Genomic DNA, 288,358 nt, shown 5'->3' with positions numbered 1-288,358 from the left:
TGTTTAAGGCAATATAAGCGATATGGTTTCAGGGCGCACGTGCGAACGTGAAGGCGTCATGTAAAATACAAATATGTGCAATGTGAACTGAAAACTGCTTGAAGTTTTTACTGGTTGCCAAGCGCGATTCAAGCGGTAGCATTTCAAGCGACTTAATTTCTCCTGCGCAGAAAAACGCCTGACTGGAATTCAGGGACGGGAAGCAGGAGACATCATCTATGATGGACGTCCTGGAATATGTCCTGTTCGGAGTTCTGGTCCTGGCAAACTTTTCTCTGGGTCTTTGGTTCTCCTTACGCAAACATGGGCGATACGCGGGTTCGACTTCCGCAGTAGTGGAAGTGTTTCTTGGAAGCCGGACACTTATGATGCTTCCTCTGGCAGCTTCAACTGTGGCATCAATCATCTCGTCAACGGGGCTTATCGCCTTGCCTGCCCACTATTACGTGTATGGCTGGCACCTCATTTGGTGGTCGACATTGCCGCTGCTTCTTTTCCCGTTGGCTACGCACGTGTTTGTACCAGTGCTCTATGGCCTCGTGGTGACGTCGATGTTTGAGGTGAGTGAAACGTTGTGTTTTGCAAAACAGGCCTCATGCACCACTTGCTTTGGCTTGGTTCACATTTCAAAAAATGAAAAACCTGAAATGCGGTGAAACGCCCGAGATGTCACATATATCACACATACTGCACACTGCGCTCTTTAAGGCCTACAATTTTCTGCTATTGTAGGGCCTCGCAATAGAACTGTGTATGAACGCTTGTCGCGTTTTATGCCTATGCTCGTTGATATGGCCCGTTTTCTGTACAGCTCTGAAAAAAATTCCATCAAACCTGAACGAGTCGGCCCTTAAACCTGCGCGAGGAGTCGTCAATCGCGTAGGTACCGGCTGGCGCGGCGCTGGGGTTATGGACAATCAGGACACTCCCTCCTCATAAAACGAACTAATGAAACGTTTTTACTTGGGACGGAGACGATATCAACCGCCACACAGGAAAGTAGGGAGACTACCGTCTTTAACACTCAGGTTACTCCTAGTCGGGGCATACACAAACCCGCACTGTTACACAGAGTCTTTCCACAGATGCAATCTACCGAAATGATCGAGCTATGTTCAGACGTAGCTAACATATTACACGTGCTCTGGTGGTACCCCGCGTTACGCGACGGCGACGGTGGCATGTCGTCCAAATGTGAGGCTGCCCTAAGCAGCGCCGATCTTGAAGCACAGATACGGGCTGTCCATCGGCCGCGCGACGCAGCAGATAAGCTCGGCCTTTCTGTGCAGACGTGGGCGTGGCCCGCTACGAGCTGACGCGCGTTCCGAAGGACCAGAATAATGTGTTACTAAACCATACCATCTCACAGGATAACGGGTTGCATCTCTTGTGTAGCATCACAGCAAATAACGATTGAAGGGTCGCATTCAGGATCACTTGAGAGAAATGAGACAACAGGTAGCGTACAGAATAAGGGATCCTGGGGCTGTGATGTAAAAAGCCACCGAAGCGCCACTGTGTTTCTTGAGATACATCAGCTTATATGACCACCTGGCACGGAATTGACGAGGAAAGTTTGAGCGTGTGTATGTGTGTGTAGTCTCAAGTATTTTCTGCCGCTCTTTGTAGTAACCATTTAGTCTATTTTCTCCACTGCACAGTCAAGGGTTGCCCTATGGGCTCAGCCTGGTTAGCTACACCTCTATTTTCTTATGCCAATAAACACATTGTCATACGGGGCCTTTTCAATGTCAGTTCCGTCCTTATTTTCACATTACACAGACATGGGCCACATTCGAAAACCTTTACTTCGCTTTTCGCTGATATAGTGAGCCCGTCTTGAGCGCGTCTTACTGATTAGATGGTCACGGTATATGAAGGATGCAAAAAGTGCTAGACCTACAGTTGCTGCTTAGCGAATTTCACGTGCCGCGATTCAGCCCAACCTTGAGGTTGGAGTACTAGCCATAGCAGCCGCATGCTGACCGAGGTTTAGTGCACTGCCGCTTGTGTTCCGTGCTTTGCATAGAGGTTACGAAACGCTACGCTGGTAAAATTAATACAAGGCCCTCCACAACGCCGCACCTCATAAACTACTCTGCAGTGTGGACACGTTAAGCCTAATAAGCATACTTTTATTGAGTCCTAGAAATCCTTCTGAAAGTAGCAGTCTTATTGAGCGTGATCACTCTTGCACGCAGGGATAAAGTGAAACTAAAGCCTGGGCATGAAAATCCATCGAAGGAACTGTTGGCTAACCAATGGCTGAATGCGTTTTCAAACAAAAATGCTTGTTAAAAGTTTGGTGACTACTCACGCAGGTACTCAGAGTATATAGCCAGTTAAATGTGTCAGTGCAGTTGCACATACATCTATAAAACACGCGTTTGTACTTGAAAGTAGAGCAGAAGATGCACTGAACTTGTTTATAGAGAAAGAAATGCTTCAGTGCTGTGTCAGTGTAGTGAAAGAGAGTCCTGTTTTTGTGGAAACATTAAACACGGGTTTCGCTTAATATGACTAACTCGAATGTTATCGCCGGTTCTATCTGTTGTTTATGTTGTCACAGTGCCTTGACTAATAAGATTGTGTGCGAGATGAGAATAGCGGTGTGCATTATATACGTTACGCAAGCGCCAGCAACACGGGAAGTTGCAATGAGACACGGAGAAATATGCGACGCGTCTCATCCGCAGTATAAATTTCGACGACTAACGAGTGCTCGCCGCCATTTTTCTCCTGAGCGTTATTTGTTTTGCTGGGCACAAGTTCACCCAATGAACGGTTATTTTTAAGGCTTGTGTTGTGCTGTGAATTTTCACCGTCCCTGGAACGTGACAATACCATGGCAGTGACGCCATCAACACCACTTCCTTCTCCTCATGTGATTAGCGTCACGCTGTCGTCGATATACCATTGTTTTGAGATCTACATATCATTGTCGTCATGCCCTCGTCGCCATAGCGGCTCACCGTTCTATCAAAGTCATTACTTCTTAGACATTTCCTCTTCATCGTTGCATCTTCGTCATACAGTCATCGTAATGCCGTCATGGTCTCGGCCGATCCTGTGAGCGAATGTTATAGCAATGTGGCCTTATCTCAGAGACAGTAATGTCGCATATAGCTGAAACCGTGAAGACCTCAGAAGGGTAACTACTGACCGTAAATAAAGGTTTGTTCACTATTGCTGCGCATCGCTACATTTCTTCAATGCTAATTGCATTAACATCGGCCGTCATAAGAAGATGGGTTATGCCCACAATTTTAAAGCGAAGTTTTCTTTCCCTAAGATCCGATGGTTTCACCTAGGTTTGTCCATATATGGGCCGCTTGGTCAGTTTCTCGCCGAGAGGATACCCCCTCACTCAAGGAATGAAGAGAAAACGCATGAAGCGCGTTTGGTGACAGGATAACAACCTTGACCACCCCCCCTCCCCGAGCAGCAGCCCGATGCTCTCACCATTGGGCTACAATCAAGTTCTTTCTTTTTTTCTTTATTGCGAGTTTCCTGATAACTTAAAAATATCACTGACATACACATGCCACCTTACAATACAAACATAAAACTGGGGAAAGTTAGTCAGGTGCCCCATGGGCAAGCATTGTCCCTTTAATATTCCTTCAGGTCTACCAGCGGCTTCACCCTGGGCATCCCAGTGAGAAAAAGCTCTTGCCTTTTGAGCACTTTAATTTAGCGGGAAATTCTCTCCTGAAACGGCAGACGTTTCGGACGCCTGTGGAGGTCGCAGTAAAATCCCGCGATTTGAGTCTGCCATCAAAAGTGACCCACACATTGTTTTACACATTTTCAGCATACTGCAATCCAAAGTTTGGCCCACACAGGAGTGGATTATTGCTCATGATGGTGTGATATCTAATATGTGCTTTCCAAAGCAAAGAAGTAACAGAAAGAAATAAATGCAGTCTAAAGTGCAGCTAAGAAGCACTGTGTACAATGCGTGGGACTTTGAACATTGCATTATAACCATGGAGAACTTTTTTCGCGGAAAGAAGAAAATATGAACAATATAAGGAACCTATGAGCCTTACCAGTTTTATTACAGCGAGAGCATGGGCACAATCCATTGATTTATACATAGGCCGACGCGCAAAAGGAATACTTGCTACAGGCACCATTATTACAATGCAAGTGGTACATCATCAAACGCGAACACATCAACATGTATGGTGTTCTATTGAGTAATTGTTCCGGCAAAAAATCGAACTTTGTGATTCGTGTGCGCGATATTCAGAGTTACCTTGTCGGAATAATCATGACTAGTCGGTCTGATAGTGGTTTCAGCTAGGGTGCAGCACCAAACTGTGAGTTGTCTTTTGATAGGAAGAAAATAAATTTTCAGTGGTTCCTCTCTTCGAGTTTCATGGGTGGCAGTATAGTGTTTATTCATTAGTGAGATGGGGAATCATGATTTCCATAACAATGAAATACGAAACAGATGGGTATTCTGTTGAGGCGCTCCAGTTGGTAATGCCCTTTTTCATGAACGGATCCCTGACGACACCGACATATTCCAATCTCGACTTTGCCAACGCGTTATAAACTAATAGGTTCCCAGATAAAAGCGAGCGTTTAGGCCTGTGCATTAGCAGGCCTAGTTTATGCTGAGCAGATGCAAACATTGTTTACGTGTTGTGAGCAGTTCAACGGGTCGTTCATTGTGACACCTAGATATTTAAAAGTGGTTATCTCGGCAGTTTCGCACCATTAGTAGTGTATTGATAGGCTAGAGGGTGTTTCTTGTTGGTGCGCATAAACACAGTTTATGCTTAACCAAGTTTCATTTCCCAACCATCGTAGCACTCAGAAATTACGCTCAGATTTTATTGAGAGGTACTTGGTCGTAAGCAGTCTTAATCACTTTGTAGAGTAAGCATTCATCCGCAAACAACATAGTATAACACTGCATCGATGAACGATGTTAAGTGATCAATATGCACAAGAAAAGGAAAGTTACGAACATTGTCCTTTGCGGTATTCGTGCAATATGCTAAATACGCTGATACTCAATTTACGAGACTCGGTGGAAAGTGATACTTGTTAAGTTTCCTTATCAAAGTAAAGCGAAAGTTCCGGTCGTAGGATTTATTAAAGCTGAGGAATGTAACATCAATCAGGCCGGCGTTATCAAAAACTGAGGCGGACGCGTAAAAGGTGGAGAGAAGTTCAGTGGTTGCAGAAAGTCCCTTTCGAAAGCAGGGTTGAAATGAAGAATGGATGTTGAATGTTTAAAGAAGTTTTGCTAGATTGTGCGAAATATGCGAAGACCAACTGGCTCTTTCGGATGGCCGCATTGTGATTGCAATGATGCTCTTGAGAGCTTGGTTTAACGGAGGCAAGTGACACACGTTTTGACAGGTTGAGAAGGGAGAGTCGACGGGCTTGTTTCAAGATTAAAAGCAGGTTTGCCGTGTGGCGATGTTGGTGCCCCTGTCGGACAGCCACTTCGGCTCGAGCAGGGGTTAGTGACCACGCTCGGCGGGGAAAACAAGGTGACAGACGGTCGCTACAATACTTTCTATACAATGACGCGTTCCTAAAATGAATTATTGTCCGAGGAACGTGTCCAGGGGTCGATTATGGTTATGGTAATTTTCATACAGCGGCGCATACCAATAATGGGAGGTTTGACAAGAATCGTGAGGTGCATATCGTGCCAACGCCGACTAGTCCTTTTTTATGACCGCCGATTCTGATGATGGTTATGTATTGCATGCCATGGCACACACCTACAATGGGGTATCGGCTAAGCGCCCGGTACATCCAGAAAACGTAGAAAGTGAATAAATACAAGACAATATATGGCAACAGTGCGAGGTAATAGCTGTCGGAAGCCCGCAAGGTGGACAGGTAATTAATTAAGGGTAAATGACATCCACCCCATCCTAGCAACTGCTACAAAGGAAACACATGCGGGTTCCTCGATAGAAAAGCCTCGCAGTTGCAGAAAAATTCGTGCTGGTCCGGGACTCGAACCCGGGACCACCGCCTTTCCGGGGCAGCCGCTCTACCACCTGAGCTAAGCAGGCAGCTAGGAGATAGCAGGGCGAAGTCGAACTTGTCAACAGCTCGAAGCAAAGGCAAGAGTTCGAAAGCATATTTCTGCGAAAACCAATTCAACAGGACCTTCATTAAACTTTTGCATCCATCCATCTATCACTATACGGCATATGCTTCAAATATAAACATACACCATACTCGTTATGTCAAAGATAATAAAGAGGTATTCGTTAAACACGCGTTTCAAGCGTCCAATTGTCCGAGAAAGTTGTGGCCACAAAAAGCACATAAACCGCCTGTGCATGCACAATCTTGCTAATAGTAATCTTAGCATTTTTACTAAAATTAGCGTTACTGTAACTTTGAAGAGTCTGGAAATGAGCAATTCATGACTAACTTATGGCTTCCTGCATAGTGAGCTGCGTTTAACTAGTACGATCAAGTTGCACATAACGCAGCTCTCGTAGCGAATAAAATTCCTTACGGAAAATATCAGCTTCAGTAGTTATTTCGCACCAAAGATCGTTTGAGATACGGGAAATCTGGTGTCATAGCTTTGAATGGCCTACATTTGAAATAACACATGATTTTACCAATCGTGTGTTATTTCAAACGTCTTGACACCCGTACTTTTAGTAGACCTGCGCATTACCAGAAGATATACCGAAGCCACCTTCTGCTCCGTCTTTTCATTTCATTGTGCGGTTGTCTACTTAAAGTACGCATCTGTGAACACCTCAGTATAGTGGTAACACATAGCATAGAATGTTAATTGGTGATGTTTTGTTCGGTATAACTGCTCTCTCAAAAGTCTGCTTTTTTGATTTCACGGTAACAAGTTGATTATCAGAAGGAAAATAAAATCAAAATTGATTTTTTTTAAATGCCGTCAAAATATGTAACGTCAGAAGATCTGGAGCGCGAACTGCATGCAGCGTCACAGCCCGTATTTCATTCTTGCGTCTTTCCTGGCTGACCAGGTCTGTTTGCTAAAGCACTTCAATACTATTAACTTAAATACTGATACACTTCAATACAATTTCCTAATACACTTCATGTCATTTGTTTTGTTTAGTGTCCATTTAAAATTTATTGAGCGTAGCGTCAAAAAAAAAAATCTGCAGCGTCTTATGCCTGGCGCAAGTGTGTAGTGTGTGTAGAGTACTTGAATTTGTGGTTTTCATCTGCGTATGGGGCTGTGTCACTTATGAAGGAACACCAGTAGTTGATATATTGTCTAGAATTTGTAGTGCTCTTTCTGTCGCTGTCTCTATGCATCCTCAATCGTAACACGAGTGAACGCATTCTCTCAAAATGACTAGACCACAGTGTGACCGTTGCATTGTTCGTAATAAGGTAATTGTTTACAATAGTATATGATTCTTTCCCCGCAGTACATACGTCTGCGCTTCAACAGCACCATATCTATCACTGCCTGTGTGATTTACATTTTTTTAACGGTAAGTACGACGAAGATACTTCTGCACATAATGTGAGCTTTTATGTCTCTTTCTAAGCTTGGCAAAGAAAATCTACCAGCGTGGAGATAAAAGTCAATTGAACAAGAACCAAATAAAAATCCTTCTATTAAGGGGGTGCCATGCGATTTGTGGTTGCCGGATACGAAAATTTTTCCCCAGTTCATTTTTATTTGCTCGCTGTCTTCAAGTGCTGATTAAGCTACCGTGCAAGCTGTACCTTTATTGTAGTGCCCTTTATCGCCGCTCAAAACTTAGCACGAGATGCAGAATAAGGCAAAACCTTATTTCGTGTTGTGCAGGGGAATGATGAAATCCTGGTCTCATTGGTTAATGTCGGGGCTATCCATCTGGTGCAGCCTCAAAGAAACATCAAAAATCATTCAAGCGATGATAATCACAGAGGCCTCGTAGAGAAAACACCAACCCAGATCATTCGAACCTGAAACGGACACCCTGCTTTCTGGCCTGTCATCACATTGTGACCGCTGCTGTGCGGCAAGATATGCTGCTTCTTGTTAAATATCGGTCTTATGGGAGAGGCAAAAGACCCAATGAAGGCACTGAGTTTGCCCGGTGAATGTAAGCAGACGTTTCAAAGAGGTCAGAATAAGAAAGCATAGTGGGTACGATTACAGTGTCCGCTCGAGAGACCGTTGTAAACACGCAGCTTGCAAGTATTAAGTTAAAAACGAGCTGTAGCTTTGAGCACCGAATGAAGCCGCAGGAAATGTCAGAACGTTGTGTCATCATAACATCGAAGCTTCCTGGTGAGTGCTTTTCGTAGGTTGTAGACTTACATATATTAAGGTGTCGGGGTAGTGAAAAATTACCAGCAATAGCAGTCTCGTGACCTGCTTTATTTTGTGCTCCTTTAGTACCTTCTCTTTGCTTGGTATTCTGAAAGTATTGCTATCGTCATTCTGAGCATAAAATCTGAAATACTTTTAAAAGTTTGGGATTAACAATTAGGTTTCCTAACTGAAGGTCGTAGTGGACTTTATTTAAGAAACTGCTTCTGGAAAATAGCGTAAAACACTACGAACGAAGAATTCTACTTGAACACCTTTACATTAGGCATCTCGCTATGTGCCGGTCCAAATATTGTGCAGGACTTATGCTCACAGCCGTAGCTTTGCTTGTTGTTGTGGAGTTTGGTTATTTACGTGGTATGCATGTTTGATGCCAATTACTGCTTACCTACTGTCGTTGAGAACTATTCCTTATCATTGCTGTGAAGCGTCCATGTATTTTCCCGCTTTGTTTCGTGCCAATTTATGGCAGGGTGGAAGTGGGTTTTCATGTTTCTTTACCTCTGGATCCTTATTTGGTAATATAGGTCTCAAGTATGCGTACTTTGTACAAGTGCAATGATGCTGAGGCAAAGGTGCCCTCCTTTTTATTTCGTGCAAAAATTTGGAAGGCTTTGAATGTGGAGTTCAAGAAGTACTTTCTCGCTTTATTTACATTGCAATTTTGCACGTAGCTGTTTAGAATCAAGCCACGGATTCACAGCCAAAACGCTTGTGGTTCTATTCTGCACTTCAGATTAAGCTGAATCTAGGTCATGCATAAAAATGACGGGCACTTGTTTTCAGCTTTTCCAGTTGTGCTTGATTTAGGAGGGGGGGGGGGTAGAGGGGGGAGGCACTAGAAGGAGGGGACGCATGCGTGTTATGTTTTGACAGGTTCTTAACAAAGTGCCGACTCCCCTCCCCCAAACTTGCAACAACCATAGGAGGGTTACCCACAACACCGCCTTCCTTCAAAGGGCAGGTGTTGCAAAATAAGTCACATTTTGGCCGGGAGTGCTTGGCTTCGATTAAATATCTACACGAGGAAGAGTTAGAAAAGTTGAAATATGTTGACGTGATGGCGTTGCCTAATATTAGTAGATTAGCACTCTCACTCAAGGTAGATGTTGCCGATTTACACGACCCTGTGTTCTATTATTTCTTTGATGGTGAATCGTCTGACGTGTCACGCAGTTAAAATGATAACAGTATTTGATGTCTGTAACCAAATCCCTACAACCGTATTTCTGTCAAAAGAAAACATTAAAAATAGCAAGGCGTAGTGCCACGCACCAGGGGTGTCAAAGATTTGAGAACGCCACTTGTATGTAAATTCTGCCGTTGAGTGCGGAACATTAAATATGTCAACTGTCTGTATTGTGCTTTTTCTTCCAGCAAAGTATCGGTGCTATCTCTATTTTCGCAGCATCATTGGCCATTGAAAGAGGTACAGTATGATTCTGTAATTTACTTCGATAGTTGGATCCGTCAAGCGTCGAACCAAATACTCTGAAGAACTTGAAGCTTTTTAACTCGGTGATAGTCACCCAATTAGACGTTTTAAAAGTTAGTGTGGGGAGAAACATTTCCTTGCTACTTTCTTTTCTGAAAAATTAGTTATGCGAAATTTCGCAAGGTTGAGGAATATTCAAGAAAGGAAGAATTTACATCCTGCCGTATGTAGCACAAAGCTACAAAGACGCAAAAAGCTAATAAGAAACAATATCTCTTAGTTGAATAAAAAAGTAATTGTGGTCCCCAATAAAAATTTGTCCTGTCCCCGGACAAGGATGATTTTTTTCCTCAACTCGGAGGCTTTGTTTCTCAGTGACTCGTGCGGGTTTCCTCTGTAGGTTCATGCTACATGCGGGTGGGTGTCAATTGATGATAGTGGAATACTCGCGGATGCGTCACGAAAGGTTTGCGAAAGAAGATGTTTCTACTGCCGAAGCGAAAAAAAAAACGTTGACAGCCATTACCACTTGCCGGGAGTGACGCTTGACTCGGAACGCACGGCTCCTCAGCATGATCATCGAGATTAAGGGCCGTCTGCGGCTGCCCACGTTGGGCTGAAAAATTTCGTAGCTGACGTACTGGGATACTTCAGTCCTATCCGCCGACCATCAGCTGCAAGCGTGGTCTTGGGAGCTACCTAGAGGCCCCTAATTGAAAAACGGGACTATTGCCAGGCCTGAAGTTTTCCCAAAATTGCTTCGTTAACATTTCGTACTCATTTATGACGAATTTAGGCAAAGGGAAATTTAGTACCATTTGCCTTTGCGCCAGAACGGACAAGTTGTTTTCTCATACGCCCCAAAGTCTAGAATATAAAATTATGTAGCCTTTGAATCACGTTCAGTTTGATGTGTATGCGTTGAAGATTGTTTTGTACAGGAAGGTCTTTTCCGTGTACCTGCGTATCTGGAGCGGTGCTTAAACTTGAATCCACGCAAGGAACGGTCGCCGATGGAACCGTGGGTACTTGTTTCAATAGGTTCTCATCTTTCGAGAAGACAAAGGATGAGAACGAAAGGCAAGATATCCACAAGACGTGGTACCCTTGTAGCCGCTAGGCAAGAGAGAGATAAAACTAAAGACAGAAGGGGTAACAGAGCATACGTTGGGTTGGCTAGCTTGTACAGGAGACAAAGTCAGAAGGGTACAAAGTGTTAGTGAGAAGAATAAAGCCAAAGAAACGAGGTACTAGCCAATATTTTTTGTGCGAGCGCTTTCATGTAGTAGCCGGACAGAGGCATAAAGCGTTACGCTGGGCACAGTACCACGCAGTGACCATCTGTCGCATGTTCCAGTCTCCTTTGTTTACCGCAGCAGCATTTCTAAAATGACAGCGTTGTCCACAGTTCAGAAATCTTGACTTCAGAGACTAGAAAGTTGTCCAGCTTGTCTTCGTGAAGCAGAGGACCACTCTTTCTTTCTTAGAACAATGACACTCAGAATGAAGTTGTGAGATGGCGTCGACGTACCCGCGAAAATCACACAATGGGCTGATGGTCATTCCGGTGCGAAATAGTGAAGCATTTGAATATGCTACTCAAGCCACACGTAGGCTAGAGGGATGCATGCTTCACCATGCTTCGCCAAGGCGGAAGAAAAAGATATAAATTATGATCCACGGAATTCTGGCATGCATTCAAACATTTGGTGGAATACCAGGTCGAACATCGATCCAATTTGAGGTCACATGTCACCGTGTGGTATTTTGTCAGTAGCTACCCTGTTGAAAGCAAGACGACAACAAATCTCGTGCCCTCATGGGTAGCGTTCGAAAATGTTATTTCCATGTACTTCACATATAGTATGACGACAAGCATGCTAGAACAACCATTGCGAACTTGTGCTTGGCGAATGCGGCAAATCATTTATGTTCGTTTTTGCTTGACCTAGCGCACATTGTAGTTCCGACGCCTATCTGAATGAGGTTACAATGGAATGTTTTCCGGAGAAGCTGATCAACTCTAAAACGTACTTGGTGTTTCTTTAAAGGCTCAGTGGGCATGATTTACTATTACCGCAATTTCAATGTGCGGCTAACTTTAATATTAGTATCATATCCGCTGTTTTAAACAGTTCACCAATGCTTTGAAGAATATTCGGGCGTTCTGCTCGTCGATGGAAGATCTAGAAAAATAAAGGCAGCTGACAACGCAGCGCCCAGCTTCCACCATTTAGGTACAATGAGGCTTCCGTTATTGTTAAAGAAGCACTGACACAAAAATTTTAGATCTTTTCTTTTTTCTTGTAATCAATAGCTAATGACCTGGTTATCGCGGTATGAAACCTCTTTGCTTTAGCGAGCTACGGTTAATTATTTAGAGCCTTCGTAATAGAGACTAGTACAAATGTCGATTTCAGACAGCAGTGACAGAATGAAAGGAGACGATACGTTTGTAATTACAGCTGGTCACTTGATCGCACAGAAGTGTGACGCGAATGCCGACGCGATGTATTCGTTGTTGCTAGTTGTTTTTCTCCGTCTGCGTACAGAGGCATCCCGCGATGTTCTTTGCCGTCCTCGTTGTCGTCCTTATTTCTTCGTCCTGCTCCGACAGTTGTCTGCAAAGTGGAGTTGGTGCTATACTATTATATTTCGCAGATAATATGTGCGCGTCGAGCGATATTGACCTCACAAGTTATCTAGACTTCGAAATTTAGTATAGATACTCCTTGAGTGCTCGAATCGGGAACCATTCCAACGAAGTCAATACGCCAAATGTCTATTTTCTTCAAGTGCACTAAAGAGTATAGACATATGAGAGTCTCTGACGAACATGTTGCTCTGTTGAATGGAAGAAATGACGAGACACACAAATACAATAAATCTTTATATATGGTAAATAGGGGTAACCATAGCACGTATGAATCCCTGGTTGGTAATCGAACATTTTGCATTTGAGTCTGGCGAGAACGTGAACAATAGTTTGGGCACACGGCTATTGCTAAGATAACCTGCGTGTTCATCCTTTATGATATCGCGGATGAATGAAAGCACCTTGCACGTTCGCTCAGCCTAAGCTATTTCTAATGTAAAAAAGCAAGAATAGATGTATGTCGAATATAATTTTGAGTGTACAGCGCGAAGTCTCAACGTGAACGTACGCAAGACAAGTACGAATGCTTGTGTCTGTTCTGTCTACGCCTACCTTCAACCTTCGCGCTGTACACTCACGATAATGGATCACAGAGTAGCGCAATGAGCCACCCCTGATAAGTAAAGGATAAAACTGATAGAAAGTAGCTCAATATACGTTCCTGTGCAGTGTTGCCCGCACATGAACATGTTAAAAATTGCTTCATGTGTTTATTCGTGTGCTTTTTGTCCGTTCTGCTGAATTGTTAGAATGTCACGTTAGAATATATCAGTATCGCGTTAAAGTTATGCTTAGATGTCAGCATTCAAGGGAATATATGCTGCAAGGTTGACGTATGACCAATCATCTCAACTGTAAGTCAAGAAAACTCTTTTATGTTACGATGGGGAAACCGTAAGTGCGTAAGTGCTGTTTTGTATATCGATCTCACTACGTAAAAGTAGTTTCCCCTGCTGACTTGCATTCGAACTGTTTGTTTTTCAGTCTTCCGTGCACCTCTGCTCTGGTGCAACATTGCCATTGGAATGTCAGGAACTATTTACACAGCAATGGTAAGAGCTACTTGGGCTTTAGCCACCGGAATTTAGCTTTAGAGCGCAGCGAACGAGTATAGCAAAGGATGAAAGAGCGAACCCGGCGTGCAGTGGGGGCCTAAAGACGCAAGGAGAAATCTGGAGGAGGAGTGTATGGCGAAAGCATGAGCAGAAAAACGCACTGGGCGGATGATGGGTACGAGATGGCACCAGAGTAGTGCGTGTCGGCTGGGAGGCGCCTTCGGTGGCTGCTGTGAATCGTGCCCACACGTCACTCATGCGCTGCCTCTCGAAAATACCAGATTTGCGAGGCAGTCGCGCCACACTGTGCTCCATTTGCAACGCGCTCATGCGGTTGGGAACCAGCGCAGAGATATATCAACTTTGACGAAGAAATGTTCATCGCCATGTTTTTGATGGGGATCATTCGTTAGTTCAGTCCTTCAATGTAGGGGCCTTTCTTTGCCGGTCTGCGCATTTCGCCTCATTCGCATACCGTGCGTGTCACAAAATCTTCGAAGCCACGTTTATCATGTTGTTGTCAATTTTTCCGCTGCATTATATTGCTAAGTAGTCAAAATTTCCCGCCTATATGTACAATTACTTGCATAATTGCGTAAGCTTGAATGTCAAATTGCGCATCGCATTCGAAAACATAATTTTCAGCAGTTTTCAACTCGCTACAGTTCACCCTGTAGTTTTTCTACGACATGAAGTTGTGGCGTAAAGCGCAAAAATAAAAAAACGAACTTAATGTGGGCTCTTGCGTTTGCACGTGCGACACCACCACTTTCAAGTGGGTGTTTCAAAGAACCAACATAACTCAATAGCTGACTTGGTGACGGCAAAAAGTGACAAGGCGATAGCGTAGCTCTTGACTACTGCGGCTGCCAAGCAATCACGGCTTGGTTTTTTGATAGCCTTGCTCGTGTAACCCCGTTTCTCCGGCGAGCTTCGTCGGCGGCGGCGTCATAATTGAGGGAACGAGCACAACGAAAGATGAAAGAGCGAACGGGGAGCGGAAGATGGAAGACGCGAGCCGCGAACTGCAGAGACCAATGAGAGCTGCCCCTTCAGTGACGTGTGCGCGGGACCCTGGTGTTATGCGGACCCTCCCGACCGCGCGATGCGTATTCGTATCAGGTCTTGGCAGTACCGCTCATTTCGTGCTATCCTCTAGTGGCGTCAACTCTCGCTACCGCTTGTTTGTTTTTCTCAGTTTGGCCTAGTTCGTGCTTGTTTCGATTGCCACGGTTTACGATTGTTTTGTAAGCTGATTGTACGAGCAACGTGAATTGTGTAGTACTTTCTAGAGGCCAGGTGGCACCAGCGATTACACTCGAACCTTCGACGAGTCATGCATAAAAACCGACGCGCTTGACCCGCGGAGTGGATTTTCGACGATCGCGGACTTCACTACATGCATCTCTCGAATTAGTTGCCTCGATATATAGCGAAGTGGAAACACGTCTAGAGCTGCTGTCTAATTTCGCATTAGGGATTATCGTAATTGTTGGTGAATTTTTTTATTTCGCGATATAGTGAGGTACAAAATTTGAGAGAGTTATGTACGTACATAAAATTACAGACAAGACCTTTCTTTTTTCCTTCGATTCAGTCGCATTTTTTCTCGCCTCCGAAAGCCGAAAACAGTGTGACGCGGCTGCTTGCTCGTAGCGGCAGCCAATAGCTACGTACTCGCCTTGTCACGTTTTCACGATCACCAAATCAGTCGCTGTGTAGCAGCGCCACTGTCGCGCGCGCTACATGCACGGGCTCGCTGCACTTCGCGTTTTTCGAGGCAACTTCTAAACACGGTAAAAAAATAGAGGAGGATGTAGCGAATTGGAAGCGATTTAACCTGATGTTTTGGAATGTGATACACCGTTTGACATTCGAGGTTAAGCAATCATTCAAATCATTTCAAGTTTAAGAAATGAGCAGAAATATTTAGCAACGTGCGAAAAGTGTCTGCTATCAAAACACCATAGGTCCCACTCTCGTAACTCGTAGGCCTTCATTTAAAAAGTTTCGCGCATGTTAGCTGCGACACGCCTATGGTATGTACGTCGAGCATAGTTTGCTGGCAATTTTATAGCCCCTTCGCTATCTCGGTGTCTAGGCTAGCATAATAGTTGTGAAATAAATAGCTAAACACATTGTAGCTGGTCTTCGAATGATGAGTTCAAGAACCAGAGAAAACATACAGAGGTTTCAGGATCCGTGCTGAGTTGCATGTATGTTGTCGAGAGCACTATGCAATGATACTGTCACGTGGTAGTGACCGTTGAGGACACAGCAAGAAAACTGTGAATGGCGAAACTAACTTTATTAGGCAAACCTGTGCCCAGAAAAAACTGGCTGCACGCACTGCTCAACGAAAACGGCGAACATAGTCGGCGATCGTCGAAAATGTCATCAGCGAGTCAAGCGCGTCGGCTTTTATAGATCAGTGGTCGAATGTTCCTGAGTAATTGCTGGGACCCGCGTGCCTTCCACAAAGTTCTACCTCATTTGCGTCTGCCATGCATGCAATCAGATTACACAAGGTTCGGCGACAACAGCCAGCGGATAGAAGCATCGATAACATTCTAGAAACTTCCGATACATGTAGACGCCTCCTGCGCTGAGTGATAACATTTATTAGACTGTAAAGGCGCTGACCCGTAAAAGATAAACGAGTTTACGTGTCAGTATACTGAAGCTTGGAATCAAGCATCTAGATTTGCTTCAGTGGAAAGGAATATTCGATTCCTTGTTTACCCTTAGTAAACATATCTTTATCATCACCCGAGAATTTGCGGTCTAATACAGGGCTTTTTATACGGTTATAATGGAGGAGAAAAAATTGAGAATCCCCGTCTTGTAGCAAGAGGCTTCAGAGGAAACCTGCACGGGTTTTTCAAAAAGAAAGATTTGCGCTGGAAGAAAAATTCACTTCGCGTTATAAGACGTGTTGATGGAGGTTTTTCCCTTTCATCGGTCTTCCTCCACCTTGAACGAATCCGCAGAACCTACTCGCTTAAACATTTCATCAGCGACACTACCGCGAACCGAACGGTTTCTTAACGAATCGTAGCAGTATTTGATCAAGCTATGACCCTGCTTTTATTAAGAGTACGTAAAATACTGCTCTAGCGCTAACTCCTCCGCATTTATTATTAGCTTTCGTTGAAGCAGAAGTAGGCGTACTTATTACCTTTTGCCGACTTATGGGCATCGATATTTTTGGTCGCTTCGTCAAATATTGCCATGGTACGCAATCATCGCAGTGTTACTGGGTGAATTGAGCGAGCGAGAGAGCGAGCGAGTGAAGCAACTTTATCAGGAATGCTTGCAGAACGATTAGCTTTCCTCTGTAAGGAAGGCGTCACCGTGACGCGGCCATGGCGTCTTTCCGGCGTTTGGCGCCTCTACTGCGGCCGTGGCCGCACTACTCCCTTTGGTCGACCTCACCTGCCCCTATTTTGGGGTGGCAGCCTCCCCCCGGTTTCGCTCGGTTGTTCCCTTACGAGGGCCGCCGAGATCTGCTGGACGACCTGGGCTTGCACCTCGTTATCATAGCACCTCGTTGCGGCCTCTAGCTTCGGCGGGATTGCTGTCATCATTGCAGCTTCGTGCGGAATCATGGCCCAGTCCCAAAGGAAGTGAGCTGCAGTGGCTCTCTCCTTTCGGCACACACAACACAGGTTACTAATATAAACACTCGGACACACCTGTCTCATCAGCACCGGGGTGAATAACGACCCCGTCTGAAGTTGTCGGCATAACACCGGTTCCTTACGGGTCGAGCCTAATGAGGTGGCGGCATAGTCCTTCCATGTAGTCTGTACCACTTCACAATTTCGTTGTAGGAGCTCATTCTCTCGTTGGTTTCCAACCACCACGACGGGTCTACCGCAGTAGCAGCGGCACGGTTGATTAGACATCGTGCCGACGCGTTCGCCGTCTCGTTGGGGTTAGCGTTGCCGCGATCCGACATATTACTGCCCACGTGCGCAGGAAAACACTTTATCACGACACACCGATTTTCACTCGTGAGATCGACTGAACACAGAATACTCGCCGCTTCACCACTCACCCTTACTCTTGCGTAACTTCTCACTTGCGTCCTAAAACCACAGAACACAGTCGCGCACTCGGGGTCGGCGATGGCGAAGGCAATGGCCAGCTCCTCGGCTCCTGCGCCCCTCGCCGCAGTTCTCGTTGCACCGGTCGATGCCCCAACGACTGCTGCGGCTAATGCCTTTCTGTCATCTGGATACTCTGCCGCGTCCACAAACACCCCACCCCTGTCTTTGGCATGGAAATCGATGAGCGCCTTGGCCCTCGCCGCCCGCCGTTCTTTGTGGAACTCAGGGTTCACTTTTTTGGCACCAGGACATACCCGCAACCGTTTACTAATTGTGTCTGGTACAGGCACTTCTGTATTTTCGGGTCTCCCTTCCTTTGGCCCCAGGCCTAGGTCACGCAGCACTTGTCTGCCCATTCTTGTTTCCGATAGCTGCGCGAGCTGGGTGGTTCTCTGCGCCTCGGCGATTTCTTTCAGGGTGTTATACCCTCCCAGGGCCAGGAACTTGTCGGTGCTTGTGCAGTCGAGAAGTCCTAGTGCTGTTTTGTACGCTTTGCATATGATTGAACTGATCTTATTTTGCTCGCACTGCCTCCAGTTGTGGAAAGCAGCAACGTATGCAATGTGGCTTATAGCGAAGGATTCCACTAGCCGTGTGAGGTTTCTCCCTTCATGCCTGCTGTTCTGCGTGACACCCTCTTTGTGAGGCGAATGGCCGTGGTGGCTTTGGCTGCGAGACGTAGATGAGAGCAGGACCTCGCAGTCCTCCCAGCTTGAGATGGCGGGCTGTCCCTTCGGAGAAGGATCGGCAGGGCAGCCAGAAAGGATGTGGGAGAGTATGGCGTAAGGGTCTCCGCATGTAGGCGAGATTCCACAGTAGTGGGATAGCAACTGAGGGGATGGGAGAGAGCGGGTCTGGAGGCGTCTCCAGAGGATCTCTTAGGAGTGGGTCAAGGAGCGGTGGGGAGGAGGGTAAGTCCGACTGTCCATACGGGGTATTTGCGTCAGCTCCGCAAAGCTGTGCGCGCGCTCCCTCTAGAAGCCCGGATCGAGGCTGTCCTGAGCCCGGCAAATTAAACCTCGGGCCAATTTATCGGTAGCCTCGTTTCCAGGGTTCCCAGAGTGAGCCGGCACCCACCGTAGCTCTACCCTGCGTGGTGAATTCTGGGTGGGGATGTTCAACAATTTGCAGGCAGGGTTGTGAATCCTGCCTTTGGCCAAGTAGGACAAGACAGTCTTTGAATCGCTAAAGATGTATTCTGCATCCGAAAGGGCAAAGGTTAAAGCGATGGCGGTCTCCTCTGCTTCCTCAGGTGTAGAGCCCGAGGGAAGATGGCGAGTTAGGGGTCGGGGTAAGGTTGGGTTGTAGGCAACTGCTACAGTTTCATTTTTTTACCAAGATGTCTTTCTCGACTTGTCCGTAATACTTGTGGAGGGCATTTACGCGAGCTACGTGGCGAGAGATGTGGTACTGGGGATGGACGTTTCGAGGAAAGGGTTTCACTACAAGGGGTGTGTGAATCTGTCTAGGAATGGTGATAAGGATTGATTGATTAGCGGGTATGTTGATGCGAAGGGAGGCGAGGATATGGCGGCCAGTGGCGCTCGTGACATGTCTTAAATACTGCGTCTGATGGTGTCCTCAACTAGGTCAGGAAGCGTGTTATGCATGCCTAGTGCAAGGAGTTTGGCTGTGCTAGTACTGCGAGGTAGGTTGAGGGCTGCCTTAGTTGCAAGGCGGATCATCGCGTTCACGCGCTCGGTTACCGTGCAGTTCAGCTTGAGATATGGACCGGCGTACAGAATGCGCCTAAGCGTAAAAGCATGTACAACTTTCATGTTTTCTGCTTCGTCTAAACCCTTGTGCAAGGAAGATACGCGGCGTAGAAGCTGCAACACTGATTGCGTGCAGGCCTTGAGTGTTTTAAGGGTATGGTCATTGCGTCCGGAATCCTGCAGGTAGAGGTCAAGGATGCGCAGGGTGGGAGTGAGGGGGATAGGGGATCCTTGTAAAGTGATTTGGATGGGTGAGTTAGCGGCAGATTTTGGTCTAATTAGGAGGAGCGCTGACATACAGGGGGAACACTCGAGTCCGATAGATGATACGTGAGCGGAGGTCGTGTCGACTGCTAATTGTAGAGTTTCCTCGATTTCCCTGACTGAGCCATGAGTGGTCCATGTGGTAATATCATCAGCGCACAGAGTATGTTTTAGGTGTGGGATGCGATTGAGCTTCTGGGCTAAGGGGATGAGAGCAATGTTAAATAGAAGAGGCGAGAGGACCGCGTCTTGCGGGGTTCAAAATTCGCCGAGTGTATAAGAGGGTGTGCTGAGCTGATCAATGTGCAAGGAGGCAGTGCGGCCACAGAGAATAAGGCGCGAACGTAGTTATAGGTCTTAGTGCCTAACTGTAGTTCCTGCAGTTCCCGTAAAATGGCAGCGTGTCAAATTCTGTCGAATGCCTTAATGAGGTCAACCGCCAGAATGGCTTTAGTAAGATGGGGGATGGTGTCATCAAGCACATCGTGCGTAATTTGAAGTAGGGCATCCTGCGCAGATAGATGGTGCACGAAAGCCCATCGTACTGTGGGCGAAAGGGTGATTTTCTTCTATGTACGTTGTCAGGCGGGTAAGGATTATGCACTGAAAGGTCTTGCCGAGACAAGATGTAAGAGAAATGGGCGGATGTTCTCGAGGGTGTTGCGCTTGTGGTGTTTTGGGATAAGTATAATTTTTCCATGCTTCCAGGAGGCAGGGAGGGTACCTGCCTCTCAGCACTCGTTAATGTAGGTAACTAGGTGAGATATGGAGACCTCATCAAGATTTCGGGTGGCAGCATTCGTAATTCGATCTTCCTCTGGTGTGATATTGCGCAATTTCAATAGGGCTACGCGAAATTCAGATTCTGTAATAGGAGCGTCAAGCTGTGGTTGGGGTGAGCCCGTGTACTCGGGGTGTTTGCAAGGAGGACGGGGGTGGTATAGGTGCATTTCACCTGTGCGAGGAAGGCGTCGGTGTCCTGCCGATGGTTATGAGTGAGGCGGCGAATGCTAAGACGTGTCTGAGATTTATATTGCGTGAGATCGAGCATGTGGCATAACAGGTGCCAAGCGCGGGATGTGGAGAGATTGCCTCGGAGGCCGTCACAAACCTCAGCCCAGTTTGCTTTACAAAGAGTGGCACTATGGTGTTCTATTTGGGATTGAAGCTATGTGAGTTCGAGTTTCAGTTTCCCGTTGGGCTGTTGAGTTCTCCACATTCGCGTTATGTTCTCTTGAGCTTGAAGAAGGTGTGCGAGCTTACTGTCGATAACGGGGATGTCTGGGGTAGTATCAAGCGTAACTTAGTAACCAGGTAACGTCTACCCTTTCTGTAACTGAGTAGTCCAGGTATCTAGCTCGAAGGGGGCCTGTGCAGGCTGTGCTTGCCTAAATTTATGGAGCTGATCCCAATTAGTGTGCCTAGCGGTAAACGTGTGCTGTGGTCGGTGATAGTTCACCGCAATGCGAATTAGGTGGTGGTCGCTGCCTTGTGTGGCTTGCGTTCTTTCCCACTGTAGGTGAGCCAAGTTTCTACCTAGCGTGAGGCCTGGGCTAGTATCGGCAGTAACACTGTTACCAACTCGCGTAGGTAGGCTACAATCATTAAAGATGGTCAGGTGAAGTAATAGCGTATTAATGTACAAAACTGTGCCTCTGTGGTCGGTGCGTCGATAATTCCTGTCCACGTGAGCATAGTTAAAGTCGCCGGCAACCAGTAGGGGGTTTGATCCGGCCGTTTGGTCTACAGATTTGAGGAGTGGAGCGAGTAGGGGAATCGGTTGTCGTGGGAGAAGATAGCAGGTAAGAATGAACAGGGGAGATTGTGCAGGGGTGCGGGCTAAAATTTCGATGAAGGTGTAAGCAATAGGGGAGGTAACGTGGCGCTGCGCGTAATGCAAGGTGTTACAGACGTATGTAACCACCCAAGGAAGATCAGTGGAGTCAGTGGGGATAACAGCGTATCATGGAAGTTGCCTGCAAACATTGGCATCCTGGATAGCGATAATGTCTGGTGGGGACAAAGAATTGGCGATAATCTGCTGCAGAGGGTCGCGCTTTCGCCGAAAGCCCCTGCATTTCCATTGAATAATTTGTTAGGAAGTATGGTGCCTCGGAAGAGCCAAGGGTGGTGGGGCGAAGGAGTGCAGAAGGTGGGACTGCAGGAGGAGAGGCCACTGAGAGTCCAGGCATAAGGTTAGCTAAACACTCCTCAACCTTGGCCATGATGCTAGATAAAACCCTATCCATTATACCTGTAATGGTAGCTTCAATCATAGTATGGCTCTGTGCAGTGAGCTGCGCAGTAATGCGCTCTGTGAACTTGGCTCCTAGGTTTTGGGGCGAGGTCCTGAAATTTCGCTTCCAGGTCTATAGGTTGCACTGGGCTCTCATCAGGCCTGCTCTTAATCTGAGGAGGCTGGTCGGACGGGTTGGATGAAGAAAATGGGGATGGTGGAGTGGGGGGTAGATCAGGGGTGGAGGTAGACAGGGCTGCCTTGAGCTGCCTTACCTCTTCCCGCAAAGCCATCACGTCCGAGTCCTGGGAGGTAATGATGTTCATCTTGGCAGCCTTGGAAGCCAGTGTAGAGGTAGACGGGAGGTTGGTCGTAAGCGGGGGAAAGTCCTTCTTGGTAGGGCACTTCGTGTTCTGGGGCGGTGGGCTAAGTCGTTTGGTGGTGGCATTTCTTGCCTTGCACGTGACAGTACCCGTGAGGTGCTGCGCCCCACAAAGAATGCTGATCGGGATGCAGGAGGGATTTTCTTGCGGCTCTTGCTTGTCCCCGCACCGCGGGCAGAGACCACTCTTGGGGTTCGGGTACACGTCGTATCTGTGGCCCGGTCGACGACAGCTTGTGCACGCGTCTGGACTTCCCTTGTACGTCGTGCATCTATACACTGCACTCATGTAGCGTATAATGTGAGGCACTGGGCCATGCGCAAATTTGATCAATATGGAGAGGGTCTTACCCATTATGTGGGCTGCAATGATATCAGCTTCCGGGTTGCGAGTCTGGAGGTCCTGTAGCATTTCTTTCGGTGTTTCCACCCAGTAGGCTTGCGAGATGACTCCGCGCGCAGGAGCGGGTGGCGGTGCGATGTAGGCGGCGATAGGGTAACTGGTTTCTTGAAGGACCACTTCCTTAAGTTGGACGATGTGAAGGGCCGTTGACTCGTGAGATGTAGCCACCGTTAAGGTGTTATTCGTCGGGTGAATCCGGAGGTGAAACTCCCCTAGGGTCCCGCTCAGCTGCGGTGACTCGCAGAGCTTTCATGAGTGGCTCCGCTCAAAGCGAGGCCTCCTCTTGGTCGAAAGACTACCCTTATAATGCCGGGAGGGAGTGACGCAAGTCGCGCGCTTCGCAATGCGATTGCGTGCGTCAAGCGCAGCTGTCGTTGTTGAGCACGGTATGTCGGCTTGAAGGTCGCAGGGGCAGTGTCGGCCGGAGCGCCGACGGCGGGCGCGGCAGGCTTATCTCGAACAGGAGCTACATGAAGAGGCACAACCAGCGTTTCCGGGCTTGGTTTGCCTCCATTGAACGCGCGGAGTATTGTGGTCCACTCACTGAGTCTGAACGTTGACGGGTCGAGGTCTTCGCACTGCGAATGCACCTCCATGGCTCTTGGCGTTGGGTGCACAACCAGTGATAGGTCTAGCCTCTAGCGAGGCAAGACACCGCGGGACGGCTGGCCAGGAGCAGACTTTCCGACATCTATATGGTCCAAAAAGGTTCGAATGTAGGCTTAGCGGTCGGCAGCGGTGCAAACGGAGGGGATTCGTGCGTATTCCGGGGTGACTGGCTCACACAGCGCACGGCACCTCGGGAGGCCCGGGAGGGAGGCGGGGGGCAAAGCTCGCGCCTCGGGAGGCCCGGGAGGGAGGCGGGGGGCAAAGCTCACGTCGGATCCGAGTGCGCGCCGACGGCACGTATGTTCTCTTCGGGAAGATTTCGGGGTCCGGAGAGCGCCGACAGCACGTCCGTTCACTTCGAGTGGCTATAGTCGAGTCCCTTTTGGTGGAATCACCAGCTGCTCAAACTTGCTTGGGGAGCAGACGAGCCCAGACCCATCCAGCGGCTCTTCGATAGCATCAACCGCCATTTGCAATGCACTCTCGATGTGTCCGACACTTCCTCTTGGGGCGCAGAGCATTATGTCGCCGGCATAGATGGTGTGTCAGGCCCCTGTGACTCACGAGAGCCGCTCGGCCACCCCTATCATTACAAGGTTGAATAGTAATGACGAGATGACCAAGCCCTGGGGGTCCCGACACTGCCACGCTTCTTTTGGAGCCGCAGGTCACCGGCGATGATCTCGGTGGTCCGCTCCATCAAGAAATACTTATTGTACGTATATGTTCTCTCGCCCATGTTTAGCCGTGACCCCTGGGCCAGGATCGCAGAGTGTCTCACTTTATCAAAAGCGCTCTGCTGGTCCAAACCTAAGATGGCTCGCCTGTCTTTCGTGTTGGTAACGCGGTCGGGACCAGGGACGGACTGGCTGTTGATAAGGTGCAGGGCAACCGTTACTTCCCATATTTCAATGTCTCGATCTAGCCACTCGTTTGCTTCACCTAGGTAGTCCGGATGCGTTTCTGTAGTAGTGATCGGCAGGTAGTTGTCGTCGAAGCGTTCCTTCACTTCGTATTCCCCGTGCTCGGTCAGCGCCCTGAGGCCGATCTTGGTCGTTGGCACATTCAAAAGATGCCTCAGCATATTCCACGTCTTGCCGCAGTACATGTGGCCGTGCGCTGCCTCACAAACCTCATTCCATTGCTGATTGCGTAGCACTGTGCTGTGGTACTCGGTCTCGCGGTTGAGTTCAGCGACCTTCTTGCGTGGCTTTCTGTTTGTCTGCTGCGTCTTCCACCTCGACAGGATGAACTGCTTGGCCGCGATGAGGTGGGCCAGGTGGCTGTCGACCCTGTGGACACACTCGCCCGTCTCGACTCCCTTGGTGGCCTTTTCTACCTCGTTTACAATCTCGGTCGACCAATCCTCAATATCTGTAATTTTGGTATGCTCCTCAGGTGACAACCTTCGAAACACGTCCCAATCCGTAAGTCTGTATTTCCGAAAGCTTCTGCCAACTTCGTCGTTGCCACCGAGCGGGACAGCAACCTCCACCATATAATGGTCGCTGCCCAACTCATACCCCTTGTTTTGCCATTCAAAGTCCGCCCTACCGCCGCCGTTACCCCTGACTAAAGATAGACCGGGCGTTGTCTCTCGGGTGATTGAGTTGTCTATTATTGTAGGGTATGTTGGATCGGTGATTAGATTTAGTCGCAAGTCGGTAGCATCTTGCATTAAGTCCCTGCCCTTTTCCAATGTTTTGGTGTAACCCCAGGCTTGAGTCCCCGCAGATTAGCAGCCTGCTGTCGGACCCAGCGACTTGCACGCTTTGATTAACAGTGCTTTGAATTTCTGCTTTCGTGTGACGAGCTACTATACAGGTTGTCAGAAAAATGCTTTCCTTCTGCTTTTTCCCGGCAACCACCTCTACCATGGTGTGCTCGACGTACGTCATGCCTTTTCGCACCAAGGTGCAAATTCCGTGCCGTTACTGCCGGCCGCCGCCCGGAGGCTCGGCGTGCTGGCGTGGGACCGGTAACCTGAGAGCTTGACCTCCTCAATGAGGGACTCTGGCAACATGATATCTGTCTTTCTAGATGCTTGTCCTAAATGTTGCTAAAGTACAGCCTTTTTCCCAGCAACACCGTTGCAATTTCAATGCCAGACCAGGAGACCTTTCACTGCGGTTGTGCTTGCGGTGGTTGATGTCCTATCCATGTTTGCTGAAAGTTAGCCATGTCGTAGCCAATTGCTGGCACGTCTGTTCAATGGCTATGAAACGGTCTCTGATTGTCTTGGTGAACGTCGTGCGAATATACTCCCCAAAGCGGTTGAGCCTATCTTCAAGGTTGTCTATCCTATCGCTGAATCTAGGCTCTAAGATTGCCGATTGCGCTTTTCTTGGGTGAAGGACCCGCCGCGGTCGCGTTCTCTGTCCTCAGGTTCACCGCTACTTCTGGTTCATACTCGGTCATTGCCATCTGCTGTGGCGGTGGTGATAACTGCTGTGCTTGCTTCTGCCGTAGCAGGACCGCCATCATTCTCTTGATCGCTGTCATTTACTTATTGACAGTTGTCTCTAGTTCAGTGTTCTTCCGTAATGCCTCTTTTGCTTCTCTAAGTGCCTTCATCGCCTCACTTTCTTCTTTAAATTGCGCTCCACCATTTTGAAATGGCGGTGGCTGCAGCAGCAGCTACCGCCATTTCGTAATGCCGCCAGCAAGCCGCCAGCAGCAGCAGCAGCAGCAGCAGCAGCTGCTGCTGCTGCTGCTGCTGCTACTGCTGCTGCTGCTCTCTCTCTCTCTCTTGGCTACCCTCGACTTTACAGCGTCTACCCAGCCGACCCTGTCTTCGGAGTGGGATCGGCGGCGGCTCATGATTCTGTTTCGACTTTCGCTGTTGTCCCCGCGTGGGCGTGACTCATGGCGACCAGCTGTGCCGCTCGCTCCTGCTGACGTAAGCAACGGTGGAAACTCTCCGGGTGATAGTGGTTGCTGTACGCGCTGTTCCGCTATCTTGCGCTCCCACTGCTTTTTCGTTACTACGTCTGGAGGTTTGTATTTCATCTAGCATTCTCTATAGCCCGTTGAGGGTTGTCCCCCACAGAGCTTGCATTTAGGGTTACGCTCCTGGCCATCGACAGGGCTACTGGCCCCACTGGCGAAGCACACTTTCACATTGGGGCTAGGACAAACGTCTCTTCTGTAGCCTACTTTGCCGCATTGTTTGCAGACATAGAAATGCTTGCGGTGCAGACGGCACCTTGTTAACAAAGGGCCGTAACATACATAATTTGGAAGCTTTTCGCCTTCAAAAGCTACAATTACGGTAGACGTATTGCTTTTTCTTTGTGCTCCTCTTGCTGATGGATTTGTTGAGTGAGTTAACAGCGCTCTAGTAAATTTCCGTCTGAGTATCTTCGACGGGGGTGCCTCGCATGAGTCCCTTGATACGCGCCTACCTCGTGTATCATGTCCCCGACGCGGATGGCCTGAATCTTGGCATTGGACGAAGCACGCCCCTTATCGGAAGTACTCACCACCATGATATTCATGTGTAGGTTGGGGCAGAAGGTATCCGCGCACCGACTTCTCTCGAAACGCTCGCCACCGCCATGATGGCTCAGGCTAGAATCCCAGTCTGCGCTCTTACGATGTTTAGGCCTCCCCGCGGCTTCACGATCACTTAGGCGTCCTCCCTCGGCAGCACGTCTGACATCCTCGCAGCCCTTGTTGTCGATGCGATCACTTTTATGTTAAAGCGGTCTCTTGTTTTAGGCCTGGATTGGCGAGTGGCGGACCCCTCGCTCACCGGGGCTGTTATGTGCTGACCCACTTGCCACCAGCCGATCCCAGTGTGGAACTCCTCAGGAGAAATCTCTTCCCCTTGCACCTCGACGAACATCTGGCTGGGGCTGGGGCTTGATGTCGTCGGAGACGTGGCTGTCATTATCTCGGACGCCATGTCGTATGGTTCCATGCCGGGGTCAGGCCCGATCCCGACGGCCAGTCGTTATTTTTCTGCGCATCAATTTACCTTTTGGCGGACCGTTTCCTTGCTCGCATTTGCTGTGCTAAATAAAGCATACACAGTTTGCTATGAATAATAAAATACCGTGCCGCCATTACCATGAGTTTGCTTTCAAAGTGGCTGACACTTTTGCCACGAGGGAACGAAATAAGGAATGCTATATCTGCACTGCGTGATTTCTTTCTTTTAAGGGCGGACTTCGAGGTGTTGTTTGGACGGACTGTGTGCAGATACTGTTAATCTTTTGCGCACCAGCAGCCATTACTGCTAAGGTGGCGATCGATTTTATGTCACCAGACTCCGCAGTTCTTCCGCTGAAAGGCCTGGACATTAGTAAATATATCGGAAAGTAAGTGCACAAGAAATCTACGCATCCTCTATATCTCATTTAAAAATTGTACATAATTGTAAATCACACCGTCTTTATGTGGTGTTGAAATACCACACTTTGACTTATACTTGATTGCGAATGACGGTTTTGGCACTGCGGGCGGATCTAATTAAACATGTTGCATGAAACAAATTTGCAGTGCTTTCAGGTATCACAGTGTAAAACATGTGTTATCTGAAACTTGTGAAACAAAGTAATTTTATAAGCGCATTCAGTTCCTCTAGAGACAGTTCTCTCGCGGTTGAACACAGTTCTAAATGTAGGCGAAGATGCACTAATAAAACCCGCTATTTGGAAGGTTCGTCGCACAATATAGAAAATGTAGGCTGTGATAGCGCCCTTTTTAGAAAACACTGAAGTTTTATAAGCCATGTAATGTAAGCCATAATGCGTAAGCCATAATAATGTAAGCCATAAGGCGATAAGTTTTGCTGGTATGAAAGAAAATATTTAACTAAAAAATGCGCTTGTCTTTACAGCTACAGCCTGGACTTTACCATCGATGAAAATATATGGAGTTGTTTTTTCGGTGCAGTCGCTCCAGCAATGTGCCGCTTGTGCTTCGACCAAGTGGTGGCACAGAGGTTGCTAGCATCCAGAACACTCAAAGACGCCAAAAGGTAAACTTAGGTGCCCGATGTGTCTGTAATTGAATAAAATAGGCGTTTGTGCAGTATTGATCTTACATTTCAATAGGATACCCCTCTGTACCTCTGAATAACTTTTACGAGCCTTGTAGGCATGTTGCTCGCACTGCTGCTCCCTCGTAGCGAGCTCGGGTTGAACACGCGAATGGTAAGAGCACGCCTGCCTGAAGCTGAACACGCGCATACTAACCCGAAGTGGCTACCGGAAGCTGGCGAAACTGCAACGTCATGTGTGGGCGACTGAAAACGCTAATAACCAATTTGCGCTTGCGTATTGGGCGCGTATCGGGTGCCACAACGCGCCCATAAAGATTGTCTAACCGTTTCCTTATTTATTGCGTCAGTTTATGGGTGTAAATTTTTCAAATAAAACTAAACTATAAAAGCGAAATAGTACACGTGACCTCCTATCACGGATGCCACCATATCAGGGAGGCAAAGCTTGCTGCTTGGCCTCGGGTTGCTTGAAATTGTTAAAGAAGACGCCCACATAGGTCGCTCCAGCGTACATTGTTTTGAGGAAAATGGAAGTCTCATCGTTGCGCAAGACCCAAAGAAGGCGTTTCCGAAAAAGAAAACTACGTCATGTTCTCCGGGAAATGCGGTATTTGCATAGCAAGCTTGAATCATAGTTGTGACACAATAAAATTTATTGGTGCTACTGTCCCTATCAGAACAGCTAAAAAGACCTCTTGGCTATGAATTCTCTACAGCAAAGTAATGCAACATTCAAATAACTCATTGGCAGCGCTGGACAAAATGACACTTTGAACGCGTACCTCTAATACGGATAATGTGCTTCGAAAGTATAATCTTGAACGATTGCACACGAAGAAAAAAAATTTCAGGATGCCCAAACACATTTTAGGAGTTCTTAATGAGGTAGGATAATTGTCCAGTTGAACTTCTCAAATTGGCGCTTGCCCGAGAGCGCGTTTTGATTTGGCCCTACCGAGGCACAGTTAGAACGCACGTGAGAGCTTGCGCGGCCAAGGAATGCGCGGATAGCACATGCTTCCGAGAGCGAAGTTGACGTGGCGTCGTGACAATGCGCTCTTCCTCACGCAAGATGGCGGCAGCAGCTGTTCCCTTCCGCCCGCTCTGCTCCGTCGAGGCCTGAGCCAGCAATACGCGAACCAGCAATACGCCAGCAAGCGCGAGTTAGCGTCGCGAGCTTGCCTCGAGCTCTCGTGAGGCGGCGACGCCCCAAATGGGAAGTTTCGCTGCTCAGACGCTGCTTGCATTTGCACTCAATGGACCATTTGACACTGTCGCATCAAATAATTGACGTGAGCAGAGGGCTCTGAAGGATGGTGCCATTTTGACGAATTGTCATTTTGAAAGTGCATTCAATAAAGTGAACTTCGAAGTGATCATAAATAGGACAACTAAAATTGATATGGGGCATCATTTCAAGATTCAGGAGCAAGCAGTGGTAAGTTTTGTCACAGTATTCCGGGTTGTGCCAAAATATTTTGCCTATTCCCTAGCCGTAAGGAGGTTGTCAATTAAACAAAAATGTAAAAAAAAGTATCAGATTGCTTATGGCCAAAGAGAGTTATCTTGATTATTGGTCAAACAAGAGAAAATATCTTTTAAGTAGGAATTGGTCGTTCTTATTCGCCTAGTAGCAAAGCGAGGAAAGGAAACAGAAGAAAGAACACCATGTCATCAAAAAACTAATATGAAAATTTTTTAACCTTCTTCATTAGAATCGAGCGTAATGCTGATTGTTCAATTATAGTAGCCATAAGAATATCGGAATGGAGTTCTGTTCTCTTGAACAAGAAACCTGTAGCTCCAAGCTGTAAAAAACATCGCATTATACATTCCGTCTTTCAAGTTACTCCAATAGTGTACAAAACTCCAATGCACCTTTTATTCATGCTTTGCAGGACCGCGATTGTCAGTTCTGTGCTTTTCGTTTTCACTTATCTCACAATCTTCTCAATGGGCGTGGCACTGACCCTATGGTTTCGAGGTTGCGATCCATTGTCATCGGGTGCTGTCGATAGTGTTGATCAAGTGAGTATTTTCAGTATCGTCTTTTAAAGCAATTATAATCTAATGCAGGTACACGGCTAGGCTAGTTTGCAATCCCCAGTATGGTCCGTATTAAGCTTCTGTCAATGTTTATGCAAGTCTTGAGGGTGCTAGACGCCTCTAGGTTCGATATGTAAGCACAATTTTTTTTCCTCCTGCGTACACTTATGAAAATGACAGTTATGCTCTTTGTATCCTAAAAACCCTATAAAAATCTTGTGCTTATATTTTGTAAATGTCAGTGAACGTTAACTTTGTCATAGCCAGTTGCCACATGCGAGCGCAGATATCGAAATGATGTCGCTTCGTGAATTAGGTATTCTCCAGATATTCGAAGATAAATCGCGATTTGATCCGCACGTTCGCATTGGTACACGACTGAACTGTAGGAGGACGAACAGTGCACGGTGCTGAAGCGCAAGAACACGCTTTAATGATCGCGGTTGTGTCACAATGCTCCTGAAACACTATTAAGCCCCATGTTCTAGATTTAAGGAAATGCATCGTAGTCTGGTAGTCGCTGCTATAAACGAACAATCTATAAACAATCCATAAGCAAGGCGTCTTGAGATTAGGCTCATTTTTTTCCAAGAAGACAATAAAACGTCCAGACCCTTGGTCATGGCTATAGAAAACCAAATAATCAGTAATAAGACTCGATACCACCACTTTTTACGCCACAGTTGAGATTTCGGTTAGTGTTTAGCAACCAGAAGCGAGGAAGCATCGAAGCGAAGTTCTATTTTGTCACAATTAAGAGGCGCGTCAGTCAATTAGCCGACGCATATTGCTACCTGAAGTATGCCTGGCTTTGTAGAAGAGTTTCAGGATGGGCACGATTAAAAAGTGCTGCCCAGATCATGGCTCACGTTTTGCTACTAAAATAAAGAACAGAGAATCATGGGCAGAGATTTCGATCGAGGGTGAGCGACATCGGGGCAGCTGCTTTTATTATGGGAAACCCTTTTCTCCTACATAAGCCACTTTGATTTCACAACCCATCAAAATGGTCTAAACAAAGATAAAAAACAAAGTGAGGGTGTTTACATGTAGGTCGTCCTGTGATTTTGATGCTTCTTAGATGAAAAGAACAGCTCTAGAGGAGCATAGACAAGACCAACGGTAATACCTGCAGTTGATATGGGATTGAGTTCATAAGGATAGGAGTTGTTATATTTGATATGGGATGAATGTCTGGCTCTCCCAGAGAAGTCCAGGTAAATTTCGGGTGTTATTGATCAGGTAAGTTTAGCGCCCCAAAGCAACACATGGACAGATAGTTCCAGCAGTGGACTCTAGATAAAGTTTTTCAATTTGTGAGTAGAGTACGTGCACCTAAGGGTCAACGCAAGCACGTTCTTTATGTCTGTGCCCGTCCCAATCTGGCCTGTTATAATAGAAATGGGGCCTACGATAGTTGACGCTGAATATTTCGTTTAGATGTGATGGTGAACAGGAAAACTTGTTTGGAATTTAAATGCCCGCTATATGTTTCCAAACATTACTTAATAAAAAATTCTTATTAAACATGTCAGGCTGAGCTGCTGATATTCTTATTCTTCGAAGGAAGCATCTTGATTTTGGTAGCGATCAGCAAAGTCAATATTAAGCTTGCCGAAACATTGACGTTATTTGAAGAACTGGAATAAACACGGTACTCCTTGCGTTTTCGTTCTTGAAACCTGTTTGCAGATTGTGCCGTACTACATCAAAACACGTCTTGTGCAAGTTCCTGGATGCGTAGGTCTTTATCTTGCGGGTGTTGTCTGTGCTGCAACAAGGTATCTACGATCAACTATTCATGTACTCATACTGTATTAATTCATGCGCCCTAGTTATACATGATGCAGTTATATTGCATTTCCACGTTAATATACTTGCTTAGAGGATAATTGGGTAATGAAGATATGATTGCTAGCACTTCTTTTTGATTAATAATGATATTATCTCCCGTAACACAACACGTGGTATGCTGTTCACAAAACTAACATTTTTGTCACATCCAAACTCGTAAAAGGTCCCTTGAGACATAGTGTTTAGACGCATTAAGTTCAATGGCAACTAAATTGGTTGTCCTAAAAGATGTCGCTTTGAGGCTTGTTAGAGCAATCCCGTGAATTACACAGTGGGAAATGCGTGTCATATAACAGGTACATTTACGGAAATTTTCTGTTCTGATACAGAAAATATCTGTTTTACGTCCTTAACAGAAATGGGTTCACGAAAAAACCGGCAAAAATTTCTGTTTTGGGAGCCGCTACTCCGCAAACCACAGAATGGTTGATCACGTGGGCATCTCTGTTACAAAAGAAAAGTGATTTGAAAAACATTTGCCGCTGTTTATCAGCCTGTTCACACACTTTAATCGAGAGAAAAGGTTATTGCGCAGCAGGAGAAACAGTATACATTCCGGAATCCCTACTTTTTCTGCGGTCCTGCATTCATGCATTGGTGGGATGAACGGAACCAGCGGCAATACCGACGTGGTGCGAGTTTCATTTTCATCAGTCACGCTATTCCCACAGAAGGTGAGTGCTGTACATTCTTACCGGCATAGAATAATACACATTATGCTGCTTTTTCCAATTCTTGTTGCCCGCTTCTACGGCTATCGAAAGCGCCACGAATATGAATCGCTGAAGGACCTTGCAAAACCTTGAATGGACGGATTGCCTTCCGCTAGAGACCTTAAGACAAGGAGTCTTCCCAACTATTTTGGAGCATCGTAATGCGCTTGCAAACAGCCAAAGGCACGCCTGGGTTTGCGTAAGGAGCGAATGCCATTCTTTCGAACTAGCGTGCGCAGGAAAGCCGCTTCACCACCGATTCGTCACTTCTCCTTCACTGTGTCTGATAAAAAATACACATCGCGCAGAGGGGAGAGAATGCAAGTGAGAAACGCAGAAGAGCACGATAGTTTACGGAAAAATGGAAGGTGCAGAAAGTTTGCTTTGTTAGCAGGCATCCGCACCACAAAATCCGTGTTAATAAGCGCGGGAAGTTTTTTAGGCCTGGGGATTACGCGATTGGTTGGCTGCTGATCACGTCAAAAAGCGTGGGTTTTTCAAATTCAGTTCTCGTCAAGTAGAGCTCACAAGGGTATGTTATTTTTGTTATTGATCCTTTTATTCATGCACACAGGAGTAAAATTGTACATTATGGGGATTTCACACTGCGAGTTCTAGTTTTCGGTCGGGAAAGAATGCAGTAATTCCACTGAAGGGGTATAAGTATGCGTAAGTAAAGCTCCAAATTTAGTTGGCCCACCCACAAATTTACCTTGGCCCAACCCCTAATTTCAATTCGACCCTCACCCACCAAATTTCAGTTGGCCCACCCCGAAATTTCAGTTGGCCCGCCCCCAAATTTCAAGTCGGCCCACCCGCAAATTTCATGTTGGCCCTCTCTTACATTTAGGTTGGCTCACTCCTAAATTGAAGTTGGTCCACACCACATTTTAGGTTGGCCCGCCCGAAAATTTCAAGTCGGCCCACTCCCAGATTTAATTGGCCCACCCCGAAATCTAAGATGGCCCGCCTACAAATTTTTAGCTCACTCAACCCCACATTTCAGTTTGCCCACCCCTACTACAATTTTCCCCATGTGTCTTCTAGGAGCCTTTTTTATCTCTAGTCTAGTTTCTTCATACTTCTTTTGTTAAAATTGTTCCTAAGTGCTCATGCAATTACGAATCATCTACATTTACGCTATAATAACGATTACATGTCTTCACAAATTCCTCATTTTCCTGCTGATGCAAGGTATTAGCCTTTTCGCGTGACGGGATTGGGGTACTGGCCAACCAATGCTTATGCCCTAATAGCGTTGCACGAGTCACCGCGTTCTGAGGAGTTGAAGGCATCGCCTTTTTATTGCGTTCGCTTGATAAAACGAACTAATTATACCCTTGCTACGCGATAGTTTCATCTGCGGACGAACCGAATGCCATTTAACTCTACTGCCGAAGTTGCGCTCTCACCATCCATTTTTAAATGACATTCAGTCTGCATTTTAGTTTGAAGCTGCTTTGAAATGCTAGCGCAGTCCCCACCGACCAAAGCGATCGCTTCGGCCCGCCCCACTCAGCCGTGCCGCGTGTCTGCTTCGGCTCTGTGGCCGCTGACTTCGATATCCACTGCTTGGGTTCTTCTGCTATTTCTTTTGCAAACAGCTCACGTAGTTCGCTAAATGGTTCGATATAAGCGTAAACTGCTCTCCATTTACTGCCTGAGCGCAGACTTTCCTCAGAAATGCGCCGATGACGACGGCACTCTAGTGCAATGTTCTTTACACAGCTATGCACAGACCGTTACTGCTCATTTGCATGACATAAAGCGCAAGCTGCGCTCTATTTACATTAAATGATAGGTTATGTTTTGCACTGCTTGCACCTTTCTTTGTTTATGCAGCGCAATAACTCTGTAGGATGCGCCGGTGCATTCGGCCACCTGAGAAGCACTTAATAGCCTAGTTGTTGACATTGCTTTGCAGTCACGCTGGCAGACACTGCGGACTCACAGCTCACGGAAGGGGGCCGTCTTCGATTAAAATGAAATATTTTGGCAAGCCTTTATCACTGGTGACTTTTGAAGTGTGCACGTATAAAACGTACCCGCTCGTTTCGCTAGTTTCTAATGCGGATAAGGTGTCAGACAAGCACAGCTGTTCGAGGCATTGCCTCATTGCCGTGGGTTTCGCTGTGCCGCCCATCTGCTGAGGATAGGTCAGGCTTCGTTGGCCTGACAAACCTGGGACACTACGATGACATGCACATTTGGTGGTGGTAGTGTCGTTGTCGGTCTAGGTAGTACTGATGGGTGTGTTAGTGACGGCTGCCGACAGCGCACTGACCGCCAACGTGCGCGTTCGTGGACGCTGAAAACGAGCAAACAAACAAACGTTAAATTTGATGGCAGAAGCAGCACCTTTGTCATACAGCAAGTGAATGCTGAAGCTTCTGAATGTGTTTTGAAGTTCTCGTGAAGCATCGCGGGAGTCTTGCAGAGACTGACTGCCGTTCTAGTCGTATGCCGTTCGAACATATCCCTGTAGCATGGGTTTAAAACCGTCATATTGGCATTTACTGCGAATATACATAGAGTTGGGTAAGGCACATGCAAATGAAATTTTGGCAAGTACCAGAAGCCGATATATCTCTTCCAAAATTTGTCTCGGTCCATTCAGCATCACTATAGGTGATGTGAACTTCCCAACTAGTTCTTAGTAAATCAGTCTAGAGCGTTACTAAGGCATCAAAAAATCTTCCCTCCAAATACATCAGTGCAAAATTATTTTCAACTTGAACGTACAATACAGCAACTACGCTTGGAAAAGCATTCTTGGGCACCGTTTGAACAAAGCAGCCAGTGGGATACGGCGTAGCCTGTGTGCGCTGAGAAATACGCCGTGGCCGTACTGAGGAATTTGGGCCACACATGCTTTGAATCCAGTGCTTAGTGTTCGTGAGGAACGTTTTCCGCATATATAAAAAGGTGGTATTTCATAATATGTCCTTTGGGAGCCACATCTATATAAATGAAAAGTAAATCTAAAAAGATTGATCAGAGCTTCTAAAGATACAATTACTATCAACTACCTGCTTCACTTATGTCTCGAAAATTCCAGTTGATTATTATTCTTTGGAAATGTATTTGAAATGGTTTTATCAATAGAATGCTGGATTTTAAGAGGTACATGTATTAAACGCACTTGTATGACATTGCTGTAGCATTTTTGCTGCCCAGTGTTTACAAACTTGTGCGAAAATGTGAGAGGAACGTCAAATCGATGCAATTTGTACCGTAAGGACGATTACTCTAAAATACACATCGTACAGTGTGTTCTTTCCCCAATAATGTATCGTTTGAGTAACGTTGTTCATTGCTGTTTTGGTCTTTTCAGATGTGCCATTGCAGTACATGTGGCTGTGTCAGGTGAACACTTTCCGCATTTCTCAGGCATGTGGCTATGCACAAATATGTGAAGAATTTTTATGCCAAATGCCGCTTTCAAGAATTCCACGAGAAATTTGGAAAGCTGGCTCAGTCTACAGTCACTTCTCTCATGAACACAGACGGGTTAGAGGTGCTGAACAAGAAAGATGCACTTACATCAGTGTGCAGGTTTGTCTGCACTGTGGACAGCTGCATACAAGCTTGTAACTATTAAAAAGCTCTAATTGTTCACCCGAAACCTCACATTGTTCAAGGTACGTAAGTGACGTGCCCATTAATTAAGAAAGCATACGATAAGAACGCATGTCTTTCTTCCCATCATCCACGTTAACACGGGAGGCACCATTGCACAGCGCCAGATGTGGAACTTCAACAAGCCTAGCATGTTGAACTTCCACAGCTAGGCCAGGCCGACAGCTCTCATGTGAGGGTCATGCGCTGTCATCTTCAGGTATAGTTATTTCTGAGGCTGTATGTGACACACAGAGTGCAAATCTTTCAGCAATGACGTATAAACTCAAAGAAGAACTCATGGAAAAGGCATTGATAGTGATGACGTAGATAAACTAATAGAAGGAACATGTTAAAGTGATTATATTATGGCACTGCATCGAGCATCAGATGGCGTGTTCAGGACAGAACACAACCGTTCCTATTCAAGAAAGAGTTTCTTTATGTGTAACGTGTCCAGATATTCTTGGCGAGAAACAATAAGAACATGAACACTAACTTTCATTACATACCAATTCTATGTTCAATCGAACGTATGCTGGAGAATGAAGATGTGATATTACAGCGCGATAAGATGTTGCCTGAGACCCATGGTGTCTTGAAAGATTTTACTGATGAAAACATGTTCGTCTATTCCGCTTTACAAGGAGCATCCTGGAACACTTATACTCTTTCTAGATGCATTTGAGGTCATGAATCCAATTGGTTCTGCATAAAAGAAACCCAAACTTCATGCTGTTTATATAATCCTGGGTATTCTGTACTCATGGAAGACACATGCAGCTCATTCTCTCAAGCTGTGATTGCTCTTGAATGAAACGGATTTTGCATAATTTGGGCAAGCCGACGTGCCTATGCCTTTGCTCAATGATTCAAAGTTGGCTAATTTGTAACTTCAAGAGGAATACCTTTGTTTGGCTCTGTGACTGCAATCCTTTGAGGCAATCTTGGAAGCCACGGAATTGGAGGCAATGTAGAAAATATTAGCTCTGAAAGTCGCATCTGTAGGGTTTGCATGAACGAAATAGCTTTCCTTTTTTTGTCCAAATGCACGGTCAGGTGTTTCAGAAATATTAGCACTGGTCAATTACAGTAGTGATTTGTTAGTCTTGCAAGCCAATGGTTCAAGTACAGAAACAAGGAGTGAAGTTCCGTTCCTTATTGAGTCAACCGAAGTACTTCCGTGTGTGTGCTGTAGGTCTCCCTTATTGTTTGGCACACGATTTATTTCAGGGATTAGTTTTATTTGACCTTTCTTCGTAATTTAAACATTTTGTAGCGGTTCTCAAGTGAATCTCTTCACAAGACCAAAATCAGCACATAACTTGTTTTCATGTTAAATATCGCGATTTGGCGGACGGACCATATGAAGTTCATTTCAAGAAAATACTAGGAGGCCATGTGGTTCAAAACTGGCACATGTTGAGCTTTCTTCCATTGTTGCTACTTGGTTCCACTCGGTGCACTGAAAATGAACTCTCGCAACAAGTTATTTTGGTTTCTAAAATTGTCCAGCTTGTTATTGCACATACCATGACATTTCTCAATGTTATGAGGCTGCAAGGCATTATAGATGACTGCATGACAGGCAAAGCAAATCTCTTCCGCGATGTTGTCGTGAAGCCTAAGCATCACTAGCTGCTTTATTATACTTTTCTGATTACGTAGCTTGGCCCAGTGATAAAAATGTGGACAATGAGGTTTGGAAGCAAGCACAGCTATAGCACTGCGCAAAAAATTGCCAGAATTTCGGGACCTTGACGCGCACACGTTCTGTGTGCGGCTAGCTTTATCAGGCATATAAGAACACAGGAGGAGGTATTCATTGCATAGTCAATGGTCCTTCGTTCTCAAGTGAGCTTTGCACACCATTAATACAAAAGAATGTGGGCGATGTGACCATTGAAAAAGACATATTCTCGGCCAGTCAAGCTAGTATACGTGGCCTGTTTTACAAAAAAGACATGCTTGTCGTTGTGAGGCGGACGGACGGTGCTCCTGTTTTTGGTGTGATTAAGCTAATTCTTGCCACTAATGACCACCACTTTTTTCCTATTAAGAACTGTCCACACAACATGTGAGCCCGCTATGCACTTCTACAACATTATCAATAGTGATGGTTCTTTCAAATGCATGAAGCTTGAAAGCCCCCTTGAAGTAGCTGGCTTTCTATTGAATACTAAATATTAATGACATTCGGCCTTTAAAGGAGTCAAATTTTGGAGTCGTTAAGGGGTTGCAATATTGTAATTTTTTTGAAGACAATACAGATATTTTCACTCTGCCATGTGTAACGACATTCTATCCTTGCTTCAGAACCATTGCAGGTGTGAATTCTGGCCGGGTAACAAAAGTAGAACGCAGAAAGAAAAACCAGCATTGCCTCTCTGCAAAGGAGCTTCCCTCATCGCAACGTTGCAAGACTTCGAATTCTATGTGTTCTAAAACTTCAAAACTTTCTAAATCAATGTTTTATGGTTACACTGTGGTAATGCAAATAGCCTGTTTCATGCCTTATCTCTTGTTGCTTGTATCTTACTGCTTTGTGCAGTACTAGTGTTAGGCAGAGTTGATGTTGTTGGGGGAGTTGGTGGTTCGTAAGTGCTAAAACAGGTAAACAAGACTGGAGAACAAAGAGCACAAGACACGAGCACTCACTTTCACCTGTTTGTTTCTTGCTGTTGTCATTTATAAATACACGCATGAACCAAAGGCATGAAACTGAAAAGCACAATCGATCTGACTCAGCATTTTCCTCATTGCCAACGATCCAAAAAACATGGCCGCTTTGATGGTAGTTCGTGTGATGCTACGTTCTCGCACATGTTACTTGCACATGCAATATCTGTTGCCTCGATAAGCTCACTAACTCGCTTGTTTGACGGCTGGTAATCCGAGTGTTCAAACAAAGGCACGTATGGCATAGAATGATCCTATCGCCTAGATTGAGTCCTGCATTGACGGTAGTGCAGGCCGCAGTGACTACAATGGTAATGAGAGCAACCAGGGCCACTTCAATCTGCACTGGTGTGAAGGCGGGACGCAGTCGAGGATCGGAGTTATTCTAACACACGTTTGCCTGGGAACAGTAATATTATCAACTGTCTGTTAGGCAGACTATCGAGGCGATGAATATAGCATGTGGGATCGTGTAATCGCGCTCACTATCAAGAGCTGAGTTGTACCGGTGTGTCAGTCACCTTGAAGCTTTTTTTGAGTTTCATGCTGGCCGTACAAGTGTGTGTTTACATGTGGCAACAGCAAGAAATAAACAGTTGAAAGTAGGCACTAATATCATTGTGTGTTCTTTCTTGCGCCGTCTTGTTTCACGCGGTTTTAGCGATTAGTGGGAAGCAAGGCACATATTGAAAACATACACAATTTTCTTTATGCATATACTTGCCATTACAGTTTCGTGATTGGTATTCGTTGTATTACTACTGTGATTTTTAAATTGATTGTAATCGCAAGATTGCACATACTAATCAGAATGACACAATTGCTTGCTCTATGGTTACACTGTGATAATGCAAACAGCCTGTTTCATGCCCTATGACTTGTTGCTCGTATCTCAATGCTTCATGGACTACTAGTGTGAAGCAAGGAAGAATTTGTTGATTAGCACAATTATTCTAATGCATATACTTGTCATTACAGTTTGGTGACCAGTTGTATATTTACTTTATAGTACTGCAATTTTCATTTTATAGTCATTCTATTTCGTAAGGTTGATTCGCCCTATCAGTACGTCCGATGTTTTGGTTGTACTGTAATAATGCTAAAAGCCTGTGACGTTCCTTGTGTTCTGTATCTTGTAACTCACTAGCTGTTTCATTGTGTACTAGTCGCCGGCAAGCACAATTTGCACCAGACATTCTCCTTTTGTGTATACTTGGCATCACACTCTAGTGAATGGTTGTCTTCATTGCATACATTGCATTGTATTCCTGTTTTCAACTGAATCATATGTGCAGCTGTATACATGCCATTACTGCATATTGTGCGTGTTTTTGCTGTATACCGTATTTTCCAACTGTCCCATATAGGCCATGCAGGGTGGGCAATTTTATTCTCTTTCTTTTGTTCTCCATTCTACCATTTACTTTAATTACATGATGCTGACAGAAAGTAATATGCTATTCCTGATGACATTGTTTAGTATTGCAAAGGCTTTTACCACTATTTTATAATGCTAACTTGCTAACTTCTAGTACTTGCGTAAAAGCAATAAAATATTTCACTGCGTTGAAGCATGGCAGCAGTTGTAATCTTCTGTATATTATGTTAGTCATTAAAAGGAGGTGTGGAGGAAATAAAGTACATGAGATGAAAGAAAATCTACTTCGCTGGAAATGTCTGTGATTCATGAAAAGGAAAAAACAAAAGCTGTGAAATGACAGAAAATATGGTGACAGAAAATGGAGCCTTACACAATATTTCTATTAGTTGCCGACAAAAAAAAAGCCTGCGAAATAACAGAAAACCAAACACAGTAAACTGAACTTCACGCACATTTTCTATTCGTTGCAAACAGAAAAACCTGGGAATTGACCGAAAAATGTGAAAACAGTAGACATAGCGTAAGCGAAACTTTCTGTCAATTTCGCGAATATTCTGTGCTTCAAAGAGAAGAAAGCCTGTGACTTGACAGAAAGAAAAGGCAACAGAAAACATATAGTATAACATACATTTTCTGGCTGGGCAGCCGCCTGAAAACTTTTCTTTTTCAGTAAAAATTTCGCACAGCGAAGCCTAAGTGTGCTCGCATGGCTCATATAATATCCCGAAATGTTTCACTGTGCGTAACCGATTGTCCGCAATGATATACATATATATATATATATATATATATATATATATATATATATATATATATATATATATATATATATATATATATATATATATATGTATATATATTGTAACAATGTTAGTAAAACAAGGATATTTATTAAAGGCGAACTTGTGCCCACAAGTAAAAGTCACTGAAGTCGTGCAGAAAACCGCGGCAGTCGCGTTCTCAAGCTGGGCTTGAACCGGGTCCAACTGGCTGCCCGTGCCACGAAGATCGCTGCCTGTTGTTGCCGAACAGCGCCATTGTAAGCCGTGCACAGTGCCCAATGCAAAGGGCGCGCAACTTGAGTGTCACCGAGTTTGTCGTGGCATTATCCCCCTCCTTACCCCATCGGCCCGATGCGTGAGAGGAAGTAGGGGTTCCTGTGGGCGCTCACTTTTTTTGTTGTTGTTGCTGTTGTTCATGACCTCTCCTGGTAGGGTTTCATGCGGACAACATGCACAACTTCCGTCGAGTTGCGTCGTCTTGGGCTCTCGTGTCCAGCGGATTTCACTTCGTAAGTGACGTCGCTTATACGACGAAGTATTTCGTAAGGGCCGAAGTATCTGCACAGAAGCTTTTCAGACAGTCCACGGTGTCGCACTGGGGTCCATACCCACACCTTGTCACCGGGCTGGTAATGAGCTTCACGACGGCGCTGGTTGTACCGGCTGGAGTCGATGCGTTGTTGGCGGCGTATTCGGTACCTTGCTAGCTGTCGTGCCTCCTCGGCTCGTTGCAAGAAATCATCCAGGTCAGATGACTTATGGGTTTCTTCATCTAACGGCAACATAGCATCCAAAGTTGTGGATACTGCTCGGCCGAATACAAGTTCAAACGGGGTGACTCGTGTTGTTTCCTGAACGGCCGTATTATATGCGAAGGTGATGTATGGCAAAATTTCGTCCCACAGCCTATGTTAAACGTCGACGTACATCGAAAGCATGTCGGTCAGTGTTCTTTAAGGCGTTCAGTTAAACCGTTTGTCTGAGGGTGGTACGCCGTAGTTTTACTATGATCAGTATGTGTCATTCGCAACAAGCATTTCATTAGGTCCGCAGTAAAGGCCGTTCCACGATCGGTAATAACAACTGTAGGAGCGCCATGCCTGAGCACGATATTGTGGACAAAGAATTTTGCAACTTCGACAGCCGTTGCATTGTACAGGGAATCAGTTTCTGAGTAACGGGTCAGATAGTCCGTGGCCACAACTATCCACTTTTTGCCGAAAGATGATGTTGGGAAGGGTCCAAGGAGGTCCATACCGACTTGTTGGAATGGGGCTTTTGGTGGCTCTATTGGCTGGATGAGGCCGGCCGGCTTTACGGATGGAGTCTTGCGCCTTTGACACTCGCGACAAGTCTTGACGTAGTGCTGCACTGATGCTAATAATTTGGGTCAGTAGTATTTCAGACGAATCCTGGCGACTGTACGGCTCACGCCCATGTGTCCAGACTTCGGCTCATTGTGACAGGCATGCAAAATTTCTTCTCGAATAGAAGTGGGTACGACAAGTAAAAACTTTGTCTCGCTGTTCTCGAAGTTTCTCTTGTAGAGGACACTTCCTCGCAGACAGAAAGAGGATAGCCCCCTAGAGAAAATACGCGGCAGTTGAACGTCGAGTCCCTCCAGGCGCTGTAAAGTGGAAGCAATTCCGGGTCATCTCGTTGTTGTTGAGCAATTTGTGACGCGTCAACAATGCCAAGGAACGGGAAATCCTCTTCTTCTGACACAGTTGTCTCGACGGGTGCGCGTGACAAGCAGTCGGCATCGCTGTGTTTCCTCCCGGATCGGTATACGACAGTAATGTCATACTCTTGAAGCCTAAGGCTCCATCTTGCTAGTCCTCCGGATGGATCCTTGAGATTCGCCAACCAGCAAAGCGAATGGTGATCGCTGACTGCTCGGAATGGTCTACCATAGAGGTAGGGCCGAAATTCACAAATTGCCCAAATGACTGCAAGGCACTCTTTCTCGGTTGCGGAGTAGTTGGCCTCTGCTTTCGAGAGCTTACGGCTGGCATAAGCAATTACTTTCTCCTGGCCGTTGTTCCACTGCACTAGTATGGCACCGAGGCCGACGTTGCTCGCATCGGTATGAACTTCAGTGTCGGCTGTCTCATCAATATGGGCAAGGATTGGAGAAGCTTGCAGGCGTTTCCTTAACTCGTCAAAGGCGTCCTGTTGCTCGCTTTCCCACATGAAAGGTTGATCTTCTCTTGTCATTATTGTAAGGGGCTCAGCAATGTGTGAAAAGTTTTCCACAAATCTTCTGTAGTATGCGCATAAACCCAAGAAACGTCGCACTGACTTTTTGTCTGTGGCTGTCGGGAACCTCGCAACAGCTGCTGTCTTTTCGGGATCTGGCCGAACGCCTTCAGCACTGATGACGTGTCCGAGAAACCGAAGTTCATCGAAGCCGAATTGACATTTTTCCGGCTTAATTGTCAACTCTGCTGCGCGAATAGCTTCTAACACTAGTCGCAGGCGCTCGAGATGTTGGTCAAATGTGGTCAAAAGCGTGACGTCAGAGATTCCAAAGTATGTTTTCGCATTTAGGCCGCGTTGGCTTAATAAAGGCTCCCGAAACTTGCTATGTTTAATATTTCGTTCCTTTAGCACACAATGTAGTCAATCTGTACCGCTATATATAATCAGTAGGCCCTAGAAGATGCCATCAACATCCAAGACGTCACAATCCCCAGGTGCGCGAACTTAAGTAGGCGTCGCCACCCGTATTTCTTTCTCGCGCTTTTTCTGGTTTATCAAACGAAACGTATTATCGTCGTAAGAGTGGTGTTTTTGGTGCTGTAGAACGGTAATTTACCGATGCAGAAGAAATCATTTTTCACTTTAGTGCCCCTTTGAGCAAGGGCCTAGAAGATAGCAGAGCGAGGTCGTATTATTCGACCACTCGAGGCAGAGAGACAGTGAATACGACAGATCTGTTCTGCGGAAGCCCGTAAGGTGTAAGAAGGCCGACGACAGAAAAAACAATGTCATTCAATTGACTGAAGCACGCCGCTACAAATACGGTTTTTTCAGGAACATGAACAAATGTTTTTTGAGCTGTAAAGGTTTTTTCTGATAAACTCATAAAGGGATTCCTTTGTAGCTTCGTGCTACCATAAAGAAAATGTCATTTTTTTTTCATGAAACTTCGTCAACCTTGCGGGCTTTGGGAGAACTTATTTACGAACTTCTTAAAATGCATGACAAGTGCTGTGGGCACATGGCCGCGCATTTGCATAAGTGTATCCCTTCCGTCATACGCCTTTGTTAATTCCTGTTTTCCATGTAGTCATAGGTGAGGCTATCTTACTGTAACAATCAGCCCCCTATTATCGCCATTTATTGTAGTCCGAGCTTCGCTCTTTCTTTCTGGTAGTCGAGCGGCAGCTTGCGGTTCTAAAGCCCGGAAAGGCTGGAGCGTTGCCATGCTGTTTCATACTAATACAAAATTGTTGTCCCTGCTTTTTTTTTCTTTTTGTGGCATCTCACAATTTCATAGGACGATTAAACGTCGCCTAGCAGAGCGATTAGTAATGCAGGCGTTTGATCGAATACTATTGCCGATACATTAACTTAACTTATCGCCCTGCTACGATGTTAAAGACATGGTTGTGCTCTCGACTAAAATAAGTCGGGACCGTTAATTTAGCATTGCCTGCCTGGCATCAACCAGTTCACCATATGCGGTTTTCGTGGTGTATTTTTCAGCTTGAAGGTCACCCGTATCATAACGTACACGCATGGCGTATTTCTGCATATGTAGATAAAAATGCATACTTGTAACGAAAACTCGCGCGAATAAACAGCCACATATATGAAAAAAAACAAGGGCTATTTAATCAATTCATTAGAGTTTTATACCTGAAAAATAGTCGCATCAGCACAGTCTATTTAGGTGCCAAAAAAAGCAGCTTGCTAACGTGGAACTACAGCCTGTCATCTAACAAGTATATTGCAATCCCTGCAGGCCACGTATGGCGTTTTACATATTTATAAAGAGCTGTTAGGATATTACATTATGTTCTACATTAGATTCCCAATTATATGCTATGTTACTCAGTTTGACTTTGAACTTGAGCACACTTCTTAATTGATCCCGCTTTAGCAAGTTACGAATCATTATCTTCGATGCTGAAGGGACAGGTCAGGTAACTACAGGGCATTTGCTCTAGCTAAAGGTTCTTATTTGTGCCTCCTCTTCATGAAACGATTAAGGGCCTCGATGGTACTAACGGACTAAACGATTGTAGAAAGTCATTCCTACTATTCGCGTAGGGGTGCAACTAGAGTAGAGGAACTCAGCTAACCTGTGAACATTTCGATGAGGGATTTGGGGCACTCCACATAAACAGAAACTTGAAAGTCACGCCTCGAGTTATATTTGCAGCGGTATGAACCACCTGATTCTAAATTCTGCGGCTTATTGACGTTGAAGATACAGGGGTACGACACAAACAGACAGCCGTAACGCGCTACGTCTCTAGAGCAAACCGCACTTTGTATGAAAAGAAGTTCTCCCGGTGTCTTACTTTTTTGCACCTCGTTCTCTTCGTTTTTATGAAATTGCAAGATATGTGCAGTTGCGCGTATTCGCTCATTAAAATTGTTCCGTGCTCGCCACTAAATTTACGACTGTCTAGGCCTTGACTACTTCGCGCAAAGAGTGCTAAAGTTTCCTTCTTGTTTTTCAGTACGACATCGTCCACAATTAATTCGCAAGCAGCTATTCTATACGTTGATATCATTTCCCCACGGTGGAAATATGCCACGCGTCACGTTCTGTGGATCACACGTTGCACAGGTGAGATGAAACGCAGGAGCCTGGATTGAACTGATAATTACCTGGGCTTTATGCTTGCTTAAGTGACTCATGTACGTGAATTGCAAATCTGCTTGATTGCACCATCGGCTGAGCACTGTTGCTGAGAGACTGCCGTCCGAGTAGTTCCCTCCAATTTCGCCCTCCTTCTCGTCGGCGCATAATGGGCGTGTCCGGCGAAAGTGCGTGACGGCACAAAGTGCATGAGCGGTGTTCTCGCATGGTGGTTTGTCTTTTCTTTCCTTTACTCTACTGCAACAGGCAGCGATGTTTTGCCCACAAGCCACCGGGAACTTTTGCCACGGTAACATACATCGGTTGCAGAGATTTTTTTTACCCTACAGGAGGTAAATCCACGCGAGAGCACGATTCAATCTTTACTGCGATGAAAGTAGCTAAGCAAGAAACTACACAACGTTTCAGCCAGTGTGCGGGTTAGTCATGTGATAGTTGTGCTTAATAATGAATGACATCGACATTACGTTAAAATCAGACTTTATGGGGACCCCTGTGGATTATATTTTGTTGTTAGCTCAACTGAGGATGAGCTTAACTACCCAAAGAACTTCGTCAAGTGTTTCAGTGGCGCCACACATGGCAAATCTCAGTAAACTGTAAGAGAAGTGTTATCATGTCTGTTACAAATAAGACGCATATCCGTTTATTTGTCTACATACTTTATTAAAACCTACTTTCACGAGTAGCGCTTTACAAATATCTAGATGTTCATATTTGCAGTAATCTGCGTTGGAATAATCACATAACCCAAATTAATAACCAGGCAATGTGGAAGCTACATTACATGAAACGTTCCCTTCGCAATTCTTCATGTAAACCAAAGTTTACTGCATACGACACTCTTATTTTACCCGTTCTTGAGTATGGTAATATTATTTCGGACCCTTTTACTTAAGTTAATATCAACGGATTAGAAAGAATTCAAAATAAATGGGCCAGATTAATTTTTAATTGCTATGGCAGAATATCGGTTTGGGTATTGGTGGCAAAAGCTGGTCTGAAACGCTCCTCGGTGGGGATTAAATTGCATTATTAGGCCTTATGTTAAAAATCTTGAAATGGCACTTAAAAAGTAACACAACTGTGTGCATTTTTCTACTTCGGCTTGTCAGAAAAACTACTTTCCCGTTATTCTGGTCCGTACCAGATCTTACGCCAACTGTCCGACGTGACATATGAGATCGCCCCAGTCGGTCAGCCTTCAGTGCCTCCCAACGTCACAAGCGATGTTGTTCACGTCGTCAGGCTCAAGCCCTATGTCCCCCTTTTAAGGGAGGCTCTATAACTTGCACCGGGACGGCGCTACTCCGCCGGGAGGGTGATGTTACGGTGAAGGGAAGGAAGAAATTGGATTGGTCTAGAGACAGACGAAGTCTGGCAGTTGCCTGAACGCCATTAACCTCAGTTGTAAATATACATTATTTTACACTCGTGGGCCTGCCTTCTTCCTGCAAGAATATTATGGTACAAAAAGGTGCCATGGTCTTTCAGTAGTTACATTTCAGCGGAAAAATGATGTGTCTAAGCATTTTTTCTTCTCGCGAGCGATATTAGAGTGGAATGACTTAATTTTGCGCGTAGTTGAAACGGAAGACATTGACAACAGAGACTTTTAGCGTGTCCGCTATTCCGGCAAACCTGGGCGGTTTAGGCAGATTACCGGACAGTCGGAGGCGTAAATGTGAGTGGCCAGATAGGTGGCGCCAGCTGGTGGTGCAAATATCAACCACCTAAACACAGAGCCAATTACTATATTCTTCTTAGCTGGAGTGTATGTTTTCGACGGCGGCGTAATTGTGAACACAATTGCGCCGCTGCCGCAAATTTGCACCAGCAGCGAAGCAGAATAAAGTAGGTTGCTGCAATTTTATCTCTGTCTTTGTCTCATTTAACCCTACAACACGAGGCGGCTGCACCGCTCCGGCCGCTTACGTTTACGCTCCCGACCATCCGGTAATCCACCCGAACCGCCCCGGTTTGCAGGAATAGCAGACACGCTAAAGGTCTCTAATTCTAAAAAAAAATATATTACCAGCTCATCGGTCTTTGTACGGGGTCTTTCTTTTTCTTTTTTATTTATCCACATTTCTATACACGCAATCATTATATTTTTTTTAATTTCACTGCTGCTCACAGTTTGAGAGACTTGTCATGTTGTAATCATCGTTTTCTACCAACTCTGTAACGACTGCTACTGGAGTAAGCAGTAGTGGAAAATAAAATGAGTTTAGACCACGATGTAGGGAAATAAATAGCATAGCAATTGAGAATTCTGAAAAAGAAGAGCACCTAAATGACTTGCTAGAAGAATGTAGGGTGTCTGTAGTTAAATCGCATAGAATAAAATGTTGCTCGTAAATCACACGTCTGTTTTAAACCTTCGGCGGGTAAAATGTTTGCCAGCGCTTCTTAAATAACTTCATAAGGGCATTAATTACGTTGTATTCTCTGGAAAACGCCCATATGTTCCCAATCATCCTTTTTTCCCTCCTAAATTTGATATCGATTGCATTCATGGTTCGGCCAAGGAAGCGGGATAACTTTTGCGTTGTTTGCAAAACGCACCTGCAATACTTCACATCCCTTGCATACGTAATTTACGGTATTAGGTAATGGTTCTACACACTTTTCAGTTCATCTGCCCATTACTCATAATATTCGCTTCATTTTAAGCAAATATTAACAAGATGCCTTGTTCAGTCTACGGAGGACTATTGCGAGCCTCGTTGAACGCCTAAAATTATAAGAAAGTGAGTGCTCAGCAATTATTTGCGACGCTTATAACTAGGCAAGGAACGCGAAAGTTTTGCCACGGAATGCATTTAACGTTACCAGCATTTTCAAGAAATATGAACTTGGTGTAGGAACAAAGCAGGAAGTATGCCCATACACTTCAAAAGTTGCCTACAAGTCACACATTAGCTGGTCCTTACAGTCACCAAATGTAAGCGAGGTGGCCCGTTCAGTTCCCCCAGGACACCTCGAGAAGCGCATATAACGCGGGAAAAACGTGAAAGAATAAGAGCCAAATAATAATTTCCGAAGGTGTTAACTTGAAGTGGATGGCCCCGCGCGGGCCATCCACTTCAAGTCACCCGACCCCGTTCTGGCACCACTACTTTTTCTGCACCATTTTTTTGCCGCGCAGCTTCAGAATGGAATGGCCTTCCCCGCGACATTGTTTCAATCACCTGTCCATCACGTTTTATTCAAAGTGTATCCATATACCTGTCTTGTTAAATACATGTGACATTTGTAGCATCTCTGTACAACCCACCCCTTATGTAACACTCCCTTGTGGGGTCCTTAAGGAAATAAAGTGAAGTGAAGTGAAGTGAAGTGAAGATTGCAATTAACATGTTCCCCATTTCTACTGAATGTAGAATTTATGCCGCGCAGAGTTCTCAGGCAACATCGGGAAACGTAGCTAATAAAGTCTGCCCAAAACTTTCTAGCACTTGCTTAAGAAACGTTTCGCAAATGCTGTATATGATCCAGGGGCATTTTGCCTCGCACACAGACTTGCCATGGTTCTCATCTCCATTTCACTGTACTTGATTTCGGTGACATTTCTGGTTACGACAGAGCAGGGGGCTCAATTTGGTGCCACTATTAAACGTACATTGATATCGCCCTGGAGCACTTCCACATGTTTTAATTGAAGACGCCGCAACGAACCTAGAAACTTTCAACTTTCCTTCGGCGTTACCCATAAAGCCCGCCCTGAATTCAGCAAACATAAACAAGGTGCGCAGTCTAGTTCACCGAGGGCACCAGAGCAATCAACTACGAGCCTCCTATGGCACATTACAATCGGAAAAGAAAAAGGGTTGCGTAAATGTTTGCAACATTTATAGTGATTCCAGGACGGTGTAAGTTTCGCAACTCATTCAACTTATCATTTTGCCTTTGTTCATAGAAATTGAAGTGACTTTATTGCACGGTTCTTTCAGGACCCTGAGAAATATTGCTGAGGCCGGCAGTAAGACACTTTCAAACACTTCAGTGAGAATGTGTTTTTTGTTGTTGTTGTCGGAAACAGCTTTTAATCCACACGCATGTAACTGCATACGGAAATGTGCCATATGCCTGAGCGCATTCTCGATAAGTTTGATCTTGGTGCCATTTTTCACTATCCCAGTGCTTCGTGCTAAATTTCGCGCCGCACGAAAAACCCAATTATGTACGCTAAGGAGCGCCCCGACGCGTAATTTATTGCACATGTCTTAATTACCCCCAAAACTTTAGATTGCCTCGACGCATAACCCATACGTGACCGTTATTCTTGCATAATAACAGCTTTGCATATCGTAGAGCATTCTTTACGACAATGAAAAGCATCGCGCTAAATGGCCCTAAAACGATTTTGAGCACTATCAAGAGGGTTTTTACAGGGGTCCTATTCAACACTAATGCGTGTAATTTTTCACATAAATTCGCTATTTAGTTTCCCCAGCATTTGATCCGTTAGTAGGCTAAATTTCGCACCACTTGTAATACATATACTGAATGCTCCACAGGAGTTACACACATAATTTAAGTGCCGTAATTAACCCTCACAATTCACACTTTGCTTACAATTTATACAGTACCAGTGGCACCCACGACGATAATGGAAGAGAGAATAGTCTAGAGGAATTTTACATCCCACAAGTAATGCCCGAAGAAGAAAAGAAAGCCTTGGGAGCTACCTAAATGGAGAATACAGCTGGGGAGGATCAGGTAAAAGCATATTTGTTGAAGGATGGTGGGCAGATCGTTCTAGAAAAACTAGCCACTCTGTATACGCAACGCCTCATGACCTCGAGCGTACCGGAATCTTGGAAGAACGCCAACCTAATCTTAATCGACAAGAAAGGGGGAGCCAAAGAGTTGAAAAATTATAGACCGATCGGCTTACTGTCCGTTGCCTGCAAAGTATTTAATAAGGTTCAATAAGGTAAGAAGTACAATCAGGAAGACCTTAGACTTCCGTCAACCAAAGGACTAGGCTGGATTTCGCAAAGGCTACCTAACAATAGACCATATTCACACTATCAATCAGGTGATAGAGAAAACTGTGGAATATAACCAACCCCTATATATAGCTTTCATTGATTACGAGAAAGCGTTTGATTCAGTCGAAACCTCAGCAGTCATGGAAGCACTACGGAGTCGCGGTGTGGACGAGCCGAATGTAAAAATACTGAAGGATATCTATAGCGGCTCCACAGCCACCGTAGTCCTCCATAAAGAAAGCACCATAACACCAATATACAAAGGCGTCAGGCGGGGAGATACGATCTCTCCAATGCTATTCACAGCGTGTTTGTAGGAGGTATTCAGAGACCTGGATTGGGAAGAAATGGGGATAAGGGTTAATTGGGAATGCCGTAGTAACTTGCGATTCGCTGATGATATTGCCTTGCTTAGTAACTCAGGGGACCAATTGCAATGCATGCTCACTGACCTGGAGAGGCAAAGCAAAATGGTGGGTCTAAAAAAAAATTAATCTGCAGAAAACTGAAGTAATGTTTAACGGTCTCGGAAACGAATAGCAGTTTACAATATGTACCGAGGCACTGGAAGTGATGAGGGAATACATCTACTTAGACCAGCAAGTGACCGCGGATCCGGATCATGAGACTGAAATAATCAGAAGAATAAGGATGGAATCGGGTGCATTTGGCAGGCATTCTCAGACCATGAACAGCAGATTGCCATTATACCTCAAGAGAAAAGTTTATAACAGCTGTGTCTTACCAGTACTCACGTACGGGTACTCAAATTGAGGACGACACAACGAGCTATGGAAAGAAGAATGATAGGTGTAACGTTAAGGGATAAGAAAAGAGCAGATTGGGTGAGGGAACAAACGCGAGTTAATGACATCTTAGTTGAAATCAAGAAAAAAGAAATGGGCATGGGCAGGACATGTAATGAGGAGGGAAGATAACCGATGGTCATTAAGGGTTACGGACTGGATCCCAAGGGAAGGGAAGCGTAGCAGGGGGCGGCAGAAAGTTAGGTGGGCGGATGAGATTAAGAAGTTTGCAGGCACGGCATGGCCACAATTAGTACATGACCGGGGTTGTTGGAGAAGCATGGGAGAGGCTTTTGCCCTGCAGTGGGCGCAACCAGGCTGATGATGATGATGACGTACGGGGCACAAACCTGGAGGCTTAGGAAAAGCGTTCTGCCCAAATTGAGGATGACGCAATGAGCTATGGAAAGAAGAATGATGGGTGTAACGTTAAGGGATAAGAGAAGAGCAGATTGGGTGAGGGAACAAACGCGAAGTAATGACATGTAAGTTGAAATCAAGAAAAAGATATGGGCATGTGCAGGACATGTAATGAGGAGGGAAGATAACCGATGGTTATTAAGGGTGACGGACTGGATTCCATGAGAAGGGAAGCATAGCAGGGGGCGGCAGAAAGTTAGGTGGGCTGATGAGATTAAGAAGTTTGCAGGGACAACATGACCACAGTTAGCACATGACCGTGGTAGTGGAGAAGTATGGGAGGGGCTTCTGTCCTGCAGCGGGCGTAACGATGATGATGATGATGACAACTATGATGATGATGACGACAATTATTTCAGGACATATTGACAAATATCGGGTTAATGCTCTGGAACTCTGTAACGCTTCAATAGATAAATTTCTACAAAGGCTGTAGTCAACCTACACGGATCAAACATGTATCGTTCGTCACACCCGACATGATTCTTACTTCAACGACATATAACCATGGTGCTTCGCGCAGTTCACCCAGGAGACCATGAAAAGTAGACTTCATGCCTCGTGTAAGCCAAAAATTCGAAGCATGCAGGTATTAAGAAATTATTTAGAAAGCAAATGTTCAACGTACACACTTCACAATTTCGATCCGCACCACTCACAACGCGGCTTCCATTTAAGTAAATATGAAATGTCTTTCATGTTTGGTTCTGCTGCTAAAGTTCTTGAGCGTTTCATACAATGCTTCTAAACGGAGCGGGAACCAGCATTTACCAATTTTCATATAACCCTTAATTGAGAAAAACATTTCAAAATTTGCCTCCATATAAATCGTACCATTATTCACATTTAGTTTAAAGGCTTTGTTAGTAATATCCTTTATTTCTGAAAGATGTAAAAACTTGGACATAACGTTTTGTGCTCTTCTATTCGTATTAACAGCTTCGCTGCAAAATAAACGATACGGCACTTCCATAGTTGTTTCTTCTTTACTTTCAGAAGGACTGGTACGATTTTAAGTACAAGTTTTCACATGTCTTTGATCTCATATATTATAGGAACGTGGGAGACAATAATTATTTACGGAAATATATGAGCATACGTATAATGAATTAAAATAGTTTGTCATTTATTTTTACAGCGCTGGCTTTAGGTGTAACCATGACAGCGTACAGTACGCTGTGCATATATATGGGACCCTTGAATAGGGTGAGTATGCTCAGAATTTCTCGTGGCAATATCACTGTCTGCTGTGATCACACTGCACGAAATATCTTGCCATGACCATGTGAAATTTGAAACTAGGACGCGACGTTCATTTGAGGGATCGGCCAACGTTTGTGCGCAGGCGCGATTACGAGCGGGCGCGAAAGGGAAAATCTGGGAGACTTTGTTCCTTGAATATATGACTTTGTCTCGGCCCTACGATGGATGTTTCTTAGCGCCTGTTCTATGGGTATTCCTTCCGGAGCCAGGCAGCCTGCAGCTATTCAAAAGAAAAATCAGTTTTGTTCGGCATATTAATGCATCTTTCACGCGCACACGTCACTTCGGCGCGGTGAGTTTTTGTGGTTTTGTGGCGTCGCGTGAGAGGCAGGCGAAGTGAGTGTTGCCCGAAAACTTTTGACCAATATAGCCGAGGCATAATGCGAAATGGCGTCGAATCAAAATAACTATTTTTGCTTTGTTCTGGCCAATCATGCATAATCAGTGTGTGCCCGTCATATCACTTGGGGAGCTATCGCAGTTTTCGTGACATCGCGTGACAGACATGCGAAGTGGGGATGGTCGAAAACTGTTTTTGACAAATCGCGGAAGGTTTGATTACAAAATTAGAATAGAAATGTTTGGAATAGCTTTATGTTATACCGCCCCAGCACTATCGCAAATCATTCAGATAAATCAGTCGCGTTATTACTGGCTATGGTAGGCGTCATCGAGCTCGAGGATGCCTGTTCGATACCAACCACGGCAACGTTATTTAGATAGCCACGCAAGAAGGATACGCTGCTGTACTTAGATTTAGGTGCGCGAGAAGAAAATGCAAGGTGGTCACATTTATTCTGGAGTTTTACACTCTCGCATGCCTCATAATCAGATTGTTGTTTTAGGTCGTAAAGCCGCGGAATTCAAATATTTAGGTCTCTCACATCAAAGGTCATCAGGTTGAGAAAGCGCGCGTGCCTTTGCAAGAGAAATAAGTTTCAATCAGTACCATTATCTCGAGTCGCTCCTTATCCACAAAACTGCAACACCTTGAAATTGGAACGACGGAAATATCAACCCGACCTATACGCTCACACCAAGAAGCTTTACCTCATTGGCTCGAACCTTGAATTACTTACTGAACCGCATATAACCTCGCGCCCAACTTACTTAGTCCTCGTAGCTTCGCTTCCTTCAGCTGCAGTGCCTCTGAAGCACAACAAAAAAATCGGGAGCACGAGAACACGCTCTTTCGTTCTTGATCAGGCCAGTCGCCACAGCCGCCACTCTGCTCGCAGTTTGGACATGAAAGACGGCGGCACGCCACGTCGGTCGCAGTAGCGTACTCCATACCAAGGTGGATTGTGACGTCCGATGAGTTGCCCACTACCGTACATCTTTCGGGCCTTTACGCACTACTAGGACCATTACGATGCGGCAAAGGAGAATGGTTCGATGAACTCGAAGCCGTACTGGAGTTAAACGGCGTAATTGCTCACCTACTAAAACATGTCATTCTTCTTCATGCTCTCTCGGCCGAAATCCGGTCCACTTTTTGTCGTCTCATTCACCGGCCAGCGGCCCTACGACGATCTGCGCTATACGGTACTGTCATACTAGGGAGCACAGTACTTCGCGCTCACGGAGGTCGGCGACGAGGTCCCCATTTCTGCTGCGCGCTTCCCGTCCCCCGACCATCGCAAGACTCGTCCCCACCTACTCCTCCCGACGTAAGCGAGAAGGTGGGCGGACGACCGTCTTCGCCCTCCGTCGTTCGTGGCAAGACAAACTGCGACGTCTGTAGCTGTTACCGTGTAGCCCGCTACATCCGCACGTTCTTCAGCACATAGGAGGTCTTGTGATTCCAGCTCGGCTTCCTGCCTCTCGAATAAAAGCCGGTATCCGGCCTGTGACGCTTACGTCCCACTTTTCCGGTGGACTAGCATCAGAATCACCACCTGGGTGCCGTTTGCTACTTACTCTGCAGCCGGTGACCATGCCGCCACACTCTTCCACCTCCAACTTCTAACGGCGATCGCTGCAACTGCAGTGCATCTGACGAACGACGAAGAAAGCACTAGCGCTTTCAATGGACGAAGAAAGTCCATGCGCTTTCATTCTCGACCGGGCTCGATGTCACAGCGGTCACTGCGCTTGCTGTTTATCCTTGATGATAATGCTGATTTTTTGGCATCCCCTCTTAAACGGGGCGGCGACAAATCGTCACCTAACCTGATTGAGTTACTCAGGTATGTTATAGATGCTTTTCATTGTAGCATTTTTGTATACATGTCATTAATCGTTTTTGCCTTCCTCGAAACTTCTCTACCTACAGTGTATCACTACTTATGCCTGTAACGAAAGCGGTCGTATCAATCTCTTCCTAGTTTTTTTTTTTCACCAATATTCTAAACGCCGGTTGCTTATCTCGACTGCTGACTGGTTAGTGCTTCCGTCCCCTTTAAATCCATGCGTTTATGAAAGGTGCATGTCACCTACGCGTCTCACGAGGTGTATCCGTTCGCATTCCATTAGGATGGGCTCACTGGTCTCCAGATTTTAGCTGTTGTAAACACATGTCTCATCTAGTTGCCAATATTTGCTCCAGTATGTTTTTGTCCTTAGGCGACCAGCCAGAGCATCAAATTACAATGCACTTGCCTTCGTATTGTACAGATTTTCCCTTCTAATTTTTTTATTCATACTCCTCTAAATCTCCATTATCTTTTTTTTCTTTCAATTTCTTGAATGCATGCAAGCAATTGAAACAAAATAATCATGGAGATTCACTGTCCCTCTTTCTCTTATTTTCTTTCTGATGACTCTTCGTTGTCTATTTACATTTTCAATTTCCTTTGAATTAACTTTCTTGACCTTGTCCTCCATCCTGGGTACACGCTTTTCTGGTACGGATAGCTGTGCACTTTAGCCGACTATTTATTTTGATCCATGTTCTTGAGTATATCATCGAAATTAATTTTGCTCAGCGTTTCTCTGACTTAAAACGAGGACCAACACGCGTCACCTTGCACTGCCTCATTTGTGCTATTTCCATGGGCTCCCAAAACCAAACGGTCAACCAGCCCTTGGTTATCTTCCAGGCCCGAAAAGATGTGAGATTTTAAGCACAGGATGGCCATTGCGAAGGTTAGCGCTGACGCCATTACTCCTTTCCAGATTCCATGTACCACCAATTCCATGTACCCCCCGACAATTTGTTGCCACAAAATGCTTCAATATTGTGAAGGGGGCCGGCAGGCCACGCTGGTGCCCGCGTGCTTTCGCAAAAGTACTACACAATTTGTGGCGCGCATGCAATCGTATTACGCAAGGCTCGGTGAGAACATACAGAATAGATAGATTGAATGATAACATTCGAGTAAGTTCCACTTACGGAAATGCGTCTTGCGCTGAATGGCAATCTTATGTGGTGAAATTCAGTCCCCGAGAAAAACATAAAGAAGCACACGTGCCAATGCCCTCGCCTTTTAAAAAGCATTGTCAAACTAAAGTACACGTAATAAAAGAAGAAGAAAGCATGAAAGAAAAAGCCCCAAAGTTCGTCAGCGGGCGTGCAAGAGCTTAAGGCGCACAACATGGACGACTAGAGGTCGTGCACAGCACCGCTATGATTGCGAAATGCCGTCTGGCATGACCTCGTAATCGAGTGAGCTAAAATGTCAGATCATCTTGTAGGGCCCGAGATAGCGTCGCACAAGTTTCACACTATGTCCTCGTCGGCGTATCAGTGTCCAAACGCAAACACAGCTGCCGGGATGGTATTCCACGTAACGTCGCCGAAGATTGTACTGCCGACTGTCGGTCATCTGCCGGTTCTGCATGCGCGGGTGGGCGTACTGTGGGGCATCTTCGGGAAACTGCAACCGGCCGCGACATCGAGGTTATCTTCCTTAGTGACGTGTGGTACCATGGCATCGAGCGTCGTCGCCATGTTCCTTCCATAGACGAGCATGAACGACGTCATGCGCATTGTTTCTCGCAGCGCCATGTTGTAAGTAATGGTTACGTATGGCAGGACGGAATTTTACGTCTTGTGTTTGAAGTCAACGTGCATTGCCAACATGTCGGCGAGGGTCTTATTCAGCCTCTCCCAAGACCATTTGTATGCAGGTAATAAGCAGTTCTCCTCCTGTGGTTTGTCTGGCTGTGTTGAAAGATCGCTTGGGTGAGCTCTACTGTAAAAACTCCTCCTCGGTCGGTGATGAGCACGTCTGACCCGCTGTGGTTGCTCAGTGGCTATGGTGTTGGGCTGCTGGGCACGAGGTCGCGGGATCAAATGCCAGCCACAGTGGCCACATTTTGATGGGGGGAAATGCGAAAACACCCGTGTACTTAGATTTAGGTGGACGAAATTTCCGGAGTGCTCCACTACGGCATGCCTCATAATCAGAAAGTGGTTTTGTCACGTAAAACCCCATAATTTAATTTAATGAGCACGTCTGGCATACCACGTCGCAGCAAAACGCTCTCGACGAAGAATTTCGCTACTTTCGCCCCACTACCATTGGGGAGGGCTTTCGCTTCGGCATAGCGGGTAATGTAGTCGGTGGCCATGACGATCCACTTGTTCCGGATGTAGACATCGGAAAGGGCCCCAACAGGTTCATACCGATCTGCTGAAATAGTGAGTAAGAAGGGTCTATAGGTTCTAGCAATCCCACAGGCCTTGTCGGCGGTGCCTTGGGTCGCTGGCAGACTCGGTACGTCTTGACGTAATGGGTGATGCCGGTGTTCAAGCATGGCCAGTAATACTTGTCCTGAATCCTCGGGAGCGTGCGGAATAACCCAAGTTGCCCCGCCATTGAGTCATCATGAAGGGCGTGGAAAACAACTGGCCGCAGTGCTGAAGGCACAGCCAGGAGGTAGTTGGTGAGGACTGCTGAGAAACTTCTCTTACGAGGACATCATCATGCAATGAAAACGAACACAATCCACGCTTAACCCTTTCTCAGGCACGAGAAATGTACTCATCGTTTCTGAAATACCTTTTCCCAAATGAATTGTACCACATGAAAGCACGACAGAAAAAATGTATTTTCTTGTACAGGAATATTAGCTCAAAACTGAGCGGGACACACGTTGACCCTCTGCACACCTTGGGTTTCATTGTTTCAGGCTCTGAGGTCATTACGGATTCTTAGGAAGGGTTTGAAAGCACGCAATGCAAAGACAGACTTGGCAGGCTCTTCACACAAGTTGTGCCTGCCAATTCAAATAAAAACATAAAACTATAGTTCCTTTATCTCCTAAGAGATAGCGCTACCTGTTTCTGTGGTGCTACTTATGTCCCTCTGTGCATTTTAGGCAGCTTTCTCTTGTGGTTGTAAGTGGCACATATATGTCCCAGAGACCAACAAAGCGTTTTAAATACCATTATGACAATGTTGCTGTTCTCTTCCATGAACTCGAGAAAGCTTTTTAGTTCCGGGTCTGCTCTCTGCTGTTCGGCAAAGTCGTCGGCACTTATTGTCCCTCAGTGAGAGTGGTCGTCCGGGCTGTTTTGCGGCGGCAGATCAATAGGAGCGCGGGAGACGCAGTCGGTATCAGAGTGTTTTCGTTTAGGCTTGTATATAACGGCGCCGTCGAACTCTTAAGTCGGAGGTGCGCGATGCTCGCTTTCTACTTTGAACAGCCTGCCATATATGTCAGGGCGCAATTTTGTGGTAGCACAAACTATGGCAAGGCATTTCTTTTCTGTCGATGACTAACTGGATCCCGCTTTCGACAGCGACCAGCTCGCGTAAGATATGGCCTTTTCATGTCCTCGTTTGCTCTAGACTAGGACAATGCCGAGGTCTATGCTGCTTTTGTCGGTATGCATTTCGGTATCACCGTCTTCGTCGAAGTGAGCGAGTACTGGCAGTGACCGGCAGTCATCGTTTTAATTCCTCAAGTGCCTCGACTTGCCACATTTCCTACCAAAATTCGACGTCAGGACACGCGCGACGATGTGAGAGAAGTTCTTGACAAAGCGCCTATAGTAGGCTCACATACCTAGAAACCTGCGCACTGCCTTGTAGGCGTGCTGCGGAAAGTTTGCATTGGCAGCTATTTTCTGAAAATCAGGAAGAACTTCGTAAGCGAAAAGGCATTTCTCCGGCTTCAGGGTCAGCCCAGAGGACTTGATGGCCTCTAGTACTGTCGTAAGGCAATTAGTGTGATCGTGAAAGTTTGACCCAAACACAACCCTGTCATCAAGGTAGATCAAACAGGTCTGCCATTTCAAGCTAGCCTGGAAAGTCTGGGGTGCCGAGCGCAGTCCAAATGGCATGAATTTGCATTCGTACATAGAGTCCCTCTGGCGTTTTAAAGGCGGTCATGTTTCCATCCCTCTCGCCGACTTTGATTTAGCAGTAGCCAGTCATGGGGTCGATCGACGAAAAATAGTTTGTATTGCAGAGCCTATTCAACGCGTCATCTTTCTGTGGGAGCATGCATACCTCCTTCTTCGTTATTTTGTTCAGGCGACAGTAATCGACGCAGAAACAAAGTTCCATCTTTTATCTTCACGGAATGTTGTGCGATGCGCACAGCATCTCAAAGGCTGGATCATGTAATCGCACAGCATTCTGTCGGCTTGTTGCCTCATAGCTTCAAGTTCGCCCGTCGCAACGGGCTAAGTACTGTGGTGGGGTTGTCAAGCGCATTATTTGTTTATTGCATGATGCAAATGGCCTTTCTAGAATCCTTGATTATGAAGAGAAGCACTCGATAACGACGAGGAGTCATTTAAGCTCTTGTTGCTTATACCTGGGAAGACTGGTATTGATATCGAAGACGGGTTCAGTAACATGTTCTATTGTTGCAGGTTCAGCTGTATCCGAGACTGTATCGAACGTATCGCCGACTGCTGCAACTTCTATGGATGCACTCTTCGCGCCCTTTTCACTTTTACTTTTGCTTCGCGCAATCGAGTGATGAGCAATAAATATTGACTAACCTCTATTGCGCCTTCTATGTCCATGCGCTTGCATCGACGCCAACGCAAATAATGATAATGCGAGGTGAGACACTGACTTAATCTTCGAGGACACTAAAGACATGGTGACGCAGATGATTCTCCAACGGTATGGGTTGGTCCTCGGATAGCGTTATTGTCTTGTACCTAAGGTCGATGATCGCGCCGTGTTGGGTCAGGAAGTCCATGTCGAGAATGACGTCCCGCGATCACTGTAATAGGATACCGAAGGTCGCAAGGTAAGTGCGGCCAAGAACGGCAATTTTCGTTGTGCAGATTCCGGTCGGTGTTAGCAGGTGTTCTTGCAGCTGTCCGCATTTGAGGGCTTTCCCATGCTGTCTTAAGTTTCTTCAACTGGGTTGCAAAAGGTACACCTATGACGGAGTAGTCAGTTCCTGTGTCCAGTAAAGCTGAGAATGTGTGGCCGTCGAGAGAGAGAGATAAAACTTTATTATGTCCTTGATGGGGTTAAGGAGTGGCGCCCATTCCTGAGACGGCGGTCAGTCCTTGCTTTCGGGCGGCGTCTTCGTCTATCCGGACGGCCCAGAGCTGCTCCTCTGGGTCCAAGTTGAGCAGCAATGTCTCCCACTGCTCGGCAGTTCTAATGATGCGTGTGTTAGTGTGGGAGGTGTTGGTGGGTGAGGCTTTGGAGCATTGCCAGATAATATGATCGAGGTCAGCGCGGGCCTTGCACGCTTTGCAGAGTGGGGAGTATGCATCGGGGTACATGCGGTTGTAAAGCACCGGGTTCGGAAAAGTTCGTGTCTGAAGGAGTCGCCAAGTGGTGGATTGAGACTTATTCAGTGTTTTGTGTGCTGGGGGGTAGCGTAAACGCGCTCTGCGGTATTGCAGGAGAATTTCTTTGAACGTAATCGTTCGGTCCCGCGTGTGACCGCGATGCAGAACAGAGGGCTGGTCGGTATCGGAAGACGCAGTTGAAGGACGATGCGCCCGGTGTGCGAGAGCTCGGGTGGCATCGTGGGTGGCTTCGTTTCCAGCCAGACCCGAGTGACCCGAGGCCCAGATGATCTGCACGCGGCGTTGCCTTAGGGGAGGAGTGCCAGAGGGAATATTCTGCGCTTGGGGCGCTATCAGTCCTCTTGCGTAGTTACGAATGGCCGTTTTTGAATCGCTGATGATGCAGTGTGCATTGGTAGCCGCGTAGGCTAAAGCTATGGCCGTTTGTTCTCCTACTTCGGGTTGCGTGGCGAATATTGATGCGGCCGCGGAGAGGCGGTACTGCGAACCCGCGACTGCGACGACCACCATGGCGTGTTGGTTGGGGTACTCTGCTGCGCCCACGTAGGTCACGTCAGCGGCTTGGTGGTAGCGCTTTTGTAGTTGTTTAGCTCTTTCTACACGTCGCTCCGGATTGTGTTCAGGGTGCATATTGCGAGGTGTGGCTGTCGATAATCACGTCAAGGTCGGCGGTTCTTTGACATGCGTTGCAGTTAGTCGCGGTGCCGAGTCACGGCTGTCTCGCATTTTCCCGCTGTTGTTACGTCTCGTATCGAGGTCGTCTTTATTCAGCACAGCCTTAGCTGCGATGCTTCGTTTAGATAGCGGCATGTCGTTGCTTTGTCATCGAGCTAGGTCTTGAAGCGTATTAGTCGGTGGCGGACGATCTTCAGCATTTCAGCGAACAGCAACATCACCGCCATCGGTTTCCAGATAAGTGGTAAGATGGGCCACATGTTGGGCCAGTGCATGGTCGTCATTGTGGTGAAAAGTAGTGGCCAGGCGACGGAGAACGGGAGGATCGTCGCGACATCCATTTGTTGTCAGGTAGTCGACACTATCCCGTAGCTGTTCCCCTTTGCTCAGGCATGGCACGTTCATTGTGAATCTTTGTGGCCCCACCTGACGGTATGTGCATCCCCGACATACAAGGCCAGCTTGTCCGCAGTGGTAGCAAGCGGGCGATGGTCGGGGAAATGCGGCATGTCCACTGTCCGATGTGGCGCAGTGGAGAAACGTGATGGTGCGCAACTGCGACATAGGTCATTGTTTCTAAGACTGTGGCGATTCAGGAACTCTTGGTGACTGCTAAATTTCTTTGCCGAACCAAAAGCTCAGAAGTTATCAAAGCAAAAACTACTGTATTTGGACAGTGTACATTCGCAATCATACCTGTAATTATTGGTTATATTTTTGGGCTTCTTACGGTTCAGCTTACTTGTACTAGGAAATACTTACACGGAGAATATTTGCAGACTAAGAATGTGCTAGCCGAAGCCCTCCAAACATTGCCTTGGTCGCCCAATACGTCATCAATCACCACAGTGACCATTGCCAGAGATTATCTTATTGCTCTTCACACTGCTGCAGATACCCTGAGAGGACACCTGATTCTGCTTTTCTACGACCATCTTGCGTGCCTTCCAGCACAGGAGCCAGATTCAACATTTGTTAAATCTGTCGTAGGACCTCAGTCCTACTCGCAAACACAATTCACGCATGCTACACGCATATCAGCAGCATTGTAATGTATGCACCGGCAACGAGTACAACTGTCAATTTCGCGCGTCAGAATATGAAAGCTGTAGCGCCATTGCAAGCTGTGCAATTATTCTGACAACAAGCCTACACATATGGCTCGGTAACGCTCAAGAGCTCTGCTGCTGCAGTATTGAAGAAACCAGAAGAAATGAAGTTGATACATCATGTGTGACCACATTGACAGGTGCAGAGATTATTGCCCTTCCTTATGCATATTTTTCATTATACAGAGGCAATGGCAGATATGTACAGTTTTCCGTGATTCCAAGGCAGCCCTTCAGTGCTTACAACACCCAATGCACCATAGATCTAATGAACAGGTGCCTCAGAAATCCGACAGATATATCATGGAAGCCATGACAATGAACATGACAAAATATTTCAGTGGCTTCCGGGAGACTGCAACATCAGAGGGAACGACTGCGCCGACGAAGACAGCTGATTTGCACATGAACACGGTCAATATATTTTGATTCCGCTTTCAAGAGGAGGCGCTACGGTTGGTCTGTGACTGATGTTTCGTCAATGTGCGTTGCCTCCGTGGGATTCGAACATTGTCACCATGCACCGTTTACGTTCGTTGCCTCCGTATGTACAGATACATCCACCACCTGGGTTATCACGACGAGAAAAGACAGTGCTGTAGTATTTGTAGCTGGATGTTGCATTCACAAATCTTTATAGAAACTCTTGGACAAATTCATGCCAAGGGAATGGATGCGCAGCCGCGGAAGGCAGAAAATCGTGTGAGGTGATGAAATTAGGAAATTCGCAGACGCATGCTGCAACTAGCTAGCCTAAAGCAGGCATAGTTGGAGATTGTTGGGAGAGGCCTTCGTCCTGGCAGAGCGGGCATCAAAATAGGATGATCATGATGATGCCTTGCTTATTGCTTCATTCATGATAGTGCGTAAGCGCGACTGAAAGAGGACGTATAGGAAGAAAAAGAGACACAGAGACAGCGCTTCACTTTCAACTATAGATTTTATTTTCGTACGCATCGATTACACGTACCGTACGAGCGAAACAAATGTGACAGGAAAAAGAACATTCAGTGGTGCATAAAGATGAACCGTACAAGTGTGCAAGGCATGGTGAAAACATGTACTGCAATGCTTACAAAGATAAACCGAGGAACCATATCGCCTTTTCAGATAGTGACACTGAAGGCTTGTTCAAGCACCTTTTCTGTAATTTTGCAACCGTAGTCTTCCACAATCTCCCTTGTCATCCTACTTTGAGCCCTATACAGAGTGGAAGTACTTTCAAACATGGGTTTGCAGGAACAATCGCGGTAACGAATACCCAAAAGAACCGAGATTACCCTAGTGACGTTATATAGTTGCTCTTTTAATCTCTTATTGATGCATCTGCTCGTTTAGCCAACATACGTTCTTCTGCATGAAAGTGGAATGGCATAACAAAGTTATGAGTGCAGGCTGCAAATTATTTCCCATGCTGAGTAGAACATGCGTGCCTTCTATTATTATCTGTATTACCCTGTTTGCATAGCTTCTCTAGACGCTCAGGGGCAGAGAAAACCACGTCTACCCCAGATTTTGCCATTATATTCTTTTGAGATTATGTGAAATTCAATGAATGTATGGTGCCACAGCAACTTTCCTTGCTCTAGCAATGGCACTGCTTCCATTCGATGCGTTTTTACACTTCTTGCTTAAACGCTCTGGTGAAGATTTGAGCATACGCACCGGTTAACTGGAATCTGACAGGCGTTTGCCTGATCTCTGAAACTGGTTTCCACGTTGTGGTCACATGACTTCGCCAGAGAATTATTGAAGCACGATGTCACTACGGCGCGTTTAACGAGTTTTGAATGAGCAGAATTAAATGGTAGGACTGGCTTAATGCCCCTTGGCTGATAACTCCAGCAGGCCTTTTGTAGGCCTTATTGAAATTGGTAACCGACCTACGTGCGGCACATGCTGCTTTTATGAGACACACGCACATAATATATATGTTTTTCCATGGTATAGTGTCGAGAGGTGGGTGACGCGCAGAGTGCTGGACCGTTTTGATAATTGTCCTCTATCGGAACTGGGCAGTTTCTTGGGTCAATATAATTTATCGGTTTCTGACAAATGCCACAGATTGCAATAAATTTGGCCGAGGGGTTATCTCAGAAAAGCATTTCTGCATCTTACGTGTATTTGAACAGACATTATCGGAGTTGGGCTCAAGCTAAAGCTTTCTCTTAGGAACCCCGCCCGCTACCGCTCTATAGTGTACGCGGTTTGATGGTGCTCGTCTATCTTTCCCTCTCTCTCTGCCCTTCTGCGCTATCGTTCTTACCTCCCAGATTCCTTCGCCTCTTGCAGGGCAGCCAACCAGAACTACCTACGGTTATCCTCCCGGCCTTTCTATGCATAGCCTACGTCTATGGCCACTTAATGTCTACATGACGATATTTTGCATCAGTGCTTTTCAGCGAGCTGTTTAGGTCATTGTAGGCGGTGTTGCATTTGGAGCTTACAAATTAAGCAGTAGAGCTTACAAGTGGTAGTCACAATTTGGCATATACACGAGCACCTCAAGATTAATTGGATTAACTTTGTTTCCGGACTAACAAAGCAGGACAACTAAAGAGGCTTTAGTATTACGATAAAATTTTACTTTCCTACAAAAAATTACATTGCGAAGGTCTTTAAGCGATGAACGCAATCTGCAGTTTATGGGAAAATTTTATCAAGCAAGGCATCCAAGACAATGTGGCTGTGGTTCTACATTTGATTTGCGAGGTTGCGGCTGCACAGCATTAAATCAATGTTGAATGCCTGTAATAGGCAGCACTGTAACTGTCACCGAGAAATTGTAAAATCCAAGCAAGCAAGCAAGAAATTAAATTATGACGTCTTATTTTCCAAAACCGCGATCTTATGAGCCACGCCATAGTGGAGGACTCAGGATTAATTTTGACCACGTGGTGGTCTGTAAAGTCCACCCACATGCATGGTAAACTGGCTTTTATTCATTCTTTTTGCATTTCATCCTCAATGAAATGCGGCCGCCATAACCGAGCTGCCGTCATTTGACCTCGTGCTTAGCAGCGTAATGCCAGAGCCCCTAAGGGGCTACAACTCGCGGGAAGAAACAACTGAACTGAGAAATGAGGCTAGCATATGAAATCATAGGTTCTTAACGCGGACTTGATTGCTTCCAAATAGAATTTTGTTCAAAAACTATTGATAGAAACAGGGACATGGAGGCTTGAAGTGAGCAGCAGCGGTGACACAGGGAATGTCACGGGAGTGAACATTTCGACCAGGAGACTTGCCTTCGTAAGTGTAGCAGCTGCTTTCCTTAGCAGCCGTTAATTCAAGCCCCGCACTCTCCCCAACTCACTTTCCCTAAGGCATTGCTAACTCTCCTCCACTTTCAATGCTAGGGGAAACACTGCGGGTACATAAGCACCGTTAAAGGAAACTGTTCTGATGTCCACTGCTTTCTTTTGCAGTGGTTGTAGCAGTAATTCTTCGACCAATTTTCGTCACCGAGAACGATTGTACATCACAACTGCGCATTACTTTGAGTCTTTTTCGAAGTTTTTATGACCTAGTCTCCCTTTTGAGGAACATTTAAGGGTGCTTACTGTTTTTTCTGAACAGATGTTTCTGACGGTAAACACAGGCCTGACTTCGCCTTATGTAGGATTATGTCTACTGGCTATACTATTTCCGTTTGTCCACTCCAAGGTAAGTAGTTGCTATCGGCACGTAACAGGCAAAGACCGCACCAGCATACAGAAGACATTACACTTTTTGTCGGTACTAAAATTTTACACAATTGCCACTTAGAATTTGCGCACTGTCACTCGGAAACATTTGCTACACTGAATAACCTCCTAGTGAAGAATAAGAGTAAATTTCACATAATGTAGAAAACTTATATCCAGTATGCCTTCAGTTTTGTTCATCGTAACACCGAAGTTATCAAATTTTGTAGCTATTTCCTTACAAATGCCTTCAATATATTTTCAGCAATGTAGCGAATGACTCCCTTTATCGTACCAATGTGGAAATCATGCATGCAGTGTTTTGTTTGCGAAAGGGGACCAAAAGGTGGGAAGGTAGGGGGGGGGGGGTCACTGTTTTTGTCCAGGGCAGATAAAATCACGCATAACCGATCTCTAACCACATAATTTCAAGCCGCACGTTTCTGCATGTGCTGAGTGTTTTTTGGAAGTCCTCTAATAATGAAGTTCTACAGAATTCGTTGCATCATTATATAATCGTTAGAAGGGCTATAGCAGTTCCTAAAATAGCAATATTTCAATGAATGTCAAATATTAACTTTATTTTTGTGATTCCTTGTCCAAAATCATATGATTTTTATGGCATATTGAAACAAAGTTCATATAAATGCATTAGGACATTTCATGTAACACCTTGATGTTGCGGCGGGTGTCCGTGGCAGTGCCTGATAGGTTTCGAGTACTTTTTGAGCGAGTGGCACTACAAAACTTTATAACAGAATGATTTTCAGGTTACTGAATAAACCGGACCAGTGCGATCCGGATAATTATACTGACTCTTTTTTTGTAGGGTGCAGGCGTGGCGACCATAATCGTCGTTATCATTCAAATATGGCATGGGGCAAAATCAATACAGAGAAGCACACCGCCACCCAGGATGCCAATTTCCTTGGAGTGCTGCCCTGGAAACGTCACGTTGCATACTTCAACGTCAACGACATTCAACTTAAGCAGCTCGTTTGATTTTCCGAGGTATTGACGTAAATATTAGTTTGAATGCGATTAGCATTATTTGGCAGTTTCTGGACTTTGGATCTATCTATCTATCTATCTATCTATCTATCTATCTATCTATCTATCTATCTATCTATCTATCTATCTATCTATCTATCTATCTATCTATCTATCTATCTATCTATCTATCTATCTATCTATCTATCTATCTATCTATCTATCTATCTATCTATCTATCTATCTATCTATCTATCTATCTATCTATCTATCTATCTATCTATCTATTTTCTTACGCCAATTCAGATACCAAGGTTCTATGCTAGCTTGTACCATTCATCGTCATCATCAGCCTGATTACGCCCACTGCAGGGCAAAGGCCTCTCCCATACTTCTCCAACAACCCCGGTCATTTACTAATTGTGGCCATGCTGTGCCTGCAAACTTCTTAATCTCATCCGCCCACCTAACTTTCTGCCGCCCCCTGCTACGCTTCCCTCCCCTTAGGATCCAGTCCGTAACCCTTAATCACCATCGGTTATCTTCCCTCCTCATTACATGTCCTGCACATGCCCATTTCTTTTTCTTGATTTCAACTAAGATGTCATTAACTCGCGTTTGTTCCCTCACCCAACGTGCTCTTTTCTTATCCCTTAACGTTACACCTATCATTCTTCTTTCCATAGCTCGTTGCGTCATCCTCAATTTGAGTAGAACCATTTTCGCAAGCATCCAGGTTTCTGCCGCGTAGGTGAGTACTGGTAAGACACAGCTATTATATGCTTTTCTCTTGAGGGATTATGGCAGCCTGCTGTTCATGATCTGAGAATGCCTGCCAAATGCACCCCAGCCCATTTTTATTCTGATTATTTCTGTCTCATGATACGGATCCGCCGTCACTACCTGCCCTAAGTAGATGTATTCCCTTACGACTTCCAGTGCCTCGCTGCCTGTTGTAAATTGCTGTTCTCTTCCGAGACTGTTAAGCATTACTTTAGTTTTCTGCAGATTAATTTAATTAATGTGCCATTAGGCATGTCCTTGTGGGCGTGATGCCGACCTGGTCGTTGCTCCTTCATTGTCAGACACTCATCGTCAACCCAATCTCGTCATGCCATCGTCGTCATACACACCTTTAGTCGCTACATTGAAGTCGTTCCTTCTATGTCACTCCAACGTAATTATGCTGTCATTAAAGCGTGATTATACCACCATTTTCATGCCCTTGTCTCTATTTTGTCGTCATCGTACTGTCGTTATGGTCATGCATTTGTTGCCATAACGTCGCCGTGCTGCCATCTTCGTCTTTCCAGATTCATCATCCCGTTTTCATCATTCCGTCCTTGTTACGCTGTTGTCTTTATACCATTGTCATTATTTCAGAATTACCAGCTCAGTTTTATCATACTGCGTTCGTTGTTCCGAGGTCGACGTCTTTTCGCCTTCAGGATAACCTCGTCTTTATGACATCGTCGTCAAGCCGTCAAGGTCATGGCTGACACAGGGGAGCGAATTTCATAGCAGGGTGGGGCTCAATCCGGAGATAGTGTATGTCGCATATAGGCAAAGTAATGAAAGTATCAGGAATGAACACTATAAATTCTAAAACAAAGGTGTCTTCAGCAGTATGCACCAGGAAGGGAGTGTTCGGTGACTTTGGGAACACATCAACTCAGAGAGCGATTTAGTTGCTGCGTTTGTAAAACTGGTAGTGCGAGGCGTCTGCTTTCTGTTATGTACCCGTTATTGACTGGTTCTACGAATAAGCAATATCCTTAATGCTTATGCTTCCATCCCTTCTAAGATCTTCATGTTTGTTCAGGAGAATCCATGCAGGGCAGGAAGGCTATATCGAAGAAGACGATCCCACAGCGCTTGTATATAGACGAGAGAAACAAGCTTTAATGATATGCTGGAGGCGTTAGCCTGGCTCTTCGCCTGACATGCTACTCCAGGCGCTGGGTGACGATTGTGATATATACAGTGAGCAGTAAAGGAAATGGCGCCTGCTCGAAAGGACCACCGACGAAGAGCGTTCCCGCGATGCTGAACGAAAACGACAATTATGAGCCCGGGCATCTCCGAACGAGTAAAGACGCTAGACGCGCAACGCAAAAACTAAGAACCATTCCACTCTGTGAAGATGGAATGGCAGCGAAATCACTTTGCTTTTCGTTTGAGAGCTTTGACTGTCGACAGCCGTCACTGCCATTCCACCTTCACAGAATGGAATGGTTGTCGTCTTTTCGTATGTCGTCAGTTCGTCATTTTTCCAGCATTGGACAATTTATTGTTTGTGAAGAAGCTGGCGACGGAACAGCAGCGAGCATTTCTGATTTCATTCAAACAAATCACTCACTCGCTTCTTCTATCTTTTCCTGAAATAGCTTGGTGTTTGGGCTTTTTGAGTTAAATAAAGCCCCGCCACATCGCGAAGAATAAGCCCTTTTTTGCAAATTAAAAGATACACATTCCGTAGTTCTTCTCTACTTGTAGAACGAGCGATTCTTGTCAGCCCTGCTGCTTTTTTTTTCAGATCCGGCGAGTCATTTTACTTCTTCCGGATGTCATACTTCTGGACCAGTTTCTTTGGTATTTTTGCAACAGTTGCCATTGGTGTACTGGTAAGCGCCTTGACAGGTAAAGCTCGTAATCGTTTGCTCTCATTGAGTCAATAGGTCTCATTTTTTTTGCGACAAAAAACAGCTTCGTTCGGATCGGTTCACTTTTCGTTCTAATGAAAAAAGAGTTACGTTGTCGTACACGCAATCACTTCGATCACGCGTTCACGCGAACTTCAGCAATCACTTTACCCCCAAAGCAGTTATTCTGGCAAGTGACCCTTCGAGCTCGGTTTATAACAGTGTGCTGTATAAAAAAACTGTAAGCACTAAGCTGACGTACCTTTCCATCCGTAGCATCTAGAATGTAGAGAAATGACACCTATGTTGTTTATGAATGACTTAGCGGTTCTGATATTTTTACTAATTGTGTACACAATTGTGGTTTTCAACTGAAAAATATGAAAGTGAAGGTAAAGTAAGGCCAACATATTAAGTAATATACGGCATACCTAAAGAAAACTTGCCACCTGGTTGTTCAGTTCTTGCTAAAAAAAGGATTTTTGTGCCTAAAAGAAAAAAAAGCAGGCCACCTTCAGCCATTAACGGCTATTTAGCAGAATTCCTTTGATGGCTTAAATTATTGAGCTCGAGGTAAAAGACTCTCCGACCGTTGTTCGTAAGAGCCTCAGTCTTTTTTACTAAGCGTTGCTTTTCCTATTCGTTGAATGTTAGCTGTCTGTGGACGAAGGAAGACGTATCTGCAGCGGGTACCGTTTACCTGAATGCTTATGCAATAATAAGCGGTAGAAGAAGAGCGCTTTCAAAATTTAGATTTTCATCATTTTATTCCAGGCAGCATTGTTTTCCAACAAGACAAGTACAATGCGCTTGATGCCATTTTCTTGATGTGAGCCACTTAGGAATATTTCAAATTGCATCATTCCGTCAATAAAATTATAGTCAATTCTGAAGCGTTTCGGATGCAAGCGCACATCGACCGTTCCATTGAAGATGTAACACTACCATCGTGGGAATACCAGTGGATCGTGCTCAAGAAACAAATGGGATGCCTATGTTTTAGGTATCGATGACACGTGCTAAATTCCCAGAGAATATTTTTAAGGATGATTCACTACAATATGAAGTTAAATAGAATCACATTAGGCAAGCAGAGTGTTCCATTTTTTGGAAGCCCAATGCCCGCGCTGGTTTAACACCTTTGGACCAAAGTCGCGTAAGAACTTGCGTTCATAAATGTGTCAACAGATCAATTTTAGTCATGAAATTCTTTTAGCTCCTGTTGTAGGCGTCCTTCGAGCGACCTTCAGCCAATAGCCAGAGCCGTTGTCCGGGCACTCAAACGAGAGCATCCGGGAAGTTGCGAGAACAAAACGATATCATCCAGACCACCAGTAAAAACTAAAGAAAATGCGGTCTCGGGCCCCCATCCCTTTGTACAGGACCTCATTAGACACGCTAGATACTGCCTAGACATGTTGCAAAAAAAAAAAATTACTTTGGAGTTCTTAATGTTTGTTCACAATATCACTCAAGCTGTAACTTCAAGTGCGCTGAAGTTTTACTTGTCATTTCTTATAGCGACTCCAATAGCGCGTAGAACCAGTACGTAGAACCTCGGAATTCAATTTGTTCTTCTTATAGTTGGTTAATGCGCTCTGTCTCCTTGAAGTATTTACCTGCCTGTCGTGCAGCCTTCAGCCAGTTTTCTTCTTCTAGGTGGACAGCGTCCATAGGAACCTGTGCACAGTACGGCGTTGTGTGGTGTGATGTGGTGAAGCGTGCCTTTGCGAACATACACTACAGCGATTTTAAGGTTTTGGCTAGTATTATCGGCAAACAATCTGTCTTGCTTACACCTACTCTCGATCACGGGAGAGACAGAAATTTTTCTACATGGCCCACTATTATTATTATTATTATTATTATTATTATTATTATTATTATTATTATTATTATTACCTGTTTTGGAAAATGGCGTCAGTTGTCTTGGGGTGTCTTTATGGTGTACATAGCTAGTTAGCTGAGGAGAAATATTCTCATATATTTGTGGGCCTTAGTGCGAAAATCGCTGCGCTAAAATTCGTTGTGTGCATTCGACATCACCGGTGTGGTTGTTTCCATCAACACGCTGATAATAAATTAAGGCTGATAATGATATCGTCAATCAAACAAGCTTCGCAACTATCCTGATAAGTTGGCAGTTGCTGCAGCACTTTATTCAATGGATGAGAAACCACGTGCGTGAGTAGGACTTGCGGGAGTATAAATTTCACGATGTGGTTTTCGTGGCTTTCTGCTTTCGCCAACCAGTTGGATTTCTTTAAATGTTGAGAAGTGCCCCACAAATACCGAAATCATCTTCGCATAAGTAAAAGATCCAGCTCAATCATAGGTATACAGAAGTGCGCCTGTCTAGCGGCAGTATAATTGAAAGGTGGGGGCGGGTATGGCTGGGAAGCTGATACGGTAAATATTGTTCTCATCGAGAAAGAATAAAGGTTCGTACGAGATTTTAAATGCGCGATGCAAAATTTTCATACGTATGAGCACGCCGGTACGCTTTCTTGCTTTCTCTGAGGTGGTCTTGCTGGCGAAAAAGTTTTCATTTAGGTAACGCACATCTCACAAAAGTTACATATTAAATCAAAAAAGGTTGCTTACATGCTGACCAAACCCTCTTCATCAAAACAGCAGACGTTCGGAAAATAACCCCATTAATTTAAAATGACAGTTGGCACCTGCAGGTGGTATAACCAAGAGGGAGATTTTCCGTGGAAGGCTATTGCCACGTTCACGTGAACGCGACACTTCGCACATCGCATCGCATTTCTGGAGCATCGCATCCATTTATTCGACGGTAATGCGCTCGGAAGGCGAATTGCAATAACGCCTGGGGAGAGGGCAGACTGAAGCGGGTGGGTTGGCTCGCGCGGGACATATACATGTTGGCTTATCGCATAGGGAGAGGCTACAAAACGAGATGGCTGCTGGCGTGTGCTGCCCTCTACTCGCCGGCGAAACGCACTGGTCGGAAACACTCGCTTGGTTGTTTCGGAAGATGGGGACTTGGTACCGGTCGTGGTCGCTTCGGGGCTATGATGTTGGCCTGCTAAGCACGTGGTCGTGTGACCGAATCCCGGCCGCGGTGGTCGCATTTAGATGAGAGCAAAATGCGGGAACATTCATGTACTTAGATTTAGGCGCACGTTAGAAGAAACCAAAGTGGTCGAAATTTTCTGGAGTCCCCCATTACGGCGTCCCTCGTAATCAGATCGTGGTATACTTCTTGTTACCGTGATGCGCTATGAAATGCGATACGTACGCTGCTGTCGCTTTGATGCAGACGTGGTTTATGTCTAGAGAATTGTGTTTCAGAGAGCAAGACCTTCAAAAAGTAGGGAACCTTGTATTGCAAATGCCGATAGTACACATTAGCTTGCTTACCGTGCGCATCCTTTAGAAGTAGCTAGGGTGACTCTGCTGTTGCCAGCGTGTAAACCACGTAAACAAACATGTGCTGAAGGGAAACTAGTCCTTTCTATAAAAAAAGGGAACTCAACAGAAGCCGGTAACTTCAAGTGAAACACAAAGCACAAGTAACTGAGCGAGGATGTTTCGCAGTGATCAACACGTTCATTGCAAATCACGTGATTTTGGCATTGTGGTTCCTGGATGTGCGCAGTACTTATAGCAAACTTCGAACTTCTGACGATCGTGTATTGGAATGTGCATCATCAGCACATCATGTGTAGTCCATGACAATTTGGTTCGCTTCGCCGAGAGTTATGTAGTTCGTAACCGGAGGTAACGGTACCAAGCATGGCGCGTCATCTTGTTCTGATTGACTGTGTCTAATGCATATCTCTGAACAAACCATTTCTCGTACTCGCACCGTGGCAAGAAAGAATCTCGCGCACTAGTGCAGTTCGTGAACTGCGCCAGCACACATGGAGCTTCACGCTTTCCCTCTTTCAAAGCAAGCTTTTTTTTTCGCTCTTTCTTCGACTTAGTCGCTGCTGCTCCTGCTTTTGCTGCAGTGTTGCGCACAGGGTCGGAGGTGGTTGAGAGCAGGAGTGCAGAAGAGGGGCAAAGAGACATTAATAAGCATGACCCGTTTACCTTTCCAACGAGAGCACCCTGGGCGTATCACCAACGCCACCTGGGCTGCTGTAATTACGCGTACGTGCTCCTCAAGGACATTGCAGAAGTCGCAGCGTTTTTTGTAATCATGCGAGAGAGAGAGAGAGAGAGAGAGACAAAGAGGAAGGAAAAACAGGGAGGTTAGCCAGTGTAAGTTCCGGCTGGGTACCCTGTGCTGGGGAAAGTGGTAAAAGAAATAAAAGGAGAAAGAACAAGAAAAAGAACTGAGAAAAATTCACACAGTAACGTGATGCTACGCGCTACAACATTCAAAGACGGTCGCACAATTCGCATGCCGTTAAAAACTTCAGCAAAGCCATAAGGCCTTGAGTGCCCAAACCCCTCTGGACAAGTGTCCTAGAACGTGACACCTCCCCTCTGGACAAGTGGCAAACCCCTCTGGACATGGCAAACCCCTCTAGACAAGTGTCCCAGTTTTTCAAGCGCAGTCACGAGCGCTTTTCTTGGCTCATTGTAGTGAGGACACTCAGAAAGGAGGCGCTCGATCGTCTCCTCGCAGCCGCAGCAGTCGCAAGTAGGGCTGTCGGCCATTCCAATGCGGAAGGAATAGGACTTCGTGAATGCCAGGACGAGCCACAGGCGGCACAGAAGGGTTGTTTCCGCTCGTGGTAACCCTGGTGGAGTTGCAGACTTGGATCCAATCTGTGGAGACCTGCATTCAAGAATTCACTGGTGTTCTACATATTCTGCGTGCGCTCGCGTGCGAGGGATCAAACACTTGTGGCTGCATCTGTTCTTATATATGGGGTTTTACGTGCCAAAACCACTTTCTGATTATGAGGCACGCCGTAGTGGGGGACTCCGGAAATTTTGACCACCTGGGGTTCTTTAACGTGCACCTAAATCCAAGTACACGGGTGTTTTCGCATTTCGCCCCCATCGAGCTGCATCTGTTCTTGACATTGGTATTGGTATAACATGGGCACCATCGTGGGCCGGTCCGGCAGCGTCATCCGCACTGCGATTTCTCTAAATTCCGCAGTGACCCGGTATCCACTGGTATATGCTGCTGTGCCCCTCATCGATTGCGTGATGGTGGATTAGTCGGATGTCTGCGACTAATAGCACATAAGGTCCGTGGTTTAAAGATAACAGCAGACACTGGAGAGCTACCTGCGAATCACAAGAGAGGGACAATGAATTTGATGATTTGGGACCAATAAACTCCAGAGCAGCACGGATAGCTGCGAGTTCAACAGCCGTCGATGGTGTAATGCGAGGCGTCTTGAATTTGATAGTGACAGATTCTGCGGGATTCACTACTCCTCCAGCTGAACTATTAGACGAGACAGTACCATCAGTGTAAACGTGGATGCGTACTCACACAAAAGAGTCTGGAGAGGAAGTAGAGAGAATGGTAGAGACGATGTAGAAAGAGGAGGGAGAGAATGTGTAGGGCCAGATGCTGTACACATTCAGCCATCTGCGCCGCTGTGAAACGAACGAATAAGAAATTTATCACTCTACGCCCGTGGCAGCTCACACACATGCAAGCAGGGCTGAAGAGGTAAAAGGCGACATCAGGAAGCATGCCTGGTCGCTGCTTTCTTCAGTAAAAAAGAAGGTTACTACAACCATGGCAACAGTCTCACACGAACTGGAGAAATGTAAATTGAAGATATAGTGCGATTAGCTTACGCCATTTCTGAAAAATAAACACAACAGAAGTATCTCTACGTGGAGAGCAGACGCACTAGCAATTTTTATTTTTCGCTAAAGATGTATCATTATCTAACGCCTAAATAGATACGTATCGTCGTTGGCGGTATAATTTATTTGGCTACTAAAGATAAGCTTTCTGTGCGAATCCTCCCTGCAATATTCACACGCACGACATCACCGAGAAAACGAATCGTCTGATATATTACGCTTGTTATATGAATTACGCGTTACGTAATCCTCAGTACGTGCGGAGTACCTGCATAGCTTTAGAGCAAAGCTTTCTTTGCTCATTTCCTTCGACTCTACCACTGCTGCTGCTCTAGTTGTGCGGCAAGGTACGTCGGGGAGGGGGGAGGGGTGATCGACCGCCTGTATAATGTACACGGCAGGACCGCAGGAGAGGAGTCTACTAGACCTCTCCAACGACAGCTCCCTGGGCGTCACCATAATGCCTTTGCGACTTCCTGGCCGTTTCCCCAATGCCCTCTGAAAGGCTGTAATTACTCATGAGCCCCCTGCAAAAGCACTGCAGAAGCTGCAGCGCTTGTCCTTGTATTCACGCGCAACAGCCCAGAGAAAAGATAGGTAAGATTGTAACGAGGAAATTGACACCAGAGACAGAAAATGGATAAAGGCAACGCCGTCACTAAACTGGTGAACAACAAGGTTGCCGCTCTTCACTCGGGGCAGTTTGTATGGATGGAAGGATCGCGAGAGAGGGTTAAGGCACCGTCAGGAAGCATGATCAGTATGAGGTCTTATAATAAAACAAAAAGATGCTACTACACATTGCTAAAGTTGTGGAGAAACTGAAACAAAAACGCATGATACGGTACGGCACCTTTCTGCTATTAGAGATTTTAGCGTGTCCGGTATTCCCGCAAGCGCGGGCCGTTTGCCGGTTTAGCGGGGGCGTAAACGTCAGCGGACAGATTGGCGGCGCCAGCTGGTGGCGCAAAGCTCAACCACACAAACACAAAGCTAATTACTATATTCTGCTTAGCTGCTGGTGTAAATTTTCCACAGTGGCGTAATCGTGTTCGCAATTACGCCGCAGCCAAAAATTTGCACCAATAGCGAAGCAGGATATAGTGGGTTACTGGAGTTTTAGATCTGTGTTTGTTTGGTTGAACTCTACGCCACCAGGCGGCTGCACCGCTCTGGCCGCTCACGTTTACTCCCCCGCAAATCCGGCTATCCGCCCAAACAGCTCCCGTTTACCGGAATAGCGGACAAGCTAAATGTCGCTATTGCTGAAAAAAAAACACTGTACATGTGTAACAAATGACACAGGACAAGCAACTCAAAGCAGGATTAAAGCTCCGCTGCATCAACACGATAATAGACAAGCAAACCAGCACTTTTCAGCCACAATGCGATGTGCCACGTGAAGCAATGCCAGTGATAACCTTCTCGCAAGCTACGAAGTATAGTGAACAACAACGGCTCAACAAACGAGTCTCGTTGTGTGTTCTGTGCACTCCGTAGACATACGCAAGTGCAGTATGCAAGGTAGCATTTACCACTACTTCACGATGGTCGCATGTCGTCAACAACACCCCCAAATATTCCCGACCAACGAACATAGCGCCGAAAGCTTCCCGCACATCGATTTCTACAGATTTTGGGATCTGCATAATTAGTTCAAATTATTGATGTCTGTAGAATCCTAACATGCAGGCATGGTACGTCATTTGTGTGATGTGTACTCAGATAACCCATTCTCCCTCTATTTTATCAGTAATGTAAATGCTGCTGCACTGAACTTGTGCCGCCATTCGCGCGTTTGTTGCCAGGTATCGTATGCCTTCAAGTCACGTTTCTGTGTTTTGATTCTGAGCTCTCTTGTCCGTGTATTGTAAAGGGAAATGGTAGCCTTCAAAGATCAAATGGTCTAATAGTCGCCCAGTATTGATGTTCAAGCTATTGCGAGGGGAACTGCCACTAAAATGCTACAGAAAGGGGGGGGGGAGTGCTTGCCCTGCTTTATATAGTACATTAATTTACGTATTTGGCAGTTAGACATAAACGTGCATGCTAACCCAGACATCTTTGTTTTATCTGTGTTTGTTGATAAGGGAGCCTTACTTTTGTATGTTCTATAAATGGCCGATTTGAAACGGGGTGATCGTCACACTACGGCGCATTTCGCCTGTAGTTTATGTGAACAAAAAAAAAACATCGAGCGAAATAATTCTTGTAGGACTGCTTCATTATTCTAGGAGAAATATGGAGTAAAAACGAGCAACCAGAGTTATGCAGTGATTTACTTGTGAGAATATGGCGGAAACGGACACCCCTCAAAGACGAATCGCGACTTGAGGTAAGCATTGTAGTAGCATCTAGTCTTTGGTTAAATTAATAATATTTACATCAGTTAAACAAATTTCCCTCATATTTGCTTTACACTTGCAGGATATGAAGACATCAAATTTAGACAAACACAAGTGTAGCACAGAAGTTGAAGACCTGCTAATGCCTACAGAAGAGAGCCACGCGTAGGCAAATTTATTTGCATGAAAAGGCCGCTCAGGAAGAGGAACACCGACACAAAGTTTCATTTGTCAATAAAACGACGTGCCCTCAAACGACGCGCTTTAAAAAAAAACAATTGTTGTTCATATTCAATTGCAAGAATGGGTCCAGAACCTTTGTGAAACCACGGAGGCGACGAGATGCGACGGAGTAACTCGTGTTTTAAGGCCACAAGATCACAGCAATAGCGCATATCGAAACGGTTTCTTTAAGTATTAAAGCAGTGCCGTCTTCTACATGGGGTGGTGCATCGATCTGAACGAAGAAGAGATGCAGAATAGCACGCGTATCACGCGGCATGTGCGGCACGTTCTCGAATATAGGCACTCGCTACTGTGAGGTGGCCCATCATAGTAGTTCATACTCTACTTTAGCGGGCCCCTCACTGATAAATGGAAGAGGCCCCTCTTTATACCATCACATGGAACGTGCGCCGAGTTTTGCTAGCCACTGGATCGGAGGGGGGTGTCTTTGTAGTGCGCGCAGTAACAACGTTATAACGCGACCATTATGGAATGGTCTGCCGCCGCTAAAGCGGCATCTACCTAAGGGCCCCAACCACCTTCTCTTGAACTACGCAACGGGTCATTTCGCTCCCCTTTGCAGAAGCCCTCCATGTCAGGCAAAGGTGGCGACGCACAACAAAAAAATGAACAAGCAGAGCAGAAGTGAGACGAGAGAACAAATGTAGTGTGGCAACCTCGAAAAAAAAAATTTAGCAGATACATTCGAACCCAGGACCTTACAATCATGAGCGAGAATTATGAGCAAGACACAGAGGTTCTGGATCGGCTGCTGTTACCTGTCAATATAGTGTTATGGCTATAGTGAGGGGCCACCTCCGTATCGTCAGTTCTTAAAATATTACCTAAAGGACCAGCGGAAGCACTCTCTCTGCTCTCAAGGCCTTGTCCATCCCTGACCACCAAACTGGCCCCGTCTTGCGAAAACAAGACTGCAGTCAGCCGCTCGCTTTCAATGACCGTGGAAATAAAAGAACAATAAAATCTGTGAGCGCGATTGGCTGCTTTCTACAAGCTCTCACAAAGGAACCAATTTGCCTTCATCGAAAGCCAGCCGCTGACTGTAGTATAACATGGGGCAGGCACGTCCAATGAGGCCGTCCCAGACGCAGGCATGATTCGCTGCTTCGCAGACGTTCGCCAGGCGCGCTCAGCGTGGATAAAAGTTTGACTCTTTTGAGCTCCTACGCGCACAACATGCTTTTGATATTCACTTTTTTCACTTACACCATTATCAGATACATCATAATTCCACCGCATAATCCTAAGCTACCCTGCCCATTAAGAAATTGTGCAGAAGCAAATTATTGAGCAGTTCTTTATTTGCACTTCCATCAGCTTACAGTGATTTTGTAACTGTGAAGTCGAAGTCACACGTTCGATCATGACAACTAGCTTCCTTTCTTTTTTACGGCGACAGAGTTACAAGCTGGAAACATTTAAATAAATCGTGAGCCATTCCACCCTGTCAAGGCGGATGGAAGGAGGAAGGTGAAGAAAGTGGTTAAGGAAGGTGAAGGAAGGGTGAATGAGGTGAACGAAGAAGGAGCACACGACACAGAGGTGACGAAGAATTTTGAGCAAAGGCATGAACTCATTTATTGTGTTGATGGGTGGTCATCGCGACGTAAGGTACACGCACCGATTTATTCTCTTGATCGGCGGTCATTATTCGGCTCGCAACTGCAAACGCATTCTTTGATAATTTCAAATCGATGTACGTGCGCGGCTGGTTGGTTGGTTGGTTGTGCAGGATCAGTGCAGCATCGAAAGCGATATGTCTGCAACACGAAACCCTTAAACCACTCCCTTCGCGGTCCCGACTCACCCACATTCAAATCACCAACAGCAATCACAGGGGTAGCGTCATCGCAACTAACCCTCGCAAAGTGAGTAGCCATGAACCCTACGGGGCTATGAGCCATTGCATATTTTGCTTGTTTAGGGGGGGTATGAGCTGTTGCTTACGGGGGTATGAACCATTGATTATGACAGTTTTCGACATGCTTTTTTGTATGTTGTATGCGTGATTAGATGGAATCTAAGGACTGTTTGCTTCACTTGGCTGAGCGCTTGTAGCCTCTGCCTTACGGGGCTAAGAGCCACTGCATTTTTTGGTTGCTTACGGGTGTATGAGACATTCATGATAATAGTTTTTGTTCCGGGACAACAAAAGCGCACGGAAGCCTAGCCATATAGAACTTGGCTGTAAAAAATTCACCGGCGATTGGGATACTCCATATTGCGATGTATGAGACAGCTCTATACCTGTTTTCATTTCGTAATATATTGGCTGGTGCAGAGAACCTGTCTCGTGCGGCACGTTCCAAACGGAGGGAAGTGTTACACGGCTGCCTCGCTAATCGGGAGGTTGCGAGAGGCAGCACGCACGCGTGGGTGCAATTCAGAGCAGCCATCGCAGAAATGCCTCCGCGCATGCAGTACTTTGTTTCCATGCAGACAACGCGCGCTACTCCGTCGCCATATCGTAGCCATAGTCGCCACATGGGCCGTCTTGCGCGGCACTGCGCTTTTGTTCAGATGTTTTCCTTACACCAACGACGAGAGTGGCCCTACGTCACGGGGAAGTCGTGCCGCCACTGCCAGTGGCGACAACACCCAGCGAGCATCCCATAGAGCTTTACTCGAGGCCGCTCGCCATCACCCCTTGCAGAAGCAGTGACACCGTCACGCATGCTGGTACCACAGCTAGTCAGCTGGTTAAAAAAAATTTAATTATGGGGTTTTACGTGACAAAATCACTTTCTTCATGATTATAAGGCACGCCGTAGTGGACTCCGGCAATTTCGAGCACCTGGGGTTCTTTAACGTGTACTTAAATCTAAGTACACGGGTGTTTTCGCATTTCGCCCCCATTGAAATGCGGCCGCCGTGGCCGGGATTCAATCCCGCGACCTCGTGTTCAGCTGACTAACACCATGGCCACTGAGCAACCACGGCGGGTCTAGTCAGATAGTATACCCCCCCGTAAACGGGAATGCCGTCACGAGCACCAATTTATCCCCTAGTGGTTGGTAGGCCAAACACCGTGAGGAAAAAACAAAAAAACACTGAAGTACGCTCCCATGGCAACGTTTTTGCTTATGCGCGAGGGAGAAGCGACATCGCGCTTGTCGCCTGGTATGCGCTCGACGAGCATACGACTTTCTCGGCAGGCGCCAGCGCAAACCAGCACCACTTGCGTTTATTTTTTCAGATTGTTTTCCGCTTTCAGATCTTGTTTTCAACAGCCTTCGGCTTCTAATTTTCTTTTCTTACAATAGAAGTGCAACGTAATTGTGTGAAACGATATTTTCTGTTCAAGTTGCGCGAGCCACCATGTCATGCCGCGCGACAATTTTGCATCGGCAAAACATAAACAGGCTTAAAAATGGGATTTATTCACCGTTTTTATTAGCAACCTATCGCACAGTAAGGTAGTCAATACACAACAATATCATGCAGAGCTGATTACCTAATTAGTAAGTACAAAAGGATGCATTATGTACTTCGGTCGTGCATAAGTAAGACAGCTTCCTATGATTTCTCACACAAGAAATTGCCACAGAGGTCGTTTTTGTTTGCTGTGCACAACACAACTCTACCAAAGTAATTTTTGTCGCAACAGTTATTTGCTAATAATAAAAAGATTATCAAGAGCTTCAGATCCAAATTTCTTGCATACCAGTGAAAAGAACTTTCTTTTTCATTCCATATAACGGGTATACTTGTTAGTCCAGAAAACTTGCCACAGATAGTCGATTTTTTCACATAGTCCTCCCTGTAGTAATGTGCCGATATACATGTCGCAAATAATATTGAATATGTCTAGTTTTTCATATGTAGTTTTCTTTCGCAATACAACATGTGGGAGCACTAGAGCTTCGCTCAGGTCTGTAACACTGCGGACAAGGTATCAATGCAAAATCCTCGCGACCATTTTGCAGATGTTTCTTAATATTTGCAGTGCACTTCGTTTGTTCTATCGTCATCTAGGCATAAATGGTACAGTTGCTAGACAATAACAGCAAATAACGCCAAGTTTGCGTCACTTTCGAGGGCAAAGTGATGCACAAATATATTATTGAATGGGTAGCTTTGGCACGTGGAGAAATATTGTTAAGAGCACCGCAAGTGGGCTGCACTCAATAAACCAGGGCAACCTGCGCAGAACAATTATTTTTATAATAATTTTCAAGGCCTTCTTCTAATACGCCCAATGTACATTATGCACATTCTTTAACAAAGCCCATAGATGGCTTCGTGCGACTTCTCTGAACCATAGGAAATGCATCATACCTGTGTTACGAGTTTTATCATCGTCTATAGGTCTTCGACATGAGAATTTCGGTGTCGACACAAGAATGAGCCGAAAGCATTTACACTTTTCTAAAGCACTCGTTTCTGGCACAGCATGCTTTCTTTGCTTATTAAGATAATTCGTGGCTTTGGCGAAAGGAGCCTTACCCCACGCCCTTCCCACGTTTGTGATATTAAAGAAAATGCTGAAGGCAATGGTGTCGAGCGACATCAGTAGTTGCACAGCTTTACTGAAGTAACCTCAAGAAGATTCTAGAATCGCAAGATCCATGTACCGTAGCTACGTAATAATATTTAAAGATGAGGGGCAACTGTGGGAGCAATAATCGTCTGCAGAAAGAACACGCTTCACGATGTTTATGCAAACATTGAAATATGCCGGAATATTTTCAAAATATAGGCTAATCAGGAAGCCGCCGTAAGAACTATCGGAATTACAAAAATAATCAAATATCAGTAAGAATATGTTTCCCAATTTTCTAGCATTGGAGCTTTATTTTTGCAGCGGACGTTCTCTATATTTGGTTGGTATTACGTTTGGTTGCAGGATTCCAAGTGGAAATATGCCCCCATAAGTCAATGAGCAAAGTTTCAAGTTTTAGTGCTACTATATATTCATGTAACATGTTTCAGCATTGCTGGTTTCTCAACAGCTGGCTGAGAATACAAGGCACCAGTTGTTAGAGCTAATTTCTTTTTATCAATAAAAGTTTCTGATTCATGTTTTTAAAGATTACGTAAGTGACCCTTTTATTTAATTTGGCTTCATTTTTGTGAAAAATACCCATAAGGATAGATCTAACTTCCCGCAGTTTAAAGCAGCTAGGGGCGCTATAACGTAAAACTATTCCAAACTTTTCTATTCCAATTCTGCTATCAGCCCTCCACGATTGGTCAAAAACTTTTTTCGACCACGCCTACTTCGCCTGTCTGTCACGCGACGTCACGAAAACCGCGATGCCTCCCCATCTGATATGATGTGTACACACTGATTATGCATGATTTGACAGAAAAAAGTGAAACAGTTATTTCTGATTCGATCTTTTTTCGCCATTAGCCCTCGGCTATTGGTAAAAAGTTTTCGGGCTGCACCCACATCACCTGCCTGTCAAGCGACGTCACAAAACCGCACAAACTCACCGCGTCAAAGTGACGCGTACGCGATAAAGACGCATTAATATGCCGAACAAAACTGAATTTTCTTCGGAATAGCCGCAGGCTGCCCCGTTCTGAAAGGAATAAAAGATAGCTGTCGCCGATCGCTGAGACGCTGGCTACTCGCACCTGCCGGATAGCATGGGTGTAATTGCGTATAATAAAGCTTCTTGCGTGGCCGTGTGACGTTTTCGAGCCCTTTCGGCACGTTTACCATCTCATTCTGCCAACTCTTCTTTGCTGAGGGTCAGTTTTAGCGTGATTCTTAAGCTTCCGTTGCATGCTGCCGTGATTTTCGAACAGCCACCACAAGCTAAGTATGGGAAAGCCGACCACTCGCAGACGCCGGCACCACCCTCTTCATCCGGTTATCGATTTTCAGTGCAATGGCCTGCCCCAGTGAATCCCTCTCCACTTGAGCGTTCTCCTCGCCTCTTGTAAGCCAATTAGTTACGACAAGCCGCTCAGTGTAGGCAATGTTATTCGTTTTTGAAGCAAACAAAAGTGACCTCCTATGAACGAGGAGAGCATTTGATTGGTCTGTTCAGACAACCCTGCTGGTGACCGCCCGGTGCTTGCGTCGGTGGTTACGCAAATTTGACGTCAGGAAATTGGAATAGAAATATATTGGAATAGTTTTACGTTATTGGGCCCTAGGACAACACAACACTGGAATTATTGCTACGGAAGAATTTCTGCTGTAAATCGGCAAACCGAGCTCAGAGAAAACACGGCAGACCGTGGGAAGAACTATCTACGCCTTATCGCATGTTGTAGCGCCAAGCGCGGCGCGACTTTTTACGAACCTGATTTCGCTCATTGTCAGCGAAAACGCTTGGGCTTTTTGGTCTGCCCTATAATTGAGAACATCGCGCACCTCAGGGGAGCAAGCGATAAACAGAAATTTACAAGCACGCGGTGCAAATTTCGCTGCCTGACGTCACATGGCACCCGGCGCCGGAGCAAGCGACCTGGAAAAGTCAGCGTTCGCCGTGCTCGTGGCACATGCGCCATGACCTGTCAACTGGTTTCTGTACGAAATTACTAAACTGCAGAAGGACCGATTCACCACCACTAATAACTTGCTTTCCATGCCTGCATCGATCAGGGACAGCTCTTTTACTCCAACAGTCGGCACAGCCGACCACAACAGTCTTTTTTGGGCGGGTCGGCGAAGACCCTGCCTGTGAAAAAGTCCGAGCAGAGGCGGTAGCCGTGGTACATCTACAGCAAAGTGAACAACCCCCCCCCCCCCATCAGGACTCCCCTTTTAGCGTAATTTCGCCATATTTCACATCTCAAAAATGAGGAAAATACCGTGTTTCCATAGTTCAAGAATACGTAAAAGTGAAACTAACGTTGAGAGTACGACGACGCGGCAAAAAAATTATGTCCTAGGCACAGATTGAAAAGTGAAGCGAACCTATGTCGCCAGATAGGTAACTCAAACTTCTTGCAATTCAAAACGCGTACGGTGACTGCTACGTAATAGATCTTTTTTTCGAGTTCTGCCGTGTTCAGGAACAGTAAAAGGCTGTAATGTCAGAAAAAAAAATTGTCACTGGAACGCTGTCCAGTTTTGTACTCGTGGAAAAAATGAAGAGCAACCGCAAACATATACCGAAGCAAAATTTCCTTCTGTGTGTCGGCTAGCATCAATTGGCCCATGTGCAACTGTTAACAAGTAGCTTTAGTTTGAACAACACCCCAGAAGAGTGCGCCGCGCCAAACCACAAAAAGATATTCACTGAAAACAACCGCGGAAGATATTTCATTTCGTCCTACACCTGTTTTCATAAGCACAGCGCTTGTTTCCTTATAACAATCGCAGAAGAAGTGTGCTTAACTCCCGACTCCTGGGAAACCAAAAAATTTCGGGCTGCTGTTCCTCCCCGAGTAGCCACACCACACAGCTGCGCAGCATGCCTTGTGCCCTTCCCTCAGTGTTTCCTACATTGCCGAAACGTTTGCTGGCAGAAAATGTTTTTTAGCTGCAGAGCATCCGAAAAAACGTGCGCGGTCATAAAAAGTGGCAGGAGCGGACGAAGTGAGCGGCAGGGAAGCGATAAGAGCGAAAGCGCAGCCCGTGCGGGCAACAAATGAAGCGGCCGCATAAACATATAGGACACAAAAAAAGGAAATCGCCAAAAGCACATTTGACTTCAACACGTAATTGCATGACTTCGTTTTATCGTTATGAAGCTTGAATGTATAGAGCCACATGTGCCAAAGTTAGTGAATTTCCCTATGGCTACCAGTGTCATGGCAACGCTTTAGTACGCATACTAAAACATGCCCGACTGTCCACCCGCTGCTAGTACGGGGAACGAGCGTAGCCCTCCCCACCTTACTGCACCCCCCCCCCCTCTCGTAAGCGCAAATGAGATCGCCCACGTGACTGCGGATGCCGTAGCCGCCGGCAACTCAGCGCATGCTCAGGCCGTCTCCTCTCCGCTCCTTCTTCGCTTTCCGGCTGATGGTACCGCTGCACTCTCCTTCTGCACTTTCCTTCTCCTCTCCACACTATGGCATTTTTTTATCTACCGCTGCGGTCCGCGATCGCTTTCATTCTTGGCGACGCTTGTTTGCTCGGTTAAGCAGACGCTGCCAATGCTCGCCGCAGGAACAAGCCATCAGGAGCTGCGCTCTAAATGTACAGAGTTTTTACGTGCCAGAAAGCAATCTCAGTAAGCTGCTGTATATTCTTGCGATTTAAACCAGTCAAACGAAAAAGAACAGAGGACAGACGTAGCACACACAACGAATATGAGGCACACTTTACATAGAAACCGGTCTTTGTTGCCCTCTAGAACCGCGGCCGATGGCGGCAAGCCTAAGGCCAAGGATGATAGGGCCATTCAAGCCGGTGACAGCGGGCGAGAAAGCTGATGGCCACAATGACAAGGGAAACGCCCAGAAAAGGCTGAAGCACCTAGCAGAGTCAACGCGAATGATTCTCGATGGTGTTCAGAATCCGACAGCTAAATGTTCCCTGCATGTGCTCACCGTACTGGAGCTTCTTATCGCAGCTCTTTGCATCCGCTAAAGCTTTCTCATGGCGCCTGTGCTACTAACGCAGGGGAAGCCCGCACTAGCTTCGCCTCAGTGCCTTCATCTCTAGGTTCACTTGAACTAGTAAGTACAGACAAGATATGGAAGCTGGTAGTGGCTTCGTGGATGAGATTTCTGAAAGTTTATCATCAAAATGTTTGATTTTCTTTCACCGCTGTGCATCCGTCTTTCTATATAGTCATCATCCCTCATCACACCTTCATGTCTCCGTTCCCCCTCCCCCTGTGCAGAGCAGCACGCTAGAGTGCCTTTGTTCAGGCCGACCTTTCTGTCTTCTTTCAAAAAAATTCTCTCCCGCTCTCGGTTTAATTTTAATGCGATTGACATTATTTGCCTACTTCCGGCGTTTTGAGGCTATCTATCTATCTATCTATCTATCTATCTATCTATCTATCTATCTATCTATCTATCTATCTATCTATCTATCTATCTATCTATCTATCTATCTATCTATCTATCTATCTATCTATCTATCTATCTATCTATCTATCTATCTATCTATCTATCTATCCATCTATCTATCTATCTATCTATCTATCTATCTATCTATCTATCTATCTATCTATCTATCTATCTATCTATCTATCTATCTATCTATCTATCTATCTATCCTCTGAGGCTGAATAAGTGGCCCAACTTGACTACCACCTTCGGCCACTAGGTATGACCTCATGGTTGTGAAGCCATTGTCGTTCTGCCAACTCCCTTGTTTGACTCTCCTCTTGCCATCATCATCACGCTTTCTACGCTGACCCATCCGATCGAGTTTCCTAACAGCTTGGACTAGTAGGAATGTGCTTGTAGCCGTGATGCCGTCATGGTGGTCGCATTGTCGCCACACTACCTTTGTAGCATGGCGTCGGCATCGTCGTCGCACAGTCCTCATGCATTCGTTCTCCCGCCACCATGCCATTGTGATCGCTCCATCGTCGTCACTCCAGCTTTGCGATTAGATTAGTCTCTAGGTTGCTGGGGCTGGTTGTTCAACGGTGGGGTCAAGTGGACATGGATAGAACGGTGCAGGACGTGTAGCCTCGAGCTTGCGGCGAACAATACGTCTGGCTTGCTCATTTAAGAGTGGTGAAGCGATAAGGGCGACGTGTTATAAAGCCGTGCTAGGGAGCTGGGAGAACTGTGGAATGACGCGGCGGGTTTTGGAGAGCTCGAAGCGGCGGCATTCTTGAAAATGACGTCGATGGTGGACACATATTGTTGAAACCCAACAAGTTGAATGCGTCGTCCGCGATCCCTTTGAGTACGTGGCTGACTGTGTCAACCTCGGCCATTTTCTTGTCGACTTTCCGGAAAAAAGCGAGCACGTCTTCTATGTACGGGACATACGATTCAGTAGAAGGCTGAACTCGGGTAGCAAGCTCTTTTCTAGCAGCCAGTTGCCGACCAGTGGGATTTTCAAAGAGGTCATTGAGCTTCTCCTTAAAAGCATCCCAGCTAGAGATCTGGTCCGTGTGTGTTTGGAACCAGACACGAGGAGTTTCGCCCGAGTTAAGTAGGACATTCGCTAGCATAATGGTAGGGTCCCAGAGGTTGTTTCAGCTAATACGCTCTTAAAGGGTGAGCCAGTCATCAACGTTTACATTAGCTAGGCCGAGAATATGCCAGGATCGCGGGGATTGGTAACCGTAACGTACGTCGTTGTCGGTGTCGCAGGAGTAGAAGCAGACGAGGTCTCGTCACCGGAAGCCATGGCGGAAAGCAGGACGCTGCGGACGCTTCGGAGCTCCATGGCGAGGACGGGGAACGGCACTCTCCCCCACAATGTTACGCGAACGAAGGATTAAGAACTGGAGACTATTTACAAAGTATATTTACAAAGAATAACTGCAGCACTTGCCAGTTAAGTCGATAGCTCGAGAGCCAGAGAGCGTTCGTCGTCTTCGTCGAGGCGCACGCGTGCATCGTCCACAAGAAACACGCACCAACTAACGGCATATGCGACGTGTCATTTTTTGCAGAAAAACAAACCTCGATGGTGTACACTGAACCGACGTTCTTAAGCCCATGCGGCAACTTATGTACACATGGTACTATCGTTTTTTTCTTGTTTTTTTTTAAATCTACTTTAGTTTTACCACCTTGGTCATTTATACTCTCGGCGCCTCGAACCATACTTTCACACATAGATGGCATAATCACTTCGGGGTAACCATCGTGCAGTAAACGATTTACCTGATCAGAAAAAGCAGCCTTGGTCATATGAAAACATGACTTCCTTAATGCAGCATTTAGGATAATGTTCGCGATAGCCCGTTTCAGCACCTTAGAATGACCGCATTTATAGTTCTAAATGGGCTTAACCGACCTCGGATTGTTGCTGTTGTCATTTCATACTGCTGATTGATGTTCTTGATGTATTGTTGGTGTTGTAGTTTGTCTGCATCGAACAATCCCATTCCCTTGTCCGTAAAGGAGATGACACCGGTTTGAGTGTTTCCCACAAATTTGCTGGCCCTTTCATGACGAAGACCGCAGATATTGCATTATAGTCCACATTGGTGATTTGCGCTGGGATTTTTCACTCCTCACCTATTACAAACAGTGCCGGCTTCGCTGGGACAGACGTCCTGGCAATGTCTAAGCTCACCACAGTTTTTTCAATATTGCATGGACTTATTGCCCTCGCCGATTTATTTGGCACCGATTATATTTGCTTACATTAAATGCCAACATTAACTCCAAAATTGAGGAAGCATAAAAACTTGAGCAGACGCAGTGACAAGTCGAATACGACGACCTGCTGCCTGAAAAGAGGCAGCAGGTTTGATTTCCGACCATACCGCATTGCGATACGGGCAGGACGGCAACGTGGTTGTGTATTACAGCGAAGTTGTTTACCTGACGGACCTGTATGAATGAGCCGTATGTGTAGTCTTGTAGGGGGGTATCTGGGCTGGCTAGCCTCCTTAAAGTGAACAAAAAAGGTGGGGGCGTGAGGTCCGAATAGGGAAAAGCAAGTGATAGTACGACAGAGAAGAAAGAACTGAGACGTGATTTCACTGCACGCCGCACTTGCGTTGAGGGGAAGTGCACCTGCGGTGGCCGTGGTAGCTGCCGGCTGCGTCTGCTGTCGTCTGCCCTCAATACAACGGCGCGGCAGTTGTGGCGGGAAAACACGGAGATGTGCGCCGCCGTAGCCGCCGCGGTGTGTAAGAACCGGATTTTGTATTGAAGAGTTAGACCACTGTTGCGTAAGAACCGGATTTTGTGTTGAAGAGTTAGACCACTGCAACAGTTGCAAGTGCAACAAAAATGGGAAAAGTGGGAAGACCACCCATTGTCCGCACGGCCTGAGAACAAGCAGACTACGAGGAGGAGCGTGGACAGCAGAGACGCGGCTATAGCCGACAATAGCGTGCCCGTGCGAAAGGGGTGAATGCGGCTAGTGACTTTGCCTTCCGACGAATGTCAGCGAGTGCAGATGCGAGAGTCTAATCGTCATCGTCGAGAGCAAGCTACCGCTGAAGATCGCGCACAGGAGGCCACTCATAAGCATCAAGCTAGGTCGTTCGAGTCTGCGTCCAAGCGGCAGAATCGTGAGTTGCCACCTTCTCTGAGTTTCACCGCGGCAAATTTTAAATTCAAGAGGATGTTTCTGGATTTGCCATAGTTTCTGGCTCGACAATAGTTTCTCGGAACAGCTTCACTGGGTAATCCACCATCATATGAATTGTTCGGCCCGAATTTTTTCTAGAATGAAGTCCAGGTTCGAGAACTCCAAGTAGTGAAAATTAACCGATGCCCTCGACTATGCATGACTCATGTCGTCATTACATCTCATCATCATCATTAGTGCATGTTTTTGTGGACTGCAGGACAAACGCCGCTCCCAGAGTAAAGCACTGGTTCGCGCTAGTTGGTAATCCATACTACGCCCTGTTTTAGCCACCGATCTCCCAGCGATCTCCAATTACCTTTGTCTCGTGCTAGCTGATTCTACCTTGTGCTTGCAAATTTCCTAATTTCATGAGCTACGTAATTTTCTGCTGTCCTCGACTACACTTACCCTCCCTTGGCACCCGTTCTGTAACTTATGGTCCACCGGTTACCAGCCGCATTACTAGACCTGCCCAGCTTCATGTTTTTCTCCAAATGACAACCAGAATTTTGGTGATCCTAGTTTGCTCCCTTATCCAAAGCGATCGCGTCTTGTGTGTTATTATTACACCTATCATATTTAGTTTCATTGCTCCGGGAGCTCCTCACCTTGTTCTCGAGCTTTGTTGTTAACCTCCATGTTTCTGTGCCATATGTTAGACCTGGCAGAATGCAATGATTGTACTTTTTTTCAACAACCAAGGTATGCTTTCAGTCATGATTTGGTAATTCCTACCGTATGCACTCTAACCCGTTTTTATTCGTCTGTAAACTTCCCTTTCTTGATCAGCATCTCCAGTGAGTAATTGACCTAGACAAACGGGCTACTTTACAGATCGTAGAGACTGACTCGCGATCAAGGATCCTTTTTTTCTAACCAGGCTATGGAACGTAACCTTTGTCTCTTGCATATAAATGTTCAACCATACTCTTACAGTTTCTCGTTTAAGATCCTGCACCATTTGGTGTAATTCATCCCCGGTGTTGCTGAGCTCGACAATGTCATCTCTACGTAAAAATGCTGAAATATACGCGTTTTATCCTCATTCTTAAGCATTACCAGTCTAATAGCTTTAACATTTTTTAAGCGTTCACTGAATAGCATTGGTGAGATTGTGCCTCCTTGCTAGACCCCTTTCTTGATATGCATATTTCTACTTTTCTTGTGGAGAAACATGGTAGCTGTCGAATCTCTGCAGATATTTCTGAAGTTATCCACGTGTGCCTACTGCACTCCTTTATTGCGGCGTGCCTCGATGATTACTGGTACCTGCACTGAATTAAATGTCTTCCCGTAATCTCTGACGATGTACTCATCGTCTTGAATTGCCATCTCCCGTATTCCCCGTTTTTTCTCTGGATTTCTGCCGACGGAAGATGAAGGAACAAGGCGAGCTCCCTCTGCCTTCCTTCTCACACGTAGCACAAATTGGAGACAGTCTTGACAGACTGGGGGGGGGGGGGGGTTGTGCCCTGGCATTGACCTTTTAACGCGATAGCGTTAAGGAGCTCGTGTCGCAGAAAAGCCGGTGTCGTCGGCGTCGGTGTCGGCGTTTGCGGCGTTGACCGTGAGCGATAAATCACGGAGGCACTCCATAAATAAAAAGCAACTTCCAAGATGGGCTGGGTGGGAATCGAACCAGGGTCTCCGGAGTGTGAAACGGAGACGCTACCACTCAGCCACGATTTCGATGCTTCCAAAAGGTACAAACGCGCCTCTAGTGAATGCGGTGTTGCCTTCGAAACGAGCCGTGGAAAGTTATACTGTGGTGTATATCGGTAATTATGAACATGTAACTTACAGAAGTCGCAATTACACGAGTAGCGAAGTGCGTTTCGCTGCATTTCTTCTGCGCTTTCCGCACACGGAGAGCCATCTTGCGGCAAACACAGAAGACCCCCTCCTCTCCATGTACGGCGCCGCCCCGACAGATGGCGCGCCATGCGCGCATTGGAGCTGTCGCGGCTCGGACTCTCTCCCCTGACAACGCTTCGCCTTGCTCCCTCTGTAGAATCAAGCGTCCTTCCTTTCTTTAGATCACTATCTCTCTATCTCTCTGCCCGTGCCGATCACGACGTTTGGCTGGCGTGCATCATTTCCCCCTCCGGGATACCGAGTTCTTTGGTTCGCTCCGCTTGCTCAGGCGCACGTTTCGTTGCTGCGCCGAACGCCGCGTTGCTCGACCATATGGCTCGACGCTCACCGCGTCCGATGCGGGGCGCCTCGTAAGTGATGGCTGCCCTGTAGCCCATTGTCTTACACCCCTTGGCGGGTCGACGGGAACGCTGTCGCGTTCCACTCTTGAAGGCGAAGCTTAAGCGTGCTCCAATTTTTATACAGCGTTCCTTTACTCTCAATTCGACACGCTAACACGTTTTCCCTCGTTTCCGCATCCTCCCGTCTCACACCCTCTACCCTTTAGAAGAACCCCACCTATATATACTGCAGCGAGGAAAACATACGTCACCTTGAAGAAGACAAGTCCACTTGTCGAAACGTTGGCTCCTGCATTCACCTTGTTCACATTTTGCTCAACTTCTCGTAGTGTGTGAAAGTCATACAGGGATGTTTATTTTATTGCGAGGAGTTTTAAATTACCTGATTGACGACATGGATGTCATTCGCTCTAGCGTATTCCTTAAAGAAGCCACCCTGTTCTGTTGGTTTATTGCAGTGAAGGGTTGCCCTGATTCTGTTTAAAGATATTTAGGCAAATATTATACAATACTGAAATGCAGCTAGTGAGCATAAAAATGTTGAGTTCTTGCCTTCTCGCTTATAATTTATTAGTGTAATGTTGACATTCTTCCAACTCTCTGGTTGACTTAAATTCGTGAAGCATTGCGTATAACGAGCCGCAAGTTTTTCAACCTTTAATAGCTGGTTCACCTTTAATTAAACTTACTGTTAATTTTTATTCTGCCACTGTTTTCCGAGACAAGTCTTTCGAGGCGCTTCTAATTTCATCAGTAGTTATAGAAATATCCTTTGTATCCTGTTCATCGATACGTCCAGTGAGGGCTGCGTGGCTGCTCTGGGTGCTCTACAGATCAGTGTAGAATCCCTCTGCTGCTTTTAATGTTAGAGAGAAATATGTCATGACATTAACCTGCTTATCTTTCACTGCATACATCTTGCCCTGTACAAGCGAAGTTTTCTCCTCGCTAATTTCATTTGGCGCTCATTTTTTACGGCTCCATCAACCTTTGCGCCGTTATAATTTCAAATATCGCTTAATATCTTCCTGTTTATTAGCTTGAACAGTTTATTTAGTTCTACGTAGTCCGCTTAGTTAAGCACTTTTATGCCTTGTAGTTTCCTTAGCGAGTACTCGATTACTTTAGAGCACACGTATTAGTTGCCTTGGTGCCTTTTCTCCAACTTGAATTGCTGCTTCTGAAATCATACTAGTTACGGTTTGATTAATTACCGCTATGATGTCTCCATCTTCCTGTTCTAAAGCTGCATTTTTGTTTGCGAACACCAGCGTAAATTCGTCTGTTTTTAGCTTTACTGCGTCTAAGTTGGCGTGTTTCTCCTCGACTAATTTTGCTCTTTCGCTCATAAAATTCCAATTGTATACCTTACTGACCTATGCTCACTGCCTCTTGCCCTGTCTTACACTTCTACATCCTGCACTGTGTTGGAATCAGCAGACAATGTGAAATGCATTTTTTTTTCTTTCTCTATTAGGTTTTTTTAGATCCACTTCCTGTTACTGCGGGTCCTGAAGAAGGTAATTATTAATCAGAGTCTATTCCTTTCCGCGAATTCTACCAACATCTCTCCTTTACTATTCCTGAAATCGATGCCGTAGTTGCCAAGTGCTGGTTCCCCAGCCCACTTTCCCCCCCATTTGTTGCATTGAAATGACCCATGACTACAATTTACAGAGTTTGCACCTTTCTCGTTGCTTATTCCACATGTTCCGAACATTTTTTCTACTTGTTCATCATCTTGACTGGAGGCTTGATCTTAGAATTGTACGACTTTTATTCTGTAGCTCCTATTTAGTTTGATTACTACGACTGATATCCTCTCAAATAATTCAACGTGGCCTGTTATGTGCTTATGAGTTGGACATCCTACCCCCTTTCCTGTCTCATCTGAAAGACCGCTGTAGCAGAAGACGTGACCGTTAGCCAGCACTGTGTAAGCCTTACCACTTCTAATTTAACTAAGGCCAGTAATACACCAGAGGATGCCTCATTATTTCATAAAACCCTGCGAATCTACCCACTTCAAGGGGTTCGCATGCTTCACGTTGGCAGGCTCAGTTAGTAATGAATGCATCTCCAGATCAAGAGGTTCTTAGCACCCTCTGACACCTCGCAGGTCTAACAACCCTCTTGGTCCCGTGCTGAATAAAAGTGGCGGAATAAAAGTTGTTGCGTAGAAGCCAAATACGGCGATCGTCTTTGTGAAGTTTATTTGAATGTTCCATCTGGGGACATCACGCATCATGTGAACGCCAACACGTGGTATGATGCTCCTCACTCCATTCGCACTCTCCCACAATTATAAGTTGGCAAAGGGCGCAATCAGATAGGTATGAACCTGCAGCTACCCGCGTCGAGGATCATCCGAGACATATGCCACCATGAAGAGACGAGCTTAGTATGCAAACTGAGTTTGACATAAGCGCTCATCTGCGACTATTCCCCCAAAAATTGCAGTGGAATCACGCAGTTCACAGACAAGGTGAACAATCGATGACTTGCACTTGGGCAAATTGTTATTAAAAACCAAGAAATATAAAGCAAATACAATGGTACTCCACTGTGTATAGGTTACAAAATAAAAGTTATCTTTGAGGTTTTTTCTTCGTGTGAGAAATAATTCAAGCAAATTTAACAAGAAGGTATTCAAAAATACAGTATTTAAAATTCCCAACACGATGAGGAGCTTTTTGCACGGTGGTTCGAAATCTGGCAATATGCAACCAGCGACACAGGGACAGCGGGGAACGCTCTGACACCTAAAGTAAAACCAGGATGAGGTCTCTGACATGCAAACGATCTCCGGAAGCCGCGTTATCAAACGGCTTAGTGAGCTCCATAAAATGTTCACTGGTCAAACCTGATTTAATGAGATTCCCCAAATTACCCACGCATAGATTGGTTCGAGATAGCTGACATAGCCACCTGACGATGCCGCACTGCCGTTTCAGTTCTCTTCATCTTCACCTTCACCTTCATCTTTACCTTGAAGCAGGAATTGCCTGAACACTGCGACGTTACAGGCAACGCTATGTCACATTCCGTTTTAAAGAAGGCCACTACAGCGCCGCTCCTGTTTATTCGAGAAGACAATTGTCCTTTTTTGTCGTAGATTAAACGGCGCACGCAACTTTCTCAATGGTCAGACTCTGATCGTCAGTATGGTATTCTTCATAAACTGGTATTGCACTTATAGAGTGCCCACGTGACTAAGAAAGCAAGCTGAGGGCATCCAAGATTGGGCAACTAAGTTGTCACTGTAGCGTGATTTCATGCTACTTGAAGACATTCAACGCCGGCTGCATTGAACAATCTGACATGTCTTCAGCTCTTGTTTAGCTATGATTGTAAGATTATCATAGTAATCGTACGACCATTTATTTTCTCTCTCCAGCTCTAGATATGTCGTTCTCGTGACGTTCCTTACATGAGCCGTGCAGACTTGTAGATTTCGCACTATGAGTATCATTTACACGGATATATTTTGCATGTATCCTCAAGCAATCAAGTTGTTGGTTAAGATGCGGGCACTATAACTCGCTGAACAAAAAAAAGAGACAACAAGAAGAAACAAGTCAAGGCAAGTGCTTTTTTCATGGATATATTTTGCAGACATAAATTGATCGCGCTTGGAATGCGCATTATTATAACTTTTTTCTCCACGATGCCACTGGCAACTCCGAGAAGCAAGGTGTTACTGTTATATCTCCGCCGTTTTCCTCTTTGCAAGGACAGTGCGGCTGTGGTGTTCTCGATCATTCTTTTACGAACCTGAAATGAAGAAGAGCGTTTTTCAATGTATGGGCATTTATATATCAAAATATGATGTCTATTTGAAACAGAGTAGGAGCCAGGGAAGTGTTTCATGTTTATTCAAGCCGCTGAAGCCAAAGCTGACTTCTGTTGAGTTATTTTGTTGCTGTTGCTTTCTGTTTACCCATGAATTTTCGGTTAATGTCCCTTCCCAAGGTTCAGTAGGCTCATCGGCTTTCGATTTTTCTATGATTGGATGGTTGCACGCGTTTCTTGTGTTTTCAGTAGGTTACCTCAGTATCATAGTGGTAGTCATCCACATAACATACCAGTGTTCACCTTGTGCTCTGCAATACCCTGCTCTTATACTTTGTTTATGCGAATATAAGTGGTCAATATTATCGTAGTTTTATACGCACATCTTGGTTCGGCGCGTTTTCTTTGAGTATCTGCGTCGGTATTGTCTTTCGACAGGGCCGCCAAGAGACGTAAATGACTGACAGTACCGACAAATAATTGCAATGTGGACGTGTTTCTCTTGACTTAATATCGTTCCTACGCAAAACGTTGACAATAACTTTGCCGTTGTAAGACAAAGTAGAAGTGAAGGCGATCTCAAATGTCCGCCAGGTGGCCCCTCCAATATATTGCTAGCTAAAGGTTATGTAAGGAAGGAAAGCATCCTGTGGCCTGTAATACAGGAGTTACAAAATGGTAATAACAGGTAAACTAATGAAATGTTAGTATCAGCTGTCTAAGATTTTTCAGAAGAATGGGGCTGTCATGAGGTGCTAGTGAAATATCTGTACAGAAAAAGAAACATTTGTATGGAACCTAAAATGTAACTGACGGTCCTAAAGTAATGCTACATGAATGTGTTTATCTGAGCATCAACGAAGTCCACAAAAACAATCAGAACTTCCTGCGCGACTGGCCGTTCGAGGCACGTTGCGCGTATTCGCGAGCTTCTTTCATGCTAAGAAAAACACTTTCATGTAGTAGAACGTGTTGAGCAAAAGAAAGCAGTATCGGGAGTTTTTTATCTTGCTCTACAATTTTCTCATTGCCATTTTTCATATATTTTTAATACTTGAAACATTGATATAATAAGTAAGATTAATTATGCAATGAGGCGGCATGCAAAACTAATCTAAGTATCTACAAGCCATGGCAAATATTACCTTAGCTCTATCCAGCTACGTGGCATTTGTACATCTTTAAAGTTTGGCTAACGTTAGGTGGCACACCTTGTATGGGCATACGAATATATATCTACAAATGAAGCATATATAAAATTCTTCGACGGAAGGATTTGAACAGAAGACCCGTAGCTCAGAAATCTGGTAACATAACCAGCAGCTGATGCGCGCATGTCTCAGCAGGCGGAATAGAAAAGCTTTATAAGAATTTCCCGCATGCATTCCAAAGCTTTAAGACGCTTGGTGCGTTTTCTGCAACAGCAATTACACAAATACTTGACTTGATATTTGGCAATCGTGGATAATTGCACGTAAAATACGACATCCTTTAATTTGAAGTTATTTTCAGGAGATAACTATAAAATGTGAACCCTACGGGGCGATATATATATATATATATATATATATATATATATATATATATATATATATATATATATATATATATATAACCCGTCGTGGTTGCTGTTATGCTGTTGGGCTGCTGAGCACGAGGTGGCGGGATCGAATCCCGGCCACGGCGGCCGCATTTCGATGGGGGGAACTGCGAAAACACCCGTGTGCTTAGATTTAGGTGCACGCTAAAGAACCCCAGGTGGTCAAAATTTCCGGAGTCCTCCACTACGGCGTGCCTCATAATCAGAAAGTGGTTTTGGCACGTAAAACCCCAAATATGATATATATATATATATATATATATATATATCCATTTTTTGTTCTCCAACCGCACAGACAGGTGGCCGAAGGAGTTGTCTTCTAAGCTCTCAGGCTGGAAAGTTTTGCTTGCCGACATTAATTTTAACGCAGCCACTGCAGACCCTGCCGACCTGTTCATTCGTTTCTCTCACGTAGCAGCCATTGTATATATACTACCGCTCCCCTCATATCTCGCAAAGATGCCCCCGAGTGTTGTCAGAAGGTGGCCGTGGAGCACGACAAAAAAAAAAAACCTTTCGGAGTCCGACGCTCCTACTACTCCCCTCACACGAGGAGTGACAAGATATAGGGTGGTGCCCCGTGACTCCGCGCCCCATCTGACGCCCAACTTGCTGAGTAAGAATTTGTGTTCAGTCGACTTCTACTGGAGGTTGAACCACCTTGAAAGTTTTTCTTCATTCGTGCAGTTTCAGCGGTTTCGTGCACATGCCTGCGGGCAGTGGACGAATTGCATGCCAACTTGGTGACCCTGCGTGTTTTAGAGATGATATTAATTATTGCCATAAAACGCGCACTTACAGCCGAATGTCAGCCGTAGAAAAAATCCAAGAAAGTTGAGGCCAGGAACAGCTTGTAGAAGTCCGGCGACGAGGCAAACGAGTCCATTAATGCTTGTGCCAGGATTGGTTGTCAGCAGCGAAGTCAGTAGGCACTGGGGTTTGTGAATGTTTAGGTACAATGAACGAACGTACGGTTCAACGTTAGTGTTCCGTAAAAAGTTATTTTTCGTGGAGACATATGAAAACACGAACATGATTGAGTAGGTGTAGCGAAATGATAACTTCGGCGCCACAGCTTTTCTATGTTGCGTCTTTAGCAGTCTCCAAACCTAAACGCTCTAGGCAAAAAGTAAAGAAAAATTAGTATACCACACAGATCAACGAGCAAAGGCTGCTTAAGTATATGTCGGGGTTATTAATTTGGCAATATGCAGCTTTTATGTCTGTGGATAGGCTTACTTTCTCGACGTACTGAAAGTTGTAAAGCAGATTGAAAGAAAATAAGAATACAGCGGCATTCCGATTTGTGTCGCTAGTCACCCCAAAAGTTGAAAAACGCATACTTCTATATTCAAACTAACGCAGGACTGTTCTATGGTTTAAAATTGAGCTGCAGCGGTCGTGGGGTGAACTAAAGCTAGATTTTCGTAGATAATATTGTGCCACATCATGCTCACCTGTGGTAGTCCCCGACCATGAGAATGGACTGCAGGCTCAGATGACTGCCTATTTGAAATTATTTTGCGGACAATAATTTATTCGCCTTTGTTGCGTAGATTAGGATTAGGAATGACGCACTACTCCTGGCAAAACTATGCTGCGATTTATTCAGTGTGCCGCATATAAGAAAGTACTCAAGCATGAGGCATAATTGTTACACCACCTCATTGCTTAAGGTTTTATCTTATGCAGCTAGTCAAACCTTCCAGCCTTCTTTAAAGGTATTGTTTGGTGCCGTTGCATATGTTTCATCTGGAATTAACTGAGCCGGGCGGTAATATACCGATTTCAACATGTTCAGAAGGCATGTAGAGTTGCCCTGCCGGTGCCATGATTACAGCAGTTCACTCAGACCTGCCGCCATACTTTGATTCAAGGCAATATTAAGGGCACTGCTGAGACCAATGCCATTCTTTAAATCAACCACAGGGGGTAGTTTAGGTGCGCGTATGCTGAGGTGCGCTCCTGTCGTGGAACCATTCTTATTCGATCTTTCTATCCGTGAAATGACGCGAGCTAGGAAGCTTTGCCATGGAACAAACACGACATGGATTTTAGCGTAGTTACTCTCTAGCCTGCTTAAGACTGTCACAACCGCAATGCTTTGCGGCAGTGGTGGTGTAGTGAAATTTGTCGCTAAATCGTTTCATTGAGCTATTGAGTTGCAAATCATCAAGTGTAGTACCATTTCAGCTGCAATTAGGATTTCACTATCGCTAAAACTATCTTATATATCTGGTCGCTTTGTTTATCAGTATGGAGTAACATTATATATGAGGTTCTCAGCATTATACTGGCAGCCTTCCGACGCCGGAAAACGCAAGTGCGTTGAGGCACTTATATTTTTGCTTGCGCCATAGAACTGCAGGTCACAATATTTCAGAGCCAAGCACGAGGCGTGTAGCTCAAAGATACGAAAATCTGTGGCTGAGTCTGTCTATATTAAATTATATTTCTTTTTCACTAAATGTGTTTCTTTGAAAACAATCTTCGGGCAGAAGACCTGTGCGGCAGCACTTTCAGGGCTACCACTAGATTACTGCAACTGTTTTCTCAATATTTACTTTCCATTGCAGAAGCACTGCAGATGATGCTTCGTTGCTTCTTTACTTAGGAACTTTTTACCTTATAAAAATAACCGAAACGCCATCCTTTATTACTCTTCTGAATTGAACGATGTTTTGTATATCACAACTAGTATAATTCCTTGTTGGTGCACAGCTCTGCATCTTCGCGGCCAAGCCCTCATTTATAGCCTTGAGTGCAGGCATAACCATGGTGCACACTTTGTGAGTCACAAGTATAACAATGTGCATATTATAACAACAATTTGAGGTGAAACAACATGACGAAGCGTTCAACAACAAATAATCTTGCGAACAACTTTTTCTTTTTCAATTTTCCGCGATGAAAGAGGTACCGATAGATGTTCGTACATGATTAACCTATAATATATCTCTCACACAAATAATCAGGCGAGTAGGTTCCGTCAAGTAGGTCACCGCATGGACGTATTTGTGCATTCGTACTTTTTTTTCCCTTTACGATTCGCGAGTTGAATGGTTTGAACGCGAGTATCGTTGTTTGTTTTGTCCTTGCAATACATTTGTTTCTTTCTTCCTTGAAGATGTAAGCTTCAGGCTGAACATTCAACATATGGCTTACTATTTTTGGTATTGTTTCTACCCTGCATAATACTACCCGTTAAGACGCTGAAAATGTGTCTATAAAAATTTAGCGAGAGAACATATAAAAGCAAAACGACTGATGCAGGTGCAGCAATAAGTGAGCACTAAAATTTCATTACTCATAATATATTTTTCTATTTTACAACATGCTCTTGTTTAGGCATCCTATGTTCGGTGCGCTTACCGTTACGGTGTTGATGACATTTATCAACAGTCCATCCTGCAAAAGAAGGACACACCTTGTAAGCGCTCGTAGCTGTAGCGAAACTCACACAAAGGTTCACTCGTTCATACATCATATCTGTGACATTTACGAGGGATCTACATGCGTGTCTTCTACTGAATAATTGTTCTAACATTTTAGGACAATCGGTTTAAGTTTAGAATATCCTACTATGGATAAATGTACGTTTTTTCTAAATTTCCGTGAGATATAGCTGTTCTGATATCAGTTAGGTAGAAATACTGAAAAATCAGAATGGGTGATTCTGCACTATATATGTTCACAATTGGCTCAGTTGGTTCATTGTTTAGTAAAATATGCAGCAAGAGGGCTTATATATATTGTTTATATTCATGTGCGGCTGTGACACTATTGTGACAATTCTGTCTTCCGCTTTGCGTGCGATTGGCGATTCCGACAATGGTTATCGAATTGTGAATTTGAGCGCTATGGTTTGTCTTTCAGCTGCTCAAAATCGTACCGTAGCTCTGACGACAATAATATGTGTCGCCAAAACAGCTGACCACTGCTGGCAGAAAATGTCTGGTATTGTATAAGTGAATTCGCGCATATTGTATTTGATCCTCTAATACGCAAATTGAAAGGTTGTTGTACCACCCGAGAGAAGTTTCGGAACGCTCTCCCACTCTCCACAAGTCGCTGTAGTTTCGTGAGCCAATTTGATACCCGGCATTTTTATGATCATTTCTTTTTTCACTCTTCTGCTCAATGTATCTTTCGTTGAGAATTCAAACAGTTATGTGCGCGCACATTGGTTATACTACGCGTGTTATTCGCCGCATATGTTATCGAAATCGCAGATACAGGGATATTCTTAAATGGATGCAACAGGTCCACGTAATAAATGCAAGACAAGTAAGCCAAGAAATAAGAATGCTTACTGTAGCGATGGCTCCATTCTGGCAGAGCAGAAGCGTCTGATTCAGGCACTGCAAATGGTTAGACAGTTTAGTAAGATGAATACACATAAGAAAAAAACCACCGCACTCACGCAAACTCACAAACTGTAAATTTAGTATAGAAGTCGCTCGCTTTCGGATTCGCCTACACTGGAGTTACGTAATGTGGAAAGTTGGGCTAGTTGGTGAATAATCGTCGCACCTTGGTGGTGAAGCAGCACACAGAGAAGGGGTGCTATAACGTAAAACTATTTCAAACTTTTCTATTCCAATTTTGCAATCAGCCCTTCGCGATTGCTCAAAACCTTTTTCGGACCACCCCCATTTCACCTGTCTGTCACGCGACGTCACGAAAACCGCGATAGCTCCCCATCTGATATAACGTGTACACATGGATTATGCATGATTTGACCGAACAAAAGAAAAATAGCTATTTATGACTCGACGCCTCTTCACCATTAGCCCTCGGCTATTGATCAAAAGTTCTCGGGCTGCGCCCACTTCACCTGCCTCTCACGCGACGTCACAAAACCGCAAAAACTCACCGCGTCAATGTGTCGTGCACGCGATAAAGATGCATTAATATGCAGAACAAAACTGAATTTTTTTATGAATAGCCGCAGGCTGCCCCGTTCCGAAACGAATAAAAGATGGCTGCCACCGATCGCTTCGGCACTGGCTACTCGCCCCTGCCGGAGAGCATGAGTTTATCCGCGTGTAATAAAACTTTTTGCGTGGCCGTGTAACGTTTTCGAGAATTTTCGGCACCTTTGCAACCTCGTTCTGCTAACCCTTCTTTGCTGAGGATCCGTTTTAGCGTCATTCTTAAGCTTCCGTTGCATGCCGCAGCGATTGTCGACGAGCCACCGCAAGCAAATTAAGGGGAAGCGGACGAATCGCAGACGCCGGCGCCATCCGGTAATCGATTTTCAGTGCAGTGGCTCGGCCCTAGCGAATCCCTCTCCACTTGAGCGTGCTCCTCGCCTTTTGTGAGCCAATTAGATAAGACAAGCAGCTCAGTGTAGGCAATGTTATTCGTTTTTCAAACAAACAAAAGTGACCTCCTATGAACGAGGAGAGCGTTTGATTGGTCTGTTCAGACAACCCGGCGGGTGACCGCCCGATGCTTGCGTCGGCGGTTAGGCAAATTTGACGTCAGGAGATTGCAATAAAAACATATTGGAATAGTATTAAGTTATAGGGCCCAAGGACAGGGCGAAGGCACACAAGAATACACCACACTCACTGAACTCGCAACAATTTTATTTCAGAACACTTGCGCACCCTCAGACGTCGAAGATAAGCAAGGCAGGTCTGATGGTGCGCAGGTATATAAATACGAAGTATGTGTTCGGAAATAAAATAGTTGCGAGTGCAGCGAGTGTCGTATATTCTTGTGTGTGTTCGCCCTGTCCTTATCAGTGCGATGCTTCACCACCAAGGAAGGATGACTGGAGTTACTGTAATTAGGGATACAAAACAGTAACTTTAGCCTGCACATGGCTCATCCGTGCTCACATAGAGATACAGGCAAGTCAAGCGAAGCTTGTACTGTTTTATCACTATGACCCGACGTTGCGCACGTGCTAACTGAACTGCCCTCATTTGCAATTGTAGTCCAGCAACGCACAATTAAACCAAGACAATAATTAGCGAGACTTAAGGAGTGCATTTACATATGTATGAGTGGAGCAAGAAAATATCCTGCAAAAAGCGTTACTGCTACGGTTAACTCGGCACTTCAGAGCATTATCTATTATGAACTGATTGATAGAATGCTGCTTGCTAGCCACTCGTCCGAAAGGAGCGAAGCGAAAGATAGCTTTCTATGAGGTTCTTCCTCTTTCGTACTGAGTCGCTAAAATACGATCACAATAAATTTTCAGGAGCTGTGGCCTCCTTGTGAAGTTTCTAGGTATACTTGTGCAAGTAAGTGACAAAAGTTGGAAACAAAATGAAGCACAAGCAGCATTTACTGCAGCCTAACATTGTGTAAGCCGCTTGTGACTGCCACCGCTCTTTTAAAACATTCCATTTCATATTGCTATATTCTGTGTAGGCAGTTGACTTAAGTTCCCTTTCATCAACTATGACATTTCTTAATCATCCTAACGCAGTACTCTACCTCTGAGCTTGTGAGGACTTCAAGGAAAGCATAAATATTTGAACAAACAAACGCACTGCATACCCTGGAGAGATTCAAGGTATCGGGTAACGTAATTGAGATGGGCGCCGAGCACGTCTGGTTTCCCGTCAGGAGCGTGGTGCATCCAGGAATGGTGGTTGTGCCACCCAAGGCGCAAAGCGGGGTCAGGGCGCCTTGTACGAAACTTAGGAAGGAACCTGCAGGTTTTTTCCAAAGCTTAGAGCATAACAGGTAATTTAGAAAATTTGAATAAAAAAAGCAGGCCTACTTGCACGAATGGTTTTAGCCAGTGGTTATACTTGGAAGAAGTTATACTGAAACAGCCGCCTTCTGGAGACGACTCCTTGCACGCTTGTCGGCGTCAGCGTTAGTACCGGTTTTTTGCGAATATTCACGCATAGGTAAGATATTTTTCACGCACGTCCACTTGGAAGAGAACTTCCAAATAACGTTAAGAGGCAGTCCATAAAGCCTCTTCGCTTCTTCATTTTGTTTTTGACGTTTGATAACGTACAAATGCGAAAGTAACATACGTAAAAGAATTGTGAAAGTGCCTTTGAAAAGTCAGGTCTTATTTGCAAGTGGGCTTTTTGGCACAACCTGGAGACATGGAGGCTGATAAAATCCCAAACATACTGTATACCACACTCATAATGTCTAACTAATAACATCTGCAAGTGAAACATCTAGGATACATACGTCAAACGTGGAATTGAATTGCAACCATGCAATTCAGCAGGATATGCAAACGCTCCCTTGCACTCGTTCAATACTTTTTGTGACTTCTGAGCGGATGTGGACCGGCAGGATTGATCAGACAGACCTGATCAGCGCTGAAGTTGTCTCCATAGCTATGTTGGCCTTGCGGCACTGTCTCGCGCTCCAGAAGCCATGTAACACCTCCAAGTCAAACGTCGCGCACATTTCGGCTATTTCAAGCGCTGCCTAGTGTCCAGCACCGAAACGGGGCAGCGCTTTGCGCCTTCTGGCGGTGCATTGCTTTTACCAATCAGAATTTCATCAGGCGATAATTAATTCTTTCTGATGAAAAGTCCGCTTACACTTCTTTATTTTTTACTTTGCTCAAAATATAATTAAATTTATATTCAACAATTTGAATTTATTTTCTATACAATCTCAGTTTCGAAAGAAATTGAGATTTTCAGGAGTAACAACCAGCTAACTCGTGAAATGGCAGAGGCCCATTAGATAAGAAAAAGAGGAGGTGACTACGTCAGCCACTCTTCGGTCTTGCTGCATAAGAGGGAATTTGATTTCCTTGAGAGGTAGACCAACTTTATTTGATTAATTTTTGCCTCTGAATGGTTTACCCTTTCTACCTTGACACGCATGCTTGGGTTTCCCAGCCTTTTTGTGCACGCATATGTATTGTAACCAAGCACTGCCAGAGACAAAGCTGAAGACTGATCAAAAAGTGACGACGATCACTGACGTTTCCTTTCAATAAGATATCTCAGTTGTGAGTGAGCGTTCTGTCCTGTCACATTTATTTATTGTCGTCTTTCGTGCGCTAAAATCAGTTTTCAATATGTAAGCAAACCAAGTAGCCCAGTTGTCCATTCCGCAGCTGAAAAATGCATCAACGCTGCACCTAAAGGCTCCCTGAAATGGTTTCGACAAATTTTATAGAAGCGCAGCACGCCGATAAATAAAAACACTCGCTTCGCAATTTATTTCTCACATGGACTTTTTTCGCGAAGTCGTTTGCTCTAGAAAAACGAGATGGCTCTACGCGGTGCGTCGCACGTTGCCCCAGGCGAAAGCGTGCAAAAATGCTCGAATGCGAAATTATTGCTCCTTATACTCTGCTACTCTGCGATCAGCCATGGGAAATGCAACTGGACGATCGCTCGGGCACTCTGCTTCATTCAGGCTACAATATGTCAAACGGAAAAGGTGGAACTTAGGCAGTAGTTGACTGCAAGAATAGAACGACTCTATGCGACCAACTCCAGGGGCCACTGCTAAACAAGGACGGCCTCTGTTTCCATCCCTTCGCGATGCACGGCTGTTCCCGAGGATAAAAAACATCATCATTATCATCATCAGCCTGGTTACGCCCACTGCCGGGCAAAGGCCTCTCCCATACTTCTCCGACTACTCCGGTCATGTACTAATCGTGGCCATATTGCCCCTGCAAACTTCTTAACCTCTTCCGCCCACCAAACTTTCTGCCGCCCCCTGCTTCCCTTCCCTTGGAATCCAGTCAGTAAACCTTAATGACCATCGGGTATCTTCCCTCCTCATTACATGTCCTGCCCATACCCATTTCTATTTCTTGATTTCAACTAAGATGTCATTAACGCGCGTTTGTTCCCTCACCTAATCTGCTCTTTTCTTATCCCTTAACATTACACCTATCATTCTTCTTTCCATAGCTCGTTGCGTCGTCCTCAATTTAAGTAGAACCTTTTTCGTAAGCCTCCAGGTTTCTGCCCCGTACGTGAGTACTGGTAGACACAGCTGTTATTTACTTTTCTCTTGAGGGATAATGGCAACCTGCTGTTCATGAACTGAGAACGCCTGCCAAACGCACCCCAGCCCATTCTTATTCTTCTGATTATTCAGGTGCGTCACGACCACTTCTGGTTGTGGGTTTCACAAAAAACGAACGAAAACACGTCGATATCCTGGCACACGCGGCCAAGTCAAGCGACCTTGAACGCATGCATCAGACCTTGATGGAGAGCTTTCTTCCTGACTCATCAACAATCAAGGTGGTGCGAGCCCGCACTCCAAGAGATTTCTCGCCTAACTGATACCTTTCCAGCGTGAGGTAGAACTAGATCTTCTTTCGTATTCTTGCAAGCGCTTCGTGAAGACCCAGCACCCGTGCCCTAAGCGCGCCTCACAGCATGCTAACCAAACTTGGTATGAGCACTCGACAAGAAAAAGCGCGAACTAGTTTATCGCCTGCTTAGGCTATGGGTGAAAGAAGCGGAGAGTTTCAAACGAAACATCTAGGAGGCCAAAGAGATTGGCTATCCACTGAAGGAGAGCTGTTAACAGAAGACACTGAGAAAAGATAAGAACTGTATGCTCGCGACCACCTCAAAAAGGGCACACACCACGCGTTGGGATGGCTGTGAAGCGTCTGTAGCTAATCGACAGACAGCCCTGCGCTAGGCGGCACATGAGCGTAGGTCGCCCAGCGTCAAGGAAACTGGGAGCTATTCAATCAGCGTGCACTGAGGACGTCCAGTGGCTGCGCTGTTCGTGTCCGGTACTCCGGTACACGCAGGCGAGCTGGGCGTTTTGAAGGATGGACGGAGGCGTAAACGTGATAGGCTTGCGCGGTGCATCCACCTGATGGAGCAGAGCTCAACCAAACAGATACATTATATTGCTATAACAAAGTGTAAAGCATTTGAATTATTTAATAAGACAACGTACTGACGTTTGCGCTGCTGCCGAAAATTTACACCAGAAGCTACACAGAAGGCACTCGGTTACTGCTATATTAGCTCCTGTGTGTGTTTCTTTTATGCTCTGCGCCAACAGATGACTAAACCCTGCAGGCCGCTCAGGTTAGTGCTTTCACCTACCTGGAAAACGGACCAGTCCGCCTGCATTTACCCCAATACCAGGCATGCTGAAACGCTGTATTGTGGTAGTAATTCTCCGGCGGGAAGTGACGCCCACAAACGCGTACATCCTGGCGACGATCGGATAGCGCCAGCACGATGCGCTGCAAGCACTCCGCTCGCCTGTTGCCTTGCAGAAGGACACAGCTTGACATGCCGCAGCTTGACATACCGCTAGATTTGCAGCCCACAATGTTACAGCGGCCATACTTGTTCCTCGGCGAAACAAAGCTCGACACCAACACCGACCGCGCTGCCCTCATGGACACGGAGCGCTGTGCAACACAGACAATTGCTGTGTGCCAGAAGTGTTTGCGTGTAGTGACAGATTGTCGTTGTGTTTTCTCTTAATGTTACTTTTGCTATAGAAACAAATGAACCAACATTCTATCCACTAGGAACAACATTTGTTCAATATACAGTAGGAAAAATTATCGATGACGCAACCTAAGTAGCCAATCGGATAGCTCGCCCAACTGATGTCAAGGCGCGCCAGCTGCGTACGTTGTAACGGAACGTCTCAAAACTCACGGGAAAGGTGCCGCTGCGATCGGTAGCGATGCAAATTTTTTAGGCCAAACAACTATATGCTTTACGTAGCGCGCTTAAAGGTGTCGGTTAATGATCCAAAGGACCTACCCCAACGACTCAGTACCTTTGTACGATATTGTCAGAAACGTCTCAGCGTCCCTTTGAGAACATTCCGAACTGTTGGACACACGCTTTTGGCAAACGATGCATTGTAACGGCAATGTATTTCGTAACATATCTTAAGGTGGCATTTTTAAAAAGTGGGGATTTTATTGGAGCTATGAAATGACTTCACTAGTGTTCTGCATTTAATTTCGCAATTATACCATGCGTAGTAAAGTTGGTAATTAGAAAGCTAATTCGTGAACTTTTTATATTAATAACAAAATTAAAGTAGAAGTTTTGGTTGCTGGAAATGTCCGCCTAGCCTTGTGGCCTATCTGCAGAACGGCAGGAGCGTATATATGAGAGTTTCTTTTAAAACAGAGTGTTCCAGATACGAAACACATGAGATATTGGTGATATCTCTAAGGGTCTTTGATGTTCGAAGTCACGCGAAGCATGATCATTTATCTCTGCTTATCCCTTTATATTGTGCAGGAAGAGTTGGAAGATTCAGACAGGTTTGGTATGATTAAGCTGTGTGAAAAAAAAAAGATAGAAGAAAGGTGCGGAGACTGAGTGACGAAGTCACAGCAAAACATATGGTACTGGAAAAAAAAATTGATTTTTTGTTATGTCTGCGGATGCATACAATGACGGCGTCATGCCAGTTCCGTGTGTGTCTTTCTTTGTTGCTAAATGAGTAAGTTGAAATATAGTTTTTTGTAACCTAATCAATTATACAGAGTCCAATATGGTACGTTGTGTCATAACTTCTGCCACAGCCCAAGAAGTCAGGTACTAAGAAAGTAAACAACGCATGACTGTGTGGTTGACGTATAGAATCACAACTGTTTGGTGCATTGCGTTTGAGTTCAGGATTAATCGTTGACAATGAAAATCTGAAAGCGGCTAGTTGTACTTAGTTGCGAAAGTATCACTGTCTGCAATGACTTACCCAAGCCGATGGTTCTCAAGACAAGGGTAACGATGTCGGCAACTGCAGTGATGACACCTGAGATGCTAGTCGTAGTCAAGGGGGTGATCAGGCACTGCACCAAAACGCGACAATCGCGAATGACTATGACCTCTTATGGCTTTGCGAGAAAACAGGAGTAACCGCTGGAGGTAGCAGTAATACTACCACTATATTGCTAATTTGTAGTGCGCGCGCTGTCTAAGGGCTGTATTTTTGTAACTATGACTGTCATTTACAGTTCACGCTCGTTTACGCTTTTGACTTGCACAAAGCTCCACATCCAGTATCACCAGGAGTGGTCGTTCTGCTTGAGGAATAATAGTACGAAAATTAATAGAATCACAGGCAAAGAACACTTTACGACGTCCGGCCCCAGTGTTTGTTCACGGGTAATCGAGCCCTTATCAAGAGGGCCTTCGCAGATTTTTGTGTAAATTTACTGCAAAGTACGAACGTTCAAGGATTCTATAAGGTGCTTACGTGCCTTGCCTCTAGCAAAATCTTGGGAATTTTTTTGTTGTTGCTGCATTTAAACTTACATCGTGCACATTTCGTATGTATATGGATACACACCCATATACACACCGAGAATTAAACAACAAACCAAGGAGTGTCGCTCGCACCCTAATGTTATAGGGATTATGGAAAGATAGGGATTATTGAACATTTGAATATGACGTAAATTATTCCACCTGCAGTGTTACACTCAATTCAATTTCACAGTGCGACATGAGCGTTATTGCCATTGTCTCATCCTAAGCTAAACCGCGTGGTCCTTGCATTATCGAAGTGCTGGTAATTTAATTTTGGCGCAACCTCACAAAATTATGTTGCCAATGTCATCAGAAATTCTGATTGCGTAGATTTGTGGGCAGTGGGCGGAAAAAATTGATGGAATGCAACCATTTGCACCGACAAGTGCAAGAGTGTCGAAGTTAGAACAAGTCTTACCGTTAGCAGCCTCGTCAGAGCCGTCACGACTCCAGTCTGCAGCATGCCATGAAGAGAAAGAGTGAATATGTGGTTAATGCTGGCACATTGGAAGAAATTCAAGGACGCAAGCGTTGATGACATACATCAGAGAAGATTGGCCCATTTGGTTAACATTCGCTAAATTACGTATGCCAAATGGAGCGTTCGCGGAGCCCTCCTACATTTCGGACATTTCCCATATCAACTGGGAAAACGGTTTGGCTGATAACCATTTGACACATTGACCCACAAGTGTGGTTATGTGAACGCTGCGCCTTTGCTATACGGTTTTACGGTGTCCATGAGAATGAGATTTCCACCCTAATTCATCATATTCATCAAAATTGACACCAGAAACCAAGGTCGCCCGCAAATTTCTGTAGCACGAGAATGAAGAGTGCATTCATTAAACAAATATACAGGGCGTGGTGAAAAGTGAATTCCTTTGCTTGAGTCAAAGCTTAGCCAATCAACAATGCAGACACCTAGCGAATAGGATAGCGTCACGGATAGGATAGAGAAGTTTTATCGGAGGATTCTGTGTATTACTTATTGGGCTTTCTTAACTTCGGGTGCATTTATTGCGGATATCATTTTATGTTTAGTGGAACACGCCACAATTGTTCAACGCGAGCACCGTGCAAGTCCTCGTCATTCCTATAGCTGAAGGTACCGTTTGTGTGTGCACTGAATGGGTCGTGTAGAGCACTAGACATCAAGTTTTCAGCCGGTGGTATGTTTTCCTTTTCAGTGGCACGAAATGTGACCTTTCCCATGAAACATTTCATCACTATACAGCAGGTAGTGGTGTTACGTCTCGCCTAGTAGCTTAGGTAACTTATAAGTTGATGGACAATTTATTTCAGTCTTCTGGGCTTGACCTTTATTGATTGCACTTTTTCGCCAATGTTTGCTCCTTCTGAAAGCGATAGATAACAACTGTGTTTTACAGATTACTTGCATAAAACTTACATCTGTGTTCTGCACCGAAACAAAAACCGCTTTTCAGCCCCCATTGTGAGCTACGCACGGGCAGGCTGTGGTAGCCTGTCGGTTGCTCCACCCCGTGTCTCCATACATTTTGGAGTTTCTATAGCGTTCCCTCATTCAACATGCCTACCCACTGATACGTGCCGGTATGCAAGAAGTTTGCGCGCACAGTTTTAGCCGCAAGGTATATATGATCAGTGCGGACCATTCAGTATGATGTAAGTACATCTATATCACCTCTCAACTACCCGCCGCGGTTGCTTAGTGGCAATGGTGCTGGGCTGCTAAGGCGTGAAGTCGCGGGTCCGAATCCTGGCCTCGGCGGCTGCAGTTACCTCGGGGCGCAATGCGAAAGCACCCGAGTAGCTACATCTAGGAGCACGTTAAAAAGCCCCAGGTGGTCTAAATTATTCCGGAGTATTCCACTACGGCGTGCCTCGTCATCACATCGTGGTTTTACGCATGTAAAGACAAATTATGTTTTAAAAGTAAACTCCCAACTCGGCTGCTGCGACGCTGTGCAGACCACTTGCCTGTATTTCCCACTATAGTTAAGTGCAGCAGCTTAGAGTCACCGGTCACTTCCCATAATTTGATGAAAGCGTAGAGCGCACACGTGGCAGCTTATCTGTTTATCGCTCTGCTCAGGTAGCGCACGCTCGCAATGGGCTGCGTAACGTGGCGCGGCATAAGCGGTGGCAGTCACGTTTCTCCAACCAATGTGCATAGATGCGGGCATAGGCAGAAGTTTCTGCGGGAGTGCAGAAAATTGTTCGTAAATTAGGACACTTGCGAGCACCGACGTTACCAGTACTATATGATTTGCCTGGTTCGCAATATTTTAATTACTCGCTATAAAGTTATTCAGTGGGTGAATATTGTATGATTTATTTACTAAGCTTTATTTTTTGCGCAATCTGTACACAAACAGGCGACCTTTTTGTTTTTGTAAGTTCGCGCTTTTCAGAATGAATTTGGAGTTTACGAGAACAATTGATGTCCGCACAAAACGGGCAGCTTTATGAGAGGCAACGTTTTACGAACTGTTTACAAAAGACAACTGAGGACGAGCAGATGTTGGGATCAGTATTTGCGCTATTACATCACTCCTCTGCCACTCTTTCAATCGGACAGCTGTTTCTTGCTATATAATTTATGAATTCAATGCTTACCACATGAATGTTTAATGCTTTTACTTGGATATTATGGAGCCTTAGAATAGGTGTCTCGAGCTTAAAATGCCCTGACAAGCGACCGCTTTGCGTTCGCAATCTGGCCCGCTGGGAAGGCGCTTTAAAATAGGGTTCCGGGCTTGGGTTAAAGTCACGTGATTGCAGCGCCCTTCCTGCACGCGGAACGAAAGTGAAAACATAATGTCAGAGCATAGAAAAATACATCAAATACGGCAATCACAGGTATTTTACACACTGAAAAAAATATACCTGAGAGTTCAATATTTGCCATGAGGAACCGTTGACACGTTTTTGAGGGGTTCGCGGCGACGTTCAGACGATGCAAAGTAGGTTTGGGGCGCTTCAGGCACCCACGCTATTTTTGGAAAGTTAGCATTAGGGGCGTACGATAACCGAAGCCCTAAGATACCGCATGCTCTGAGGCGAGACGCTATTCGTTAAGGACTTTCTATCATAGGAGGAGCCTAACTTGAAGAAGCCTATTTGCTTTAAAGCATTAGGGTTATAGGACACTGATGAGTTTAGCCGCTAAAGCATTTAAGGAGAGCATTCAAGTAGATGTGCCATGGTAATGTCAGTTTTCTTTTACAAAGCAACAACGAGATGAACCTACCGTACTCGTCGAACAGAGGTTCAGCGATTTTCCAAAGCACTGCAATGAGAGTGAAGCAATGAGTGGAGGCGAGTGCAGTGGAAATCACTGAAGAAATGTGTTTCGCAGTAGCAAATACAGAGCAGACGAAATAGAGGTGGCCAGGTTTGTGTTTTGTGCCAGTTCACAATGTCTTCGTAATTAGCTAAACATGCGAAAGAGCTTGTGGTTAATGGAAACTCGAGGTGCTCAGCAGCTGGCTAACAAAAGAAGCTTCCAGCTATAGCCAACGTTTACAGAAGGGGGCTTGTGCAAACGAAGATGGCAAGATCCCTTATCGAAACGTTTACACTAGCCTGAGGCGTCCCATGTTCGCCCAGCGTAAATTCGTTGTTGATGTCTTCATCGAAAAAAAGTAAGGTATATTACAATGTATAAATTGAAACAGAAAGGAAAATATTTCTAGTATTCCTATCGTAGTAAGCAGTGATCACGTTGCAGTATTGACGCCTTGGTGTAGATTCCGGATGTTTGTTAACATTGGCCCCAACATGGAAAGAATGAGAATTAGCATTGTTCCTTAGGCGAATGGTCAAAATAAACCAATCGAATTCGGCCTTATTAGAGACGATATCGACAAACAATAACCATTTTTCAGGACTTTTTTTTACTGAGCAATTACACATGATAGTGACGCTTAATATAAGTTGGCAGCCTTCAATTCGAAACGTCAGTGTGTGGTGGAGGGAAATTGAATAAATAAAACAGATTCAGCAGCCGCGAATCGACGAACTCGCTAAGCGGCTCGACTGCAATGGGCAGCATTACATGACAAAGGAACTGTATCACAAAAACTAACCCATGCTTGTGGTCGCAGTGCTCGATAATCATCTTCGCTGGAGTATCCCCACTGCAGTGCAGTTTAGGTTATGGGTGACATGGCCAAATCTGTATTATTTTCTAGGTTCCGTCAGATGCAAGATACAATTCCTTTACAATATCTATAATTCCACAGCGGTTCATTAAAGGTAGATTGTGACGGCCACGGATCTTTCATCCGGTACTTCGGCTGCGCCTGTATCAAAATGCAGCTGTGAAGCAGTTGCAGAGGACCCGCACCCAATTCATAAGGTTATTGTTTCGAACTCGCGTAAATCTGTTATCATTTGCTCATTTAGTTTTGTCTCCAAGGCTTCTTATGATATTACAACGGGCCGCGACGCTACAGTCATGCTGTTACAAAGAAGCGTGTTATTACTCACGAGCAAGTCGCGGTGGTTTTGACGTCACCGCTTTCGTTGTGCTGGGCTTGGCAATATAAATTTCCATCCAAGTAGCATGACGTCATAAAGTAGAGTGCACGGGCCTGCTGTCTAGGAGGCGCTGGCTTAGCCCAGTGGCTAACACTCGGCTTCCAAGCGTGGGGTTGCACGTCTGAATACGGCCAACGTTGTCTTTTCAAAATTGTTTTTTTAAACAATATTTTTGTTTAGACTGTTTCCCGAGGCGCAGTTGGAATAACAGGCGGGAGGTTGTGCTAACAAAGAACGCGCGGATAGCACAGGCTGCCGAGAGCAAGGATGATGTGGCGTCACGGCGATAATAATAATAATAATATTTGGGGTTTTACATGCCAAAACCACTTTCTGATTATGAGGCACGCCGTAGTGGAGGACTCCGGAAATTTTGACCACCTGGGGTTCTTTAACGTGCACCTAAATCAAAGCACACGGGTGTTTTCGCATTTCGCCCCCATCGAAATGCGGCCGCCGTGGCCGGGATTCGATTCCGCGACCTCGTGCTCAGCAGCCCAACACCATAGCCACTGAGCAACCACGGCGGGTGTCACGGCGATGCCTTCTTCCTTTACGCGAGACCTGGTGCGCAAGCGCTGCCGCAGTTCTCTTTCGCCAACTCTGCTCCATCGACGTGCGCTCGTGACGTGGTGTCGCAGTAAATGGGAATTGAAGTGCCGTTTTTTTTTTTACTTGCCCAGACGACAGACACTAACTGTTTCGCACAATGGGCCATTTGATGCTTTCTCATCAACAAAAAGTAGCACGTCTGTAATGATGAACAGTTCGACGTTATTCAATGACTAAGATTAGTCTGACATGTGCCCAAGTATGCTGAGACCATCCGAGGACTAATTAATGACAAGCGAACGTGACTATTGCTCATGAACACTAGAAGGTACCGCTAATATTGGCGTAGCAATGGCTGGTATGCAAAGTTCTATAAGGAGCGGTTTCCGCACATCTAGCGTATCCTCAGTAAGGTATCCACGTTCCAGCTACTAGCATTGTTGAAGCTGAGACATGCGTTCTTAAGGCTTAAGAGGTTGGGGAAATGGAGTGCGGCATGAATGATGTCACCAGCGTGCATGTTGAAACCTTCATTGCCATTCTAGACCGAGATTCGCCATATTCGTTATTTCAAACTACGAAGCGCACTTCCACGTTTTACATATTGTAACCCTTCATGTGCTAGATTGATATATATTGCATGCCAAATTGCAGAGTTAATGCCATCGGTCCTCCAACACAAGTAATTACTCGAATGTCTACTAATTAGAAGTGAATTCGCAGCTAAAGAGTATGGTGGTTCAATGCGGAGGTTAATGAACAGTGGTTAGTTTTAGATGGCTACAAACTGAAGTCATATGGTTTACTTCTGTGAAAAGTTATCTCAAGAGCCAGTATGGAGACCTGTGCTTCAATGTTTCTTGAGACAATAGAATGCGCATCTGCTCATCATGATTTCGAATTATATATCGAAGTTAGAGACTATCTTGCACCCGCTACAAGACATAGTGTCGGCAGTTTTGCGGCAAAGAGCCAAGACGTCTTGCGTGCATGAAACGTGCGACTCTGTAAACATCTGAACACGAGTCGCACAGAGACTTTCTCGCGGCAACCTTGCGCCCTGAGGGGTCGTCGAACAGTTCGCGTCACTTGGAACATGTCCATGCCCAAGCTCATAATTTCGACATCACGTTTTTGGAGCCACACGTGTGGGGTGCCGCTGAGATAAAAGATGACATTGGCGGGCGTAATCCTTCGGTCCCACCTGTTATTAACCCTGACACTTCCATATATCTTGATCTATTTATTACCGTCGTGTCCCTCTATGCCAGAGAACGCACCAGGGTCACTATGGCGGGCAATCGTGACAATAAGAGCACTCTCACAAGCCACAGCCGTTGCTGATGCGGTCTCTTCAGCGGGAGGCATGGTGACAAGCTCGATGTGCCGACCACTGCGGAGCTCTGTAGTGAGGACGGGGATGGCAAACCTCCACTAAAATGTTACGCGCGGTCAAGACACAGACAACAGAGCCTATTTACACGGCATTTCAACTAGGAGCCAAAAGACCAGGCAGACACGCGCTCACGACAAAAGCCACTTCATAGTCTGTCTCACACCTGCTCCTTTCTTGAGCGTCTATCGAGGGTGTCGTAATGATGTGATAATTTTTATGGAGGTTAGAGACATACAACACTTCACAGAACATACCCTTCCAAGGTTCAAGATGCCTGGTAGAGTTACATTGATGCAGCGACCTGGAAAAGTGAAAAAAAAGGCGGAGAATTGCATCATAGGGGAGTCATTGGGAGCTATATTAAGTAAAACTATTCTAAACTTATCTATCCCAATTCTGGAGTCAGCCCTCCACGATTGGTCAAGAAATTTTCTGGCCACCCCAACATTGCCCGTCGGTCACACATCACAATAACCGCAATAGCTCCCCATCTGGTGTGACGTGCACTGATTGTGCATGAATAAATCGAACAAGAAATAATTAATCTTAATTCGACGCTTTTTGGCAATCAGCTCTCTGCTATTATTAAAGGATTTCGGGCTGTGCCCAATTCGCCTGGCTGTCATGCCACGTCATAATACCGCGAGAGCTAACCGAGTCAAAGTGGTGTCTACGCGATAAAGATTATTAATATGCCGATCAAAACTTTTGCTATGAATAGCCAGAAGCTGCCCCGTCCCGAAAGGAGTAGAAGACGGCTGCCCATGAATTACTCAGGCAGTCGCTACTGGCACCTGCCCGAGAACGTGGATTTATTTCCGTATAATAAATCGTTTTACAAGGCAGTAACATATAAGTCCTTTCAACAACATACAACATCGGTCTTCCATCTCTTTCTTGCTGCGAATCCGTTTTAGTGAAACTGTTCACCTTGCACTGCGCGCAGCCGTGATTTTCGACCAGACACCGCAATCCAAGTCACGGGAAGCGGACCAATCGCACACACCGGCGCTACCCTCTTCATCCAATTATCTATTTTGACTGCGCTGGCTGGGCTCCACCAAAGCCCTGTCCACCTGAGCGCCCTCCTCGCCTTTTGTCAGCCAGTTAGATATAGAAAAACCGCTCAATGTAGGCAAGGTTATTGGATTTCAAATCAAATTAACCGGACCTTTTGTAATCAAAGAGAGCGTTTGATCACGCTTTTAAGACAGCGCTGCGCGACAAGGCCTGATGCTTGCGTCAGCGGTTATGTATATTTGGCATCAGCAGGTTGGAATAAAAAATAGATTAGAATAGTTTTGCGCTATACAGCACTTGTTTAGCGAAGTGAAGTGAAGTGAAGAAGTGAAGTGAAGTGAAGCGTAGAATAAGCCCCCATGATAACGGAGTTAGCATTTTCAAAAGTGTAACATTCTTATGATAGCCTTGTGGAAATGGCTAAGTTTATCTTAGTATTCTTACACTACACTCTTATTTCACAAAGTGCGTCGCTTTGCGATAGAATGACAATGACAAAAAGAGCACCAAAGCATGATTGTGAAGAATGTCTTCCGTGTGCACCGAACACCTGTACTCAATACTAAACCGCTATAACGTAAAGTTGTCCCAAGCCGTTTCTCTTCTATTTTTGGAATGGGCCTTACTGATGGGTAAAACTTTCTCGGCGCATCCCGACTTCGCCGTACCGTCAGGCGACGTCACGCAAACAAGGAAATCTCTCCATATGTTATGACATGTACACACTGATTATCCGTGGAATTATGACGATGCATATATGCATAATAATTACGAGAATTCTACGCCCTTTTCGTCATTAGCTCTCCACCACTGGCCGAAAGCTTTCGGGCTGTGCTCACATCATCTTTCTCTCACGCGACGTCAAAAAACTCTCATAACTCACCACGTAAAAGGGGCGTGTACGCAACACAGATGCATTATTAGGCCGAACAAAACAGATTATTTCTCGAATAGCCGGGGAATGCCCAGTTTCAAAAAAAAATGAAAGAGGGCTACCTGCCGATCGCTCTGACAATCGGCACTCTGAGCTGCCGAAGAAATAGATTTATTTGCGTTTAATAAAAAAATTGCGTGGGAGTCTGACGTTATCAAGCCCTTTCGGCACGTATGCGACATCGCTCTGCCAACTCTCTTTCGCTTATTCGCGTCAGGGATGGTGCAATCCCTGACGCCGGCATCATCCTTGTCATCTGGATATCTACTTGATATGCGTTAGCTGAGCTTCAAAGGCAGCCTGTGCACTAATGCGTGCTCTTCTAAACTTGGCAGTCAATTACATAAGAGCCTGTCAAGGTAGTCAATGCTATTTGCTTTGAAAGTATGGTTGGGTATACTCCTATAAACAAGAAGAGCGTTTCTTTCGGCGGTGGGTGACGTTAATGTATGCTTGCGTCTGGAGTAACGGAAACTTCATGCAAGGAGATTTCAACAAAGCGGACTGGAATTTTTTACGTTGTCTGCCTTCTGCTGTGAGCGCAGTGTATTATGAATAGCCGCACAACTTATCACTTTAATTTTGAATCGTAACAATGCGAGCACATGTCATATGTCAAAGCCAAGCTATTCAGATAATTCTGGGCATGTCTAAAAATTCGCATGTACGAGTATATTGTGGTGCTATTAGGTAAAGCTATTACAAAATATTCTTTTTCTGTGATCGGCTCTCTACGATTGATGAAACATTGTTCGGGCTACCCCCTCCCCACTTAGTCTGTTGGTCTTGCAACATCACAAAAACCGCGAAAACTCTCCACCTGATATGACGTGTACTCTCTGATTATGCATGATTAGCCCAAGCAAAATAAAAATAATTGTTTGCAAATTTACGTCTTTTTCGCCGTTAGCCCTGGACTAACTCTAAATAGTTTTCGATCTGCGCCCACTTCGCCCGTCTAACACACAGCGTCACAAAACTGCGTAAACCCATTACGTGAATATGACGTGTACGCTTGGGAGATGCATTAATATGCTGAAAAAAACTCCAGCTTTTTTTTTAATAGTCGGAGACTGCTCCTCTCCAAACCGAAGTTTGCTGCCCGCCGCTCCGACACTCGCTACTTGGAGGTGCCGAAGAGAACAGATTTATTTGCCTATAGTGAAACTTCTTGCGTGACAATAAAAAAGTTGGCAAGTGCTTTCTGCACGTATACGACATTGCACTCCCAACTCTTCGTCGCTTAGGATGTGTTTTGGGGAGCTCTTAGCCTTCCGTTGCACGCCACTGCTGTTTTCGAACAGCCATGGGAAGCTAACCAAGGGGAGGCGGGCCAATCGCAGATCGTCGTCTGTCTGTCTACATTAAAGGAGCTATCTCCACCCCAGAAAAAGCCACCGCATTCCTGCACTCACCTTGCCTCCAGCCAGCCAATTAGTTAAGAAGGGCCTGCCCAGGTAGGCACCGTCATTTGCTTTGAAAGCATATAAATAGACCTCTTAAAACGAGGGGAACGTTTAATTGGACACTTCCAGCAACGAGATCGGTCACAACCCGATACTTTCTTCTGCGGTTATGCAAATTTGACGTTAGAAGAATGGAATGAAAACAAGTTGGAATAGCTTTAAGTTAGAGGGCCCTCTGTGACACGTGGTGCACAGTTTCTCTGATAAGAATGCGTACTATGTCCCACTCCACCTGTATTTTATTCCGCATCATGGAAGGGTACCTTGCGCTCTTTCGGCGAGTCTGAATCTTCTCATCGCATCGAAGATTGTTTGGCCCAAGAACAGAATACACAGTAATAGGGAGATCCACCGTAAAATTTGTCCTTTTAGAAAGTGGTCCTTGTGTAATCTTACTTCCCGCACGTTTGAAATCAGTTATTTCTCGTTCAATAAAATTTGTTGCCATCCTGACCCTTGTTTACCCTTAGTAGGCCTATGGTGTCACACTGCGGCGATACACGAAAAGAATATTTGGTTACGTGCACCACCGTCCGCATAATTTGAAAAGGTGCTCAGAGTAAACTGAGCTGAGGGTCGTGCAACTGGTAGCGGAGTTTTGTTTCACTCTGCTGCTAATAGTACTCATTTTCATAGAATCCACCAATATTGAAGCGCTAGGTTGTCTACTCGGGAATACTCGGTGCGTGACAACACCTTATTGGGAGTACGCAGGATCATTTTCTTAAATTTATTGATTCAATGCAATACAGGCGTCATAACGTTTCAGTGCTCTATGTAGACGCGCAGTATGATCTATTACTAAAGTGAATGCCAAATCGGCAATAATGCACTGGCTGTGTTTCCACTACTAAGCCGCTGCAAAAACAAGTTTTAACACATGCGTTCTTCTAACGTGTAATGTCAAGCGCTTCTTAGGAAGCAAACACGTTCAAGTTGGAATACTAATTAACGTATCCACTTTAAGAGTGAAGCACTGCACTTCTGCGCGTAAATTGGCAGCACAAACTCGAGAAAGAAACAAGTCGAAAGTTCAAAGTAACTCACCAGTGGTAGTGGATGCAAAAGCTGTTGGCACGAGGAGTGCCAAGACAAAGAGAATAAGTGCCATGTCTGCAGCTAGGTGGCTCAAGATGGGTTCGGTAAATGGCCTGCGTTGGTCTACCGAGACTAGGTATCCATATATCGTGCGATCAGATATATAGGGAAATTGTGTTGCACGTGCCTCAAAACCAAACTATAGCATTAAAATACAAGAAAAATAACCAGAACGTTCTTTAGCATAAATTTGGCCCCTCTTTTGCTGTTTTTGACGTTATGCTAAAAAATTCTCGCTCGCTCATTTTGCAGACTCAGAATATGGTCGCATGCGGCCGAAACGAGGTTGCGGCCTTTCCATTCTGACACGAGCAAAAAAGAAAAAAAAACAGGCTTGTTAGTTTCCTTTTTCCATGTTCCTGTCTTGTTATCTGCGGGGAGCTTCATCCGATCCGGATGTGCGCTGCCTACTGACGCATCCACGAATAAGGAAAAAAAAAGATAGAAAGTTATCTTTTCACGTGGCTTCTGTAAGTGTCACGGGAATAGTGTAGCTTGGTGGTACCAAATGTTCTATGTCGAAAACACGCGCACTGAGCCCTTTTTTTCTTGGTTTTGAATACTGTGGAAAGCGCTTAAAACAAACAGGAAGAGCAAGGCCGACAAGTTAACGCTAATATGAGTATCCTACGGGCGTTTCTCTCGCATGAACAGGAGGTGAGCATATTTACTGTGCAAGCAATTTTTTAGAAGCAAAACAACAAGAAGCAAGTGTGCAACGTATTATGTCCTGAATGAGCGCTAGGCAGGCAAAGTGCCTGAGTGGTTGACGCAGGAGATGAATATGCATTTTTTATTCGTCTTTTTTTGTCAAAAGGACAAAACTGAGTAGGTGGGAGGTTATCATAACACGAAAGCAAGCGGTGATAAAGGTACTGAATGTACGACACTGGGAATATTGAGAAACATGAAATGAGGTTGCTACATTGCCTTCTGTATACACGTAACATTAATTTCCCCGTACCCGTCATAGAGCTTCGCAGCGGTCGCAACGGCGACAGTGCAACTTCGGCTTTTGCCGGCGGCACTTCATCTAAGCAACCGTCTCCGCCTGCAGCCCCGACCTACGTCGCCGTTTCCCCCCCTCGGGATCCTGGTGTTTTCAACGGAGTCCGCAGTCCTGATGTTGACGACTGGCTCCTCTTATACGAACGTGTCAGCACCAGTCACAGGTGGGATTCAACTATTACGCTTGCGAACGTTTTTTTCTACCTCCACGGAGCACCACTTGCATGGTTCCAGACTCACGAAGAGGAGATCTCGAGTTGGGATCTCTTCAAAGAGAAGCTCCACGACATCTTTGGCAATCCCTTCGGTCATCAAGTCAATGCCAAGAAAGCCCTTGCCACACGTGTACAGACGTCGACCGAGTCCTACGTGTCCTACATTCTCGACGTCTTGCCCCTTTGTGCCAAGGCTGACCCGACCATGTCTGAGGACGATAAGGTTAATCACGTCCGCAAAGGCATTGCTGACGACGCCTTCAATTTACTTGTGTTTACCAACGTCACCAGCATCGATACCATCCTCAAGAGGTGCCGCCGTCTTGAGCATGCTAAAAGCCGCCGGGTATCCCAGCACATCACACGACTTCCCAACACAGCTGCTATGTCATCCTTTGACGACCTCTTCCACCAGTCGTCGCGATGTGAAAACTTGACCCGCATTATTCGTCGTGAGGTCGAAGCGGCACAACCGGCGGTCCCTTCATTCCCGTCACGTGATCATTCTCCGTTGACAATCTCCTTGATCCAGGCCGTCGTCCGTTAAGAGTTGTCCAATGTCGGCCTGCAATCCTTTCGTTCCTTAGGCTCGGAACCTCCTTATCCACGCACGTTCCCATCGCGCCCTTCTTACTCCTCTTATGGACAGCGCAACCCCTCCGAATGGCGAACCGTGGACGACAAGCCGATCTGTTTTACCTGTCGACGCATAGGACATGTCGCTCGCCACTGCCGCAACCGCTGGACTTCTCCGGTGCGCTATTCTGCTGATTACCACCCTCGCCCCTCTAGCGTGTCCTTTCCCTTCGCCCCTTCTATGCCTGCTTTATCATCTGACCGTGCGACACCTTTGACACGACCCCGCTACTCCGGCTCGCCTTCTCCCTCGCGTCGTCAATCTCGTTCGCCCCCGTCACGCCGTGCTCCTTCACCGACCTACTCGTGGCACCCCCGGCTGGAAAACTAGACAGTGCAGCTTCTGGAGGTGAAGCTGCAATGACAAAATTGGCACGAAATCCTCGCTTCACTTTACCCACGAACAAGAATCTTTTGGACGTTCTCGTCGACAATGTTCCTGTGTGCGCATTGATTGACACCGGGGCGCATGTGTCCATTATGAGTGCTGCTCTTCACCATCGGCTCAAGAAAGTTCTGACGCCCGCACCGGACCGAGTTGTACAAGTCACCGACGGAGGGACTGTCGCTGTTGTTGGCATATGCTCTGCCCGCCACACCATTGCTGAGAGACAAACCGTCGTTCTCTTCACCGTCATCGAGCATTGCCCTCACGAACTCATTCTCGGTCTGGATTTCCTTGCCAATCATTCTGCCCTCATTGACTGTTCGGCCGGCTCGGCTTGACTTGCCTCTTCTTGTCGACCATGTGGACCCACCTCCAAGCCGTTTGAGCTGCATTGATTGTATTCGCCTACCGCCTCAATCTGTGACACACGTCGACTTGTTGTCCTCACCAGGTATACCTGACGGTAATTAGGTGGTCGCACCAATTCCGGCAGTTATGCTTACACATGGTGTTACAGTGCCGCACACTGTGCTGACAATTACTGGCAATTGCACCCGTCTTCCCCTTGTCAATTTCACACTAACCGCGCAAATTCTGCCTCAGGGGATTTCATTGGCTATAATTAGCGCTTTGCAGGACGGTGAGATCGAGCCATTCACAGTGGAAGATCGTCACAGCTCAGCCCACACCATGACGTCAGCGCACGGTACTGACGTCGACATTGAGAAGATGGTTTCCTCTGACCTTACACCTGTTCAAGCGGAAGCTCTTTGTCGCGTTCTTGAAGGCTATCGCGACATTTTTGACTTTGACAATCGACCCTTAGGTCAAACGTCCGTCGTGACCCATCGCATAAACACTGGCGTTGCGAACCCTGTTCACCGACGTCCATATCGTGTTTCTGCGTCCGAACGAGCTGTTATCCAACAGGAAGTCAAAAAGATGCTTGCAAAGGACATTATCGAGCCTTCTTGTAGTCCCTGGGCTTCTCCCGTCGTACTTGTCAAAAAGAAGGATGGCACGTGGCGTTTTTGTGTAGACTATAGCCCCCTGATCAAAATCACAAAGAAGGACTTGTACCCTCTGCCACGTATTGATGACGCTCTCGACTGCCTGTATGGTGCCACCTATTTTTGTTCTATCGATTTACGGTCCCGCTACTGGCAGATATCCGTCGACGACATGGACCGAGAGAAGCCTGCATTTATTACCCCTGACGGCCTTTATCAGTTCAAGGTGATGCCTTTCGGTCTCTGTAACGCGCCCGCCACCTTCGAATGAATGATGGAATTTTTGCTCCAGGGGTTCAAGTGGTCCGCCTGTTTATGCTATCTGGACGACGTCATCGTTTATTCACCCACATTTGACACGCATCTAGACCGTCTTTCAGCGATTCTTGACATGTTCCGCCGCGCCGGTCTCCAGTTCAACTCGTCAAAATGTCATTTCGCTCGCCGCCATATCGCCGTCCTTGGACACCTCGTAGACGCCAGAGGCGTGCGACCCGGTCCGGACAAAATTCGCGCCGATACGGATTTTCCTGTTCCGAAGTCTATTAAGGACGTTCGTAGTTTCGTAGGGCTGTGCTCTTATTTCCGATGCTTTGTGAAGGATTTTGCAACCATCACCCGTCCCCTTACCGACCTTTTGAAGAAAGACGCCCTATTTTCTTGGGGACCCAACCATGCCGCATCTTTATCGCAGCTCACTACTCTCCTTACCACGCCTCCATTTCTGGCCCATTTTGACCCGTCTGCCTCAACAGAAGTTCGACGTCACGCCAGTGGTCACGGCACAGTTGCAGTGTTAGCACAACGCCAGCGTGGACATGGTCGCATTATAGCCTACGCCAGCCGACTTCTATTACCCGCCGAGCGCAATTATTCAATCACAGAGTGCGAGTGCTTCGCTCTTGTGTGGGCTGTTGCGAAGTTTCGTTCATACTTGTACGGACGCCCCTTCTGTGTCATCACTGATCACCAGGCGCTCTGCTGGCTGTCCTCGCTCAAGGACCCCACGGGACGACTAGCTCGCTGGGCGTTACGCCTGCAAGAATATACCTTCTCCGTGGTGTACAAGACGGGACGCTTGCACCAGGATGCCGATTGTTTGTCCCGCGACCCCATCGATGACTCGGCTGATGCGGACACCATCGTTTGCATTTTCCCTGTGTCCCAGTTGCTTGAAATCGGCAACGAGCAACGCCGCGATCCTTCATTACGAGCCCTCATCGACCACCTGGAGTCAAGGCCTGCCGACGCCTCTCTCCAGATGTTTCTGCTTAAGGAGGGGACACTATACCGCCGCAATCTCGATCCACACGGCCTTGACCTCCTGCTCGTAATTCCCTCACACCTGCGTTCGACTGTCCTCCAACAACTTCACGACGCTCCCGTGGCTGGACACTTGGGCGTCTCGCGCACATACGACCGTGCACGCCGTTGATGCTTTTGGTCGGGTCTCACGCCCCAAAGGCCCCAAACTTTCCCATGTTTCAGTTTTTCTGCATTCCGCTTCTCTTTTATTTTCAGGTTATTTTGGTGGGTGCTTGCTTAAGCATTTCCATCGTTTATGTATACTCTGACGCATTTATAATCCTTGACTATGGGTAAGACACGCTGTTGAATCGACACCACGTAGCTACTCGACTCTTGATTAAAGACAACACTTGCGATTTCACTGTCCTAAATATAAGGCCTATATTTGCCGTTGTGTTGCCACTGATATGACCAGTGTCTGTGAATCCCTTGCATTGTCCGCCAGTAACACTCTGTCATCCGCATTCATCAGCGCAGAGACGTTCTGTTGCACCATTTGCCTATCACGCATCGTTGTGCACGCTTTTGCCCTTAGCATAAAGCGTGCACAACAATGGAGACAAAGGGCACCATTGCTCCACTCTTTGGTGAATTTCCAGAACTTCATTAAAGTTTCGGCCTTCCCGTGCAATTTTGACTCGGTTGTCTCTATATATGTCCCTCAGCAGCTCCAAAAAATCATCATCTATGCCTTCGTGCTTGAGAATATCTCAAAGCAATACCTGTCTACGTTGTCGTACGCCGCCTTAAATATCTAGAAATATATACATAAAGCTCTATTCTGGGCTACTGGAACCTCTGTACACTGAGCTAGCACAAGCATATTATCTGTTAAGCGTCTGCCTGGTCTGAATCCCTTCTGTAGTTCCTCCAGTGCATAATTTGTTTCCGTGAATCTCGACAGCGATTGCTTTATGGCTTGCATTGTCATTCTATATAGCACTGACGTTACTGCAACTGGCCTTTACGAGCTCGTCCTATGCGTATCACCATTGCATTTGCATAGGAGGTTTATCTTGCTTTACATTATCCAACTGGGACTTCCTTCGGTTTAATCACTTGATCAATGACATTAGTCAGCAGTGCCTTGCTCTTTGAACCGAGGTTTTTGATGATGTGTATTGGGATTTTATCGGGGCCTGCGGCAGTGTTATTAGGGAAATTTTCTTCTCCTTTTTTCCAGTATAACTTTTCTCTGGAAACATTTGATCTCTGAGGCTTCTTTGTTGATGCTGGATCTGTTTGGGTCTGAACTATTCTTTCCTTTTGTGCCGAAGTTAGCCCTAACAGTGTCTATCATCTACCGCAGCGCACTATCTCCTCCTAAGATGTTACCGTCTTCAACCTTTATAAGGGTCTGCAAATATTTATTTGGAACTCCGAGTGCTCTTACGTGGTTTCTGAAACTTTTTGGCGCGCCTTTGTCTATATGGGAAATGTTATGCACCTAACGTTCACTTGTGTATTCAATTTTCTCTTTCACGGACTCACTCGCTCGCCACCGTTTTCTTTTCTCAGTATTTATTCCGTGTAAGGAGCACCTCGTCCTTGCGTAATTCCTACTTTTTGACTTCGCGATGATCCCTAGAGGCCCGCTTAGGCTCTTGTGTTGCTTGCTTTATTTCTTTGTTCGACCACTTACGTGGTTGCCTCTTTTCAATCCGATAGTTTTTTTCCTTATCTGTCTTATATCCTTCTGCATAACGTCTACCGGTTCCTTATATTCATATCGAAACGCCTCCATTTCCTTCTCTATGTTTTTGCGATTGCTGTTATTTGCTTCTCATTCATTTTCAGAAATTGTGATCCGATTGTTGCTTGTTTTGCATCAGTATCTTTCCAACATTTTCAGGTTAAACGTTTATGATCACAACCCACGCTATCTTTTCCGTGTGAACCTACCATCATTTTACCCAGTCTTTCGTAAGCCGTTTCTGAGACTAAAGCGTAGTCTATGCATGACTGCCTGTTTCCACAGTAACAGGCTACTTGTCCCGGACACATATTCTCCCAGTCAACTGCTGTAAAGTAACTGCGAAGTTTTTGTTCCGAGAAACACGTATTGGGTTCCTTTGCAACTTCGAGCTACAGTCGCGTGGATGACATTTGTCATTGAAAATATGACAACCTTCGTTACTGAGTTTCATTCCTGGTTCTTAAAGCCTTGATTCATGGAAAAACTGACAGTATTTGTTTTCTACGAGCGTGTGCTGCAAATCTAGGATAACTGAGCATTCTTTTTCAGTGTACTTACAATAAAGCAGAATTGAGCACATGTGGCATCGAACGGGATTATTCTATGCTTCGTCGGGTCTCCAAGCATTAGTGAACGCGTGCAAATTTTGGTATGGAGAAGCGCGTCTCGCTTGAATCGTTGTGTTACGCAATCCGTGCTGTGGTAAGCTGCTATTAAGCTGCTGCTGTTAAGATTTTGTGACAATTCTCTGTTAGCCGATCTTATACATCCCTGGCACGCGCAGGCCTCTACAAGCCCCAACCCACGTACCAGACGGGGTTGTAGCTTTGGTATCCCCGTTGCCGCTTTAGTGTCCTGGAGGCGCCACCAATAATGGGAAATAATGATACCTTATGAGAATTAGTAAAAAAACACGATTGAGTAAGTATAATTACACCAAGGCGCCAATTCGTGACGCTAAGTTCAGCAAAACCGCCCCCCGCGACTTCTGCAGCATCAGTCAGAGCTTCGCCTCTGAAGGTACATCCATGTACATCGGACACATTTTCTCACGCGTGCGGCCCTGGTGCTGAGTCAAGTCATCGTCAGTGGCGGCATTTGAGTCATTTGCGTTCACCCGTGGTTGATAAGGGGCTCTGCCTTTGCAATATATGCAGACCGCACTCTACTACAGTCGCTTCTGCTCCCGCTGAAACCTCTGATGTTATTTACAAGGTACATCGCCGTAAGGCGCGAGAAAACTATGATCCGTCACGATTGACTTAGCACGAGGGCCGCAGGTGCGAGGCATTCCATCCGACACAGCGATCGCCATATCGGCCGTCACTGCCCGCTGCTTCAACTATTTTACAGCGCCGGCAGCTAGCGTCCGTGCGTAAACTTGATCCTACTCCGAACCACTTAGACTAGGAGAAGGCCTCCGCACTCGCCTGCACCTATCCTCTGACGTCACCCCACTCTTCCCTAGCAGAACCACCTACACTGTTCTCCTAGTTTAGGTGGTTCTGCCCCACTCCGCAATGCAGGCACGTCTAGGGACAAACGCCTACATAGAAGCCTCCTTCGTAGAGCCTACGCAGACTCATATATTGAAGGATCAAAATTCCCCAGATTTTCTCTCTCGCGCCCACTCTTATTCGCGCCTGGCGATCCCTCAAACAGCTGGCCATCCCTCAAATGAACGCCTCGTGGTCGTGCCTAAATCCCCTCCACCCATGCGCCACCGCCGCTGTCGTGCCAAGCCTCAGCTAGTTGGCACCCTTCACTACAAAATAGAAAATTCCCGATCAAGCTACAGAACAGGTATTCAGCTTTAACTCAGGAAGAGGACCTTAGTGTTGAAGCAATGAACGACAATCTTGTGGACATCATTAAGGAGTGTGCAATGGAAGTCGGTGGTAACTCCGTTAGGCAGGATACCAGTAAACTATCGCAGGACACGAAAGGTCTGATCAAGAAACGCCAATGTATGAAAGCCTCTAACCCTACAGCTAGAATAGAACTGGCAGAACTTTCGAAGTTAATCAATAAGCCTAAGACAGCTGACATAAGGAAGTATAATATGGATAGAATTGAACATGCTCTCAGGAACGGAGGAAGCCTAAAAACAGTGAAGAAGAAACTAGGAATTGGCAAGAATCAGATGTATGCGTTAAGAGACAAAGCCGGCAATATCATTACTAATATGGATGAGATAGTACAAGTGGCTGAGGAGTTCTATAGAGATTTGTACAGTACCAGAGCCACCCACGACGATAATGGAAGAGAAAATAGTCTAGAGAAATTCGAAATCCCACAGGTAACGCCGGAAGAAGTAAACAAAGCCTTGGGAGATATGCAAAGGGGGAAGACAGCTGGGGAGGATCAGGTAACAGCAGATTTGTTGAAGGATGGTGGGCAGATTGTTCTAGAAACTGGCCACCCTGTATACGCAATGCCTCATAACGTCGAGCGTACCGGAATCTTGGAAAAATGCTAACGTAATCCTAATCCATAAGAAAGGGGACGCCAAAGACTTGAAAAATTATAGACCAATCAGCTTACTGTCCGTTGCCTACAAACTATTTACTAAGGTAATCGCAAATAGAATCAGGAACACGTTAGACTTTTGTCAACCAAAGGACCAGGCAGGATTCCGTAAAGGCTACTCAACAATAGATCATATTCACACTATCAATCAGGAGATAGAGAAATGTGCGGAATATAACCAACCCTTATATATAGCTTTCATTGATTACGAGAAAGCATTTGATTCTGTCGAAACCTCAGCAGTCATGGAGGCATTACGTAATCAGGGTGGAGACGAGCCATACGTAAAAATACTGAAAAATATCTATAGCGGCTCCACAGCCACCATAGTCCTCCATAGAGAAAGCAACAAAATCCCAATAAAGAAAGGCGTCAGGCAGGGAGATACGATCTCTCCAATGCTGTTAACAGCGTGTTTACAGGAGGTATTCAGAGACCTGGATTGGGAAGAAATGGGGATAAAAGTTAATGGAGAATACCTTAGTAACTTGCGATTCGCTGATGATATTGCCTTGCTTAGTAACTCAGGGGACCAACTGCAATGCATGCTCACTGACTTGGAGAGGCAAAGCAGAAGAGTGGGTCTAAAAATTAATCTGCAGAAAACTAAAGTAATGTTTAACAGTCTCGGAAGCGAACAGCAGTTTACAATAGGCAGCGAGGCACTGGAAGTCGTAAGGGAATACATCTACTTAGGGCAGGTAGTGACTGCGGATCCGGATCATGAGACAGAAGTAATCAGAAGAATAAGAATGGGCTGGGGTGCGTTTGGCAGGCATTCTCAGATCATGAACAGCAGGTTGCCATTATCCCTGAAGAGAAAAGTGTATAATAGCTGTGTCTTACCAGTACTCACCTGCGGGGCAGAAACCTGGAGGCTTACGAAAAGGGTTCTACTCAAATTGAGGACGACGCAACCAGCTATGGAAAGAAGAATGATAGGTGTAACGTTAAGGGATAAGAAAAGAGCAGATTGGGTGAGGGAACAAACGCGAGTTAATGACATCTTAGTTGAAATCAAGAAAAAGAAATGGGCTTGGGCAGGACATGTAATGAGGAGGGAAGATAACCGATGGTCATTAAGGGTTACGGACTGGATTCCAAGGGAAGGGAAGCGTAGCAGGGGACGACAGAAAGTTAGGTGGGCGGATGAGATTAATAAGTTTGCAGGGACGGCATGGCCACAATTAGTACATGACCGGGGTTGTTGGAGAAATATGGGAGAGGCCTTTGCCCTGCAGTGGGCGTAACCAGGCTGATGATGATGATGACTACAGATGGCGGTAGTTGTCTGGTCGGTCAGATGGGTGCTTTCAGCGTGCCAGGCAACGCCCGGCGAAGTGGGATACGTGATGCCGAAGGCGCTAAGATCGCTAAAAATTTATCCCCCGCTTTAAACGTGACCTGCACCAGTGCAGCGTTCAATTGTTGCTGCAGCGCTAGTGGTCAAGTGCGCGGCGAGCGAGCGCTTATTTGTTTGTCGAAGGTGCAAGCGCAACACGCTCGCTTCAGCGAACCCGAACACCACGCTGCTGGTCAGCCAAGCGAGCGCGCGATGCACCCTGTTCCACTTGCTGCGGCGTGCGACAGGACATCTGCTATTCTTGCGCCAACCATACAGAACTGCAGAGCGTCCAATTTTCGCCAATTTAGCGTAACAGCGCGACGCGTTAGCCTTGGCCACCCCAATACGTTCTTCTGCGAGCACAGGCAGAACGCATCGAGGCCCTACTCTCGAACGTAGACAACCAGATATAGACAACCGGCTGGACTCGGAGAATACTTCGCATTAAAAGAACATCGCGGAAGCGCAACAACCTTGCCACACCGCACTGCAGGACTCGTTCGTTGATACACCTGCACGAAATAAAAGCAAGGAAAGCAGACAGCACAGCCGCTGGTTCTCTATATTCTTCACTGTACGTCACTTCCGCCGCGTCGTTTTTTTCAGTTTCGGTATGAAAAACTTCGATTTTCGCGAGCTCTTTGTAACGGATTCAGCTGCATTTCAAGCGTAAGAATTTGCACAGAGCCTACTGTATGTGTAAATTATCTGAAGCTAGGCTTTTTGCGTGGCGGAGAACTTCGTTGCTGTTGGCCTTTAAAGGCTGATATGGGGTAAAACCCCTCCATCCACGCGTCACCGCCGCTTTCTTAAGTAGCGACAACCTTTAATATGCGCCGCCCTTTCCCCTCACACCAAATCCTGTTCCGGCATTTCCAGTTTCAATATTTCCGGTTCCGGCGTTTCCGCTTCCTGGAGTTCAGCTGCGGGAATTTCCGCCTTGACTGCCGATGGTGAGACGCCTGCACGTGCTTAGCAGCCGGCGCTAATCTGAGTAGCTCGCTCCCGCCCATGGTGCAAGATCTTACACCATGCTCTAGGCACTCCACCAAGCGTCATGCCTGTGTATCTGCGCGCTTGTTGTGCGTACGCTGCGCCTGCACGCTTTGTCTGTCGTCCCTTGTCGCTGACAAAGCGTGGAGAGCCGTGGGCCGGGCCTGCATGATCGGCTGCTGCATGTGTCCGGGGTGTCGGAAATCGCCCGCCCCGGCGCCTCTCCGCGATAACGACCTGGAAAGTGCCACCTGTCCGGAGCAAATCGAGGAGATTCCCGTTCCACTGTACGTTGTGTCCCATGGCACAACCCGTCGCAAGTGGACGCGAAGCAGCGAACATGACCATATCGCCGATTACAATAGGCGGTGATCCTTGGATGGAATTGCAGTAACAGTTTAAACCGCAGCTGGTGCAATTAATTCCTCTTCATCGACGCGAAATAAACAACGCTAAAATACATAGCATCCCTTCAACTCGGAACAGGACGCTGAAGTACTTAAGTTCTGCTTGACGCCGGAAGCTAAGGGGATGAGTGGGAGTGGAGTGAGGAGGAGGAGGATAGGTTGGCGGTACTGAACCTGGTCGGCGGAAACGCGTATGGAGGGGCTTTAATATGGGGGTGAGCCAAATACAATCTGGCGCTGGGCCAACATGAAGTGTTGGGGTTGGCCGACGGAAATTTGAGAAACAAAAGCAAGCCCTAGCAGCCAAGCCAAATATTGCTACTCATTGGGAAAGAAAAACTGAATTCGTGCAGCTTTTTTCGTTATTACATGTGAGCAGGATGAAGAGCAATGCAAGAAAAACAACACACCACAAAAGGTTAAGTTGAATGAAAATACATTCAAAGATAAGACAAGCACGCGCAAGTGTCCAATAAAGACACCAATAAAGTCTAGCCCAGCGCAAGAAATACCGCCAGCCTGGGCTGAACACCCACACGCGCAGACGTGAATATATCTGAACCATACGAACGTCTCCTACCGCGTTGCCTGGGTTCACGCGCAACCTAAACAGATAAGAAGTCAGTGAGTTGATGAGTAATAATGAGGGGTTATATGGGTGTGATCGCGGTTGATAATGGTTAGACGTTGATGGATGAGGTGCTAAATAGCGACCAGGGCTTAAGGTTGAGGTTAACCAGGATTGGATCATGTCCGATAAGTTTTATAAGGATAGGTTGGTAAGGTATGTAACGTCGCCTTATTCCGTTAAGGTTGATAACGACCGATAAGGCTTGATAATATTAGGGTCGAGTTCGGTAAGGTTGATAACAATCGACAGGGGTTGATATGGGTCGGATCATGTCGAATAAGTTTGATGAGGGCAGATAAAATTGATGGGGGTTTGAGCAATTGCGGTTGGGCTGATAACGACAGGTAATGGCTGATAAGGGATGAATCAAGTCGGGTAAAGTTGATAACGACCAATAACCGCTGGGTTCAGTCCGATATAAGGTTGGTAACGACTGATGAGGGTCGATAAGGGTTTGTACAGGTAACATCAGGAGCCAAAACAGAATTCAAGGCCTATAAAGTATACGTTTATTGAACCGTCTGCTGCTTCGTCAATTGCGGTGAAGAGAGGAGCAAGTGGCACAATGCCTACACATACTTCGACAACTCCACCGGAGTTTCTGCATATTTTCCGCCGCGACAACCATCACCACTCGATGGTGCCTTGGCAGCTCACGCTGTTTTCGCACGTCTGCTCACCTTTGATGCTCTGTATGGGTGCTTGCAAGTCATACCGTGGGAGCGCTAACGACGTACTTTCGTCACATAAGCACTCACCGTCGGATCAGGCATATGTATGACGCCTCGTAGCTTGAGGGTGCCGTTTACGCTGCGCAGCAGGACAGGGCTCGCGTTCTTGGTATAGACGTCGTTGTTTCACTGTTGGAGCGAAACAATTATTAATGAAAGACCGTGTGCATTGTGGTCTTGTGTTTGGAAATGTGCAATAAAGCAGAAGCCGCTTTAAGACTACACATTTCGCTGTCGCGTTTTGATGAATTTCTTTGCAAGATGGATCCAATGGTGTCTGTCTACGTATAAGAAGCAGACTAGTGACCTCATCAGTGTTATGTGTGTCGTCGTAAATTCCTCTTTTTTTGCCAGTAATATGAGTGATTGTGCACGGTGGTGTGCCTCACTTGCCATGTTTATTACCGGGCGTCGAACACCATAAAGCCACCTTTTGCAACGCTTCATTGTGAAGTTTCTTTTCCTTCATTTCTTATCGGAAACAAATTTCAATGTGGAAACCTAGCTATGATGACGGTTAGGCAGGTTTGTGTTCTACGTTGTCGTTGATGCTTTTGCGCCGCGAAGCATAACTGAAATTGATGATAAAAGACAGAACAGCTGCTTTCCCTGCTTCATTTGGGATTCTCAATTCTGCATTGTTTAAGTAAAACATTAACGTAGATGCAAGCATAGGCGCTATTGTTTCAGGGTAGGGCAGAGTGAATTACTATTACATGTTTTATAAAATAAAGTTGTAATAGCCAGCGATTAGCAACGTGCTGCAGGATCCGCTTGTAGCGTTTGTAGAAACATAGGGAGAATTTACGTGGTACGAATGCTTTATTATTCTAGGAGAAATGTGGAATAAAAAGGAGCAGCCGGAGTTATGCAGTGATTTGCTTGTCAAAATATGGCGGAAACGAACGCACCTTCCTGATGGATCGGAACTCGAGGTAGCTATTCCTGCTGCATGTACTACTCCAAGAAATGAACTATATTTTGGTCAGACAATTCCAGTTCCCTCACAACGGTTCTGTTTTTTCAGGAAAAGAGGACATCGAAGATCGATGAGCACAATTCTAACGCAGAAGCTCTGGTCCTCCTGACGGTTAAAGCAGAGAGCCATGTTTAGGTAAAATACTTATGTTAAAGAAGCTCTTTGAAAGACAAATAAAAATAAAAGTGTTATTTCGTCCATACAAAGACTTCCCATGAGAACCAGGCGCTTGCTCAAAAATGAGTGAGTGAGTGAGTGAGTGAGTGAGTGAGTGAGTGAGTGAGTGAGTGAGTGAGTGAGTGAGTGAGTGAGTGAGTGAGTGAGTGAACTTTAATTCGGCCCAGAGGAGACGCAGTGGACACGGCCCTATTGCGGGCACTCTGGACGGCCAGGGTTTGGTCACTGATTTCGGGGCTGCCCAAGAGCGCAGCCCACCTATCATCGGTGAAGGTAGATCCGATCGCTTAACACTCCCACAGCACACGGTCCAATGTTTCCGTTTGTCCACAGGCAGGGTACTCTGAACCGGGATATTTTTCAGGGTATATAGCATGAAGAACCGCAAGGTGAGGATACTCACGGCCCTGTAAAAGTCGAAGGGTCACCACCCGCGCCCTGTATAAGGCGCATTGTGGGAGAGTGAATGCCCGTCCTGAATGCCCGCGACGATCTCACTCAACGTGAGCAAGGGTTCCCCGCGGAGTTGGGCGACTGTGGAGGCGACACGGTCAGTGAAAAATGCGGAATACTATTTTTAAAGACTGACTCCGCGACTTTTTCTGAGGGTGCAAACACGGAATGAGCCCCTACATTTCACAGTGAACACCTGTTTAAGGCCAAAAGACTGCAGTAACACCGCAGCCAGAGGCCCGCTTTCAATGACCGCTGACATAAAAGGTTATTGAAATTCGCGAACACCAATTGCTTCTTTGTGCGAGCTTTCACAAAAGAGCCAATGCAGATTTCACAGGCCTGCTGCTTAAGTTGTCATCGAAGGCCAGTGTGTGAGTGTACATTGGAAGGGTATATAAAGCGAAGTGGCAAGAAGACTACGAAAGAAGATTTATGTGGAAATACGGGTGTTCATACACATTACCAATATATTGTACAGCGTAATGGACGTGTCAAGAAATCGGCGTTTCAAGCAAGAAAACCGGCGCAATTTGCGAGATAATAACAAAACGAAATATATATGCAAGCGCAGGGGAATTTGTATGCAAAATAATTGCAATAGCTGAAGGCGCACGCCAGCACCTCACTTTTCGTGATAGGGACACAGGTGACTACTAACACGAGCACACTCTTGCATAATTGAAACATAATGGCATCTCAACTAACCAAATCTGGCACACGATTAGCGTGTGCGCCATGCACTCGTCGTGTAGAGAAATGCTTAATTTTTTTAACCTGGTTATATGCTCTGAACATAGAGGCATAATATTCATATTTTATCACTCGTGCCGACATCGGAAAGTTCATAATCCCATCGCATGCACATCATCTCGTTCAGAATTCGCATGGAGCCGAATTATCGAGCAGTGCATTGTTTATACGTCGACCACGTCGCAGCACTCTTATATCTTGTATTGCTGTGCTGCAGAGTGTACAGCGCCAGAGCGGCGTTTAGCCGGAAGTTTTCCTTACCTCAAAACGTTGTAATATATTTTTGTTCATACCATGACAGAAAACAGAAACTCGTGTGGACAGTTTACATTATCGGTCCGTCCTTTCCTTTACGCCTACGGTGAACATCGTCGTCATCGTCAAGTCGTCGCCGTTATCGTGTCATCGTCAGACCACGTCATGAATGCTTAGCGCTACGGGCACCACAGCGTGCCAAAAAAAAAAGAAAGAATGTAAGACAACCACTGACACTGCACTCACGCTGCAGACAATGCAGGCCCCGCTAAAACGGGCTGATATACGGGGTGCTCATTCTTGTGTCTTGCGGAATTTTAAAAATGGCCTGTGGCAGATAGCGCAATTATTCTCCTTGAGCTGCATTGTCCGTAGAGGCGGGTATTACTAGCACGAGGAATCAAAACACATATTCAGCTATTGAAGAAACAATCATTAACTTCTTAATGAATTACTTGAATGCACATATTTATTTATTTACTTATTATTTATTTATTTATTTATTGATAATGTGGTCCTGTTTCCAGGACCTTAGCAGGTTGTATACAAAGTGAAATTGAAAAAATCTAAGTACAAAATACAGTGATACATAACATAGGTCACTCGCGATGTGCAAATGCAAGCAGTGACTGGACAACAAACAGTAAATAACTCGCTACATAAACATAGGTGCGACTCAAATAATGGCAGTGAGCATTGGGTTACAACGTCATCAGTAAGATTATTCCATTCAACAACAGTTCTGGGGAAAAAGGAAAATTTGAAGCAAGTCTTTTAAGTAATTGATTGTGTTGTTCATATAGGAGGTTGTGGCCAAGTACTGCACCAGGGTGGCCAATCCTGCTCTGGTGAGGGAGGGAGTGCGTTACCGGTTCTGGTCACCGGGATCAGGCCACACTCCAGGCCTGTTTTATGCAATTTTATCAACACGCGGATTTTTTTTTTTAATCCGGTGGAAAATTGCCGGCACCGGGATTCGAACCACGGACCTCTTGCACGCGAGGCGGGTATTCTACCTCTACGCCACCGCTGCAATTGCATATGCACGGGGAGCATATGGAGGATTATGCAGCCACCATAGTCCTCCATAAAGAAAGCAACAAAATACCAGTAAAGAAAGGTGTCAGGCAGGGAGATACGATCTCTCCAATGATATTCACAGCGTGTTTACAGGAGGTATTCAGAGACCTGGATTGGGAAGAAATGGGGATAAAAGTTAATGGAGAATACCTTAGTAACTTGCGATTCGCTGATGATATTGCCTTGCTTAGTAACTCAGGGGACCAACTGCAATGCATGCTCACTGACCTGGAGAGACAAAGCAGAAGAGTGGGTCTAAAAATTAATCTGCAGAAAAACTAAAGTAATGTTTAACAGTCTCAGAAGAGAACAGCAGTTTACAATAGGCAGCGAGGCACTGGAAGTCGTAAGGGAATACATCTACTTAGGGCAGGTAGTGACTGCGGATCCGGATCATGAGACAGAAATAATCAGAAGAATAAGAATGGGCTGGGGTGCGTTTGGCAGGCATTCTCAGATCATGAACAGCAGGTTGCCATTATCCTTCAAGAGAAAAGTGTATAACACCTGTGTCTTACCAGTACTCACCTACGGGGCAGAAACCTGGAGGCTTACGAAAAGGGTTCTACTCAAATTGAGGACGACGCAACGAGCTATGGAAAGAAGGATGATAGGTGTAACTTTAAGGGATAAGAAAAGAGGAGATTGGGTGAGGGAACAAACGCGAGTTAATGACATCTTAGTTGAAATCAAGAAAAAGAAATGGGCATGGGCAGGACATGTAATGAGGAGGGAAGATAACCGATGGTCATTAAGGGTTACGGACTGGATTCCAAGGGAAGGGAAGCGTAGCAGGGGACGGCAGAAAGTTAGGTGGGCGGATGAGATCAAGAAGTTTGCAGGGACGGCATGGCCACAATTAGTACATGACCGGGGTTGTTGGAGAAATATGGGAGAGGCCTTTGCCCTGCAGTGGGCGTAACCAGGCTGATGATGATGATGATTTTAAGTAATTAACGGTGGTATTGTCTGTGAGTGTGGATGACGTGTAGCATAACCAGTAGGGAAAGTGATAAAGCGTGGTGTATCAATGTTGTAGTGCCCTTTTATGAGCTCAAATAAAAATTTGAAACGGCATGTTCGGCTCCTTTGTGTCACAGATGGCAATCCACTTTTCTTGAGAAGCTCTGTAGCAAAAGTGCGGCGATACGAATTATATATGAATATATGAAACTTTTCCTAGTAACTAGCGTTTCTTTTAGTAAAGGTATCCCATATGACAGTCGCGTATTCCAACATTGCTCGAATGATGGCAATGTAAGAAAGAAAACGCACAGGAGGTGTAACGAATTTTAGAGTGTCTTAGGAAAAATAGTTTTCGAAGGCAGTTTGCCGTGACAACGTCAACATGTTTGTTCCACGAGAGAGTGTTAGTAATCCAAAGGCCAAGGTACTTATATGCGGTTATCTCAGAAAGCATGATGTTTTTGGCATTGTAGTTGTACAATAAAGGCTTATTTTTTAGTGACATTCTCATAAAGACAGTTTTATGGAAGTTGATTTCCACTTGCCAATCATTGCACCATGTAACTATGCTTTTAAAGGCATCATTCAGTCTAATTTGATTGGCAACAGAGGACATTTTTTCGTACAGAACACAGTGATCAGTATACAGCCTAATACCCCCCGAAATCTGATCCACAATGTCATTTATGTAAAGTAAAAACAGAAGCGGACAAAGAACTGATCCTTCGGGGACGCCAGAATCAACGGGCACCTTATCTGAACTGGCTGAATTTAGTGTTACAAACTGACGTTGGTTAGTCAAATAACTCTTTATCCAGGTGAGTAGTTTGTTATTTTGCAGAATGTAGCTTAGTTAAATGCAGCAATTCGTTATGGGAAACTTTATCAAACGCCTTACGGAAATCCATGAAAGTTACGTCTGTTTGTTTACCTTCGTTTACGGCTGCTGCAAAGTCATGAATGATTTCTACAAGTGGGGTATTAGTTCAAAACCCTCGCCTAAAGCTGTGCTGCATACAGGTAAGTAGCTTATGTTCTTCAATAAAAGCAGTTATATGTTTGTGAATAATATGCTCTAACATTTTACAAGCTGTTGAGGTTAGCGAAATCGGACGGTAATTCTGAATGAGTGTTTTGTCACCAGATTTGTGCAAAGGCACGATTCTGGCATCCCCCAATCATCAGGTGCTGCAGCGTCGTTTGATCAACCAGTGTACAGAACATGCAAGTATTTTGCACACCACTCAGCATAACGCTTCATGAAAGCATTTGGGATATTGTCTGGTCCAGGAGATTTTTTTACCTCAAAGTTCAACAGTAGATTTAAAGTGCCATGTTCAGTTATTACGACATCAGGAATAGGAGGTACGGAAACTTCAAAAGGCGGATGACGGCCATCATCTTGCGTGAATATGTCTTTGAATTTTTTATTCAATGCCGTCGAAGCCCCTGCATCATCCTGCACGCAACCACCATAGACTACACGTCCGTCGTTAGAGCGAGACTTCGGGCTCACCAATCTCCAAAATTTTTGGGGTAACGTTTTGATAATGGATGGCAGTGTTATATAGAAATAGTTTTTCTTAACATGCGCAATCTTGTTCTTCACCTCTTCTGATATCTGTTCGACCATTAGTTTCAAGCCAGACATGTTTGTCATTCTTGCTCTCTTCTTTAGGCGTTTTAATTTTCGCTGCAACTGCAGCGTTACTTGACTTATCCATGGATTTCGAAAGTTGTGTTTTTTAGCTATCCTCGGCCCCAAACGCTGAATGCATTTGTGAATTACCCCCTTGAAAAAAACCACAAATCATTCACTGAACAAGGGTTGTTCCTGAAAGAGCCATTATTAAAACTGAGAGCATCAAGAGTGGACTCATCTTCTGCATTAGAAAAATTAGAAAACAACTTGACATCGCCTCGCTGTTCCGATGCGACGCCCTCGAACGTCAAGAGTACTACTTTGTGATCTCAAATGCCGGAGGTGACGCTGCAGATCACTTTGTCTTTAATATTCCCACTTATAAAGAACAGATCAAAGATGGACTCAGAACCGTTTTGAATTCTGGTTGCCTCATTTACAACTCGCAAGAGGTCGAAATTGAACACAATGTATAACATTTCATTCTCCACACTTTTGGCACTGGTTATCGAAAAGGTGTCCCCGAGCAGATTGGGAAGGTTAAAATCACCTGTCAGAACCAGTTCTTCAGGCTTTATGTGGCGATGCATATACTCGTTAAGCTGTTCAAATATTGTGGCAGATGAATTCGGAGGCCTGTAAACTGCTCCTAAAAGATAGCAGACTTTATTTATGTAAAGTTTGCAAGATAGGCTTTCCTCGCCTGTTACGTCAGGCATTGCTATAACAAATATGTAATGAAGATTTGAAAAGAACCGCTACGGCTCCTCCTCTTCGATCATGATGTTTTCGAAAAACGTTGTAGTTTTATGGAACGAACTCACTGTAAAAAACGTCTTCGTTCAGCCACGTTTCTGTGAGCACAACTAAATCAGGATCGTGGCAGACCAACAGCGCTTCGAAGGACTCGATTTTATTCACGATGCTGCGGCACTTAACACGAAGGATGGTGTTGTTCCGCCTATCTAATATTATAGGTAACGTAGTATTTTTTTGCTATATTGAAACGCCCTGCCTCCTCGTCATTCCACCCGTACAATGTGCCATTTACGATTAGCTTGTCAAAGACCAGCTTAACTTTCCAGCCTGCTGCTCGTTCTTCTGCTGAGCTCAGCCAAACTTTCTTTCTTGTTTCGCGAACGTTTTTCGACAAATCCTCTGATATTGTATACTCACTTCCTTTTTAGCTTCGGACAAGCCTTCAGCATCGACACTGTATCTCGGTGGTCGAGCAGCTTGATTATAACTGGACGATCCTTTCCCTTCTTTTTACCAATTTTATGACACCTGTCAATATTGTAAACAGTGAGGCCAAGCTTCGCCAAAAGAATGTCGTGTCTTATTGTATCTGTAAGTTCATCAGGGCTTTCAGTGGTTTCTTCTTGTATGCCAAATATAACTAAATTGTTCCTTCGACTTCTGTTCTCTAGTTCGTCTACCTTTAACGTCAAGAATGACACGTTACTTTCAAGTTTTACTACCGTAGATTTCAATTCCTACATTTCTGCCGCTAACTCAGCTAATACGTTCATCTGTGCTTCTAAACCACTTAATTATGTGGTTTTACGTGCCAAAACCACTTTCTGATTATGAGGCACGCCGTAGTGGAGGAGTCTGGAAATTTCGACCTCCTGGGGTTCTTTCACGTGCGCCTAAATCTAAGTACACGGGTGTTTTCGCATTTCGCCCCCATTGAAATGCGGCCGCCGTGGCCGGGATTCGATCCCACAACCTCGTGCTCAGCGCTTCTAAACCAATGATTCTCTCGGACACGCTTGCAATGTCAGCTGCCATTTTCCCCTGTTTTGCTAGAACATAATTGATAGATGCAGTCATGCTACTCTGCCCCTGAAGAAGTTCCATCAATATTTCACGCTCAGTTGGGCCTGGGTTGGCCTCAACATCACCACATAGCAAAATATTCTGTTTAAATGACAAAATACATGAAAAGAAATCTCGAATATCGGGTAGACACGGCAGCAACACCAAAAAGCGGTCATCAGTATGGTAGCCTTGTGTGGGTAAGTAAACAGCAACCTGCACTGCGTAGCGAAAAGGGTTCGTCGACATGTCTGACGTGCCCCTGCCACGCCCACTGGTTGCAGTAGCTGCGTCGAAGCCTTTTGTACCGTCTAGAACGTTCACGTGATGAGATGTGACCAGCTTTGGCGCAGTCGCAGATTTTACGAATTGTAGCCAGAGCTGGGCAAAGATACTTTGGAATTGTATCACGGTACGATTAAAGACACTCGGGCATCATGTATTAGGGATACAGATGCAAGACACTACTGCAATTATTGTATCCGATAAGATACTTTCCAATTGTACCCTAAGATACTTCGATACATTCGCCAATTTCTTATTATAGGTGCATATAATGGAGCCGCAAACACGTGTGCACAAAATTGTTTGCTTGGTAATTTCTTAACTCCGACCAACCTTGCTTGATCGGAGTTTGGAATGAAATGTCTGTTAGTATCTCAAAATTGTTTTCTTTCATTCAAATTTTCACTCCAAAACAATGCGCGAAAGCCACTAGACGCAAGGCAACACCGTTCTTGTTTTCTTCAGATTTCATAACGATGCACCGTGCGAAGCAGACTTCGATGACGACACTATAGGGACATCAGAATTAGCGCGAAAGACGCCGCACACATTCGCGTGCGCAGCACAGTGCGGTGGCTTCGGGCAGGTGTCACGGCACCAACGCAATTTAAAACAAGAAATCAAGAAAAGGAAAGGTCGGCTGCCCGCAGACGTTAGCAAGCTGGTGTGTGTCGAGGCGGCGCAAACGCCACCACGTGACTCTGCTCCACCGAAAGGGTCTCGTAGATATCACCTGCCTTATTATATCATGTATTATATATTATCTCATATATCCGAAATAAAAATACTGACAATCATCTTTCCAGGCGTATCATGATACAAATACAATATAGCGAAAGAGTATCTAAGATGGATGTATCTTCAATACGGCCCAGCACTGAAGTAGCCGGTGAGCTTGCAAAGCGTATCCACTTGAAATGCGTTTTTAGGATGACACCAAGGCCCAAGGAGTGGACATCGTTAGACGAAAGAGACACTAATCTATATACAAGAAACGGTTGCCGCATACCCATAGTAGATTCAATCAAGGTCTTGGGCATGATCATTGAGTCAGCGGGTACAAATGGCAAGGCTATACGCAAGCTAATTGCTAAAACTGTAAGCGCTGTTCGTTTAGTTCGGAGGGTATCAAATCGGCGTCATGGACTCAAGGATGACAACTTCATTAGACTAATGCATGCCTTCGTTCTGTGCCACTTTACATACGTGGCAGCCATGCATCGATGGAAACGGGCAGATCGGGATAAATTGAATGCACAGTTTAGGAAGATTACTAAGCGGGTTCTCGGGTTACCCGTATACACTTGTACAGAGTGCCTAGTGCAGCTTGGCATTCATAATACTCTCGAAGAGATTGAGGAGGCCCAGGAGCGCCCACAGCTAACTCGCCTCACTACAACGAAGGCTGGGAGATCCATCTTGCAGCAACTCGGATATCACCTCGATAGAGTAGCGGATGAGTTCTCTGACGTGCCTCCATCGATTCGTGAGAACATTAAGGTCGCGCCCACTCCTAGGAACATGCACTCCGATCACAATCGAGGTAGAAGGATGGCAAGGGCGGTCAACCTCCTTAGGCCAATACACAGTGATTAGCGACAGGTCTGCTTTGTGGATGCCACTTCTTGGAAGGGACGTCGGGCATTCACCATCGTCGCTGTCGATGCTCGGCAAGGAATCACAAATGCCGCCTCGGTTCGGACGAAGGACTCCGAAATAGCTGAACTAGCTATTGCACTAGCCCTGCTGAATAGCTCACAACATGTCATCCATAGTGATTCAAGCTCTGCAGTCACAGCATTTGAAAAAGGCACCGTTTCCAAACAGGCGATGATGCATATTGTTACGTAGAAAGACGCAGACGAAAAGCTATGTACAAATATATTTACAAGGAAAAGACGCTGCGCTTGGCCAAGAGGCAACAGCCCGAGCTAGCTTCTAACCGTCGTCGTCGACGTCTTCACTCTGCTGGCCTTTCGTGATCGCACATATTGTGCCGTAGCACTAACCCCGGCTGCAAAAGCGCCGTCCCGGAGCGACTAAAGATCGGACTCGGAAGCAGTGTAGTAGGCCTTGAGCCTACTGACGTGTACGACATCACTAGATGCCACAGGAGAGGACAAGGTTGAGCCCACAGGAGCAATTTCGTAAGTCACAGGCGTCACCTGGCGCAGCACACGGTAGGGCCCCGTGTATCGCGAAAGAAGCTTCTCTGAAAGTCCGACGTGACGAGCGGGCCACCACAGGAGCACGAGCGCACCAGGTGAAAACTGAACGTCACGATGGCGGGCGTTGTACTGACACTGCTGAGTGGTCTGTGAGGCCGTAAGTCGAGCACGGGCAAGCTGGCGTGCATGGTCGGCGAGGGCGATGGCGTCGCGCGCATACTCGCTTGTTGAGACCGCAGCAGGAGGAAGTGCCGTGTCTAGGGGCAAGGTAGGTTCGCGACCGTACAGTAGATAAAAGGGAGAAAATCCGGCGGTGTCATGCCGGGAAGAATTGTACGCAAATGTTACGTAAGGAAGGGCAATGTCCCAGTCGTGGTGGTCCTTGGAAGAGAGAGAGAGAGAAAAACTTTATTGGTTCTATCAAGGAGGTTAGCGGTGAGCCGTCTTGCGCTTGCTGCCTGGCTTCTCAGCATGGGTGTGCCCCTATTCCAGGGCTCCACTGAGCCTGGCCACTTCGCACGCGTGCTGCACGATCGCCCTTTGGGCGGTGAGCTCGCTGCAGGTGAGCAGGCCCTCCCATTGCTCCGCACTCGGGTTTTTATGTTTATGGAATGTGTAGTTATGCTTACATTCCCATGTTATGTGGTAAAGAGTTGGTATTTCTCCGCACCATGGGCAGGAGTTTCTGTATTGTGTCGGGTACATTTTACTTAATATGTGTAGATTATAAAAAGTTCCGGTTTGTAGCCTTCTCCAGTCGGCTGCTTCCTGTTGTGTAAGTAGTGTGTGTGGCGGAAGATATTTGATTCTCTGCCCTCTATAGTAGTTTAATATTTCCGCACACGTCGGCTCCACCGTTGTAGGGTTCTCGAGAGGCTCTATCTGTCCAGCTCGGTATGTGATGTCGCGAACTAGTCTGTCTGCTCTCACGTTCCCTTCTATCCCGGTATGGGCCGGTATCCAGAAAAGTTTGTGTGTCACTTTATTTCCGAGGGTTCCTGCTCCGAGGAGGATTCGCAGGGCCTCTTTACAGACTCTCCCCTGCATGTAATGCCTGCATGCAGCTTTGGAGTCTGTTAATATGGTCAATGATCTGTTACTTCGGTAGCCTTCGGTCGCTGCAAGCGCTATGGCGACCTCTTCCCCCTCCGCTACCGTGCAATTCCTTATGGTTGCGCAGCTGATTGTCTCTCCCATGTAGTCTACTACAGCCGTAGCTACTCTGTGTGTTCTAGTGTGCTTGTCCCACGGGTATAGCCCTGCATCCGTGTACACCGTGTTTTCCTGTGTTGCCAGGTGGCCTTCCACGTAATCTGCCCTTGCCTGCCTCCTGGCTGCGTGTAGGTTCGCATCCATGTTGCGTGGAATTGGACTTATTCTGAGGGTTTGTCTGATGTTGTCTGGGATGTCTGCCTCTCGATCTATTGCCCCTTTCGTATCGTATCCTAGTCTCTTTAGGAGCGTTCTTCCTGTAGCCGACTGCCAAAGTCTCGCTATTTGTGTGTTTAGTTGCGCTTCTACCAGCTCGCTGAACGTGTTGTGTATTCCTAGCTGCAGTACCTTGTCGTTTGAAGTATTCCTCGGTAGGTGCAGTGCCGTTTTGTACGCCTTCCTTAGTATGGTTTCTGCTTGTTCTCTTTCTAGCTTGTTCATCAAGTGGTAAGGTAGCGAGTATGTGACTCTGCTGACCACTAAACTTTTAACCAACTTGATCGTGTCTGCCTCTTTCATGCCATGTCTTCTATTTGAAACTCTCGTAATCATCCTGCTTACTTGATCTGTCGATTTTTGGAGTAAGCTAATTGTGTGACTGCATTTTCCGCTGCTTTGCAGCCACATTCCTAGAACTCTTATCATGTTCTTTTCCGCTATAAGCTGGCCCTCTAAGTTTATTTCGATTTCGGCCTTGGTGGGGTTCTTTCCAATTCTGAGTATTTCCGATTTCTCTGTGGAGCAAGCCAGGCCTCTTGCCTTAACATAGTTTTCTACGCGGTTTGCTGCCTCTTGCAGTTTCTCTTGCTTTTGTCCTAGCGTTCCTTGGTTGGCCCATATTGTGATATCGTCCGCATACATTGCATGTCGTATGCCCTCGATATCGCCTAGTTCCCTGGCCAGGCCAAGCATCGCAATGTTAAACAGTATGGGTGAAATGACTGAGCCCTGTGGCGTACCTTTGCTTGGGGTGACAAAGGTTTCGCTTCTTATATCCCCTAGTCCTATTGTGGCCGTTCTTTTTGCTAGGAAGGCTCTCACGTAGTCATGAGTCCTCTTCCCAGAATTTATGTTTTGAAGCCCTTCCATTATTGCCGTGTGGCTGACATTATCGAAGGCTCCCTTGATGTCTAGTGCCATTATGATGTTTTCTCCTGTCTTGGGTGCTTTGCTTAGGACCTCTTCCTTAATCTGTAGGAGGACATCCTGTGTTGATAGCTTTGCTCGGAAGCCAAACATACTGTGCGGATACAGTTCCTTCCCTTCCATGAGTTGCTGTATTCTCTTTGTGATTATTCTTTCGTATAACTTTCCCAAGCATGAGGTGAGGGAGATTGGTCTTAGGTTTTCTATCTGTAGTTTCTTTCCTGGCTTCGGGACCATTACGACCTCGGCGTGTTTCCATTCCTCCGGGATCGTTCCCTCGTTCCACAATTTGTTTAAGTAGATTGTTAATTGATCTATCGCCTCCTCGCTTAGGTTGCGAATGAGGGAGTTGTTAATTTTGTCTGCTCCCGGTGCTGTGTTTTTGGTTAGGGACCCCAGAGCTGCGTAACCAAAAACACAGCACCGGGAGCAGACAAAATTAACAACTCCCTCATTCGCAACCTAAGCGAGGAGGCGATAGATCAATTAACAATCTACTTAAACAAATTGTGGAACGAGGGAACGATCCCGGAGGAATGGAAACACGCCGAGGTCGTAATGATCCCGAAGCCAGGAAAGAAACTACAGATAGAAAACCTAAGACCAATCTCCCTCACCTCATGCTTGGGAAAGTTATACGAAAGAATAATCACAAAGAGAATACAGCAACTCATGGAAGGGAAGGAACTTGGAAACGTACTCGGCCAGCATATCGGTAAGAGTACGGTTCAACCGCTCTGTCAGGCCATTGGTTTGAGGATGGTATGAAGTAGTCAGTTTGTGTTGAATGGAGCAGGAACGCACAATGTCAGCGATAACTTTCGAGAGGAAGTTTCGACCACGGTCAGTAAGCAGCTGTCGCGGGGCGCCATGAAGCAAGATAATGTCACGCAAAAGAAAGTCCGCGACGTCAGTGGCGCAGCTGGTAGGGAGAGCCCGAGTGATAGCGTATCGGGTGGCGTAATCAGTCGCCACGGCTACCCATTTGTTCCCAGAGGATGACGTGGGAAAGGGACCGAGCAGGTCTAATCCAACACGAAAGAACGGTTCCACAGGGACGGTGATCGGCTGGAGATGACCGGCAGGTAGCACCTGAGGTGTCTTCCGACGCTGGCAGGGATCACAGGCAGCAACATAGCGTCGAACGGAGCGAGCGAGACCAGGCCAATAGAAGCGGCGGCGGACGCGGTCGTACGTGCGGGTTACCCCAAGATGTCCTGCAGTAGGTGCGTCATGCATCTCAAAGAGCACAGTCTGTCGTAGCTGTTTTGGCACGACAAGAAGAAGATCAGGGCCATCAGGGAGGAAGCTCGTGGGAGGCCTTTCGTGATCGCACATATTGTGCCGTAGCAATATCTCCACACTTGTGTCATTGTGGAAATTCATCCCAAGCGAATGCGCCCTGCAACTGCCCAGCTACAATTCGTAAATTGAAATATGTGCCGTAAAGTAATTCATCCAGAAGATAATTTTTGGATTTTTTTTATTTAGTTGAATATTTGTTTCGATTTCTCGCGCAAGTAGTGTCCGCTTCTCTTGATAATACAGCTCAAAACTAGAATTATGTTATCTACAAAAGGCTAACTTTTAAAATTCCGGCAAGCTTAAAAACAAAACTAGAATTATGTTATCTACAAAAGGCTAACTTTTAAAATTCCGGAAAGATTAAAAAAATGATCACCGTGTATGGTACCACACTTCGACCCACAAGTTACCGCCACAAAACGAATCTCAGCTCGGCAAACCATCATCATCAGCCTGGTTACGCCCACTGCAGGGCAAAGGCCTCTCCCATACTTCTCCAACAACCCCAGTCATGTACTAATTGTGGCCATGCCGTCCCTGCAAACTTCTTAATCTCATCCGCCCACCTAACTTTCTGCCGCCCCCTGCTACGCTTCCCTTCCCTTGGAATCCAGTCCTTAACCCTTAGTGACCATCGGTTATCTTCCCTCCTCATTACATGTCCTGCCCATGCCCATTTCATTTTCTTGATTTCAACTAAGATGTCATTAACTCGCGTTTGTTCCCTCACCCAATCTGCTCATTTCTTATCCCTTAACGTCACACCTATCATTCTTCTTTCCATAGCTCGTTGCGTCGTCCTCCATTTGAGTAGAACCCTTTTCGTAAGCCTCCAGGTTTCTGCCCCGTAGCTGAGTACTGGTAAGACACAGGTGTTATACACTTTTCTCTTGAGGGATAATGGCAACCTGCTGTTCATGATCTGAGAATGCCTGCCAAACGCGCCCCAGCCCATTCTTATCCTTCTGATTCGTGAAACTCTGAAATTCTGAAGCTCGCCACAACGAATCAATAAATCACTAAAATATTACCAGTGATTTTTAGTCTGCTCCTAGTTACCCGAGAACACGGGCTGGTCAATAGGATATTCAACTGATGCCTTACAAACCTGTAAGCGTAAGTCCTCGCAATACATGTGTTGCAACAAATTACGCAGTCAACCCTTGAATAAGGACCTCGCGGCCGCGAGGTCCTCATTGGAGCGCTGATTGCCGCTTTCCGCCATAAATGGAGTGCGAGCTCGGTGGTCTAAGTCCCCGGCGGCACTACGACCGGCTTCGTTACCAGTGAGACCGGAGTGGCCCGGGGCTCAGATGAACTGTACTATGCGTTGCCGGTCGGGAAGCGTGTGTCTAAGGATGGGAAATAAAACCTTTCCGAAAATTGCGCCCTGCTGTCTTCGAATGATTGATTATTACACTGCCTTGTGTGTAGGCGCATAGGGGCGTTATGGCGGCCTCTTCGCTCTCCCCTGGTATTGTGGTGCGGACCGTAGTGGCGGTGACGTCATCGTGCGAAGACTCCGTGATGGGGGTAATGTCCATAACTGCCTGCCGAGGGTGCTCAGCCGCATCTGGACAGGCCACATGCGGAAGGGAAGAATATCTCTGCTGTCGTTGCCGATCACAGGCATGTCACCTACCCGTGTTGTATTGAGCATGCATGTTTCGATGTAAGGGGCAACATCTATAGTGGATTTATAATCGGAGGGGCGGCCCTAACTAGGTAATGTATAGGATCCCGAGGTTACCAAGGACAGAGTGACCCCAAGATGACTGCGCAAGACGCTCGTATAGCGATATGCGTGGAACTGCTATGATTTCCTCGAAGGTGTTATGTAGGCCGAGCGCTGTGAGGCGAGCGTTGGCCACGGTGCGGGGAGAGCCTCGTAACGAAAAGCCTCGTTGTTGAAGAAATATTCGTCCTGATCAGGGACGAATTTATATTCAACAACGAGGGTTTTTTTTTGTGGAACCAGTATGCGGTTTCTTTGTATCAATTGCTACGATTGGATGGCTGTCTCACTTTCACTTTCTTACCCGCCGTGGTTGCTCAGTGGCTATGGTGTTGGGCTGCTGAGCACGAGGTCGTGGGATCGAATCCCGGCCACGGCGGCCGCATTTCGATGGGGGCGAAATGCGAAAACACCCGTGTGCTTAGATTTAGATGCACGTTAAAGAACCCCAGGTGGTCAAAATTTCCGGAGTCCTCCACTATGGCGTGCCTCAAAATCAGAAAGTGGTTTTGGCACGTAAAACCTCAAATATTATTATTATTACTTTCACTTTCTTAATTACTTCTGTCCACTTTGCGAGTTTCCGCAGAACTGTTACGTCAAAAGCATGTAGTAAGCTGACGGGTGGAGTAGTCGTCAAGGTTTCGGAAAGTCTTGTTAGCAATGTTGTCCAGGCCCGGAGCCGAGTCCACGCAAAGAAAAAGGAAGGCCATTTTGACCTCACCCTGTTGGATGGGGGCGTCTCGATGTCGTTTCGCCTACCGTGGTAGGGAGGGTGCTGGATGCGCTGTTGCCGGTCGAGATAACGTGTTTGGGGATGCTCTAGTAGTTCCTAAGTGTTGCAGGCGTATGTGTATGAGCCGTGCCAAATCCTGTTGTTGGGCTGCCTTGCTAGTTCGCGGGCTTAGCATGCTGTGTAGTATATTCCAGGTTCTTGGAATGTTGGGCTGGCGTTCCTAAGGTTGCAGATTAACTGCCAGTTTTGTTGTCTGAGGTAGTTCGCAAGACCATCGACGGTGCTGCGGAGTTGCGCGATCCGTTTCTACAAGCTTTGATTCAGCTTATTCTGAGCATATCTTTATTGAAGTTTCAGCGAAGCTTCCGATAAGTGTAGTTCCCTGGAGTCGGCACCCAATGCAGGCGTCTCCTCTACAACAGTTTTCGTGCAACGGGATTGGTCGTCAAGGAGGGTAGCTATTCTCATAGATATGGAAGGAAGTGGTACGATGTCGGAGTGGCGGGAGCGCACATCCCGGAAGAGGGCGCAGTCCGTGAGGGTTTTTGATGTCCCTGACGCGGGCTTACTCGCACCGTCCTCCACTGTGATGTGTAGAACGCAGTGATCGATATCTAAGGTTTCTGCGGTGTTAAGTGGTTAAGCTGAAGGAATATTATTGGTGGAAGCAAGGTGGCGGTTTGTGTCACTAGTAACGGTATTGCCCGATCTGGTGGGGCTTGATAGATCGATAAGCAGGGACCGCTAGAGAGTTTGTGCGTCCATCCAGAGCAGCTTGCCCTTATGGCGATCGCTGGCATAGCCCCCTACCGTGGCTGGGGCATTTAGGTCATCCACGAAGAGCGGGGGCTGCCCACTGCTACAAGCTAACACCATCGCGAAGAGTTGATGTAGCTGATGTTGTAGTTTTGGACTGCTGTAGACATTAAGTATGAACAGACTTGTCTAAGGTGCCAGTGCTTGGCGGGAGGTATGAGTTCGATGAGGAGGTGCGGGGATAAAGTTATATCTAGGTCATGTAGAATGACCGCGACGTTGCGCCACACCAAAGTCATAGGGTCGTATGTCGGATTTTGGTAGGTGGTGAAATCTACCAGTTTAGTGATCCTGCCCGTTTCATGGAGGCCAACAACATAGGATACTGGTTGTGGGGTAAGGGCATCCAGGTATTGATGCAGGAGCCCCCCATTTTTGCGGTAGTCCCGGCAGTTGCACTGCCAGACGATATAGGGAGAGTGCTTGTCGCTACCTATGTTAGCCTTCGCGATGGTGGGTGGGAGGTCGAAGCACTGGAGAAAACTCTTCAGAATTGAGAAGAACAGCTTCATTTTTAAATTGTTAAAGTGCAGCTAGGCCACCAGCTGCAACATATACGTGATATAGAAATCTGAAATAAAGTGCAATAGTCTGGATACGCGGGCCAGTTGGCAATAGCGCGCAAGAAAGAGACTGGACGTACAAAAAGAAGCCACACCACAAGAACTTGCGGTGTTTTCGTCTTATACATCAAGTGTCCTTAAATTCTCACTAAATTTTCTATTAATGAACGAAAGTGAAAGTGAAAGTGAAAATGGAGTTGTCGATGTAGTCGAGTGGTCGATTAATTCGCCTTCTCGCTGTGATCAGCTAGCCTCCGGGTTAGCTAAGGTGATAGAGCGATCGCCCTGAAAAGGCGTTGGTCATGGGTTTGAATCCCAGACCAGGACGAAATAATCTTCGATTGCGAAGCGTTCTTGCTGAAAAACTCGTATGAGCTTCCTTTGTAGCTTCCTGCTGTATTCGGGCAGATGACAGTTTTTTCCTTTCACGACATTTCCTCCACCTTGCGCATTTATGCAGAACTGATTTCCCAGTGAATGAATGTGTTACATTTTGCTTTTTTTACACGGGTGCGGTTACTCAGCTTCGCGCTGTAAACTATGAACAGTACACGTAGTATTGAAGGGGCAGATTGTACTTACCAGCACCCCCCCCCCACCCCCCGAAAAAAAAAAGAAAAGCTGTCACATAAATTTAAGACTGGGCTCACCTGACAGATAATCAGTGTAAATCACAGTGGGAAAATTTGAGGGACATTACCTCCGTTCATAGAATAGTCGGAAGGAAACGCTCTGGAGCCACACAATGAGGTTAAAAATATTTATTGCGCCGAGCTTAGTAGGCGCAGAATATCAATGTTTATTATTCTTGTATCCGTTAGAATGTTGTAGCACCAATAAATTTGACAATATACAGAGCGAATATCTCTCAGTTACCATAAATTCAAAGTACAGAAGGTCACGGAGATGTGGAACTACGTATGTTTGGATAGAATACATATATTTTGTGTAGTGGTGCTTTGCTCAAATGTGGTAAAATATCTTCGTCGTGCTGCCGGACTAGAACTGACATAGAATACTTTGCTAAGAATGATGAGTTCTGTACGGTTCTGTACTCACGCAAACGTTCTGATATTACAATTGCCCGTAATAACGTAAATTAGCCAATTCTGACGTCACATGTATCATTACGGAAGGCGGCTGGTAAAGGAAGTACCAGTCCTTATGGACTAAAACGTGTTCGAAATTGGCTCCTGTGGCAGTGTATTCGCGAAGCTTTTCGCTCAGAAAGGCTTCTTTTCACTGGTTCCCAGCTCTCGCTAATTATAGCATGAGCCTGAAGATTGATAGGAATTCATTCGTACTAACGATTCTAACGTAGACACTCTCTGTATATATGGGCTTTGGGGCTGAATGCAAATTTTTAGTTCATAAGGATTCTTTGGCGTTGGCCGGATACCTTTGCTAGTAATATTTCCAACATCAGGATTGGCTGGAATTTTTCTCTTACAAAGAGTTATAACGTGTGAGTGTTTTGTGGTGCTGGGTCATTTTTTAAGAAATCGGAAGATTGCCGATCGCACTATGTATCTCATGGTTGATGGGCGATACATTTGCGGCATGCAGTGTAATTTAAGATATGACATGTGCGCACTACTGTGACAACTGGAGTAGATATCAATGTCGCGAACAGAATTAGTGTTACCAGAGAAGCAGCCCGTTTCATTCCTTTTCACCAAAGCAATACTTGAGAAAGCACAAAAAATGTCGAGCTACATTGCAACTCTCGCAAGCTGCCGTCGCTCTGCTGTCTCTTGCGGCACAGTGTCGATCGGAGCTGTTATAGGATATCCATCTGTTCTTCCTAGGGTTCCCACTCTGCGCAGAACGATATGCCGACCTATGCGACCTGTCCTATGAGAAATTCTAACTGGAACACGTCCGCATGAAGCCCTCTTCGGAGCCAACCTCAGCCTCGACTTTACTGTTTTTCTCGTGCCAAGGAGTCGTTTGTGAACACACTCTAGAAGCAGGACAAGAAAGCTGACGGCGCAAAACGCGCCGTACAGATACAGCAAATGTGTAGCACCAAAGCCTACTTCGTCTTTCTCGATAATTCCAGAGCAATTCCAATTGAGTGACCTGCTCATTCTGATATCCCAACCGGTTTCAAAGACTCGGTGAGCCAGCAAAATGAGCTCAGCCCGTAGCGAATAACCCCTTCTAATCGGGAAGCCGCCAATAAGGCTACGAATGGGCTTCTCTCCCATTACAATTGTTTCCTTGAATCTGGAAAAGCTGCAAAAATCAATACCTTCGGAAAAGAGCACGTGCGTTCCCCTTCTGGTCCTCTCGAGACAGGATTCAAAGCTTCCAGTAAAGTCCTGCTGGTTGCGGCCCCATCGTCTGGCGGATAATGCCATCACGTCGACAACATCGCTACTGTTACCAGTGGCCATGGTGAGCAGGACGTGGAAGAAGGAGTTTTTTTCTGCACAAGGAAGCAAGCGCCCCTGTTGTACCTTGGGCAACATTTCTTCGAAGGTGTCGTCGGCCTCCCATGTGGGCTTTGCCGCGAGACTAGCGGTGAGAAGACTCCTAGTGTAAGTTGCCAGGGAGAAGCACGCCAGCATCCAGAAAGCCATGATCACTCGGCCACTGGAACTGCGCGCGTGGTCACCGTGTAGAGGAGAGGTGAAGTAGAGGATGGTGGCTATTAGGGCGAGCACTACGCCACCCAAGTCACTCGTGAGACGTTTACCTTGACGCAGGTTCAGTAAGGCGAATGAGGCCACAGAAAGGAGAGTGGACAGGACCAGCAAGAATGTCCAGGGGAGAACGCCGAGAAAGAAATCCGCGTGGTGCCTCCACTTCTTCTGTACGTGATAGACAGCTTGTCCGAACCTGTTGACGGTGAAGTCGAAGTGCTGATAGCGGTCTTGAGTAAGCCCTACTGTGATTACCACTATGTCTGCTTTATTCCTCCGGAGGACTTCCGCGAATGCTCCTCTGTTGACAGGAGTAATGTTAGCAGAGACATTCAGTGCACGAAGAGCATGGACGAATGCTTTTCCTTCAAGCGAGGCACAAGAATTCATTGTACTTGACTTATCGTACACTACGCAGCCCATTTGCACCTTCTTGCCTGAAAGCAGAGTCCAGGACCTTGCACTATCAGGAAAGTTTTCAGTTGAAAACGGAGCATCGCCGGCCGTAGTCGGTTTCTGTACGTGGTTGGTCGTTTTCTTTGTTGAATTCTTTGGAATAACTTCTTCCAAGTGTAGCCACTTGACGTGAGGACAGATATCTTTGTACAGTCCCGCAGTTTCATGTAAGACGCTGGTCCAGGCAGTCTTTGGTACCACTACAAGGATATGCTTGTGATCAAAACATGTCTCTGCCAGGCCATCAGCATACTGGTTCCAGTTCATGCACCACGAGAGAACTTTATGTGGCCTGGTGCAATCCGAAAACAACACCCTTTGGCAATAAGCTCTTGCTTCACAAAGCAAGTGGATGTCAACATATTTGTGATTGACTGATTCTTGTGCGTGCTTGATGTTAACTACTGCTTGTCCTTCACCAAAACACAAGGAATAATACAACACAAGCAAAACAAGTTCCTGTTGCCTCATGACTGACCTTTCCAAGAGATTGCCTTACAGTTATACTTTGCTTTTGTCTTGTTGTACCTAGGGCAGCATGAAATATAAGTGAGATCACTTTAGTTTGGTGACAGGCTCAAGGGCAGTGGTGTCTCTGCTGCGTTCAGAATTTGTTCTGGAGGCCGGGTTGATCCCCGTTTGCAGATGACGTGAAAAATCGTTGTTGCGACTTAGCAACTAATATAACGTGCTTCCGAAGGAGATCTAAATGTCTAAGCGTACTCCTGCTGGATGATGCAAGATGTGTCATTACTACATTTGCGTTGTACGCGGCAGTTCATGTCAATTTTCCCGTTGTAGTCTGTGAAAGCCTTGTGCGAAATATAGACTTTCGGCTTTTGTAATCCCAAGTACTTTTGTCGTTTTCACTCCCTACACCTATTCATACTTTACCAATTTACAAAGGGTCCGCAATAAAATTATAGGTAGTATAGTCTGCGCCTAAGCTCATATTCTATTGTCGTGCTGAATATAAATCACGACGATAAAGTGCGTGCTAGAAAATTACAAGCTGTATTCAAGCGACAAGTAAAGGTGAAATTCAATATTTATTGCTAAGACAAAATCGCCGCCGCGCACAATGCATTCACACGGAACGTTTAAAAAAGGTCCCTTCAATATTTTCTTGTGCGTGTTGTATATTCTCTTGGGATAAGAAGTTCGCCTAGCACAGTAATATGGCTGATGGTCCCACCTTTACACCAGAATGTGAAAACTTGATTCACATGTATTATTAGGAACAACGCCGCACTGTGAAAAAAAGAAGTAAAGATAGCTTGGTTGTAAGAGGTAAAGGAATATATTCGTTGAGATCACACTCTGTAAACTAAGAATACATTAGAAAAACAAGCAAGAACGGTCCTTTGGAAAGGAAAGTTCTTTGAGGTGCTGTACACAGCGTCAGTTCCCTTAGCTCGGATTTCTATGCTCCTGAGAATTAGTGCAGTTGCTTTGTGCCTTAGAGTTTTCACGAGGTGAGGCGCCTAAAAGACGCCAAAAGACGTTGATATAGCCATACAGCACGAGCGCAACAGCATAATAGGTTGGGACTGCATTCAACGAGCGAAATGACCACCTTCGTTCAATTCTCGCAGAGCAGTTGTTAAAATGGAATCGATGAGAAGCACACACGCGGCGTCGCAAGCCTGGTAGGCTGCCGCTATTTCAGTGAAGCTCGTACTTCTGAAGTTTGAATAAATTTATTATGTTAAGGCTATAGCATACTTCCTAACTTCGATAATGGTATGTTTAGAGCTTGCAGTAACATAGGTATTTTTTTAAACAAGAGCACGAACGCTGTTGAATTGACAATAGAAAGATTAAAGCAACAAGGTGAAAAACACGTTAGAAAACGCTGCTAGACTGTCACATGGCTTTTTGAAAGTCTGGGGAACGCACTAAGGTGGAAGTTATTCCGACATAGCTGAAGGTGAGAATCGATAGTTTTGCTCCTTACTCAATAGTCTTGTTGACATCTGTAAAGACGTTGGTCGCCTTGATTTTAGTTGGGTGTGCCACTGACACAGCCTTTAGATCCATGTTTTATAGCGAGTCAACAGTAACAAGGCTCCAAACCTCTGAAACAAATGCCCCATATATAGGAGTATTAGGTCCCTCCATTTCCCATCAATAATTATTCATTGAGCTGTTCCCGTGTTCCGTGTTTTCTAATAGTTGTAGAGAGCAACTCGCCGTATTATGAATACTGCCACCATATGAAAAAGGCCATACTCAGCTTAGTTGTTGTGTAAGTAACGCGAAGCGTTGATAATATGTTGAGCACCGTTGTTATATGAATAATTTGACGTTTTGGCAGTGAACGGTTTCGCAGAGATTAGATGATGCAATGTTCATATTTATTATAAATAAGACATAATATTCGAATCGCAAGGTATAAGATTGAAAGAAAGCTAAAACCAAGTAGCCCTTAGGGACACAATATACCCAGTGGCCCCACCCAACGCACCCCGTTGCACATATCCAGTCGCCCCTGTGGAACCTAATTTGACACTAAACTATGGTGGGGATCAGCCTGCAAAAACTGTGAGATATGGCCGCCCGCCAAAAAGTAGTTCGGCTCAAAGAAGAACGCTTCGTATTAGAAAACCCGGGCTCACTGCGAATATTAGTGTACGCAGATAGAGACAGAGGAAAGATACTTTCATGACAAAACTGACAGAAATGACTGTATGATGACGTGACGAAGGCGTTATGAAGATCGCTGCGATAGAATGGCTGCGACGCAATTATGACGATGGCAGGAAGATGATGGAATGACGACGAAATGAGGGCGACGATATGACGAAGATGACTCGAGGGTGGCGGCGGGATAACGGCGACAAGACAACCAAGGAATAGAGAGGAGAAGAGAGACAGAGCAAAGTGGAAGATCCGGTTTGCTACCCTACGCTGGGGTGAGAAGAGAGAGGGAGGGGAAGTGATAGGAAATTAGAAAGGGAGAAAGAAAGGGCCCACAGACACACAGTCACAGCCGGTCACTGTCACCGCATACTATCGCCCGACAGAACAGTAGCACTTGTAACGCTACAAACATCGCTCCAGGGAATATCATGAGGAGCCAACAAAGACACCAAGGGAAACATAAAGCAAATGATTTGTACTTAATAATTCAATTAAAGAAATGATAAGTTAATAGCTAATTAAATTACAAAAAAGCAACTTACCCCAGATCGGAAACGATCCCGCGGAAACGATCCCGCGGAAACGATCCCGCGGAAACGATCCCGCGAAACGATGCGTGGAGCATCGCACGTGTCATGCGAAGACACGGAATGAACAGTCCTGTCTCGCAGAAGAGGTAACGAAACCTTTAAGTGACACATTTAAATTGTCGCAAAAATAAGATGCAAAAGAAGTTTTAATGAAATGCTGGGGCTTTACGTGCTATAACCACGATATGGTTATGTGGAGCACTGTAGTGGGGCAGTACAGATCAGTTTTGACCCTCTGGGGTTTTCCAACTTGCACTTATATACAGATACAGGAGCATCTTGCACTTCTCCTACATTTAAATGTGAACGCCGCGGACGGGAACTAACCCGTAACCTCAGGCTCAGCAGTGCAACGCCATAGCCACTAAGCTGCCGCGGCAGGTTACTCGTAAAAACTGACACGAAATGAATGCAACTCGTCGCGCATGGAGCGCGATGTTGAAAAGCCGTGTACTAGTCTAGCACTCGGTCGTGGTGACTGGACCGAGTGCCTTCGTCGTCACTCGTTCAGTCCACATCCGCGAGCTTCAAGTCGGTGGGCACACACGGACGATTCGTGGGCTGCGCGCCAACATCTGCGCGATGGCGCTCAGGTTTCCGTTACGGTGCGCTTGGACCACCACTTCTTCGAAGCTGCACCGACATAAGCAACTTTGTCGATATCAACAGCCTTAAATAGCAGCTGCTTCCTTGACTACGGCATTGGGCACGGTTGCATCGGAAAGAACACGTGACTGACAAACGCTTTTGTCTTCATGCTCCAAGTGAGTAAAGGTTTTGGCAAATGCTACCGTAGTGATAGCTTGATTCTTCTAGTGCTGCCGTGCCCAAGGCAAATGTCTTGTTGGCTTCGCAACTGCACAGTGTCGTTAAGTTACTTGTTCCTGGGAGGGGGTGTAGAGAGCAACCCTGGTCCCAGCATGCAGGATCTCGCTGCCGATATGAGAATGATGGCTGTTGACATCACTGCTATCGGAAACAAAAATACGTGTTCAAGTGAGTCGTTAGTAGGCATTAAAGAATTTTAGCAGTGCTGTATTACGGTACGGTAAGCGCGGTATACGGTACGGTATTACCATTCTGTACTAACCTACCGGAATGACCCAAAACGTTTTAGCTGCGTGTGCCGTTTGATGCGTACGGTAATGTGATAGTGATGATAGCGGTTAACACTGGGGCTTTGCAGAGTACAATAAATACGTGCTAAGCGAGAAATATTTATTTTGGCGAATACTAGAAAGCTTTCGCTTGTCCATACACGAATTATAATTTACGGAAGTGGAGGCTATGGGGAACGTAGACGCCAGTTACAAGGTTTGTAGCGAGATCTTGCGCTACCTTATCCTACAACAGGGGAAAACCTTTTAATTACATAGATGTTCTTGTCTAAGTAGTAAATAAAAAAAAGATTGTTGTAAATTTCAGCGCAGCAGACACTTTAGACCAGCAGATAAGTAGAATATAGTTAAATACTGCAATAAAAACTCTGCGTACCCTATAAGTAAACTCTGCGTCACTAGATGGTGCCGCGTGGTGAAGTGTTTTTTATGCCATTTTTTATTTTCTCTTTTAGATAACTTTCCCTTCTTTTAATATTTTTTTGTCTCATTCAGCCAGAGTATATTAATCGCCTGTTGCGATTAATATCGCAACAGGCGATTTTGTTCTGCAGGTCTCGTACTGCTCACGTATACATGTTATAGAATTTCGTAGAGTATTTGCATGTTTTATTCGGCGCTCATCATGGGAAGCCGTGAGAATTAAGGGACAACCACTTTCTTCCGCTTGATAAGGGAGGCCTTTGTCTTGTGCATTTGTTTGTGCGACAATTGGTGATGAGAATATTTTGCCTTGAAAACGCCCACCATCCATTCCTTCTCGCAGTTAATCGAACACGTCTTCCTCCTTACCTCCCTTTTCTTTTTGTCATGATAAACTTTGCTCAAGAACTGCCGTTATGGGGCTTCCTAAACGAACTATTTCATTTTTGAAAGCCAGATTCACTCTGTGATATTTGTTTACCGTTGATCGAACGTCACTAAATAGAGCACTTATATATAACCTTTTCCCTGAACCTATGTATGGAAAGTCGTATCTCTCTATATTTGGTGTAGATGTTCTGTGCCGTGTCCGTAGAATGTGTATTACGCCAGCAGCGAAAACATTTTTGTTTAAGCTGCACGTTTTGATTGTGCCAGTTAAAACGTGACTTCAGGATAAAGGCTCATATGTGCCCTGGAATACGAGTTGTAGATTTTGGAATGAGCACAAGAATTGCTTTATTCTTTTTACAAGTAAATATCAAAACACATTACTTTTTTACATTTATTTTTTTACATTTACATTTTACAATGAAATATCAAAAAAAGACTCTCCTCTCACATCTTATGGTATCCGGTTACTCCCTCTTAAAAAATTCAGCCAGTAATAAGCAGTGGCGTAGCCAGAAATTTCGTTCGGGGGGGGGGGGGGCTCACTTTGCAGCTCGGCCTTAGTCGGCATTAGTCGAGGGATCAATATATATATATCTGTCATTCAACAACCTTGTTTACATTTTTGTACATATGCAACGACCAGGGGTCAATCTCAATGACGCTTTCCTTTGTTAGTTTGTTAGAATGTATTGCGCAGGAGCAGCTGTCACCGGTTGTGCATTGCGAGTAATTGCTCCGAAATTATAGTCGCAACAGAGAGCACATATAAAAAGCAGGAGTTCTGCAACATATACGAGGGCGAGTCAAATGAAAGTGAGCCAATGCGAATATATGACGAACGGGGTACTTTATTTAAAAGTAGTCACCATGAGTATTTAGACACTTGTTCTACTAACGAGTCGCGTAATTCCCGTCCCATAAAACTCCTTGGGTTGCTGCCTCAAAAATCTGTAAATGACTAAACGTCATCTTCCGACACGAATCTGGTTCCCTTGAGCAGTTTCTTCAAATTTTACCAAATGTGGAAGACACAAGGCAACATGTCTGCGCTGCATGAGGGATGTGGCAGCGTTTCCCACTTGAACTTTTCCAGTTTTGTATTAACCAAGTCAGCGACGTTGGAACGGGCAATGTCGTGAAGCAAGATATCCCCAGTGCTCAATTTTCCACGTCGTTTGTTCTTAATTTCGACACGCAGCCGATCCGATCTTTCACAATATCTGAAACGATTTAGAGTCTCTCCAGGTTTAGAAAATTCGATCAATAGTGGCCCCTAACGATCTAAAAGAAGTCAACGCTCTTCCGGCATAAATGATGGCCTTTGTTTTCCTTCGGAGGGGTGAATTCAAATGTTTCCACTGTAAGATTTGCCGTAGTGTTTCAGGCTAGTAGTAGCGGCACCATGAGTCATCCCCGGTCACAATTGCAGACAAAAAGTCGTCACCCTCATCTGGGGTTCTTTGACGTGCACTTAAATCTAAGTACACGGGTGTGTTCGCATTTCACCTCCATCGAAATGCAGCCGCCGTGACCGGGATTCGATCCCGTGACCTCGTGCTCAGCAGCCGAACAGCACAGCCACTGAGCAACCACGGCCTTTTCAATTGTGTTGGGGGTGATTGCACGGTGGCTTTGGCCCGGCCATGGATCGTCTTTGTAACTTTCATGTGCTTCTTTGAACAGTTTGCTACAACGCTTCTTAGTGGCCAATGAAACGCAACGTTACGCGGCAGCCATACGGCGAATAATTTCTTTTTGGGAAACACTTTTATTTGTCAAAAACCTCACGACACCAAGCTGTTCAACTTTTGAAGTGTCCATTATGTCACGCAACCATGTTAAACCCCGTGTATCAGAGCATTAAAGAACATTTAACCTCAACTCTGCAGGTCACTTGTAAATGAGATGCGGATGTGCTACGCGCATGCCTCGAAAATAATGAACCGAAGCATTATTGCGCCGGGCGGGTTGTCTCACTTTCATTTAACTCGCCTTCGTATATTAGAAATGCGAAGATACAATGGAATACACAAATGTGAAGATACAGCTTGATACAGGGCAAAAAATTGTCGCTGGAAACAATGTTCACTGCGCATATGCACAAAACCTCGCAACAAGATATTTAAATATACGCATAAGTCACCAATAAATCTACGTACCTAAGAAAAAGTCACTATATATAATGCGTCAAACAAGGCAAATAAGCAGGTTGCGCAACCACAGATTCACAGATCACAGCACCCCCCCCCTCCCTCCACTCCCAAAATGTATCGCGTGCGACGGAAGGCGGCCCGCTTCCTCCCCGCTTTTCTCCCTTGTGCACACAAGACTCAGCCACTATCGTCGGCTCACCCCCTCCCCTTCCCCCCCCACGCTATCACTCGCACATAGAGCATGCGGCGCGCGGTCACGATGTTATCGCCCTTGGCCTTTATTTATACGGAACATGAGGGCAACGAGAGGAATGTGCCTGGAGTCTTCATAGAGCTGCTATTGCAATAATAAAATAGTATCCGGCAACTGAAGCGTCCCGTCGCCCATTACTTTCCACAAAAGAAGTAACAAAATCGAACTTTCACCATGCGAAAATTCGCTGCGCCGCAATAATGTCTTCTTTTTTGTGTGGACGAGGGGCGCCGAAATAGAATAACGCAAAGGAAAGCATGTCGGCTACAGTCGAATGCCTACTTTTGGCACCTAGTGCGGCTACCGAACGATTATCGAAGAAAACGTGTGACGCTTGGTCCACAGAAAACCATACGCGTACTGCTCGGTATCCTACACCGGCGAGGCAAAATTTCCCGGTGAGGTTGCGCTCAAGCGAACGCGTTGCAATCCATCGAGTCCCCGCAGTGCTGGCGGCGAACGACTATGCATTGTTTCTTTTTCTCGTCTGCTAGCCAGAAAGCGTCCAAAACTCTGCCAGGCGAATATGCAGTCGGCCAGAGAAAAACGAACGCGCATACAAATGTGCCGCGCGGTTATCGATGCAGCACGAAAAAAACGCATGCGCTCTGGCTGGATCGGGAGCCCGCGGGTTGCGAGAACAAAACAAAAAATGAAAAAAAAGGAGAAAGAGGCTCAATATATCCTCACGAATAAAAGTCTAGGTAGAAAAATAAATAAGAACTTAGTTACAATGGTAGCTTTAGTGTCTTGACATGGATGCTTTGACGCAGGTGAAACAAAATGTTTATATTCTTTCCTGTGACCTGATGGCATAAATGAACCACCAAAACGGTTTGTCTCATCGGACCTCGCTGCGTGGTTTGTCAACTTGTCTGATAGTATGTTGATTAGACTTGTCTTGTTGTATGGCCCGGTGTACGACTTTAGAAAAGTCGATGCACCTTTGCCGTCAAATGTTTACAACAGCATTAAACCCAAAAAGTTCCGGAATTGAAAATCTAAAGCACGACTTTGAAAATGTCAATGGACCTTTCGCATCAAAATGTTATGAGAACTTTAGACCCACAACGTTTCAGAATTAAAATCCAAGCGCTCCGTAGATTCCGCGGCCTCCGAGAGATGCCGAGACGAGCCCGCTCGCCTTCAAAACGCCCTCGAAATTTTGTGCCTGGTGGGGCTCCTTGCGTTACGATATGTGACTCCCGATGCATGGGCGTTGCCCCGAAATCCAGCCCTATTTAGCAATGTTCGCGCTAAAATGTCTTTTCGAGCGTGAATTAAGGACATTCTAGACAAAATCGAGCATGATTTCCGGCGCCGGGAGTTGTTTTGGTCGGCGGCACATGAGAGTACGAACAAATTTCGGGGGGGTCTGAAGCCCCATAAGCCCCCCCCCCCCCCTGGCTATGCCCCTGGTAATAAGCCATATGATTTGTTTATGTTATTAGAACTTTATTCGTTATAGAGAAGCCGAATGATCGACAGACATGCCCAGCCACCTCGCTCGACGAGGTCTGCCTTGTGTGAAGACGCTGCTGAAATGCGTAGTGTGGTTACCTCCTTTGATCCCATTCCTGAATGTATTTCGCGTCTGGACGCTTGTGTTTGCCCAAATTTTGAACTTTCATTGGACTGCGTAGCATGTGTGCATTTGTTGCTCATGTGTGTCCCAATGTTTTGTGGTACTTTGGAATGACACTACTCATAATTCCATGCAATAAAGTTGGTTAGCGTGGTGGTCTTGCAACCCGGAGGTAGGTGGTCTCAATCCGCAGCCCGACAAGCAATTTTTCTTTTCGCGGCGCTTGGGTTTTTTGAACGGCAACACCAACACCGACGCCGACACGAGTGTGGCAACACAAGTTAGGTTGAATGGAGTATTTGGGCTGTATGCTAAAAACATTTTGCAGCGACGCTGTATACGGGTAGGATCTCTAAATTATTTCGCGTTATTTGACAGAAAACTATCATCAATTACTCACACACTTATGAACCACTTATGTCTGCTGTGCTTCCGTTTTGACCAAGCTACCACCTAACGACTGCCACGCTCTCCCACACTCGCTTTTCTTTTTTATGTTAGCGGGAATGTCATTTGGTTGGGAAACGCATAGCAAGCGCGTTTCACACAAATAAACGGGATCTGTCATCCGGACCTCGGTGCTGGTCGTCCGTAGCTCGACTACCAGCGGTCGTTCTACCGCCGAATATATGACGACTGGAGGTAGCGGTAACAACGGACACAGCGGGTGGCAGCGGCATAGAACGTATCGTGGCAGTAGCTTCGGCTTCTGGTTTGGTGAGAGCACGGCTTGTCCGACGTTATTGGGAGCACTAGCGGTGCATTTTTTTCCATTTGTGGCGTATTGCAACGATAACAGCTGTACGGATATTGTGGTCATCTGTAACGGCAGCAAAGCAACAATGATTCTCACGTCAATAAACCAACCCCTCTAGTTGTGCTGGCTGAAGATCTTGGCATAACTGTGCAAAATTGATGCGAAAAGCCCGAATTATTGAAGCAACAACCAAATGCGGTGTGAAAAAGGACGAAGTCGAGGAATGCTGGGAGACGGTCTCCGATCGAATCAAATTCTTGTTAACTACCTCCTGCCGCCCGATTCGTGGCCTATCTCCTTAGTGGATGCGAGCCATGACAGATCTTCATCATCAAGTTAAACAGCGAGTGATAGAAATGCAGTTTAAAGAATTGCAGCTTTGCAATTTCGAAGCAAGCGAGACGTTGTCAGAAGCGGCTTCACGTCGTGAAAGCTTTGACATGCGTAGGTTCATGCAAAGTTATAAAACTGGCAATGATATCAGTTCGTACCTCATCAACTTTTAGAGAACTGCAACAGCGCAAAATTCTCAAAGCGGCTATTGACATTGATTCCGAATGATGCGGCCGATGTTGTCGTACGAATGACCGCTAAGGACGAGGGTGACTACGAGAAGGCGAAGCTTCGACTTAGGCGCTGGTATTGTTTGTCTGCAGAGGCCTGAAGATTGAGGTTTCGAAATACGAGGCGTAGTGAACGCGATTTGTACTGAGTTCGCGTACAAATTCAAGACCTATGTGCAAGAATGGCTTAAGAGCGCTAACGCGTACAATGACAAGGAAAGCGTCGTCTAGCTAATCGCTTTAGAGCATTTCTGCAAGGGTGTTGGGAATCAAATCCGTTTGTGTATTCAGGACAAATCCAATGTAGAAACGTCGGAAACAGCAACTAATTTAGCTGACGAGTAGTGCTCCCCATGGCAAGACTTCACAAGGACCACGAGGGGAAAACTTACGAGCCATTCAGAAAGTTTCGAAAAGAGACAAGAAACGCTTGTCAGGCGAAAGTAGAAAGTGTTGCGGCACTGGCAACAGCAGTCCAGAGAGAAGAGTCCAACGTACCGAAGTTTAAAGGGAAGATGCCAATTATTTGTTACATATTCCAACAGCCCGGGCATATAGCCGCAGGATGCAGACAACCAACCCTGTCTGCTAACCTGCTAATACACGAAAGAGATTTGCTGCTGCCTTACACCTACTATCTTTCTCCGACGTTTATTGTTGTCACCCCGGGCAAAGAACCTCGGCCAGTAAGTGACCGTCATAAACTGAATGCATTAACAAAACCTTTTCAAATTGCTAATCTCCAAGAATTGCTCGAAAACGTTTCAGGAGCTCACTATGTATTGACGCTCGACCTAGTACGCGGCTTCTGGCAAGTGCCTCTATGGTAAAACGAAACCAGATTGGCCACTTTTATTACTCGGGCAGGCAAATTTCGCCAACTAGTACGAACGTTCGGGCTCGAGAACGCCCTGTTCCTGTTTTCTAAGCTAATGAACCAACTTCTACTAGGTGCCAAGCCTTTTTCTGCCCCTTATCTCGATGACGTTGCCGTCTTCTCTAGCAACTGGGAGCAGCACGTGACGCACTTGAATGAGGTGTTTCTAAGATCGCGCAGCGCGTGCCTCACCCTGAAAATAAGCGAATGTCTCGCTAGCGCAGAGGTTCCATACTTAGGACATGTTGGTGGCCTAGAGAAGCGGCACCCATCACAAATGAAATTGAGGTTATCACTAACTTTGCTTTGTCGAAAACTAAGAGTGACTTGCGCTTCTTTTCAGGTCTAGCCAATTTCTACAGAAACTATATTCGCAACTTCGCAAATGTAGCCATTCCTCTAACCTAAGCGCTTCGCAAAACCGAGCCAAACACAGTACGTTGGAATCCCGAGTGGGAAAATACTTTTCATAAATTAAAATGCCATCTGGCAAGCGAACCGGTTCATACAACGCCAAACTACGCGCTTCCGTTCATAATTCAGTGTGATGCGAGTGACAGCTGCATGGGTGTATCACTAAGACAGGTGAACGTCAATGTCGAGGAGCATCCTGTTATAAACGCCAGTGGAAAACTGAAGTCACGCGGGCAGGCCTACATCACAACAGAAAAAGAATGTTCTTGCATGGTATATGGGCCGTCGAAAAGCTTTGCTGTTATCTCAAAGAACCGCATTTCATTTTTGAAACAGATCATTGCCCTCAGATTTCGGTGAGTCAAATGTCGAACGAAAATGGGCGCTTTATTATGTGGAGTTTAGCCCTCCAGCAATTAACTTTTACAGTACGGCACAAGAACGGCAAAAATCACACAAATACTAACTGCTGGAGCCGCATTCCATAATGTTTCTCTGCTTATAACGTATAACGTGCAAGTCGCCGTAGCAGGACCTTTTTTGTTCTCCCTACGAATTCTGATTCTCGTTACTGTGCGTTTGTAGAGAATCATGACAGCCTGCAGTTAAAAAATATTGGTAATTGCAGTTTTGGCAGGTAGTTGCTCTCAATCGGATTAACGGCTTGGCTGTCCTAAGCCGCGACGCCTAGTTGCTTCTGGCATTCTTGCTAAGGCTCGTTCACCCAGGTTTTCCGGACGCATTTCCCCCTTGCTGACCTGGCCGATCTTCGCAGTGTGGCCACCCTCGTTGTCCCAACGGAGCATAGACGTTGCCTTGGCGCAAATGCCACGTCACACAGCGCCCACTCTTCGTGTAAAAGGCTACAGCCACTTGGTTCGAGAAAACTCAATGTGCGCTCCTTGGTCGCCCTTCTCAAGCCCCCCGTGCTCCCAATGGAGCATCTTATGTGCCTTGTCGCTATGCCGCGCCACATTGCCGCCTCTCTATGGAGCCTGCACCTCAACGACAGCGCTCCGTCAAGGCTGTTTGCGAATAGCGTTTCTACTGCGACTCTTGCAGCCTCTCAATTTGTCTCGCCACTTGCGAACGCTCATGGACTGCACTCGCACGCAACCAACGACAGTCCTTGAAAAAGAAATTGCTGCAATTGCGCGGCGCTACGGAAATTTCTCACGGCTGCTCGATCTTTCGAGTTGATCAAAAAGCGTCAGCCTCATGAACGCCTTCTGATAGGGCAGCTGTGCCCGAGCTGTTATGTCTACGGTGCTTCCCTTCTGTTCATGCTTCCATCTACTGATAAAATTGCCACGCTCGCTGACACTCTCTTTTCTTTCTACAGCGAAGCTGTTTACCTGAAGGACCTGTACGAGAGAGCCGTATGCGTGGTCTCGTAGATGGAGGGGGGGGGATCATCTGGGCTGGCTAACCTCCATAATATGAACAAAAATGTTGACGAATGCTAGTACCATGCAGAACAAAGAAAGGGCCCGTGATTTCACCGCGCTGCCCTTGCGTAATGTGGGCATGCACCCGCGCTGGGGAACACGGGGATCTGTGTCGTGGTAGGCGGCGCAGAGTGGCTGGCTCGTGCATTACAGGGGCAGCCCATTGCGACAGTTGCAACTACAACGAAAATGGGGAAGAATTGGAAGATCACGTACAGCGTGCATGGCCCAAGAACAAGCCGAGTACGAGGTGAGTCGTCGACGGCAGAGACGCGACTATAACCAACGACAACGCGCCCCTGCGAAAGCGGAGAATGCGGCCAGTGACTTTGCCTCCGAAGTATGTCAGCGAGAGGAGCTGCGAGGGTATAATGATCGGAATCGAGCGCAAACTACTAATGAATATCGCACACTGGAGGCCGATCTTAAGCGTCAAGCTATGTGGTTCAAGTCTGCGTCTAAGTGGCAGAAGCGTGACCTGGCACCTCTTTCGACTTGCATGGGGGCGAATTCCAAATTCATAATAAAGTTTCTGGACGCGGAGTTTAGCCATAATTGCTCGGTCTATAATCGACAGCTTCACTGGCTAATCCGCCACCATACGAATGGTTCGGCCCGAATTTCTTTTGTTTGTGCCAAAGCGACGAAAAAGGGCGTTTAACACAAATAAATGGAATTTGTCTTCCTGACCTCAGTGCTGGTCGTCCGTTCTTTATCTACCAGCTGTTGTTCGGCCACCGAGTACGTGACAGCCCTCATACTCCCTTAAAGCAGAGGCCATCAGCATTCAGCAAAATGAAGCGGTGTGCCCACTTTATTTCGAATAATGCATACAAGAAAAAGAACAGCATACGCTTCAATTAATACCAAGCTGAAAACAAGCATCTGCACCACATAAGCGATAGGCGCGCGTGATATATATCCGAATCACGTAGCGCTCTCAGCATACGTTTCCCGCTAAAGATTACTGTTATGCAAACTGCCGCGGCGACGCCAACTTGCGACGTGGGGTGTGACGTCCCTAGCGTTTCATATACACAATAACCAGCCCAGCAACTAATTTCAATGTTGCTGCAGCGGCGCTAAGTGCGGCGGCGTGCTGTAAAAATTATCGTTGCTCCAATTTCTACTATTACTTTAATATAGCACTGTTACCATTACTCTAAAGCCATAAGGCATATTGCATACCCCCATCAGCAGTTGTAACAGTGGTTTGAACAGCTTCGCTAGACATCCACTTTCGCAGGGCTGGCATGAGTTTTTTTTATTGTCAACCTTAAAGTGCCGGCCAGTCTATGTCACTTGAACGATGCGAAACCTCCACACATCTATCATTACGCAGAAGAGTGCCAGCACACATTTGTTGAGTTGCACTAACAGTACAGAACATAATTCTGATAGCAAGTTGAATTTGCTACGAAAGAATGTAATTAACTATGAAATGATAAAAAACCATCTAAAAAAATTGAGGGCCCGAAGCTTTGGGTCAGACGACAAAGCAGCCTTCGTAGACGCGGCTGAATACCCACACAGAAATAGCTACGTAGCAGTAATCGTAGATCACACCGAAAAACCCCTTGCAAGCGTATCAGTTAATACCAAACATTCCGAGACAGCAGAGGAGGTAGCCACTGCACCAGCATTGGTCTCCACGAATGCTCAGTACATCATTAGCGATTCTCAAGCAGCCATTAGAAATTATGGAAAAGGTAGGATCTCTCCTGAGGTATTGCGCATCATCAGAGTCAATGAAGCAAATTTCTCTAACCAAGAGAAGAACGGCAGGCAATTGCTCTGGTTCCCAGCGCATATGACTCCAGGCATTCCCGCTACCAACCTCGACGAGGTAGTACACCGCGAAGATCGAGGTCTCACTCACCGAGATGAGCAAACATTGACTTCCATCGGTCGGGAGAACGCGGAGGAGGAGATCTGGAGAGAAAAAGATAGATTAACAAGGTTAAGCGACATTACCAAATTCTATCAAAATCGGAGGCGAGTATTACCACCGCCTCACACTAAACTGAACAAAGCTGAGTCCGTTACTTGGATGCGATTACAAACAGAAACTTACACGACTCCCGTGCAACTAAAAATTTTCTACCCCGATATATACGAGAGCGATATGTGCAAGCTATGCAAATCTGTTAGAGCCCCCCTTCAACACATTTTGTGGGGATGTGAAATATACCAAAATCTCACCGGAAGATCTACTGGCGCAGTGGTCAGTCGTGCTGCTTAGCTCAGAACTCCAAGACAAATTTTGGGCCGCCCACCGAGCCAAGGAAGCCGCAAGGGAACAGCAGCCCCCCGTGGCCATCTAAGTGGCCCCAGGCCCGGACCTCCCAATCGCCGGATTCCAGATAACGTAATCACACACACACACACACACACACACACACACACACACACACACACACACACACACACACACACACACACACACACACACACACACACACACGCACACACACACACGCACACACACACACGCACACACACACGTTCCACTTCCTGAAGCAGGATGACCAGCGAAGCTCTGTATGTGGGCCCCTTAATGGCGAACGGCCCTTCCGCGGCGAGTTTGTCCGGTTTTGCACTATCTTCGGGATAGGCCACGTATGGGGAGTGCTTAAAGCCTGCTTCACCTCCAGCGCGGGAACGCCCGGTAAGGCACTATTGTCACTTGGTAGTAACGGTAAAGAAAACAGTAGAAATAGCCAATGAGCGTTCGTGCACGCAGCTACACTTAAAATTTTCACACCCTTATGGGTGTAATGCAGGTGTATTTATCTTTTCATTCTTTTAAACACCCTTGCAACACTTTTTTTACCGAAAAGTGTGTTCAATAAGAAAACACCCTTGGAACACTCCAGTTTCTCTAATTGACACCCTCATTTTACGGAAGTGAACAAGTTTACAGTATATGATAAATGAACATTGGTAGTTTACGCTTTGATATTGGCTATAGATGAAACGCGTGCTACGTACCTGCGATTGAATTAGGTAGCTGTACTGATTAGATCGGGCCATCTAGGCACCAGCGCCCTGACTGCGAACAGCGGTCAAAAGTGAAGTTTCCCACAAATATTTATTTCGAACGGATGACACTAACGCGCCGACTTCGCATAGCCAGATATCTGCATAAGGCTTCGCATGATGAATGGCAAAATCTTTACTGTGGTATCACTGAATACTTAAAGGTGTGCAAGCAGTTAGATTGGGAATGGTTAGGCGTGAGCAGGCTAACGGTAAATAGGTCACCAACTTACGGTTTGTAGATGACGTTGACATACTCAGCAACACTGCAGACTGTTTGCAACAAACGTTTAAAAATTAAATTATGGGGTTTTACATTCCAAAACCACTCTCTGATTATGAGGCACGCCGTAGTGGAGGACTCCGAAAATTTCGACCACCTGTGGCCCTTTAGCGTGCCCCTAAATCTAAGTACACGGGTGTTTTCGCCCCCATTGAAATGCGGGCGCGTGGCCGGGATTCGATCCCGCGACACCGTGCTCAGCAGCCCAACACCATAGCCACTGAGCAACCGCGGCGGGTTGCAACAAACGTTTGAGGACCTTAGCGAAGAAAGTGTAAGAGTCTGATTTAAGGTTAATATGCAGAAGAGAAAAGTAATGTTCCACAGCCTAGCGAGAGAACGAGATGTCATGATCGGCACACAGCCTATAGAACCTGCGCAGAAATACGCTTATTGAGGTTAATTACTCGCTGGGGCCTCTGATAAAAAAAATTAAAAAAAATTAACAAAAGTAAAAGATTAGTTGGAGAGCTTACGGCAGGCATTATTTTATCATGACTATGGAGCTTACTGCTAATCATTGCTTTCTACGGTTACTAACATATGGGGCCGAAACTTGGAAGGTACCAAAGAAGCTTGGGAAGACGTTGAGGACGGCGCAACGAGCCATGCAATGAAAAATGCTAGGCTGGACGATAATAGACGGGAAGACATCGATGTGGTTAGAGAGCGAACGGGGACTGCTGATATTCTGGTTGACATAAAGGAAGAAGTCCTATTGGGCAGACCATGCATTGCGTAAGGGAGAGAACCGCTGGTCTATTGGAGTTGCAGAATGGGTGCTAAGGGAAGGGGAGCACAGTCGAGGACGGCAGAGAATAAGGTGGGCGTGGTGGAATGAGAAAACTTGAAGATACGCGGAACCAGTTAGCAAAAGACAGGGCTATTGGAGATCGCTGGAGAAACTTTCGTCCTGCGATGGACATCAAAATGATGTCACCATATCATTGCAAGATTCGAGGCATGTCATTCAAGCTATGTCATGCATGCATGTAATGCACGTTCTGATAGGTCGGTTGCATCGATTGCGGTGGAGGAGTAGCGGAGTAGCCAAAAGGGGCACGCCGGGCACTTATAACGCTTAATAACAGTAAATTGTTTTGGCTACTATGGCACTGGCCCACCTCCTTACCCCTTCACGGTCAATAGGGCCCCCCCCTTCGCATGAAAAGCTTTATGGCTATGCTATTCTGGGGAGGGGGGGCGTAAGGTTACTCTAGCCACCTCCCCCTAACTTGTCAACGGAAGCGGGGGAGGGGAGGGGAGCTGCCGTCGGGCCGCAAACCATAGGCAGCCCAATTACCTGCTGCATTTCCTTCTGGAGGGGAATACTGCTCTAATGTCATTATAAAGTAGGATTCATGGTGGTTTGAAGGCATGGGACAATTAAAAAAAACTACATACAGCCATCAGCAAGTCTTAGCCTGAGCAGGTCTTTGTAGCTGGTAAATAATATCGTAAAAAGAAAAACATCGCACCATTCCTACATGCATTGTCAGCTATGGATCACCACCGACTGCACCTTTCTGATACAACACGCAGAAACTCCTCTGTGAGTTTTCTAAGTATGCGTAAGCATTGTGACTCTTCATCATCTACACGCAGTCCAATGCCGTTAGCAATGTTATGAGACTTGATCGGACGAGTATCAAGGGCCGTTTAAGGCGCGCTTATAGTCCGACGTTATCGGCGCGCGGGCGAGCGTCGTTCGCGGTCAGTCACGCTACGTCGGTTGCGCTGCGCCAGCCGAGATGCCATCCACTCTATACTTCAACGCGCGTGCCGTAGGCTGCTATCTTCGGAGCATGCGCAGAAGGTTCGCCAAGTCGCGTGCCGTCCGCAGAAGCCATCTGCAGAGTTGTGTTGGTGCCTTTTTCTTCGCGCGCAATGCATTGTGGTGCGAGAGTTTCGCCGACTTCGACGTGCGAATGGATCAGGAGCAATATCGGCGCCGGGCCCGTCGGTGCGCGTCGGAAGCCGCCGGTTACGTTGGCTGCGCCGGTAACCGGCGCAGCCAACGTAACCGGCGAGGTGTCGTTTCGCCGACGCGACGTAGCGTGCGCGCGCGCGGGCGTTACGTCGGACTATAAACGGCCCTTTATAGTCCGACGTAGCGTCCACGCGCGCGCGCACGCTACGTCACGTTGGCGATAACGACCCCTCTATAGTCGGGCGCACCGGCGCAGTCAACGTAACCGGCGGCTTCCGACGCGCCCCGACGGGCCCGGCGCCGATATGGCTCCTGTGCCATTCGCGCGTCGAAGTCGGCAGAACCCTGGCACCACAATGCATTGCGCGCGAAGAAAAAGGCGCCAACTCCGCAGACGGCTTTTGTGGACGGCGCGCGACTTCGCGAACCTTCCGCGCATGCTCCGAAGATAGCAACCGATGGCGCGCGCGTTGAAGTATAGAGGAGATGGCATCTGGGCTGGCGCGGCGCAACCGACGTAGCGTGACTGACCGCGAACGACGCTCGCCCGCGCGCCGATAACGTCGCACTATAAACGGGCCTTGAGTGACAGCGCTGCGGCGACACGAGCAGCTGCTGTGGTCGGCGGCGCAAAGTGAATGAAGCAAGCAAAGTACTGCAGGGGGCGGTGTCAGGTGCGCTGATGACGTTTCGTTCATTTTAACGCAATAGCGTTAAGCAGCTCGTGTCGCAGAAAAGCCGGTGTCGTCGGTGTCGGCGTTTGCGGCGTTGACCGTGAGCGATAAATCACGGCAGGCGCTTCATAAATAAAAAGCAACTTCCAATATTAGCCCGGTGGGAATCGAACCAGGGTCTCCGGTGTGTGAGACGGAGACGCTACCACTCAGCCACGAGTTCGATGCTTCCAAGCGGTGCAAACGCGCCTCTAGTGAATGCGGTGTTGCCTTCGAAACGAGCCGTGGAATGTTATACTGCGGTGTATATCGGTAATTATGAACATTTAACGTACAGAAGTCACAATTACACGAGTTGCGAAGTGCGTTTCCGCTGCATTTCTTCTGCGCTTTCCACACACGCAGAGCCATCTTGCGGCAAACACAGAAGACCCCCTCCTCTCAATGTACGGCGGTGCCCGACAGGAGCCGCGCCGCGCGCGCATTGGGACCGCTGCCAGGCGCGTCGCGGGACTCCCTCTCCCCTGACGACGCTTCGCCGTGCTCCCGGTTGCAGGATCAAGCGCCGTTCCTTTCTTTAGATTACTATCTATCTCTCTGCCCGTGCCGATCACGACGGTTGGCTGGCGTAGATCATTTCCCCTCCGAGACACCGAGTTATTTGGTTCGTTCCGTTCGCTCAGGCGTACGTTTCGTTGCCGCGCCGAACGCTGCGTTGCTCGACGCTCACCGCGTGATAGGTGGGCGCTAAAGGGCCGTTTATAGTCCGACGTAACGCGCGCGCGCGCGCGCGCTCGCGCACGCTACGTTACGTTGGCGAAAACAACTCCTTCTATAGTCCGACGCACTGCAGCGCCGACGTAACCGGCGGCTGCCAGGGCGCCCCGACGTGCCCGGCGCAGATTTGGCTCCTGCTCCATTCGCACGCCGGCACCGCCGACTGCGTCGACCCACAATGCATTGCGCGCGAACAAAAAGGCGCAACACAACTCCGCAGACGGCTTTTGCGGACGGCGCGCGACTTGGCGAACCTTCTGCGCATGCTCCGAAGATAGCAGCCTACGGCGCGCGCGTTGAAGTATACAGGGGATGGCATCTCGGCTGGCGCAGCGCAACCGACGTAGCGTGACTGACCGCGAACGACGCTCGCCCGCGCGCCGATAACGTCGGACTATAAACGGGCCTTAAAGGGCCGTTTATAGTCCGACGTAACGCGCGCGCGCGCGCGCGCTCGCGCACGCTCGCGCACGCTACGTTACGTTGGCGAAAACAACTCCTTCTGCAGTCCGACGCACTGCAGCGCCGACGTAACCGGCGGCTGCCAGCGCGCCCCGACGGGCCCGGCGCAGATTTGGCTCCTGCTCCATTCGCACGCCGGCGCCGCCGACTGCGTCGACCCACAATGCATTGCGCGCGAAGAAAAATGCGCCAACACAACTCCGCAGACGGGTTTTGCGGACGGCGCGCGACTTATCGAACCTTCTGCGCATGCGCCGAAGATAGCAGCCTACGGCGCGCGCGTTGAAGTATAGAGGGGATGGCATCTCGGCTGGCGCAGCGCAACCGACGTAGCGTGACTGACCGCGAACGACGCTCGCCCGCGCGCCGATAACGTCGGACTATAAACGGGCCTTAAGTCCGATGCGGGGCGCATCGTAAGTGATCGCTGTGCCGTAGCGCATTGTCTTATACCCCTTGGCGGGTCGACGGGAACGCTGTCGCGTCCCACTCTTGAAGGCGAAGCTTAAGCGTCCTCCAATTTTTGGAGCCGTTATCGCTCTTTAGCGCTTCACTCATCCGCGTCGAACCGTTCTCCGGCGGCGTCTGCTTGTGGCACGGCCACGCGAACCGTATCTTGAAAGTGAACTGCAATGCGGACAGATTGTGCCCACGCCTCAAAACTTCACGCGCTATGTTCTTGCCGTTTACTTCGCTTTGAAAACAGACGCGCGTACACCTATCTTGAAAGCGATCTGCGAAAAGGGCATAGTGCGGCATGTGGTGAGAGCTTCGCGCCCGCTGTGTTCTCGCCTATCGGTCGCGTTGAAGCTAGATCTAGCACGGAGGTGAATTCGCCCGCTTCTGCGGGTTCTATTTTGAAAGTTATCGTGCGGTACACTCTAAAAAATTTCACACCCTTATGGGTGTAATGCGGGTGTATTCATCTTTTCACCCTTGTAAACACCCTTGAAACATCCTTTTTAACCAAAAAGGGTGTTCAACAAGAAAACACCCTTGGAACACCCCAGTCTTTCTAATTTACACCTTAATTATAAGGGAGTAAGTGAACAAGCTTACAGTATATGATGAATGAACATTGCCAGTTAAGGCGTTGATATTGGCTGTACATGAAACGCGCGCTACCTGCGCTTGAATCAGGTAGCTGGAATGATTAGATCGGGGCACCTAGGCAGCAGCGCACTGACTCCGAACAGTGGTCAAAAATGAAGTTTCCCACGAATGTTGATATTGAACGGATGACACTAACGCGCAGACTTTGCATAGCCAGATATATGCAAAAGGCTTCATATGATCAATAGCAAAATATTTACAATGCTATCTCTGAATACTTAAAGGTGTGCAACCAGTTAGACTGGGAATGGTTAGGAGTGAGGGCTAACGGTAAATAGCTCACCAACTTACGGTTCGTAGATGACATTGGCATACTCAGCAACACTGCAGACTATTTGCAACAAACGTTTGAGGAACATGTCGAAGAAAGTGTAAGTCTGACTGAGAGTTAGTATGCAGAAGAGAAAAGTAATGTTCCGCAGCGTGGCGAGAGAACGAATGTCATGGTCGGCAGTCAGCCTCTAGAACCTGCGCAGAAATACGTTTATTGAGCTTAATTACTCGCAGGGGCCTCTGATCAAGGAAATTAACAAAAATAAAACATTAGCTGGAGAGCTTACGGCAGGCATTACTAAATCATGACCAGGGAGCTTACTGCTAACCATTGCTTTCTACCGTTACTAACGTATGGGGCCGAAACTTGGAAGTTACCAAATAAGCTTGGGAAGACGTTGAGGACCGCGCAACGAACGATGGAATGAAAATTATTAGGCATGATGATAATAGACTGGAAGACAGCGATGAGGATTAGAGAGCGAACGGGAATAGCTGATATATTGGTTGACATTATGAGGAAGAAGTCGTGCTGGGCAGACATTGAAATGCGTAAGGGAGAGAACTGCTGGTCTATTGGAGTTGCAAAATGGGTGCTAAGGGAAGGAAAGCACAGTCGAAGACGGCAGAGAATAATGTGGACGTGATGGAATCGGGACACTTGAAAACACGTGGAACCAGTTAGCACAAGACAGGGGTATTGGAGATCGCTGGAGAAGCTTTCGTCCTGCGATGGACGTCAAAATAAGCTGATGATGATGATGATGATGTGACGACATCCATGCTAGCTTCGCGGCATGTCTTTCATGTTATGTCATGCATGCGTGTCATGCACGTTCTGATAGCTCGATTTCCGCCGATTGTGGGGGGGGGGGGTGCGCTAGTAGGGGCGTAGCCAAGTGGGGCACACCGGGCACTTGTAACGCTCACTAAAAGTAAAATTTTTGCTGCTATGGCAATGGCCCCGCTCCTTCCCCCTCCACGGTCAATTGGGACCCCCCCCCCCTCACACAAAAAAATTTTCTGGTTACGCCACTGTGGGGAGGGGAGTGTAAGATTGCTCTAGACCCCTCCCCCTAACTTGTCAACGGAAACGGGGGACGGGAGGGCAGCTGCCGCCGGGCCGCAAACCTTAGGCAGCCCAATTAACGGCTGCATTTCCCTTTGGACGTGAATACTGCATTAATGCGATTACACTGTAGGATTCGTAGCGGTTCGAGGGCATGCGACAATAAAAAAAAAACACATACAGCCATCAGAAAGTCTTAGCTTGAGCAGATCTTTGGGAGCTGGGCAAGACTCTCACAAAGGAAAAAAATCTTGGCACCCCTCTTACAGGCATTGTCAACTCTGGGTCCCACCGCTGACTGTACATTTCCGGTAAAAAAATCACCCATGAACTCCTCTCGGATTTGTCTAAGTGTGCGTAAGCATTGTGACTCTTCCTCATCTACACGCAGTCCTTGTCGTTATCAATGTTATGAGACTTGATCCGACAAGTATAAGCGCCAGCGCTGCGGCGACACGGGCTGCTCTGGTCGGCAGCGCAAGCAAAGTACTGCAGGTGGCGGGGCCAGGCGCGCTGGTGACGTTCCGTTCGTTTTGAGCCGTTATCGCTCTTTAGCCCTCCTCATCCGCGACGAACCATTATCAACCGCTCCCCGGCGGCGGCTGCTTGTGCCACGGCCGCGCGAACCGTATCTTGAAAGCGAACTGCATTGTGGACAGAGTGTGCCCACTGCTGAAAACTTCACGCGCTGTGTTCTCACCGTTTACTTCGCTTTGAAAACAGACGCGCGCACACCTATCTTGAAAGTGATCTGCGAAAAGCGCATAGTGCGGCATAAGCTGAAAGCTTCGTGAGCGCAGTGTTCTCGCCGCTTCGGTCGCGTTGAAGCCTTGAAGCGAGAGCTAGCACGAAGGTGAATTCACTCGCTGCTGCGGGTTCTATATTGAAAGATATCGTGCGGTACGGACTGACGGACGGATGGTTTTTCTTGTTGGGGAAGTATAGAAATGCTTACGTTATTAAAAAAAATCGCAGGGTTCGCGAATTTCGCGATAAGAACCAACACCAACCTACTCCCCCACCCCCCGCTGAGCGATGCCGTCTTGATCGCCCCCTCCCAACCCCAGGAAAAGGGACACTACTTTTCTATCTCGAGAGGATGATGAAGCGTTAACAACGACAATAACGGCATTTTCTAACGAGTTGTCTTATGGCCTCTGAGATTTGCGCGCGAAGCTGGCGCGCGCGAACCTGAGAGGCCATAATTGGCCGCTTAATAGCATAAAAAGACAAAGATAATGCCAAACGACACAACTAAAAATTCAAACAAAGAACTGATCTTAGCTATACTGTTTGGGGAAAAGAAATAAAAATTTAGACAGCCGCAACACACGCCACTAAAGCCACCACCGCCGGCATAACGCGGAACCAACTGTTGGCAACATTCATTCGCGCGTCATTGCTTCGTCCGCGTCGTCTCCGCAACGAGAGCCGCCATCTTCTCGCGCCTAACGTTTTGTATGGTTTTGTTCTCTGCAATCCGCGCACACAGCTCATCGGTGGTTGCACGTCTGCTCGGCGTCGCAATGCGGCCTGCGTCATTTTCTGGTGCTTGCGCAATCGGTGTGAAACATGTCGCATGTGAAATGTTTGATAGAAGTGCCTCACGTCCAAGTCAAGCCGCCGTACGGGTGTATGGCTGTGCGCCCCGTTCTCGGAAGCGTCGACGGGTTTCCGGCATGCGGATTTCAGGTACGTGCAAATGCGTTTCGCCCTCCTATTGAGCTCCGGAGCAAAGCGTGCAATATTTCATGTGAAAGATGCAGTGCCCGTGATCATGGTGTGAATTTTGAGCGGAAAACGAGAACTTTGGCACTTAGAGCACACCGCGGATGCTAAGTCAGCGTGGAAATTGTTTTACGTTACCGTAATATGTTGCTGTCAGTCTAATCTGCGGCTTGTGGATAGCTAGCCCATTGGCGTTTGCTTGTGGCAGCGATAGGTGTATAAATGGAAGCAGTAATAATTTTCGAGAGCAGAATTTTTTCGCTCGATGTTTGGTCGTGTTTATGGCGTTATGAAAGCTAGAAAACTAAATGGCTTGATCGTGCTTAGTTCCAACTCTAAGGGGCGTAACGTTGGCGCTGTATATGTTTGTTTTCGGTGTCACGAGTACCACTTTCATGCTTTTGTTGCATGAGAGTGGTAGCTGCTGCGTGCCGTCTGGGTAGAACACAATAAAAGCAATTTCCTCACTCATACGTATGCAATGTGAGGTAACAAAATTTCCAGCGTTTTATTCGGAGCGTAAATATCCAGTATAGTTTAGTAAAAAACTCAAATTCTGTGTTAGCTTAGTAGGCGTGAAACAAGTGAAATTCGCATTCCTTTTTGAATTGTTCGCCCAAACTGCACCGCCCCCAGATGCGTCATCGGGTAATTGACAGTAGCTTCGCTACGTGAGTTGTTTTATGCGCCTATATTGCCCGGTTAAGTATCCTGTTCATTTATGCTGACGCTCGTTCATCTTGATTTTAAGCGGTTACTATCCCCGAGTACCGGACGATGCCAAACTTGTGAGGTGTAGCAAACGCGGGAAATTCAAAGTGGCGTGGCTGCAAGGCCCTGTTTTTACGTTTCTTGCATTCAAAGCCAACAGACACAGTATCACTGATTTATTTTCCATTTCTGCTGTACTTGATCAATCTAATGTGACAACTGCATCTGCTCTTTAATGTTCTCCATTTACTGTGTATTCAGCTTGGCTGCCACCTTCTCTTCAGAGGATGCCGCTGTGATAGCTCTTTCGTATAGCACATGCCTCTAGGCCCTTGTGTTTCAAGGGCTCCCGCGAGGCAGCAGTGCTCCAAGTAATTTTACCATTCTATATATTTTCTATTTTGCATCATTCTTCTATGATGGATTTTAATGTTAATAGTATTTGTCATTAGTCATCGCCATAATGTTATAGCACGTAGATTTTACGCACTTCACATCGACAATTTTTAGGCCAGTTTACAGCCAAGTCACATCTTCCATAATACATCGTCAACATTACCACTTGTCATGGCGCTCTTTGGCCAAACCTGGCCCTTGCGCCATAAAACACCACACATCATCATCATCAGCTTGGCTGCCAGAAAATGCTTGAATTTCTTTCAGTATCCAAGTGACGAAATATTTCACTGACGGCCGTGTGTGAAACACGCAAGATGACAAAACTGATAGCAAAATGATGAGATATTTCTTTTATAGCGTTTGGACTCTACTTTTGGTGAGGATGTCGATCGACCTTGGGCCTGGCGACAGCACACCCGACATCGCCAAAGTGCAGCCTATCGGTTGAGTGCCCCCGAATGGACCATCAACATTGCAAAATGAAGCAGAGCCAGGTAGGGGCAATTTTTACTTTGGAACAGAATACTGACAGCTGCCTCTTTTTTTAAGAACTAAATAACATATTTACAAACCAATCCTTTCTCTTTGTGCAGCCTACATAGAATTGTTTTTTGCTTGTTATACAGACCTTCAGAAAGCAGTTCTGAACCCTTTTGCATGCACAAATAAATAAAGAGGAGTGCACTTTCTGAAGAAATTGATGCACTGAAATGTGCGTTCGACACACAGTGAGATGCAAAATAACCAACAACTTTAAAGCGGTAAAAAAAAATTTGAAACATGTTCTAACATCATAGCCCGCCTTGGCATACGGATCTAAATATAACAGCAACGGAGGTGCATGCAGAGAAGTGTTTGTAAATGTTTGCAAGATATGTACATTGTCTAAGAAATTGTTTTTATTTACTTGGAGCTTCTTGGTGCCATGGCAGTGCAGTAAAAGCTCAAAATGATGCACCTGCTCATAATAAAGCACTTTTAGAGTTTAAAATTAAATTATGGGCTTTTACATCCCCAAACCTAAAGTTTTGATAACCTGGCTTCTTTAATGTACACCTGAATCTAAGTGCATAAGCGGTATTGCATTTTACCCTCATTGGAGGGCAGCTGCCATGGCCTAGATTGAAGCTGGGACCAGCATGACTGAGCAGCATGGCATCATAGTAAGTGGGCTATTACACCAGGTCAAAATGAGAAATACTGCTTAGAACTACCAACTTCTTGGCTCACAAGCACTTTGCACTAAGTTAAAGGAGTATGTAGTACTGTCAGTGGCCGTTTATGTACCAATTCATTTTTAACCTGACTCCATTATTAAAGTGCGAAGCTTCAATTAGTCAAAACCAGCCTAAATTACAGAACCAGGTCAAAACACGCACCATGTATAGCTGGATTTGGACATGAAAATGGAGTCAATTCATGTCGCCGAAAATGGCGGTGGCAGTCACACTATTTCATGCATTTTGCCTAAAACATAGTCAACAATAATTAATCAATTTCTAAAATATTCTTTTCAAAAAGTTTTTTTCAAGCATGAAAGGAGGAGCCAAATGGTGTTCAGGTGCACGAGCAGTTAGTTGCACGGCACTTCTTGCATGTGTTCACTGGCTTCTTTCTAGCTTGAAAGAAAAATTTGTTGCACCTATTGAGCAGTAGAAAGCTGGATTGGGAATTTTTCAGGATGCTGTACAATTTTCGCACTGACACTTTTGCTTTGAATATAATATTTGAGCAGTTAAGTAATCGTTACTAACTAATTAACTAATTAGAAGAAATGTAAGAATTGCTTTCACTTCCTCAAAACGATGGCAAACGACATTGCCTTGGTGCTGTCCAGCTACGTGGCACTTGTACATATTTAAAGCTTGCACATGTCATACAGACCACCTGGTAATTACAAGGCATATATAGAAGTGGCTAAGTTGTGTGAGTCAGCCATATGTAGCAAATCATGAGAAACAGCCATGTTTCTTTCACTTAAGGGCATGATAAGATTTACATGCTCGACACCTTGCATCAGTGTGTTCTAGGCCTGTTCGTAGTTTAGCTGCTACATAAACAATATTTCTCCACATCTAAGCTCATATGCATCTTTCAAGTATATTGCCCCGTGTGTCCAAAATAAACCATCCTCGCGCTTCCTTCATTATGTATACATCTGTTGCTGTGCTAAATTTTTAACATGCAACTGCACAAATTTTCATCTAGTTTACATATTTCCTCGTTGTTTGGTGGCTTTATTTCTGAACAAGTTGTTTTCGTTAAACCCTGTTGCACACAGCAGTACACAGCATTTCTGCCTAGAGTGGGAATTGTTTTTTTTTTCAGATTGACATAAATACACCTTGCCTGGGCAATGTAAGGCATTCTACATAACACGGCCCTGCAATAATGTTTCATATTGCATTCCAGCATCATACAGAACTGTTTACTTACCAGATTAGAATATGTAAAAGTGTTGGAAGTAACAGAACTGGAAGAAGCCAGCAGATAATGAGGCCAAGGAAAGCATAGAGGAACATGTTTTAAGTTTTTTATATGAAGTATAGAAATGATGAATTCTAGGTAAGTGAAAGTGGATTAAAAGATATCCACCTCTTGGTGGGGAACGGACCCATAACCTTCACATTACGCATGTGATATACTAACCACTGTGGTACTACGGCCGTGTTCGAGCGTCGACAATCTGAGGGGCCATTGTGGACGGTTGAATGCTGCCTCGGTGGCACAGTGGTTAGTGCATCGCATGCCTAATGCAAAGGCTGTAGGTTCGTTCTCCCCCCATGCCTGTTTTTTTTACCATTTTCATTTCCTTTTATCATTTCTACATTTAAATAGAAAATTTCAAATAAGTTTCCACGTGCCTTCCCTGGCATCTTCCAGCTGTGATTCAGAAAAATTTTGACCCTCAGTATCCGTTCTTCTCGTTTGGAAGAACAGGAGCTTCATTTTAAAAATAATGAATTCACCTTGTTCAGCATCTCAATGTGGTCTCAAATCTTATCACAGCATGTGTATTACTAAGTGAAGTTTTTGTTAAGATGATATAGCATGGGACCTAATTAGTAGCCTTTGTGTACAGATATATGACTAGTCTAATAAATAGGAGGATTTTAAGAAGCACTTCTAACATGGTCCGAGCATGTGTTTAAAAAAACTAATCTAGCATGATTTCAGGCATAGCTGTTGCCCCTGAAAAATATTTGGATCATCTGCATTGGCATTGTTTTTAGAGAGCACCAATACTGCTTTGATAGAAGTAGCCTCGTGGAACATGAAGCATCGCTTCTTGCTTAGTCAAGGAAATATTATCTGCATATCTGACGTGCATGTGTCTAATGCTCGAATGCTGTTTAAAGGCTGCTAATAAGAAAATTACTTCACTTGCCTTCCAGAGATTGCTTCAGTAGTCTATGCTACTCGATCATAAACAATTTACCAGAGTGAACTTTCATCACAGTTGGCTTTGCAATGTTTATGCAAAATACAATTGCCTACTAGACATGTGACTGCACTAAAACTTGGAATTAATGACCAGTAAGATTTATGGGACCAGCAAAACTTAGTTTATTACTCCAGAACAAAATGCGAGGCACTTCGGTTATTTCTGCCATAGAGTTTCTTACAGTAATTACTAGAGGGAACTCTGGCGCTGCAGTCGTACCACCATGGGAATGATGGGAAGCACATGGATTTGTCTGATATTCGTGCTTGTGAATTCAGACGTTCTTGTCGCTTTGTATATTATACGCTATATAAATCTTATTGTCGTAAATTTCAGCGCAGTCTATACTCTTCGAAGTGCAGAAGACGGCGCCAACACGCACAATTGCTAATAATTGCAACGATTGAGCTTGTCCAGGTAGCCAAATCGAAGGGCACCAAGCGTCTCAAGGCACTAGTATGCCCGCGATAAATTCATCAGGGCGTTGCACTCGCTTGTCGTTACATGCCTCCGTTGCTTAATGGTTTCAATATCAGACTTCTGTTCTAGAGTTCCTGTGTTTGAATCATGTCGTCGGACGATTTTAATGTTTATTTATTTATTACACAGTATATTGTTGAAAATGACTAGAATACAAAGTCAGAAAGCTGTTTGAAGCCAAACAGACGAAGTTTAGACAAATCCATGTACTTCCCATAATTTCCATGCTGGTACAGCCGTTCTTGTTTGATCTCCTGTGGACACTAACGTCAGAGTTCCCTCTAGTAATTATTGTATGAAACTCTGATTTCTGCGCCTCGCTCGTGCAGAAGCGGCACCACACCTGCTGCGTAAACATGCACTACCTTTCGGCCGAGTGCAGGGAATGCTGTGAACTCGCCATGTACATAGCCTGCACTAAGTAAAACAAATCACAACGTGCAGTTGCTACCACGTTGAACTGGTGGAATGAGTAGTGAAATGCAGTACCTCCTGAACTAGTTCAGAAAGTGCAGGTTAATCAAGTGGAGATTATATGGCATCAGAAGTTGAGTGATTCTGCATTACATTCACGAAATATACGTCATGATACTTTTTCATTTATTTCCTCAGTTATTAAGAATCCCTTTTGCATTGTTGGACAAAACTACAGAATGCCAACATATTTTCCAGTATTCACTGGTAGCAAACATGTCAAAACATGTTCTAGTGTCTGGATTGCCGCTTTAGCTGTTAACCCCCAAGTTAATTCCGGAAAATGTACCAAATGTTTTACGTACTCAATTTTCGGTGTCATTTTCTTTCTAAAAATATATTACTGCATTGGTCTCTGGTTAGAAATAACACAAAAATAAGAGCTGCTCTTGAGGGCAGCTTTCCCTCAATGCCGACTGTAACTCATCTTTGACAACAAGAGCAGCATAACGTCGGGCAGAAAGAGTGCAACTAGTCATTGGCGATATTGGTACTACCTCCAGTCACTAGTACAACTTGTGATCAATGGTTAAAGGTTGCGACTTAGTTGCTGCCCAATTTTAATTCTGCAGCTGTTACACTTGGGTGTAGCATGTGTACGTACGTGTGCATGCATTAAAATGACTTCACGCTAGAGCAAAGCAACTAGTGCAGAGAGGCATTAGTCATCTTTATATATTTGCTTTGTAAAGATGCACTAACATTATCTTTTGCAATATAGACTTGGCGCTCATTGGCCAAAGATGCCCTTGTGCTACTAAAACCTACCAATTAATTCGCTTTTTGCAGTAGCAGGTGCTTATTCCTTTTTCAGGATCGGTCTGTGAGTTCTAATTTGTTTTTCTTGAACTGTGCAATTCCCACTCACAGGACTGCATGTCATCTAAGGTGTTCCTTTTTCAATCAAGAATGTTGAGGTTGTGTTTGTGAAACTCGATTTCTTGCCTCAAACGAGCTTGAACAAACTGACCAAGCTGATAATTCTACCTGCTTATATAATAAATGTGTTGCGGTTATGAACCCTCATAATGAATGACACACAATGTAAAAATTTTATCTAATAAAACAATTTAATGAAAATTTTCATGTTTTTCGCGTTTGTGTTCACTTCTCTACTCCTGTCCGTGTCCTGTCTGCATGCCTCACCTCTTTTTTTTGCATATTAAATATCGTATAAACTTAACCATGCTTTTTTACCACAATGCAGGGGGAAAAGGTTCCGGTAACACTGCATTCAGTATGGTGGCCCAGACGTGTATGCAAGCAACCTCCTTCATGTGGACCAAGAACTACTCTGCAGTGTCTCACAGACTTCCATGCGAAGCCCTCAACATTCTCGTCTCAGTGGAATGGCTGCTCATCTATCTGCGTGTCCATCACCAAGATGGCCAGTTGTAAAGCTCCTGTACCCGTTTAAGACAGCTTAATGATTTTTTTATTTAGTTTTCATGGTTATCCGTAGAATCTTAACATTTTTGATGTTTCTAACGTTTTTACCTGGCCCAAAGTGGTGCAATAACTTGAAACCAGTGTAATGTATTTAAGTGATGCTCACTCTAATGCCTATCTGGTTTTGTTTGTGTTTAAGAAATTTGAATGTCTGATGAGGTAACAGCATTTAAACTTGTCATCGTGGCTCTTTTCAGTGAGCTGCTAGGAAATAAGATGCAAAACTTATCACACGCCAGTTGTAGCATTTTTGTTTTCAAGATTAAAGTATACATGTTTCAAAAGATGGAAAGTGGGGAAAAAAGCCTCAAGAACATAATCATCCTAGGATTGTCATGTCCTTACAACTCTGCAATGACTAATGCCTCATACATCTTGGGAGCACATTGGTCGCAATGCCTACAGGTATACTTGATAAGAGAATAGCTTGCACTCAGATTTTCCACGCAGTTGATGGCTGATAGCTTTTGTTTGTCGTCTTCATGTTACTACTATGTATTCAATATTCATTTACACGTGCTGCGGTTTTTTGCAGTCACACACACACACACACACACATATATATATATATATATATATATATATATATATATATATATATATATATATATATATATATAGATATGTCACTTCGCGCTACAATCCAAGATCAGGTTACTGTACCAACTTGCCCAACTTTTTATCCTTGTGTTAAAGACACACTCAGACTTGTTCTTACTTATGTGACCGGCTATTTTTGTGCTTTATATTAAGATGCAGTGCTTTTCAAATGAAAACATGTGAGAGTTCGTAGTGAGGTTATTTAAAAAAACTGTTCTGCTTAAAATTTAATTGAGCAAGCCTGTGCCATTATTCGGTGCTTATGTCTTTGTATTGGTATGGTTTTACTCATCTTCCTTTTTACTTTTAAAATGTGCAAACATTATTATGTAACCATTTCTCTTGAATGAAATAAATACTTCTGACATTTCGTCACAAATTTTACAATGATTTTGTTCAATTAGGTAACCTTAGACTAGCTGATTGTTATTCTGGTAGCTTAACTTACAATGCCTGTAGAATATTCAATGCAAGCACATGGTGAAAAATAGGCCACGGCGGCCGCATTTCGATGGGGGCGAAAATGCGAAAACACCCGTGTGCTTAGATTTAGGTGCACGTTAAAGAACCCCAGGTGGTCAAAATTTCCGGAGTCCTCCACTACGGCGTGCCTCATAATCAGAAAGTGGTTTTGGCACGTAAAACCCCAAATATTATTATTATGGTGAAAAATACACGAAGTTATTGGGTATAAGCAGGTCACTGTCAGTAAATGGAGCATACGTATATTTCAGAAAATAGTGCATGCTTACATATTGAACAGCATGCACAGCTACACATGCTGTTTTGTTCGTAAATGCTGAAAGATTATTCGACGTGGAAGCACTTTGTTCTTGGGCTTTCAGTGCTACCTTTAAGTCATATATGTGAAGGTACTAGTAGAAGCATCCCGTGGAGATAAATGACAACTTTGATGAATAGAGGTATAAAATATGTGCTTAAAACGGCAAAAAACTGCTTGACAGGCAAACGTATGCTTCTGTAGTACTGCACTTGTTACCGTCGCCAATACATGCATTGCTTGCGCTCTATTGCATTCAATATGAGCTACAGCAGCGAGCTGTGGTGTCTTTCCCTCCTCGTCGAGCTGGCGTTGCGAAAATTTTTGACCAAGAAAAGTGGAGGTTTTTAATCATTTCCGAAATGCATGTAACTATGCTTTTGGCTGTGTGCTGTTTCCACGGAGTTATAAGTACTGGTGCACCAAGGTGCGGGAGATCCTGTGTCCTTAGTGCAGCGCGCATTGTTATTGCGCTCTGCATCCTGCCGGCAGTGTACTATCAGTGCAGAGGAAGATTACGAAAGCATGGCGTGTGTGCCTTGCTGCAATGGCGAAACCTTAAATTGTTTGCCTGAAAGGGCCGCACGTTATGCTACCACATGACGGACCAGAAGCGCAATATGACGACGCCTCACAGATTCTGGCTCATACTGAACAAGGTAGTACCATAGCTAAGGCTAGGCAGCATACTTATGCTTAGGTGCTTATCATTTATTTTTTTCAGGATCACTACGCCATTATTAACTTGTTTTCATGAACTATGTACTTCCGACTCACAGGACTGCTTGTCATCTGAGGTGCTCCTTTTTCAATAAAAAATGTTGAGGCTGTCTTTGTCAAACTCGATTTCTTGCCTCAGACGAGCTTGTACAAGTTCACCAAGCTGATAATTCTACCTGCTTATATATGAAATATGTTGCTGTAATGAACCGTGATAATGAATGACACAGTACAAAATTTTACGTATAAGAACAATTTTATGAAATGTTTAAATATCCTCTAAACTTAACCATGCTTTTTTACCACAATGCAGGGAGAAAAAGTCCCGGTAACACCATGCATTCAGTATGGTGGCCCAGACGTTGTGTATGCAAGCAACCTTCGTCATGTGGACCAAGAACTAATCTTCAGTGTCTCGCAGACTTCCATGTGAAGCCCTCAACATTCTCGTCTCAGTGGAATGGCTGCTCATCCATCAGCATGTGCGTCACCAAGACTGGCAGTTGTAAAGCTTCTGAACACCTTTAAAGAAGCTTAATGATTTTTTAATTCACTTTTCACTGTTGGCCGTAGAATCTGAACATTTTTGGTGCTTTTAACATTTTTACCTGGCGCAAAGCGGTGCAATAACTTTTAAACCAGTGTTTAGTGTATTTAAGTGATGCTCACTCTAGTGCCTATCTGGCTTTGTTAGTGTTTGAGAAATTTGAATGTATGATGAGGTAGCAGCATTTGAATTTGTCGTCGTGGCTCATTTCAATGAGCTGCTAGAAAATAAGACGAAAAACGTACCACACGCCAGTTGTAGCATATTTGTTTTCATGACTACAGTATACACGTTTCAAAAGATTGAAAATGGGAAAAAAGCATCAAGAGCATAAATATCCTAAGATCGTCTTGTCCGAGTAAAAAAGAGCTTTGGTAAACAATAAGCGCATATTCACTTGAGCTTCAAAGTGCAGTCATTCATTGCTAGTCATGCCATATGAAATCAAGCTGACAGCTAACAGCCCTGCAATGAATTATGCCTCATACATCTTGGGAGCACATTGGCTGCAATGCGTACAGGTATATTTGATAAGAAAATAGCTTGCACCCAGATTTGCCACACAGTTGATGGCTGATCGCTTTTTTTTGTCGCCTCCATGTTACTACCATGTATTCAGTACTCATTTAGATGTAAAAACACTACAGGCTTTGAAATAGCAAAGGGCACTTGCATTTCAGGGGACAAAGTGTCCAGCATGCCTGTCACAAAACGTGGTCTTACTTTATGCATCCTTGCCTCTATAGCTAAATACACCCCAGATGCTGTGTGTGAAATGTACAATTTAAATATGTGCTACGGGCTGTACTGGTACTGTCTGCTGATAATTCATGGTTCTAGAAAGCTTGCAGCTGAGCATCTTCCACCGCACTGAAGGAACTGTCCTGATTCATTTTAATAATATTTGGGGTTTTACGTGCCAAAACCACTTTCTGATTATGAGGCACGCCGTAGTGGAGGACTCCGGAAATTTTGACCACCTGGGGTTCTTTAACGTGCGCCTAAATCTAAGCACACGGGTGTTTTCGCATTTCGCCCCCATCGAAATGCGGCCGCCGTGGCCGGGATTCGATCCCGCGACCTCGTGCTCAGCAGCCCAACACCATAGCCACTGAGCAACCACGGCGGGTGTCCTGATTCATTTTGTCGATGTGGTTGAAACTTTAGGAGCTGCAATGAACAGTTCTGACTGTGGCAGTGCTGCCGAACTAAAGCACAAATTACACACCTCGACTCGCAAAGTGCAGTCTGAAAGTTTTGCTACGTGGTTTCTGTGTTTGCTACCTGACCTTATGGTACCTTTGTGAGCAGTCGCAGATGATAACAGCTGCTGATGCTTTGTAAACTGGCAAGGTAAAAATGAATGCTGTGCCATCAGTGTGGCTGCACACTCCAGGATGCAAGCTATATTGAACCAGGTGTTCGGTAGGTGGTACCTGTGCGGCCAAAACATGGTGTTTGAGCTCTATAGGCAACTGCATTCACAACTGCACACAAGTGTGCTGTCACGACAGAAAGTTGAGAACAAGCAGCATTTTTACCGGTGTTTCTTCAAAACATTAGTGCAAGTCATTCTTCCACCAAGGCTTGTAATCATGCATAAGTATTGACAAGAGTGCGTTTGTGACACACAAGGGGTCATGTGTCTAAAGTTTAATTAGATCCAGTAATCTATGAGATGGAATTATAAAAGGTTTGTTTCTTGCAGTTTTGTTTGTACAAACATGTTTGTACAGGTTTGTACAATTATAAAAGGTATGCCTTTTGTTCCTCAGTGGTCTCTCGTGCAGAGACATGACCGTTTCCGGCAGTTTACTCTTGACTTATGTCTAGATTTAGTGTGTGCATTGCAACTATAACTAACAGTCAGTGCTCTCTCCTGCCCAGTGTTTATGCTGTTTTTTTATATTTGCAACAGTTTTCAGTTACTTCTACTGAGCGAAGTGTGTCTTTACTATCAATAGTTTTCATGTTGAACTTTTACTAGTCATGTTTTTTTACATAGACACACTCCGACTTGTTCTTACTCATGTGGCTGGTTATTATCGTACTTTATGATAAGATGCAGTGCTTTACGAGTGAAAACATTTGATAGTTTGTAGTGAGGTTATTAAAAAAACTTTTCCGGTTAAAATTTATTTAAACAAGCCTATGCCATTATTCTGTGCTTATGTCTTTGTATTAGTATGGTTATTTTTGAAATATTCAATGTTTATTATGTACCCAATTCGCTTTAGTGGAATAATAAATACTTTCCTTCTGATATTTCGTCGCGAATTTCACAATGATTCTGTTATGTAACCATAGACTAGCTGATTGTTATTCGGGTAGCGCATGCTTATATAATAAACAGCATGTACAGCTACATATGCAGTTTTGTTTGTACATGCTGAAACATTATTCTCTGTTGAAACGCTTTATTGAACTTTGTTCTTTGGCTTTCAGTGATACATTTAGGTCATTATATATGTGAAGGTACTAGTACACGCAGCCTGTGGAGATAATGACAACTTTAATGAATAGAGGTATAAAACTTGTGCTTAAAACAGGGCAAAAACTGTCTGCTTTACAGGTAAATGTATGCTTCTGTAGTACTGCACTGGCTACCGTCGCCAATCCATGCATTGCTTGTGCTCTATTGCATTCAATATGAACCACAACAATGAGCTGCGGTGGCTTTCCCTCCTGGTCGAGCTGGTGTTGCTGCGAGAATTCTTGACCAAGAAAAGTGGAGGTTTCAAATTATTTCAGAAATCCATATGACATCATGCTTTTCGTTGTGCGCTTTTTCCATGGAGTGATAAGTACTGGTGCGCCAAGGAGCGGGACATCCCGTGTCTTTAGTGCGGCACGCTTTGTTATTGCACTCTGCATCCTGCCAGCAGTGTACTGTCACTGCAAAGGAAGATGAAAAGCATGGGGTGTGTGCAGTGCTGCGATTGTGAAACCTAAATTTTTTCCTGAAAGGGTCGCGCATTATATGTACTACCACATGATAGACAAGAAGCGCAGTTTGGCGACGCCTCACACATGCTGGCTCATACTGAACAAGATAGTAGCATAGCTAAGGCTAGGCAGCATTCACAACAGCTAGTCCCTCCATTAACTTTGACTACATGGCTGTAGTGAACAATGAAATACTTGCTGGGATAACAACCTTTTGGAAGGGTGTTGTCCATGCTACACCCATATTGAAAGGGTGGTGCCGGTGTTACACCCATATAGGAAGGGTGTTGCTTGTTTGTTGCGTGTGTTGCTGTTTGTCTTTAAGGGTGCGTTTTATTTAACTGCTATAGGCAATGTGTCGTCATTGTAACACCCTTTTCTTTGTGGGGTGTTACTTTACACCCCTTTGCTTGGGGTGTAGCAATATACCCAAAAAGGGTGTCACCTATGGGACAAGTCATGTACACCCTTAAGGATGTTAGTTTTTAGGCTGTACTCGGGCAGCCCTGAGCTGGTCCGGGACGACAAATCGGAGAGCACCCACTGCGAATTGCATTTGGAGGAAATCCGTGGTGATGGACGTGAACGTTTAACGTGGTGGTAATGGTAGGTTGCGACGTCTGCAAGCAGCTGTGTCGATGAGGCAGCAGCAACCGCCGCCATGTTGCGTAAGCAGCGGCGGCGGGCGAGGCGGCAGTCGGCGGCACTGCCGATTCTTTGAATGCATTGTCGCGCAAGCTCCAGCTGGCGCTCGGGACGAGGATTCCATTTTGCGAAACGGGGCGCCGCACAGAAACAGCTGTCCATCGCCTCTCCTCTCCGCGCCCTGTGCGGCCTCTCATTTGTCGCCTCCTCCTCCGCCATCGCTTCTCTTCTTCATCGGGAGAGAGCACCTTCCTAGTTCTCTCCATCATATCGGTGAATCGGGCTCTGGTCCCGCCGGCGCACGCCGCGTCTCTCAACTAGGAGTGCAAATGCACGTCAGAGCATAGGCCATCGCTAGGCGCAGCCAATCCCGGTCTGCGTGCCTTCTTACCTAAACACCTGCGCCACGACGCGCGCTCCTAGCTGGTGCCTCTCTATGTCTCGCGTAGCCTTTCCTCTACTCCACTTCCCTTTGTCTATGTGCGCCAAGTTTTGAGCTTTTGCCGGGCATGGCTGGAACTCAAGCTTAAACAGCTCTGCTCTTAAAAGAACACACTATTTCTGCAATATTAAAAAGGAAAACAAAACATGGTAAACGATTGATATCCAATGTCCCAAAGCGGCACTCAGGTTATGACAGACGCTATAGTGAAGGCTTCATGAAATATTTCAACCCAAAGTTGCTTGATATATACTCATATATGCAATAACCTGACTGTTCTCTTATTTGTCCTAAATAAAAAGGCAGCTCATGCAGCCAAACACGATGAACTATTACCTTTGCTGCATGCAATTGGCCGACAACAGTGCGAGAACTGGTACAAGTCGGCAGAAAAGTTCAAAAGTCCGAACAAGCAGCAAGCATCCACTGTTTATTCCAAGCAGCAGTGCGTCATGGGAAGCAGTGTATAAGCGATTGTTTGAGCTCATGGTATGATTGGCTGATTCACAGATTTACCCCATCCATGTTTTTTTTTTATTTCTTTCATTCGTTGTGCTGATAACGGACCAATAGGTGCACTCGAAGCAAAACTGCAAGTTTTGCGAGAACATAATTTCAATGTGCGATATATTGAGGAGTAACAAAACTGCATTTTAGTAAGGCGAATGTGAAAATGTTGTGTGTAGCATACCACACTGTTTTTAATACTTTGCCTTGCACAGGTGCCAGAGTTTAGAGAGCTGCCTGAAGGTGGACAAGTGATTGGATCTTGTGAGGACAGTTTAACTTTCGAAGCTGACAGCGACATGGCAGCCTCTGAGCCAGTAGCTACTTCTACTGCAAGTAGACATGCCATCCCTGACGAAGCATTCTCGCCTTTCTGCAGTATAGGTGGCACAGCATGGGACTTGGACACTAGGAAAATCATTGATGGCAGTGATGGGGATACTAGTGCTGGCACAAGCAATGTTGCAACCGTTCGTCAGCGGCCATTCACTATTGTGCAGACGCTCCTGACCAGCCACAAAGAAGAAATGTTGCATGCCAGGAAGTCGGAGAAGGAACGGCACAAGATAATGCGAAGGCTTGTGCACCTCCGAGCGTAATGCAGTGACATGAATGCCACAATTATGCGCATGATAGGAAAATATTTCGATCCAAAGACAAAAAGTCAATAAAACCGTTCATAATCTGTTGTTTCACATGCTGGTCAATCTTACTCAACTACCAGGAAGAACCCCACACAGCGAATTATATCACTCTCGCGCCTCTACAACCACATGACCGGTGTAACGAAGGAATTCTGCCCCAGTTCTATTGTAAGCAGTGTGTGACTTTCGCAGCGATTCGACCTGTATAATGAATGATTTCAGAGGGTCCAAGCGCTGCTATATAAAGGTGTTCAACTGCATTAGCTGAAGAAGGGTCTTTAGCTGGGCTTGCTGGCATATTTAAAAATGTTTTAGACTGTATCTGCAAGTGCGAACTATGTGGCAAATGAGAATTGATAAAAATCGCGAAGGGTAAAATTACAATAAACAACCTTATGCCAAAATTGCAATCTATACCAGCACTAACTTGACACTAAACCCGCTGAAAAAAAAAACCGCTTCGACGTAGTCATGCATGCATACACCAAGCCCTATTTCACTTTTTTTTTGCCATTTTCGCCTAGCAAGGTCCACTAACGCAGCAATATAATAAGTTCTTCATTTACACGCTCCCACTTACGAGTTAGACAGGAAACACATGAAAGCTGCAAATAAATAGAGAACATGAAGTGAATGACAAATAAGTGCTCAAGTGGTATTCCTTGTAAGCGAAATGGTATTCCTTGTAAGCACACATCTCATAATATGAGAATATGAATGCCTTGTGCACTCGCGAATGAAGCAGCTTGTATATACAGCAAACTTACATCAGCGCGATGATGAACCTATTGGTCAAGTTCAACGCCTGTCGCATCAATACACTAGCGTGACAATGAATTGAGACCGAGGCATCTGAAGCAATCATCTTTTGCACAAGCTAAGCTACCCAGAAGTTTAAACTCTTCTAATGAACCAGAAATTAATTTCAGGGCATGCGCACATAAGATCATATATTGCAATGTAGGTGTTCGGCGAGTGCTTTTCTTACTACAACAGCAGGCGGTTCCACCCACTTTGTTGAGCAAGCTGGCTGAAGTCGTCTTGTGTCCTCATTTCTTATTGCATCAACCCATGTGGCGTCGCAACGGTCATTAAGCTGCTCGCATAATTTATGCAGCACACAATTTGCACGAATGATGCAGTTCACGGTGTCGATATCGCACTTGATGTGACGCAAGGTACGGAAACGGGCCTTAGGCCGGCCACGTGTATTTGCAAATACGCGCCTGGCGCTGAACAGCTGGCTGTTGAAAACCTGTGCAGGTGACCCACCGGGCCAGGCTGTGCATATAGCTTCATTATTGCCGGCTGCATAGCGAAGGCCTGGTCAGCAAGCATCACAGGACCAACTCAAAACCCTGCACTGCCATTGTTTTTTTTATGAACAAGCTCCCAGCCAACACCTTGGGAAGTCTTGACCGGCGGAAGATCCTTGCATCGTGATTTCTTGCAGGTGACCCAATATTAGTGTGCATAAACATTTATGTGTGGTCGACAATGGCCGACACTATAACGCTGTACCGCCCTTTATATTTAACGTGATTAGTGCCATGGTCCTTTGGAGGGGACACTTCAATGTGGCATCCGTTCAGGGCACCCATGCCAGATACAGCTGCGAAACAGCGCAAGCGCTCGTCTACTTAGTGTTCTCTGGGGAAACTTGTGCAACGCAACTCAAGTCTGCGTAAGATAATAGCGCAGACCTAGGAGAACGCAACATTTACCGTAGGACGGCCAACAACAAAGATATCGGCAGCACATCTGTCCTCAGCAGAGGGAGCGAGAAGACACAGCCCTATCGCTACACCTTTTATCTAATGAAATCGCTTGTCGCTCGTTCGTGTCTAGCCGTACGGTTGACTTACAAACATTCACAATGTAATCGAAAGTTCAGCAGTTCGTTCTGCAGTTCTCTTTCAATATACTGCCAGGGAGGTGCGGAAGGGTTGCTTCGTGCCACGAAATTTCCCTGGGGTATGCGCAAACAGAATAATCGCCGAAAAAGAGTGCTGCAGCTATAAAAAGCTCTCGGCTCCTGCGCTGAGCACGTTCGTTGTCTGTGTCTACTTCTTCCAGTTTAGCAATGATGCGCAGTTTCTCTATACACCGTTGCCCAAAAGATGCCCGAGAAATGGCGAATACTGCCCAAAGTTCCAGGTCTGCGTCTTCATAGTTAGTACTGGGCGAAGCCACAAAGAGGGCCATCGCACAATCCTGGTGGGTCCTCTCTCGAATCACACACACACATGCGCACAGAAAAAACACGACGTGAACTATTCTCAGCCAAGTCTACGGGACGTAGAACACTTGTAACTTCAAGCAGATGGAATACTGCGCACAAACTGCTAACACGTCGCTACGACGACGCATAACCAAAGGAAACACACTAAAAGGTCCTGGCTCTCGTAAATGCTACACCAGTTACGGCAACCAGTGTTGAAAGACAATCTGAAAATGGTGAACCTCCTCAATAGAGTTATTAAAGGCTTTCAGTATTAAAAACTCTTGGGGCCCCGGGATCCAACTCACACCACCGGCGAGCACAATAACGTAACCAAGTCAACACATTCGGTACCTATACATAGAAAATAACTTTTGCGGGCACGTAAAACCCCGAATTTCTTGTTCTTTATATTGCAGTGGTTGAAGGGAACCCACCTGCACGAAACAGCGGGAATGCATTCGAGACAGCTGCATCGCGACGGTACTTATATCCCCCCTCGACGCAGCGTGTTTGCCAGCTGCTAAACGGCCCAAACTTGCTCACTACGCCCGTCCGTTCCGCGCCCGTCTTCCTGCGTGCGGACCGGTGCAGACGCCCAAGGCGGATCGTGCAGGACCGTCATAGAGGAACATAACGCGAAACAGTGGATACGTTCGTAGGGCCCTGCGGCCGAGCTACTGCGCTGGTGCCGGCACCCTGAGCGGCTTATCAGACGGCGAATTTTTACTCCTAGATTTTAGACGCGTGGTTTAGCTGTTTTGGTTTCGGTTTCGTTAAGAATGCTTTCGATTTTGATATACCTCTGGCTGCAAAATTGTTCAATACGTTGTCTCTAGCGGAGCGCGAGAACTTTACGATTTCATTTTTAAGCATGCTGTACGAATGGACGTAATAAACTCGACGATCGCAAACATTTTACTGGGAAATTCTCCCCTTGGGACCTGCAAGGTACTTTAAAATGAATAAATGCGTGTGAATGGATCGTGTCCCAAGTTTTGGTGTACGCTGAACCTCGACGAGCAGATCGCACGGGCACTCCGTTTGGACGACGCAGTCTGTTGACTGCTGGCATCCCTTCCGCGGGGCAAAGGTGTTCGAGGCAAGTTGGCAACTATCATTTGCAGCAAACGACACTGGCATATTTTTGTAGATGCCGAAGACGTTGAAGAACACAGTAGCAATACTGTGAAAGACAAAACTAGCTTTTATCGGGTGAACATGTGCCCACAAGGACAGGCTACACTTAAAGCACAACGATAGCGGCGAACGCAGTCGGCGATAGTCGAAGATCTGATCAGTAGGTCAAATGCGTCGGCTTTTATACAACAGTCGTTGAATGTTCCAGAGTAACCGCTGGGATCCGCGTGCCTTCCACAAAGTGTTACATCATTCGCGTCGCGCACACATGCAATCAGATTACACAAGGTTCAGTCACAGACAGCGGATGGAAGTATCGATAACATTTCAGAAACTTCCGATACATGCAGGAGCATCCTGCTTTGTGCGATAAACTTTGTTAGGTGGTGAAACGTGACGCCCCATAAAGGCAAATACGTGTCAATAACCCCCTCTTAAAAAGCATCAACCGGATGCTACAAACGAAACTAATAAAGAAAAACACCCGTATAAAATTGAACAACAAAATAAGGAGGTTCTTCAGCGTCCGCAAAATGGTTTAAGACGCACCACGTGGAACACTTCAGATAGTGCGCGGCGCCGCTGTGAATGCGGAATGCCGTCTGGCACGACCTCATAGTCCAATGCGCCAATACGGTGAATGACCTTGTAGGGACCGAAATAGCTTAGCAATAGTTTCTCACTCATTCCTCGTCGGCGTATAGGGGTCCAAACTCAAACACGGTCGCCGGGCTAGTACTCGACGAAGCGTCGTTGGAGGTTGTAGCGTAGGCTGTCGGTCCTCTGTTGATTCTTAATCCGCAGGCGGGCGAGCTGTCGCGCTTCTTCGGCGCGCTGGAGATAGGTACCGACGTCAACATTCTCCTCGTGACGTGCGCCAGCATGGCGTCGTGCATCGTCGTCGGGTTCCTGAAGTAAGCCAACTTGAACGGCGTGATCTGTGTTGCTTCTTACACCGCCGTGTTGTAAGCGAATGTTACATGCGGCAGGACCACGTCCCACGTCTTGTGCTCGACGTCGACGTACATTGCTAGCATGTCGGCGAGGGTCTTGTTCAGGCGCTCAGTGAGACCGTTCGTCTACGGGTGGCAAGCAGTTCTGCTCTTTTGGCTTGTCTGGCTGTATGGCAGAATGGCTTGGGTGAGCTCTGCTATAAAGGCCGTTCCTCTGTAGGTGATGAGGAATTCTGGGGCACTATGTCGCAGCAGGATGTTCTCGACGAAAAATTTTGCCACTTCGGCTGCGCTTCCTTTTTGCAGAGCTTTAGTTTCAGCGAAGTGCGTAAGATAGCCCGTAACCACGATCCACTGTATCCTCGACAGCGTCCGGGAGTATACGAGGTGCCCAGCGGTTGGATCGTTATGCAGGGCGTGCAGTAGTTCTGGACGCAGCGCTAACAGAACAACAAGAAGGTAGTTGACGCGGACTGGTGAGAAGTTCTTCACGAGCACGTTGTTTTGTACCGTGAAGGAGGACAATCCGCGCTTCAATGCCTTTGGGACAACTTCGGTGTTTTTTTCCAAATACTCGGCGTGGTCTTTTAGTTCCGGGTCTGCTCGTTGCTGTTTAGTGAAATCTTCCGCGCTAATTATTTCAAGGAAAGCGACGTCATTCTCGTCGTCATATGGCGGGGGATCGATGGGGGCGCGTGATAGGCAGTCGGCGTCAGACTGTTTTCGTCCGGACTTGAAGATTACCGTGACGTCATATTCTTTTTTTTAATATTTCGGATTTGGAAAAGTTCCTGCTTTACGACTCGCATCAAGAAACGCACTTTTTTCTCTTCGGACATTTCCTGGTCGGCGTGCCGGAAAAGATGGGTCATCTCTTCTGTGAAGATGACCATGGTCTCATTGCGTAGTTGGCCTCGGGTTTCCAGGAGAACTTCGGCCCTTTCTTTTCGGACAACACTCGTGAACGTCCTCAGGAAGTTACTGCGGAAGAGGTCCCATGTTGCAAGGGTGGACTCCCGGTTCGCGAACCAAGTCTTCTCGGCATCTTCCAAGGAGAAGTACACATGCCGAAGCTTATGCTAAGAGGTCCAGTTGTTGAAGGTCGAGATCCGTTCGAAGGTTTCGAGCCAGGTTTCCGGATCCTCCGACGTAGCTCTACGGAAGGTAGGGGGCTCTCTGGGTTGTTTAAGTACGATGGGTGACACTGGGACTGCCATTGTGGTTGTCTTGGCCACAATCGTCTTCGTCTTCTTATGTAGAAGTCCGTGCTCCGGGGGCAGCTGTTGTAGATGGCGGCTTGCTCGGTGGTCCGGGACTACGTTGGTGCTCTCTTTGTGGTCCGAGCTTGGATCATGGCTTGACAGAGGCGTCCGGTACATGGACAAAAAGGACATCCGCCAGATGTCACGTGGTAGTGACGTTAAAGAACACAGTAACAGTACTATGAAAGACAAAACCAGCTTTTATTGGGCGAACCTGTGCGCACAAAGACAGGCGACACATAAAGCACAGCGATAGCGGCGAACACAGTCGGCGATCATGGAAAATCTGATCAGCGGGTCAAGTGCGTCAGCTTTTATACATCAGTCGTCGAATGTTCCAGAGTAATCGCTGGGATCTGCGTGCCTTTCGGGACAGGTACGCGGGTCCCAGCGATTACTACATTATTCTACATTAGAAAGTTGCACATTATTCGCATCGCGCACACATGCGATCAGATTACACAAGGTTCGGTCACAGACAGCGGATGGAAACATCGATGGCATTCGAGAAACTTCCGATACATTCAAGCGCATCCTGCGCTGTGCGATAACATTTGTTAGACGTTGAAACGTGTCACCCGATAAAGAGAAGCAAGTACACGTGTCAATATCAAACTGCAGCGTTGCCCACTTTCCATTTTCATTGCCGCGTTTGTATTGCAATGAAAAGTAATGCCTTTTTGCACAATGAAAATTAATGACAACGGCGTATTTTTAATTTATAAAAAGGAATGTACATAAGGCGGCGCCTTGAAGTTTCCACCTCGGTGCTTTTAACCACCGAAGTGAACAAGAGAGAGCAGTGGCAGTGCTTGCGTCACGCAGGCGGATATGTCTGGCGCGCGCAACGCTATCGGTGAAATTCGGCCTTCTAAGCCAGCCGAGTCGGGCTGGGTGACTTGCGTTTCACAAGATCGCGATAACGTGACCTAGTACGTGCGCGCATCAGCACTCGTAGGTCGCGTATGTTGCGCCAAGGCAGAAAAGCGCGTTGGCGCGAACGTACGATGACTCATTCCATTTCCCGGGGACACGCATCCTAGCTAATGAAACAGACGACGGTTTGTACGTAGCACACGACGGAAGCGAGCATCATTTTCGACGGAATAATCAGGCACTTAGAGCTAGCTGCTTTATTTTTACTGCGGAGCAAAACGGTTTTGCTTTAACGAGGATCTTTCATTCACTAACTTCATTTCAATTTCTTATGGAAGACTTCAAGTTGGCGTCAAGTTACGATAACAAAATGGGGCCATCAGCGCCATTGTATTCGCGTCGCGTCTACGTCAGGCATCGAAGAAGATGGCGGAATGTTGAGAATAGCGCCCTGGTTCATCTGAAAAAAGAATTATGGGGTTTTACGTGCTAAAACCACTCTCTGATTATGAGGCACACCGTAGTGGAGGGCTCCGGAAATTTCGACCACCTGGGGTTTTTTAATGTGCACCTAAATCGAAGTACACGGGTGTTTTCGCATTTCGCCCCCATCGGAATGCGGCCGCCGTGGCCGGGATTCGATCCCGCGACCTCGTGCGCAGCAGCCAAACACCATAGCCACTGAGCAACCACGGCGGGTGTTCATCTGAGAATCGGCATATATTGGTATCTATACTCACTTGTGTTCGGCGCTATGGCGCAGTCTCTGCAGCGGTGCTATAGTCACAGCTTGCAAGAACACGCAACACGCGCACAACTGTCACGGGATACAGCTGAGTATGTCGACAGCTCACCACTTTTTACCACTCAGTACACGTGTGAGGCTTTGAGTGCAGCTTGCTGATATGGCGCATTTGCTAGCTTGTTCATTACTTTTTTTACTCGGCCAACCTACAAAACGTGCTTAAAACAATTTGATGAATGAAATGGAATTTCATATATCTTTAGATATATAACAACCCCAAAAATGAAGGGTGGCATAAAATATGCCTATTAGAAATTAAATACGTGCTGCTTGCAAGCTTTCGAAACAAAATAAAGCCTTAACTGAAGCCGACAAATAGAAGTGTGCTCAGCCAGATGAAATTTTGACCTTATATTGCGTTCATAAGCAGTTATGGTGTTTATGGCTTTCATAAGCAGTTAACTTGATGCAGCAAGGAAGTTAATGTTAATGTTATGTGGGTGTACAGTTAATGATGACTGGCATAAAGGCAACATGTATCTATAATGATTACTTTATCTGATGCGGATGTATACTAATAAAATGTTTTCGAGGAGTATATTTATATGAAAGCAAAGAATAGTTCATATTGTTGATAATTAAGACAACTGTATTCGAGCGAAATCAAATAATTACATTCTTCGTTGCTGGCCTGAGTGGCCACTACGTTGCCCTTTTACTACTTAGGTATACCTAATCCAACATTCACACAATGTACGACACATTACCAAAGTGCGCATAAATTAGGCAGGGCCACGATGGCATACTCCCTCTCTCTGCATTGATAGGAAACAAGGATAATGAACTTCAGACCGCTTGATGCTGCGTGTTTTAATTTCGATTCTTCTGCCATAAATAAAAAATAAGCTCGCACAGGATGCACATGGTCGGGGAACTATTGTAAGCTCCACGCACGTTATTTGAGTGAGTTTGGCATGACCTGTGTGTTTTCCTGTAGTAACAGCTTCGCTAGCGAAAGCAGAACCGCATTCAAAGAAAATGAAAAAAAAAGAACGTGCGCAGCTTGCACTAGAGGTGCAAGGCTGGAGTGAACAGCGGAGCTTGCGATCAGCCAGCTTTTGCATGACATGCCTAAGTTGTTTATAGGCTTTCCGATATTATGCTAGGTTCTGCTAAGCTTTTGGCACGCTTGGCTAAGTTGTTTCTAGGTTTTGCGAGGTCATGCTAGGTCTTGCTAAGTTGTCTCAGCGGGCTTGACGCTGGAAGTTTTCGAGTAGCCGCAAGCCGGGATCGCTTTCACGGCGGCGTCGAGCGTTCAGGCGCCGAGTCTCGCGTTCCCTGGACTGAAACTCGGGATCCTCGACTCGGCGTCGCCTCTTCTCAGCCGCAACTTCGACGCGGTGTTCTGGATCAACTCGGTGGCGGCGCATCGCTTCTCGCTTGGCAGTACGGCGCTCTTCTTGGTAAGCCGCTTCTTCTTCGGGCGTTCCTACGTTCTTCGGTCTATCCGCCGTGGTTGCTTAGTGGCTATTGCTAAGTGGCTATGGTGTTGGGCTGTTAAGCATGAGCACGGGCTGCTAAGCACGGGCTGCTAAGCCCGGACAAAGCAGCCACATTTCGGTGGGGGCTAAATGCGAAAACAACCGCATACTTAAATTTATGTGCACTTTAAAGAACCCCAGGTTGTTAAAATTTCTGGAGTCACCCACTATGGCGTGCCTCATAATCAGATCGTGGTTTTGGCACGTGAAGGCCCATAATTTAATTTTTATTCGGTCTTCCCATGGCAGCAGCACGTACGCACGGAGTAGAGGAGGCTCTTGCCTCCTCTACTACTGTGTCGCCGCTCTACTGAGCTCCTGGAAGCCCTTGGGTTCAGTGAGAGCAGTGGAAATGTAAACATGTCCACAGTAGGGATTAGTAAGAGGCGATTGGAGGATCGGTGGAATAAAAGTAGGCAAACGAAAAAAAAAACGGAGACGTACAAACCACAGTTCACAATAGCGGATCAGAAAATTTGGTTGTGGATGTTCATAGTGTTTTTTTTTATTGTTTAACCTAGGTGGGACATTAGGCAGTATAATAGCAAGAGCTTGGTGGCGCAACGCACCACCCCGTTTCAAAAGGGACGCTCATAATATCCATCCATTTATCTATCGCGGCCCACGCAAGAGGCCGCCTTTCTACCAGAATCCAGCGTTGGTGCATAGCGTTCGCTGCCAGCGTTTCCCGGTATACATTGTGGTTACGCGCGCTGCATTTACTGGGAAGCTTGAGAAGCAGTCAGGGATCTTTGAATGCCATCGCGTTCCATTCTTAAATGCGAAGCTTAAGCGTCCTCCAAATTTTTATCGCAAGACTACTTCGGCGGATAGGAAAGACACAACACAAATACTTGCGTGTTGAACTAGTCATAATGCAGACAGCATTCTGTAGTTTGCTGTAGAAGAATCGGCATTTGGGCGTGTTAGTACTGGTTGGACACCCTGAAGGGGCAGCACAAGACGACGAAGACAGAAGGCAGGAACACACAGGAAAGCGCTAAACTCACAACTTTATTCTAAGGCATGTACAAACTTATGTATTACAATCCATAGGCACGTGCTCTGCCATCAATGACGTCATTATCAGTGCGCAGGCTTAAACGCGAAATCCTGTAATCTAATGCTACACAATGAGGCGGTTAAAAATTCAAATTTAGTCTCATACAAATGGAATGATGGCAGGCTTACACAACGTAATTTTTTTTTCCTGATATGTATGGCCTCAATAGTCTCCCTCGTAGGCTGATTTCTCTGGCAGGAAAGTGTAGTGGTGTCTTCGTAGATTGGAGTGCACCCATCCGCAGAGCAATACCACGCGACATGTGAGTAGCGAGTGCCTATGCTCAGACAATCTAATGTTCAGGCATCGACCTGTTTGGCCGATATAGACGTGACCGCACTGGGAAAGGCTGCCCTGTTAAGCACACGTCCCCGCCTGTGCACTATCGAATGGGTGTTGTCTACGAGCTTCCATTTTCCTGCGGTCCAATGCTTTGCACAATGATAGCTATATTTGGTGCAACTTGCGTATTGCATGCATAATTCACTATTAGAACATCCGATTTGAACCTCTCCTTTGATATTATACCTTCCGACATATAAAACAAAACTCCAGAGTGGCTTATGTCCCGTGCAACTAAAACCTTTCTACCCCGATATATACGAGAGCGATATGTGCAAGCTATGCAATTCTGTTAGAACCACCCTTCAACACATGTTGTGGGGATGTGAAATATACCAAAATAAAATGGCAGTCTCCCCAGAAAATCTACGGGCGCGGTGGTCGGCCGTGCTGCTCCACTCAGAACTCCAAGACCAACTTTGGGCCGTCCAGCGAGCTAAGGAAGCCGCACTGGAGCAGCAGCTCCCAGTGGCCATCTAGGCGGCCCCAGGCCGGGGCCTTCCAAAAGCCGGATTCCAAATAAAGTTATCACATCCCATTATTTCTATACGTCCACATTAAAAAAGTAAGAACGTTTCGTAACCAGACGTCTCTGTTTTCCACACGTGGTACTTATTGGAAGGTGTAAATGTACTTGTGTTGTCGGTGGTATATCTTCGAATGCTAAAACGCTTTGTTCAACGTATTTCTAGGTGTCTTTTATAAGTTACGCACAAGTTATATCTGCTCTACACGTATACATAACTCCTTCATTAGATCTTTGAGCTGAACCTTCCTTATTGAGGTAAATGTTATGAAAGCTGTGAATTCATAAAATAGAAAGCCTGTTGTCACGTACGAGTTTGTGACAATGTGGACTCAAGGACGTTGGGAGGTAAAGAAAAGGTTGAAGTGTCTGGAAGATCGGTAGATGGTGTTACCCTGGCCACTGAGCTACAACCTTGCAACTGCATATATTGTAAATACATATACTTTGTCCCCGTAACATTTTGGTGGATGTGCTGGGTAATCTCGCCACAAGCCGGCCCTAGACCTTCGTAGCGGGCGTCCCATCGGTTCCGCTGTGTGGCTACTGACGCTGCCTCCGCCGCTCACACACCACCGGAAGTAGTGCTAACCCATCTACGTCACCCGGGAATCTTCATCGGCCCTGGCAAGGTAGACGTCGAAGAATAGCTAACGTCGTATGAGCGCGTCGGTAAGCACAAGTGGGATGCCACAGTTCTGCTGGCCAACGTGATCTTTTACTTGGGAGCAACCGAGAAGGTATGATTCGGGACGCATGAAACCGACACTCGAAGCTGGGACTTCTGCTAGGAAAAGCTACGCGATGTTTTCGGAATACCAGTGGGACGTCAAATGGAGGCCAAGCAACAGCTAGCGTCTCGTGCCCAGACATCAACCGAACCGTGTGTCACGTATATTCAAGACATTGTAGCTCTCTGCCGTAAAGCGGACGCGGACATGCTGGAGGCCGATAAGGTTGCGCACATCTTGAAGGGCATTGCGGACGATGCGTTCAACCTCCTGCTTTACAAGAACTGCTCAGCGGTTGAGTCCATCATTAAGGAACGCCGGAATTTTGAGCCAGCCAAGGGCAAACGCATCGTACAAAGCTTCGACCGACTTCCAAATACGGCTGCCACTTCCTCCTGCGGCATCACATAACGACCCTACGGCATCACATAACGACCATCCGGCGTCACATCCGCCTACAACGCCAAGCTTGACACAGATCATCCGTCGCGAACTTGAGGCTACGGTTCCAAGTTTTCACTGTCCCCGTACTCATGACAACATGGCCATCTTGCTCATTCAAGCGGCGAAGAAATTGCTAACATGGACATGCAGTCTGCCGTCCGCCCATGTCGCAACCCTACCGCTCCTGTCATTGCCTCTGCTGTACGTTGACAGTCGTTCCCGAATAGATATCGGAACCCCTCTGAATGACGAACACCGGATGACAGGCGAATCTGGTTTGCTTGCTCCTGGTCGGTCACATATCCCGCCACTGCCATATTAGCCACTGGTACTTCTCGCCTCGACCATATGCTGGTCACCGCTTCGACCGAGACCCTCGGCCTCCATCGCCCCTCTCTGAACCATACCATGCCGGCTTTCCCTCTCGGGGAAACACCACTGGCCGTTCGTCGTCACCGTAACGCCGTCAGTCCCGTTCGCCTACACCTCCGCGTCCCTCGTCCACCGTCCAGCGCGGGCCGCTTCTTGGAAGACTAAGCAATGCAGCCCCCAGAGGTAAGGCTGCATTGACGACCCGGACTACAAAACCTCTCCTGAGCCCCGCTGCTCGACCGAACCTAGTTGAAATTTTCGTTGGTGATGCACCCGTTCAAGCCCTCATGGATACTGGCGCTCAGGTGTCGGTTATGCGATCAGATCTTCATAGTCGTCTGCGTAAAGTCTTGACACCTGCCGGGTCGCCACCCGTCCGAGTAGCTAATGGTAGTACGGCAGCCGTGATGGGAATGTACGCCGCCCGTGTTGCCATTGCTGGCAGTGCAGTGTTAGTCCTGTTTACTGTACTGGCCGAGTGTTCCCACGGAGTGATTGTGGGAATCGACTTTCTGACTGCCCATTCAACACTTATCGATTGTGCAACCGGCACCCTTCGCCTTACACTGAGCCACTACTCTGTCGACTCGACCTACGACCAGAAGTCCCGACTTCATACTGCTGAATTTGTTCGACTGCAATCTGATGCTCCGACTTCCGCCCTCATGTCGCCTTCTCCACCACTTCGAGATGGTCCTTACGTGGTGTCTCCACTTTGCGTCGTGCTCCTAGCACGTCAAATAGCAATACCAAACTCAGTTGTAACTGCTGTCAACAATTCAGCGTGTCTTCCTCTTCTGAACTTTGGTTCGTGTCTGTAAGTGCTTCCTGACGGTGTATCTCTCGCTGTGGTGTCCCTTTTGGAAAACCAAAGAAACTGCTCATACACTCGAACCCCGATTGTACACCTGCTGCAGCTTCTGCCTCACCTACTTCACGCAAAGACAAGTTTACGCGAATAATAGCTACTCATCTAATACCTGCGTACGCCTACGCCCTTCGCCGCATCTGATGTCGTGTGAAGACATCTTTAATTTTGGCAATCGCCCGCTAGGCGGAACCATGTCGTCACCCATAAGAAATACGGAATTTGCAGGCAAGAAGAACCTGACAAACAGCTGAGATGGTGGCAATATTCTAAAGCTTAGTTCCCACTTCAGCTGCCGCATGGTCGTGAACGGTATGCTTATGAATGTTTGGGTAAATCACATTTCAAGTGATGAGTGACATCTGCATATGTCCAACATTTTCTTTTGTTATTGTGTTGTAGCTGAAGTGTTTCATCGCGCGGAGCTGCTGCACATAATCGAATTGGCCATCACTGCGCAGGAATTGGTCTTGGAGCTGTTGTTTCAGTGGTGGCTGCCCACTAAATTCACTATTGAAGAGAGAGATTTCACTTGATCAAAAGGCCCAAGTGAAAACGAGCCTAAGAACTCTAGACACCAAATGCAGTAACAATGCGTGATTGAAGCACAAAACGTGAGAGAATGATCAGCAGCAGAATTCATCTTATTAGTCTACAAATTGGTGTAGCTGTGTTCACTCTTTCAATGCTTGTGTACTAAAGAAAGAATCGAGTTGTTTAGGTAGCATAATCGCCAAGACCACTCTCATACGTGATGGTAAAGGCCAAGTAAATAGCGGCCGCTTAACGAACTGTCATTGTTCTAAAAAAGGTATTCTCACATGCAGCGAATGCAGTCCATAAATTGGCTTACGTAGGAAATGTTGTAACTACACCGCGTGATAAAATTTTAATGAGACCTGCTGAATACGGTATAGAAAATCTTTGACAGGGTTTGCTTTGTGGAATAAGTCTTGACAGACGTTGTGGTGTTTTATATAAGCGCAAGGTCTGCATGTATCTTGTGTTTACATGTTACTGTACGCCTCAACTGAACAGCATAAGTTGTAATTCTGGTATAGGACATTTGGTACAGGACTAAGTACTGTTGTTACGCAGCGATTTATTTTTGTCACAGGCAACAAGCCAACTGCGTGCATAAGATGACGTGGTTAATCAAAGCTTGACTTGGGTATCATTTCGAGAGTATGACGAAATAAACACATGTCGGTGTGCATGGTTCCAAAATTGATGGTTTGTCAATATCTTATTTGACTTGTGTCAAAAGAAAAATGCCGTGCACTGATCAAACCAGTGTTGAGCAACCAGTGTTGCGGGCAGAGTCACTTGAAAATTTTGCCACCAATTCGCCCTCGTCGGCTGGCTTCGACCACATAACTGGTGCTGACATATTTGTGAGAATTTCATTCAGCATAATCTCAATACAGCCAATAGGCAACCTTTATATTGTGATAGCAGCTGGATTCTCACGCGCAATGCACCATGGCCATGAACATACTAAAGAATGACGAAAGGAGAGGCGCATATTCCCATAATCCGGCAGCGCAGTTGCAGATGTTTTAGTTAATGAGTGGAACCGTGACCTGTGCAAAGTAAACAGCAATGAGATGGCTTCTTAAAGCGTCAAATGTCTTGCACCGACGATTCATTGCTAGCAATATGCTCACAGCTAGACGAAAGAGTGCCGGAAAACATTTAGTGGGCACACTTTGCACGGAGAAGTCAATTTAAGGCACATTATTAGGCACTCAGCGCCAGCAGAATCAACAAGAGCATAGAACCTAAAGCACTTGCCAGGTGGATTATACTAGTACTAGTAATAAATTTTGTTCGCATTAAACTGAAGGCTCTTGCAAAAACGAGTCACACGAACCACAGAATGAACTAGGGTGGATCTACAATGTCACGGCAAACTTTCCTTTAGCTAGCCTGCCAGCATTAGTAACGTGCCTATGGCTATACAGTGAACTCTTGCCAAAATTTCTTTCAAGTGATTCTGCCGTGAGCTAAGAGAATATCATATATCGACGTACCCTTGGTAAGTATTAATTATTTATATTTACATGCATATTGTTTTTGTCAGAGAACGCAAATGTGTACATCATCAGAACTAAGCAGGCAGTTCTTACCTATAATATATTCATCTACCATGCCATTGGTGTCTGCACAAACAGGCTGTGTGCTTAGTCACCAGCGAAAAGCAAGTAGTTAGGATTCCTGGGCATGCAAGCCATTTGCATCACAATATATAAAGCTATTTACTTCGTGCTATCTAAGAGTTGCTAATGTTCACACCAATCTCCCCATGATAAAAGTCACGGCTTCCCCAAATTTCAATCATGCCATACGTCCTCTCAGGCGTGTGCACATTTGACGACAGCACTGTGCCTGGCAGAATGTCACTTGTAAAATTTCCCTTGTTTCACTCACGGATAGGAACATCTTCAAAAGTGCAGTAACAACTTTTAACAGAAACGATACATGTACGATGCAGGAAAGGCCTCGGTGATAGGGCTTCTCTAACGGAGTATTACATGTGAAAAGACGATCGGCAATATTTACGCACAGTTCACTTCTGAGCACAGACACATGGCATAAAGCAAGCGCTTTTACGCTTAGTACAGCTGCGACACATCGCACATATATATAACGGTTTGTATCCTGCTAGCACACTTTGTAACAGCAGTGGTGTTGGGCTCCTAAGCACGAGGTTGCGGGATCGAATCTGGGCCATGGCTGCTGCGTTTCGATGGGGTCGAAACGCAAGAACACCCGTGTACATAGATTTAAGTGTTTAAGTGTTTTTGGCACGTAAAACCCCATAATTTTTTGTAACAGCAAGAACACAGTTTGAACGTCGCTGTCACCGCCCACATCGCAGCCGACAGAACGGCTCACGCAGTATAGCACGCGAGGAATGGCAGCGATAACGAGGCAATAACTTTTATTGCTACAGATTGTGTCATCACTCCGGACTTCTCCTTTGCAACGCACATGCGAAGCACGCTACAAAAAAAAAAGATGCAAAAGCCGCCCACTGTGGGAATTGATGTGAGCGAAGGTTTGCTGTTTGCGTTCATTGACATTATTTCGCGGTCGTATATTGACGACATACGGCAGTCATGACCGGATGTGAAATCTTAGCTTGCCTGCTCCGCTTGTGTTTGTTTTTCTTGCTCCGCTCGTCGCTTTATGCGAACATTCGTCTCGTCGGCACGAAGTGCACGCTTCTGCGTCATTCTGGGTTGTAGCATTGCAGCTCACAAAACTCCCTACTCTGTCTATTCCCCCGTTAACATTCTCCCGGCCTCCTCCATCAGTAGATGGAGGAGGTCTGGAGGTCAGAAGGTAAGGGAAGAGGTCGCGTAACCGGGAGGAGGAGGCTTGCCGCGAAGCCCTGCTTTCCCACTTCGCATGCAAGCAGGCTGTCTTCATGCCCTCTTGCAGGTCTGCTGGCTGCGCGGCGACATTGGCCAAATCGCGGAGCGGAACGCGCTGAAGTGTGCCGTGTTTACGAAGCGCTTTTTTCCTACTCCGTTCACCTTGCAAGCTCCTATTATTCTTTTAAGCACCGGGAAAGGGCTCGTACATACCAGAGCCAAGCAATTAGGATGAAAAATATTTTTATGGCAAACCGTCGTTAACTACCAAATAAATGCAGGTGATACATTATATTTCGTCATTTCGTGAAAAAAGCCGCTTTGAAATTCGTAACTCGCGGTTAAGTTTAGGGCTACAGTTCAACTAGTCTACAGATGCAGTTCTGGGCAGTATAAAGAAATTAACTTCCCGGCACCATCAATCGCTATTTTTCTTCGTTTGTTGTGAAGTAGATCAAGTAAAGCTGGCCGATTTCTCAGTCTGCCAAAATTCAACACAAGTAAACATTGAACGTTTTTTGTTCTTGCTCACACATTCCGTACTGCAAAAAGCCTCACCTCCTCGCAGCGCGAAATTGTAAATCTGCAGAAGCAATTTTCATTCACAACAAAAATTTGTGCATAATGAGCGAGTGTAGATTCCAGAAGATCCAAACCAAGGCGAAAATTAACCATGACGCAGTGGTCATACGGAACTTCAGTATCACGAATGTTATGATGGCGACACATATTGTGGCTTACAGAAAGAAGGTAGGTTACAATACATGTATGTCATTGACAGCATGAGAAGTAAGGGCCAACAGAATTTTAAACTGGCTACATACTTCTGCGAAGCAGCCTATAATTGCTCTCAGTATTTGAGCTACAAGCCGAATATATATATATATATATATATATATATATATATATATATATATATATATATATATAAAAGCACGGCGAGTATTAGTACACTATTTTGACACAACAGCAACGCAAGGCACGAACCAATCATAAAAAATAAGAACCAATAGCACTCTTCATCGCAATGGGGCATACCAGTTCGTACTTAATTAGCAATAAATAGTGTATGGATGCGTTACTGGTATTACTAAGTACATTTTACGGGTGAAACAAATAACATTGCGCCTCGTCTATAATACAGGTGTTCAAAAACTTGCACACACCGAAGCTGAGCCTAAAGCAAGGTAACTAATCGCATGGTACCATGTATACGCTACAAAATTGGAATAAAATAGGGAGTTTAAGCCTTCTTCAGTACGATATCTTAGTAGCGGTGCATCAAAATGCAATAAGAAGTTACGTGCGTGCATCCTTTAGCCGTCATTGCTCTTGAAATTTGTTAAAACATCATTGCTGTTTTTTTTCTTACTTTAGCATTGGCTGTATGTGTCGATAAAGTAAGGAGTGCACAAAATTTATAGCCCAACAAACACGCACTCAAGCGCTTTAGTACACGTATTTTTCCGACAGAAAATAGGCTTCCGCCATGACGATTCGGTCGATCGACACTGCTCCTATGTCAGTCCATTCAGGCTTGCACAGAACTGGCTTACTCATGCAAAATGAATAACCGCTCAGAAAATAAAATACTTGTGCTTACCTTCTGTCATTAGGAAACGTGAAAGCTTAGCAGAGCTCGAATTTCCGGTGTTGGAACACCACAAAGTGGTGCAGCACATGCGATGCCGCGATTTAGCCACATTCGTCTAACGCTTTATCGACCTGGTTTTCTGCGTTTTCCGTTCGTTGCAAGCCGGATCGAGCTTCTCGGTCTCGTCTTTCCCATCTTCATACTTTGGAGGACAACCGAAGCAGATGACCAAGCGTGATCCGGCTTGTCATATCGCTGCGTCAGTGGCAAGGTCGAGCGGCGGTAAGCTCGACAGATCCACGATGACAATCCCTTCCCGCGCTTCGACCAATTTAATAGCACCAAAAAGAACAATAAAAAAGCATGTCCGGCAACCGCTTAGAGCGCGCATGTTCCTTGCAACGGAAACTAGCATTCGCCTTCCGGGGGTTGGTTACAGCGCTTGGAACATGGGTTCGTTCCGTCGGTGCACTATCAGCGTTGACGTCACGCCAATGACGGAAACTCTGTTGGTATATACCTGCGATATTGACACGTGAACTTGTTAACCTTTTTCGGATGACCACGCCCGCATGTATAAGAAATTTATCGAATGCTATCGATGGTGCTGTCTGTTGTCACCGAAGTTTGTGTAATCCGATTGTATGTGCAACGCGAATTGCGTACAACTTTCTGGAAGACACGTGGGAACCAGCGATTACTCTGGAACCTTGGACAACTCATGTATAAAAGCCGACGCGCTTGACCGTCAAATCAAGTTTTCGACTATCGCAGACTGTGTTCGCCGCTATCGTTATGCTTTGAGTGTAGCCTGTCTTTCTAGGCACAGGTTCGCCCAAGGAAGATTTAGTATGGCTATTTACAGCGTTGCTACTATCTGTGACCCTCACTACCACGTGACAATATGTTATATCGGTCCATTCTAGCCATAAAATACTCATAATTGATTTTAACACGCCTGGTATATCCTGGCGAATTGGTGAAATTTCAACCCATTCTTTTTACTTATCGGTGAAGTGCCAATTCGTTGCATATCTTTTACATCTCTCCACCAATTTCACAATATCCTGAATTCTCCTGGAAATGTACTAGACTTGTGCCTCACTAACGCCGAAGCTGTGAATGTGTACTGCGGTGATTTTCCCCTTGTCATGCAAGATAAATATCATCTTCCGCTTCATATTTTATTACAATTTGCGACAGATAGTAGCAGGAGATTAAAAGATACAGTAACTCCTCGGTATTTTAATTTCTCCAGCGGAGATTACGTGGGTCTTTACCACTTTCTTAATAATGTGGACTGGTCTTCAGTAGCAGAACGAAGGCATGTTAATGACCAAGTCATGGCATTCACAAATATTCCTCAGGATAGAATAAAAAACTTGATACCACTAAAAGATGATAAACGCTCTAAATTTCGGCACTGATTTTCAGTTAAACTGAAACATCTTTAATGCTTAAAGACCGTGCTCACAGGAAGACAGCATAAACATCAGGAACACGGGGAATAGAGATTTTAAAATTGACAGGGCACTCTATAAGCGTTTTTGCAAGCCTGGCCATTCCGTCTATACATCACACATGGAGGCGACTACTTCTAAAAATTCACTATTTTTCTGGAGACACGATAGGAAACAGTACTAAACAAGATATCTCCCTATTTAGCGGCCACAGTCAACCTGTTCGAGATGTCGTGGGCGCCTTCTCCCCTACACTTCGGGTCTGTATACGGTGAAGTGTACAGTGACGGAGTTAGTGAGCCTTCCAATTACCCGTTCCTTGACTGAAGTCTATCGGTCTCAGAGGAACTTGTTTTTAATAGCATCAAAAGCTTAAAACCATCTTATTCATGTGGTCCTGATCACATTCCACCTTCTTTGATTAAGACGTACGGTGCCTTACTTGTTCCAGTTGATATATTTACGTATATGTGTCCGTATATGTTTACGGACAAATTTGTGCACCCGATGCCAGTAGTAGCGTTGGCGGGGCCGCTGATATGTTTTCAGCCCCCCAGCATGGGCATGTTGCGGATCAGCATGGAAGTAAGCACACACATTGGCCCACAATCGCTTGGGCATGACTCGCAGCCATTGACGTCCATCGTTCTGGTAGTTGCGGCGGTATAAAAGTGCACCACGCAGATCGGTCGGTTGTCTGCAGTGCGCCCAGGATTTACGTACTGTGGCTGTGCACCGTCATGCGGCATCACTGGTGGTTGAATTGGTGGTTGAGGGGTGAACACCGGCATAGGACGAAGCTTTATGACAGCATTCGCATATATGAGTGGCGCAGTGACAGGAGTCGGCTAGCAAACAGACGGCAAAGCCTCGGTGACCGGCTCCTGTATCACCTGTTGGTTTGCCGGAGATATATAGTGCATAGGCACTTACGAAAGCTGTCGAATAACTTCCTCAGGCACCATCTCCACAGGCGATCCTCAGGATCTGTGTCAGGAGCGCCATGTGGTCACCGCCCATGGTCAACACGGCGAGAGAATCGTCTGTGGAAGTCTGCCGCCGGGCTAGGACGCGTTGCTTACGTAGTTTGTCGAAGCGGTATTACAGGCTCACGAGTTCAGACACGGTGCGTGGGTCCTTAGTCACCAATATATAAAAGGCGTCGTCATCTATGCTTTTCATGATTTGCTTGATCCTGTCTTGCTCAATCACGGAAGGATTCACGCGCTTGCACAATTCAGTGACGTCTTCGATGTAGCTCGGGAGAGAGAGAGAAACTTTATTGTGATTGTAAAGATTTGAAGGAGGGGTGGTCGGAGCCTCTCAGTCCAGGGCCCCACTGGCCTCTGCCGCCTGCCCGACCTGGCTAATTAAGGACTTTTGTCCTGCCAGATCGGAGCGGGCGAGCTGTGCCTCCCACTGCTCCATTGTCCTACTGGTGTTTGGCCTATGAGGGTGCTTAGTGCACTCCCAGGTTATGTGCATTAGGGTAGGTATGCCACCGCACCAAGGACAGTTGGCCCTATAACGAGTGGGATACATGGCGTTTAGCAATTTTAAATGGGGGAACACCCCGGTCTGTATTTTACGCCAATCGGCGGCCTCTTCCCCGTTAAGTTGTGGGTGAGGCGGCGGGTATTTTCTTCGGACTCCACGCTGATGAGCAAGGATGTCTTTGGCATTTAAATTGGTGGAATTTTGTGATGGGTAGTGCGGGTGGTTGGGGTTAGAAGAGGACGCCGTCGCTCGGTTAGTGAACCCTCGAGCTAACGCGTTAGCCTTTTCGTTCCCCTGTACCCCCGCGTGGCCCGGGCACCAGAGTAGGCGATGATGGTGGTTGAAGGATTTCGGGATTATCGCGAGGCTAGCCGCAGTCACGTGCCCCTTGAGAAACATGCGACATGTCTCCTGGGAGTCCGTGACCACGACCGAGTCCCTTTGCGAACGCTCCGCGTGAGCGAGTGCGATCGCCACTGCTAATATTTCGGCCGAGGTTGGGGATCCCGCCGTGGCCGACGCGGTAATTTGCTGTTGGCTGACAGCGTTCACGACTGCCAGGGCGTACCTCCTTTGGTAGCGCTGCCCGCTCGTCTCTGCATACAGAGCTGCGTCCGTGTAGTACGTGTTGTACCTATGGTTGTTAGAGTAGGCTGATTGAATGTGTTGTGCACGTGCTTTGCGCCTTTCTTTGTCGTACTCTGGATGCATATTCTTTGAAATTGGGGCTACTGTAATTTTGGATCTCATCGAAGGAGGGAGAGGTACGGCCTGCTCTGTGAGATAAATGGGGTATGCTGGGATATTGAGTCTAGCCAATATTGCCCTACCAGTTTTTGTGAAGCTGAGGCGCTCCCTCTGTCGCATCAGGGTGGCTTGCCTCAGTTCGTCGAAAGTATTGTGCACTCCCAAAGCTAACATGCGCTCCGTTGAAGTACATTTAGGCAGGCCTAGAGCAGCTTTGAAAGCGGTTCGGATTATTGTCAGCCTGCTTTTCCTCCTCCCTGTTCAGGATTTGGTACGGTAAGCCATAGGTTATTCGACTAACCGCTAAGGCCTGTACGAGCCTTAGGGTATCGTCTTCTCGCATTCCCGCTTTTCGATACGTCACGCGACGTATCATTTGGGCTATGTTGTTGGCTGTAGATTTGAGGGTCTTGAGTGTCTGTAGTGCTCTCCCGTCGCTCTGAAGCCACAAACCCAGGACTCGCATCGTGGGTACCTCTCGGACTGATTGGCCCTCAACCACGATGTTAATCGATCCTCTGGATTTGTAGCCTTTCGCGTGTATCCGGATAACCTCAGATTTTTCGGGTGCGCACTTCAGGCCACTCCATCTAGAAAATTTCTCCAGCGCTAATACTGCACTTTGGAGCGTATATTCCTTATCCCCAGTGAAGCTCTGCTCGTCCACAGCGCGATGTCGTCTTCGTAGAGCGTGTAACCTAGGTCGGGTATCCGATCCAGATCGCGCGCGAGTCGACACATCGCAATGTTGAAGAGAAGAGGAGATAATATAGCTCCTTGAGGTGTTCCTTTGTCAGGCATTTTAAATAAATCCGAAGTGATTTGGCCAATACTGATGCTCGCCTCGCGGTTGGAAAGAAACGCTCTTAAGTAATTGTATGTGCGCTCACCACAACCCGCGAGTTCGAGTTCTTCTAATATTGCGGCGTGAGAGACGTTGTCGAATGCTCCTTTAAGGTCTAGTGCTAGGACTAGTCTCTCGTCGCCGTACGGTATATTAGTTAGAATTTCATCTCTAAGTAGGAGGAACGCGTCCTGGCAAGATAAACCCGTGCGAAATCCTATCATGGAGTCCGGGAACCAGCTCCGCTCTTCCAGGTATCGCTGCAATCTGCTATGGATAACCCTTTCATAGAGCTTACCTAGGCAGGACGTGAGCGACACCGGCCGTAGTGTATCAATCGAGGGATTCTTTTTTGGTTTGGGGATCATGATTATTTTAGCCAATTTCCACTCTTGGGGCAGGTCTCCCTTGGCCCAGCACTCGCTATTAAATATCTTTGTGATTTTCGCTAGGGCTACCGAATCCATGTTTCGAATCATTGCATTTGTGATCGAGTCTGGGCCCGGTGCCGAGTTTTTAACTGCGGATTGTGCCGCCTCATACACTTCCGCGTACGTTATATCTTCGTCTAATTTAGGGTTCGCCTCCCCCGCGTATTGTCTCCTCGCGTACGACGATCCCGTGGCAGGTGAGGGTCCTATGTACTTTTTCTGAAGCGCGTGAACGAGATCTTGGTCTGTACCCTCGAAGTTGTCTGCAATAATTTGGAGCTTCTTGTTGTTCTCAGTACGCGTGCTCATCGGGTCTAGCATGCTTCGTAGTATTCGCCACGTACTGCTCGTTCCCAGAGTTCCTGACAGGGTTCCACAGAACGTCGCCCACTCGTTTTTAGCGAGCTCGTTGGCATGGCCTTGGGCTTGCTCTGCCAAGAGAGCGATGCGTTGTCTCAGGTGTTTGTTTAGACGTTGCCTTTTCCACCTCTTGGCCAGTTTCCGCCTCTCTTCCCATAGGCTGACCAGGTGAGAGTCTATCACCGGCACCTCCGCTGTACGCTCAATGGCTTTAGTGGTGTCCCCGTGCGCTCGTCGAAGGAATTCGGTCCATTCTCGCATGTTGGTCGGGGCTGTATCCGACTCCTCCAGAGCTCTCTGGAGTTTTCTATAACGAGGCCAGTCAGTTAATTTAGTCTTTCCTATTGTTCTCCGTATGTTGGGCGTGGAGAGCGCTACTCGGATTATGTCGTGATCGCTTCCCAAATTTTCATCAAAGGAAACCCATTGTGCGTCTCTGATGTTTATTGTAAAGGTACGGTCGGGCGCCGTGTCTCTACTGACGCTGTTACCCGTGCGCGTCGGTTTGCCGATCTGATTGATTGCCCGTAAGCCCAAGGCCGTTGCGGTGCGCTCGAGTAGGAACCCTTTGGGCGACGTTTTCGCGTATCCCCATAGTATGTGGGGTGCATTAAAGTCACCCACTATCACCGCCTTATCCCTGGTGCCCGCTAAATATTTTGTTGCTGAGAGAATGTGGGGTAGGTCGTTCCCTTTGCTTTTGGGAGGACTGTACAGATTTGTGATTAGTGTGTGTGCCTTACTTCGTTTCTTTGGCATCACACTGATAACTATGGAATTAGTCTCTCCCTCAGTTGGCGGAAGTGTTAATAATTGAGCGTTTATCGACTTGCTCACCAGCGTGGCGACCTTCGAATTTTGAGGATCGCTCAGAGTGTAGTATCCCTGCAATTTGGCCGGCTTGGCCCCGACCTCCTGCAGACATATCACGTCCGGAGCGATTCCGGAGTTTTTGATAAACTGGTGGAACACTGCCGCTTTCCTGGAGAAGGAGCGGCAGTTCCATTGCCATATCTCTAATTGGTCTGAATTTTGTATTCGTTGCGATTTCTTAGCGTGATTAGCCATGTTGCCCACTCTTATTTTAAGCCCGTGACGTTTCCGTGTCCGAGCCGTCGGATTCTGTTACGCAGTGGCTTATTTTAGTTTTTGCCGAACCCGCTCCTATCGCAATTGCGCGTTTTTTGGTGGGAACAGCCTTCGAGACTGCCCTAAGCTGTTCCGCCACGAACCCCTTGTGTTTCTCGAAGTCCTTCGTGCACTGTTGTTGAAATTCCGTTAACCTTTGGGTAATTAATGCCATCATTTCATGCATAAATATTTTCAAGTTTTCCGCGATCATTGTCTGGATCTGCGCTGCCGTTATCTGCGCGTTTTTTGAGATTTGGGTTGTCGGAGACTGCGCGGAGCCGGAGTTTATATCTGCCGCCGCTTTCGCTTTGGCTATTTCTTCAGATTGACGCGGCATTTCCTGCTGTGGTATTGTGCTATTGAAGCGCGCCTCTAACTCTGACACTTGTTTCTCAAGTGATTGTCGTTTGCGTTCTTCTCCTGAGAGCTGTTCTCTTAGTCGCGCATTTTCCTTTTCCAATTTTTGAATGCGTTTATCATTTTCACCAGTATTCTATTTTGGAGCAGTGGGAGAAACAACCCTCGCCCAGCTCACCTGCTGTTTTTTAGGCAGTGGCGAATTTGACCGCTGTGAAGCCCTGGAGCTGGAGGGGTCCCTCGACGGAGTATTGCTCTTCGCTCTGCCTCCGTGTGGAGATCTGGATCGCGATCGGTGCCGGTAGAAGTCTTCCTCTTCCATGGACTCGAACCAGCGCCCCGGTGCCTTTTTGGTGTTCTGTCCCGACCGCTCCCGCGATCGAGACTGGCGAGTCGTCTTCACGCGCTTGGCGGCAATCAGTTTGTTCGGGCACCGACGCGTGTCGTGCCCCGCCGCCCTGCACACGGCGCATTTCACTTCACATTCGTGTCCTTGTGGGGGTGGATTTTTGAGTCCGCAGCCACGGCATATGTTCTTGGGGTTCGGACAAACATCCGAGCGGTGTCCCTCTTGCATGCACTCCAGGCACATTTGGATTGTTGGCCTGTACTCCGTGCACCGCATCTCTACTCCCATGTATTACACGCATTTGGGGCGCGTGCCTCCCGAGAAGGTGAGGAGAGCGGTATTAGAGCTTCCAAGCATTCGGGCCCTTTCGATGGTGACTCCTTGGGTCCTGACGCGCAGGTGTTGCTGGAGATCTGCTGATTCGGTGTGTGCTGGGAATCCGTGCACCACCCCTTTCTAGCAACTATCATCTGGATCCGCTACGTACACGTTGAAGGGGTGTTGCTTGCCTCGCAGCTCCATGCACGTGACTCGACGAATGACGTGCGCCACTTCCAGTGAAGGTGTGGAGACGATGATGATATTTGTTCCCTCTCAGATTCGCAGTATGAAATCTTCTCCAGTGATTTTTCGCTGGTTCGATCCGTTTCCTGTGATTATCGTCCCGGTAGCCCGAATAATCGCTTGCGGTATTTCTGTTCTCAGATATTCCTTGAGCATTAGTCCTTTGTGTGGCTTCAGTATTATCTTGATGTCATTCTTCGGTAATGGTGGCAGAGGCTTCCCCTTCCTCGGGCGCATGTTGCGACGACAGATTTGCCCGTCTCCTTTCGCGCCGCCTGCTGATGGCTGTCCGTTTATGTTGTTCTTGTTGGAAGCCGTTTCCCTGTCGTTGCGCTTGACAGCCTCTCGCTGTCGCCGCGATAGAACTAACTGCCAGCCGTCCATCGCCTGGTTGTGGGCGGCGATCTCTTGGCTTTTGCTAGTCCTCGCTTCGGAAATTACTCTTGTGTCCCCGTTTTCGTCCGCGTTGTTAACCGGATGCGGGGGTGTTATTTAGAGGTCCATGTCCTCTGATGTAGCCATCTCGTACGCTCGGCAGAAGCGTTCTGGTTATTAGGTGGTGAGGCGGTCGCTCACGCGCTAAGCCTATCGAGACCTAACGGGGCTTACGCCGCTTCGAATTTTCAAAGTCGCGTGGAATGACGAAAACTTCACTCACGGACTTGAACTTGGTCTTGAAACGGAGCGTTTGTCGAGTGGAACCCGATGGGATAGTCGAGTCTGGTGCAGTTGACGAGTTTTCGGCTAAAACATCGATAGTCGGCGTAGCCCATGTGCATGTAGCTCGGGAAGTTCTCGCCCAGCTGCTGCGCTCGCCGGCGTAGACGCTGTTCAGCACGAATCTTGCGCACTGCGGGTCCACCGAACGCTTCCGTGAAGCTCGTCTTGAAAGTAGCCCAAGTGGCGAAGTCAGACTCATGGTTGCGGAACCAAAGGTTTGCGACGTCTGCTAGATAGAAGTTTCGTAGCGTCGTCCCCCTTGCTGTGTGTGCACCACCTTTCAAACGACGACAGCCAATTTTCTACATCATGGTCACCGGTGCTGCTAAAGAAAGCAGGATCGCGCTTGCGCAACACTCTTGACACGGTGACCGACGGGGCTTGGACCACGCCTTGCTGTGTGTCCTCATCAGGCATTGTCGGAGCGGTGGTGGGCAACCTCCGGCTTCGGATTTCTATGTTTGAAAAAGTTACTCCGCAGCTAAACCATTTTGATTAGGGAATTTATTGACGGCCTTCCACCCAAGAACGACCCTACAGCGATGGCATACGAAGTCAATGGCAAAGACATGAGCCCGGAAGACTTCACCGCAGACGCAGGGTGGACTATCGTGGCGCCGCGCCCGTCAGTAATCAAGACTGCGTGTAGCCAGCCCAACCTCGTTAACCACCAACGAAAGGGAGGAAATACGAACGCAACTGTCTCAACAGCCAGAAACTCCTTGATCAAAGCAAGCAGGATGCCCGCGCTGCCCCAAGATGACATCAAGATCGTGATTCGCATACGTGGCGGTATCAACATAGCCAAGGTAGGCCAACTTACGGTCACCAAAGCAATTTGCGTGGCTGCTTGCATCGAATCTACCGAGCGAAGCGAGGACACGATATGCCCCAATTTTAAGCAGAACATCATGGTGGTCAGCACACCGTCCGAAGCGAACGCAGCAAAATACCTCAGGATCCGCAGCATTTCTATAGGAGAGCAAAAGTTTGAAACCACTGCATATAGGACGGCGCCGCACGAAACGTGCAAATGCGTTATAAGAGGGGTTCCGCTCGATGAGACGCAGGACTCCATAAAACGCAAGATCGTCAACCCACGCAACCCGCTCGCTCTGGCGGCAAAGAGGATCAAGGAAACTGGCACGGTCATCATCGCCTTCGACGGCTTTCGAGTCCCGAACTATGTCTGATACGACAACGCCCTGATCAAGTGTTCCCTTTACCGCAAGCAGATCGCCATGTGCCATGTGTGCGGCAGACTCGGCCATCGTGCCGACGTATGCCCCTCGCCCGACGACGCAATTCGCAAAGGCTGTGGACTAGCTAACCCTAACGCAGATCATGTGCGCACCGCGATCAAGTGTGCGCTCTGCGAGGGAAATCATGTCACGGCAAGCAAGGAATGCACGAATCGCTTCCAACTCCCCTACGTCGTCCGAAGAAGACGAGTTGAAAGAAGAATCGCAGCAAACGCAAGCAAAAGCGCCACGAGATCAGGACCAATCGCCCTGAGTCAGCACGACTTCCCGCCAGTCGAGGACGCCGTGTGTAGCGCCATCGACGACAACATGGCCGCCAACGCAGATGCTCACTTGTCCGGCGAGCGGGGCCGCTCGAGATCGAGGAACTGCGGTCGCCTGTCGTCACGATCGCGAGGACGCTCCAGGAACCTGAGCCAGAGATCCTCGTCAAGGATACGATTCGCCCCCAGCCCACAAGTGTGCGGTGATGACCGGTTGACGTGGGCCCAACGAGTTTAGCAGCACCAACAACAGGAGCGACAAGAACAGCAGCAGCAACAGTAGGCCGCCAGCCAGGTTAGCCCGATGGCACGGCCAGAGCAAGTAGAAATAGCAAATACGATTAAAAGACCAGAACACGAAAACGAAGAGTTAAGGCAAACAATCACAAAACTTGTCGAGGAAATCAGACAACTCAAAACGCCACCACCCCCCGGCTCTAATCAAACCGAACTCACATCAGAACCCATGGTAGTGGAAGTACCGGTCGCGGAATCCACGCGCAATCCACATAAGAGAAAAGCCGTGACAAACACACATCCATTGAGCACGGACAGTGACATTAGGAAAATCAAGGAACTGCTCAGCGGGCTTGCAACTACCATCGCGTAACTAAAGGAAGGGCAAGACAAACTTGCGACGACAGTAGGGACCTTCAAGGAAGGTTATGACAGGATAACGCTACAGATCAACCACATGATGGAGACGATCAGCATCCATGGTGCAAGGCTCAACGTGCTAGAAATGGCAGACCACCCGTCTGTCACGTCACAGCCTACTATCACCAAGCTACCTCGGGCGTTGTCGCTCGATAGACATAGCAACAACGTGGCCTCACAAAGGAACGCCAACAACAAAGATGGCTGTGCAAACTGAAACGTTTCGCCTTTGGCAATAGAATTGTAGGGGCTACGTCCGTAAAAAGGCCCCCCTGCAACAATACATTCGAGCCAAAAAATACAAACCCCAAGTCATTCTCCTCCAAGAGACAAATACCGCTACACCCTCGCTACCGGGCTATGACGTGACCGCAACGACACCGCAACACAAATGTAGAGGTATCGCCACGTTGGTCAGCAACAAGCTACCCCACACGACACACAACATTAATCACGACCGCAGCAATTGCGAATTCATTCTCACGGAAGTCTTCCGTAGAGCCAAGAACTCCAAGAGCATATTCATCCTAAACGTTTACAGCAACCCCAAGCACAGAGCACAAAAATTTAAGCAAATACTCCAGCTCACCCGCAACCATGCCGGCGACAACCCCATGATCGTGGCTGGGGACTTCAACGCCCCTAACACGGCCTGGGGATACGTCGCCAGCAGAGCCAAGGGCAAGGACTTACTAAACGACGCCGATGAACTTGACCTAACGCTCATCACGAACGCCGAGTACCCCACAAGAACGGGTAACTCGGTCAACCGCGACACAACGCCAGATCTCACTTTCGTCCGCAACGTCCCAAACTAACAGTGGCACAATATCTTCGAGGATCTGGGCAGTAATCATCACATTGTTGAGACAACGATTGACGCCCCATCCAGAGGACCCAGAAAAATGACGTACGTCGACTGGGACAAGTTCCGCGAGTTCAGACACGAACGCCAAACAGGCAAAGAATCAATGGAGCAATGGACGTCGCAAATAAAGGCCGACATTAAGGCGGCCACGAGGGAAATAGAGACAGATCTCCCCGTTCAAACCATGGACAGCCGACTGGCTTACATGCTCGAAGCCAAACAATCGCTCACCTGGAGATGGAAAGAACAAAGACGCAATCGACGGCTTATGAAAAGAATTTCTTCCCTCAACCGGCTGATTGCAGAATATTGCACGCAACTATCTAACCAGCAATGGAACGAGGTGTGTGACGCCGCGGACGGCCGCATCAACAGCGGGACGACGTGGCACCTGCTCAAACATCTTTTAAATAGAACCAAAACCAAAGCGGACCAGGGTCGTACGCTGCACAAGATCATGCACGAGGAACTCAAAATTACTACGGAAAATGAGCTCATTGACCGCCTCGCCGACACGTATCTCCTGCTGGCCAAATATGCTAGAGGCACGACCGCCGATGCATATCGCGGCAAAGCCAAGCCAGAGCTAGATCGGGACTTCTCAACCGAGGAGATACGCATGGTGCTTCAGAACCTAAACAGCAAGTAAGCGCCGGGGCCAGATGGCGTAACTAACAAGGCACTTAGAAACCTCGACGAAACCTCAATCGAAACACTCACAGAGGAAATCAACAAAATCTGGAGGAATGTAGCACTACCAGAAGACTGGAAAACGGCCCTTATCGTGCTTATCCCAAAGCCTGGCAAGGTGCCCAACATCAATAACTTCAGACCTATCTCGCTGACGTCTTGCGTCGGCAAGGTAGCCGAGCACGCGGTCCTAAACAGGCTCTCGAAGCATCTCGAAGATAAAGATGTCTACCCCGCAGCAATGATCGGCTTTAGACCCGGGCTATCCACCCAAGACGCCATGAAGCTCCTTTAGCATCAGATCATTGACGCAGACACGAGAGACGCGAGAGTAATCCTAGGACTAGACCTCGAAAAGGCATTCGATAATTTATCACATGACTACATACTCGACACGATCTTCATCCTCGACCTCGGCACGAGACTCTACGCTTATACAAAATTGTTCCTGAGCGACAGAACGGTCACCCTCCGTCTAGGGAAAATCAAGTCCCAGAAATAAAAACTCGGAGGCAGGGGCACCCCGCAAGGTTCTGTCATCTCTCCGACGCTTTTTAACCTTGCGGTAGCCGGCCTAGGCAAGAAACTAGATCAAATCGAGAACGTCAAATACACGATATACGCCGATGACGTTACGCTCTGGGTCCCCGGAGGTAGCCTGGGATCAATTGAAAGCGCTCTGCGGGAAGCGATTGACGCGATCGAGGAATACCTCGCTCCCACCGGCCTGCGATGTTCGCCTGCGAAGTCGGAGCTCCTCGTCTACAAACCATCGAGGAGCGGTCCCAAACGAAAGAACGAAATCAGCGACACACACGTCATTACTCTCAGAACAAAAGACAGAGGAACCATTCCACACGTCTCAGAGTCCTTGGGATGTTCATTGAGAGCAAGGGCTCTAACGCCGCGACAGTGGAGAAGATCGTGACAAAGTCGAATAATGCCTTAAATCTCATACGATGCGTAGCCAACAGACGACACGGCCTTAAGGAAGAAAATCTGCTCAAGCTAACACACGCCTTTGCGCTATGCCACTTCCCCTACGAGGCGGCCATGCACAGATGGAAGGTAGCGGAGAAAGACAAACTCAATGTACAATTGAGGATGCTAGTCAAACTAGCGCTGGGAATCCCCAAGAACACCGACACAGAGCTCCTACTGCAACTGGGGGTACACAACACACTTGAAGAAATCGCCGAAGCTCAAGAACTGGCTCAATGGACAAGACTCTCTGGTACCAAAGCGGGTAGAGAAATCCTAGCCAAACTAGGTCATGACACCACAGTAATCGAGAATCTATATCAAAGCGTTCCCGCGGACACACGCAACTCCTACATGGTTCGCCCACTGCCACGGAACATGAACCCCGCGCACCATCAACCCAGAAATTAAGGCTTGCACGCGGATCGTTCATCCTGCGCGAAATACGTGATAAGAAGATCCTAGCCTGTTTCGTTGACGTGGCACAGTACCCGACCAGGAAGGCCTTCGTTGCCACCACGATCAATAAGCAAGGTCAAGTCAGAAACGCTCTCACAGTCAAGACCCACAAGCCCGAGATAGCAGAACAGGTTGCCATCGCTCTCGCGCTCACAGACCCGACCACCACCCACGTCTACAGCGATTCACGCTCGGCCGTCAAAGCCTTTCAGAAAGGAGCAGTTGCAAGACAAGCACTACAAATAATCAATAGATCCGCACCACTGCAGCATCACACCATCTGCTGGTTCCCGGCACACCTCGGAGAGATCGAGGACGCCACTCGCAATGTCAATCAGATAGCTCACAGGAGCGCGCGAGACCTCACCTTCCGCGACGCAACCTATTCTGGTCGCGACCATCCCAGCGAGAATCGGGACCCTCCCTCCACATATAACGAGATCATAAAGCACTTTTATCTAGACCGCAGAATATGCAGCACACATTACAATAAGCTCAACAGGCCTCAAGCCCTGACGTTCAGAATGCTTCAAACAAACACGTACCCCACGCAGAACAGACTACATCACTACATGCCTGACCTATACAAAACGTCATATAAACACCTTGCGCCCCGTAGCTCGCTCGCACGTCCGTCCGTCCGTCCGTCCGTCCGTCCGTCCGTCCGTCCGTCCGTCCGTCCATCCATCCATCCATCCATCCATCCATCCATCCATCCATCCATCCATCCGTCCGTCCGTCCGTCCGTCCGTCCGTCCGTCCGTCCGTCCGTCCGTCCGTCCGTCCGTCCAAAGACGAACACATTTCCAAAGCCTTGGAAAAGAGCGCGGATCGTTTCTGTCTTTTAGTCAGAGGTAAGAACTGCTGCGAGTAACTATATACCTATTTCTCTACAATGCGCCGCACCTAAATTATTCGAGTCAACTCTGCGCTCAATTATTTCATCTTCTATTAAAAATACTATCATTCCTCAGCAGCATGGTTTCATATCAGGACACTCCACATCTACCAACCTCGTTAGCGTCTTGATGCATGCCACTCAAGCAGTGTATAAGAAAGGACAGCTCGATGTCATTTATTTTGACCTCAGTAAGGTGTTCGATATTGTGTGCCACAAACTACTCCTTTAAAACTTGACACAACTTGATCTGCATCGCTCTGACACAGCCATGATAAGCAGCTACATGCGCAACCCGTACTGCTGCGTTAGCGTAAATAGTCAATAGTCAGAATTGTATGGGGTTAAAAGTGCATTTCCTCTAGGGTCTGTCCTAGGACCCCTTCTTTTCTCGCTGTTTATTAAAGACGTTTTGGCAGTCATTCAAAACTGTTGGTTTGTTATATGCTGATGACGCGAAACTTTCCATAGAGGTAAAAAAGTGTTGATGATTACGCCGCTCTTCAGAAGGACATTGCGAATTTGGAGCTGAAAACAAGCTGACCATTAACGCATCAAAAACGAAAATTGCAAGCTTCACGCGGAAGGCTAACAGGACCTTATTTCCCTTCAGCGATAAAGTCGATCTCCTGCCAAGAGCTGAGGGAACAAATGGCCTTGTAGTGTACTTCGAGAGCTCTCTGAGTTTCTCGCCCACGCTGGACGAGGCGGCGTGCACTTCAAACGCTCGGGACAGTATGTCAGGTGACGAGAAACATCAAAGAACCTGGCTTATTTGTGACTTAATATCAGAGTGTATGCCTTCCACTTCTTCAGTACGCCTCCGTTGTTTGGGGCGGCACTTGTAGGTCAAATTTTGATCTTCTCGAAAGCGTGCAAAAAAGGTTCACATCTATATTTAAACGCCGATAACGTAAGAAGCCTGCCATCTCCATAGAGCTGACACAGACACTCACGCGACCTACCCTAACCCGTAGACACAACAAATCGGATGTTCTTTTTCTGCACAAATTAATACATATAAAAATCTGCTGCTCACACTTGCTTTGTAATGTGCGCTTTTACATTCTGCTGAAAAGCACAACATAACGGCGCGCCTTTCAGCCTTACGATTTTCTTGACCCTCTATCGAGAGTGCAAACCGCGTATAACGCCCATTCAGAGTGGCTGGACAACTTCATGCCTAATTGTAATACCTCCCTGAAAGTAGTTGCAGAGGAATTTCAGTAACTGAACAAAAACTCTCATCAATCTGCAAAAAATTACCAAAAAGTCGGCATCGATGTTGCCGGATTGATGCCTTAAGGTAGCATGTGGGGGTTTATTTACCGTTTGCTTTCACCAAAGCAGAATAAGGTATCGTGACTCCTGCGGCAGAAAGGGCGTTCCACATCCGCCGCCAAGGTTTGTGAGTGGTGGTGCTGGCTAACGCTGTCAGGGTTTTACTAGGAAACATAAATACCCAAAAAAGGGGATGGGGAAACGGCGCCGCGGTAGCTCAGTTGGTAGAGCATCAAACGTGTAATGCGAAGATTGCGGGATCGTTCCCCACCTGCGGCAAGTTGTTTTTTCATCCACTTTCATTTCCATTTATTTATTCTTTTTATTTTTAACATACTGTTAGTCCCACTGGGACTGTTACAGGAGTGGATTTATCAGCAAGATACAGGAATACAGTACACAGTACAGTACAGTAATACGCCAGTTACACATCAAGCGGGCAACAATACGAACAGTATAGAGTACAGTACAGTAATGCGCCAGTTACGCACTGAGTGGGCACCAACACCAGATCAATACAGTCTCAACATGATCATCAGGTCTGGATTGTTGACAAGACTGACGAGGCTGCGAGCTCAACGAACTTCTTCAAGGAATCCTGCGCAGTTACAGATTTATCTAGGCCGTTCCATTCTCTTATGGCTCGAGAGAAGAAGGAAAAGTAATATGTGTTGTTAGCACAAGAGTATTCATTAATCGTAAAGTCATGCTTGTGACGTGTTTCTCTAGAACGATTAAAACTAATGTAAGTAGCAGGATCCATGCTAAATGCGTTATGAATTAATTGATAAAGAAACTTAAGTCTATGGAGCGTGACGCGGCTTGATAAGGTGTCTAGGCTTGCTTAGGAAAGCAGCTCTGTGGGAGAATCAGTGCGCCGGTATCTATGGTAGATAAAACGAACAGCTTTTCGTTGAACTGATTCGAGCATCTGTACATCTTTTTGCATATATGAAAACCAGACGACGTTTGCATATTCTAAGATTGGACGGATAAGGACTTGGTATCTGAAGTCGCAAAGCGCAAGGTGCGCTTAAGGAAGTATAAACTGTTCATTGCTTTTTGGGTAATGTTTTGTACGTGGGTTTTAGAGCTGAGATTATCAGAAATAATCACACCAAGGTATTTCTTTTCAGTTACTGTTCTGAGAACGCCGTTGCCAGTACCGTAAGGGAAATTAAGTTTTGTTTTCTTATTTGTGACAGACATCACTACAGTTTTTTATGTTGATTGCCATTTGCCATGTATTGCAAACCTTTATGACGTTGCGCAAAGCTGTGTTTAACTTTATTTGGTCTGCATGAGTGTTTATGTTTTTGTATAGCACGCAGTCATCCACAACGAGACGCACCTTCACATCAACGTGGTATGTTATGTCGTTTATGTATAAAATGAACAAAAATGGTGCTAGCACAGAGCCCTCACGCCAGAAATGACCGGAACGATATCAGAAGCAGGGTCATTGTATTGCACATATTGTCGGCGTTCCGATAAGTAGCTGGCTATCCACCTCGTAACGAGACTATCGCCAAGTATTTTGTTTAGTTTGAAATTCAGTTTAGCATGTGCCACGCGATCAAAAGTCTTTGAGTAATCAAGGAAAATTATATCAGTTTGACTTTGATGATTGATTCCCTCTGCGAGGTCACGAAAGATTTCTACCAGTTAGGTAACAGTGGACAACCCTGCTCTGAAGCCATACTGGTTTTGGTGAATGATGTTTTTAGTCTCAGTATGTTCTTTAAGAAATTTGATTAGGTGTGCTCAAGAATTTTACAACAGGTACATGTGAGGGATATAGGCCGGTAAGTGGACGGGGACGTTACGTCACCTGATTTGTGAATGGGCACAATTTTTGCTGCCTTCCATTCAGCGGGCAGACAGCTGTCCTGAAGTGACTATGAAATATGAGGTAGATATATTCACTGATTGGTTCGGCATAGCGCCTAAGAAAGCAGTTTGGAATTTCGTCAGGACCACAACTCTTTCTTTCATCAAGGTTCACCAACCTCTTTCTTTACTTCATTTATTAAGCACAAGTAATTTCCCCTATGTTGTCCTAGGTGTCAGTCTTTCTTGGCTTCTTATGATATGCATAATGGCATGTTGCGTCATTTTGACGGTGCCTTGCAGTCGTCCTCTGGTACACGACTAGTTGTTTACTACAGTTTGCAGCAGCGTAGTCATTCAACATCATCGCGTTTGCCTCTGCATAGTATTTTGGTACGGGAGTCTACTAAAAGTGTTTCTTGTAACGTACATCGCCACGCTGATCGCATGTTGCTTTGCGTTATGAGACCAGGGAAAACAAGGGGAATTGGGGCGATGGAAATTCAAGACGATGAGCAGAACGAGAACAAGGTGAAAGCCAGAGCCTTCGTTTCGACAAGTGGACTTTTTTTTCCCAAGGAGACACATGCTTTCCTCGGCACAGTATACATAGGCGTTCTTCTTGTAAACGGGTGAGGGGTTGATGCGGGTGGCCGAGGGAATGAACGAGCGTGTGTTAGCGGTGAGGGTGTTAATCCTAGAAGAGAGGTGTGTTTTGCGTTACTGGGACGTTTCAGCACCGATATTTGATAACATTTAGTTGATCTGCCGAAACGTTATAGCAATACATCCGCGACGCCAACGTATTTGTTATAAAGCATGCAAGTTATAATAGAATAGGCTCCCAAGATGGAGATTTATTTCCGTGAAAGCCATGAGAAAAAGAAAGTGCATTGTCGTAACATTGACTCCCTCCGGAGGCTTCCCTTGTTGGACTGCAGTTTGAAATATTTTTATGTTTGCCGTAAACATTCTTGTATTTATTTTGCCTTACTGGAAATAACACGCCATGAAATAAAATTATTAAGTTAAAAAAATGTAGGTCATGCATGTCGTACCGACTTTTCAAATAAGAACAAAATTTATTATGGCCTCAAAATGTAAGCCTTCTACACGGTTAGGGGGCATATATTTGTCGCAGGTGCAACTACTGGGTCAGGTTCTCTCTTTACCCGGGGCTCAATGTGCGGGATCACTTCCACAACCTCTAGACAATGAACAACTCTTTCGAAAATTGACGCTTCGACTCGTGCCTGAATACCTATGTTACTCCTTTCTCCTGGAAATAAGTTCCTGTACTTTATCACTACCGCAGTGCACTATCAAGGAAGAGGAGGAGGAAACAGAAAAGCGAAGACAGGAAGGTTAGCTAGTGTACGTATCAAACTATACATTTTGTGAGGATATGAGGCCAGGTTGCCTTCATGATAAAGTGAGCAACAATATCCAGTACATACGCAACGAACCGGTTTTAGTTGGCACAGGTATGTATGCGTTTTTCTGTTTCGAATCTGTGAGATTCCTGTATATCCTGTGCGCGCGTGATAAAGGAAGACAAATTTATGCTTACGAAGGGGGCTTAGCGTAAATAGTCATAGTTGCATTTGGAATGCAGTTTGTGCTGTAGGCCTTATATTATGTTCAGAAATTGACTCTACCCATCCAGCATTCTAACAAACTGGGTACTTTGACGTCAAAATGTTTTTGCTCTTCATCTTGTATGAATTATAATTCACTTGCGAGGGTTAGGTAGAAAAAAAGGGCTCCCATCTACTCTTTGAAGGTGGTTGACCAACGAAGCTGTGGCTGTGGTATAACCTGATGCGATAGAAGAATGCGACGTAGCCTATAATTGGGTCTTACCTCACCTGAGCACGACGCCGTTGTGCATATTGATGTTGCTTTTCCCGTCGACGCTCATCGTGCCCCCACTGCTACTCGGGAGCCTTCACTATGCGTCGGCTTTCCATAGCGCTACCACCACGCAAATAGAATCATTTGCTAGGCTCGTTGTTCTTTTACATATAAAAGTGTAGTGACTTCACTCCATGCTTGGCATGCTACTGTTGCTTCTTCGCGCAAATGCAGCTTGTTTACCAGCAAGAGCTTGCGGTGAAGGCTAAACTTGAAAGCGAGCTTTCTGGTTCTTTTTTTTTTCTTGCCCCCGCACAACCTACACTGCCGCTGCCGCGTGGAGGCCAGCGCCATCTGGTGGTGCTGCAAAGAACCCCGCGGCGCACGCCTTCCACTGTGATTGGTTGAGGTTTTTGCCCGCGGAGATGACAAATGCATTGGGGATAGGGTTATACAGTTTCGCTGTAGAACCACTATCGGACTGTGAGCGTGCCGTAGTGTGGGACTACGGGATAATTTGAATACCTGCGATTCTTTAAAGTGCACCCGATGCATGGTACACGAGCGTTTCCGTATTACACCCACAGGGGAATGCGGCCGCAGTGGTCGGCATCGAACCCACGAGCTTATGCTTAGCACTGCAAAGCGATAACCACTGCGCTACCGCGGTCGGTCCTGTATAAAGTTATATTTCCCATCAAACTCGCAAGTAACTTCTACTTGCTTTAGTTCGTCCTATGCTGAGCACTCATGACGAAGACTGAACAACATTTTCAGGATACGCATTCGGAAGGGCCTACACAGTACAACTCAGCTGTACATTCTGCATCTGAAAACCTTGCAGAAGCCGGCGCCAAAAGTTAAATATTGTAATTCCTTGTGTTAGAAGCAGCAACGGGGAATTCGATCACTTGGCTATGATGATGATTATAAGGTCAGGGGGTGTCGTCCGGTATATGGTACTGACTGTGTAACAGCATATACTGAGAGGCAACCAATATACAGATTAACCTAATACTCGCTGTATATTTGTGCTCATCTTGCTGTGACTGCTAATCTGGATCGCCATGAGTTCCTCTTCACTTATGTCTTCATGCTTTCGCTTAATTTTGCTATTGCTCTCACTGGCGGCCGCGGCAGCATCGGGGGAACGTCGCCTAAGGTATATGTATGCCTGATTTTTTCGCGAGTACGTATCGGCTCTCTTGAGACGGCATTCATCGCACCTTGACTGCTGCTGACGAGCAGTGGGGAAGTTCGTGGCAAAACCAGTCACACCTTACCGGAGCCAGCCACATCTGTCACCAATTCACACTGTCGAGGAACAACTTATATAGCGACGGAAATCAAGCACCGCGCCACATTGGCGGCAGCGGCAGCGGCAGCATTGAGGGAACGCCGCCTGAATCCCTACCTGGTTTTTCGCAGGCTAGTATTTCTGATCCCTTCATTCCCCTTGTTACCTTGCTTTGTACATGATGTTGTTGCTGCTGCTGCGGAATGGTGAACATGACTTCCAATGTGTTATGTTCGACTTGCGAGGTACGGCGCACTGGTCAAACTCTGTAATTGCTTGCGGATATTTAAAGAGAAGACAGTGCCATAGGGTCGACGATTCTTTAATTGTGTGCAGTGACTGTACTCTTTCTTTTCACACCGGAAAACGTTCAGGAATTTAAGATACAACGCTAAAGACTTCGCGCCGTCTGGCATGGCGTCGCATGACTTGCTGGCGACAGAAAACTCTAGTGCAGCCACAGAGTAGAAGTGATTATTCTGACTTACAAGACATTCGGATTGTGTTAAAGAATATTCGTTCCAAGCTTGACCAGTTGTTGCTGCTGAATCAAGTAGTTGAAGACATTGAGGACTCTTTGCAATTCTGGTCGGAGCAGTATGAAGAAGTGCGACAACGCACGGACAGAGAGCAAAAAGAAATTAAGGATTGAAACCGCCGCACCGGTAAACTCCAGGAAAATGAGAGCGATGTTAGCTAGCTTCAAGCCGAAATTGGCCCTTGACGCCCTTGAATGGAGGGGCCGCCGCGTTAAAGTTCAATTACACGCCATGAGGCACACAGAAAAAGAAAACCTGGTTGATAAACTAAACGTGCTATCCGCGCAGCTTAAGCTTCCAGAGCTAACAGCTAATTACGGAGTCGCGGTTCACCGTCTGCCGTCAAAGAAAGAAAGAAAATCCAAGGTATTATCTGTCGTTGCGCCAAACAGACTGATAGGGACGGTTAGCGGCGAAGCAGGACAAAGCTACGTGATATGAATCCCGATGCGTTCGTAAAGGAAAATGTGACGAAAAGGATGGGTGCTTTATTGCACGAAACCAAAAACCTGGGCTAAAAGGGCATAATACTAATATGTGGCACAATAAAAGCCGTGTTCTTGTGTGCAGAGCCGACGGTGGACAGTGGCGGCGATTCTCACCGTGGGTGATCTAGACGAGCTGGGCTAAGACACGTGGCATTTGTCGATGACTGTGTTGTAGACGCGAACAGGGAAACCTACGTATTACCTCAAGTCTGTGAGCAGTACATAAGTAAAGCGTTCCTAAAATGATTTTTTTCGCCTGAACAGCCGGTACGTTCTAAATAAGTAATCTGAACGTTACTTGTTCTTTGAACAGCTACGGCTTTCATTCGATGCAACATTATTACTGGAAACACGGTCTACTGACGAAGCAGGTGTTTTCCGTCTTCCATCCCATAATCCCTTTTGTCTAAATCGTACCTATGCACGCCGCAGCGTGGTATGCATCTTGATTAATGGAGGGCTTGTGAACTATTGCCCGAACTCTCTTTAAGTACACATGAGTGTGAAATCTTGCCAATGAAACTTCAAAATATGGTAATAACAGTCTGCTATCGTCGACCCTATGGCACTGTCTTCTCTTTAAATATCCGCAAGCAATTACAGAGTTTGTAAACAAAAATTATTTTGGTTGTATTTGTGGTGGAGAGAATAATTTTAATATGATGAAAGATTTCTCAAAGTTTAGGCTTGATATCTCGCTTATAGCAAATGGCCTAGTGAATGTCATTAATCTACGCAGTAGAATCACTCAGCCTTCTTCATCTTTCATCGAAAATTTTTTAAAAACACAAATCATGCAAACGTCAAAGCTGGTGTATTCGCTTATGATTTCTATGATCACCTACTTTTATTCCTTTGTTCGAAGGTGCGTGTACGTAGTAAGAGGCCCAAATTGACTCACGCCCCACAGAATGTCACACAAGAAAACTTGTCGAAACTTCGGGAACAAATGAAATATATTTCTTGAGAAGAAGTGCCTCAATGCAGCGACGCTAACAAGACCTATAAAATATTTCTTCGTATTCTAAACCAATGTATGTAGCTTTCTTTCTTAATATTCGCGTTGAGCAAAGGAAGGAAAATGGGAAACTCGGAATAAGTTCAGACATCCTTTTAGATCGAAAAGAACAACCTATATCAGAACTTTATTGAAACGAAAGATGAGGAGCTTCTTGTTAAGTTTTAAACAAGGCGCTACTACTCTGCACATTTCGTCGGTGCTGCAGTTCGATGTTCTGAGTTTATGTGGAGGAGACTTAACTCTGTCTTAAAGCATAGCGGGACTCCTGTACCAATTACGAAGCTGGAAATAAATGGTCAGGAACATTAAGGTAGATTGCTGGCAGACGCTTTTAATAAGCACTTTACTAGTGGCGTTAACATTCCTGTCGTGAAAAATAAGCAAAATAACCTTGGCTATGCTACAAGCACAATTGTGCAAAACCCGTAAATGAAATTGAAGTAAATGATATAATTAATAGCCTTAATAGAAGTAACGCAAAAGATATCGATGGATTCCAAATAAAACCTATTAAGGATGTTGCTGATTTTTTAGCCCCTTGTGTTTCTTATATATTTAACCTGTGTCCTAACCAGGCTCTTTTCCCTCGTCAAATGCAAGCAGCTCGTGCAATAGTGTTGCACAAACAAGGTACTCAAAATGGCATTGGTAATTATTGCCCGATATTAATCCTTTGTGCTTTTTGGAAAATTATAGAGAAAGTAATATTAAAGGGCTTTATTGAAATCGAAGAAAAACGTGATCTTATAACTCCGTTCCAGTTTGGTTTTCGTAAGGGTCTCAGCAATGAGATTGCGTTTTTTGCTCAGAAAGAATTATTCTTAACCGCTGTTGAGGAGGGAAAATTGGTCTTGGAAAGTTTTGTAGACCTTACCAATGCCTTTGACCATATAAACCGTTCTCTTCTAATTGAGACACTTTTACGCTATGACTACCGCGGAAAAGCTACACATCTGGTTGAATCCTACCTACAGAACCGTTTCCAGACAGTGGACACAAATCAAAATGTCTCTAGTTTGCTTGCCGTATTTGTGGTATGCCACAAGGCAGCCAATTGGGCCACTTTCTTTCCAGTCTTTACAATAATGACATAATAATATTAACTCTGCGGCAAAATATATAATTTACGCTGATGACACTCACATCTTCTTAATAGGAAATTCAATTTATGAATTAATTGATGAAGCCAATTCAACCTTGCAAAACTTAGACGAATGGACATGCCTATATAGTTGGACTAAATACAAAAGACAGGCTATGATAATTTGCAGTAAAATAAAAACGCTGTGAGCAATAAACACATGCTACTGAATTCTTGGCCTACCGCTATAGTACTCAGCTTTAAAAGATTGGGTGTCGTCTTTCAAGAAACCTTATCCTGGGATACAGATGTTGATTATTTAGCAGTAAAACCGTCCCGGGTAATGATACTGTTTATCGTAGCGTCCATGTACTGCAGCAAAATATTCCGATGTGGATTTTTAACAGTTTGTTTCAATCTAGGGTTCATTATTGTCATTTAGTTTGAGCTACTGTCTCTCAAGAAAATCTGCACAACATTCATGTCTTGCTAAAAAAGTTCTTGTGCGTAATTCAAAAAGTCACTGGTTACTTTCATACACTTACGTTTTTTGTAAAATATATAGTGAGGCCAATCGCCACAATGTACGATTATTGACTGTGTAGGGGTCATAACAAGATTTAAACACTGGATCCAGTTTTCTTAAGCAACATGGCAAGTCAGAAAACAATAGCACTATATATGGAACACACAAGAATGAATGTTGGAAAATACCAACAGTAAGAACCACATATGAAAAACAGACGCTTCGCAATTACCTACGAAGATTAGTAAATAGATTACACAGCGAAGCGATTGAACTGGAGAACACTACCCTTAAAGCTATTCGTAGTTACTTCAGCTTAAAGCTAGACGAATTTTTTTGATGTTTTTTTTTTCCTCGCTGATGTTCTTAGAAAAAACAAGCTTTTGTGTGCTGCGTTTTTCAAACATGAGCAGTATGTTTGCTTTCTTGGTTCTTGCTCTGCATCTAGCAGAACATTATTTGCATAATAATCTACACCTTGGACTTTCCTTTTAGAATACAATCTCTCTAGAAGATTGAAACTTTGTGTGTAGGAATGTATGCTTATATTTTATGCATTCCTGTAAGATTATGTCAGTTAGAACTTTTGTACAGAACTTTCTTTTCTTATTTCCGTAATATTTCGGTATAATTTCTAAAAAGTTATAAGACGATTGTGCTTGTTGCAGTAATCGCTAATGCGGCGGCCTTCGGCTTCATCAAGCTGTCGAAATGACAGCTTTTTCCGCACGCCTCTTCCTATCATTACACTGTACTGATGGGAAAATATGTATAGTTGTCATTGTATATTCGGCTAGACGTACGTGGTATAAACTGCTCAGATATGATAATTAATGGAAACACGCGAACGTTTTCCCGAAGTGGGTGCGACGATGCTCGCCCTACTGCGATACTTTTCCATTTGCTTCCTTTGATTAGAAAGCAAGCAAAGTAATGGAGAGGAAACGAGCTAAATTATCTTAGTAGGGCAAGCATCCTCGCACCCTGCGGGTAAACCGGGTGTGCGCTGTTGTGTCTGATGATGAGTGACTGACCGCTCACGCCGTAGCTTGCGTTATGATTCGGTCAAGCAGCGTGTTATATCTGAGTGCAAAGACATTTCTAATTATGGTTCTCGATTTGAACTGCCCTGTCTAAAGAAATTCGAAAGCTTAAGAAATCTGTAGTAGCAACAACTTGATTTGGGCGAAATGGTTCGTCTCAAGTGAAATATGGCGGTGCATGAAGAAGGCGAGGACAATCTAAAACACGCATAACAGGACCAGCGCTGTACTGCCAACTGGAAGTTTTGTTGAAAGATCAATCATATTTCATATTACGCCAAAAAAGACCAACAACAACAAAAAGTTTCAGAGGCATGCGTACTGCCTACCAATAGAAGTGCTTATCTAAAAAAAAAATATCTCAAGTTTTATTAGGCTGAGTGACGCTATGCTAACGCATTCGTCTCCTGCTTTGGTAATGTAGTAAGCTTCTACAATTTCTCTATTTGTTTTTGATCTTTACCTGCTTCAAAAACCTGGCTCATTAGTTTCAGGCCATGGCCGGAGATGTGGCAGACTAGGCCGATGAACAGGAACGGGACTACGCAAGCAGAGAAAGCGTTGACTGCGTTATAAGGAACGTACAACACAGGATGGCACCTAAACTACCGTTTAAACACGTTGTGTCCTGGTTGAAGGAGAAGCATGAATGCCCTGCAGTCGGACAAGGAAGGAGGATTCGTCATGCTACCAGAATTCCTCCTGAAAGGAAAAGTCACGAAGAAATTCAAAGCAGTCCATTTAGATACGAAAAACGAAACAAGAGCAGCTCTCAAGCTACTTACAAAACTTAATCTCGAACCGTTAAAGAAGCTCACTAGCGAAGGAGAATCTTGCTTTCTGCAAAAGTTCTTTACGTAGAAAACACATAATCCGAACCACCCGTTAAGGGTTATTGTATCCGTAAAGACATTGTGGTAGTTGCATTACGGATGCTTTGCAAGGCCATCCAAAGAATCTGCCGGTCAATGACTCCTAGTGAGTGAGAAGTTCGAAGAAATTGTGGGTGAACTAAGACGAACTTGCGTTAGAAATTTTAATTGCGTCAACGGGTTTTCTGTTGATCTGGAAGTTTAGTTTACTTCACCTCCTTGTGATGGTGTGTTGGTTGCTTTAAGAGAAGTTATCAATGGAACCGGTGAAGAAGAATGTGGAAACTCCGTAGGCATAAACGTTGACAATTTGATAACGCTCTTGCAATTTTATCTTCAGCCAACAGCTATCAATCCTGACTTCAATTTCTATATCCAACGCACCCGTAGTTGTATCGATTCATTCTTCGCACGCTTGCTTTGCGATAGAATTTTTATCTAGCATTCACAAACGCATTTGCGCTGATTTAGTTGACTGCCCAGTTATGCGCATTTATCGCTACGTAGATGACTACCTGGTTCTTGTAAAGCTGCGACCTGGTTATTGGTTTGACGAAGAAGATAAAAATATTTCTAGAATTTCAATACGCACGGTGGGCGATCGAAGTTCACCTTTGAACTGCCGAATTTTAACTAGCATTCTGTTCTTGGTTATTAATCCTTCATTTGCTTGAAATCACCATGTTATCTGAGTTTATCAACCTAGGTCCAAGGAAGGCGTGCTTTCCTATGACAGTGCTCATTAAAAACTCGTGAAAAGGGGAACAGCCATCTCCCGTATTGAAGCTACAATGAACACATCCTGTGAGCACCAAATGAAAAATAGTCTCCTGCCGCAGGCAGAACATTTTAAAACAGCCGAGTAGCCCTCATCTATTATCAAAGGCGTGTGTTAAGCCGTCCTAAAAGAATGCCCAGGAAGAAAAATCGAAACGCAGGAAAAGGAAAATAGGCCTTTTCACGTAATACTACATGCTCATAAGTTATCCCATTATCTAAATGAAGTGGTCAATAGGCACCAACTGAGCTTAACGTTTTCCGTTCCCTCTAAACTTTGGAAATTATGCAATGCTATGAAAAATTGTAAGCACCAGGAATGCACCACACCCGCCGTGGTTGCTCAGTGGCTATGGTGTTGGGCTGCTGAGCACGAGGTCGCGGGATGGAATCCCGGCCACGGCGGCCGCATTTCGATGGAGGCGAAATGCGAAGACACCCGTGTACTTAGATTTAGGTGCACGTTAAAGAACCCCAGGTAGTCAAAATTTCCGGAGTCCTCCACTACGGCGTGCCTCATAATCAGAAGGTGGTTTTGGCACGTAAAACCCCATAATTTTTTAAAAAGGAATGCACCACGAATCGCAAGAAGCAATTCAAGTCTTCCGCTGACGTCGTTTACGAGATACGTATAGATTACGGGCAAGTGCACATCCGAAAAACCGGGCAATGTTTAATGACAGAGCTAGGAAGCAATTAAACAATGTAAAAAAAAACGGGACGGTAGCAATTTAGCTGCGCCTTGCAACAAATTCTGATGTACCCCAGTGTTCAATGACACCAGGTTTCTGAAGCACGGAAGGAGCGGAAAACAAAAAGAAGTTGTAGCAGCTTGCTACATTACCAAAGCTGGAGATAAATGCGTTTGCATAGCGTCACTCAGCCTAACAAAACTTGAGATAAATTTTCGAAATAAATTTCTAAATACATTTTTAAATAATATTTCGAAATAAGCACCGCTACTTGTAGGCCGTACGCATGCCGTTGAACCTTTTGGTTATTGTTTTGTTTCACATGTTATAAAAGCTGGTAGAGCTTTCAACAAAATGTCCAGTTGGCACTACTGCGCTCGTCTTGTTTGTTTTTCGATTGTTGTGCTCGTCTACGCACTCCTTTAAGTTTAGCTAAATACTTCGTGTTCATTTTAGCCTACAAAGCGCAATTTCATATTAGCTGTTTAAGGCAATATTGGCACGCGCTACTTGCGCTAGAAGTCGAGGAAGAAGAAGTGTGCGTGGCAGCTGCTGCAAAAAGCGAACTGTTATTTTATTGGAATTCCTAACAATAATCAATTAAACTTCTAATTTACAGTACTCTCGTCCCACGCTCCACAATACAAATCTAGATTGTCTCTACTTCTAACCATACGGAAAACCGCCTGCTTCTTGGCCAATCCCCCATAGTGGGTACGCGCCACTCTCGAGGCCACAAGACAAGACAAGACAAGCGAACTGTTCGCTTAGAACTGACTGACTGGCTTTTCCTCTCGTGACAAACTGGTGGAAGTGCGGGGTACGCATCCATCGTATGCCTACCGGTCCTCATCCAGAAGCTACCGACGCCAGTACCTCGGGGACGGCAGAAATCTATCGAAGCAGCCGTCGCCTCCAAGGTCTTCCACCGCAAACAGCTCCCTGACAAGCTCCTTGAGGAAGATGTCAAGAACTACCGCAAGCCAAACCGAGGGGATCCCAAATGCTACCGTACCATGCATTCTCAAGGCGCCTCGCACGCCTAACCCGTTCCATGGCGACGCCTTTGAGGACGCTGAAGACTGGTTGGACCATTTCAACCGGGTCGCCGCTTTTAACGACTGGGACGATCGCCGTAAGTTGAAGAACGTCTACTTTTCCCTTTTAGACGCGGCGAGAGTATGGTACGAGAACCACGAAGCCTCATTTACCAGCTAGCAGGAGTTTTACCGACTGCTTTGCGAAGCCTTCTGCACTCCCGAAAGAAAAGAAAGAGCCGAACAGGCACTGTCTTCGAGGTTCCAAATGCCAAACGAAACCGTCGCCATGTTCGTCGAAGACATGATGCGATTGTTCCGTCGGGCCAATCCACTAATTCCAGAAGACAAGAAGGTGCGTCTGTTAATGCGAGGCGTAAAGGAACAGCTTTTCGCGGGCCTCGTGCGCAATCCTCCGACAACAGTCTCTCAGTTCGTTCGTGAGGCAACAGTTATGGAACGTATTCTTCGGCAGCGGCTCTCGCAGTATGAACGCCAGACCACCATGACTGCTGCATGCTCTCTCATATCTGCAAATGATGACAGGGAGTCCTTTACCGAGCTAATACGACAAATCGTTCGAGAAGAACTGCAGAAGTCCTATGCATCAGCTCGGGCACCTCCCAGTGCCGCGGTTCTTACGGATGTCATTCGGGAAGAAATCGGCAAAGTGGTTCATCCCTCGCCACCAACACGACCCGAACCTCCCACGTTCTTGTACGCGGATGCTCTTCCGGCTTCCGCGCCGTCGACGGGCCGTTTTTCGCAGCCGCCTGCTGGGATTTCTCGACGCTCCCCAAGTCCGATCCACCGCACGAATCCGCAAGCACCTTTTCATCCTGGTCCGCGCAAATCTACAGTATGGTGCGCCCCCGACAACAGTCCGTTGTGCTATCACTGCGGGGAGGCTGGTCACATGTATCGCGACTGCCAGTACCGACGGATTGGTCTGCGGGGATACCATCCGGATGCCCGTTGCCCGCGCTATGGCGAACGCCCGCACGACATCGAGCAATACTTAGAAAGTAACCGGCTTCCTCCTGCCCAACAGCGAAGACAGTTACGGTCGCCTTCACCTCGTCGGTACGCGTCACCAAACCGTGCTCGACCCGCCTTTGATTCCGCTGGAGTCAACGGTGGAAGCCCGTGCCGGGGAAACTGAAAACGGCGACCTGCGGGGGTGAGGCCGCTGTCATGCGAACCGTCAAATATCCTCCGCCGACGCCATCCCCTCGCGACGTACCGCTGACGCCTTCATTCGAAACTGCAAAAAGAACTTCTGCTGCTATTACTGCTTCAATCGACGGTTATCCGGTAACTGCACTTGTCGATACGGGAGCTGACTAATCGGTTATGAGTGCCTCACTGGCCACTCGGCTAGGCAAGGTGCTGGCAGCGTGGGACGGCCCACATCTGATTACGGCCGGAGGACACCTCGTGTCACCCATTGGACGATGCACCGCCAGACTTGCCATTTCTACTTCGACTTTTGTAGCGTCTTTCCTTGTGCTGCCCAAGTGTTCTAGGCTAGTTATACTGGGCATGGATTTTCTCCAGGAATATGGGGCGATCATTAACCTTCGTGACTTGTTCGTGACTTTTTCTAACGATGTATCTTCGGATTCGAGTGTGGAGGATGAACATCACCGCACGGCTTTACGCGTGATCGATGACTGCGTGACGTTACCGCCTCGCAGTAGCATCTTCGTCCTTGTTGAATGCCCCCAAGAACAACTAGGAATAGGCATCGCCGAAGGTAACCTCGCCATATTGCTGGATCGCGAAGTCAGCGTCGCACGAGGTCTCGTAGAGCTCCAACATAGGCAAACCACGATTCTAGTTACCAACTTCAGTGGCGAATACAAGAACTTTGTGAGGCATACCACCATGGCCTACTTTGAAATGGTGGCCGAGTCCAACGCCTGTGCTTCGGTATCGACAATCCCGATTCCGGAACCCAGCGATGTGGACTTGACCAGTCACATCAACCTCAACCCACAGCTAGACCAAAACGAGAAGGAGAGGCTCCTCACTCTGCTATCGTCATTTAGCGACTGCTTTGCCACCACGTCGAAGGTCAAACAGACTCCTTTAATCAAACACAGAGTCATCACTGAACCGACCGTCCAACCTGTTCGCCAACACGCTTATCGCGTGTCGCAAAGAGAACGGGATGCTATTCGTCATCAAGTTAAACAAATGCTCGACGATGATGTCATTCAACCATCGACAAGTCCTTGGTCTTCACCTGCTGTATTAGTTAAAAAGAAAGACGGTTCACTACGATTCTGTGTCGATTACCGCAAACTGAACAAGGTCACGAAAAAAGATGTTTACCCACTTCCTCGAATTGACGACTCCTTGGATCGCCTGCGACATGCCCGTTACTATATAAGCGATATGGTTTCAGGGCACACGTGCGAACGTGAAGGCGTCATGTAAAATACAAATATGTGCAATGTGAACTGAAAACTGCTTGAAGTTTTTACTCGTTGCCAAGCGCGATTCAAGCGGTAGCATTTCAAGCGACTTAATTTCTCCCGCGCAGAAAAGCGCCTGACTGGAATTCGGGGACGGGAAGCAGGAGACACCATCTATGATGGACGTCCTGGAATATGTCCTCTTCGGAGTTCTGGTCCTGGCAAACTTTTCTCTGGGTCTTTGGTTCTCCTTACGCAAACATGGGCGATACGCGGGTTCGACTTCCGCAGTAGTGGAAGTGTTTCTCGGAAGCCGGACACTTATGATGCTTCCTCTGGCAGTTTCAACTGTGGCATCAATCATCTCGTCAACGGGGCTTATCGCCTTGCCTGCCCACTATTACGTGTATGGCTGGCTCCTCATTTGGTGGTCGACATTGCCGCTACTTCTTTTCCCGTTGGCTACGCACGTGTTTGTACCAGTGCTCTATGGCCTCGGTGTGACGTCGATGTTTGAGGTGAGTGAAACGCTGTGTTTTACAAAACAGGTCTCATGCACCGCTTGCTTTGGCTTGGTTCACATTTCAACAAAATGAAAAAAAGCTGAAATGCGGTGAAACGTCCGAGATGCTGTCACATATATCACACGTACTGCACACTGCGCTCTTTAAGGCCTACAATTTTCTGCTATTGTAGGGCCTCGCAATAGAACCGTGTATGAACGCTTGCGACGTTTTATGCGCGTGCTCGTTCATATGACCTGTTTTCTGTACAACTAAAAAAAAAACAATTTCATCAAGCCTCAACGAGTCGGCCCTTAAACCTACGTGAGGAGTCGTCGATCCCGTAGCTACCGGCTGGCGCGGCACTGGGGTTATGGAAAATCAGAATGCTCCCTCCTCATATAACGAACTAGTGAAACATTTTTACTTGGGAAGGAGACCATATCAACTGCCACTTGGAAAACTAGGGAGACCACTGGCTTTAACATTCAGGTTGCCCCTGGTCGGGTCATACACAAATCCCTCACTGTTACGCAGAATCTTTCCGGAGATACAATCTACCGAAATGATCGGGCTATGCTCAGGCGTAGCTAACATAGAACACGTGCTCTATCGGTGCTCTGCGTTACGCGACGGTGACGGCGGCATGTCGGCGGCACCATTTTTACAATGCTAGTGGTACATTATCAGACGCGAACACATCAACATGTAGGATGTTCTATTGAGTAATTGTTCTGGCAAAAAATCGAACTTTGTGATTCGTGTGCCCCATATTCAGAGTTACATTGTCGGAATAATGATGACTATTTGGTCTGATAGCGGTTGGAGCTAGGGTGCAGGACCAAACTGTGAGTTGTCTTTTCATAGGAAGAAAATAACTTTTCAGTGGTTCCTCTCTTTGAGTTTCATGGGTGGCAGTATTGTGTTTATTCATTAGTGAGGTGGGGAATCATGATGTCCATAACAATGAAATGCGAAACAGGTGGGCAGTCTGTTGAGGCGCTCCAGTTGGTAATGCCCTTTTTTGTGAACGGATCCCAGAGGACACCGACATATTCCAATCTCGACTTTGCCAACGCGTTATAAACTGATAGGTTCACAGATGAAAGCGAGCGTTTAGGCCTATGCCTTAGCAGGCCTAGTTTATGCTGGGCAGATGCAAACATTGTTTATGCGTTGTGAGCAGTTCAACGGGTCGTTGCTTGTGACACCTAGATATTTAAGAGTGGTTATCTCGGTAGTTTCGCATCATTAGTAGTGTATTGATAGGCTAGAGGGCGTTTCTTGTTGTTGGTGCACATAAACACAGTTTATTCTTCACCAAGTTTCATTTCCCAACCATCGTAGCACTCAGAAATTGCGCTCAGGTTTTATTGCGAGGTACTTGGTTGTAAGCAGTGTTAATCACTTTGTAGAGTAAGCATTCATCCGCAAACAACATAGTACTAACACTGCATCGATGGACGATGTTACGTCATCAATATGCCCAAGAAAAGGAAAATTACGAACATTGTCCTTTGCGGTACTCGTGCAATATGCTCAATACGCTGATATTCAATTTACGATAACGGTGGAAACTCATACTTGCTAAGTTTCCATATCAAAGTAAAGCGAAAGTTCCGGTCGAAGGATTTATTAAAGCTGAGGAACGTAATATCAATCAGGCCGGCGTTATCAAAAATTGAGGCAAACGCGTAAAAGGTGAAGACAAGTTCAGTAGTTGCAGAAAGTCCCGTTCGCAAGCAGGGGTGAAATGAAGAATGGATGTTGAAAGTTTGAAGAAGTTCTGCTAGATTTTGCGAAATATGGCAAGACCAACTGGCTCTTTCGGATGGCCGCATTGTGATTACAGTGATGCTCTTGAGAGCTTGGTTTAACGGAGACACAAGTCATACACGTTTTGATAGGTAGAGAACGGAGAGTGGACGAGCTTTTTTCAAGATTAAAAGCAGGTCTGCCGAGTGGCGATGGTGGTGCCCCTGTCGGACAGCCACTTCGGCTCGAGCAGGGGGCAGTGACCCCGCTCGACGGTGACAACGAGGTGACAGATGGTAGTTACAATAATTTCTATACAATGACGCGTTGCTAAAATGGATTATTGTCCATGGAACGTGTCCGGGTGTCGAATATGGTTATGGTGGTTTTCATGCAGTGGCGCATACCAATAATGGGAGGTTTGACAATAATCGTGAGGTACATATCTTGCCAACGCTAACTAGTCCTCTTTATGAACGCTGGTTCTGATGATGGTCGTGTATTCTATGCCATGGCACACACCTACAATGGGGTATCGGCCAAGCACCCGGTACATCCAGAAAATGAAAAAGGTGAATAAATACAACACAATATATGGCAAGAGTGCGACGTAATAGTTGTCGAAAACCCGCAAGGTCGAGAACTAATTAATTAAGGGTAAATGAGACATCCACCCGATCCTAGCGCCTGCTACAAAGGAAACCCATGCGGGTTCCTCGATAGAAAAGCCTCGCAGTTTAAGAAAAATTCGTGCTTGTCCGGGACTCGAACCCGGGACCACCGCCGTTCCGGGGCAGCCGCTCTACCATCTGAGTTAAGCAGGCAGCTAGGAGATAGCAGGGCGAAGTCGTACTTGTCAACAGCTCGAAGCAAAGGCAAGAGTTCGAAAGAATAGTTCTGCGAAAACACATTCAAACTTTTGCATCCATCCATCTATCACTATACGGCATATGCTTCAAATGTAAACATACACCATACTCGCTATGTCAAAGATAATAAAGAGGTATTCGTTAAACACGCGTTTTAAGTGTCCAATTGTCCGAGAAAGTTGTGGCCAGAAAAAAACACATAAACCACCTGTGCATGCACAATCTTGCTAATAGTAATCTTAGCGTTTTTACTAAAATTAGCGTTACTGTAACTTTGAAGAGCCTGGAAATGAGCAATTCATGACTAAATTATGGCTTCCTGTGTAGTGAGCTGCGTTTAACTAGTACGATCAAGATGCACATAACGTAGCTCTCCTAGCGAATAAAATTCCTTACGGGAAATATCAGCTTTAGTAGTTATATTGCACCAAAGGTCGTTTGAGATACAGGAAATCTGGTGTCATTGCTTTGAATGGCCTACATTTGAAATAACACACGATTTTGCGAATCGTGTGTTATTTCAAATGTCTTGACACCCGTACTTTCAGTAGACCAGCGCATTACCAGAAGATATACCGAAGCCACCTTCTGCTCCGTCTTTTCATTTCATTATGCAGTAGTCTACTCAAAGTACGCATCTGTGAACACCTCGGTATTGCGGTAACACATCACATAGAATGTTAATTGGTGATGTTTTGTCCGTTATAACTGCTCTCTCAAAAGTGTGCTTTTTTATTTTACGGTAACAGGTTGATTATCAGAGGATAAATAAAATCAAAATTGAATTTTTTTAAATGCCGTCACAATATCCAACGTCAGGAAGATCTGGAGCGCGAACTGCATGCGGCGTTGCAGCCCGTATTTCATTCTTGTGTTTTTCCTGACTTACAAGGTCTATTTGCTAATGCACTTGAATACTATTAACTTCAATACTGATACACTTCAATACAATTTGATAATACACTTCATATAATTTGTTTTGTTCAGTGTCCATCTAAAAGTTCGTGAACGTAGCATCAAAAAGAGGAAAATCTGCAGCGTCTTATGCGTCGCGCAAGTGTGTAGTGTGTGTAGAGTACTTTTATTTGTGGTTTTCATCTGCATAAGGGGCTGTGTCATTTATGATAGAACACCAGTAGTTGATATACTGTCTAGAATTCGTATTGCTCTTTCTGTCGCTGTCTCTATGCATCCTCCATCGTAACACGAGTGAGTGCATTCTCTCAAAATAACTAGCCCACAGTTCGTGCATTGTTCGTTATAAGGTCATTGTTTACAATAGTATATGATTCTTTCCCCGCAGTACATACGTCTGCGCTTCAACAGCACCATATCTATCACTGCCTGTGTGATTTACATTTTTTTAACGGTAAGTACGACGAAGATTCTTCTGCACATATTGTGACCACTAATGTCTGTTTCTAAGCTCGGCAAAGATAATCTTCCAGTGTGGCGATAGAAGCCAATTGAACAAGAACCAGATAAGAAAGCCCTTCTATTAAGGGGGTGCCATGCGATTTGTGGTTGCCGGTTGCGACAATTTTCCCCAGTTTTTTTATTTGCGCGCTGTCTTCAAGTGCAGATTCAGCTACCGTGCAAGCTGTACCTTTATTGTAGTACCCTTTTTCGCCGCTCAAAACTTAGCACGAGATGCACAATAAGGCGAAACCTTATTTCATGTGGTGCAGGGAAATGATGAAGGCCTGGTCTCATTGGTTAATGTCGGTGCAATCCATCTGGTGCAGCCTCAAAGAAACATCAGAAATCATTCAAGCGATGATAATCACAGAGGCCTCGTTGAGAAGAAAGAAACCCAGATCATTCGAGCCTAAAACGGACACCCTGTTTGTGGCCTGTCATCACATTGTGACAGCTGCTGTGCGGCAAGATATGCTGCTTCTTGTTAAATATGGGAGATGGGAGAGGCAAAAGACCCAATGAAGGATCTGAGTTTGCCCGGTGAATGTAAGCAGACGTTTCAAAGAGTTCAGAATAAGAAAGCTAAGTGGGCATGATTACAGTGTCCACTCGAGAGACTGTTGTAAAAGTGCAGCTTGCAAATATTAAGCTAAAAACGAGCTGTAGCTTTGATCACCTAATGAAGCCGTAGGAAATATCAGAACGTTGTGTCATCATAACATCGAGGCGTCGTGGTGAGTGCTTTTCGTAGGTTGTAGACTTACATATATTAAGGTGTCGGGGTAGTGAAAAATTACCAGTAATAGCAGTCTCGCGACCTGCTTTAATTTGTGCTCCTTTAGTACCTTCTGTTTGCATGGTATTCTGAAAGTATTGCTATCGTCATTCTGAACATAAAATTTTAAATATTTTTCTTGTTCGGGATTAACAATTAGATTTCCTAACTGAAGGTCGTAGTGGACTTTAGTTAAGAAACTGCTTCTGGAAAATAGCGTAAAACACTACGAAGGAAGAATTCTATTTGACCACCTTTACATTAGGCATCTCGCTATGTGCCGGTCCAAATATTGTGCAGGACGTATGGTCACAGCCGTAGCTCTGCTTGTTGTTGTGGAGTTTGGTTGTTTACGTGGTATGCATGTTTGATGCCAATTACTGCTTACCTACTGTCGTTGAGAACTATTCCTTATCATTGCAGTGAAGCTTCCATGTATTTTCCCGCTTTGTGTCGTGCCAATTTATGGCAGGGTGGAAATGGGTTTTCATGTTTTTTTAGCTCTGGATCCTTATTTGGCAATATAGGTCTCAAGTATGCGTATTTTGTACAAGTGCAATGATGCTGAGGCAAAGGTGCCCTCCTATTTATTTCGTGTAAACATTTGGAAGGCGTTCAATGTGGAGTCCAAGAATTACTTTCGCGCTTCAATTACATTGCAATTCTGCACGTAGCTGTTTAGAATCAAGCTACGGATTCACAGCCTAAACGCTTGTGGTTCTGTTCTGCACTTCAGATTAAGCTGAATCTAGGTCATGCATAAAAATGACGGGCACTTGTTTTCAGCTTTTCCAGTTGTTCTTGATTTGGGGGGGGGGGCGGGGGGGCGGGGTTAGGTGGGAGGCAGTAGAAGGAGAGGATCCACGGGTGTTATGTTTTGGCAGGTTCGCAACAAAGTGCCCGACCACCCTCCCCCAAACTTGCAACAACCATAGGAGGGTTACCCACAACACCGCCTTCCTTCAAAGGGCAGGTGTTGCAAAATAAGTCACATTTTGCCCGGGAGTGGTTGGCTTCGATTAAATAAGTACACGAGGAAGAGTTATAAAAGTTGAAGTATGTTGACGTGATGGCGTTGCCTAATATAGGAGATTGGCACTCTCACCCATGGTAGATGTTGCCGATTTACACGACCCTGTGTTCTATCATTCCTTTGATGGTGAATCGTGTGACGTGTCACGCAGTTAAAATGATAACAGTATTTGATGTCCGTAATGAAATCCCTACAACCGTACTTCTGTCAAAAGAAAATATTAAAAATAGCAAGGTGTAGTGCCACGCATCATAGTTATCAAAGATTTGAGAACGCGACTTGTATGTAAATTCTGCCAGTGAGTGCCGAACATTAAATATGTCAACTCTCTGTATTGTGCTTTTTCTTCTAGCAAAGTATCGGTGCTATCTCTATTTTCGCAGCATCATTGGCCATTAAAAGAGGTACAGTATGATTCTGTAATTTACTTGGATAGTTGCATTCGTGAAGTGTCGAACCAAATACTCTGAAGAACTTGGAGCTTCTTAAGTTGGTGATAGTTACCCAATTAGACGTTTTAAAAATTATTGTGAGGAGAAACATTTCATTGCTACTTTCTTTTCTGAAAAATTAGTTCTGCGGAATTCCGCAAGGTTGAGGAATATTCAAGAAAGGAAGAATTGACATCCTGCCGTATGTAGCACGAAGCTACAGAGACGCAAAAGAGCTAATAAGAAACAATTCCGCTTAGTTGACGAAAAAAGTCATGCTGGTTCCGAATAGAAATTTGTCCTGGTCCCGGACAGGGATGAATTTTTCCTCAACTCGGAGCCTTTGTTTCTCAGTAGCTCGCGTGGGTTTCCTCTGTAGGCTCATACTACAAACGGGTGGGTGTCAATTTATGATGGTGGAATACTCGTACATGCGTCACGAAAAGTTTGTGAAAGAAGGCGTTTTTGCTGCTGAAGCGAAAAAAGAAGCGTTGACTGTCATTACCACTTGCCGGAAGTGACGCTTGACTCGGAACGCGCGGCTCCTCAGCATGATCATCGAAATTAAGGGCCGTCTGCGGCTGCCCACGTTGGGCTGAAAAATTTCGGAGCTGAAGTGCTGGGAAACATAAGTCATGTCCGCTGACCATCAGGTGCAGGCACGGTCTTAGGAGCTACCTGGAGTCTCCTAATAGAAAAATGGGACTATTGCCTGGCCTGAAGTTTTCCCAAAATCGCTTCGTTAACATTTTCTACCTATTTAGGACGAATTTAGGCAAAGCGAAATTTAGCACCATTTGCCTTTAAGGCAGAACGGACACGTTGTTTTCTCATATGCCCCAAAGTCTAGAATTTAAATTTATGCAGTCTTTGAATCACGTTCAGCTTGATCTGTATGCATTGAAGATTGTTTTGTACAGGAAGCACTTTTCCGTGCACCTGCGTATCTGGAGCGGTGCTTAAACTTGAATCCACGCATTAAACGGTCGCAAATGGGACCGTGGGTACTTGTTTCAATAGGTTCTCATCTTTCGAGAAGACAAAGGATGAGAACAAAAGGCAAGATGTCCACACGACGTGGTACCCTTGTAGCCGGTAGACAATGTCTATTTTCTTCAAGTGCACTAAAAAGTATAGACATATGAGAGTCTCTGACGAACATGTTATTCTGTTTAAGGGAAGAAATCACCAGACACACAAATACAATAAATTTTATATATGGCAAATAGGGGTAACCATAGCACGTATGAATCCCTGGTTGGTAATCGAACATTTCTCATTTGAGTCTTGCGAGAACGTGAACAATAGTTTGGGCACACGGCTATTGCTAAGATACGCTGCGTTTTCGTCCTTTATGATATCGCGGATGAATGAAAGCACCTTGCACGTTCACTCAGCCTAAGCTATTTCTGATGTAAAAAAGCAAGAATAGATGTATGTCGAATATAATTTTGAGTGTACAGCGCGAAGTCTGAACGCGAACGTACGCAAGACAAGTACGAGTTCTTGTTCTTTCTATGTCTACCTTCAACCTTCGCGCTGTACACTCACGATAATGGATCACAGAGTAGCCCAATGAGCCACCCCTGATAAGTAAAGGATAAAACTGACAGAAAGTAGCTCAATACACGGTCCTGTGCAGTGTTGCCCACACATGAACCCGTTAAAAATTGCTTGATGTACTTATTCGCGTGCTTTTTGTCCGTTCTGCTGAATTGTTAGAATACCACGTTAGAATATTGCAGTATCGCGTTTAGGTTATGCTTAGACGCCAGCTTTCAAGGGGCATATGTGCTGCAAGCTTGATGTGCGACCAATCATCCCAACTGTTAGTCAAGAAAACTATTTTATGTTACGATGGGGAAACCGTAAGTGCGTAAGTGCTGTTTTGTATATTCATCTCACTACGTGACAGTAGTTTCACCTGCTGACTCGCATTCGAACTGTTTGTTTTTCAGTGTTCCATGCACCTCTCCTCTTGTGCAACATTGCAATTGGACTGTCAGGAACTATTTACACAGCAATGGTAAGAGCTCCTTGGGCTTTTCCCACCGGAATATGTTTTAGAGCGCAGCGCTTAGGCGACCGTTCCTGCGGCGAACGTCGGTGTCGACGTGACTAAGCGAACGAGCATAGCGAATGATGAAAGAGCGAACGCGGCGTGCAGGGGGGCCTAAAGACGTGAGGAGGAAACTGGAGGAGGAGGGCATGGCGAAAGCGTGAGCAGAAGAAGGCACTGTGCGGATGATGGCTACGAGATGGCGCCACAGTAGTGCGCGTCGGCTTGGCAGAGCCTGCGGCGGCTGCTGTGAATCGTGCCCACGCGCTGCCTCTCGCAATCTCCAGATTAGCGAGGCACTTGCGCAAGACTGTGCGCCATTTGGAACGCGTTCACGCTGTTGGGAACCAGCGCGCAGATGTATCAACTTTGACGAGGAAATGTTCATCGCCATGTTTACAGCGGGGATCATTCTTTCGTTTAGTCATTCACTGCGGGGGTCTTTCTTTGGCTGCCGGTGCATTTCGCCTCAATCGGCACCGCGTGTGTCACACAATCTAGGAAGCCACGCTCATTATGTTGTTGCTACGTGTGCCATATATGCGCCCATGGGGCTTGTGGCACGAGCCCATTACATTTACAGGTACGAAGAGCCCCTCTGCGGGACAAGCTTTTCTAAAAAAAAATAGAGTGAGAGATATGAAACATGGGATCAACAAAAGTTTTCCTAGCAGTTACCTTGCACACACTGTTTAATTTTTCCGCTGCATCATTTGCTAAGTTGTCAAAATTTCTAGCCAATATATAGTTACTTGCATAATTGCGTAAGCTTGATTGTCAAATTGCGCATCGCATTCGAAAACATAATTTTCAGCAGTTTTCAACTCGCTACAATTCACCCTGTAGTTTTTCTACGATTCGAAGTTGTGGCGTAAAGCGCAAAAATAGGAAACGAAGTTAATGTGGGCTCATGCGTTGTGCACGTGCGACACCATCGCTCTCAAATGGGTGTTTCAAAGAACCAACATAACTGAGTAGCTCACTTGGTGATGGCGAAAAAGTGACTAGACGATAGCGTAGCTCTTGACTACTGAGACTTCCAAGCAACCACGTCTTGATTTTTTTAGAGCCTAGCTCTTGGGACCCCGTTCCTCCGGCGAGCTTCGTCGGCGGCGGCGTCATAATTGAGGGAACGAGCGCAACGAAAGATGAAAGAGCGAACGGGGAGCGGAAGATGGAAGACGCGAGCCCCGAACTGCAGAGACCAATGAGAGCTGCCCCTTCAGTGACGTGTGCGCGGGAACATGGTGTCATGCGGACCCTCCCGACCGCGCGATGCCTATTCGTGTCAGGTCTTGGCAGTACCGCTCATTTCGTGCTACCCTATACAGGCGTCAACTCTCGCTACCGCTTGTTTGTTTTTCTCAGTTTGGCCTAGTTCGTGCTTGTTTTGATTGCCACGGTTTACGATTGTTTTGTAAGCTGATTGTATGAGCAACGCGAATTGTGTAGTACTTTCTAGAGGCCCGGCGGCACCAGCGATTACACTGGAACCTTCGACGAGTCATGTATAAATGCGGACGCGCTAGACCTGCAGATTACATTTTCGAGGATTGCAGACTTTGCTACATGCATCTCTCGAATTAGTTGCCTGGATATATAGCGAAATCAAAACACGTATAGAGCTGCGGTCTAATTTCGCATTAGGGATTATCGTAATCGTTGGTAATTTTTTTTTCATTTCGCGATATACTGAGGTACAGAATTTCAGAGAGTTACGTACGCACGTACAATTACAGACAAAACCTTTCTTTTTCTTTCGATTCAGTCGCATTTTTTCTCGCTTCCGAAAGCCGAAAACAGCGTGACGCGGCTGCTTACTCGTAGCGGCAGCAATAGCTACGTACTCGTCTTGTCACTTTTTCACGATCACCAAATCAGTCGCTGAGTAGCAGCGCTACTGTCGCGCGCGCAACATGCACGCGCTCACTGCACTTCGCGTTTGTCATCGCGTTTTTCGACGCAACTTCTAAACACGGTAAAAGAATAGGGGAAGACGTAGGGAATTGGAAGCGATTTAACATGATGTTTTGGAATGTGAGGCACCGTTTGACATTGGAGGGTACGCAATTATTCAAATAATTTTAAGTTTAGGGAATTAATTTGGACTGCTTAGCCAGTCAATGACAGCAGAATGGTTTAGCCGCGTGCGAAAGGTGTCTGCTAACAAAACACCATTGGTCCCACTGTCGTAACTCGTAGGCCATCATTTAAAAAGTTTCGCGCATGTTAGGTGCGACGCGCCTATGGTATGTACGTTGAGCATAGGTTGCGGGTAATTTTATAGCCCCTTCGCTGTCTCCGTGTCTAGGCTAGCATAATAGGTCTGAAATTAATACCTAAACACACTGTAGCTGGTTTTCGAACGATGAGTTCAAGCACCAGAGAAGACTTACAGAGGTTTCAGGATCCGTGCTGAGTTGCGCGTATGTAGGCGAGAGCACTATGCAATAATATTGTCACGTGGTAGTGACCGTTGAGGACACAGCAAGAAAACTGCGAATGGCGAAGCTAACTTTATTGGGCGAATCTGTGCCCAGAAAAAACAGGCTACACTCAATGCTCAACGGAAACGGCCAACACAGTCGGCGATCGTCGAAAATCTCGTCCCCTGGAAGCGGGTCACGTGGGCCCTGGGAGGATCTCGCGTCGGCGCCACCAACAACCATATCTGCCCATGATAGCATCGACTTTCTCTTGCTCTGCTGGCCGGCACTGGAGCCATACGGGACCGTGGAGACAGAGCGGCTCCTAGAGAGGCTTCCGGATCTACCCCTGGACATAAATCTGCCAGGGGTAGATCCAGGTTCTGGCAGCGGTTGTGGCAACAGGAACACAGACTGACCAACGTTCTTTGTATCCGCAGGTTAGTCATATGCGTATGTATCGTTGTCATTTGTGATTACAATATTGCTGCAGCCGCTGCCAAACATTGCTGCTGAACTTGTGTTAACTTGTACTGCCAAGCTTGAGTCGTCTCGTGCGGCCTTCCGGGTGTGATCGGTGAACAATGCCTACAAATGCGGAGCTTGCCAAAAGAATTGATGACATTGAATCCAAGCTTGGAAACGTAAGCGAAAAACTTCTTGATGACATTTTTGGGAAATTTCTGCTGAGGGCGAGCAATTCGGGCATAGACGTCGTAGAACTTAAGCAAAGAACTGATAGTTTGGAAACTAGCGTGGAATTTCTAAGCAAACTCGTCGAAAAGTTGAGCGCCGAAAACAAAGAGCTGAAATCCGAAAACAAAGCTTTACCAGCAAACAACAACACTCTCACAAAGAAAGTTGGCGAACTGGAGCAATATTCTCGATTAAACAACGTCGAGATTAAGGGCATCCCTTGCACGCAAGGAGAGGACTGTGTGACAGTCATACAAACTATTGGCAACAAAATTGGTTGCCCAGTAAGGGCCAGTGACCTCGACGTTGTTCATCGTGTTCCTACTAAAACAGAACATAAAAACATCATCGCTCGCTTCTGCTCGAGAACGAAGTAAGCCGAGTTCGTCGCGAAAGCACGAAAAGCTAGACTCTGCCTGAGTGATATTGGCCTCGCAACAGCAAAAGAGAACCGTGTCTTCGTTAATGAACATTTAACACTTGAAAACAAAGCTCTCTTTTCCAAAGCCTTGGGTCTGAAAAAAAAAACGAAGAACTGGAGATTTTTGTGGACAGAAAACTGTCAAATCAAGGCCCGGAAAAACAACTGAAAGCCGCGTCTTTCGCATCGCAACCGAATCCGACCTTTCAGTAATAACCTAACTCTAATCCACCTTTGCGCCACGCCTGTCCCTTCGGCATGTCTCACAATTTCGACCTATCTCACAGCTAACCAGTTAAATAATCTTCTTTGAAATCATCAGCGATCTGTCTTGCACTCGAATGCGCGCAGTCTGCGCAAGCACTTCGATGAATCCTCCGATCTCGTTTCTTCATTCACCTACCCATTTTCAATCATCGGAGTATCTGAAACTTGGTTGAGCGACCACGATAAACACCTTTTCTGTTTTTCTAGTTTTGTTCCTGAATACTCCAATCGTCCGTTCAGCAACCATGGCGGCGCAGCGCTGCACATCTATTCAGATATTACTTATAACCGAAGGAACGATCTTAAACTTAATGTAGCTAATTGTAAAGACGTTTGGATTGAACTCAAAAATGACTTCCTCAACATAGACAACAAAGACCTAATAATTGGTTGCATATATTATTCACCCTCGTCATCAGCAATAGACTTCTGTACTGCTCTCCATAAAGTCATGGGAGTGCTAGCAGATGAAAACAAAAATGTAATAATTATAGGCGACATCAACATTAACCTCGCTGATAGTACGTCTACTAGTGGTTTACATTATTCTGATTGTTTTAACAGCTTTGGTTATGAATGTTTAATTAAGATACCGACACGATATGCTAACCACCCCATAGGTACATTAATTGACCATGCATTATCAAATTTGGCATATCCACCAGACGCAGGTGTTATGATGACCGACATAACTGATCACTATCCTATATTTCTAAATTTTCACTATACTCATGGCTCCGAAAAAATCACGTACACGAAGTTTATATTGACACGTGTACTTATCTTTATCGGGCGACCACGTTTCGCCGCTTAACAACTGTAATCGCACAGCGAGGGACGCGCCTGAATGTATCCGATGTTTCTGGAAAGTTATCGATGCTTCTACCTGGCTGTCTGTTGTCGCCGAACCTTGTGTTATCTGATTTCGTCGCGTAACGCGAATGGTGTAGAACTTTGTGGAAGGCACACGGGTCCGAACGATTAGTCTGGAACATTCGACGACTGCTCTATAAAAGTCGACGCACTTGACCCGCTGATCAGTTTTTCCGACGATCGCCGACCGTGTTCGCCGCTATCGTTGCGCTAGAAGTGTAGCCTGTTTTTGTGGGCACAGGTTCGCCCAATAAAAGTTAGTTTTCTCGTTCACAGTATTGCTACTGTGTTATTGCTTCTTTCTTCACCGTCACTACCACGTGACAATATTAGACAAACAATCATTCCTTGGCGCCGTGTCGAACCTTGACTGGTCCCCCATCTTTTCTACAAATGATCCACAAAAAGCATTTGCACTGTTTATCTCTATGCTTAAGTCATGTGTTGATCGTCATTCCGTTCAAGTTAAATGAAAGAAGAAGTACGCGTCCCCTCAAAATCCATGGATAACAGATAAGCTCTTAGCTTTAATGCGCAAAAAGGATAATCCTTATAAGAAAACCAAACGACAACCATTTAACAAGAATTTAGCCATCCGGTACAAAAAGTTTTCTAACCAGCTTTCTGCCACATTGAAAAAAACTAAAAAAACATGGTACGAAAGGAAAATTTTGGAATGCGGTAAAAACGTAAAAAAGAAATGGGACATTTTAACTCCTTCTTAAACAGGGCAAATAATCGCGAAGCTATAACAGAAATTGCATATCAGGGTATGGTATACAAGACCGCCAAAGAAATAGAGGATGCGTTTGCTGATTTGTTCTTTAGCACCGAGCTACAGCCACCTGCGCATGACAATCCCGTGCCCCAGCGCCTGCCACATTCTTTCTTTTTATTTCCAACTACATCTCAGGAAGTTCTAAACATGATAAACAACATGAAAATAACCGGCGCCGGCATCGATAAATTACACCCTTCCCATATAAAATTAATTGCACCCCTAATAAGTGATGTCCTTGCAGACATAATCAACGTCATGTTTAAATCAGGCAGTTTCCCACAAGAGCTAAAACAAGGCAAGATCACCCCAATTTTTCAGAAAGGTGACCGCTCTTTAATTTCCAATTATCGCCCCATCTGTGTATTACCATTCTTTAGTAAGGTAATCGAAAAGCTAATAGAAAAACGTTTATTAATTACCTTACAAATTTTAACATTCTCTCACCATTCCAATACGGCTTTCGCTCGGGTTACTCGACCGAACTGGCTCTCGTTGCTCTAACCGATCAACTAAAACTAGCTATCGATGAAGGGAATTATGCAGCGTCAGTGTTTGTAGATTTAAGCAAAGCGTTTGAGAAAATAAATAACCGTATCTTATTTCGTAAGCTTGAATCATTGGGAATCACCGGCCCAGCGCTCTTGTTACTACAAAATCACTTAACAGACAGAATGCAAGTAGTAACCATTTCAGCCGTTCATTCTAAAACCATGTTCACTAATATTGGTGTGCCCACAGTTCCATATGGGGTCCGCTTTTGTTTTTATTATACGTGAATGATCTGCCTAACTGCCTGTCCTTTTCGATATGTATACTGTATGCAGATGATACTACTATTATTAATTCCAATAAATGTATTACAACCTTAGTATCTAACCTTAATAGCGACTTACACAGCCTGATGGAGTGGTGCCAAACTAACCAGCTACAGATAAACCCGTCTAAAACAAAATTTGTTGTATTCACTTCCCACCAACGAAGTCTTCACTCCATTCCTCCTATCTTATTGGGCGGAAGTCCTATCCCTGCAAGTTTTTCATGCAATTATCTTGGCATAGAAGTAGACAAACATCTTAAATTTACTGAACACATAACAAAACTAAAACACAAGATTACCTACGGGATTAGGGTACTTCTAAAAGCACGACATATATTTGACCATCAAATATTACAATCATTATACTTTTCATTTATTCATTCCCACATTAATTACTGCGGTACTTGCTGGGGAAACACTTACGTAACCCATTTAAACTCATTGCAAATTCTACAGAATCAGGCTATTAGGATAATTACATTTAGCCCATATAATAACAACGCCTCATATCTTTTACGAACTAATCACATTCTTACAGTCACACAACTCGTTAAATATATTCTAGGTACCTTTTTGTTCCGTCAAATCAATCACACACGATGCGATAGCTTGCTACCGCAGTCTTCTTTATTAAATACTAATATTACCAGGTTTGCAATAAATAGGAACTTCATTTTACCTGAAATTCATACTAATTATGGCAAACAGAGCGTCCATTTTTCATCTATCGCATTCTGCAACACACTACCAATTTACATAAAAACACTTAAAATTCACGAATTCAAGAAACAACTAAAAGATTACATTATGTCGAATACTAATGCGTAGTCCATACTCATAACCATGCTTTCAGGGTCGCTTCATTTCATTTTCATTGCCATACCGTTAGGTTACTGTTTTTGCATCACATATACATTCGAGTTAACAAATTCTACTGTCACGTCATCTACGCAGTTACTTCATCAGTTGTCAACGAGATTGTGTTACAGACCTTTTTTCATGACATTTATGCATACGTAATTCTTCAATCATGGTATTCATACTAAAACCTGTAATTTTTTAACAATTTCTTGAAAACTGCTGTACTTTTGTATAATTACGTTTACATTGTAAAGGAGGTCCCATTGCAGTCTTTGACTCCGGGACCTCCTCCTGAATATTAACAACTTGTAATCATTCTAATGATCTCAATAAAAACCGATTCTGATTCTGATTCTGGACCCGGATCTTCCTTTGGACCTGGAACGGCGTCCGAAAGGCGGACAGGGGCTCCGAGATCTAGAAGTCCCGCGAGCCGCGGAGGGACGGGCGACGGCCGGTAGTAGTCGCTCGCCCATGGCGACGGCCGGAGACTTGCTTCAATTGTCTCGGGATCGGTCCCCACGCCTGCGTCTGACGAGGTGCGGCGTCTGGTATCTCTGCTTGCACTCCTTGGCAGCGGTGAAGTGTCGGCCTCCGCTCAGCCTGCGTTTGGTGCCGCACTTGTGTATTTCGTCCGGGTTGGCGATGCCGCATCCGCTGCACATAGTTTCGTCCTGCGAGGGGCAGACGTCTGCTCGATGCCCGAGGCGGCCACAGGCGTAGCACACCTCCACTTGCTTCCTATATAATGCACACCTGACAAGTGTGCCACCGTACGACACGTATTTTGGCACCTTGTAGCCGTCGAAGACTACAAACACGGTGCCCGTGCTCTTGATTCGTTTGGCTCCCAAGGCCACCGGGTTCTTCGAGTGGACAATCTTGCGGTCGAGCTCCTCCTGGCCGTCATTCAGTGCGATGCCGCGGATGACGCTTTTGCACGTAGAGTTCGGCGCTGCTTCGTACGCGTTCACCTCGTGCTGCTGACCGCCAACAGTGATGCACTCGACCGTGACGTAGCGGGTTGCATTCACTCTTGTGGGGCTACTGATGACGATGATATTTTGTTGGAAATTCGGGCACATCGTGTCCCAGTTTCGCTTCGCCGGGTCGCAACCGACTGCATTCCATATGGCCTCGGCCACAACTGTCGGCCCCACCTTGCTGATGTTCAGACCTCCCTAAGGCTTGACGATGACCTTCGCGTCTTCTTTGGGCAGCGGAGGCATCCTTCCACCCCGAATAATATTCGCTTTATTGCTGCCGCGGTCTCGGCGACTCTTTGCCGTCACGTTGTCATTTGGCTTGGCGCCGGTAGAAATGGCACCAACTGTTGGCCATCCGAGATCCTTGGAAAATTCCTCGGGAGTCAGAAGCTCCCCTTCCACTTCACATTCCATCACTGCAGACACAGTCGAGGAAAGCTGGCGCCGCAGCTGCACTTCACCGCGCTAACCCAAGCGCAGCTAGGGTTAGCGCCGCAGCGGCGTGGTCTGGAAGGAAAAGGCCGGTAAGATCGCAAAAAGGCCACCCACCTTCAAGAGTCGGGTGTCTACGGCAGCACCACAACTTAACGAGTCCATTGGTTCTAAAATCGTCGAAGTCAGCTCAAATTATATTACTGAAATCCTATTCAGAAGCAGGAGCCGGTCTTCGCTGTTTACTGGCACGTTCGTCGTCGTCGTCTTTTCCCACACGAACTAACGAGGATGTGCACATATAAATGTGCGTGCGTACCTTTCGTCACGATGACCACCGATCAAGATGATAAATGTGTTCGTATCGTTGTTCAAAATTCTGCGTCATCTGTTTGTCGTATGCAACATAGCGTCGCTGATCGTCCACCTTCACAGAGTGGAATGGCTCAGGATATTTATATTCCTGGGGCAGACAGTTTTGCAGGAATGAAAAATGGAAGTGTCCTTCAGGAGGCAGCGCTGTCACTGACCGACGCTAAATTTCTATCCACACAGGCCTGGACTTGTTCCGTCACCACTTTCTCATATTAAATCTAGTAAGAAGAGATAGATAATTTCTTTTTGTCGTCTACACGCTTCACTATGATAAGATAAATATTATTACAAATTTCCCTTTGCAGTGTGTGTATAAATAAATCCTTGCCTGTGATTCGGTCTTTGGGAGCCTCTTGGTTTCATTGGTAGAAATGTTTGCTTCGCAGCTGGAAATTTTTTCACTGATACCAATCGATTGCCCCGTTGAATTGATTCTCACTGTTTACATTGCGTAGTGGGTGGTAATTTTTTTTTTACTCCATCCCTCACAATAGATTTCCTAGCTATATTTGACCACTGAATTTTTTTCATGTTTTCCTTCTCTTCTCCATATCACCGAACTATCCAATTCGTAGCTCATGCCCCGCTATGGGCATACGCTAGAATGATTCAGAAGATTAACAACAAAAGCGACAACTGGGGAGGCATCCCGCTAGACCAGAAAAAAGCACGCACACCGGCTCAATTCCGTACACAGATGTTGAGCGGTTGTTATCTAGTCGTGGCAGCTGCTGGTATGTTTCCAATCTCCAGCATCAGTATTCCACACTGCTGTTCACGTTTCCCGCAAGTCACTTGTGCCTGAAATAAATGTAAAACAAATGCTTTCCGGACGTGTTTCCTTTTTTCCAGCATTATCTGCCTATCTATCGTTACCTCGCGATAAAAAGCAGAATGTAATAAATGGCAAATTATTTCCTTTTTGAACATTCAGTGCTCATTTTGCACATCTTTAGGTGCTTATAAAGTGCTGTCAACTTTATGTCAACTTTAATTCGCATTCTCACGCGTTTCTTTTACATAGACGGAAAATGAAGAATAAAATGCAAGGGCAAGAAACCAAAAGCTTCTCAACAGCAGCTTGATGGGATGCCTGCTTCTTTATTTACCGGTCAGTTACAGCGAATACAAAAATAGGAGAATGCATTGGGGAATGCATTGCAGGTTAAACGTGTCGCCCGCGATGCTTTTTAAAACGTGACTGACCTTGTCTGCCTCCGCCATATTGTTATCCACTTTGCGGCAAAGAGCGAGGACATCCTGGATATACGCAACGTAAGGTTCAGTGGACGTCTGTACACGGGTCCCAAGGTCCTTCTTCGCAGCACGTTGGTGGCCGACAGGCTTGCCGAGCAAATTTGTAAGCTTCTGTTTGCACTGATCCCAACTCGTGATCACTTGTTCGTGTGTTTCGAATCAGACGCGTGCTGTTTTCTTGAGGTAGAATAATATTTTGGAAATAAGCGTGTTATCCCACCTGTTGTGTGCGCTGACCCGTTCTTAACTCTGCAACCAGTCATCGACGTCATCGTTGTCGATCCCGGAAAACATGCCAGGGTTGGGAAGCTGGGCCAGGATGACCGTCGGTGGCGATGACGGGGCCGTTCAACTCTGACCTTCGGATGACATCGAGGTAAGCTTCGTGGACGCAGCTGCGTCCACGAAGCTTACCTCAATCTTCTCATTGTTTAGTTGCTTTAGTATACTTAATGCTCTTGCCTTGCGACGAATTGCATTGTGAACGAGACGAAGGTTGCGGGGCAAAGGGGTGACCACGATCTTCTCCCCTATTTCTCTGGGAATTTGGGAGTTTCAGCCAAGTTCTTGGGTGCGACTCCGATCTCCTCGTGGATACGCCTACCGGCCGGCGTGGTGGGCAGCCGAGTTAGCTGGCCCTGTTCCTGAGCCTCGGCCATCTCCTCTATTGTACTGTGTATGCCGAGCCGAAGGAGGTCCTCGGTATGCGTTCTGACAGACAGCCCTGGGGCTCTCATGGCAAATGTTCCAATGAGGGCATCAAGCTTCTCGGGCTCTGAGCCGGTTGTGCATGGCCACCGTATAGGTGAAACAGCACAAAGACGATGATGAGCCGAAGCAGGTTGTCCTCCTTGAGGCCACGATGTCTGTTCGTGACCCTTAGGACGAGTCGAAAAGCGTTGTCGGTTTTCGCAATTATCTTGCTTAACGCAGTGCCGTTGCCGCTGCGTGATTCGATGAACATACCCAGGACTCTGATGGTATCGACCCTGCGTATCGGGTCACCACTCCGAGAGAACAGTTGGATGTCACTTACCGAGAGAGCTTTCAAGCCTTTGGGTCTGCGGCCTTTTTCTTTTCCATAAAGCAGAAGCTCAGATTTGGCCGGGAAGCATCTCAGTCCGGTGGGTAGCAGGTACTGCTCCGTGACGTCTACCGCCTCTTGCGTGGCACTTTCCACTTGCCCTGCGCTACCGCTGGTGCACCATATCGTGATGTCGTCTGTGTAGATGGTGTGTTTGATACATTCAACTTGGGTCAGATTCATAGAGAGGCCGATCATGCAGATGTTGAAGAGAGCAGGCGAAATGACCAAGCCTTGCGGCGTGCCCCGTGGGCCCAGAAGCACCTCGTCGGAGACAAAGTCATCGATCCGCAGCTTCGCTTTGCTCCCCTTCAGGAACGAGCGGACGTAGTTATATAGACTGGGGCTGGGCTCGAGGTCTGCGACGGAGGCCAGGATAGATTCGTGGAGAACGTTGTCAAACGCCTTCTCGAGGTCGAGTCCGAGCAGGGCCCTGGTGTCTCTGGTACTGCCGTCGATGATTTGATGATTGATCATCTTCACGGCGACCTGCGACCGAAGGCCGGCACGGAAGCCAATCATGCTATGACTATAGATGTTGTTCTCTTCGAGATATCTGTTTAGTCTGTTGAGGACGACGTGCTCCGCCACTTTCCCGACGCAGGAGGCGAGAGAGGTGGGTCGGAGGTTGCCCACGTTCAGAGCCTTGCCGGGTTTGGGGATCAGGCCGACATTGGCGGTCTTCGATTGCTCTGGGACGCTGCCGTTTTTCCACGTCTCGTTGATGTTCTCGCTGAGGTATCCGATCCAACCATCGTCAAGGTTCCGCAGCGTCTTGTTGGAAATTCTGTTGGCACCTGGCGCACACTTCCGTTTGAGCGCGAAAATGGCTTGTGTAATTTCCCCCACGGTGAAGTCTTCGTCCAATTCCGGACGGGCTGGGCCGAGGTAGTCGGGAAACCGGACTTCCTCGCATCCGTGCTTTATCGGAAGGTACTGCTCCATGAGCTCGGCGTCCAGCTCGTCCCCGGAACAGGATGTGGTAGCTTCATGCAGAGCTCTGGTGAGCGTTTGTCTCTGACTGGATCTGCTGCTCCCCTCGTCGAGTTATTTTAGCATGCCCGAGGACTTGCCGTTACGCATCTGCCCGACGATCGAGTCACAGACCTCGTCCCATTGCTGTTTGCCGAGGGTCCGACAGTGATCTTCGATGGCCTTCTTTAGCTCGGAGATCTTTTTCGTCAATCTTCTGTAAAACCTTTCCCTTCCATCTTAGAAGCAGCGCTTGCTTGGCCTCGATCAGATGGGAAAGCCTACTGTCCATCTTTTCTACCTCCAGGTCGGTTACGATCTTAGTGGATGACTCGGTGTCAATCTTGATTCGCTCGCACCAATCTTCTAGGTCTTTGGGGACAGGTGCGCTGTCGTTGCCGCGGAGCTTGCGAAAAAGGTCCCAGTCCGTGAGAGTGAATTCTCCGGATTTACTTCGTGTGACTTCGAAGCGGGTCTCGACACGTAATGGCTGCTACCAAAATTTATTGCGTTGTTACTCCACTCGGCTCCCTGGACGTTCTTCACGAACGCCAGATCGAGGGTAGTGTCTCGGCTCACCTTGTTGCCGATTCGGGTGGGGAACGCATTGTCCGTGATGAGCGTAAGGTCCATTTCGTTGGCATTCTGCCACAGACCCCGGACCTTGCTCGTGTCGTAGACGTACCCCCTCCCTCCATACGGTGCATTGAAATCTCCGACGACGACCAGGGGATGGGCGCCGGCCAAGCGACGGACTTCTTGAGTATCGTTTTCAACTGCATTCGCGAGTCCCTAGGATTGCTGAATATGTTGAGTATAAACACGCTGTTTCTCCGCTGGTTGCGTTGCCTCGTGTTGAGCAGAGCCTCCGCCGTGACGTATTCCGCCTTTGAACTCGCCACCTTCCAATCGTGAGACAAGTGTGTAAGCTTCCTGTCAACTAACGTGCACACACCCCGACCTTCGACCTGCATGGAGATGGCACGATAACCAGAGAGGGATGCGGCAGAGACGAGGGTTTCCTGTAATGCTATTACTTTTGGTTTGTTAGGTAGCGATCTAAAATATTGCTGCTATGGAGCCCTCTTACTGGAGTACTCCCTGCAGTTCCATTGCCAAATGTTGAACACCTCTTTGGAACTATCCATGATTAGATAAATTACCTGGGGTACCCGCTGTAAGCACAGATGCACGCAAAACGTGCCCCCCATTCTGACGCGCCGATGTGCCCGCAGCCCTGATTTGAGTCCCCGACGCCTTCGGAACAATGACCTGCATCGCAGTTACGGACGTATTATTGGGGATCACCAGACGGTCGAGGGTGTCCATGCGATCGGTCAGCATACCTAGGCCTCTCTTCGGGTCTCCTAGGGCGACTTGCACCTGTTCTAAGCCTTGCTGTAACTGCTGCAGGCTCTTAGTGAGCGTGGCCAGCATGCCTTTGATCTCAGAAGTTTGAGAATCTCAATCCTCCTTACTGGAGACTGCCCTATGCTTGGCAGCCCCGGCCGAGTCGCAGGCCCGAACTGTCGCTTCTGTGGCGGTCAGCGCCGACGCGTTGCATGTAGCACTCTGACTGATTACCAATTTCTTAATCTCGGTCATTTCGCTAGCCATCTTTCCGGCCATTTCTTTTAAGTCCGCGTTTTCCTTCTGAAGGCTCGCTAGCTCGGCGTCCCTGGCTTGCTCTGGAAACGGGTGGCGTGGGCCCTGGGAAGATCTCGCGTCGGCACCGCCAGCAACCACATCCGCCCATGATAGCGTCGACTTTCACTTCCTCTGCAGGCCGGCACTAGACCCATACCGGGCCCTGGAGACAGAGCGGCTCCTGGAGCGGCTTCCGGATCTACCCCTGGACATAGATCTGCCCCGTGACCCGGATCTTCTTTTGGACCTGGAACGGCGTCCGAAAGCTGGAGAGGGGCTCCTGCATCTAGAGCTCCCGCGAGCCGCGCAGGGACCGAAGGCGGCCGGGAGTCGCCGCTCGCCGATGGCGAGGGCCGGAGACTTGCTTCTATTGGCTCGTGATCGGTCCCCACGCCTGCGTCTGACGAGGTGCGGCGTCTGGTATCTCTGCTTGCACTCCTTGGCAGCGGTGAAGTGTCGGCCTCCGCTCAGCCTGCGTTTGGTGCCGCACTTGTGTATTTCGTCCGGGTTGGCAATGCCGCATCCGCTGCACATAGTTTCGTCCTGCGAGGGGCAGACGTCTGCTCGATGCCCGAGGCGGCCACAGGCGTAGCACACCTCCACTTGCTTCCTATATAATGCACACCTGACAAGTGTGCCACCGTACGACACGTAGTTTGGCACCTTGTAGCCGTCGAAGAATACAAACACGGTGCCCGTGCTCTTGATTCGTTTGGCTCCCAAGGCCACCGGGTTCTTCGAGTGGACAATCTTGCGGTCGAGCTCCTCCTGGCCGTCATTCAGTGCGATGCCGCGGATGACGCTTTTGCACGTACAGTTCAGCGCTGCTTCGTACGCGTTCATCTCGTGCTGTTGACCGCCAACAGTGATACACTCGACCGTGACGTAGCGGGTTGCATTCACTCTAGTGGGGCTACTGATGACGATGATATTTTGTTGGAAATTCGGGCACATCGTGTCCCAGTTCCGCTTCACCGGGTCGCAACCGACCGCATTCCATATGGCCTCGGCCACAACTGTCGGCCCCACCTTGCTGATGTTCAGACCTCCCTAAGTCTTGACGATGACTTTCGCGTCTTCTTTGGGCAGCGGAGGCATCCTTCCACCCCGAATAATATTCGCTTTATTGCTGCCGCGGTCTCGGCGACTCTTTGCCGTCACGTTGTCATTTGGCTTGGCGCCGGTAGAAATGGCACCAACTGTTGGCCATCCGAGATCCTTGGAAAATTCCTCGGGAGTCAGAAGCTCCCCTTCCACTTCACATTCCATCACTGCAGACACAGTCGAGGAAAGCTGGCGCCGCAGCTGCACTTCACCGCGCTAACCCAAGCACAGCTAGGGTTAGCGCCGCAACGGCGTGGTCTGGACGGAAAAGGCCGGTAAGATCGCAAAAACGCCACCCACCTTCAAGAGTCGGGTGTCTACGGCAGCACCACAACTTAACGAGTCCATTGGTTCTAAAATTGTCGAAGTCAGCTCAAATTATATTACTGAAATTCTATTCAGAAGCAGGAGCCGGTCTTCGCCGTTTACTGGCACGTTCGTCGTTTTCTTTTACCACACGAACTAACGAGGATGTGCACATATAAATGTGCGTGCGTACCTTTCGTCACGATGACAGATCAAGATGATAAATGTGTTCGTATCATTGTTCAAAATTCTGCGTAATCTGTTTGTCGTATGCTACATAGCGTCGCTGATCGTCCACCTTCACAGAGTGGAATGGCTCAGGATATTTATATTCCTGGGGCAGACAGTTTTGCAGGAATGAAAAATGGAAGTGTCCTTCAGGAGGCAGCGCTGTCACTGAGCGACGCTAAATTTCTATCCACACAGGCCCGGACTTGTTCAGTCACCACTTTCTCATTTTAAATCTAGTAAGAAGAGATAGATAATTTTTTTTGTCGTCTACACGCTTCACTACGATAAGATAAATATTATTACAAATTTCCCTTTGCAGTGTGTGTATAAATAAATCCTTGCCTGTGATTCGGTCTTTGGGAGCCTCATGGTTTCATTGGTAGAAATGTTTGCTTCGCAGCTGGAAATTTTTTCACTGATACCAATCGATTGCCACGTTGAATTGATTCTCACTGTTTATCTTGCGTAGTGGGTGGTAATTTTTTTACTCCATCCCTCATAATAGATTTCCTAGCTATATTTGACCACTGAATTTTTTTCATGTTTTCCTCCTCTTCTCCATATCACCGAACTATCAAATTCGTAGCTCATGCCTGCCATGGGCATACGCTAGAATGATTCAGAAGATTAACAACAAAAGCGACAACTGGGGAGGCATCCCACTAGACCAGAAAAAAGCACGCACACCGGCTCAATTCCGTACACAGATGTTGAGCGGTTGTTATCTAGACGTGGCAGCTGCTGGTATGTTTCCAATCTCCAGCATCAGTATTCTACACTGCTGTTCACGTTTCCCGCTAGTCACTTGTGCCTGAAATAAATGTAAAACAAATGCTTTGCGGACGTGTTTCCTTTTTTCCAGCATTATCTGTCTATCTATCGTTACCTCGCGATACAAAGCAGAATGTAATAAATGGCAAATTATTTCCTTTTTGAACATTCAGTGCTCATTTTGCACATCTTTAGGTGTTTATAAAGTGCTGTCAACTTTATGTCAACTTTAATTCGCATTCTCACGCGTTTCTTTTACATAGACGGAAAATGAAGAATAAAATGCAAGGGCAAGAAACCAAAAGCTTCTTAACAGCAGCTTGATGGGATGCCTGCTTCTTTATATACCGGTCAGTTACAGCGAATACAAAAATAGGAGAATGCATTGGGGAATGCATTGTAGGTTAAACGTGTCGCCCGCGATGCTTTTTAAAACGTGACTGACCTTGTCTGCCTCCGCCATATTGTTATCCACTTTGCGGCAAAGAGCGAGGACATCCTGGATATACGCAACGTAAGGTTCAGTGGACGTCTGTACACGGGTCCCAAGGTCCTTCTTCGCAGCACGTTGGTGGCCGACAGGCTTGCCGAGCAAATTTGTAAGCTTCTGTTTGCACTGATCCCAACTCGTGATCACTTGTTCGTGTGTTTCGAATCAGATGCGTGCTGTTTTCTTGAGGTAGAATAATATTTTGGACATAAGCGTGTTATCCCACCTGTTGTGTGCGCTGACCCGTTCTTATCTCTGCAACCAGTCATCGACGTCATCGTTGTCGCTCCCGGAAAACATGCCAGGGTCGGGAAGCTGGGCCAGGATGACCGTCGGTGGCGATGACGGGGCCGTTCAACTCTGTCCTTCGGATGACATCGAGGTAAGCTTCGTGGACGCAGCTGCGTCCACGAAGCTTACCTCAATCTTCTCATTGTTTAGTTGCTTTAGTATACTTAATGCTCTTGCCTTGCGACGAATTGCGTTGTGAACGAGATGAAGGTTGCGGGGCAAAGGGGTGACCACGATCTTCTCCCCTATTTCTCTGGGAATTTGGGAGTTTCAGCCAAGTTCTTGGGTGCGACTCCGATCTCCTCGTGGATACGCCTGCCGGCCGGCGTGGTGGGCAGCCGAGTTAGCTGGCCCTGTTCCTGAGCCTCGGCCATCTCCTCTATTGTACTGTGTATGCCGAGCCGAAGGAGGTCCTCGGTATGCGTTCTGACGGACAGCCCGGGGGCTCTCATGGCAAATGTTCCAATGAGGGCATCAAGCTTCTCGGGCTCTGAGCCGGTCGTGCATGGCCACCGTATAGGTGAAACATAGCACAAAGACGATGATGAGCCGAAGCAGGTGTCCTCCTTGAGGCCACGATGTCTGTTCGTGACCCTTACGACGAGTCGAAAAGCGTTGTCGGTTTTCGCAATTATCTTGCGTAACGCAGTGCCGTTGCCGCTGCGTGATTCGATGAACATACCCACGACTCTGATGGTATCGACCCTGCGTATCGGGTTACCACTCCGAGAGAACAGTTGGATGTCACTTACCTAGAGAGCTTTCAAGCCTTTCGGTCTGCGGCCTTTTTCTTTTCCATAAAGCAGAAGCTCAGATTTGGCCGGGAAGCATCTCAGTCCGGTGGGTAGCAGGTACTGCTCCGTGACGTCTACCGCCTCTTGCGTGGCACTTTCCACTTGCCCTGCGCTATCGCTGGTGCACCACATCGTGATGTCGTCTGTGTAGATGGTGTGTTTGATACATTCAACTTGGGTCAGATTCATAGAGAGGCCGATCATGCAGATGTTGAACAGAGCAGGCGAAATGACCAAGCCTTGCGGCGTGCCCCGTGGGCCCAGAAGCACCTCGTCGGAGACAAAGTCATCGATCCGCAGCTTCGCTTTGCTCCCCTTCAGGAACGAGCGGACGTAGTTATATAGACTGGGGCCGGGCTCGAGGTCTGCGACGGAGGCCAGGATAGATTCGTGGAGAACGTTGTCAAACGCCTTCTCGAGGTCGAGTCCGAGCAGGGCCCTGGTGTCTCTGGTACTGCCGTCGATGATTTGATGATTGATCATCTTCACGGCGACCTGCGACCGAAGGCCGGCACGGAAGCCAATCATGCTATGACTATAGATGTTGTTCTCTTCGAGATATCTGTTTAGTCTGTTGAGGACGACGTGCTCCGCCACTTTCCCGACGCAGGAGGTGAGAGAGGTGGGTCGGAGGTTGCCCAGGTTCAGAGCCTTGCCGGGTTTGGGGATCAGGCCGACATTGGGGGTCTTCGATTGCTCTGGGACGCTGCCGTTTTTCCACGTCTCGTTGATCTTCTCGCTGAGGTATCCGATCCAACCATCGTCAAAGTTCCGCAGCATCTTGTTGGCAATTCTGTTGGCACCTGGCGCACACTTCCGTTTGAGCGCGAAAATGGCTTGTGTAATTTCCCCCACGGTGAAGTCTTCGTCCAATTCCGGACGGGCTGGGCCGAGGTAGTCGGGAAACCGGACTTCCTCGCATCCGTGCTTTATCGGAAGGTACTGCTCCATGAGCTCGGCGACCAGCTCGTTCCCCGAACAGGATGTGGTAGCTTCATGCAGAGCTCTGGTGAGCGTTTGTCTCTGACTGGATCTGCTGCTCCCCTCGTCGAGTTATTTTAGCATGCCCGAGGACTTGCCGTTACGCATCTGCCCGACGATCGAGTCACAGACCTCGTCCCATTGCTGCTTGCCGAGGGTCCGACAGTGATCTTCGATGGCCTTCTTTAGCTCGGAGATCTTTTTCCTCAATCTTCTGTTAAACCTTTGTCCCTTCCATCTTAGAAGCAGCGCTTGCTTGGCCTCGATCAGATGGGAAAGCCTACTGTCCATCTTTTCTACCTCCAGGTCGGTTACGATCTTAGTGGATGACTCGGTGTCAATCTTGATTCGCTCGCACCAATCTTCTAGGTCTTTGGGGACAGGTGCGCTGTCGTTGCCGCGGAGCTTGCGAAAAAGGTCCCAGTCCGTGAGAGTGAATTCTCTGGATTTACTTCGTGTGACTTCGAAGCGGGTCTCGACACGTAATGGCCGCTACCAAAATTTATTGCGGTGTTACTCCACTCGGCCCCCTGGACGTTCTTCACGGACGCCTGATCGAGGGTGGTGTCTCGGCTCACCTTGTTGCCGATTCGGGTGGGGAACGCATTGTCCGTGATGAGCGTAAGGTCCATTTCGTTGGCATTCTGCCACAGACCCCGGACCTTGCTCGTGTCGTAGACGTACCCCCTCCCTCCATACGGTGCATTGAAATCTCCGACGACGACCAGGGGATGGGCGCCGGCCAAGCGACGGACTTCTTGAGTGTCGTTTTCAACTGCATTCGCGAGTCGCTAGGATTGCTGAATATGTTGAGTACAAACACGCTGTTTCTCCGCTGGTTGCGTTGCCTCGTGTTAAGCAGAACCTCGGCCATGACGTATACCGCCTTTGAACTCGCCAGCTTCCAGTCGTGAGACAAGTGTGTAAGCCTCCTGTAAACTAACGTGCACACTCCCCGTTCTTCGACCTGCATGGAGATGGCACGATAACCAGAGAGGGATGCGGCAGGGACGAGGGTTTCCTGTAATGCTATTACTTTTGGTTTGTTAGGTAGCGATCTAAAATATTGCTCCTATGGAGCCCTCTTATTGGAGTACTCCCTGCAGTTCCATTGCCAAATTTTGAACAGCTCTTTAGAACTATCCATGATTAGATAAATTACCTGGGGTACCCGCTGTAAGCACAGATGTACGCAAAACGTGCCCCCCATTCTGACGCGCCGATGTGCTCGTAGCCCTGATTTGAGTCCCCGACGCCTTCGGAAAAACGACCTGCATCGCAGTTACGGACGTATTATTGGGGATCACCAGACGTTCGAGGGTGTCCATGCGATCGGCCAGCATACCTAGGCCTCTCATCGGGTCTCCTAGGGCGACTTGCACCTGTGGTAAGCCTTGCTGTAACAGTTGCGGGCTCTTAGTGAGCGTGGCCAGCATGCCTTTGATCTCAGAAGTTTGAGAATCTGAATCCTCCTTACTGGAGACTGCCCATGCTTGGCAGCCGCGGCCGAGTCGCAGGCCCGAACTGTCACTTCTGTGGCGGTTGCATGTAGCACTCTGACTGATTACCAATTTCTTAATCTCGGTCATTTCGCTAGCCATCTTTCCGGCCATTTCTTTTAAGTCCGCGTTTTCCTTCTGAAGGCGCGCTTGCTCCGCGTCCCTGGCTTGCCCTGGAAACGGGTCGCGTGGGCACAGGGAGGATGTCGCGTCGGCGCCGCCAGCAACCATATCCGCTCATGATAGCGTCGACTTTCTCTTCCTCTGCAGGCCGGCACTAGATCCATACCGGGCCCTGGAGACAGAGGGGCTCCTGGAGCGGCTTCCGGATCTACCCCTGGACATAGATCTGCCCCTGGACCCGGATCTTCGTTTGGACCTGGAACGGCGTCCGAAAGCTGGAGAGGGGCTCCTGCATCTAGAGCTCCCGCGAGCCGCGCAGGGCCCGGCGGCGGCGGGGTGTCGCCGCTCGCTCGCCGTTAGCGAGGGCCGGAGACTTGCTTCTATTGGCTCGTGATCGGTCCCCACGTCTGCGTCTGACGAGGTACGGCGTCTGGTATCTCTGCTTGCACTCCTTGGCAGCGGTGAAGTGTCGGCCTCCGCTCAGCCTGCGTTTGGTGCCGCACTTGTGTATTTCGTCCGGGTTGGCGATGCCGCATCCCCTGCACAAAGTTTCGTCCTGCGAGGGGCTGACGTCTGCTCGATGCCCGAGGCAGCCACAGGCGTAGCACACCTCCACTTGCTTCCTATATAATGCACACCTGACAAGTGTGCCACCGTACGACACGTAGTTTGGCACCTTGTAGCCGTCGAAGACTACAAACATGGTGCCCGTGCTCTTGATTTGTTTGGCTCCCAAGGCCACCGGGTTCTTCGAGTGGACAATCTTGCGGTCGAGCTCCTCCTGGCCGTCATTCAGTGCGATGCCGCGGATGACGCTTTTGCACGTAGAGTTCGGCGCTGCTTCGTACGCGTTCATCTCGTGCTGCTGACCGCCAACAGTGATACACTCGACCGTGACGTAGCGGGTCGCATTCTCTCTTGTGGGGCTACTGATGACGATGATATTTTGTTGGAAATTCGGGCACATCGTGTCCGAGTCCCACTTCACCGGGTTGCAACCGACTGCATTCCATATGGCCTCGTCCACAGCTATCGGTCCTCCCTTGCTGATGTTCAGACCTTTCTAAGGCCTGACGATAATCTTCGCGCCTTCTTTGGGCAGTGGAGGCATCCTTCCACCCCGAATAATGTTCGCTTTAGCGCTGCCGCGGTCTCGGCGACCCTTTGCGGTGACGTTGTCATTTGGCTTGGCACCGGTAGAAATGGCACCAACTATTTGCCATCCGAGATCCTTTGAAACTTCCTCAGGAGTCAGAAGCTCCCCTTCCATTTCACAATCCATCACTGCAGACACAGGCGAGAAAAGGTGGTGCCGCAGCTGCACTTCGCCGCTCTAACCCAAGTGCGGCTAGGGTTAACGTCGCAGCGGCGTGGTTAGGACGGAAAAGGCCGATAAGATCGCAACAAGGCCACCAACCTTCAAGAGTCGGGTGTCTACGGCATCACCACAACTTAACGAGTGGATTGGCTCTAAAATCGTAGAAGTGGGCTCAAATTATATTACCGAAATCCTATTCAGAAGCAGGAGCCGGTCTTCGCTGTTTACTGGCACGTTCGTCGTCGTCGTCTTTTCCCACACGAACTAACGAGGATGTACACATATAAATGTGCATGCGTACCTTTCGTCACGATGACCACCGATCAAGATGATAAATGTGTTCGTATCGTTGTTCAAAATTCTGCGTCAACTGTTTGTCGTATACTACATAGCGTCACTGGTCGTCCACTTTCACAGAGTGGAATCGCTCAGGATATTCATATTCCTGGGGCAGACAGTTTTGCAGGAATGAAAAATGGAAGTGTCCTTTAGGAGGCCACGCTGTCGCTGACCAACGCTAAATTTCTATCCGCACAGGCCTGGACTGGTTCCGTCACCACTTTGCTGATTCTAAGTCAAGTAAGAAGAGATAGATAATTTCTTTTTGTCCTGTAGACGCTTCACTATCATAAGAGAAATATTATAACGAATTCCCCTTCTCAGTGTGCGTATAAATAAATCCATGCCTGTGATTCGGTCTTTGGGAGCCTCTTGGTTTCATTGGTAGAAATGTTTGCTTCGCAGCTGGAAATTTTTTCACTGATACCAATTGATTGCCCCGCTGAATTAATTGTCACTGTTTAAATTGTGCAATATGTGGTAATTTTTTTACTCCATCCCTCACAATGGACTGCCTAACTATATTTGACCACCAAATTTTTTTTATGTATTCCTCCTCTTGTACATGTCACCTAACTATCCAATTCATAGCTCATTCCCCGGTATGGGCATACGCTAGAATGATTCAGAAGATTAACAACAAAAGCGACAACTGGGAAGGCATCGCGCTAGACCACAAAAAAGCACGCACACCGGTTCTATTCAGTAAACAGATGTTGAGCGGATGTTGTCTAGTCGTGGCAGCAGCTGGTATGTTTGCACTCTCCAGGATCAGTATTCTGCACTGCTGTTCACGTTTCCCGCAAGTTATTTGTGCCTGAAGTAAATGTAAACCGAATGCGTCGCGGACATGTTGCCGTTTTTCGGGCATTATCTGTCTATCTACCATTACGTCGCGATACAAAGCAGTATGTAAAAATGGCAAATGATTTCCTTTTTGAACATTCAGTGCTCATTTTGCACATCTTTAAGTGCTTATAGACTACTGTCAACTTTATGTCAACTATATTTCGCATTCTCGCGCCCTTCTTTTAGATAGACAGAAAATGAAGAAGAACATGCGAGGGCAAGAAACCAAAAGCTTCTCAAGAGCACCTTGATGGGATGCCTGCTTCTTTCTTTAACGGTCAGTTACAGCGAATACAAAAATAGGAGAATCAAGAGTGACGCCGAGTCATCCACTAAGATCGTAAGCGGCTTGGAGGTAGAGAAGATGGACAGTAGGCTTTCCCATCTGATCGAGGCCAAGCAAGCGCTGCTTCTCAGATGGAAGGGAGAAAGGTTTAACCGAAGATTCAGGAAAAAGTTCTCCGATCTTAACAAGGCCCTGGAAGATCACTGTCGGACCCCGGCAAGCAGCAATAGGACGAGGTCTGTGACTTGATCGTCGGGCAGATGCGTAACGGCAAGTCCTGGGGCATGCTAAAACAGCTCGACGAGGGCAGCAGCAGTTCCAATCAGAGACATATGCTCGCCAGAGCTCTGCATGAAGCTACCACATCCTGTTCCGGGGACGACCTGGTTGCCAAGCTCACAGAGCAGTACCTTCCGTTAAAGCATGGATGGGAGGAAGTCCGTTTTCCCGACTACCTCGGCCCAGCCCGTCCGGAATTGGACGAAGACTTTACCGTGGGGGAAATTACACAAGCCATCTTCGCGCTCAAACGGAAGTGTGCGCCAGGTGCCAACAGAATTAACAACAAGATGCTGCAGAACCTTAACGACGGTTGGATCGGATACCTCAGCGAGAAGATCAACGAGACGTGGAAAAACGGCGGCGTCCCAGAGCAATGGAAGACCGCCAACGTCGTCCTGATCCCCAAACCCGGCAAGGCTCCGAACGTGGGCAACCTCCGACCCATCTCTCTCGCCTCCTGCGTCGGGAAAGCGGCGGAGCACGTCCTCCTCAACAAACTAAACAGATATCTCGAAGAGAACAACATCTATACTCATAACATGCTTGCCTTCCGTGCCGGCCTTTCGTCGCAGGTCGCCATGAGGATTATCAAACATCAAATCATCGACGGCAGTACTAGAGACACCAGGGCCCTGCTCGGCCTCAACCTCGAGAAAGCGTTTGACAACGTTCTCCACGAATACATTCTGGCCTCCGTCGCAGACCTCGAGCTGGGCCCCAGACTATATAACTACATCCGCTCGTTCTTGACGGGGAGGAAAGCGAAGCTGCCGATCGCCGACTTTGTCTCCGACGAGGTGCTTCTGGGCCCACGGGCCGCCTTTTTGGCCGCCCGTACTGCTTTGATTAACTGTTCCACCGGTGTTGTACAACTTGAGATACCCCTACCTGTTCCCGTTGACCTTCCTCTTTATGCTCCAACTTAGCTTTTTTTCGCGGATTTTATACGTCTGCCATCACTTGCAGCAACCTGCATCCCTGTCTTAGCCTGCCCACCTGTACCTGACTGAGACTATGCCCTTCTTCCCGCCACTTCAGTCCTGCTTTCTCACAATGGCTCCTTCCCGCACACAATCGTTTCTTTTGCGACAATTAGTCATGTCTTCCCATCCTAAATTTCGGACAGTGTCCACAAATACTTCGTTGAGGCATGTCTCTTGCCACATTGTCACCGACGTACGAGTGCCACATTTCTGTTGCGCCGTCTTCGACCAGTGCTCACTTTGCGCGTTCTGCATCAGCCCCGACCGGCGACTTTACAAAGATGATTGCACTGGACCTCTCAACCCAACAAGCAGTAGAGCTCCGTGGCCTCGTCGAATCCTACTCCGACATTTTCGACCCGAACGACCGCCCTCTGTGTCAAAATACGGTCGTGAGGTTTCGTATAGACAACGGCGATGCAGCACCTGTTCGCCGACCCCCATACCGGGTGTCGCCCTCTGAGCTACAAGTTATCCAGAGTGAGGTTGACAAGATGATTGCCAAAGGGATTACTCAACACTCTTCCAGCCCATGGGCGTCCCCTGTTGTTTTTTGGAGACATAGAGAGAACAAAGGTGCGATTGCGTGTCCTTCCTTGGCACCTTTTTTACACTGTATCCATGTGGCTTATGAACCCAGTGCAATCCCAATAGTTGTTTTCGAAGAATTTTTGTATGCTATCTTCTCACTTTGACTGCGCAATGCCTCCGTGACAGCTGATATCTCTGGTGAATCGAACAAATATTCATAACCTGTGAAGTTCAATAAAGAGGCAGGTTGCTTTCCGCAAATAGATTTCACGTGGCTACATCCATTGCTTAAATAAGGTTATGCACGAATTTTATTCACAATTGCACAAGTGATAATTTGACAGAACAGAGATGCATATATATTATTTATGTATTCTTTGCATCAAAATTACGTTAGAAGTCACAAAGCGTGACTTCTAACGTAATTAACTATCTATCGTAATTAACTGCAGATGCCACTCGCATCTGCAGTTAATTTATGGTACTCTGTCGTTTTTCAGTTACGCGAAGTCTAGCAAATCTTTCTCTTTTAGAGGAATGGGTTTCCCGCATTTATCCATGGCCCATAAAAATGAAACCGAAATCATGCAGAACTACGTAGCTGCGCGACGCCATCCGGCATAGCAGAGGCTGTGGCATGGAGCAACCACCACAAGACCATTTATGTGAGCCCAAGTGCCAACTGTGCGGGAAAGGACACCCGCTCGGTGACAGAAAATGTAGAGAACTCTACCGTGTTCCTTACGAGGTGAAGAAGAGGCAGTGGGAACGGAAGCCCAACATGCTACAGCAGCGGCAACTTCAAAAGCAGCAGCAAGCCGGAGCGACTGCAGAGGTGAATCCCAGGGATCGTTCCAAGGTCAGGCGCGGAAACGAGGACTTTCGTGCCAGAACCGACTCCTTTCCGAGGGTGGAGGAGACCACCGGAGGGCACCAGCAGCATGGCCGTTCGCGGTACCGCACCAGGGGCCGCTCCGGATCCAGACAAAGGGAGAGATCAAGCTCCAGGGACCCGGCGAACCCATGGACTAAGAAGCGGAAGCAGAGCAGGGACCGAAACAATGTAAGCTTTGGCAGTGGGGTTTCCCAGGCAAAAGATAAGAAAGATGAGGAGATCGATAAATTACGGAAAGAGGTTGGGGAGCTTAAAGAGATCATTAATAAGCTCACTCAAGAGTTGCATAGACCAAAATCACAACCGTGTACGGGGTCCCCCTCTACCCACAACACGCAACCAAAATTGGTATCGAAACCAACCCGCCCGGTCCCTATGGCTGCGACTCCCATGCAGCCTGCGGCACCGGAGGAGGAAAATATGATTATTGAATCGGCTAGACCGCCCCCAATGAAACGCAAAGGGGAAGACGTTGATCCGTTGGTGGCACTAGAGAAAAGATTAGAAGCCAAAATCGAAGCTAAATTTGATTCTTTCATGTCCCAAATTATGGGAGCAATACAGCAGACTCAAAGCCAGATCCAAGCCCTTACGGGTGAAGTACAAAAGCAAAGGGCAGAATTAGTAGCCATCGGAGAATGGCAACTAAAAGCAGAGGAACAACTCGACCACCTCCAACATGGCCAGAGGCGCACAAAATGAGTCTTTAATCTGGCAGTGGAACTGTCGCGGCTTCCAACGCAAGCGAGCGTTAGTGCAACAGTACTTGACGCTATTAGATGAGAAACCGCTAGCTATAGCCCTGCAGGAGACGGGCAAAGCAGCACAACTTTCGGGATACCAAGCTTTTTCAAGTGACAGGGGTGAGAAATCTCGCGTCACTACGTTCATTAAGAGGAATATTGCGGCAATCGTGCACGAAATCAACTCGAGAGACATTGAGGCAGTGCTCCTGGAAATTATTACGGGACGAAAAGAGGAAGCGAGCGTGTTCCTATTAAACTTGTACAGCACTCCACAGCAGAGAAAGGTGCGATTCAGGGCCCTCTTCCGCAAAGGTATTCAGGCAGCCGGGATAAATCCCTTACCAATAGTAGGTGACTTTAATGCAGCGCATCCGGAATGGGGTTACGCTAAACAAGATCCAAAAGGCAGGGAGCTATGGGAGGATGCGCACGAGCTAGGACTCACCCTACACACGGACCCTAGCTGTCCGACCAGGGTGGGTAATAGCGTGTGCACAGACACCTCCCCTGACCTGACCTTCTCAAAAAATATGACAGATCTGAATTGGAAAAACTCGGAGCTCAATTTCGGAAGTGATCATTTCATTCTGGCCTCGATCCTTAAAAAAGGGGTGAAGACGCGTCGTGTGCGTCAACCGAGGATCACCGAATGGGGATTATTTAGGGAGAAACGAGAGAAAGCTGCCATAGGGAAAATCACAAACATAGAGAAATGGACGGAGGTCATCGCGCGTCACGTTGAAGAGCCAACCAAGACGATTGAAGGGGACGATGCCCCGGAAATAATGGATAGCAAACTGCTTCACATGTGGGAGGCAAAACGCGGTATGGAGCGCAGACTAAAGAAGCAAAAATGGAACCGTAATCTTAGAAGGCGGATTGCTAGACATAACAAAGCAATTGAAAATTACGCGATCAAATTATGCGAACAGAATTGGTGCAGCAGATGCGACGAGATGGAGAGGGGCATGAGCCTTTCCAAAACGTGGGGTCTGCTGAGACACCTATTAGATCCGACCAATTCGAAAACCCTATCGGGAATTAGATTATCAAAAGCCAGGCACGCGTATGAGGGTACAGACGCGGAATTTATGGACAAACTGATCACCATGTACATTGGCGATACGCATAGCACCCCCCTCCCGGAATATGACGGAGCTCCCAATGAGGAGCTCGACGCACCCATCACGGAGGCGGAGGTCAGGGCAGTAATATTGGGACTAAAAACCAAATCAGCCCCGGGCCCTGACGGGATAACCAACAAAATTCTAAGAAATCTGGACGATGCCTCCATCAGCGCTCTGACAGAGTACATGCAAGAAATTTGGACTAAAGGCCACTTGCCACGCGAATGGAAGATGGCAAACGTGATCCTAATTCCAAAGCCGGGCAAACCCCCTAAACTAGAAAATCTAAGACCCATTTCCCTAACATCATGCATGGGGAAATTGATGGAGCGCGTAGTCCAGACCAGACTGACGCACTTTATGGAGCAGAACGACCTGTGGCCCCACGAGATCATCGGCTTCCGACCGGGCTTGCGTACGCAGGACGTGATGCTCCGACTAAAACATGACATAATTGACTCACGTTCTAGAGACGCCAAGGTAATCCTCGGCCTGGACTTGACAAAGGCTTTTGATAATGTTAAACACGAAGCGATACTCCGCGGTCTCCAAGAAATCGGGGTAGGCGCGCGAACATTCGACTATGTAAAGGACTTTCTGTCAGACAGAACTGCCTGCATGAAGTTCCAAGATATTGAATCTCCAACACTGAAATTAGGAAGCAGGGGCACGCCGCAGGGCTCAGTTCTTTCCCCGTTCCTCTTCAATGTGGCGATGAGGGGCCTCCCCGAAGCCCTGAGAAACATACAGGGACTAAATTTCAGTATTTACGCGGATGACATCACCCTCTGGACCAATCAGGGGAGCGATGCGAGCATCCAGGAGCGCCTGCAGCCGGCGGCGGATACTGTCGTGCACTATGCTGCCGGTAGGGGTCTGTCGTGCTCACCGCAAAAATCGGAGTTATTCGTCTACAACCCAAAGTCGCTCCCGTGCAAGCGTAGCTGGGAATTTGACATTAAAATAGAGGGGAAACAAGTCCCAAAGGTTAACCAAATCAGAATCCTAGGACTTTTCATAAAGGAAAACGGATATAATGATGGGACAATCAAAAATCTAGAGGGCTTTGCCACGCAAGCACTTGGCATATTTAGAAGGGTCGCGCTGAAAGGACGAGGCCTGAAGGAAAGAAGCTTGCTTAAACTAACCCAAGCATACGTAATAAGCCGCGTGTGCTATGCCACGCCTTTCTTAAACATCAGGTCAGAGGAGAGGAGGAAACTCGACTCGCTCATTCGACGGTGCATAAAGAGGGCCTTAGGCTTACCAATTACCACCTCCACAGAAAAGCTCCTCTCTATGGGAGTGCACAATACCTGGGACGAAATAGCGGAGGCTGTCAGAATTTCGCAGCTTGAAAGATTAAGCCGAACGACCACGGGCAGAGCTATTCTCGATATGGTAGGCCTGCAAACAGACAGGGGACTACGAGGCAAGACAAACATCCCGCTGGACTGCCGAGAAAATATAATCATTCCCCCCTCCCTCGTAACATGCATCCCATATTCCACACGGAGAGGAGGGAAAAAAGAGCAGAAGCACTAATCAAACGCTTTGATTCAATGAACAGCAAGTCGGTTGCGTACGTGGACGCGGCAAGTGGCAAGTCGGGTGCGGCGGTCGCCTCGGTGGTCGACGGCCGAGGTGCCCCCGTATCGGCCGCCACCATTAGAAGCCGCAACTCGGAAACGGCTGAAGAAGTTGCGATAGCGCTCGCTTGCGTCGGAACGGAAGCAAATTTCATAATTAGCGATAGCAAAACGGCCATCTGGAATTTTGGAAAGGGCAGGATCTCGCCGGAAGCGGCAAGGGTTCTGGCCAGTAGACGGCTGAACAGAAAAATTAGCCTAATTTGGACACCTGCACATACGTCCGTTCCTGGCAACGAGGCGGCCCACGAGTTAGCCCGAGCTCTCTACTTCCGGGTGGCTGTGGAACCACCCGACTGCCGGAACATGGACGAGCGTGTGCAAAATTATACGGAGATTGTCGAAAATTATCGGCTACGCAGGAGGCTGGTGCCACCACCGGATAAAAGTCTAAACAATAGAGAGGCAGTCGCATGGCGGCGCCTGCAAGCTGGGAACTTCGTAAACCCGGTCTGGGCATACCATGTTATGCATGACAGAGAAACCGATAAGTGCAAACACTGTGGGGCGAGAGGGACCCTCGATCAGGTAATCTGGGAATGCGCTAGCTCACCAGGGGCTAAAGCAAACATAAATTGTAGAGAGGCCTGGGAAGCCCTGCTGCGGAGCGAGGACCCTACTCCACAGCAACACGCCATCCGCCTGGCGGAAGAAGCCGCGAAGAGTCAAGACCTCTTTGCTTGCTTCTAATCGCGGAGGTTCCGGCCCCCGTCCCCAAGGCCTGTGTGCCAGGGACGGGGAGTAGGGGCCTCCTTATCCGGCGGTACAATAAAGTTGCTATCATCATCATCAGAGACCGGACAGGTGGGCGCGCACCCCCATCACGGAACACGCGTCGCCTGCCATGGGCGCTCGTTCTTTCACCGGCCACTCAGAGGCGCACGACAACCCTTAGCTATAGCTGTGACAGCCACGATAGCACTGCGATTTTGGATATATTGGGAACGCGGCCGTGCAATGCCATTCCTTTGTTTTCTTTTGAGATTGGGCTTCTTGAGTCTTTGACGCTGCGGATGTCTCAAATACCCAAGTTTGAAACAGTTCACATCGTCAAGTTGTACTCGTATGAGGGATATGACGGCGGCGCTTTATTTACTGCACTCCCTGCATGCTCTAGTCGGCTTTTTCAGCATAATTAGGCGATACGTCTTCGCAGGTCCGGAACAGCGAAAAAAAAATGTCTACCGTCATGCGCTTTTGCGCAATATCCCAAATCCACTCTAATAAATTTGCACCAGAAATTCTGACGTTTTTTTCCGGAGTATGAAAGGTGCATTTCTGATGGCGCAGACATGCTGAAGAGTGTTCTCAGGGAAGCGCAGAAGTTTATCTCGGAAAGGTTGTTAATTGCTTTACTGAAGAGAAACTAGAGCAGCTTCCTACTGGTAAGGAGGGCGGCTTGGTGTTCTTGCTCAAGGCCATTTATGACACGAGTGTCTGGCGCCGTTATTTCAGCGGTTCGGATCCGCAAAGTCATATCGCCTGAGAAGATTCAGAGCTGGGCAGAAATGCTCCGCAATAATGTTAACTTCAAAAGGATGGTTTACTGGGCGAGTCGGTATTCCATTCTGGAGGCGAGCAGAACAACAAATAAAAAATTGGAGGATGTTTAAGCTTCGTCTTTAAGAGTGCAACGTGACAGCATTCAAAGATTCCCGAGTGCTTCTCCCGCTTCCCGGGAAATGCAGCTTAGGCAGCCGTTATGTTTACCGGCAAACACTGACGGCGAACGCTATGTGCGAGATAGAGCTTTCTGGTTCCTTGTTTATTGTACAACCCCCCCCCCTCCCCTCAAGGGCGGGCGCCGCCTATGCTGCGGATGCGTGGAGGCGAGCGCCATCTGGATGGTGTTGCAAGGAACCAAGCGAGGCTCGCCGCTCCTGCTAAGAAAAAAACTTGAAACGGCAGCTGGAAAAGGCTTTCGTGTTTGAGTTTCCGCGGGACAGAATTATGGTTTCGGGTATATTTAAGTTTCAACGAGGCTACCATGCCTTTAAGTTGAGTGCAAGTCGTAGTTTACTAGTTTTCTGATGCATTTTCTTTTGAAAAATTCAATTATTTAAGTAATGCCTTTGTGCCACGCGGAACACCTGCATGGTTCGGGATGCCTGGCTGCCTGACTAACAAGCACCAAGGTATGAAGGAAGAAAGTATCATACGGCTTATACAATCATTCGTAATCAGTCAGATCACATACATAGCAGCCTTCCACACATGGTTTGCAGCTGAAAAGCGTAAAATTAACAACATGATAAAAAAAGCATACAAACTAGCTCTAGGGATTCCCATCAGTACGAACACGGATCTCTTGCTAAAGTTAGGACTCCACAACTCACTGGACGAACTCATAGAAGCACAACAAACATCTCAAGCAGAGAGACTAACCAAAACCAAAACGGGACGGCATATACTAAGCAAACTAGGAATGAATTATCACAATCTATACGGGGAAAAGAGGACGATAACGAGAGAAATTCGTGACAAACTCCTAGTACCAAATATACCCTAGAACATGCATCCAGGTTACAACGACGGCAGACGCAAGAGTAGAGCAGAGAAAATTATCCGAAGCTTTGGGTCAGACGACAGAGCAATCTTCGTAGACGCGGCTGAATACCCAGACAGAAAGAGCTATGTAGCAGTAATCGTAGATCACACCCAAAAACCCCTTACAAGCGTATCAGTTAATACCAAACATTCCGAGACCGCAGAGGAGGTAGCCATTGCACTAGCATTGGTCTCCACGAATGCTCAGTACATCATAAGCGATTCTCCAGCGGCCATTAGAAATTATGCAAAAGGTAGGATCTCTCCTGAGGCATGATACATCATCAGAGTCAATGAAGCAAAGTTCTCCGATGCAGAGAAGAACGGCAGGGAATTGCACTGGTTCCCAGCGCATACGACTCCAGACATTCCCGCAGTCAACCTCAACGAGGTAGCACACCGCGACGCTCGAGGTCTTACTCGCCGAGCTGAGCAAAGAGTGACTTCCATCGGTCAGGAGAACGCGGAGGAGGAAATCTGGAGAGAAAAAGATATATTAGCAAGATTTAGTGATATTACCAAATTCTATCAAAATCGGAGGCGAGTATTACCACCGCCTCACACTAAATTGAACAGAGTTGAGTCCGTTACTTGGAGGCGACTACAAACAGAAACTTATACGAGTCCCGTGCAACTAAAAATTTTCTACCCCGATATATACGAGAGCGATATGTGCATGCTATGCGAGTCTGTTAGAGCCACCCTTCAACACATGTTGTGGGGATGTGAAATATACCAAAATAAAATCGCAGTCTCCCCAGAAAACCTACAGGCGCGGTGGTCGGCCGTGCTGCTCAGCTCAGAACTCCAAGACCAACTTTGGGCCGTCCAGCGAGCCAAGGAAGCCGCACGGGAGCAGCAGCTCCCAGTGGCCATCTAGGCGGCCCCAGGACCGGGCCTCCCAATCGCCGGATTCCAAATAAAGTTATCACACACACAAAAGTAAGGAAAACGAACACAGCGTTTATTGTATTTTTTTTTGCTCTCATCGCTTCAAAAATGGCCTAAATTAGATAAACCATCTCGAAAGGTAGAAACTAGCAAAAGGCGCTGTTTGGGAATGTTTCTTACAGGAAGAATGGACAAGCCTGAACACACTGTATGGGGCCACCGCCTTTGCGAATTGTAGCTGGCACAAATGTGCCGCTGGGTTCTTGCAGACCTAAAGGTTCTGAATAAGCGGTGACCTGTGATTCAGGTCATTGACATTGAGGTCAATGAGCAAGTCAAAATTATAAGTTTTTCTAGGTCAGTGACTTCAATTGCTCATTTAATTTATTGAGTTACCTGACAAGATGAGCTTTCGGCAATCTCTTGCTTATGCCCACTCTGTCGGTAACTTCAACTTTTCAGCCTTATTTAGCACTTGCTCAGTCTGTGAAGTTGGCTAGTCGACAATTGAAAGCGATATAATCGACATATCTGACATAGTTGGTAATCGACAGTGAATTATGATCTAGCCTAACGAGCGTGTGCTAAGGCTAGAACGATGCACTTAAACGAGCTTAGCGTTGAAGACCAGTGCACCAACTTGTGACAAACTCGGGAACACAGTATGGTGTCTGCAAATGAATAAAAACATCGCCACAGTTTGGTGCAGCATATGGACGCATGCTCGCTGGAAGATGCACCAGAGCGGAATAAAAATTTACGGCAAGTCCAAAGCACGTATAAGAATCAACGTTAAGCCCAGCTTTCATGAAACGTTTCAATTAAATGCTATGCAGAGTGACACACATGAAGAGCGGAATTATGTCACATTCCCGAGTACGCACGAGGAAATCTTCAGGTCCTGCTCACATTGCTTTGTGTTATTTTGTTATTTGTTAGTTCTGTGGTATTCAGCATCGCTGTAAAACGCATGTAAAGCCCAAGCCCACCATTGTTCATGTGCTGTTCCGCGCTGTGCACTACAGTGAATAACGTGCCGGCTCGACAAGACGGCATGACACGGATAACTATCATCGAAGGACAAAAACAGTGTGCTGGCGCCCTTTCGCCGCACCCGGTCCTGGCGCCAATAAGCAACAGACACAATTGTGATAAAAATTCGAGAAGCGGACATCCCGCAGCGCAACCCACGCGAAGAAGTATTACAGAGTTTCAGTGATCGGACCAGGTTTATTCGCTAGCTGAAGATCCACAGTGTACACTGGCGCTGGGATCGACCTTCTTAGCTTTGCGAGAAACCGATCCCCCCCCCCCCCACAAAAGAAAAGAAACAATGATGAGCCAAAGCTCGGACAAGAATACTTTAGAGGGATACTAATGGAAAGTATTAATTAGAGATATATCCATATATTATTCGTTTAGAAATCAACCATTGCTTTTCTGTGCGCCCGAATTTCACTTGGTCGCGTCTAAAATTGCCGGCGCAGTTCCCGCTGATCCACTTCAACAGCAATCACTCGAGCGAAAACGGACGAGTTGGCGTAATCTCCTCGTAAACTCCCCTCTAAGGCGGTCTTAGTGAATCAGCCAGTGCTGACGTCACACTAGAGGTACCATAGTCTGCAACTGGTGGCGCCACTGCGATTTTACATTTTTGACACGTATTCGTGCTCACAAAAGCTTTGTTTCTCTACGCATAACTAATTACCTATTACAGAAGCCAAATTTTTCAATCTAGCTCGAGTTATTATTTTACTTTAGTGCTCCCTTAATAAAGCAACTATGAGCTTGAGCATGTCGTCAGAGATACTTAGGTGTACCCCTCGGTGCTTCGTTCCATGATCTCGCAGAGAGCAAAGCCGATGACCAGCGCTTCTGTAGTAGTGTATTACAGATGGCCATACAAACCGATTTAATATATGTGTTCTGTGACGCATTGGGCTATTTCGGCGACAAATCTGCCAACTTCATTTCCAACACTTTCCTTATGTCCCTCCCCTCCGCTCCGCGATGCCCTCTTTACAATCTGTCACTTTCCGTGCGTATTTCATCAAACGAAAAGCTTGCACGTGCTCTTAGAAGGCGAACAAACGGGTGAGGATGAACG

General features: G+C 46.4%; 2 protein-coding genes and 3 long non-coding RNA genes across 11 annotated transcripts; 4 read left to right on the top strand and 1 right to left on the bottom strand.

The window, feature by feature from the left end:
- The first annotated feature begins 27,293 nt into the window (after positions 1-27,293).
- On the top strand, positions 27,294-46,043 carry LOC139048448 (uncharacterized). Its single transcript, XR_011507708.1, has 5 exons — positions 27,294-27,500; positions 28,022-28,162; positions 30,085-30,214; positions 31,925-32,013; positions 45,954-46,043. It is a non-coding gene; the product is annotated as an uncharacterized lncRNA (long non-coding RNA).
- A 7,428-nt stretch (positions 46,044-53,471) lies between these two features.
- LOC139048447 (uncharacterized) lies at positions 53,472-78,455 on the top strand. The gene is made up of 5 exons (XR_011507707.1): positions 53,472-53,528; positions 66,627-66,713; positions 67,563-67,744; positions 70,260-70,363; positions 78,354-78,455. It is a non-coding gene; the product is annotated as an uncharacterized lncRNA (long non-coding RNA).
- Positions 78,456-96,681: 18,226 nt separating this feature from the next.
- On the bottom strand, positions 96,682-202,393 carry LOC139048446 (uncharacterized). Its single transcript, XM_070522839.1, has 11 exons — positions 202,318-202,393; positions 170,867-170,919; positions 117,414-117,460; positions 113,920-113,958; positions 111,103-111,138; positions 110,131-110,224; positions 104,977-105,131; positions 102,771-102,818; positions 101,830-101,865; positions 99,257-99,389; positions 96,682-96,839 (listed from the first exon to the last, which is right to left on the bottom strand). The coding sequence occupies exons 2-11, from the start codon at positions 170,880-170,882 to the stop codon at positions 96,832-96,834; spliced, it is 612 nt and encodes a 203-aa protein (XP_070378940.1). The 5' UTR covers positions 170,883-170,919; positions 202,318-202,393; the 3' UTR covers positions 96,682-96,831.
- LOC139048444 (uncharacterized) lies at positions 179,753-187,827 on the top strand. Its single transcript, XR_011507705.1, has 3 exons — positions 179,753-180,299; positions 181,803-181,939; positions 187,052-187,827. It is a non-coding gene; the product is annotated as an uncharacterized lncRNA (long non-coding RNA).
- A 955-nt stretch (positions 202,394-203,348) lies between the features above and the next one.
- Positions 203,349-276,701, top strand: LOC139048445 (sodium-dependent multivitamin transporter-like). Of its 7 annotated transcripts, XM_070522836.1 has the most exons (7): positions 243,909-244,997; positions 248,910-248,975; positions 251,186-251,237; positions 253,223-253,290; positions 267,357-267,626; positions 273,956-274,229; positions 276,505-276,701. In XM_070522836.1, exons 4-6 carry the CDS (start codon positions 253,229-253,231, stop codon positions 274,200-274,202), a joined length of 579 nt encoding a protein of 192 aa, XP_070378937.1. In that variant the 5' UTR covers positions 243,909-244,997; positions 248,910-248,975; positions 251,186-251,237; positions 253,223-253,228; the 3' UTR covers positions 274,203-274,229; positions 276,505-276,701. The 7 variants fall into 7 exon arrangements, 6 of the variants coding, with proteins under 6 accessions (XP_070378936.1, XP_070378939.1, XP_070378937.1 ...); XM_070522835.1 differs by lacking the exons at positions 243,909-244,997; positions 276,505-276,701 and adding an exon at positions 203,349-203,785 and having other exon boundaries at positions 273,956-275,363; XR_011507706.1 differs by lacking the exon at positions 267,357-267,626.
- Positions 276,702-288,358: the final 11,657 nt, after the last annotated feature.

The sequence above is a fragment of the Dermacentor albipictus genome, chromosome 8 (assembly GCF_038994185.2).
Source record: "Dermacentor albipictus isolate Rhodes 1998 colony chromosome 8, USDA_Dalb.pri_finalv2, whole genome shotgun sequence".
In the NCBI taxonomy this organism is placed as follows: Eukaryota; Metazoa; Arthropoda; class Arachnida; order Ixodida; family Ixodidae; genus Dermacentor; species Dermacentor albipictus.
The sequence above is the reverse complement of the archived record's forward strand: the minus strand, read 5'-3'. Positions and strand labels throughout refer to the sequence as shown.

Coding starts and splice junctions, on each gene's coding strand:
- LOC139048445 (XM_070522832.1), top strand. CDS start 244,656: ATGATGGACGTCCTGGAATATGTCCTCTTCGGAGTTCTGGTCCTGGCA. Junction 244,998..248,909: donor GTGTGACGTCGATGTTTGAG/GTGAGTGAAACG, acceptor CTTTCCCCGCAG/TACATACGTCTGCGCTTCAA. Junction 253,291..273,955: donor GAACTATTTACACAGCAATG/GTAAGAGCTCCT, acceptor CTTCCTCTGCAG/GCCGGCACTAGATCCATACC.
- LOC139048446 (XM_070522839.1), bottom strand. Junction 113,959..117,413: donor GCATCTTGAACCTTGGAAGG/GTATGTTCTGTG, acceptor CTCTCATTGCAG/TGCTTTGGAAAATCGCTGAA. Junction 99,390..101,829: donor ATGTCATCAACACCGTAACG/GTAAGCGCACCG, acceptor CACAAACCCCAG/TGCCTACTGACTTCGCTGCT.